The 250,025-nt window shown below is 39.3% G+C and overlaps 4 protein-coding genes, 2 non-coding genes and 1 pseudogene across 12 annotated transcripts; 5 read left to right on the plus strand and 2 right to left on the minus strand.

Moving 5' to 3' along the window:
- Positions 1 to 15,441: 15,441 nt before the first annotated feature.
- Positions 15,442 to 108,848, plus strand: ITCH (itchy E3 ubiquitin protein ligase). Of its 5 annotated transcripts, none has more exons than XM_010960836.3 (25): positions 15,442 to 15,590; positions 19,509 to 19,586; positions 39,169 to 39,259; positions 48,269 to 48,410; positions 49,611 to 49,735; positions 50,903 to 51,040; positions 53,890 to 53,935; positions 62,723 to 62,880; positions 64,193 to 64,382; positions 65,594 to 65,689; positions 67,273 to 67,447; positions 71,995 to 72,064; positions 76,026 to 76,110; positions 79,905 to 80,033; positions 85,353 to 85,425; positions 86,263 to 86,334; positions 89,391 to 89,479; positions 91,338 to 91,497; positions 91,770 to 91,903; positions 92,523 to 92,663; positions 97,059 to 97,179; positions 97,633 to 97,737; positions 99,640 to 99,736; positions 103,308 to 103,380; positions 105,566 to 108,848. In XM_010960836.3, exons 3-25 carry the CDS (start codon positions 39,190 to 39,192, stop codon positions 105,663 to 105,665), a joined length of 2,589 nt encoding a protein of 862 aa, XP_010959138.2. In that variant the 5' UTR covers positions 15,442 to 15,590; positions 19,509 to 19,586; positions 39,169 to 39,189; the 3' UTR covers positions 105,666 to 108,848. The 5 variants fall into 5 exon arrangements, with proteins under 5 accessions (XP_010959138.2, XP_010959140.2, XP_010959139.2 ...); XM_010960837.3 differs by having other exon boundaries at positions 15,502 to 15,634; XM_010960838.3 differs by lacking the exon at positions 19,509 to 19,586 and having other exon boundaries at positions 15,449 to 15,590.
- Positions 102,878 to 102,951, minus strand: TRNAA-UGC (transfer RNA alanine (anticodon UGC)). Its single transcript has one exon. It is a non-coding gene; the product is annotated as a tRNA-Ala (tRNA).
- A 3,244-nt stretch (positions 108,849 to 112,092) lies between the features above and the next one.
- DYNLRB1 (dynein light chain roadblock-type 1) lies at positions 112,093 to 131,332 on the plus strand. Its single transcript, XM_010960835.3, has 4 exons — positions 112,093 to 112,174; positions 122,885 to 122,960; positions 127,326 to 127,493; positions 130,953 to 131,332. The coding sequence occupies exons 1-4, from the start codon at positions 112,172 to 112,174 to the stop codon at positions 130,994 to 130,996; spliced, it is 291 nt and encodes a 96-aa protein (XP_010959137.1). The 5' UTR covers positions 112,093 to 112,171; the 3' UTR covers positions 130,997 to 131,332.
- Positions 130,433 to 130,505, plus strand: TRNAA-UGC (transfer RNA alanine (anticodon UGC)). The gene has a single exon. It is a non-coding gene; the product is annotated as a tRNA-Ala (tRNA).
- Positions 131,333 to 146,439: 15,107 nt separating the features above from the next.
- MAP1LC3A (microtubule associated protein 1 light chain 3 alpha) lies at positions 146,440 to 148,244 on the plus strand. Of its 2 annotated transcripts, XM_074347168.1 has the most exons (5): positions 146,440 to 146,783; positions 147,111 to 147,166; positions 147,252 to 147,358; positions 147,656 to 147,825; positions 148,077 to 148,244. In XM_074347168.1, the coding sequence occupies exons 1-4, from the start codon at positions 146,744 to 146,746 to the stop codon at positions 147,816 to 147,818; spliced, it is 366 nt and encodes a 121-aa protein (XP_074203269.1). In that variant the 5' UTR covers positions 146,440 to 146,743; the 3' UTR covers positions 147,819 to 147,825; positions 148,077 to 148,244. The 2 variants fall into 2 exon arrangements, with proteins under 2 accessions (XP_074203269.1, XP_074203268.1); XM_074347167.1 differs by having other exon boundaries at positions 146,446 to 146,783; positions 147,656 to 148,244.
- A 195-nt stretch (positions 148,245 to 148,439) lies between these two features.
- Positions 148,440 to 227,660, minus strand: PIGU (phosphatidylinositol glycan anchor biosynthesis class U). 2 transcript variants are annotated; one of them, XR_006726949.2, is made up of 13 exons: positions 227,439 to 227,660; positions 218,197 to 218,261; positions 207,136 to 207,195; positions 206,215 to 206,277; positions 200,374 to 200,483; positions 198,051 to 198,151; positions 184,472 to 184,569; positions 170,199 to 170,353; positions 168,422 to 168,565; positions 165,573 to 165,697; positions 159,714 to 159,856; positions 154,973 to 155,155; positions 148,440 to 148,885 (listed from the first exon to the last, which is right to left on the minus strand). XR_006726949.2 is itself a non-coding variant. In XM_010960833.3 (12 exons), the coding sequence occupies exons 1-12, from the start codon at positions 227,566 to 227,568 to the stop codon at positions 148,772 to 148,774; spliced, it is 1,308 nt and encodes a 435-aa protein (XP_010959135.2). In that variant the 5' UTR covers positions 227,569 to 227,657; the 3' UTR covers positions 148,440 to 148,771. The 2 variants fall into 2 exon arrangements, 1 of the variants encoding a protein (XP_010959135.2); XM_010960833.3 differs by lacking the exon at positions 154,973 to 155,155 and having other exon boundaries at positions 227,439 to 227,657.
- On the plus strand, positions 212,460 to 214,473 carry LOC123618527 (ATP synthase peripheral stalk subunit d, mitochondrial pseudogene; annotated as a pseudogene).
- Positions 227,661 to 250,025: the final 22,365 nt, after the last annotated feature.

The raw sequence follows: 250,025 nt of genomic DNA on the forward strand, positions 1-250,025 counted from the left end.
ATCATCAACTTTCTGGTTCCAACCCGTCTGGGATCTGGTGCTTATGGTTAGCATGTACTCACCATCCTCTACATTAGCAGGAGTCTTAGTTTCTGCAGAACAACTCAAAAATATGTATCAGATTGCTATCCATATCTCTTTAGGAGAAACTAGGACTCTATTTTATCTGTTGGTCGAGCTATCATTACTTTTCTTGCTTAACTGATTTTCCTTTGTTTCTACATTTCCTCACTTCTCTAATTAGTAATTGCTTGAGTCTGCTCTTTGGAACTTGGGGGCTGTGTAGGAGACTAAAGCCTTTTTTCTACAAACAAGAAATGTCGGACATGATGGGGCTTTTGTACCCAGGAAGGGTACTGCTTGGTTTCAATTCACCCTTTTCTTTGATACTTCTCAGTCCTGAGGGGAACAGGGACAAGAAAGGCAATAAAGTTTTGGATTGAGCGGTTAATCATAAACTCAGCAGGGGACCTCGGTCTTAGGGGGACTCAGTTTCAGTCTTAGCAGCTGTTGGTTATCTTTCATCAGTTATTTCAGCAGGAGTTGCAAAATAGTAATTAAATTCTTTGATTCTATCACTCCTTCTATAGTTATTAGCATCACTTTTCTGTAAAGAAAAGTTTTCCTTTCTCCTACTGAGAAGACAGGTTAAATGCTTAACTCTTTCCTTTTAATAACCAATAATCAGAGTAAATAGCCAATACAATAGTCATCTCCAACAGTGGCAAATGAGTTCTCTTTTTCTCCTTTTCTGTTGTTTTCTAAACTCATAGATTCTTATTTATTCAATGTTTTAAAATTACATTCATTTTTTTTTGTTGTTAATACTCACATTGTCTCAAATTGGAAGCCTCTTTAAACTGTTTTTTTTTCTTACTGACACACTCGTATTAATCTTGAGTACATCCATATTTTTTGGCATAACGAGATGTTCCAGGCTCTACTTAAACTTACCCTGCCCAAGCTCTAGAATCAGCCATTTCTCCAAAGAGCCCTGGCCAATTTTAATGGAGAAAAGTATTTGAAGAAAAAAATTGGGGTTCTAATAGACTCACAGACAGAGAATACAGACTTGTGGTTACCAGGGGGGTGGAGGGTGGGAAGGGATAGACTGGGATTTCAAAATTGTAGAATAGACTACACTGTATAGCACAGGGAAATATACACAAAATGTTATGATAACTCACAGAGAAAAAAATGTGACAATGAGTGTGTATATGTCCATGAATAACTGAAAAATTGTGCTGAACACTGGAATTTGACACAACATTGTAAAATGATTATAAATCAATAAAAAATGTTAAAAAAAAATTGGGGTTCTAGGTATGCTCATTGCTACTGGCTTTTTATTACTTCCAGGCCCTCCCTTTCATTGGGTGAATCTAGGAATGAACATATATATATAAAATCATGAGGCTGTATTTTTGTTTTCAACTCATAGGTGTTTTTTTTTTTCTGAACTTATTTGACTTTATATTCAGATTTCTTTTCTCTTATATGAAAAATTTTTATTCCTAATACTAACAAATTTACATATTTGCTTTTCCTACACTATACATGCAGTAGTTCCAAAATTACCCTGCCAATATTAATAGTAACAGTAAAAATACCAGAGGAAGTTTTGATCCTAAGAATATATCCTTTTAAATATGTAGACCTTCTGCATTCAAAGGCGACTTCACTGTTCTTTACTCATTTTAAGCCATGGGAATGAATTATACTACTTAGAAGGAGAAGAGAACAGGTGCCTGAGGACAGCGGTATTTAGATGTCAGGTATAGCAGTTGGCAGGAAGGAAAGTAGGAATTTGGGTATCTCAGGGACTCAGAGAGGAAAGTTTTTCGTTACCAATGGAGAGTCCACAATTGTATTGACAACTGCTGAGAGCTCAAACATGATACAGACAGATACTCCTAATAATAACACACACAAAAATGTACTGAGTACTTTTCTATATGCCAGTGTGAAAAAATAGAAAATATGTATATTGGTCTGTGGCCCCAGTTCCTGGAGAGAGCTCCTAAAACCCTTTAATTTCCTAAGTGATAAGAGCACTGGGAGCATCTTTTGTTCTAAGATTTGGTCTTGGACTCTGGTTCCTGACACAGAGCTCCTAAATCCCTTGGAACTGCCTAGGTGATAGGAGCATCTTTATTCTAATGAGTCCACCATTGGTGGGCTCCTGGATAGCTTCAGGATGGGGGCTGCTCACCAGAAAGACCAAGTCAGGATTAGAAGCTTAGAACTTTCAGCCCTACTCTATCTTCAGAGAGAGAAGAAGGGCTGGAGATTGAGTTAATGGTTGATCATCATTAACTACATGATGGAGCCTCCATAAAAATCCCAAAAGTATGGAGTTTGGGGTGCTTCCAAGTTGCTAAACACAATCACAGTGCACTCCAAGTCCATGGGGACAGAGGTTGTGCGCTCAGGACTTTTCAGACCTCACCCTATGTAAATCTTCATCCAGCTATTCATTTGTATCCTTTAGAATATCCTTTGTAATACATCAGCAGTAGTAAGTAAATCTTTTTCCTTGGTTCTCTGAGCCCCTCTAGCAAATGATCAAACTGGAGGAGGAGGTTGTGGGAACCTTCATTTTGTAGCCGAGTTCAAAGGAAGTGGTAACCTGGGGACTCACTACATGTGTTAGGTGACTGAAGTGGGGAGCAGTCTTATGGGACTCAAATGTTAACCCACTGGATCTGTGCTAACTTCAGGCAGTTAGTGTCAGAGAATTCCCTGGTGTGGAAAACCCACACATCTAGTGTCAGATTGTTGTGAGTCTGGTAGCATGAGACTAAAGGAAAACAGTGAGTTTTGCTGAGACAGTCAGACACTATATTTAGTGCTTTACACACATTTACCCATGTAGTAAGCCTATGGATTTGACATTATTATCATATCATTCTAAACAGGAGAAATTGAATTACAGAGAGAGATTAAGTAACTTGCTTAAAGCCACACAAGCAAGTGAGGGAACCTGGTTTCTCACCCAGGCAGTTTGTCACTAGAGCAAGTTCTTTACCATGGATATTCATTGGAGTTGAATCATGGCAGCTGTTGGTAGCCTTGATAAAAGCATTTTTAGAGGAAAGCAGAGAAAGTAGGTTGGAGTATGATAGAGTGAATTTGGGGTGAGAAAGTGGAGACACCAAATTGAGTCAGTTCCTTGAAGAAGTTTAGCTGTGAAAGGGAACAAAGGATGGAAACACAGATGGGGGCAAGGGGTGGTGGTAGAATGTAGGGTCAAAGAAGAGTTGCTTGCTTACTTTAATATAGTAGGTTCCAAAACATGTTTGCTGATAGAAAAAGCCAATAGGGAGGGAGAAACAGTGATGCAGGAGAGAGAGGAGAATTAAGAAGGTGAAAGGGGTGGGACCCCAAGCCCCAGAACATCAATTGAGGGGACGGTTTTAGACAGGGTGAGAGATATTTATACAGAACAGATGGGAAAGTAAGGGAGTTCTCTTGACTTCCATTTCCTCAAAAAGCTTGAGACAACATTGCCCCCTGAAAGATGAGAGAAGTCTGTGAGAGAAGTTTGAAGGAAAGGAGAACGTATGAGTTATCTGATAGAGTGAGCCAAAGGAATTATCCCAGTAAAGTTGAGACCCTCCTGGGGTTTGCAACTTGAATTTACAGTAAAGCAAAGCTAAGATGTATGGTTTTCTCCAGTTGTGCTTTTGCACCCCTCTCCTTCCCACACACACACATACACCATTTTTATTTTTTGGGTCATTACCCCACACCCCTTATTGCTGCCAAAATCACATGGGCAGGGGGCCAGGGCTGGATGGACACCTCCCCCTACCCATACCCTTCCTGTGTGTGGTTGGAAAACTTTTTTGTTTTGGGTTTTTTTTTTTTTTTTCCTGAATAAAAAAGGATTCTACTTAAAAAAAAAAAAAGAGAGAGAGACTGTGGACAGATGATAGGGCTCATTCTGCATTGAGAATTACCCAGGGGAGGATGGGGCAAGGAGTTGGTCACAATGTTGGAGCAGGGAATCCAGATGGACCAGGAGGCACACGGAAGCAGAGGAGATGGGTGGACAGTGTGTCAGGGTCAGTGGATCTGTGGAAGCCAGGAGACCAAAGAAGGCTCTGATATTGAATCAATCATCCTGGAAAGATGACAGGAGTAGAAGTGAGAAGTAAAACAATCAGTCTTCCTACAGGGGAGGAAACAGAGGTTAGAAATGTTGAGGAACGTTCTCAGGGTCATTCAGTGACCTTGTCACTGGGGCTGGGATTTGAGGCCAGCTCTGCCTAACCTCAGAGCCTGGGTCAAACCGTTATTCTACTGCTGAATCAGTGAGTTCAGCTACTGGGGCTGAGGCTGTAAGTTGCTCTGCCAGGTCACCTCATGCCAATGGCCAACATGGGTTACCCCAGGCACCTGCCCTATGACCTCTGAATCCTGCATTCTGCCCACTGTCATGGACTTCTCCTCACCTTTAGTTAGCTGTCTCCAGAACCTGTTCTACCCTGGTGGCTGAATCTACAGCTCCAGATCCTGCTGTTCATAGTCTGTTCCATGGGTAGGCTTCTTCTGACATGGACTATAGGAGAAATGATAATGCTAAAGAAAATAACAACACCTGCTTCTATTACCTCTATCAGGCACCCACTCTATGCCAAGCTTGGCATTTATATTTCATTTGAGTCTCATGACATCTCATTATTGTCCTCATTTTACAGATAAGAACACCAAGACTCAGATTATGTTACTTGTCCAAGATCACACAGCTAGGATGTTGCAGAACTGGAGTCAATCCTGAGTATTTCTGGCTCTCACCATCCTTACCCTTTGCAGATCATGAAAATTAAATAAGATAATGTACAATGTAGCTTTTGTACCAGTATAGCACAGCCTTAGTAAAATAACTTTTTAAGACAATTCCATGTTTCCTGGCCACCATCTGCCAATGCAGCTGGCATTCTCTGTCAAGTCTTGTCCAAGAATTCCTCAGAATCTCTGGGGGTGTCCTACCTGCATTCCAGAGCAAGTCCTGTCAGCTGCCACATGACCTTACCATGGCAAACCCTGAGTAGGCACTTGGCAGTGTTCCTGGCATCTGGACTAACACTTTACACACATGATTTAATTTACATGTCCACACACCCCTAATATTCTTTCTATGTCACAAAAAAAGACAGAGAAGTGAGAGTAGTAGCTGTTGATAGCATCCAGATATCAGGGTTGGCAGAGAAAGCTGTAGTGTCTGTGCCCTGCAGCAGTGACCTTGGTGTCTCTCCTGGCCTGAATCCTCAGGGTGAATCTGGGAGTTGTTCCTAACTGTATACGGTCCCCACGCTTGGCCCTCTGGCTCTCATAGAGATTCTATGAGCCACCCAACATCTTTTTTTTTTTTTAATCTTTTTTTTAAAATATATTTTTATTGAAGTACAGTCAGTTTACAATGTTGTGTCAATTTCTGGTGTATAGCACAATACTTCAGTCACATAGGAACAAACATACATTCGTTCTCACCAATATCCTTTAATAAATGTGTTTTCTGCCCAAACTGAAGAGAATTGGTTTCTTTTATTTGCAGTTAGGAATCCTGATTGATACACCCTGTAACAACTCTGTCAGGTAGGTCTATTATTTGTATCATTTAAAAATTACTTTCTAGCTATTTAATTAGTTTTTAAAAGTAATGATATAGGCACCTGTGAATCCACCATCCCAAAATAAAATGCAGAAACTCCACAATAACTTGCATCTAACCCTATGCCCTCCTCCCCACCCAACCCTTTCCCTGGCCAAGGTAACCGTCTTCTTGTTCATCATTCCCTTTTTTTTATCTTTTAAAATTTCTATTGAACTATAACATATATATAGCAAACTGCACAAATATTAAGTATACAGTTCAAATTTATACATGCGTATGGATTTTTGTATAACTAGATTAACATATAGAACATTTCCCATGCCCCAGAAGGCTCCCTCTGACCCCTCCCATCTAATTCCTGACGCTCCAGAGAAACCAGTATTCTTACCTCTATCACCTTAGGTTTCTTTTGCTTGTTCTCAAATGTTTAAAAAAAAAGTACACTTTTTGTAGTGTCTTTTTTTTTGTCTGCCTTCTTTCGCTCATTGTTATGTTTGTGCAATTCATCTATGCTTTTGCCTGTAGCAAGTTTGTTCTTTTTATTGTTATATATATTCCATTGTGTGAATATACCATAATTTATTTTATTCATTCTCCTATTGATAACATTGAGATTGTTCTCTCACTTTTCTTTGTATATTGCTTTATTTCATCTATCTGTATTTCTAAAAGTATCATGTTTAAAACTGAGGAAACTGAGGCTCAGTGAAGTTAGGTGATTTGCATGAAGTCACATAGCAAATAAGCAGCCAAACCAAGACTAGCTCTACATCCTGAGCTCTGCACCTCAATTGCAAAGGAATGAGAGAAAGGTCCTTCCTCTTCTTATTCTCTGGGACTGAGGGATTGCCCTGGGTTAGATTTGCCTTGCTCTTTTTTTTTTTAAGGCTGCATTATTTTCCAGTACCATAGTGATCTTATCCCCTACTGATGGACATTGTCCTTATTTCTAATCTTTTCCTATTACAAACAATGTTATGATGAACAGCACATTAATTCGCTATTTTGCTCATTGGATATTTATCTAAAGGATGAATTTTTAGAAATGGAACTGCTGGAACAACTGGTATATGTGTTTTAAAAACAACTTTATGAAAGTGTAATTGACATACCTTAAAATTTACCAATTTTAAAGGTATAATTCAATTATTTTTAGTAAATTTATTGAGTTTTACAATCATTATCATAAACTATTTTTAGAATATTTTCATCACTCCAATAAGACTGCGCATGATTGTTTACAGTTAATTCCCATTCCTTCCTCCTGTCCCAGGCAACCACTCATCTACTTTATGTTCCCATAGATTTGCCTTTTCTGGATATTTCATATACATGGAATTATATACACAATATATGATCTTTTGTATTTGGCTTCTTTCATTTAGCTTACTGTTTTTGATGTTCATTCATGACATAGCATGTATGAATAGTTCATTCCTTTTTACTACTGAATAGTATTTCATTGTATGGATATAGCACATTTTTAAAATCCCCTCACCAATTGATGGATATTTGAAGGCTTCCCCCCACCACTTTTTGGCCATTAGGAATAATGCTGCTGTGAACATTCACATGCAAGTCATTGGCAGACATATTTTTTTCATTTTTCTTGGTACATACATAGAAGGGGAATGGTTGGGTCATATGATAAATTTATGCTTAGCTTTTTTACAAAAGCAGCAAACTGTTTTCCAAAGCAGCTGTACTGTTTTAAATTCCTGTCAGCAACGTATGACACTTCCTGTTACTCCACATTCTTGCCGACTTTGTTATTAATCTGTTGTTTTTTTTTTTTAATATCTCCTCTAGTGGGTGTAAAATGGCATCTCATTGTGGTTTTAATTTGCATTTCACTGATGACTAATGATAGTGGGCATCTTTCATGTGCTTATTCCTATATCTTCTTTAGTGAAATGTTTATTCAAATTTTTTGCCTGTTTTTAAATGGGGTTGTTTGTCTTCTTACTATAGAGTTTTAAGAGATCTTTGTATATTCTGGATACAAGTCCTTTATCATATCTGTGTTTTGCAAATATTTTCTCTCAGTCTGTACTTTGTCTTTCACTTTCTTAGTAGTATCTCAAAAAATTTTATTGAAGTGAAATTCACATACCATAAAAGTAACCATTTATAACTGAGCAATTCATTAATGGTGTCTTTTGTAGGACAAATATTTTGATTTGATGGTCTAATTTATCAGTCTTTTTCTTTTGTGGATAATGCTTTTGGTGTCATATCAAAGAAATCTTTGCCTAACCTTAGGTCTTGAAGGTTTTTCTCCAATCTATTTTTCTAAAAATCTTACAGTTTGACTGTTCTTTATAGGTTTCTAATCCATTTTGAGTTATCTTTTGTGTATGGTGTGAAATAGGGGCATAAGTTCATCTTTTTACAAGTAATCTATCTTGACATATGTACTTTTATTTTTTTAATTTATTTATTTTTATTTTATTTTTAAAAATTGAGGTATAGTTGAATGTTTGTTTGTTTGTTTGTTTGTTTATAATGAAGGTACTGGGAATTGAACCCAGGACTTCATGCACACTAGGCATGCACTCTACTACTGAGCTATACCCTCCCCTCCCAAATTTTTGTAGATTATACTCCATTTATAGCTATTATAAAATACTGTCTGTATTTCCTGTGCTGTACAATATATACTTGTAGTATATTCATTTCCAGCATAAGTATTTTTAATTCCAATAGATATGGCCAAATTGTCTTCCCACCACACAATTGGCATCACGCTGATCAGCAGTGAGCATGACTGTTTTCTCATACCCATGCTAACACAACTGACATATCAACCTTTTTGTTCTTGGCCAATCTAATAGTGAAAACATAGCATCTCATAGTTTTAATTTGCTAAATTCCTACTTTAGCCACATTCTAAGCATTATCTGTGACAGGATAGAGTTGATGTATTAGCTACCTACTGTTTCAGTACACATTACTGAATAAGAAACACAACTACTGAGATTAAAAATTACCATCAGTCTACCAAAATCGTTACATATGAAATAATATGATTCCTGGGATTTGCTTCAAAAGAAGCCATCAGCAGAGGTAGTGGATGCAAGCTGTTGTTAATGAGTTGATACTAGAAGCTGGCAATTCATTGTACTATTTTTTTTCTTTATCTATCTTTGAAATTTTTCATAATGAAAGGCTTTTTTTTCTTGATGACCACTTATGGCACCACCTAAAATCATTTTGCGTACATCCATCAGTGCACAACTTCTTGGAAGACACTAGCTTAAATGTTAAGAGTGAGGGCTCTAGAGTCAGGCTGATCAACTTTGAATCCTGCTTCTACCAGTTACTAGCTGATCTCAGGCAAGTCCTCAAACCTCTCTGGGACACAGTTGCCTCATATGAATAATGGAGCACTAATTTTAATTGAACACTACTGTGGTCCTGTACTGTGTTAATGATCTCTCATTTTATCCTGCCCACAACCCTAAGAGGTGAGTTACTACTGTTAATCCTGTCTCACAGATGAGTAAGCAGCCTGAACACAGGTAACTGAACCATTTTACCTTTTGGGACCTGCTCCTCCTCCCTCCAAGTTTAGAAGGTCCTCAAGGACTGAAAACAAAGTCACATGTCCCTGTATTTCTAATTGCAGCCATTACCACTTCAGAAGTTCACATGAATCAAGGCTGAGTTCTAAGACTCCCTGGAGTGTTTCTGGTCTGATGAAACCTTCCCAGCTTGCATAATGTGACCTGGATGCTTGTCGCTTGATTCTATCTTTGCTTGAGGAATTTGCAGGCATGACTTTAATTTTTTCCTTTTTTAAAGAAATGTATGTTCCATTCCAGTTTAGGGCAGAAATGTCCAGTGAGAACTGAAGGTAAGAAGTAACTCTAGTCTGCAATCTGTAGAGATGGGCCAGTGGGGCTTTCCTAGGAGAAGGACAACTGTATGTTTGAGAGCCAGAAAAGAGGGAAGTGAGGATAATGGGGAGGACTAGAAGCAGCTCTGATATGCTGTTTACTATCTAAGAGAGTTCTTCAGTCCTGCAATTGCTCATCTGAATCCAAGTCCTCCCAAAAAATGCAGGAGGAGGTGCTTGAGAGCTCCTTATGGCTATGTATTTTTAGAACTTATTTTTTCATTTCTATATTCAGTATAGAAAATCTGAAGGATACAGAGAAGCACAGTCGCTTTTTTCACTGTGATTCAAGAAGAGGCAGTTGTGAAATGGTTGAAAGAGACAGTCCTGAGTTTAAATCCCAGGTCTATTGCTTGCATTCCTGTGAATTTTGGCAAGTCACCTAACCCTTGTGAAACTCTGTTTCCTCCGCTAGAAAAGTGGTAATCAAAATACTTCCTACCTCATTGGGGATGAATATAAGCCCATCTAGTTCAGGGCATACAGTGGGCACTCAATAAATGTGTCTGTTCTTTCACTTACAAAGCAGTTTTAATACAAGTGTTTTCTGAGCACCTTTAAGGTGTTACTTCATGCCAGAGGAAATACAGGGATGGATAAGATGGGATCTTTACCCTTGAAGTCCTTATGGTTTAGGGAGAGAGGAAATTTTATTAGATTGTGTGGTCCAGTCTGCTGCCTTTATTTAAGAAAAAAATCTTTTTTAATATTCTGTCTGCTGCCTTTAGATAAAAGACATGTGACCCTAATCTTCAGATGTCAGAAGAGGCCTGGAGAGGCCATCAAGTAAATAGTAGGGAGGGGACTAGAACCCATTTAGGAGAAATACTGGGACAGAGGCAATGAAAGAAGGACTTTTGAATTAAAATCGGGCTGTTTTGGTACTCAAAGGAGAAAAACAGGTAAGAGGTGAAGATGCCTGTGAATGGATAAGAGGTTACAAATCTAGTCATGAGGATAGACTGCGTTTTACCTGTGTAGGATTTCCCCCACCTCCACTAATACTTTATCATGAAAAATTTCAAACATATAGAGCAGTTGAAAGACTTGTACAGTGAACAACCGTCTACCCACCTCCTAGGTTCTACAGTTGTTAATCGTTTGTTACATATGCTTTGTCATATATTTATTCATTCATCTCTCCACCCATCCATCTTGTTTTTTGATGCATTGCAAAGAAGCTGCGGAGTTCACTCTACCTTTAAACACTTAAATAAGCCTATCATTAACTAGAGTTCTATATTTTTGGCTTTTTTTAGGTTAAATTTACGTACAATGATAAGCATGGATCTAAAGTGTACATTTGCTGAGTCTTGACAAATGCATACAGCCATGTAATCCACACCCCAAATAAAATATTTCCCATTTTTTCATTGAAGTATAGTCAGTTTACAATGTTGTGTCAGTTTCTGGTGTGCAGCATAATGTTTTAGCTATACATATACATACACATATTCCTAATAAAATATTAAAAGAATATTTTTGTGTGAACACTGTACATGGACTGTTTCACTTCATCTAAGCTTTGTTTTATGTGTTGAATTTAGCCAGGTAAAAAAATGAATAAATAAAATCTTAAAAAAAAAAAAAAGAACATTTTCAACACTCCAGAAAATTTCCTTCCTCCAGAGGCCACCACTATTGTGATTATTTTTTCACCATTGATTAGGTTTTACCTGTTCTAGAATATCATACAAATAGAATCATGCAGTTTGTATTCTTTTGTATAAGGTGTCTTTTAGTGTAACGTCTATTTTATATTATCTATTTTATACTGTGTATTAGTGATTTGTTTTTTCTTATTGTTTTGTAGTATTGCATTGTGTGAATAAACCACAGTTTATCCATTTTCTTGTTGATGGAACCCACAGGCGTTTTAAATATTTTGTATTTGTTGCCAATGTTTTAGACCTGAGTTCAAATCCTGCCTTTGCTGCTTCCTAGGTGTGACCATCAGCTGGTTACTTTACCTCTCTGAGACTCTGTTTCCCTATCTGCATAATGGGACAAATTGTAGCTATTGCTTATTGAGTGCTTACTATGTACTTGCCTGGCACTGTTCTAAGTGTTTCACATGCATTAGCTCATTTAATCCTTACAATACTCCATGAGATGGGGTATATTACTACTCCCATTTTATGGATGAGGAAACTGAGTACCCCACCTGGGTTGCTGGGATAATTCAATGAGATAGGGCATGTGAAAAACACAGGATGCTATTTGGTAATTAAAATGTAAAAGTAAACATTGGCTATTGTTTTTTATTTTACCTTACTGGCCCTTGGAAGCATTTAAGTTTACTACCCAAGTAGGGAACGTATATAAATCCATGGGAGTAGGATTTCCAAATAAAATACAGGATGCCCAATTAAATTTGAATTTTAGAAAAACAATGAAAAAAATTAGTGTAAGTATGTTACATGCAATATTTGACACATATTTATACAAAAAAATTTATTGTTTACCTGAAATTCAAATTTAACTGAGCATCCTACATTTTAATTTTCTAAATCTGGCAATCCTACCTGAGAGGGAGTGACCTCATTTTGCAGATGACGTAACAGTCTTAAAGAGGGAAAACGATGAGCCAACAAGTTGAGTCTTAAGTGGTTTCTTTAGATCCAGATCTGAGGCTCCCAGAAGACTCATCCAGTGTCTTCTCTCTATCAACCCACAGTTTTGCCACTTTTCAAGTCTTTCCCTGCCTCTGGCAGTTGAATGCAGACTGGCCCCAGGAAGAGGGGGATAGCAGCATGACTAGCAGCGTGACTGAGTGTTCTGCAGGGGAAGCCAGTAAGTGACAGGTGGCATGTGGGCTGCTGGGGTTTCTCTCCCCACTCATTCCAGCTTTGCATCCCTGCTTTCTTCTTTCCTTCTCTACCCAGAGGCCTGGGAAACTCCTTCCTTTGCTGGTGGTGGAAGGACTCCCCCAGGCTTCCTGCTCCTGCTCTAGCAGGCTAGGTCCTGTCCAGGCTGACCTCACTGTCCAAGGCAGAAGGAGGTGTAGGTGGCTCATGGCTTTATTAGCCACCAGTCCTGCATTCTGACCAGGCCGAGACTAGACTGGCTTCTAGATCAGGGAACCTGGGAACCACATCCACACAGCATGGGAGATGAGGAAATGCCAAGACTGGGATTCTCTGCCCTCACCAACTCACCTTCTCCTTGGAGAACCACCAAGTACCTACATACCCTGGATTTCCTAGAATCTTTACAACATCCTCAGAGGTAGGATCTATTATTCTCACTTACAGATTTTGCCATTGAGGTTCAGGAGATTTCCCTAGGAACCCCTGAAGCAAGTTTTTGACAGTCAGTACTCAATTCTTGATGCTTGTGCCTCTGAAGAAGCCTGGATTATTAATTCTGCTAGGTTCTGCCTCCCAGATCAGAGCTAATCCACTCTGTTGGCATTAGCAAAAAGGTTAGGATAGCATAGTTGACCCAGCATAGTAGTTCTGAAAATGTGATCCCTGGGCATCAAGATCACCTGGGAACTTGTTAGAAATGCAAATTCTTGAGCCTAATTCCAGAACTTTCTAAGAAATTCTGGGGGTGTTACCTGGCAATCTGAGTTTTAATAAGCTCTCCAAGTGATTCTGATGCACTCTAAGGTTTGAGAAGTTGGCATGTGGTAGAAAGATGCATTTTTGGAATAAAATGAGTATACATTTAAAATTTTTTTTTGTTTTGTTTTAAGTAAACTTTTATTGATATATGTAATATAAATACAGAAAAATACACAAATCATAAATATGCAGCTTGATGAATTTTCACAAAGTGAACATGCCTGTGTACCAGCACCCAGATCAAGACACAGAACATTTTTAGCAGCCCGAAGAAGCCCCTTTGTGTCTCCTTCCTGGTATTATCTCCCCTCGAAGGTAGTCACTATCATGACTTCAATCACTGTACATTTAGTTTTGCCTAGCATATAGCTTAAAAATTGTAGATGAAGACAGAATCTGGAGCCAGAGGACTTTGGTTGGATTCTTGGTTCCTGGTTGAGTGATCTTGGACCAGTCATCTAATCTCCTTGAGACTCATTTCCTTCTCTGTATAATGAATAAAACCTTAAAGTCATACTATGTTCCCCAATCTTGCCTAGTGACAAGAGTCACCTAGAGCATAGGTAAAAAAACCCCACATTCCCCATAGCATACATTATTTTGTGTGTGTGTGTGAGATTCAGTAGTACTTTGCCTTTATTCTTCTCACAGAAATTTTATTTTGAAATTGATTGACTTTATTTAATTTTTTGATTCCCATTGTCTTTTTAAAAAAACTTTATGTATTTATTTTACAATACCATATTTAAGATTGAAGTATAGTTAATGTTTAATATTATATGTTATAGGTATATAATATAGTGATTCACAATTTTTAAAGTTTATACTACAGTTATAGTTACTATAAATTATAAATCATGTTGTACAATACATCCTTGTAGCTTGTTTTATACCTGATAGTTTGTGCTTTTAATCCTCCACCTCCATCTTGCCCCTCCCCTATCCCTCTCCCCACTGGTAACCACTAGCTCCTTCCCTACATCTTTGAGTCTGTTTCTTTTCTGTTATATTCACTAATTTGTTGTATTTTTTTAGATTCCACATGTAAGTGATATCTTACAGTATTTGTCTTTCCTCAGAGCATACATACATTCTTAATAGGACAATTGGTTAGGGGTGAAGAGGAATTAGACAACTTTGTAAGCATAGAGATAATATATATGGTACATAAATCCATAAAAAGTCTATTTGTGATATTAAAATTTCATGGGGGAGCTTAGGCGGAAAATGTCTAAAAATAGTCCTTAGATGATAATTTAAAAAAATGTTGAGAAACACTGTTCTACAGCAGTGATTCTCCAACTGTGGTCTGTGGTTAAAAGTGCAAATTCTCACCTTCACCCTCACCCAACCCCAGAGTTACCGAACTGGAAATTCTGGGGGTGGGACCCAGTAATCTATGATTTAATAAGCCTCCGGGTGATTCTGATGGGCACTAAAGTTTGAGAACCACTGCCCTAGACAATCTGAATGGGGTAGGGTTATAGGAATTTCTTTAACAAGCTCTCCTAAGGTACTTTGAAGAAAACTTTGACATGGAGGATTTTGAAAGAACTTTGAAAAGTGTAAGTGACTTTCCAGACGGTAAAATACTATTTTTATTAGGAGGAAACACGGTAAAGAATATTAGCAAAGGTCACTAATTACTGAGCACTTAGTTGTGACTCTGACTCTACTTGCACAGCCTATTAATTCTCATGAACAACCCGTGAAGGAACTTAAAGAGGGTGGGCTCTGAAGCCAGACTGCCTGGGTCTTATCCAGCTTGTGACTTGGTTCATGCATCTGTAAAGTGGGGGAAATGAAGGTATTTCCCTTATAGATGTGTTGTGAGGATTAAAGTTTATTGATCAGCTCTTAGAACACTTGCCATGTTAGCACCACTTACGTGTAAGCTATTTTCATCATTCCTAAGCAGCACCCTGTTAAAAGTGGGTTTGAACCCAATCAGTGTAATTTCTGGGTGTACTTTCTTAAGGACTAAGCTGTAGTTCAGTGGTTCTAAAAGAGATCCCTTCACCAGTAGCACACCAGAAAGCTTGTTAGAAATGCAAATATTACATCGTATCCCAGATCTGCTGAATTCGAAACTGTGGGGTTGGGCCCAGTAGTCTATAAGTTTTAACAAACCCTTCAGGTGATTCTAATGTACACTAGAGTTTGGGAATTGCAGCTACAGTCTTTAGGGGTCCTGGTGTGTGGCAGGGAGGGTTTCAAAAACAGAAACAAAAACAAAACCTAGAGCTACTGGGAGCAATCCAAGAGTCCCTCCCACCTAGGGGAGGGCAAACTCCGACCTGGCAGTGCTCACAAGCCTCTGCTAGCGTTTCGAGCCGATGGCTGGCAAGTGCGCAAGGCCTTCTGGGCTTGTAGTTCGGATCTCTCCCAAACTGGAGGCGCCTGCGCGTTGTCCGCCAACTCGGTCTGGTTGCTGTGGTCGGGGCTCGGGACCGGCTGCCATCTTAGTCAAGGGACTGGAGAGTCGCCGTCGCCCCGAGTCCCGGTAAAAACCCGCGGGCGGATTGGAGGCAGTTCTGGGGAGAGGAGGTATCTTGGATGAGGGTGTCTGAGGAGAACGAGGGTTGGAGGAGTGCGGCGCGCCGACCGGGACTCCGGAGGCAGGGCTGCTTCCTCTTCTCGGAGCCGGTGCCCGTGGGGGACACGGGGAGCTCGGGCAAGTGGCAGGGGACCGGCGGGGGGTGGGTCGGCCGGATGGCTGAGAGGCCACTGTTGGGCTCCGGCGTCCAGAGCCCCTCGCCTCTGGAGCGCCAAGTTGTGAGAGCGCTGGGCCGGGGCGGGCGCCGTCAGGGTCCGGCCCCGCGCCCCTCAGCCCCGCCCGGGGTCCACTCTCCCGCGGCCCGGCCTACGCGCGGGGCCCGGCAGCAGCGGCCGGCGTGGACGACGTGGCCCTGCAAGGGGCGGCGGCCGGGCCCACCTGCCACCCGGCTGGCTTTGCGGAGAATTTGTGGAGCTTTCCGTCGCGAGGGAGTGCCCAGCACAGCGGCTGCCTCCCCTTCTCTCTTCCATTCCCCTCCTCCCTCCATTGTCCCCCAGCGTGGTGGTCCCGGCCCCCGCGCCTTACTCGGCGCCCGTCGCCGCCCGGGCTCCGCCGGCGTCTCCCGGCGCAGAGTTTGCGGACGTGGAGCTGTCACTGCCCTTCTTCTGAGAGTGCCCTTTTACTTTAGCAGAGAGAAGAAAAAAGTAGTCGTGAACGTATTCTAAGGGTCGAAACATGATGAGGACATGACTTAATGGGGACTAAGGGGAAGAAGTCAAGTTTTCAGGTTTAGCTCCGGGATGTGGCTCAAAGAAACACAGGGTCTGGGCGCCCCAGGTAGACGTACGGCCTAAAGTTCGAGATGGAACCAGGTGAAATGGCAAACTACTCGAAATACGTGTTTTTGCAATAACAACTCAACTTGTTTTCTTGTTTATATTCGTATCTTAATCTTGTTAGATTTTCTGCCATTATTCTACAGCTTCGGTATACTTTTTTGGGAGAAGGGTGGGTAAGGGAGAGTGGGATTTTTCTTTGAAAGTTAACGAGGCACCGGAGCCAGCCGCCTATCATTGTATTTAGGAGTCTCCGCATCTATTACTCATATAATTAGATCTTAAGGAAGTACTAAAGGCAGTGTATCTCCACCTTCAAAATGGGCTAAGGATTTGTTTCTCAGCCGAAATAAAGTTCTCATGACGGATCTGGTGAGAACCTGCACTGTGTTTTCATAGGTTTACTCAAGGTACAATTACTTCATTTTTAAGATTTTTAAGTGAAGGTGGAAAGTCAACTACTTTTTTGAACAGTTGAATGTAAGTTTTTTTTTGGGTGTGAATCCAAAAGGAATTCCTTCATCTTCAACATGTGTCAAGTCAACAGATGTGATATGAAATAAACAAATGCAGGATACTTCTTCACTGTATTCTAGAGTAAATTATTTCTGCATTCTTTAAAGAAACATCTTTAGACTTACTGGAAGAGACAAACCAGTACTCCCCAAATCTGGCAATTAGAATAATAGGGGAACTTTTTTGAAAAGTAGAAATTCTGAGGTCTCATCTCCTGAGATTGATTTTGATGTTTGGGGCAGCCTTGACAAATTTATTTCTGAAACTTGCCTCAGGCAATTCTTATGGTCTTGGGAACCACTGAGGCAAATAATACTGTAAACAAACCAAAAAGTTTTGAGACGGAAAAGGAAGTAACTCGTTCTGTCTTGGTTGACCTGAGAAGGAGGAAGGGGAAGGACCTGCCCCTGGACCTAAGTTGGGTCCTAGGTGATGAGTAGGAGTGTGACTGGGATGGGGAAAGGGAAGGACAGAGCAGACCAAGGAAACACCTTAATGCTGTGTGTAAATGCAGAGGATTGTGGAAGAAAAAGGGAGCAAAGAGGGGGATGTGAAACCAGAAAGGTGATAGGAGGCAACTATATAAAAAGTTCTAAGTATAGTGCAAAAAAACTTGTTTTATATTGTTATCAATAGATACAGGTTTTTAAACAGGGAAGTGATATGAGTACATGTTTGTTTTAGAAAGATTGCTCTGGTGATAAGGTTGAGAGGATGGAAGAGTGGCTGTTGCAGAGGTCTAGGTGATAAGTGAAAAGGCTTGACCTTGTAGAGAGGCTGTGGGGAAGATCAAGGGATTGGATTTAGTTCTTGACTAGTGCAATATTGTTGCCCTGTTTTTGTATGACGATTTTTTTTAGTGCCAGTCTGGATAAAGGACTTTTTCTGTCAGAAGAACCCATTAGCAGATCTAAATAATACTGCCAGGTTATATATGTTAATGGTATCGGATAGTATCATTTATTAGCATCCTTGAAAAATTAGAACCAGGTCAGGTGCAGTTTGGAGGAGAATTTGGAGATTAGACTGAAATTTATGACTGTAGATACCATTGATCTAAGCTTGTTAGAATTGTTTTTCTCCCACCCTCAGAATCTTGGTATTATAATTTTTTTTTGTTTTTAAAGACGGTGGTTTTTTTGGGGGTGGGAAGGGAGGAGGTAACTAGGTTTATGTATTTATTTGTTATTTTTTTTAATGGATGTACTGGAGATTGAACCTAGGACCTCATGCATACTAAGCACACACTCTACCACTGAGCTATTCTTCCCCTCTCCCATTAGAATTTTAGAGTTGGAAGAGATTGCAGAGATTATCTAGTCCACAGTGGCAGATATTTTGTTTAATGGGCCAGCTTTCCTTTGAAGTAGCTGCCAGAAACCCTGTGTTGAGAAAGATTTTGGTCAGATGGGTTCTCTGGAGAAGTGAGTTATGATTGATTAGTGATGCCTCCTGTGGGCACAGTTATTTAGTGGGTGGTATATATGCCAGGTATGTGCTATTCTGAGCCTTGTCCAACCTGTTAGTTTTCTGTTTGTTAAAAAAAAGTCCTAAGCAAGTTAAATAATTTGTCTAAAACTAGCTAAGAATCAGAGCTAGAAGTAGAACCAAGTTTTGTAACTCTTAGGCTGTTGTTCTCCAGTGTGCTGAGATGAAAGTGTGCCACTAAAGAGCTTTTGGTATTAGACCAAAAGAAAAAAGTATTTCTAGCCTGTGCCTCTTGACTGTTTAGGCAAGAGTTTAACAAGGAACTTTGGCCCAGAAGTGAGTTTTGTTGGATTCATTCTGGCTTAAGAAATTTGTGTTAGTAGGAAGTAGTCACCTCCCCTGCCCCCCACTTCCTCAATTTTGGGTTTTGGGATTGGTTTCCTTTATATGAGTTAAAGCAAAAGTGTATAAAGTTTTTTTTCCTCCTCTATTTATAGCACTTAGACAAATTCTGGGCTCATAATAAGCGCTCAGTAAAGGCATGTTGATTTTTGTGGCTGTAAACGATACTGGCTTTGAGTCAATATAAATTAGCAAGCGAGAGGTTGCAGAATTGAATTGCAGCATTTCTCTGGTTGACAGGTCAGTCCTCAGTTAAAAATGTTTGGTTGGAAACTAGTCTCACTACTAGAAGTAGTTAACCAAAAGCTGCTGTTCTTGCCTCTATCCTCCTTCAGTCTGACAGCATTCTGTCCTTGAAGAACTGCTGCCAGCTCAGCTTTTTTTTTTTGTCTTTTCAGAACTGACTATGCTCAGATCCTTGAGGTGCTTTGTATTTTCTTATCCTAGGAGCTTCCAAGTTATAGAGACTGTCCTTAGCGTGACCCCAGTACGTAGAATATGTGTTTATATGGCTATCCTCATTTTGCCATGCAGCCATCATACTCAGATGGAGACCACCTCATACTATGTATGAGTCATTTTCCCCTCAACTCACCTTCTTATCCTGCTTGCTCCATCAAAAATTATCTATCCCATGAAACTTTTGAAAGGACATTGTGTTGTCAGATTTCCAAGGTCATCGCTGATCCAGTGTGTTTAACTATACGAATAATGTGTTAATGGACCCTCCCTCCCCTCTCAGGTAACATGCATGTAACAGTGGCCTTCTGGAGACAGCGCCTTAACCCAAAGAAGTGACTCCGAACGGTGAAAACTTCAGGTATAGTGGCATGTCTGTGAGGGAGACTGGGGGGCAGGCATGGTGCTGAGGGTGAGCCTTGGTCATATTAACTGCTGTAGGAAGGTATGGGGAGAGACCAGTGTTGATGCTGGTTACATCAGTTGATTGACGATATAGGCAGTTTCCGCTAGGATCTGAAACCCAAAGCTGCTTCTATTCTACAAGGATTAGCCTGTGAGCCACTTGGAATTCTTAATTTGGGTCCTCTGACTTCTGTGTTTTTCTAGCTTCGTTACACATTCACACACTTTTCCCACTTGTTCTTTTTATAAACATTTATCTCTGTAGACTTGTCAAGACATGTGCATGTATATAGTTTAAAAGTATAGGAATTAAAAAGAAGGCAATATAGTGCAGTGGGAAAAGAACAGAGAGCATGGAAAGGAAAGGTCTGGGTTCTGGTTTGATTCTGCTGTTGACAAACTCTGTTAGCAAATTATTTAATCTTGACCCAGTTAACATAGCTGTAAAATAGTAGTGCTGATTCCTACCTGCCTCCCTGGCATTGTTGTGAGGATCAAATAAAATAATCCATTAAAACTTTTGAGAAAAGTGAGTTCACAATTTAAGGCATAATCTAGAGAAGTTGGCAATAATAGTGAAAAATAAAACACAAGGACAGGACAGACTCACTTTAAAAGATCAAGCAAGAGAGAGAAAAATATCAGGAGAGAGAAAAGGAAGACTACTGGCTAAGAAAAAAAGTAAAGGATAGAAAAAGTCAAACAGTAAGAGAATAGGGAGTGAATGAAGTAGAGCACAGGAATTGGTAGGTGAGAAAGCTGACTAGGAAGAGAATGGTCCCTTTCATTTGCCTATCCCTAACCTTATTGTCATTGTCATTACCACTTCCCTTCACTTAAGTGTTCCATCCATACTTGGATTTGTATCTCCACTGTAAACATCAACATTTATTATTCATTCAACTGTGTGATCCTTTGTGTTCAGTTTGTATTTTTGTTAACTAATTGCCTTATAAATGCCAAGAGACCAAGGCTGTGATTTGCTTATTATGGTGTCTCAGACCAGTGCTATAATCCAATGTGCGCTTAATTTGTTCTTTTTTATAATTATGCAGAGAAGGGAGGGAGATGGTTGGGTGCTTTGCGAAAGATACTAGGAAAGGAAAAGACGAAAAGTAGATAAATAAGAGATGGTAAGCGGAAGAATTCTCAGGATAATGAAAGACATGGAAATTAAAAAAATACGTAGAACAAAAAAGAGATGGTGTTATCTGCAGTTAAAGGAACAAAGCAACTTTCATATCTTTAATGGTGATATACTACCTCCCAAAAAGTTGTGTACTGGCAAAGATCATTCTTCATACCAAATACCTTTAAAATATTTCTAAATGTATCCACTTCATCTTGAACTCATCTTTGTCAAAAGAGAACTAGTCCAACATACAGGAGCCTGGGTTCTAGCCTTGGTATTGTTACTTAAATTCTGTGAGCTGGACCAATCCACTTAAATCTGTAGACTTCATTACTTGTCTATTGAAAGTATGAACATGATGCTCTTTCAAGTTCTTTCTGGCTGGCTCTTTGATTATTCTTTGTGCCTCATATGCCGGCTCACTAATTTTTCAGGGCTTTGTTTATATCACAGTATAGGACTGGTCTCAGAAATATCTTATAATAAGACTTCATAATACCCAGTGCTTTATAAATGAGAAGCCATTTTAAGTTCTTCTTTAAACATTGGTGGAGAGACTTGTAGGAGACCTAAGTGTAGAATTGTTAAGTTTGTAATATTCAGCAAGCATTTATTGAGCCCCTGTTAGGCTAGGTTCCAAGGGGTGCTCTGTCTAAAGGATTTTGTGTTTTTTGTCAGGAAAACAAACTTGTTCACTAGTAACTGTTGTAAAAAGCAAAATGATAAATGCTGTAATAAGGGTTTCATTACGTTGCAATTTTGGATATTTGGATTTCTTAGTGTATATTCCATTAATATAGCTGAATATATGCCAAGCACTGCTTTGTGGGAGGCATTACTGGGACTCGTGATGGAAAAAACAGTGTCTGTCCTTGAGAAACTTACAGTTGTTTCCACATTTGCAAACTGTTTATCCTAATAGATATACCCTTCTGCCCCAGGAAAGAGAGGAAATTTTGTGCTTTATCATCACTTTATAGTTTTAAACTAAGAATTCATCTGCATATTGAGCTTCTCTTACTCCAGAAATAGTCTGATAACAAATATATGTGGTTTTATTGGATTTCCCAAACTTTCCTCTTTAAATTACAGAGAAATTTTTAAGACAAGGAAAAAAATCCAGAAATGCCATCTACATTTAGGTGAACTTTGGGTTGTTTCTTAGTCATTTGTGCAAAAAAGAGTAGGCTCTAAAATTTAGTCTTTTGAGTCTTTGTTCCAGACAGTCCATTCAGCTGGTCACAGAGGAAAGGATGGTAGTCTAAAGGAATCATATTGTAGGGGTTAACAGTGTATGCTGGAGTTAGATTGTCTGATTTTTGAATTTTGGTTTTACCATGTACTGGCATTATGACTTGGCTAAGTTGCTTAACTTCTTTGTGCCTTAGTTTCCTCATCTGTAAATTGGCAATAATAATAGCATATACCCATAGGGTTGTGTGGATTAAATGAAATAATGTATTTTTGCATGAACAATAGTTGTCTCAAAATAAGCATGAAATGTTAATTACCATTATTATGTTGTTACCATTGTTGTTGTCATTATCACATTATCATCATCACCAACCTTGTCTTTCTTAAAATTATCATCTCAATTTATAAATTCATTCAGTAAATTTATCCAGGGTGAGCACCATGAAATCAGATGCCTACAAGGGCTAGATGAATATTTTGAGTAGTATAGCTAGATCAGATTGAGACTTAAGTGAATTAGGGAATTCATGTCATTGCAGTGGTACAGCTGTTACACAGCTTTGGCTTACTTTTTTTTTTTAAATTGAGGTGAAACTCATCATTTTAAAATAGATAATTCAGTCTGTGTCACTTGTTCTAGAGGTGTGTGTAGACAGAGTGTGGCCTGAACATCTTTTTCTAAAGAGAAGCTAGAATTCCAGATTTTGTGGGAAATTTTTATTTTTAAATGTTGGCAACTTAATGAATTCATAAAAACTCTGTGGGCCAAACAAATCACCACTGTGGACAGATTTGTCTTGTTGGTTGCTGCTCTGCATCCTCAGATCTGGGGCTTGACTTTTTGCAGCATAACTTGTGTTCCCTGCCCTTTGGGAAGAAAGTTCTTACCCACATAGAGATTTTAAAAGTAAGCAATACCTTACAGCAGTCTAGGGCTGAATGAGGGGTATACAGAATAATTATTAAGGCAAAGAGGACGAGAGAAGTTAAGATTGGGTTTCAGAATGGGCAAAACTGTAGAGGCAGGAATGGACTTGTGACAGTGCAAGTGCAGTGAACAGATAGTTGGAATTTAGATTAGTCTGAAGAGAGTTTGTGTGAGTCTGGTAAGAAGATAAAGTTAGGAAAAATTAAGAGACCAGTGATGGCAGAAAAGTTTCTATTCCTTTTTAGGTTCTTTGGCTGGTCTAATAATAAAGACAGATTAATAGGAGAGAGACAGATTGATTTCTTAAGTATAGTACAGGAATCCCATTAAAGTATGAGACTCAAAGGGCAGCCAAATAATAGAGGTTTATTTTATGTAAACATTCTGAGCTAAGGAAAGGGGTAAGTGTCTGGGGATACAAAGGGAAGGAAGAGGCCTTTCACTGGAAGAGGAGAGATATTTGGAAAACAAAGGTTGCCCTATAATACAGCTAAGTTTCTTAGATAAAAAGATATGTCTGGTAATAGTTCTCTTCGGGTAGAGGCCTCCTTTCCAATGTAAATTTAGGCAGTTGAGGGGGTAGGTAAAGAGCTTTTCCCGAATCTGTTGGCTTTTGACTGTCTTCAGTGCAAAATAATCCTTATGCCCAAAGTGGCACATTTTGGGGTGACAAATTCTGCTCCCCTTCACCAGCTTTCTTATTTTGAGATAAACTTGAGTCCTATTGAATGACAGGATGAAATGATATTTTATGAAGATTTGTTGGGTAGTATTGAGTTCTCCAGTATTAGTAGGTTTGGTAGGGTTTGAAGGCAGGGAGGCCAGGCTAGGGAGGTGGTAGTGGGAATGGAAGAGGAGGGACAAAAGCTTGTATTTGGGTCACCCTGTAACAATGGGACCCTGCAGTAAAGAGGGCACATTTTGAAAGCTTTTCCCCTATTCTTTCTTCTGTAAAAACTAGCGTATGCAAAGGTAATAGTTAAGAGGGTATCCCTTTTTTTCATGTTGGAATGTGGATCTTTGTTACTCTCAGCCCCAGAGCCCTCCTTAATGATCGATAACATAGTCTTATGATTTCCTAGCTTGGGTAAGAAGAATAGAAAGAAAAGGAAAAATCGAAGTAATTCAACTGCTTATCACATTTCTAGTTTCAGATTTTTGGTGATCTCAGTTAAGCTCTGATAAATATCTGTAGACTTAATTTATACGTGGAATTTTTGTATTTGCCAAGGTTTGGAAGCACTGACAGTTTTTTCATGGAAAAGATGTAGAATTTCGTTGCAGAAACTTGGCATAATAATTAACTCATGATTCAGAATGTTTAATGAAACTTATAAATGTAGAAAGGTGGAATGTGTTTATTCTGTATAACCTGAGAAAGTGATTTTTAGGATTTAATTTTCACCAGGTCTTTTGTTCTGTTTATATGTTCTCATTAACATTTTCTTGACATAAACAGTAAAATTATTCCTTATTCTTGACTAAAATGCGAAATGTAGTTATTGTAAGTAGTCTTTTTAGTAAGTAAGCTGAATATTGTTAGATATACCCTGAGTATTAAGAATATTTCAGATGTAGCAACATTTCCTTTATTGATGAATAAGAATACTGAACTGAGCCTCTGAAAATTATACAAAGTTGCTGCCATCATAGAGATATAGCAACAGCTTCAAACTGAGCTAAATCTAAATCTCATTTAATGGAGAAGGGATTTGGGGTTTTTGTTTTTGTTTTTGTTTTGTTTTTTTAAACTTTTGAAGCCTGGTCTAACCTAGTTTTGGGGGTTCATTTGTTCTGAAAATTAAAAGGGGATTTTAGGTGGTTCATTTAATTATAGGTCTGCTTTGGAAGGAAAGGAACATGGAAGAGGGATTAGCTGCATTTACTCCTAAAGAAAATTAGTAATCAAAGGGAAATGTTAGATTATCTTTTTTTTTCTTAAATTTTTGGGAGGAAAGATAGTTACTATAGGTCTTAATTAAAAACTATATTCTATATATATTAAAACGTGCAGAACCTATCTACTGCTGCTTTTCATTGACCAGAATGTTGCTGACATTTATTTGCTGTCATTTGCTCTCCTTTTGTCTTTGCCCTTCAGGGTTTAAACTTTTTTCCTTTATTTCATTTTGCTCGGGTTTTGGGAGGGTATGGAGGTGTAGTGTGTCTGTTCAGTCTGCCCTGTTAGTTGATTTTACTATACAAAATGATGTGTTCATTTCTAAGGGCAAAGAAAATAATGAACTTATCTGTCCTGATTATTTTTGGTTGTTTGTTTCTTATAGTGGTAAAACAGACATAATGTAAAATTTACAGTTTTAACAATTTTTAAGTGTTCTGTTTAGTGACCTTAAATTCATTCACATTGTTGTGCAGGTAATACCACTATGTATCTCCAGAACTTCTTCATCCCAAACTGAGACTCTGTACCTGTTATTAGACAGTAACTCACCATTCCCTTTTCCTGATAACCACCATGCTACTTTCTGTCTCTGTATAGAATTTGACTATTCTAAGTGACATTGTACAATATTTGTCCTTTGTGTCTGGCTTATTTAACTTAGCATAATTTCTTCAAATTTCATGTTGTAGCATGTTCCAGAATTTCATTCCTTTTTACAGGCTGAATAATCCATTTTATATGTATACCACATTTTGTTTCTCAGTTTACCTATTGATGGACACTTGGGTTGCGTTTTGCCTCTTGTAAATATTGATGCTATGACTGTGGCCGTACAAATGTCTGTTCTAGTCTCTCCTTTCAGTACTTTGGTGTATTCCCAGAAGTGGAATTGGTGGACCACATAGTAATTCCATGTTTAATTTTTTTTTAACATTTTTTTATTGAGTAATAGTCATTTTACAATGTTGTGTCAAGTTCCAATGTAGAGCACAATTTTTCAGTTATACATAACATACATACATTCATTGTCACACATTTTTTTTTCACTGTGAGCTACCACAAGATCTTGTATATATTTCCCTGTGCTATATAGTATAATCTTGTTTATCTATTCTACATTTTGAAATCATGTTTAATTTTTTGAGGATCCACCATACTGTTTTCGGCAGCATCTATACTGTTTTACGTTCCTACCAGCAGTGCACAAGAGTTCCAGTTTTCTACACTCATGCCAACATTTCATTTTTCTTTTCTTTTTTCTTGTTTTCCTTTCTTTCCTCCTTCCTTCAAGGATAGTCATCCTAATGGGAGAAGTGGTATCTCATTGTGATTTTGATTTGCGTTTCTCTAGATTAGTGATATTGAATGTCTTTTCATGTGCTCATTGGCTGTTTGTATATCTTCTTTGGAGAATTGTCCAAAGTTCTTTGCCCATTTTTTAATTATGTTGTGTGGCCTTTTTGGTGTCTTAATTATTTTGTAGGCTGATGCCCACATCTTCTGGGTCTCTTGTTGTTCCTCCTTCTTTACTACTGTTGCCAAAGCAGCTAGAACCGTTCTCTAATATAGTTCCTCTTGTCCCTCTAATATAGTCCTAAATGTTTGAAAGGTTAAAAGTAGTGCTTTCTGGAAAGGTGAAGGTTGGTTGGGGCAGGACCTTTATTATGTTTTTCTCTAGTTTTGGAATTCTCTGTTCTCTTTTAAACATTTACTTGGTGGGGTAAACATTTGTAAAGGATTAAGCTATTAAGCAAAGAAGGCCCTGTGTCATCTAAATTTCATTTTGAAGAAGGAAAATGTAGGATTTTATGAAAGAATTTTGGCTCTTACAGGGCCTACTCTTGTTACTGTTTGCCTAAGAAAATACAAGTCAGCCTGAGGAATCCAGACAAAAGGTTTACCTTTTGTAATTCTGAAGGGAAGAAAATGTTTTAATCATTTCAGTGATTCACTTACTTGATTTTCTGTGATGATTTTGAATTTCTTATTTTGAGACTGTGCTATTTGTTAGGATTTTTTGTTTTTATTCAAGAGGGATTTGGAAGTGGTCCTAGACTCTATATATTTTAATAATTGTGAAAAGGACCAAACTGAGTAAGTTCACATACAGCAATGACATAAGTATATTTTTAAAAATTTGTTTCCCTGTTTTTTTGTTTTTGGCTCTTTTGTGGAACTGTGGTTTTAAATCATGAAATTATTGAGCAAGGCTAGAGATCTCAGTTTTGGGTTGCATTTTCTGTTCTAACCTTGGACAATCCATTTTGATTAATAAGAGTTCCTTGTGAACTCTAGATATGTCCTTTATCGGATATGCATTGCATTTTACAGATACATTCTCCCTGCCTTTTGCTTGTCTTTTCATTTTCTCAATGTCTTTTGAAGAGTAGAAGTTCCTAATTTTAATGAGGCTTAATTTTTTCAATTTTTTCTTTTACGGATAGTACTTTTGGCGTCATACCTAAGAACTCTGCCTAACTGGGCAATCCATTTAACTTTTTTGGATTTCCATTTGTGTATCTGTGAGAACAAATAAGATGTGTGTAGTGTTTTGCCTTCTTTGATACGATATTTTTATTCAGTTCCTTTTAGGATTCAGTCAAAGTAGAGGAGGTAGTCTTGGAATAGAATACTAAGGTGAAAATCTGCAGACCCAAATTGGAGTGTAGAATTTGTTTCTGCTTTCATGAATAAGTGGTAGTTTGTTTCCCTTCTCCCAGTATTTAGGGCTTTTGGAAGTACATGATTCTTTTTCTGATTTTTTTCCCTCTGGGTTTTTAATACAATCTCAAAAATGAGTTTTGACTTCTTTTAATAAAAATGCATGAATTTGTTTATAAATTATAGACGTTACTCAGTAACTCATTAGTATTGAAATCTAAATAGTTCTTAAATACTGTATAAAAATGATCTGAGAAAGATGTGCTGGAAGGATAGGGATGGTGGCTATCTAGGGTCTTATATTTTGAGGAGAATTAATGGGTTTTAAGAGATGATCAGAAACAAAAGAGTTTCTTGGGAGCCAGGAAATTCAATTTTATATTTAAGTAGGCTGTATAATTTCACACAAGTGTTGTTTGCAAAAGAGAACAGTATTTATAGTAGCACAACAGTAGCTATATTTATTGTGGCATGTAACATCCTTTAAACTCTAGCAGTAAATAGTCAATCAAAGCCAGGACACAACTAGTGATAGTAGTTAATATTAAAATGTTCATCAGAAAACCTTGGGGAGAACAGAGAGAAAATTGCCTTCTAGAATGCTGGGTACAGAGTTCAAACCAGCAAATGAATGCTACAAGTTCTGATTTTGGTTCAGGTTTCCTTAAGCTCTTTCATTGTATCAAACTTGAAAGTTGTACCTTCCTGTTTTTCTCTTTGAATAAGATAACTGCCTTTTTATGTATATGCTTTAGAATCCATACTGGATTTCCCTTTGGTTGGAAAATGTGAAAGAACTTTGAATGATCTGAGATCATTACATGATGTTCAGAGCCAAGGCGTCACTGTTGTGGGGGGAGAGAGGATGGTCCACATCCTGCCTTCCTCTCCAGTAAATAGGAAATTTTCTTCCCCATCATAAGTGGGTTTGAATTCATTTCCTCTTCTTTTGTTGAGAAATTAAGTTATGGAAATGAATATTTACCTTCTACCCCAACCCAAAGAACTCTTATCCTCTCTGGTATTACCCTTGTCAACTAATATATCAAGGCCAGCTCCTTTGCTCTCCTTTGGAGAATGGGATCTAAACATCGCTCCTTAGTCTCTGCTAGGGTGGCCCCAGTGAACCAGAATTTGTTTTTAACCTAGCTGAGTAGTATGGCTACTGGTTGCATACACAAGAGTTACTACTAACTCCGTGGTTCCACTTCCAGCTGGATTGAAGGCAGTCACTAGTAGTGACTGGTGAATGAAGACAGATTTTTCAAAACAAGTCCTTTGGTATGCCACTGTTTCATTTGGGAACATGGCTGAGTGGCCCTATCCACAGGAGACTACTCAGTATTTACAGTTACCATGTATGCTTCTGTATTTTAGTAAGGCTCTTTGAGAGTTTTGCTTCATTTGGTTTTAGTTCTCTGAATACCACTGTGTACTTTAGCTGTTTGAACTCTGTACTTTCTGCTTCAACAAGCAGTTTTTTTCCTTATTGGTTTTGTGTGTTCTCTGAAATATCTTTTTGGTGGCTTCTTTTAAGAAATTCTAGGCTTATGTGAAATTATTGAAAGGTTTTCTAGGTCAAAATAGACATGGCCTATAAAAATAGCTGATTATGTTGGGTATGTTATTTCTGAAAATAAACCAGACAAACTCCATAATACCTTGGCTGTTTAATAATTTATCTATAAATAGGATATGTATTTTAAAATAAGGCTAGAAATGTAGTTTGTTTGTTGCTTATGGGACAGGGTGTTACTGAAATAATCTTGTGAAATGTGTCTATCTCTTTCCACATTTTTCTTTCCACTGCCTTTCAGGAAGATGTTAAGGTTAGTTTTTACTGCTGGCAATGTTTTAGCACCTTCTTTTTACATTAGACGTTCTGTCACATTTTTCTAGTGTGATAGTAAACATTACTTAAAATAAATGATGTAAAAGTATTAGGAATTGACCCTATTTTAAGTTTCTTTGTAAGTGACTAATAGGTAGTAGATATTTTAATATGGTGCTAGATCTTAGATTCATACTGATACCTTCCGTGGTTCAAGTTACAGTAGTTTAGTAGGTGAAGATACAGACTCTACACCACTATATTTGATTGTGAAAGATTTTTTAAAAATCATGTGAAAAATCAGTTGTTTTCCATGGGAAATTCATGTAGAGTCATCTATCTTCGTCTCTGTATCTTACAAATTTTAAAGCTGTCGATGGAGGCAGTGTTGAAACTGGCTTTAGAAATTGAGTGTTAGGAGGAGGTTAGAGGAGGTGAAAGAAGAATAAATTATAAAATGAAAGGAACATTTAAAAAGATAAGTTAATCTAGCAGTGAGGTATGGAGGTAGAAGGGAGATGCTAGACAGGAAGGATGGGTCCTGGACCCCAAGATACTCCTCAAGCAGGGGATCTGATGTCAGTTTTTTGTTGTTGTTGTTTTCTCTTTTTATTGTAGAAGCTAGATTAAGAGCAATTTTTTTTTTTTTTTTGGTCATTCACATTGGGAATACTCTTTGTAGTCAGGTTTGTTGAACTGTAACTCACACGTAGCAAAATGCATCCTTTTCAGGTATCAGGTCTTTGAATTTTGACAAACACTTGGAGTCTTTACTTGTGCTTTTTTGTAGTCATTCATCTCTCCCCAAACCCATCCCCTAGGAAGCACTGATGTATTTCCTGTCCCAATAGCTTTGCTTTTTCTAGAGTGTCATGTGAATAGAATCATAGGGTATACTAATTTTGTAGGACTGCCATAACAAATTGCCATAAACTGGGTAGTTTAAAACAGTAGAACTTTATTCTTCATAGTTAAGGAGTCCAAAAGGCCAAAATAACGTGTCAGTAGAATTGGAACCTCTCAGAGGGAGAATCTGTTCTATGCCTCTCTCCTAGCTTCTGATGGTTGCTTGCAATCCTTGGCATTCCTTGGCTTGTGTGTACATCTTTCCAGTCTCTGCCTACATCTTCATCTTGATTCCGTATAACTTCATCTTAACTTGATAAACTCTGTGAAGACCTTATAAAACCAAATAAAGTCACATTCTGGATTCTAGGTAGATGTGAATTTTATGGGAGACATTGTTCAACCCAGTACATAGTATATGTAGCCTTCTACATTTTTTTATTAACGTTTTAAATGTTCTTAAAATTCATAATACAGATCCAGCAATTCCACTCCTGGTCATATATCTGGAGAAAACTAAACAGAAAAGACACATACACCCCAATGTTCATAGCAGCACTTTTTACAATAACCAAGGCATGGAAGCAACCTAAATGTCCATTGACAGATGAATGAATAAAGAAAATATGATATAGTATGCAATGGAACACTATTCAGCCATAAAAAGGAATGAAATAATGTCATTTGCAGCAACATGGATGGACGTAGAGGTTATCTTACTAAGTGAAGTAAGTCAAAGAAAGACAAACATCACATGATATCACTTACATGTGGAATCTTAAAAAAATGGCACAAATGAACTTATTTATAAAATAGAAAGAGAAAACAAACTTAACGGTTACGGGGGAGAGGGGTGAGGAGGGGATAAATTGGGAGTTTGGGATTGGCTGATGCAGACTACTATGTACAAAATAGATAAAACAACAAAGTCTTATAATATAGCACAGGGAACTATATTCAATGGCTTGTAGTAACCTGTAATGAAAAAGAATATGTGTATATGTGTGTGTGTGTATGTATATACATACATACAAACATACATACAAATAAATAAAAAAACAAATAAATAAAACTGAATCAGTATGCTGTTACCAGAAACTAATACAACATTGTAAATCAAAAAATAAAAAATCAAAAAAAATTTATCATACAATAAAACTGGCATTTTTGGGGGTTGCACAGTTATATGAATTTTAACACATTGATTCTTATAACTAACACCACAATCAGGATACAATTCATCACACCAGAAATCCTTGTGCTGCATTTTTTTGTAGTCAATCCACCCTCAGCTCTTAACCCCTGGCGGCCACAAATTGGTTCTCTGTTCTTTTAGTTTTGTCTTTTGGAGACTGTTACATAAATGCAATAGTACATACGTAAACTTTTTGAGACAGTTTCACTCAGTGTGATGCCTGTGAGATTCATCCAAGTTGTTGCATGTTCCTTTTTTTCTTTTTCTTTTTTTTTTTGGTGAGTAGTATTCCAATGTATGAATGTACCCTAATGAGGGAGATTGGGTTGTTTCACATTATTGGCAACTATGAATAGAGCTAATATAAACATTCCTATACAGATTTTATATGGACATAATGTTTTTATTTCCCTAGGCAGGGTTTCTCAATCTTGGCACTGTGCCATGTTGGGCTGGATAATTCTTTGTTGTGGAGGACTGTCCTATATATTGTAGGATGTTTAGCAACATTCCTGGCTTTTGCCCATTAGGTAACAGTAGCAACTCCCTGCTTCTCACACTGCCACTGTTAAATTAAAAAAAAAAGAATCTGAGAGGACAAAGTAGTCTCTGATTGAGAACCTCCACACTAAGGCAAATACCTAAGAATGGGGTAAGAATGGAGTTGTTAGGTCGTCTGATAAATGTGTTAAACTTTATAAATGGTCAGAATGTCCACATTGTCTGTACCATTTTGCATTTCAGCCGGCAGTATATGAGGACGCTTAGCATCCTTATCAGTATTAGCAATATTTTCTTTTTTAATCATTCTAATAAGAGTGTTATGGTATCTGATTGTGATGGGATACTTTATAATTTAAAAGAAATCAGTTCTGTATTTTGAAAAAATCAAATCTATAGAAAAGTTGAAAAAAATAGTACAGTGAATACCTGTAAACACCTTGCCTATATTGACCAGTTAATAACCTCTTGCCACATTTACTTTCTTTTTCTAGATAGATGTACTTTCAGTTTTGCTGAACTACAAGGAAGTCATTTGCAGCCATTATGATATGGCCCCTAAACACTTTTGCATTACTTCTTCCAAGAAAAAGGATATTTTCCTATGTAACCAAATAGTATGTGTTAACACTTTGAAGAAAATTAACAATTTGAAAATGTCATCTATTATTCATATTCATATTTTCCCAGTTGTCACCAAAAGTTTTTTTGTCCCCAGATCTAGGATCTAATCAAGGGTCACACATTTTGTTGTTTTGCCTCTTTAGCGTCTTGATCTTGAACAGTCCTCTTGCCTTTTTAGATTTTCAAGTTTAATTTTTTTCAACATCCAGGCCAGTTGACTTGTATAGTGTCATGTATTTTGGTTATAATTATTTCCTTACTATTAGATTCAAGTTAAACATTTTTGGGGCAAGAATACTAGTCTAGGTCATATTCTGTACTGTTTTTTTTTTTTTTTCCCCTTCATTGTATCAGGAGACACAGTAATGGCAGGTTGTCATGCTAAATGGTGTTGGTAAGTTTATTTACTTGGTTAGTGTGATACTGTCAGCTTTCTATTATAATAGTATACATTTCCCTTTGTAATTAATAAAATGTGTGGTAGTACTCTGAGACCATATAAATCATAAATACCTGTTTTCTCATCTTTTATACATTGGTTTTACTATTTTATTAGTTATCTGTTGGTACATAGAAATTATCCCAAAATGTAGCTACTTAAAATAACAAAAACTTTTTGTTTTACATAGTTTCTGTGGGACAGAAATTCAAAAATGGCATACATAGCTGGATGGTTCTGACCCTGGGTCTCTTGAGGTCATAGTCAAGATATTGACTGAAGGCTACTGGGGCTGGAGGATCAGCCTCTAAGATGTCTTTCTTACTTGGCTGGCAGGTTGGTGCTGTCTGTTGACGGAAGCACTCATTTCTTTGCCACATAGATCTTTTTATAGGGCTGCTTAAGTCTCCTCACAAATTGGCACCCTGTTTCCCTGAGAACCAGTAAACCAAAAGAGCAAATGGCATTGCCTTTTTTTTTTTTAAATTGTGGTATAGTACAAATAACATTAAATTTATCATAGTAACCATTTTAAAGTGTACGTTTCAGTGGTATTAAGCACATTCATATCATTGTGCAGTCTTGACCATCATCCACCCCCAGAACACTTTTCATCTTGCAAAATTGAAATTCTGTACTCAATGAACAATAACTCCCCATTTCCTCCTCCCTGAGCCCTTGTTAACCACCATTCATTTAATTTCTGTGTCTAATTTTGACTACTCTTGGTACCTCATGTAAGTGGAATCATTTTTTTGTGGCTAGCTTATTTCACTTAGCATAATGTCCTCAAGGTTCATTTATGTTGTTGCGTGTGTCAGACTCTCCTTCCCTTCTGAGGCTGAATAATAACCTATTGTGTGTATATACCACATTTTACTTATTCATTCATTCAATAATAGACACTTGGGTTGCTTCCACATTTTAGCTATGATGAATTATGCTGCTATGAACATGGATGTACAAATAACTCTTCAACATCCTGCTTTCAGTTCTTTGGGGTATGTACCAAGAAGTGGTATTGCTGGATCATACGGTAATTCTATTTAAAATTTTTTTAGGAACTGCCATACTGTTTCCCATAGTAGCTGTACTGTTTTACATTCCTACCAACAATGTATAAGGGTTCCAGTTTCTCCATATCCTTGAGAACGTTTGTTATTTTCTGGAATTTCTCTTTGATAGTAGCCATCCTGATGGGTGTGAGGTAGCATCTCATTGTGGTTTTAATTTGCATAGAAGTGTTGAGTATCTTTTCATGTACTTACTGGCCTTTCTTCTTTGGAGAAATGTCTGTTCAAATCTTTTGTCCATTTTTGCATTGAGTTTTTTTTTTTCCTTGTTGAGTTTTAGGAGTTCTCTAAATATTTTGAATATTAATCCCTTGGATGAATGATTTGCAAACCTTATTTTGTAGATTGCCTTTTCACTCTGTTGATATTGTCCTTCGGACAGATTTTAAATTTTCATTGCTGAGATGTGGATCTAGATCTATCAGACTCCAAAGTCTGCAAACTTAATGTGTTATAATATTTCCTGGAATATAAGCTATAGAGTTGACAAGAAGAAGAAGTTCACTATTTCTGCTTTGGAGTTTAGGGAAGGCTACCAGATGAGATACTTAAACAGAACATTGAAGGATAAGAGAAGACCAGATGAATGGGAATTTGGGGAAGTAGCAGGGCAAAATTTGAACAGAAAAAACGATGAGTAAATCACAGAAGTGTTAAACAGATGTCATTTGGGGATATGATGAGTAAATTTTATGTGGTTGGACCATGGGGTGTGTATTGGAGAGTGGCATGTGAAATAAGAAAATAGGCAAGCCAGGATCAGGGAGGATCAGGGAGTATCATCAGAGGTGTAGAGAGTTCATCTCAAAAATCCTTTGACAACACTGTGGACAGATTGGGGTGCGAGGAGAAATACTGAAATGAGTGATAGTACAGGGAGAGCCAAATGAAAGCAGTAGTAATGGGAATAAAGAGGAGGATGTAAAAAAAAAGAAAGTCAGATTTTTCTCACCCAACTGTTTTATTCTATTCAACTGTTTTATTCTAATATCTCAAGAAATTTTTTGCCTCTTCATATTTCTCAGTGTTTAGCCATAATGGTAATGTATATAGGGTGTTATCAAGTTTTTTTAAATTTGATGGTTGCAGGTGTTAGTAAACTACAGCCCATGGGAGGAATCTGGCTCTCTGCCTGTTTTTATAAGTAAAGTTTTATTGGAACACAGTCTCATTAATTCATTTTATGTATTTTCTGTGACTGCTGTCACACTGCAATGACAGTTGTGCAGTTGTGAGAAAGATCATATGGCCCACAAGGTCTAAAATATATACTCTCTGGCCCTTTGCAAAAGAACTTTGCAGGGTATCAAATTTAAGACATTCTGTGATCTAAGAACTAAAGTGCATGTGATGGTGCTTACTTAGTACTATATGTTGGTCATTGTAAATTAGATGACATTGACCGCATGAGTCATTCATATTCTACCCATAATGTATTTGGAAATTCTGTTAATTAGCCTCTCCCAAATTATAAGTTTTCTTAGATAATGGAGGTTTAAGGTAAAGATATTTATGTAAAGAAAGAATGGAAAACTCAACTGTGTAGTCTGGTCTCATAGGAAAAACAGGACATGTTGCTAGTCAGTCCTCATAAGGACCAAAATGTAGTTTAAAGCTGCACAATTGTTTAAAATTATAGCATAGCCCTGGCAATCAAGTTAATTTGTCAGCCTGGTAGTACAGGTATTAGTTGATCCCAATTCCAATGCTCTGATAAAATGAAATCTATGTACAGAGCTTGCAATTTTAGGCTACTCAAGAGCTGACCAGATTGTTGTAGCCCATCTCCATAGTTTAGGCTGTTCCTGTTGGGAAGAGCTTTCATGCTAGTTAACTTTTCCCTAAATGTACTTTTTTAATGGCATCCTGTTTTTGTCTGATGAATGTAGGTAGTATCTTTTTGTCTCTCTCAGGAATGTTGATGTATTTTATAAAGTTTCTTTTGCTTTTCATGATAGAAGCTTTTCACAACTTTTTCATGTTTAAGGGTGGGAGACTTAAAATCAGACTGGGAGCTCTGAGTGTGCATGTAGGGAGGAGAGGACTATAGTGCTGTCAGGTGTACTGTTGGGACAAGTCTTCTTATGAAGTTACCCAGTCTCCTGCCTGGTTGGTTAAGTCTTGTCTACAGTGGGTTGGGAGCCTAGTGGGAAAAGAGGATGGGAATTTTGTCATTCAGTTTGCATATATTCCTTTAATTTTCCTGTTCTTGTTACTGTTCTTCAGCCTTCACCTGTGCCTGGCATTTCCCATTCCAGGCATACTCTATTTTCCCCTCTATAGAGGGGGAAAAACCCAAGCCTTGTGTTGTCAAATAGGGAATTTAGCAATCAGAATGCTTGGTAAGAAGCTTTCAGCCAATTCTGCTTCTGTGTCCCAACTTTACTTCCTACTTCCAGTGATTAATCACTTGGTACATTCTCTTGAGGCTGCTATAAGTAAACCATCTTGGTTCTTGGCTTTTCCCAATTACCAACAGGATAGGAGTCCACTTTCTTGAGTGTGCTATAGTTAGCATTGGTCCATCTGTTTGGAGCAAGTTACTTGGTTGTTATCTCTACTTCTGTTTTTCCTGACCTTCATTATTACTGCTTTTTTAATTTTTAAAATTCCTTCACCAGAGTTTAGGGAGAATTTGAAAGGGAATTCAGATACACTTGTGTACTCTATCATCTTTTTGTGAAAATTCATTCCCCACATACTTTATTTTCTTTTTTGGTTTTACTTTTTGCATTCTTTTGAAATCTTGCATATTAACTTCACAAAAATTAATCAATATCTTTGCCTTGCCCACTACAAGGATCTTGGAACAGTTAACTCCAGTTACCTTCATTCCTGACTTTAATGCTGTTATTCAGTATTTTATTTTTATTTTTAAATCCCCAAATTAGACATCATTATGTGTATTTTAGATTTACCTAATGTTACCCCTTTCTTAGTCACTTTTGTGTCTTTAGTTGCAGAACTTCCTTTGAGGATCATTCTCCTTATTCCTCAAGTACATTCTGTAGAAATTCTTCTAGTGATAGTCCATTGGTATTAAAATTATTTAGTCTAGAAAATTTTTTTCCCTAATTTTTTTGTTTTAAACAGTTTTATTGAGATGTATTTCACATACCATACAGTATACCCATTTAAAACATACAGTTCAGTAGCTTTTAGTATATTCAGAGTTGTGCATCCATCACCACAATCAATTTTAAACATCATTACCTACAAAAGAATCCTTGTGCCCCTTAGCTGTCACTCAATACCCCATCCACTCAGCCCTAACCCTAGCCCACCAGTGATTGACTTACCATCTCTATAGATTTGTCTACTCTGGACATTTCATGTAAGTGAAATCATACAGTATATGGTCCTTTGTGACTGGCTTCTTTCACTTAGCATAATACTTCAAGATTTATCCATGATATAGCATTTACTAGTGTTTTTTCATTGCTGAATAATATTCCATTGTATGACTATACCACATTTTATTTATCTGCTCATTAGTTGATGGACATTTGTGTTTCTATATTTGGCTGTTATGAATAATGCTACTGTGAACATTCATGTTCAAGTTTTTGTGTGGACATGTTTTCATTTCCCTTGGTTATATACCTAGGGGTATAATTGCTAGATCATATGGTAATTCAGTGTTTAACTTCCTGAGGAACCATAAAACTATATTCTGCTGCAGCTGCACCATTTTACATTTTTTACCAGCACTGTATGAGCGTTCTAGTTTCATCCTTGTCAACATTTGTTATCTGTTATTTTGATTATTGCCATCCTAGTAGGTGTAAAGTATTATTTCCTTATGGTTTTGATTTGCACGTCTCTGATGGCTAATGATGTTTAGCATCTTTTCATGTACTTATTGGCGATTTGCAATTATCTTATTTGGAGAAATGCCTGTTCAGTTCTTTTGCAGTTTTTCAGTTATTTGTCTTTTTGTGCTGAGTTGTAACAGTTCTTTATTCTAGATACTTTTATCAGATACATGATTTACAAAATTTTTCTTCCATTTTGTGGGTTGGCTTCTCTCTTGATGGTGTTTTTGGAAAACGAAAGTTTAAATTTTTGATTTTTATATCCAATTTATCATTTTTTTCCTTTTGTTGCTTTTAGTGTGATATCTAAGGAACTATCTAATGTGCAGGGTCACATAGAATTATACCTGTTTTCTTCTAAGAGATTTATAGTTTTAGCTCTTACATTTAGGTGTGTGATCTACTGTGATTTAACTTTTATCCATGGTTATGAGGTAGGGATCTCTTGCACATGAATATCTATTTGTTGAAATGTTTGTCTTAGTACGCCTGTCAAAAATCAGTTGGCCATAGATATTTGGATTTATTTCTGGGCTCAGTTCTATTTCATTAATCTATATATCTATGCTTATGCCAATACTATACTGTCTTGATTACTGTAGCTTTGCAGTAAGTTTTGAAATTGAGAAGTGTGAGTCCTCCAATTTTATTTTATTTTTTTCAAGATTGTTTTGACTATTCCTGGTCCTTTGTATTTCCATGTATTGACTTGTGAATGTCTATAGAATAGACAGTTGGGATTTTAATAGTGAATGTGTTTAATCTGTAGATCATTTTGGGGACTACTGCCATCTCAACGATGTTAAGTCTTCTAATCAACGAACATTGGATGTCTTTATATTCATCTAGGAGTTCAGTTTCGGATGTGTTCAGTTTGGAATGTCTTTTAGATACACAAGTGAAGTTGTTTACTTCAGGAGTGAAGTCGGAGATAGAAATATATAAAGTTGGGACTTGTTGGTATATAGATGATACTTAAAGTCGTAATAACACTGGATGATATCCTTGAGAAAATGAATATGGAGAGATGAGAGAGGAGGGAACTGAGAACTGAGCCCTTAGGACACTGCAATATTAAGAGAATGGAGAGAACAGAAGGAATCATCAAAGGAGACTGAGAAGGAACATTAGGTAGGTAGGACAGAAACCTAGAGAATGTCTTGGGAACTCAAAGGAAGAAAGTAAACCATGGAAAAAGGAATGATCAGCCATGTCAGATTTTGCTGACAGGGTAGGCAGGAGGAATACTAGAATTGAAAATTGAATTTAGCAATGTGAAGGCCACTGGTTATTATATGGCCTTCAGTGGAACATGGAAATGGCCTAGTTAGCACTATTTATATATTTTTTAAGTAGGAATTTTTGACGTTTATAGTGCCTTCTTTGCCATTTTCAGGTTTGCCGTACTGTTTGTGGTATGTCTGACAGTGGATCACAGCTTGGTTCAATGGGTAGCCTGACCATGAAATCACAACTTCAGATTACTGGTAAGTCTTAAAAAGATTATTGCTTTACTTTTTTTACCCCCTAATATTAAAAAAAAAAATCCTAAGAAAGTCTTTAGTGGCTGTTACATATCAGGTGCTGAATTAATATTTGCTGAATGAATGAACATAATGTTTAGGTATGTAAAAATTACACTTTTTATTTCAAAATATTCTTGCATATATTATACAGGATTTGGGGTTTGTTTTTTTTTTCATTAAACATGCTTGGACAATTGCTATTGTATTTTGTTTTGTTTTGGATTTTATTAACAGCTTTGTTGAGAGGTAATTCACATACCATACAGTTTACCCTTTTAGAGGTCAGTGGTTGTTAGTATATTCTCAGAGTTGTGCAACCATCACCACAGTCAATTTTAGAACATTTTTACCACTCCAGAAAGAAAGCCCTGCTCCATGTTCCCCAAACACCCTCAGCCTTAGCTAACCATTAATTTACTTTCTGTCTCTGTAGCTTTGCCTATTCTGGATGTCTCATATAAATAGAATCATAAAATGAGTGGCCTTTTGTCTTTGACTTTTTTCTCTTATCATAATATTGTTCTCAACATTCATCTATGTTTTAGCATGTGTTAGTATATAACTTCTTTTTATTGCCAAATAATATGCCATGTCTGGACGTAACTTTATCCATTTATCTGTTGATGGATGTTCAGGTTGCTTCCACTTTTTTGGCTATTAGGAATAGTGCTGTGAACATTTGTATACAAGCTTTTGTGAAGGTGTATGTTTTCAGTTTTCTTGTGTATATACCTAGGAGTAGAATCACTGGGTCATATAATATCCACATTTAACATTGTGAAGAATTCCAAATTATTTTTAAAAGCATCCGCACCATTTTATATTACCATCAGCCATGTGTAAGGGTTACAGTTTCTCCACATCTTTGCAGTGCTTTTCTTTTTGATTAGAGACATCCTAATGGATGTGAAGTGGTATCTCATGGGTTTGATTTGCATTTCTCTTATGGTTAGTGATGTTAAGCATCTTTTCTTGTGCTTAGTATCCATTTATGTATCTTTTTTTGGAGAAATGTCTGTTTTAAATTTTGGGGGTTACTGTTGTTACTTACCTAAACTAATATCTCTGTCTTTGTTTCTTTCTCTAACTATGCTAACCAAGTATATCACTTTCAGATTAATGTTCTTAATATGCCACCTGCTCAGAAACCTTCAGTGTGTCTCCTTGATTATGGTGTAGAATTTCTTTAAACTAGGCTAAGACTTTTTACAGTCTTTCTCCTTATGGTCTCTCTAGGCTTTATATAGGAGCTATTTGCTCTAGCCAAGGTGAGGCACTGAATTTTTCTTCAGACATGTTTATGTGTCTATCACACAGTGAAACTTCAGTCTCTCTCATTTTAATTTAATGGCATTTATTGTCTATAGAGCAGTTACCCTCTGTATAGTATTTTTGTTTCTGCTATACCTGACTTAAATCTGACTCTGGATTTTTAATATTAGGCTACAAACTGTATCTTATTATTTTCCTCAAGAATCTAAAGGTGATTGCATTATACAAAGGAAACAGCTTCTTAGGATGACAGCGTCCTAGAGTTTATTTTGGGGAATTCTTTCACTAACTCTAATCTCTTTCCTTAGCCATGTCTGATTCTCAACAAAAGATTAATATTTCTTGGCTAAAGCCAGGTTCTAATTGTTTCTCCCTTCCCCGTCCTCACGGTACCCTGGGGTAAGCTTATTTACACTGGGCCACGCTTCTTAAGACTTGTGTTTTTTGGTGCAGCTTAATGTTGAAACCTTTGATTGGAACAATCTTTTAAACTTCTTTAATTCTTTAAACTTCTCAGCTTACATAAGTACTATACATGATTTTATTTTTAAAAACTCAGTAAAATAAAATGAGAAGTGCTTATTTATCATCTCAGTCCTCAGAGATAAATACTGTTACATTGTTTTAGATGTAGATTTAGGTTTATATTCTTTTAGACTTTTTCTCTGCATAAACTGACTGTCTTATTTGTTATCATTGTTATCACAGTAAGAAAAACATTTAACAAATGCCTGAGTACACCCCAAGAAAACATTCTTAGCCATTTTAGAGCTTTTAATCTTGGGTCTAAAAATTCTGAGAATGTATAACGATAGGGCAAAACCATTTGAATAAAAAGAAACACCATGAATTATGGATAAAAGTTATATATTTAACAAATATATCGTTAAATATGAGACAAATGGAGAGCATCAGATAATAAATTAGTAAAGTGCCACATTGAATAGGATCAAGTATCCTTCATAATTTATTGTTTTTTTAAAAAATTTTTTTGGGGGTGGTAATTAGATTTATTTGTTTTTAAAAGAGGTACTGGGGATTGAACCCAGGACTTTGTGCATGCTAAACATGTGCTCTACCACTGAGCTATACTCTCCCCCCATAATTTATTATTTACTTCTTTGCTTTTGATGCCAGAAACCTCAGAACTAATTTATTTTGTGCAAATCTCCTTAATTGACATTTTTTTTTATTCTGTGTTAATGGGTCAGCTATAATATTTGTTTTTTTTGTAAGGTGCTTCAACATCTTCTAGAATCAAGGACGGCATAAATATACAAGTGTAAAGTATAAATGCCAGGGTATATGGTAATGGTGAGAAGAAATAATGACTGGTCTGGAAAGAGAGATCAGCATTTGAATAGAGTTGCTGTGAAAGGAGGTGGTATTTGAAGCATTGCTACTACTTAACAGTAGAAAGGTAGAAAAGAATCAGGAGCAAATATCAAAGAGCAAGAGGCTTAAAGGAAGGAAATGTACAAGGCTTTCCTTGATGTTCCTAAAAGCCACTGCTGCAGATCCAGGAGCTATGAGAATTAATGGCAGTGGGTCATCTCCTTCAGGTGTGTCAGGGATACAAATTAAAAAAAATTTTTTTTTCCCAAGGGAGATGGAAAGTAGTAAGAGTTTTTAACAGAGAGCAATGAGTTGGATTTATGTTTTAGAAAATTGATGTAAAAAACTGATAGAATTTAGTGTCAAAACTTAAAATCCTATTCTATGTTTCTGCTCAAATTGATATTTTTTTAACTATGTATACATGCATACATACATTATTTGTTTATAGTATATATTTGCTGATTGTTTTCCCTTACGAAGTTGAGAGCAAGTAGAAAATCTCCTTCAGAGAAATGGCAGCTATTATAAGTTGTAGAAAAACAGAGTTTTAAAAAATTAATTCATAGTGTTATTGATAAGTGAATTGTTCAGAGAACTTGGGTATGTTTTAATTTCACTTAATTCTTTATAGGGACATGAAAGGAAAGGCAGCCTCACTTTTCCTTTTCAGCATTTACATAAATAAAGTATACCTAAGAGTTCTTATCATGAGGAAAAAATTTTTTTTCTAATTAATTTTTTATCTATATGAGATAGATGATGAATGTTCACTTAACTTGACTATGGTAATCATTTCATGATATATGTAAGTCAAATTGTAATGCTATACACCTTAAGCTTAAAAAAAAAAAAGTACAGCCCCAGTGCATTAGTAACACTTTCTGTAATTTGATTCTAACTAATTTATGGAAGTAACCTGAATAGCCATTTCGCTATTTCAGTTTGAATTGGATTAGAAAGATTGTCTTTTGTGCCGTTCTTTCATAGATCAAGGTAATTGATTGAGGCAGCCCCTTTGAGAACCTCTGTTGGCATTTAAACGATCTCTTAACGCTTTTATTGGGTATTGAATATGTCTGTATTGATCCTTGTGTTGGACAGTAGCTTTCCTCTATAATTTAACAAATAAATGCAAAAATCTTAGCACAAAATCATAAATATTTAACTCAAATGTTTTGACAAGTGTGCCATTAAAGCTTTTACAGCTAAGCTCTTGTGGTCATCTAGCCCTCCACCCTCAGTTTTAATCAACAAATCTATACAGACTAGTGACTCCAATCTTAGGGTAGTTAATGTTGTTGAATTTTAGTCCTGGTTCCTGATCGTTAGTCCTGATCATTAATAGTTGTGTAACCTTGTGCATGTCACTAATATCTTTGATCCTCAGTTTCCTTATCTGTAAACTGAGGATATTAACACCTTTGTCACGTGGTTGTTGAAAGAACAGTGTATGAGTTGAAAAACTTCAAAACAGTATATAAGTGCACAGTAATTATTCTTCTAATTCCTTATTTCTTTCTCCCTCTAGGATTTCTCATATCTAATTTAATATCTTAATAGCAGTCTAAGCTTAAATCTTTTATAAGGTTGGTTGCTTATTTTACATTGTCTTCTTTCTTAACATTATCATTCTGATCTTCTTAAAATGTAAAAGGGGCCAGAATGAATGGCAAGAATGATACTGTTTTGTGAAAGATCATTAGTGTTTAACAGTAAAAATTTAATTTATGACTAGAATGCAGGTGTTAACACTGTTATCAAGAAGCTAATTGGTGGATCACATATTTAAAATTTTCTTTGCCTCTTTGTCCTTGCCTTTTACATCTCCATCCATTATCAAATTGTGTTGATTTTTAATCTTGCATTTCCTGGATCATCTATTCTTTATCTCTAATTCCACGGCCTGGGTCCTTTACCTTGGACATAAGTCTGTTTTCTTACATCCTTCCCTGTCTTTAGCCATTTCCTGTTTAATTATGTTCTATACATAACTTAAGCTATTATACTGAATTTATCTGTGTTTTGATGCCTGCTGTATGCTAGCATTATACTTCTGTGGGCAAAATAAATACTTTGGTATTTCCTGGAAATTTATTAGTCTCAGTCTTTATTTAAAACTCATCATTTGAGGAAGAGAAACCATCTTATTTTAGTTATTACTAATTAGAATTAAATATTACTGCATTTCCCCAAATTTACTAGAACACCATATATTTAGCTTCCAATGCTCAGAGACCAGAAGGGTTCTTCATACTTAAAGTTTAAAGTCAAGAGTTTATATCCGGTTCTGCCCAGTGAAGACATAGTTCTGCCACAGGGGCTTCACATGGCCTCTCAAGACTTGTGACCACAGAGGTAGCCCTTGCCTCACTAGTTTTATCTCTTTTCAGTTCATTGTTCTGCTAATTTACTGGTCTCAGCACCCTTATTTGTTTTCCCTTGTTCACTATAGCTTCCTGGTTCTCAAAATAAGTTGGATAAGCTAAAGATTCACTTTTACTTAATTTTTAAATTATCAAAGTTTTTTTTTGTGTTGGACAGGTAGGATGAAGAATTGAAATCAGATCAAAGCATTTACTTTAAGAACAGAAGGATCAGATAGATATGCAGTAGATTGTATGTGTATGTGTGTAAGTAACTATAAAGCTGGACAACTTGTTTTCTACCATGACTGATCATTTGGTTCAACAAAAGTATTAAATGTCTCTCAGGTTTAAATCACTGAGTGCAATAGCAAGTTACAAAGACAGGTTATAACCTTGCCATGAAGGGAATTACAGGGTGAGTTAAACAGGTAAAAACTAACAAACTTACTAAGACAGAATAAAAAGCTGTAGGAAACATACATAAATATGAAAATGCTGTGGAAGCAGAGAGGCAAGAACAATTTAACTTCTTATGTTTAAAGAAGTACTCAATCAAAGAGAAGGGGACATTTGTCTCTCAAGAAGTAGGATTTTATTGGGTGACAAGGAAGAAGGATCAGTATGGTGGAGGGGGTAGTACATATGAGGCCTGAAATTACATGTCCCTTGTGAAGGACAGCAAACAGCTACGGGTGTTTAGAATACCAGGGGCCTGGTGGGATTTGATCTAGGAAGAGTCTGTGAAGGTATATAGTAAACAATGTAAAATGCCCCAGGAGGGTTTAAACTTCATTTTGCAGGCATTAGAGAATCATTGAAAAGTATTGACATGATGGTATCTGTTCTAGGAAGATAATTTCTAGAAGCTGTGAGAGGTTGGATTGGAGAAGTTAAAATAAAAACAGACAATTACAGGCTTCTTGGAGAGTAGCCTAGGCTTCTTGAAGTAGCCCAGGTGACAGATAATAATGACATTTTTCTAATTCCTTTTCTTCCAGTTTGTCATTTTTACTTTTTTTACTCTTTTAAAAAAAATTCAAGTATGATTGATTTACAGTATTTCAGGTATACAGCAAAGTGATTCAGTTATACATATGTATATACATACATATATAAATATGTATTCTTTTTCAGTTTCTTTTCAATTATAGACTATTACAGGATATTATAGTTCCCTGTACTACATAGTAGGTCCTTGTTTATCTGTTTTTATATATAGTAGTATGTATCTGTTAATCCCAAATTTCAAATTTATCCCTTCTCACCTTTCCTCTTTACTAAGTTTATTTTCTGTGTCTGTGAGTCTTTTTCTCTTTTGTAACTGAGTTCATTTGTATCATTTTTTTTTTTTAGATTCCACATAAAAGTGATATTCTATGATACTTGTCTTTCTCTGTCTCATTTAGTGTGATAAGCTCTAGGTCCATCCATGTTGCTGCATATGGCATTTCATTCTTTTTATGGCTGAGTAATATTCCACTGTATTTATACACCACATCTTCTTTATTCATTCATCTGTCACTGGACATTTAGATTGCTTCCATATCTTGGTTATTGTAAATAGTGCTGCTCTGAACATTGGGATGCGTGTGTCTTTTCGAGTTAGAGTTTCCTCTGGATGTATCCCCAGGAGGGGTATTGCTGGATCATGTGGTAGTTCTTTTAATCTTTTAATTTACTGTGGGGATTTAGGTTTTAGGAAGCAGTACATTGATATATTTTATAGTATTGAGACTATAATGAAAGTTTTATGTGATCTGAACTTTGAGGTTTTTAATTATTTTGGGTTTTTTTGGGGGGGGAATAAGTTTGTTTGTTTGTTTCTTTCTTTCTTTCTTTAAAGGAGGTACTGGGGATTGAACCTAGAACATCAGGCATGCTAGGTGTGTGCTCTACCACTGAGCTATACCCTCCCCCTCTGAACTTTGAGATTTGAACCCTTAAGTAATTTCTCTTGCCCAGGCTTTGCAGTGACCTTTGGACAGACTTTTAAATTCTGTTGAGCTTGTTTTTTCATGTGTAAAATTAAGATGATAATACCTGTGTCACAGAATAATCTTGAGTATTGAAATGACTGTATTTAAGTGCCAGACTCAGTAAACACTAACAATTCGTGTTAGTTTCCCTTACTCCTTTTATTTCCCCATTTAAAGTTTCCTAAAATGGCTCTCATGTGGTTGGGTGGGATTATGTGACAAACTAGCTTTCAAAAGTTTGCATCCCAAAAAGAGCCACTGAGGGCAGATCATTTCCTTCCTGTCAGATCTGCATTGTTCTTGGTTCTAGGTTTAATCAATTTTAGAGGACCATAAGAGCCCCTGAGATAAAATGAGCTTATGCATAATTGTGTGGGCTATTTCACCTTTTCTCAGACCAGAAATGTGTTAAAAATAGGAATTGTCTATTTTTCTGTGATAGTCTTGTGATTAAATTAGGCTTTGTGTTAAGCGCTAGGGCTTTATGGTGCATACTAATCAAGAGATAGCTCTGGTCCCCACTTGAATGTTTTCTTTTCTGAAAAAGACATCTTACTTAGTGCTTCCACTTAAGACTTCTCACAAATATCTCAAATTTTATACATTTATTATAATACACTTGATTTCCTGCCTTTGCTGCCCTCCTCAAACTTGTTATTTCCTAGATCTTTTCCATTTTATTAAATGATACCACCTTCCATTCAGTTATTCACTCCAGAAACCTGGGAGTTATCCTTTCTGCTGCTTTTCCCCAACTGATTCATCCATGCAGTCTAATCCTGTTGGTTGTCTTTTTCCCTCCCCATATCCATGTTCACCACCCTAGTCTAAATCATTGTCATCTCTTAATTAGATGGCTCTAGTAGTCTCTCAAGCACTAGTGGACAGAAGTATTTGATGTACATGAAGTTGAGAGATTCAGGACCGCCACCTGGGACTGTGCCAGCTGGGTGCCTAGACTATCTATGCGTTGGACTGTATATTGAGTTTCTTTGGTAGCTGCTATATAAACTTACCTAGCAACTCACAAAGGCCCCTTAGTCTTGAAGGGTACTGGCATTCTCTGAACTTTGCTGCTGGAGTAGATATCCAGGTGGTAGAATATTTCCTTGGTTGTGATCATCTCATTCATAGGGAAGCAATGAGTTGTCACCTGTGGCAACCATGGGGTGCTCTACTAGATTCAAGTCTACTTACTGCACCTTCCACACGGGGCTTGGACAAGGTTGTTTTATGGCAAAGGTGACTGCCTCAAGGGTGAAGGCTAAGGATGTAAGAAGGTCTTGCTAAGATAATGAGATACATGAGATGGTAAAAATAATCTGTATCTCTCTTCCTTAAGTGGCTTTTCAGTATGCTTAGAATGAAGTCCAAATTCCTTATCTTGGCTTAACAAAGCTAAATTTGATCTCACCTCATTTACCATTTTCCCTTCTTTGCTGTGCCTTTCCTCAGGTATACCAAGCTTTTGTACCTCTGTCTGGCATTTCCCTTCTTTCTACCTTCCATCTTCACATGGCTGGCTCCTTGTCATTTAGATGGTTGCTTAAAAGTACTTCTTTAGATTTCTTTAGTACCAAGTCATATTCTGTCACATTAGGCTATTTTTCATCACAAGGACTTGCCTCTAATTGTTCTATCCACAGTTTAGAGCAATATCTGAGACACCATAGACATTCTGATATGTATTGACTAAGTTTGTCAGTGCACTTTTAAATTGACCTCAGAGTTCTGAGACTACTGATGCTGACAGTGGGGTGGTCTACTGATGGGAATTGGGTGGCTGGTGTGGGCAAGTCTCATTTTTTCGTAGGTTGGGAAGAAATACAAAAGTAATACATGAATAGAATTAGTATTTTAGGGCAAACTGCTTATCTGAAATAAAAAAAAAAGTTCTGCTTAAAAACATTAAAATAATAAAAATAATAATGTTCTGTTTAACCTTTATGAAATTAAATTGAAAGATGAACTAACATCTCAAATATTGAAATCCCCCTCCCCCCCTTTTTTTAACTTAGTCATTTCAGCAAAACTTAAAGAAAATAAAAAGAATTGGTTTGGACCAAGTCCGTATGTGGAAGTCACTGTAGATGGACAGTCAAAGAAGACAGAAAAATGCAACAATACGAACAGTCCCAAATGGAAGCAGCCTCTTACAGTGTAGGTTTGAAAGTATTTTCTACAGTATATTTTGTACAGTAGGTGAGCAGAAATGCTACTTTAAAAAAGTTTTTCACGTATTTTCTTTGTTCTTCTTATCTCTCTCATCTTTTTTTGTTTTTTCTTTTTCCCTTAAGACTACTTCCTCCAGTCCCCTTTCTCTTTAGTTCTTTGCTTTTCCAGCCTCTCCTTTTCTTTGCATTTTCCTATTTAGTTGATAATAGTATCACTGTTGCCAGTGAACAACAGCTGGGAGAGCTGGTCGTCATGAGCCTAGAAAGATTCTTGGCAGCTCTTTCCTTAGGGTTGAAATAGAGGGCTATGAGTAGCTCACTTTTTCTATGGCTTGCAGTAGTACACATACACACACACACACACACACACACACACACACACACACACACACACACATGAATATATATTTATATAAATTGAAGTACAGTTGAATTACCTCACTTTAATTTTTAAATTCGCACAAGTTCATTCTAATGCTCCTTATCTGTATTTATTTCAACATTGTTTCTTAGACTTTGTTTTTAATTAGTGGCCCATTAGAGATTTAATCTATATTAAGCAATATGTGAGTAACATTTTTTAAAAAAACAAATAAAATCTTCAGAAGGTTACAGCCTCCATAATGACTAGAGAAGTTCAGAATAATAGACTACTCATTTATTTTCTATCAACTGCTATCTGTGCTCACTAAATATGTACTAGGGATCTTAAGCTGATAACAACATGAACTCCTTAGTGGTTTAAAAGTTCAGAAAAAAAAATTTTCCTTGCTGCCCTATATTATTCTGCTATTCTTAATTTAAAAAAAAATTTTAATTGAAATATAGTTGATTTACAGTGTTGTATTTATTTTTGTTGCACAGCATCAGTACTGCTGCTCTTAAGCCAAGGCATTTGGGGGAACACATAGCTCAAGTTCTTCCAGTTGAGAAAGTAGTTGTGATTATGATGAAGACTTTTGCTTTTATTGCTGATCCATGCATGAAGTTGCCCCTAATGTTCAGCCACAAGTGAAGACTGTGCAAACATGTAGCATGTAGATTTTTTTTATAAGATGACAGAATATAGGTAATATTGATTGTACAGTAAACTATAAGGGGTGCAGTGAAAACCTTAATTGTAATTTATTTAGGATTACATTGTGATACTTAATGTAAATAATCTTTTTTTCATCTTTTTTCACAGTATTGTTACCCCTGTGAGTAAATTACATTTTCGTGTGTGGAGTCACCAGACACTGAAATCTGATGTTTTGTTGGGAACTGCTGCATTAGATATCTATGAAACATTAAAGTCAAACAATATGAAATGTATGTATGTAAAAATAATAGAAAGTATGCTCAGGTTTTGTTTTTCTGTAAGAAATTCATAGGCTAAATGTGGGGAATGACTATATTCACTATTTGTTTTTAAGATTTTCTTTGTTAGACTATTAATAGGGAGATGAATCTTGACCCGTTTAACGCATTCTCAGTAACCATGATTTGGCCATTCATTTTTGGAGCCAATATTTTGAATATTTATTTAGTAAATAGATACTTATTGAAGTGCTGTATATTCAATTATGGAAAACTAAAAAATATAGAGCAGAAATAAAGGAAAAATCTCACTACAGAGACACAGATATGGTTAATATTTTGACAGGTTTCCTTTTCAGATGATGATGATGATTGCTGAGGGAGGCAGGTAATTAGGCTTATTTATTTGTATATTTCTTAATGAAGGTACTGGGGAATGAACCCAAGACCTTGTGCATGCTAAGCACATACTCTACCACTGAACCATACCCTCCCCCCCCAAATGATTATTTTTTTAAATTTCTCATTTTAGATGGTTGTGGTTTTATTTATATGTGTATATCTCTTTATATATATCTGTGTATACTGAAGATACATAAAAACTTGAAACATGCTTATTTTAATGTCATGATTTCAAAACATTTTTTAAGCCCTTGATTATCTAAAAATACTTCTAAGAATTTTATTTCTCACTTAGGATTTATGAGATAAAATTCATTCTTAAATTATATGTTTTCACTCAGTATAATTCAGGCATGTATTTGTTTTTGTTTTTGTTTTTGTTTTGCTAGGGGAAGGTAATTAGGTTTGTTTATTTATTTATTCTTAGAGGAGGTGCTAAGCATGCACTCTACCACTTGAGCTATACCCTCCCCTGCCAAGCATATATTTTTGAGTGGTCTTAAATGTCCTGCTGGCTCATTTTATATAAAGAGGGAATGAATATAATAAATAAGATGATTGAGCTATTCAGTATTTTACACTGTGGATATTAAACATTAGCAAATTTTGCTCTATTTTTAAAATATTTTGGCATTAAAAGGTCTGAAACCTTGGGTGAAGTTTATTAAAACAAATTGTATACATAAAAATGTAAATTTTTTCTGACATTGTTTTTAACAGTTAAGATGACTTAAAGGAAAAAAAGTGACCGTTTTCTGTAATTTTATTCTCTTCCAGTTGAGGAAGTAGTTGTGACTTTACAGCTGGTAGGTGACAAAGAACCAACAGAGACAATAGGAGATTTGTCGATTTGTCTTGATGGGCTGCAGTTAGATTCAGAAGTTGTTACTAACGGTGAAACTACGTGTTCACAAAGTAAGTAATCACTTCTTGAATAGGAATTTTTAATGATTCTTCTTACATTAGTCACTGTAGTATGTTGTAGCTACTGCTATTCTTTTTCACGTTAAAGAAATTATTTCTTTTTAAGAAGAGAGATTGATCATTTTAAAATTTCCTTTTAGTGCATTGTTTCTATGAAGAAAACATTTTTCCTTAAGTTGAAAAGCTAGCCAAATAAAGGCAGAATATAGCTGGCCCTATGAGTGATGAATTGATATATATGAAGTATTCATTTGGTAAGCCAACAATAACAGTTAATATGGTATATTTAGTGCCACATCTCTTACAGTGCCAGTGGCAAACATAGTTTATTTTCTGTAGCAGTGTCTGAGTTTAAATTTGATTCAGAATTCTTTTAAATACTGTACCAGACAAACCAGTACAAGCTGGAATCCATTTGCCAGTCCTCTTCCATTCTTGTAGGCTACATTTATTGAGATGTTTTTGAACTAAATAATGACAGAACCAATTTACTATATGCATGCTGGTATATTTTATAATTTACTAGTGTTTGTTAAAGGGAATAAATATGATTAAAAGAAGTTTGATGGCACCTGAATTAGTGCCTGCACAGCTAGCATACTTAATAAAACTACTTCTCAGTGGATTACCTTTAGATATTTCCATACCTTTCTAATGTGCTACTAAGTGTATTTTCACTTGAAATGTAGATTTTAGAGGTAAGACAAAGAGTGGATTAATGGTTTCCTTGTTAGTCTGACAAGGTCTTTTTATTTAGAAATTGCATTCTGAAACATTTTGCAGCTGTCAGATGCTGCCATACTTCTGTTTCTACTTTGGAAGACTTCGTACTTCCTCTTTAACTCATAACCTTTTTTTGATAGCAGGTCCTTTAAGGTAGTCCTAGTGTGTTTTCTAGGTTGGTTCTTTGGGGTTAATGAGGATGGGAGAGAAATTTCTGAAATGGTCATACTGCTTCAGTATTGACACATTCATTTTAATTGACTGCTATTCACAAGAATGCTGTAATGGTTATATTGGTTACATTTTTCTATAAATTGGAATTCTGGAAGATAATAAAAGTTAAATTACATTGTTAAACTGCTCTAAAACCTCAGTATTTGTAGCTTCCGAAGTTTTTTCCCTATAAATTGAAACTACTGCTAATGCAGAATATTTAATAATTAGTAAAGCATATTAGTCTTCATATATCAGAGTAGACTCTAAGCTGCATATTTATACTTATAACGTTACAGTTTATTTTCTACGTAAGTGGACTTTTCCACTCAAGTAGGAAAATAATTGACAGAATTTAACCTAATTCCTTGAAGTAAAGAGAAGTTTTAACTGGGAAGTTGTGGTGGATTTTAGGGTTGGAGTTACCAGATAAAAAAGCTACTGTTCTTTGAATGTTTACCAGGTGCCAGGCACTATGTTAGTGTGTTTACATATATACTAATTTGACCATCACAGTTTTGTAAGTCATTACCTGCATTTTGTGTATAAAGAAAAGTGAGACTCTGAGAGCTTAAGTAGTATGTCCAGTATCACACCAACCAGTATGATGCAGAGTCAAGACTGAAACACAAATATTTGTTACTTCCTTTTCTTTCCAGTATGCTTTTGGTTTCACACTTGAAAACTTAGGAACTTTAAATCAAATCGTGAATTGTTGTAAGTAAGCAGACAAAACCCAGTTAGTTAAGCCCACAAGCACCTGCGGTGGAAACTGTACTTTTGTTGTTTTTTGATTGGTTTCATTTCTGTAACTTTAAGAAATGAGAATTAGAGCATAGCATTAAAGTTGAATTTCTAGCACCTGTGCATTGTTTGGTTGGTTGCCTTTGTATTCTGCTATTTTTCTAATGTTGCAGGTTTTTGGATTCCTTTTTGTGTGCATATTCAGTCAGACTTTTTGTGGAAGAACACATAGGATGATTCTTATAAGAAGTCTGCTCTTTCAGACTTTAACTTTTTGGTTAATTTAAAACAATGTTTATGAAAGGAAATATGTCTGAATTTTGGTCAGACATATTTAAAAGTCACCAAATAATAGCTTGCTTTATATTTAGATGTACTGTGAAGATTGGATTTTCCTGATGAGACAGCATTATCTCTTTTGGTACTTACAAATTTTCATTGTTTTTGGTGGATAAATTTTCTTAAAATATCAGTTATATAAATAAACCTTTTTCAAGTGATACAAATATCACTCAGCATGTTTGTTCTTCCCACTTCTTCAAGCTTTAAAAATTAGAGAGCTTTACATTCCCATTCTACCACCCCTACTGCTATCCTTACTCAAGGAACAAATTTAGTATTCCAGCTGAGTCTGAGAGTTGTAACATTTTCTTTGATACTTTCCTGTTTTTCTGTTTAGGAGGTAACAATACAGTTTGTCTTGGTGTTTTCCTTTTCTTAAGTACAACTGTTAATCTTCTTTTTTGAGTCTTTGGAAAGAAGCAGCCTTTATTTAATTTGCTAATTAGGTAGACTTGTAGCTCTCAGACCTCACTTTACTCAACAAATTGGGTGTGGGGCAGTTGTTCATTTCTGCACAGACTTCCCATTCATCTATTTTTACTTCTTGGGTGGGTGGTGGTGGAGGATGGTTAGTTTAACACCTGTCTTCCCAAATATGACATTTGACAAACACTGAAAAGTATCATCGTCAGAGACATTCGTTTTCCTTAAGAGGAATAAAAGTCTCTTTACTTTTAAATTCATAATTATAAAGTAGAAACATACTATTGTAAAGATCTTCATTCTTTACCGAGTATGCCCTGGACTTAATTTGGGGATAGTTTTTGAAAACTACTTTTTAAAACTCATTTTCTGTCTAAATTTTGTTGATGTTAAAGGTGCTTCACAGAATGATGATGGCTCCAGACCCAAGGATGAAACAAGGTAAGAGTTCACCTGTTAACCTATTACGTACCACAGAATGCAGAAACAAGGGAAGATAAATAAAAATTCATTTTAGGCAAAACTTAAAGTTCAGATTGATATAAGAATAAATGAGGGTCCAAAAAAAAAAAAAAAAAGAGAGCTCAAGGTAAGAAAGGAAATGTTTATGGAAGATTCAAGATTCTTAGCTTATCTGACTGCAGTTCTCTGGAGTAGGATGGAGATACCCAAATGCTAATACTTCAGTTTTTTTAGGAAAGCTGGGCTATAAATTTTGGATATATGTGAAGGTCACTACTAGGTGTGGTATATTCTGGGCTTTCATTAAGAAGGGGCAGAGATTTGTACCAGCTGTTTGCTCTTAGCCTAGATTCAGGATTTTCATGTGTCTGTCTCCCTTCAGGTTTAGTGCCTAAAAAGTGATGAGTGCCTTGAGTTTTGTTAACTCACTTAGCAAACTTTAAGTGTTTACTGATTGTCCTGGAAACTGGTAATGGGAGATAAAATTAGGTAAAGAGGTGATCCTAGTTTAAAGCAGTAAGTGACATGTCTTTAATAGTTCCAAAATCCCATTGGATTCTTTGTTTTTTTCCAAACTGGTTAAACAGTGGGTAGGGAGAGCATGAACCATGGAAGGAATAGTCAGAGGAGGAGAAGAACCAGAAAAGCAGTGTCACAGAACAAAAGGAAAAGTACCTAGAAGGATGGAGTGTTATAGTGTCAGATGCTGCAGAGGAGGTTAGGTGGAGCAAACAGAACAAAATGTTTGATAGTTGTTGAAGCTGAGTTGATAGGCACATAGGAGTTTGTTGTAATAGCTGATCTACTTTGGTGCTATATGAAAAACTTACTAAGATTTTTGGGAAAATCAAAGTTTATAAAGCTGTTGTGTTTTACCTAATAGAGATCTATCTGTGACAAAGAATTATCTCCTATACTACTCTCACAAGAAGTAGAATATTAAAGAGTAGTTAATTTCTTGCCCAGAGAAAACTACTTTTATTTCTCACCGATTAAACAGCAATAGAAAAGGTTTTAAAAGTCAATAACCATCTCTGTAGACTGGAAGACAACTTATACCTCTTGTGCTTTTTATTTATTTATTTATTTTTTTGAGGGGGAGGTAATTGAATTTGTTTTTGGAGTAGGTACTGGGGATTGAACCCAGGACCTTGTTCATGCTAAACATGGGCTCTACCACTTAAGCTATACCCTCCCTCGTAGGTTTTTTGAATTCATGAAATTTCCCCCATAAAGATGTTTTAATATTTCAGTTTGCTTTGGTCACATAACTCCTCTTTTGCATAATAACCCCATATTTTTGCATTAATAAGTGAGAATGTGATAGAATTTTATAGTTCATTGAAAGGTTCTATTATGCCACTCTGTTGCTTCTTTTTTTGAAAATCTTTCTTGTAATACTTTATGAAACCACCTCTAGACAGTTATAAACTTCTTACAAAGGCATTGCTAGAGCCCTAGCTTCATGCAATTCATTTAATCAATGCTTTACATTTTCCCAAGTGAATCACTGTCACAAATAATCTGAGGAACAGTGTCTTCTAGGTTTCTGAGACTGCCAGACTAATCTTTCAGCATGTCTTTTGTGTTAAACTTAAATTCCTTTGTATTAGCCTTTTCCAGAGAGCATACCTCTGAGATGGTGGGTTTGAAAAGCATTTTGTAAACTATTAAATGCTATTTAAATGTTACTACACAACAATCATGACTGTGACTGGCTTTTCCCCTTTGGTTTTGTTTGTAGACTTCATAACTACAAGACTAAAAGGCAGGGCAACATATATCCAGTGAGCAAGCCCCCCCACCCCCCAATAATTTAAGAAGTTTACTAAATAGCTTTAGGTTCTTTCACCTTTTTGTTCTAATTCATGCACTGTGTATCTTAAACGTAGTCCTTTTGGTCCCCTTTCCCCCCATAGCATGTCTGGATGTTTTATATTTCTCAGTGTTGTCTTCCTGTCACTTTTATGAGTTACCAAGATGATTGGTGCCTGGTGTTTTTGTTAATTTTGTTGTTGGATGTACCTTCTTGACTGTTAATCTTTGATTTGTGTATTTTCTATGACTATTGTATTAGTATCTTGGTTCTCCAGGGTGCTTTATCCTATCCACAAACATCTGAGCTTATGTGTAGATCAGATATATATGTATGGTGAGAAAAGCAGAGGTTTATAAGACTAAAGCAAAGAACAAAGCCATAGAAGTACCTAATTCATAGCTAGTTGTATATTGGTGATAAGTTCACATTGACAATTCTGTATAGTATATAGTTTTCCTTATTGGTTTTCCAAATCCACTTCAGGTTTTAACTTAACACCCACTTATTAAAGGAACTAAAATAAACCACAAGTGCTATTTTAGTATCACTGTGTTTCTCAAACTTTAGTGTATATTAGAATGACATGGGAACTTGTTCAACCATGAATGCTGAGTCTCATCTCCAGTTCCCAAATAGTTAGGTGTAGGGCCCAACATTTTTCACAGGTTTCTAGGTGATGCTGATAGACAGGGTCCTACACTTTGAGAACCACTACTTGTTAGACATACAGGTATTTCTTAGAATACAACAAACTATTATGGGAAATCTTTCCAGTTATAAACGAAGTCTATTTCTTGAAAATCCAGGATCGCGCAATTTGCCAGGAATGTCACTCCATCTTAATCTCATCCTTTTTTGCTTCAGAGGTAGTTTGAATCTTGTTTCTTTTTTGAACTGCTTTTTTTAAAATTAGAAAATGATACATGATTGTTTTTTAAAATGTGAAACAGTGTATAAAATGTATAAAAGCTTCATGGAAGTAATGGCCTTTGACCTAAGACCATAAACCAAGTTATAATGGATGTACATGTCTTGAAGGAATTGTAGGGAATTCTCAGTGGAAAAAAGAAAAACAGTCATGGAGGTGGGGAAGAACGCAGAGTGTTTCATTGAAAATCTTCAGTCACAATGTTTGGCTGAAAGTAGAGTAATTGAAAGTGGGAAATGGCAGGTGGTGAATTTGAGAGTAGAATCAATCAATATTTGTCTTTTATGATGTGTCAGGCAGTATGATGAACATGTTTCCTGTTATTTCAGTTAATCTTTAAATATTTTTATGAAGTGGGCAGGTATCGTTTTTATAGGTGATGAGAAAACAGGCTCAGAAAGGGAAAGGAACTTGCCTGAGTTAACAGTGTAAGTGGCACAGTTGAACCTGGAACTGCCTTACCTTCAGAGCCTGAGCTTATAATTACTGTTTCACTGCTACCTAAAGTGAAATGCTGGTCCCCCTACCATGTAAGTAAGTACTTATCCAACTCAATGAATGTTATTTTTAATATTACAGAGGTTGAGGCCAGATGGAGATTTTGGTTTGTAAGTATAGGCTTATAGAATCATTTTCTATGGAGAGAACTGTCTTTTAAAATACTTGAAGAAGGCATTGATATGATCAAAACTCTGTAAGAAAAATTATTTAACAGTTGTATATAGTTTGGATTATATGGTGGTGGTGAAGGTTGGAAGACCTATGTGGAAACTTGTTACAGTAATCCACTGAGAAAGTTGGAGCAGTGGTGGTAGGCGAATAGAGAGAATGTGGAAGTGAAATCAGTGGGACTAGGCATTGAGTGTCAAGAGGCACAGAAGAGAAGTCAAACTGCCTCAGAAGATAGCAGGGTCACCCATAGAACTAGAACATAGGAGGAAGAATGGCTTTAGGACTGGAAAGTTATTCTAGATCTCCTGCATTTAGTTGATAATTTGGTGCCAGAGAAATGAGAACCAGGCAAAGGTTAGAGATTCTGATTTGGAATTATTTTAGAGATGATCTTTGAAATCAATGGAATTTGAGACCCCAGGGGGAAATTTGTGGAGAATGAAAGGGAAGACAAGAACAGAACCTATATTTATGAAAAGGACAGGGACAAACCGAAGAAGGGATGTTTAGAAGTGGGAGTGCAAAATTAGAAAAGCAGTTTCACAGAAATTAAGAGAAAAGTGTTTTTAGAAGATGAGGGGTTTAATTTTCAATACTGCAGAAGAGAATGAGGTCTTAGACTAATCAAGTCAGGGAAAACTGGCTGTATGGAAAATGAAATATCAGGTTAGAGCTTTAGCTCATCCCCAAATCAGAGTAGACTCCAGATTGAGTTTTAAAATTGATTTTTAAAAATGAAACTATGAAACATTTAGAAGAAAATATTTCTGAATACATTTAATTATGTAGAAATATAAAACTCTTATATATTCAAAAACACAGAATTAAAAGCCAATGACAAATATTTAACCAATATGAAAGATGATAAACTATTACCTTTAGATTGTAAAAAGCTCTTACAAATAAGGACAAAACTTTTTTTTTTAAAAAAACTACAAATGATAGGCAAATATACAGTGTATAGAACAGGAAAGTCAGATGGCCTATAAATGAAGTATTGTTGAACATTAACATTTTTTTTTAATGGAGGCACTGGTACTGGGGATTGACCCCAGGACCTCATGCATGCTAAGCATTCTCTCTACCACTGAGCTATACCCCACCCCTAACATTAATGTTTTGATTTACCAAATTGGCAGAGATTTTAAATATATAAATACTTTATGGTGAAATGGACATTTTCATATCTAGCTGATGAGAGAATAGGTCAGTTATTACCTTTAAAAATATTTGTAAAAAATTAGCAATCAGTATTTTAGTCTTCAAAATATTTGCATACTTAAACCAAGCTATTCTATTTTGGAAATCTATCTGAAGGAAATTAAAAAAATGCCACCCCCCCTAAAAAAAGTTTAAATTATGATATATCCATATGATAGAGTCTTCTACATGCATTAAAATGCTTTTGGATAATTTGGGTGAAATGCTTGGTATATAATGAGTAATAAAACAAAGAAACAAAAATTCACCCAGGATATGAAACATTGTATGATCACAGTCATAGCCAATGAAAAAGGACTGGCAAGAGATACTCCCATCTCTTAATGGTAATAATCTCCAGAATGTAGGATTGAAGGTAATTTTTATTTTATAATTAGAAACTACTTTTTGTTTTGAAACCTTTTAAAAATTAAAATGCACTAAATACATTAATTGCATAAACACAATAAATTATAATGAAGGAAAGGAGAATGAGAGAACAGCTTGAGGAGCAGTTAAGATTGAGGAAATATTTTAATTGTATTTGTGAACTGAGAAGAAAGATCTAGAAGAAGGGAGATAATGGAAGATACAGGTAAGGTGTTAAATAATGGTGAAAAGTCTTAGAGGACATATATGTGTCCTGAAATCAAGAACACACAGACAAATTAGTCCTGAAGAAGTGAAGAGAAATTTTCTTTTCCCCATAGATGGGAAACAAACAAAATAATTAGTGGCACAGAGAAATTTTAAAGTAGAGAAGAAAGTTGAAGGATCGCTAATAATCATTTTAGAGAAGAGGCGGAGTCAGGAGAATCTACAAATTGGGTTTTAGATGTTTGAGGAGATGGGAAAAATTTTCAGTGAGCAATGGGAATGTGGCCAGGAGGAGATTAGAGATGTAGAAAATGACTGATTTTCAGGCAGTATTGATACCCCAATTGAAGTTGTTGAATAATGTGAACTGTAAAAAGCCCATGATGCCCCAGTCTCTTTGAAGTGATCAAGCTTTAGGAAACTGTAGTTTGTCAGAATAAAAGGATATGGATTGAAGAAGCACAGTAGTAACTTTTTCTGTCCTTTACCTAGATCTGTATAATTGTACAGGACCTAATAAAAGCTCTTTGCCCTACCAAATTACTATTAAACTTTTTATTACTGTTAATTTTAATGCCAGTATGCCAATCCCATTGAACCTATGGTTTAAATTGTCATAATCATCTGTCATTTCTCATTCTTTAGCTTCCAGGAGACTTGATTTGTGATTTCTTTTTTGAAACAGGAAAGGAAAGTACTGACTTTGGCAGCACAAAAAGAATTTTTATCTTTTAAGTCATTGAAAATGAAAACTTCAGGACTTTTCCTTAGTGGGGGCCAGTGAAAAATTTATCAGGACCCTTTGTAGAACTGTCTGCCCTTTTAAGTTGGTATTTTACCTAGTTTATTTACTCTACCAGTATACACCTGATTTCTCAACTGGAACTTTCTCAGCATTACTTCTTGACTCCAGAGAACAATGGTGGAAAAAGTAAATTAAGGACTAGTTGTAGTAAAAGATTACTTGGGGGTCAGGAGTGTTGGGCAACTAGTGAATTAAAGATATGAGGGAAAGTAGCCTATGATGGAGCCCATATGAGTCTTGAAGGGGACTGATGGACTGAAATAGAGGGGATTAAAGGTCGTGATGAGACAGAATAAAAGACACAGCAGGGGGCAAGTAGAAAGAATAGAAGGTTGTAGGTAGAGGAATTTCAGTTTAAGGTCTAGGAAGAGGAAACTTAAGGAGTCCTTGTATTACCCAGCTTGTCAAATAATTATGTTGAGAAACAGGCCAAAATATTAGAAGGGTGAACAGGATGTTAAAATACCCATGATACTAATCTTCAACAACAGAGCACAACACTTTTGGAATCCATTTTCTGCTGTACCTTTGCTTATCATAGCAGATTTACCTTATGCCCTGAATGTTCCCCCTCCCTCACATGTCCCTAAAACTTGACTAGCAGTCGATGTGTAATTTAGTTTCAACCTTCTAACTAAGAATGTTTTAAGGACTCATTTTACTCTCAGTCAATGAACTTTTGAGGTTTAGAGAGATTAAATGACTTTTCTTTGATCACGTAGCTTGTCAGCAGCAGAGTCAGAGATAGAAATAAATCTCAGTTTCCCATTTTTTGTCCATTCTACCAGTTGTCTGTCTTTTTTAAAGCATCATGAACCTTTCCTTCAAACTAATTTGTCGCCTCTTCAAATAGTGCAGAGAACAATACTTGAGTCTCAAAGAGGCACACAACTGAAAAGGGGGTATACGACTCAGCACCTAGGGAAAGGGGACCAGTGTCAGTGCTGACTTTTTTTTTAATTGATGTATACTCAGTTTACAATGTGTCAGTTTCTGGTGTACAGCATATTATTTGTCATACATATATACACACACTCGTTTTCATATTCTTTTTTATTATAGGTTATTACAAGATACTGAATAAGTTCACTGTGCTATACAGAAGAAACTTGTTGTTTATTTTATATATAGTAGTTAATATTTGCAAATCTTGAACTCCCACTTTATCCCTTCCCACCCCTTTTCCCCCCAGTAACCATAAGTTTGTTTACTATGTCTGTGAGTCTGTTTCTGTTTTGTAGATAAGTTCATTAGTGTCTTCTTTCTACTTTTTTTTAGCTTCCACATATGAGTTATACCATATGGTGTTTTTCTTTCTCTTTCTGGCTTACTTCACTTAGAGTGACGATCTTCAGGTCCATCCATGTTGCTGTAAATGGCATTATTTTATTTTTTATGGTTGAGTAGTATTCCATTGTATAAATATACCACAACTTCTTTATTCATTCATTAGTTAAGTGGACATTTAGGTTGTTTCCATGTTTTGGCTATTGTAAATAGTGCAGAGCTGACTCTTGTGCTACATTCAGTTCATATTCTGGGGTTCCTTGGCCTTCCTGCTGGCAGTCAGCACTAAACAATCCTTGACTGTCTATTACTGAGCTGTTCGTTTATTCAAAATAAATATTTTGAGAAACCTCCAAAGCCATAGTTGTCATGCACTACTGTTCACACAGATTATCTGGAAATCTTGTTAAATGCTTGTTCTGATATAGTGGGGTCAGGAGTGCAATCCCAGGTTGTTCATTTCTAACAAGGTACTGTGTATTGCCCTTGCTTCTGCTCCAAATACCATACTTTGAGTAGAAAAGCCCAAAAGACTTCTGGGGAACATAGTTTGAAAATGATTTAATCCATGGTATTGCCTCTATTTTGGTTTCTTGAATCTACTAGATTTTACTTAGGCTTGTTGTGAAGGTCTAGGAGTATGGATTAATATTCTGTAATGGTTTCCACTTACCAGGTAGTAGATATTAGCATTACCTGAGGCATCTCCAAAGTGGCTAACTCATGCTCTGCCTTCTAGTCCATGACTAGATCCTCCTGTGAAAAGGAATCAACTGTGTTTAACTGACAGTAGTAGTAACTTTCAGTCTGACATTTCTGTTAATGTTTTACCCAATTTCTTTCACTTCAGTTGATGTCATTGCTTTGAAGAAATGGTAGCTCCTTTAAAAAAAAAAAAAGAGTCTGTTGGCACCTCTATTCTAGATCACTAACTTTGAACATTTTGTATACCATTTGCTGGGTTGGGGAAGAGCACCCAGTCCCTGGGAAATAAATGTACTACTTTCTCCTGCTGCAGACTGTCATCCCTGCCTCAAACCTAAATAATATTAAGAACCAATGGAAACTAAGAAAATGATTGTTAAGTTATCTGTGCTTGTGATAAAATAGTGCCCTTTCTAAGGCATTTGGAGTTTTGAGAATTTGACTGTTTCTGGTTATACAGTGTAAGGGCCTCTGCAGTTATTGAAATCTGAACCAGCATACCTAATAGTTTTGAATGGCCCCAGGATTTCTGTGCTCTTGTATAACCCCTCACTCTATTTCTAAATGGGCTCTAAAGGCTGTACATAAGACTCCACCTTAGGGCGGTTCATGTGTTTGAGAAAGCTGGCCAGAAACTAGGGAGCTTTTTTTAAGCTCCTAAACTTTTGCTCTTCCTGCTGGCTTTTTGTTAAGTTCAAAGAACTTTTTTTTCCCGTTTCCCCTTTCCCTTTCCTTCCACCTCTTCTTACCCAGAGTGAACACAAATGGATCTGACGAACCTGAGGATGCAGGGTCTGGTGAAAATAGGAGAGTCAATGGGAACAATTCTCCATCACTCTCAAATGGCAGTTTTAAACCTTCTAGGCCTCCAAGACCTTCACGACCACCTCCACCTACCCCACGTAGACCAGGTATGTATTCCATCCATATACTAGGGTTATATGTAGCACACTGTACTGTGATTGTGAATAATATTCTGTTGGGGAATTGATCCTCAGGTAGGTATCGGGAGACCCTTCTGGGTTGGTTTTCTAGCTATACTTCTACATTTAAGATTTTGGTCAAGACGTGTATTCCCTAAGCTTTTCCCTTAGGGGTGAAGTTATTGAGGCAAATGCTCTACTGAGAATGAAAATCACATGTGTGCTATATAAACTATAGGCAGTACAGATAATAGTTAAATTTTCTGTCAGGATTTGTAACTGTGTGGATCTAAGCATTTCAGAGTGAGGGATCTGGTTGCATATTCTCATTATATCTTTTAAAAAAACAATCAGTAAATGATAAATAACCCAAAAATGCTAAACACTATTCAGGTTTTAAAGCAGTATACAAATTAAATGAAATAGTAAAAATATAAAAGTTTACAGTTTAAATAATTTTTCCTGATTAGACTGAATAAATCTTTAATCTTTGTTTATTTTCATCTGTTAGTATGTGGGCAGGAATGTAAATTAAGTAAACCAAATATTAGAAAAGTAAATTGGTTGTCCACAGATCATTTTATTAAATGACTGTGTTTAATTACACATCTTCCCCTTTTTTCTGTAGATAATTGTGTTAACAATATATTCCCAGTCTTTAAGATCATATACTACTTTGTCATAATATTGATTCCTTCCTCCAGGAATTGTTTTGTCAACAAGTATTTCTTGAAGATGTAATATGTACTTAATTTAATAACTGTTTGCAAGAATATTGTGCTTATCAGTCAGATCTTACAGTATTACAGCTAACATCAAAAATTAGTCTCAGATCAGGGGTGAGTATAACTCAGTGGTAGAACATGTACTTAGCATGCATAAGGTCCTGGGTTCAATCCCCAGTACCTACATTTAAAAAAAAATTTAATCTCACATCTATAGGGTTTCTTAGGAAAGACAACTTAAGGATCTGGAAAATTACTGTATGGACTTATGCCAAGGGATACCAGCACTTTTCTATTCTAAAAGTTTTTATTTCCTGTAGCATCAGGAAATCAGCATCTGTATTGTAATGAGACATAGGGTAGACAGAACCTAAAAAGTTGTAAAGAAGCCTATTAAGTGGAACCATTGTCTATTTCCCATTATTTATTTTATTTAAATAATTTTCACCTGCATATCCATGTCTTAAATTTTACATTTGTCATCTGCCTTTTTATTTTTTTAACTTAAAATTCTATCCTGAATGTAGATTTGTGAAAATAAGAGATTGTTTTTCTATTTTCCTCAAATCTTAAAGCATCTGTCAATGGTTCACCATCTACCACTTCTGAAAGTGATGGCTCTAGTACGGGCTCTCTGCCACCAATGAATACAAATTCAAATACATCTGAAGGAGCAACATCTGGATTAATAATTCCTCTTACTATATCTGGAGGCTCAGGCCCTAGACCATTAAATCCTGTACCTCAAGCTACCCTCCCACCTGGGTGAGTAATTGTTTTTGGTTAACATTTGTTTTTTTGAGACTTCTGCATGTATTTATTAATAAGGAAAATAGTACTGAACTCCATTCTTTAAAAACTGTTTTATAATTAAGAGTGTGTGTGTGTGTGTGTGTGTGTGGTGGGGTCTAAAGTGAAAATGAACAAAAAAATACTTGCCACATTTAAAATTTCTCCATTTTCAGAACAAAGTGGAAGAATTTTTTTATTTTAATTCAAGGACTCTGAGCCATAGAAAGTTAACCAAGGTCAAGTAATAAAATAGTTACCTAATTCGGATTGCCTTTTCTTTGAAGGGGGGAAAAATCACTTAAATTTTTTCTTTCATCATAAAGTCATAGCAAAGTAATGATAATTTAGGAAACTAAGAAAATTACTTCTCAATCTCATTTAAATCCTCTGATTATCTTTAAAATGAATAGCACACTAATAGTTTATATATGTATATACATTGTGACATTCAGTTTAATCCAGAGCTCAGAGTGCTAATCAAAATTAATTGAAACTCTCATGATGAGAATTTTGATTGCTGAACAAACTGTATTACTGATATGGGTAGTTAGGCCATTTTCCTTTTTGAAAGCCTACATTTGAAACCAGGTTCGAAAGTTGTTTGTACAAGGGATTGGCAAAGAGAAACTGAGTGGGTGCTGTTAGAAATGATTGTATCTTGTAAACTCTGATGATTTATTCCTGTCTTTCTCATTTTGGGGATAAACCCATCAAGGAGACTAGAATACTAGAGACTGACTTTGTCCATCAGACTATGCAGGAACACATTTGATGAAGTTTTATTCTTTGGTTTTACAGAATCCAAACTGTCCTTTGCCCTTCAGTTAACAACTCAGTCTTTGTTCAGGTTTTAAAACATAGATTATGGTTTTCTTTTCCACTTAAGTCCTTTGTATACCTGATGAAATTGAGATAGACTTTGTCTCTTCAGTGCATTACCTCAAGCCTCTTTAGAAATCTCCCAGGGCAGATACTTCTGCAGAAAAATCTCATCCACTGTGTGTCACTCTCAGGATTACATTTCTCGACTTTATTCGTAAATTTTTTTGGTATCTGCTTTATATAGTAGCCTGTTTGTTTCATTTCTGTAACATGGTTATATAAGAGAAAAAGACAAAGACAGGATTAAACAGCCAAGCTACTCATACAAGTACCATATCAGCCTTTTAAATTCTGTGTTTAAGTTGGGAGCAGAGAGTGGACCAGCATGGACGAATTTACTATGTAGATCATGTTGAAAAAAGAACAACATGGGATAGACCAGAACCTCTACCTCCTAGGTAAGTAATCTGAATTAAAGAAGAAAAAAGTATTGTTCAGAATATAGATTCTATCTGTATAAAATCTTCCCTACATTCCTGCTTTCCTCTTCCTGTCAGTCTTTTCTCTATCTACTTTGTTTTTGGTAGGTGCAGACTAGAGAAGAGAGTCAGGGAACTGATTGACACTGATGAGTGACTTCTGTTTTTACTCTTTTCTGATCTAAAGATTCCATAGGTCTTGTTATTTCCAAGTTTTCCTTTGTGAACGTTTACCTGGCTCAAACCGCAGGGTTTTTAAGATTAGTTTCTTTTAACTGAATAAGAATTATATAGCCCCATCATATATATGAGGATAAAGTCCATATTATAAAAAGCTAATATATACTAGTGAAGTTGTTGCAAAATAGTTGAGGAAATAAAAGATATAGTAATACATGCTGTTAATAAGCATTTAGCATTTCAATTATCTAAAAATAATTGGAAGAAAAAAGTTTTTATTCAAGGCAAGTCAGTAGTAAACATGGGAAGGAAAGTATTTAATCTTGCCAGTAATCTTAAATACATAGCTAAGAGGTACAACTTTACTTGTTAAATTAGCAGATAATATCCAGTGTTGATGAGGTTGTGGAGGAACTTTACCTCATAACATTGCTGGTGGTAGTGTAAATTAGTTACAGCTCTCACAGAAAAAGTATGTGTAACTGTAATAATACACGTACCCTTAGTAGTCCTCTCCAGTAAATTTATCATAAAGAAATAATGCAAAGGAAGAAAAAAATTTTTGTTACATAAGACGTGCTTATTATCTTAGTACAGTTGGCCTTCTGCATGCACAGGTTGAAATTTTGGGGATGTTCCAAAATGCAAAATACAAAAAAAAAAAATTGCCAAGGCTTGAATTTGCCAAGCCGTGGCAACTATTTACATAACATTAACATTATACTTACAACTATTTACATATTACTTATATCATATTAGGTATTATAAGTAATCTAGAGATGAAGTATACAGGAGGATGTGTGGAGGACGTGCATAGGTTGTATGCAAATACTATGCCATTTTATAAAAGGGACTTGAGAATCCGGGGTGTCCTGAAACTATTTCTTTATTAGAATATTGAAAAAACCCCTAAACAATCAACTAGGTAGAAATCACCAGTATACTTTATCAACATTTACCTAGTGTTATACACCCACTTGAAATGATGAATGAGTTGTGTTCTTGTGGAAAAGTGCTTTTTTGGACATCTGTGAAAAGCTACATATACAAATGTGTCCCTTTAAGGATTGCAGCAGTCAAAAGAACATTTGGAGGAAGGAAAATGAGAGCTTCTGTCTTAATAACTGTTTGAGACTTAAAATGCATTGTTTTACAAACCTGACAGATAGATCTTAACTTTTAAGAAAGAAATTTTTAGAAACATTCTTCTTAAGTTCACTTATAGACCATTTTAAAGTACGTAAAAGACTTCAGGTAAACCAAAAGTAGCTTTAAAAGGTAAAATCTTACCATACCTGCACAAAGGCTCAAATGAAGTCCTGTTTAATTCTTACCTATTTCACAAGTATTTGTTGAATCTGGTTGTTTTTGTTCTGATGTAGTTGGGAACGGCGGGTTGACAACATGGGACGTATTTATTACGTTGACCATTTCACAAGAACAACGACGTGGCAGAGGCCAACATTGGAATCTGTCCGGAACTATGAACAATGGCAGCTCCAACGAAGTCAACTTCAAGGAGCTATGCAGCAGTTTAACCAGAGATTCATTTATGGGGTGAGTGGCCTGTTACATTATAAACTTAAGGAGTGTTTGATTTTTAACCTTTTCCTGCACATGAAGTGTAAAGCACTAAAAAGGAAGGTAAAAGTAGGATGTCAACCCAGTTGTTGCTGTTAATAGACATTATTTTTAGACCTTGTCTCGTTCTCTGTGTAAGGTGATTGATCTTTTCTTTTTGAAATTTCCTGTAGTTCAACCTCCTTTGCTTTGTTACTATCAAAAATAAAAAAGTTAGGACAACTTAAAATTCATTTACAAAAGAATAGTGAAAACAAATCCAGGTAGTTTGAAAAGAATTTAAAACAGTTCTAAATTTAATTCTGTCCAACTCAGCAGAACATTAGATGGCTTGGGTCTAACAGCACCTGACTCAAGTGGTTGTGCAGAACTGATGATAGAGTTGAATCGTTTTGTAACATATAAATGTAAAGTTTATCTAATAAATTGTTTAGTGCCCTTGGAGACTAAAGAAACTTGTTTTCTTATAGGATTATGTTAAATATACTACTCTGGCTTCAAAACCATATTACTTTGATATAAAAACATCTCCTTTCTGGAAATGGTTTAAATTATACACATTTTCCTTTAGCGTAATGTTGCAGTAATAGTGATAAGTACACCAAAATGTATTGTTTTGTTATGCCACTGTTGGTGCTAGGAATTTTACAGTCTCTCAAATCATAAAGTATCAATGATCCTTTCTTTAAGGAGAGGCAAATAGTCCTTGGAGAAATTTGACTTTGTGTGCCAAACAAGGAGGATTTGTTTAGGTAATATATAGAACTTAAAGAGAAGAAAACCAGCTCTCCAAGAGTTCAAAAGAAGCTGACCCTCTCCATTGCCACCTCTTCCCTTTTACTACCATCAATATCATCCCCATTAGAATCCATCAGGGTAAATTACTGTCCTCATTAGGCATTGCCTTTTTTGCTTTTTTCCCTTTTCCTATTTCTTGCACCATGCCACCATAATAGTTATCACTCACTGATGTAGACAGATTTCACCTTTATCAGCCGCTTTTCCTTCACCACTTGATTATGGTTAAGATAACTTTTTTCATGTAACAGTTTTTCCAGCCACCGTCTGTAGACAACTGTCACTATCTTCCCATTTCCAGTGGTTTTAGAGGTGAAATTAATTTTTGTCTCATCTACCTTATTACCCTTTTCGTATTTTATTCCAGTGCTGTTTTACACCTTCCTTTCTTTCTCAATTATAATCACCTTTGGTGTGCCTGGCCAAATTTCTTTTAGGTGTGAATGCCTGGCTTGCCTGCCTTCTTTAAAGCTAGTTTCCACATGGGTGTCCAGTGGAAAGAGCATGGGCTTTGGAGTCAGACACATCTGGGTTCGAATCCTGGTTCCACAGTTACTTTCTCTATAAGACTTTGAGTAAGTTACTTAACCTCCTCAAGACTCATTTACTTTATTTAAAAAAAAATTTCTGTATATTTACATAATTACCTCAGCGGGTTTTTTCTTTTTTCTTTTTTTTTTTTTAGGATTCTGTAAAATTAAGTTCCTAATATGTTTGGCACATGCTAGATGCATAGAAATGTTAGTTTTCATCTTTTTTCTCCCTCATATCCACAATTGTAGGGATGCACTATATCTCAGTTTTACCATACATGATCTTTTACTTTATTTTTATTGAAGTATAGTTGGCTTATATTATATTAGTTTCAGGTGTACAATGTGGTTATTCAGAATTTTTACAGATTATATTACACTTAAAGTTATAAAATATTGGCTATATTCCTTGTGCTATACAATATATCCTTGTAGTTTATTTATTTTATACATAGTAGTTGTATCTCTTAATCCCCTACCCCTATCTTGCCCCTCTCTCCTTCCCTCTCCCCACTCCCCATAGTTTGTTCTCTGTATCTGTGAATCTTTTTGTTTTGTTCATTCATTTTTTGTATTTTTAGATGATATTTAAACAATATCATATAGCATTTGTCTTTCTCTGTCTCTATTTCACTAGGCATAATACCCTCCAAGTTTGTCCATGTTGTTGCAAATGGCAAAATTTCATTTTTTAAAAAATGGCTGAGTAGTATTCCATAGTGTATATATACACATCGTCTTTAGCCATTCATCTGTTGATGGACACTCAGGTTGCTTCCATATCATGGCTATTGTAAATACTGCTACTGTGAACATTGGGGTGCCTGTATCTTTTTGAATTAGTGTTTTTATTTTCTTCAGATGTCTACCCAGGAGTGGACCTGCTGGATCATTTGGTGGTTCTATTTTTAGTTTTTTGAGGAACCACAATACTGTATTCCAAAGTGGTTGTACCAATTTACATTTCCACCAACAGTGTACAAGAGTCCCTTTACTCCACATCCTTGCCAACATTTGTTATTTGTGATCTTCATGATAATAACCATTCTGATAGGTATGAGGTGATATCTCATTGTGGTTTTGATTAATGATGTTGAAGATCTTTTCATGTGCCTGTTGGCCATCTGTATGTCTAGTACACAATCTTTTAAAATACTCTTTTTAAAGACAGATTTAGCAAATTCCTGGAGAACCTAGAATGTCTATTGCCTCTTTGTAAACTCGACCAATTCAATACTCAGAGTCTTTGGAACTTTTCTTGAATTGCAGCTTTTACTCACCATCCATGTTCTCCCTCCCTCCCCCCATCCAAATTCTTACTCTGTGTTATAGGATGCTTTGAAATCATAAATAACTTAAAACAGCCTATTTTAGTTGCCCTTAGCATAATATAGCAAGCAGTATGAACTGAAGTGAATGAATTGAACTTTTTTTCCTTCCTCCCCCAACCCCCGCCCCCTTTCTCTTTCTTTCATATATCTACCTCCCTGTTTTCAAAAAGATCTTATACCTGGTTTGAAGCCTTATTCTGAATTAAACATTCTTAATACCAGCTACTTAAAAAGTGGTGGGTGTTGCTTAGAATATCTTTTTGTTGGGAATATGAAGTGGGCTTTATTCTGACCCTGGTTACAAGACAATAGATGCTCATATGCCTAGCATTTTTAACTTCAGAATGGATGTAGTTGATGATGGATCGTGTGTAATGGCTCTTTGTGGCCCATGGCTTCATTGTGCCTGTCTCAACCTTATCTGTCTGGGGACAGTGAGCCAGTGGGATAGGCTTAGGTCTTAGACAGTTTTCAAAGCAGCTTGTTATATACCAGACTTCTCAGACCTGTTCTACAATCAGGGTTCAAACCTTGTATGGTATTTTGCCTTGTCTTCCCTACTCTCCTTTTCATGATTGTGTTTATCGGGAGGAGCAAGGTCAGTTTTTGACAAGCGTATCTTCCAAGAGCTTTTAAATCAGAAATGAAATATCTCTTATGCTTTTAAAACTTTTTCAGTTAGTTAACTCAGTTTCTATAAGTTAGTGACATGGAGAAAAAGAGAGAGACAGTTGGGGAGCTGTTACAGATTGAGACTTGAGAGTCAACCAAATGCAATGTGAGGACTTTGCTTACTGGGTCAAATCAGAATCCAAACAATTAGAGGCATTTAATTAGGGATTGTATATTTGATGATCAAATTAACAGATTCTTTGCTAAGCGTGATAATGATACTGTGGTTGTATAAGAAAATGTTCACAAATTTTAGAAAGACATACTAAAATACATAGGAGTGAAATGATGACTGATTTTTGCTTCCTCAAAGAATAGGGGAAAAAGATAAGACATATGGCATTTTAGATAATTGTTGAATCTTGGTGCTGAGTATATGGGGGTGCACTGTCCTATTTTACTTGTGTATTTTTTCCCTTAAAAAAAAATCTATTTGCCTTATCTTTCTAAAGAGGAAAGGGCTAATAACTACATCTTACTGAGAGACCAAAAAGTACTCCCCACTTTATTATACATATAAATTAAAACGCACTCATTATCCCTACACCATGCACAGTCAGTATGACTTTTACTTCTCTTTCTCTAATGGTTTACTCCTACTTTCCTTTTATCTTACCAAACCTCTCTCTATTCATGTGATAATTGCAAACAAATTTAAGAAGTCTCCTATAAAGTACTAGGCTTGTCAGTTCCTTTCAACTGGAATTGTTTCCTGTTACTCATCTGACAGCCTATTCTCCCTGCTCCAACTCTCTTCCCACAATTCTTTGTATATCCTATACTCTGTATATGATCCTTTCTTTTTGAGTTAGAAATAAAAGATTTTTCTCAGCCAGCTAATGGCTCAGTACTGTTATTTATAAGTGACTTTTGGGCAAGTGTCATATATTTCTCTAATCTACTGATTTGTAGCTAAAGAAGGAAAAAAATGGTCATCAGGGTGTAAAATTATTTGTAATATTTGAATTTCAAATAATTTCAAATGTTGACGAAGATTTTTTTCTCCACCAGCTTGTATTGGCATTTATCCATGACTATGCAGTACTTCTCTTAAGAACTCTGTTAGGAGTGTGTTTTGTTGCACATGGCCAGGAAAGGCATGTCAGAACTCATAAGGCTTGCTCTTGAGTTATCTGTTTAAGTTGTTCATTATTTCATAGTTTTTTGTTGTTGTTGCTGTTCTTTTTAGAATCAAGATTTGTTTGCTACATCACAAAATAAAGAATTTGATCCCCTCGGTCCCCTGCCACCTGGATGGGGTAAGTCACATGAATTTTTAAAATTGAATTCAGTTATTTTAATGATCAGGTGTTTATGGGTAGATGGTACACTCTGCTCTTGCTTGAGTGAAATTCTAGGAAGCTTTTTGGGTGTGTTGCTTTAATTCATAGTACCAAATTGGCATTAAATTTCCCCAAAGTTTGATTTTACTCTTCTAAAGTTGCTGAGTTGATTGAGTTGATGTTACCTGAAAGATCAGTGGAAGGGGGGAACTTGTTAAGGTTATCAAGGACCTTAGTTATTAAAACTTTGTTTAATAACTTTGTTTTTGACTTTAAGATAGGCCTCCCTACCGGATTCTGTTTTATAGCCATTATGTAAGTCATAGAGCTGTAGCAAGTTTCTAGAATAAATACGGCAATATAGAAACAGTTTTGCTTGGAAGAAAAAGAATATAGAAAGTGGAAAACAGCAAAGTAAAGCTGTTTATGGAACTAGTGTAAGTTTGGTCTTTAAGAGCTGCAGATATTTTATAATATTGGGGTTAAGTCGGAAAGTGATATTTCTGGATAGTCTTGGGAAGCATTGATCTCCAAGATAGATTGCTCTAGCATTACATACTGAAGAATGTTGGATAAAATTGCTATGTCAAGGTCACATGAATCTGGGTCATAAATGTCTGTGAGTTACCTGCCTTTGAGTTACCCCATTGCCCTTAAGGTTATTTATCCCTGACATTCCTGTGAGACAAAGAGGTAAAAAATGTAATAATTCATACTTACAACTGTTATTGTTGCTAGCTTGTAACAAAGGGAAGGCATATGAAAGTTGTGAATTTCTGTCTTCACCAGTGTCTGGCAGTCTGGTAAAGAGCCTTTTGATTCTGTTTGAGCCTTAGAGTGGAAAGCATATGGTTGGTATGAAGTACTTTAGAAGAAGGGATATTGCTCTTATGAGGCATACTGAATTGGAACTGTGAGATTGCATTCTCAGACATGGATGGTCTTAACAGCTTTCTTGCTAGAGTTGTCTTACATTCATGTTACAGAGGAGTAATTGATACACTGAAAAGATATACCTGAAGGTCATGTATTTATCCTTTTAATTTTATTGCAGAAAAACCATGACCTGATTGGCTTTTGTTAGAAATGCAAACTGTTTTACTCCTTCTTCAGGGCAGCTTTAAGAAAAATTGCTTCTTGCTTACAGAAGCATGAATTGCAGGCTATGTCACCTTTATTTGAAAAGCTTTTCCTGCAAACCTGATCCTTGTCTTTTGTGCTTATCATTATCCTCATCATCTGAATCTTTTTTATTTTTACTTTAGCCAACACCACCTCCCTATTTCCTCTAAAGACCCAATCCCAGCTTATCTGCATTATCAGAATCTTGCCTTGCTTATTTTATTCACATTCTGCTTATTTTTAGGTTTCATAGTCCAGAAATTGAAAAGTGTCCTTGTTCCTAAACGAGTTCATGATCATCCTAGTGTTCAGACTGAGCACTGCTTTATGACTCTGTCTTTGGGGCATGTGCTTTATTTGTGGAGCCAGTGACAGCAGTGGTAGTAGAACAGATGAGAACCACTTGCTACACCTGCAGGATTGACCCAGGAAATAAAACCCCAGTTAACCTACTGTGTTGATGTTCTGAAATTGTCAGCATTATTTCTGTAATGCCATATATATTTAAATTCAACTTCTTCACCCGTTTAGAGTTTTATTTGCTAGGACTAGACATTATCACATTATAAGCTGACAGTGAAGAAATTTTAACACATGCAAATCATAGAGGCTGGAGAACAAAGAATGCATTGGGTTCAACAATGTAGTCTAAAAGGGCTTTGTATAGCTGTTTTTACCCATCAAGGGTAAAGCTGTTTTCTCATTTTCAGAGCTGTTATGAGAGAATACATAGAATAACAAGAAGATTGTGTTTTTGTAGTGTTTTACTCATCATGTCAGGAAGTTGTCTGATGTGCATGCAAGTTTGATGTTCAGTAATTTCAGAATTGTTTATCATGTGATTTTTCAACAAAGTGAAAACTCAGCTTTGTAGTCACAGTACTTCTCATTAAGCACATAAGCCTTTAGTTTGCAAGTGCATCTACCTTTGAAATTTTGTTTTTCACAGCCTCTTCCAAGAAATGCTGATATCAGCAGTATATACTTAGAACTAGCATAGACATAAGTTTTCTATTAACCTTATCTTCCCTCACGTTAGCTTTTGAACGGAGCATATCAGGCCCTGAAATCTGAATTTACATGGCAGTTAAAAGAGGAATATATGCTCAGCTATGCACTTAGGATATTAATTTTTGATTATAAAAGTTATTTAAAAATTATGTGTATATAAGAAACTTACAGATTGCAAGTATATTTTAAAATTTAAATTTAATGTGATTGCCAGGAACATTAACTTACTTTATTATCATGTAGCTAGCTGTAGCACTGTGGGTGCTTCTTTTTGCCTCAGAGACAACCTTAAAGTTGGTTACATGTTCCCACACTCAAGATGTCATGACTGGGAAAGCCACTGTTAATATTCAGGAAATGTCACAAGATGCCACCCATTTTTCTGTGTATTATATACATCAGAAGTTCTATTTCAATTTTAGGCTCAGCTCAAGGAGAAAGTAGCTGAGATGTCAGGAGCAGGTTTATGATACTCGCCAGTATATCCCCTCTGATTCCCCGTATCATCACTGCTACTTGGAATCATGGATTCAGTGCTGGGGATAAGTTAAAAAGTACTGAACACTAATTTGACAAGGCTATATAATTTGGCCTAACACTTATTCTGCAGTATCTTACTTAAAGATCCAAAGGATCTAAATAAATGTTGTTGGAAAAATAGATACCAACTTTTCGAAACAGAGAGAATAAAAATTAGCTTTATCACCATGGAGTTAAGCTTAAATTTTTGTTTAAAGTTGCTATTTTTAGAAACTGTGTTTTGTAGAAAGTTGGAATCTGTTCTATAATCTTGAGTACTTCAGTTATTCATTTTGAGACATCTTGGCCAAATTTTAAAAGTTCAAACTCATGAAGAGACCTATCTTCTAGAGAATTTGAATTAATTTGTAGTGGAACAGAGAAGTCAGTAGTTCAAAACAACAGAACTAATGTTAATATTAAAAGTTCACATTAGAATTAATATCCTAAGTGCATTAGCTAATGTTAATATTAAAATTTCAAAACCATTTGGTTTTAAAAGAGAAAATGATATCCACACACTTTCTCAACCTTAATGAGAAAGCTCATGGAAGCAGGGAAAATTTTGTAGTTTGGGAATAAGAAAACAAGGAGAATCCTAAAGCAAGAGGCAGGTGAGGAAACTAACAGCTGCTTCAGATGCAGTAAATTAAAGAGCTGAGCCCTGCTTCCCATCTCTTGTGTAGAAAGTTACTATAGATACTTAGGATTTAGGAACTGGTTGTATTAAGAAACAAGATATTTTTTGAAATAGTGTCTTCTCCAGTTGAATAACATCTAGCATATAACAAAGAAACAATTAAGTTATATCCCCCACCCCTGTTATATTTTTTAAAAATGAGATGGTGTGTTGTGAAAAAAACCTCTGAATGGAGATGTGAGTTTCCATCCTATAGCTGCTACTTAATTTTGAAATTTGGGGCAGATCACTCAACCTGTCTGAAATTCCTTATTTTTAAAGTATGTGAAAACTGCCTATTCCATGGAACATGTGTGCAAAGTTAAAACAGTTAATTATTCTTGGTTGGAATGAGCAGAAAGGTCCTATATGCAGGGTATGGTGAATTAAGTCTATTTAGCTTCTAGGATATAATGATATATTTGTAACTGTAGTAAGTATGCAAATTTAATAGTGAAAGGTTAAATTGAACCTTTCAAAATAGTGATTTAAAAGCTACAAAATCAACAGTGCAATGAGAAATGGCAAAGTCAGCTCATCTTATTTTAGTCTGAGGAAGAAGACTATGCCAACTCTAATGCTTTGCTTTTTTTTTTTTTTTTGAAGAGAAGAGAACGGACAGCAATGGTAGAGTATATTTTGTCAACCACAACACTCGTATTACACAATGGGAGGACCCCAGAAATCAAGGGTAAGAACCTTCAGTCATTAGTATATAGATAACCTTGTAAAGATTGTACCCTGTTTCTGACTCTGTTATGAAAAAGGTCAAACTTAATTATTCACTTCCCAAAGGTCTTAAGCATTAATCACCCCTAAACTTTAGAAGGAGGAAAAATTATACTGTTACTTTCATATAATGGATGTGGGCTTGAGTACAGGGAAAAAAAAAACCTCACTTGTATGTATGAATACACTTGTATATTCAAAAATACCTATCTATTATTAGTAAGACCAGATTAGTAATTCTAAAGCAAGGTTTTACCACCTGGGACTCTGGATAGAATTCAGGGAGTATGTGACTTAGAGGAGAAAAATACATATTCAGTTTCACTAACCTTTACCTGAAACTGAGTGTTCCTTCCATTCCTTCCATTATGATTGTAGGCTGCAACCATAGTAGAATTAATAATGCCTAGGTCTTGCCCATCAGTAGAAATCACATTTTTTTGTATCATTCTGCAGTTATGTGTAAACAATATTTTGAGATATCTGCAACATCATTATAAGAACGTAATTAATATGCTGTTAAAGAGATACATTATTTATGACAAGGTTGTCTTTGTAGTATTTACTATGTGTATATATAATTTCTTTGAAACATGTGATAGCGTATGTATTAATTTGCTGGGACTACTTTAACAAAGTACCACAAATTGAGTGATTTAAACAATAGAAACTTGTCTCAGTTCAGGAGGCTGGATCAGGCATGGTATCAGCGATCAAGGTGTCAGCAGAGCTATGCTCCCTCTGAAAGCTCTAGGAAAGGATGTGTTTCAGATCTCTCTTCTAGCTTTTGGTATCCTTCGTTTGTGGCAGCATAACGCCAGTCTTCATGTGGCATTCTTCCTGTGTGCAAGTCTCAGTGTCCACATTTCCCCTTTTAATAAGGACATCAGTCATACTGGATTAGTGGCCCACCTTACATTACATCTGTAATGACCCTGTTCCCAAATAAGGTTGCATTCTGAGGTACTGAGGGTTAGGACTTCAACATAAGAATTTGTGTGTTGACACAATTTAGCCTGTAACAATATGTAATGTTATGCATTTATCAGACTGCCAGATGGTTCCATTCTGCAGAGAATTTGGTGAGCTATGTAGACAGAAAGCATAGTCCCCATAGAATTGTCCTCACCTAAGACATCATCCACAAGCTGGGAGGTCTTCAGGACTAGTCTCATTTCAGACTGACTGGCTACAGGATCTTCCCAGCCACTTTCAGGTTCAGTAACTCACTAGAGAGACTAGATCTCGCTGAAAACTATTACATTCACAGCCACCTTTATTACCAGGGAAGGATGCAAATTAGAACCAACAGAAGAGATGCATAGGGCACAGTCTGGGAGGGTTCCAAATGCCCAGAATTGATGAGGAACATCATGTGTTGAGTATTGCCAACCAGGGAATCTCAACTTAGTCTCTGGGATCCAGAATTTTTATTGGGGCTCCAGTATATACTGCCCGAGTGGCTAGCCTTTAGTTTCCAGCCCTTCCCCAGAGTTTGGGCTAATACCTTTAGTTTCTCATTAGTTTCCCATTACTCCAGAGGTCAGAGCTGATATGGCATATCCTAAAGCCTCCATCATAAATCACATCATTGACTATCTGGTGTTCAGAGCCTCTAAGCAAACAAAGATACTCTTGAGAGGCAGGACATTCCAAAGGCCTAGAGATCCTCTCCCAGTAGCTGAGGCCAAAGATTAGACCCTCTTTAGGTATGATTAAAATGATTAATTCTTCTCTTCACATACACCACGATTCATAGTTTTAAGAACCTCTGTTTTAAAGGTATGCTTTAAATTTAAAATCTTTCAGGGTACCAACAAATTGCAACACTTTTTATGGAGTTATGTTGTTTAACCTTAATGTATTCAATTTCTCAAGAAGAAATAATTAAGAATTTGATAGGTAACATTTCTGATTTCTCTTTAAAATTCTATTTCAAAGGATAGAATAGACCACATCACCTTTCTGTAATTTGCTACCATTTTTTGTTCCCCCTTGGACCTTTAAAGTTTTAGAGCTAAACTTAGAATCATATTTTAATAAATAATACAGATGACCTTATTCTCTCCAATTTGTTTTCAAGACAACAACTTATTACTGACTTGCAAATATGATTACAACAAATGAGAAGAGTTATCTTTTAAAATTTCTAGGTAGTCTCTTTTATCTGACATTTCTACTTAGTTCTGTGAATACAATTAAATGTTCTTAACCTTTTGACATAGTTCACAAAATAGTGTTCTAGGCAATGGTTCTCAGCCTTTTTTTTCCTGAAATACACTCAAGGAAAGTGACACTCCTGTCAGCAATAGTGGCTCTCTAAAACAGTGAGATTGAATGCCTCCAACCCCTTGTTTTCTTCCTTTCTGTTGTGAACTTGAACATATCCATTGTTTTGTTTTCTCACCAGACTTGTCAGATGAGAAAATTGGAACTGTAGAATAGAGGAAAAATGAACTGGCAAATGTGAATAAAACTTGAAACACTTAGTACACGTAACCAGCTAACAAGCCTGGCTGCTATCATGGCAGAATACACAGATTGCAAAGGATGTGTTCAGTAGTTCCCTACTCATTCTGGTGTAATATTTTGAAATGTAAAAATTTCTTAGGTTTACAAGTGAATTGTGTTGAATCTTTATGCTAATGCATCAATTTTAATATGTAATAAATTAAGTCTGTAAATTTATACGCCTCTTGTTTTAAAACTTACATGACAATTGCAGAGTGGGAAGTTGTCGCCCCACACACAAGCGGAAATACTTGATAAATGCTGTGCTAGCAATATGAAGGAAATGCTTGGAAAGACCTGAAGAGAATATTCAATACGTGTAAGGAGAAATGACAATAGTTGCAATTTGAGGACTTACTATGTCAGGTTTTTACTTGAATTGTCTTTTACAATTCTGTCCTCAGTCTTGTTACATAGATCTTTTATCTCCATTTTATGGGCAAAGAAACTGAAGTTCAGAGAGATTAAGAAAGGTCTAAAGATGTATTAAGGTAGGAATACTCTATAAAAAACACTTGAGTTGCCTTAACAGAGGTAAAATAGAAAGATTCTGAACAAGGGGAAAGGCTTCACTTGGAGGTAAGTAAATGGTGAGTAGCCATACGCTATGAAATCACAGGGTTCATGGAAGGAGGTTGGAGGTAGAGTGCAGGGGTAAAACTAAAAGGGAAAATTGAAGGCACAGAGTATAGAGGCGGAGCAAGTGACAAATCAGGGACTTTAGATCTTATCATTGGTAGTTGTGAATAATGTTACAGTGTTCAGATCTCTGTTGTAGTACTATGTCAGCAATAATGAAATAAAAGTATAGGACGAGAGTGAGATCAGAAGCAGGAAAACCAGTTAGGTGGCTGTTGCGAAAGTTTAGATGAGAGATGAATAAAGGCAGAGTAAGAATGGTGCTGGGGATTGAAAATCCTGATGGTTATGAAGACTTCTAAGGCAGAATTGGCAGAACTTGGTTACCATGAAATGTTTAGGTAGGTGTGACAGGCTGAGTAAATGGGATAAGAATGACGATTGATGGACCTGTTGACATGTTTAGTATGCTTGTAGGATATCTAGATTAGTAAACAATTGAGAATACTAGATTAAATGGTTTTCTGGAAGGTTTCTACTGCATTTATGGCTATTTTTACTTTTTATACTTGGCAAACAAGCAAGTCTTCAATTTACTTTTTGTACTTGGCAAACAAGCAAGTCTTCAACATTTACTTGTTATGTATTTTCCTATGTTTTATATAGTCAATTAAATGAAAAGCCCTTACCTGAAGGCTGGGAAATGAGATTTACAGTGGATGGAATTCCATATTTTGTGGACCACAATAGAAGAACAACCACTTATATAGATCCCCGCACTGGAAAATCTGCCTTGTAAGTTTTCTCATGTTTTGATTGAAAGTAAAATTGATTCCTAAGACTTTGATATAAAGATCTCAATTATCAAAGAGTGCAATTCTTACTATTTCTTGAGTTGATTTGCCCGTAGGTCTCGGATCACTAAATGTTTTGTATTTTTATTAACTTTTTGATTATTTTCTCCTAGAGACCTTTCCTGTTTTGTTACCATCTTTTCAGACAACACTAAACGTGACTATTTAGAAATTATCAGTACAGTACTGCTTACCAATTAATCCCTGATTTCTCATACCTACTTAATCTTTCTGTCACCCTTCAACTTAAAAGCTCCCATTACTTTGTTTTTCTTTTCCCTTGTTGAAAAGTAACTTTGAGTTTTGTTGATTTGTTTAATACGTTTTGCTTAGGTTGTCTTTTTTTTTTTTTTTTTTAATTGTGGTGAAAGAAACATAACAAAGTCTACCGTTTAAAGTGTACAGCTTAGGGGAAGTGTATAGCTTAGTGGTAGAGTGTATGCTTAGCATGCACAAGGTTCTGGGTTTAATCCCTGGTATCTCCAAACACATACCTACATACATACTCCCCTCACACTGCCCCCAAAAAGACATCTCGTTATGTGAACAGGTAGGTGGCATTAAGAACCTTCACATTTTTTGCATCACCACCATCCATCTGTAGTACTCTTTTTTATCATCCCATAATGAAACTCTGTACACAATAAACAGTAACTCTCCAACCTCTCTTCTACCCCCAGCCCCTGATGACTACTACTCTTTTTTTCTGTCTCTATGAATTTTGACTACTCATATAAGTGGAATCATACAGTATTTGTCCTTTGTGTGACTGACTGAATTTTACTTAGCATGGTGTCTCCAAGGTTCATCCATATGGTAGCTTGTGTCAGAATTTCATTCCTTTTTAAGGCTGAATAATAATCCTTTTGTGTATTACCACATTTTGTTCATCTTGTTCATGGAAATTTGGGTTGTTTCCACCTTTTGGCTATTGGGAATGGAGCTGCTGTGGAATGAGTATAGAAATATCTGTTCAAGTCCTTTTAACTCTTTTGTCTATGTACTCAAAAGTAGAATTGCTGAATCAAATTGTAATTCTGTGTTTTTTGAGGTTTTGCCATACTGTTTTCCACAGTAAGTACACTATTTTACATTCCCACTAGCAGTGCAATGGATTCCAGTTTTCCCACAACCATGCCAATAGTTGTTACTTTGTGTATGTGTTTATATAATGCCATCCTAATTAGTATGAAGTGACATCTCATCGTGGTTTTTATTTGTACTTCTCTAATGATTCATGATGTTGAATATCTTTTCATGTGCTTATTCTATTTCTTTGAACAAATGTCTATTTCAGTCTTTTGCCCATTTTTGAATCAGGTTGTTTTTTGTTGCTGTTGAGTTTTAGAAGGTCTCGGTATCATTCTGGATATTAATCACTTATCAGATAGTCATTTGCAAATATTTTCTCCCATTCTGTGCATTGCCTAAGAGTTTTATAGCTTTAACTCTTACATTTAGGCCTAGGATCCATTTTCAGTTAATTTTTATAAATGGTGTTAGATAAGGATTTGCCTTCATTCTCTCACAGGTGGATGTCCAGTTTTCTCAGTACCATTTGTTGAGTGGTCTTGGCATCCTTGTTGCAAATTATTTGACCATATATGCGAGGGTTGATTCCAGGGCTTTCTATTCCATTAGTCTGTATGTCTGTCTTTATTGTAGTACCACTGTTTTGACTGCTGTAGCTTTTACCTAATTTTGAAATCAGGAAACATGAGTTCTCTAACTTTGTTCTCCTTTTTAAAGATTGTTTTGGCTTTTCAGGGTCCCTTGAGATTTTGTATGAATTTTAGGATGGATTTTTCTGTTTCTGTGCAAGGAAAAAAAAAGTCATTGAGATTTTGATAATGATTGCATTGAAGGTTTCTTTGGTTAGTGTTAAAAATATTAAGTCTTCTAATCTATGGACATAGGTTGTCTTTGTATTTATTTGTCTTCTTTATTTTCTCTCAGTAACGTTTTGTAGTTTTCAATGTGTAGATCTTTGACCCCATTGCTTAAATTGATTCCTGAGTGTCTTATTGTTTTTGATGCTGTTTGTAAATGGAATTTTTTTCATAGTTTTTTGAAGTATAGTTGCTGGATTTTGAAATTTCTTTTTCAGATTGTTGGTAGTGTATAGAAATACAAGTGATTTCTGCATGTTTTGTAGATTACTTTTGTTGAATTTACTTCTTCGTACAGGTTCTTTTTGGTCTGGAATCTTTAGGGTTTTCTATATATAAGGTCATCTTCAGAGATGATTTTTTACTTCATCCTTTTCAATTTGGATGCCTTTTATTTCTTTTTCTTGACTAATTGCTCTGGTTAGAGCTCCCAATTCTGTGTTAAATAGAAGTGGTGAAAGCAGGCATCCTTGCTTTGTTCCTGGACTTAGAGGGAAAGCTTTCATTCTTTCACCATTGAATGTGATGTGAGCTGTAGGATTTTCCTATATAGCCTTTATTATGCTGAATTGGTTTCCTTTTAGTTCTGCTTTGTTGAATGTTTTTTAATCATGAAATTTTGTCAGTTGCTTTTTTGCGCTAGTTGAGGTTATAGTGCGTTGTATTCTCCCCTTATTAATGTGTGGCATATTACATTGACTTTTCATATGTTCAGTCATCCTTGCATTCCAAGAATAAATTCCTCTTGTCAAAAGGATTAAGATACTAATCCTTTTAATATACTGTTGAATTCATTTTGCTAGTATTTTTTTCTTTGAGGATTCTTATATCCATGTTCACAAGAGATACTAGTCTGTCATGCCTTTTTTTAATTTTGTTAAGCATTTTGTAAACATACTGTTAAAAATGTCAGTAAGTTATACTTGACATATAATGTTTTAGTTGTATAATGTAGTTTTGTTTTCTTGTAGAATCTTTGGCATTGATAATCAGGACACTGCTGGATTCTCATTACTTTTTAACTTTATATTTTCTGCATATTAAAAATGTTCATGTTTCAGAAAACTGGGAGTTTAGACTAATTAGGTATTAATGAAATTAAACATGATTTAGGTATGGTAATAACTTATAAACAAATACTGTTGTATCATTCTAGTTACAATTAAGTTTGGGTACATATAACAGAAAACCCCAAAACAGTAGTGGCTTCTATAAGATGGAAGTATATTTCTCTCTATTGTTTAAAAGTAGTCCACTAGGACTTAACTAGCACACTACTGAATAATCCATGACTCAAAGAAGTCACCAGAAATAAGGAAATATTTTGTACTTCATGATAAAAGTATGACATATCACAATTTGTGGGATATAACAGAAGTAGTCTTTGGAGGAAGATTTATTGCTTTAAAGAAATAGATTATAAAATAAAGTGTAAAATCATTGATCCCTGCTTCCACCATAAGAAGCTAGAAATAGAAAAGTTAATTAAACCCAAAATAAGTTCAGGAAAGAAAATAAGAATAAAAGCAGAAATCAGTGAAGTGGAAATAAAAGAATAGAAAAATCAAAAATATAAAGAATAGACAAATAGAAATAGAAGTTCAATCTTTGCAAAAGATTAATAATATTGATAACCCCTATTTAACCTGAGAGGAAGAAAAACACAAATTACTAACACGAAAGTGGAAGAAGGATAGCCTTTACCTATCCTACGGACATTAAGAAAATGAGGGGTGTATTTTGAACAACTTTTTGGCAATCAATTTTATATTTTAGATCAAATGGATGAATTCCTTGAAAGACACAAGTCACAAAAATGGACACAAGAAGAAATAGTAAATCTAAATAATTCTATACCTGGTAAAGAAATTGAATTTATATGATTTCCTATAAAGAAGATTCTGGCCTAGATGACTATACTGGTAAATTTTATCAAATTATAAGTAATATCAATTCTATTCAAATTTTTTCATAAAATATAGGAGATTAGAACTACTTTCCAACTTATTTTATGAGGCTCCTATAACCCTGATACCAAAATTAGACAAAAACCGTCTAAGAAAATTATTGACTAATGTTTTTATGAACACAGGGGTAAAAATCTTCAACAAAATAGTGGCAAATTGAGTCCAGCAACATATAAAAGGGATAACTACACCATCATCATGTGGAGTTTATCCCTAGAATGCAAGATAGATTTAATGTACAAAAATCAGTGTAATTCACCCACATTAACAGATTAAAGGAGAAAAATCATAATCATTTCAGAAAAGCATTTGACAAAATACAGTACCAGTTCATGATAAACTCTCAGCTGCCCTGGAGTTTTCTTATCTGAAAAATAGTACTTATAAAAGACCAACATCACACTTAATGATGAAATACCACTTAAGATCAAGAATAAGACAAATATATCTACTGTCACTGCTTCCATTCAACATTGTATTAGTCGTCCTGTGAGGTGAGCAAGAAGTAGATATGTAGATTGGAAGGAAAGAAGTAAAAACTGTCTTACTTTTCAAAGATCACAGGTAACATAATTGTATAAAAAATCATTTGGAATCTAGAAAAAAAACTACTAGAACTAATAAATGAATTAAACAGTGTTGTCGGATGTAAAATCAATATATAAAATCAATTGTATTTCTGCATTGAAATTTAGAAAATGAAATTAGTAGTCCGGGGAAAAAGCAAATAATCCAGTGGTGTGAAGACCAGGGCATGCTTGGAAGCCCAATGATGTCATCAGTGATCTAGGCTTCTTTCTTTCTGTTCTACCATCCCAGACCATCATCCCTATTAAGGTCACCTAATAGTTTCTGATAGCTGCTGAACCTTAACCTATCACAGTCATGTTCCAGGCTGGGATATGGAGGAAGAACAAATTGGAAGGAGGAAAAATCTTCTTCTAGCTATCTCAGCTCTTTCTTTAAAAAAGCCTTCCTCAAAGTCCTATCCAACCATTCCACTTACATCTTATTAGCCGTAGTTAAGTCCCACAGCCACCCTGGGAAATGTAGTCTTTATCCTAGGTAGCAGCCCTGCCCAATTCTCAAGATTCTCATTTAAGGACAGTACGAGAGAATGGATTTGGGGATAGACACCATTCTCAGACAGAACCTCCCTTAGCCCTGTTATGTTTGATTTTTTTTGTAAGAGAAAAATGTCAATAGTGGCTTCAAAAAGAGAAAAATTTATTTCTGTCTCTTAAAAATAGTCTTGGGAAATACTTTTTTATAAAGTGATGTTACGAATATGATGTAGTAGGGTATTTTTGTAGCTGACTGGTAAATAGTTAAGGAGTGTGGTATTGTGTTTTCTTTCAATATTTCATCTTACAAGCAGCTGTGTATGTTAACCTTCTTCCTCAGAGACAATGGACCCCAGATAGCCTATGTACGGGACTTCAAGGCAAAGGTTCAGTATTTCCGGTTCTGGTGTCAGGTTAGTATTGGGACTGCATTTCTGTACTCCTTTTCTTTTATTCACGTTGCTTACACAGTGAGTGATTGTGAAAATAACCCACAGACAAACTGAAATGAAAGCATTAGAATATCCTCCTTCTATTTTTAGGTCAAAGAAATAGATTTTGTCATTTAGATTATTTGTGGCTTCTGTTGTCCAAAAGAATAAATTTGAAGCCATTTGAATAAGAAAACATTGCTACTCATTTTAGTACTCGTTACTTTCAGATGGCAGAAGTCTTCAGTGCATTAAAACATTTCTGATTTATAAATTGTAACCAACCCTTTCATATCTACCATTTGATATAAATGACTTTGATAGGTCCATAGGTATATGTATCACACTGGTAAATACATATGTACATATATATGGTTATATTCAGAGTATTTTTAGAAGATATGATCAACTTTCTGACATATAGATTTACTGAATTAATGATTTCTTTATGGATTCTAAACAAAATTAATGCACTAAAGTGTTATGATGAATATTTTTAAACTTCAAAGTCTTATAATTAACTGGGCCCATGAAAGCAAAAAGAATTTGAATTAGGTTTTTGAAAATAAAATTAAGCAGATTTATTTGACTTATTAATCTCTGTGCATACAAGATCTTATTTCCTTCTGTTTCTTACATACCAAATGATCTATAATTAGCATGAATACTCACAAATGCATAGTTAAACATTATTGAATATAAATTCATGTCCATAGTTTACTTGTTTCTGTAAGCAAAATAAGTAAAACTTTACCCTTTGGGTCTTTTGATAGGCCATTTTAATGGTGAGAGTTGACTTAAGACATTCTTGTATTTCAGCAACTGGCCATGCCACAGCATATAAAGATTACCGTGACAAGAAAAACATTGTTTGAGGATTCTTTTCAGCAGGTACTGTTTGATCCACTCAATGGTTCAATGGTTTGCCCCCTGGATTCCAGCCCAGAACCATCTTTTGGTGCTGGTAGTTTAAACAGTTTAGAACTTTTTGAGTTGAAGTCCTTGAATTTTTAAGTCTAGTCTCATTGCCAGCTACTTGAGTGGCTTAGTACTTAAAATTTAGAAAAATACGGATAGTTTTGTATGTGAATTTTGTGTATGTATATGTTCTGTGCTTTTGAACTGTCAGAGTAACCTAGTGATTACTGAATTTCGGGTTTCCATTTCTAAGCTGAGTGTTTTGCCTTGAAACAGATACTTAGGGAAGGGTATAGCTTAAGTAGTAGAGCACATGTTTAGCATGCATGAGGTCCTGGGTTCAATCCCCAGTATCACCTCTAAAAATAAACAAGTAAATAAGTAAACCTAATCCCACCCCCCCAAATAAATAAAATTTTAAAAAAAGATACCTAAGTAAGAAAATAGGCTTTTGGTAGACAAGTCTGGAAATACCTATATGAACATTATTGGAAACAGGAGAGGAGAGGGGAAGATTTTATATTTCTGTATTACCTGCATATTTACAGTAGGCATATACTGCTCTTACAATTTTAAAAAAACATGTAGCAAAAAAATGTAATTTGTCATTGATGACAATATCCAAAAAACAATGTTTTTAGAGGGGTGGGTGTAGGTCAGTGGTAGAGCACATGCATAGCATGCATGAGGTCCTGGGTTCAATCCCCAGTACTGCCATTAAAAATAAATAAATAATTTTAAAAATGTTTTCAGAAGTAGTAGTCAACAATGCCTTCCAAATTGGGAGACATTATGCTAAGTGAAATAAGTCAGAGAAAGATAAATACTGTATGATGTAATTTATATGTGGCATCTAAAAAATAAAACTAGTGAGTAAAACAAAAAAGAAGCAGATTCACAGATATAGAGAATAAACTAGTCGTTCCCAGTAGGAAAAGGGAAGCGGGGAGAGGCAATATAGAGGTAGAGGGGAGAAAAAGGCTTATTTTTGGATTATATGAAAACATGTGTGTGAAACTTTTGAAAATTGTTCACTATAGAATTTAAAGCACTGTATAATCTTCAATTTAAAAAGTAGCCAACAAATTTTTAAATTGTCCTCATAACCTGAGTTAATTTAGTGCTTACCTTTATTTTACAACTTTGTTTACCAACCAACTGCAGCTAAGTATTAAATGATTTTTTTATATTAAAATGACCAGAAAAAAAAAAGAAGTCTTAAAGTGCAAACATCTAGTTTGTTTTATGGCCAGATGTGGATGTGATTCTTTTTTTTATCAAGCCCTTAAAATAATTTTGGTAACTACAGCTTCAAGAAGTGCCAAACTGAATGCAAAGGGAAAAGAGGTTGTCTGAGACAGTTGACAGTACGTACCTCTTTGCTTCCTTTCAGAAACAGTTAACGTTCTTTCCTAATGGAACCTCATTTATTAACATTGAAGGGAAAAGCCAGTTGGCATCCTGCTAAGTAGGAACAGATAGTTTTTTAGTAGAAGACTTTGACTAAGGCCATTCCCCACCCCAATCATTACCTATTTCTAATTTTCATGTTCATAACCAGTATGCAGTCACTGAGTAGTCAGTCTCGGGTTGGCCAGCTTCTTGGAATATAACTTTCTGGTAGTAGTGCTGAAAAGATGCAAAATATGATTAAATGTTCCTTTATCTTTTGACTTCTAAAGTTTTTTTGCAGAATGACAGGCCAGATGGTGCTGTTTAAAACAGTTGTTTAAAAGTTTCACCCTAGCCTTGACATTCATCAAATAAATGTGGAATAAAGACAAGAGAAAAATTTGATTGCTTTGGAAGAGTGATACATCTTATAGTAAAATTAGAATCAGATTTTCTTCATAGCTGTTAGATAAAGTTGTTTGGAATAGTGTTTTTGTTGACATAGCACAGTTGCTTATGGGGGCAGATGCAGGAGAAACATTTCATTTTTTTCCTTCCTATTAGGCATTTGTTAAAGGGTATTTAAACAGATTTTTTTAATGGGAACAGCAAGTGAGATCAGGGGACAGTTCTAGGGCTTGGGGAGCAGCCTTAGGGACAAAGAATAGTCAGAACGAAAAAGAAACAAGCAAAAAACATAATTTTAGCCTGTAACATTTCTCATTTGCATTGCTATGTATCTAGCCTTTAGTGTTTTTAGAATATTTGTCATAAGCAGGTCATAAAGCATTGAATTTTTTGTTAGATCTAGGATTTTCTTGTTTGAGTTGGGTATGAATTCATGAGAGATACATCTGTTTCATGGGACTGAAACAGCCCTAACCTAGCCCAGGTTACTTAATGAGCCTCTCTGGATATTTAAATGTGATTGTTCATTCTTATCTTTTCATAAAGTAGAGGCATTGTATGGACTTCTCTGTCTCTCTTTTTCTCTTTCCCTAGACTCTGTCATTTTTTCCCTAAGAGTAATTAATATTTATAATGTTCTATCAGTCCAATTATGGGCAAGTAATCAAATAGTTTTACAAAGGAAGAACCCAAATGACCTGTTCATTGTAGCTCAGTAATGATACTATCCTTCAAATATGAAGCTAATGTTATTAACCACTGTAATAGAATACCAAATTTTTCAGGTTTCCACTGAGTTTTCAGGTTAACTGTATTCTCTCTGCAGCATCTATTTTTCATTTCCAGGTTAGCCTTTGGCTATTGTGTGTATCTTTTGGCTACAAAGCAAGACCTAAACCTACCCAAACCACCCCACCCGCATACACCCCTTTGAAGCACCTAACCTCTGCCCATGGCTACAGTTACTTATCTCTAAGGAAGTAAGGGAAGCAACTTTACGTCAGTAGTAGAATCTTTTAAAAGAAAGTTATATATGTATAAAGTATACAGAAATGAAGATATGTATAATTTGTAAAATATTAAGAAACTTAAGGTATTTTCTTTATGTGTGACCATTCTGTGTCATGGCAAATTTAAGTTACTTACAATGAAGGAGATTTCAAACCTGGAAGTAAGTGGTAGAATGGTGTTTCTACTTTTACCAATTCTTTTCCTTTTTTTGTTTGTAGATAATGAGCTTCAGTCCCCAAGATCTGCGAAGACGTTTGTGGGTGATTTTTTCAGGAGAAGAAGGTTTAGATTATGGAGGTATAGCAAGGTAGTGATAATATGAATACTCAGAACTTAGTTCCTTTCTTCCAAAGGTATCATTACACTTCGCTTGCAAGTATTTTCTCAATTTTATATTTCAGGAAATGAAATGTAGCAAATTACTATACCTTTCCTTATTCGTGCTCAAACTATAACATTTCAAGAAACATTAGTTCAGCACTTTCTCTCTAAAGTACTGCTAGTTGATTTCACCCACATCACTCATTTAATCTTCAGGATAACCTGTGAGACAATTTTACAGATAATAAATAGGTTTAACGACCCACCAAAGACATACGTAACCGAGTTGTAGAGCCTGGATGTGAGCTTTGCATCATCAAACCAAGAGCCAGTGTTCAGTTCACCACCTTGTATCTGTTCAATGGAGCATAGAACAACCGAAAGTGTTCAGGTCATTTTCCCCCATCACAGATTCCTCATACAGATAATAGTCATTCAGTTCCCAGCAGAGATTTATATATATGTATTCTTTTTTTTTTTGAGAAAATAAGCTGTATAAAATAGGAGTTGAAATTTTAAATGCTGCTTTCTTATCATTGAAGGTTCTAATCAAATCCTAGAAGGTAGACTCAAGCGAGAAATTTCTTTGCTTATTCTGTAACAATATATCATACCAGGTTAAAAATTTGCACAGCAGTGGCAATACAGAAAGCCAAGGACTTTGGTCAGCCAAGACTGGATTTTGATCCTTCTTCTGCAGTCAGTAGTATGTCTTGGGGAAAATATATTCATCTGCAAAAAAGAGTAGTCTTATTTACATTTCTAGGATTATTGTGAAGAGTAGAAGTACTGTTTATTAATATCTTAGTTGAGACCCTGAGTCTTCATGTGCTCACTAACTGGTGGCTGCATTTTAGTGATTTTTACTTAGGTTGTGTTTCACAGCTCACATTTCAAAATGTATGAAGTAATCACAAGTAAATAGTAAATGTGAGTGGAAACATTTAATTGTATACAAGTTTAAGATCTTTAATTCAGAAAGCAGGCAATCATTCATTCTTTTTTTTTTTAACTTTTTTTTATTGAGTTATAGTCACTTTACAATGTTGTGTCAGATTCCAATGTAAAGCACACAATCATTCATTCTTAATTAGAAAATTGACTAGCAGTATTAAAGTGTAAGCAACATTACCACCAGAGGCCATGAATGAACAGGAAAAGAAATCTCAGGCACAAGCTGATACCACATGTATTGCCCCAGATCTGCTCTCCCTACTCTGCTGCCAGACCTACTCATGTTACGCAGTTAGTAATTATAATCTTACACTAATGTTGGTTGGTATTTTCACAGCACTTAAAGTAGAGCTGTGAGAGTATTTTCCTAATGAATGAGTGGTTTGAATTAAATGTTTTATTGCCTCTGTGAAATTTTCTTACTTAATTTAAGATTTAGAGTGCACTAGTACTTAATGAGCATCACTGAGGGGCCTACTAATTGGTGAAATAATGCTTAACTTGTTTTAGCTACGCTGACTACATGGGTCAACAGTGAATTTTAAACTTACCTACATATAGTATTTCATTGATTCTAAGGCTCAAATTTTTGTATTTTAACATCTCTGAGATTGGGATGTATATCACAATTATAATTGGAAAAAAATTTTAGTAGTTCATCAAATAATTTTGTCTTTAAAGTTGATGATGTCTTAGATTCTTTGAAATATAATAAGCAGTGTGTAAATATCTGTAAAATAGATGTCAGTTTGAAGAGAAGCAGTAAAAATCACCGTGAGATTAGAGAACTATCACCATCTGAGGAGTATAGATTCCTGTAAACTTTGTAGCACTGCTCTATGATTTGTTACTTACAGGATTTTTCATCCTAAATTTTCTTTTGATTTCAGAGAATGGTTCTTTCTTTTGTCACATGAGGTGTTGAACCCAATGTATTGCCTGTTTGAATATGCAGGGAAGGATAACTACTGCCTACAGATAAATCCTGCTTCTTACATCAATCCGGATCACCTGAAATATTTTCGTTTTATTGGCAGGTTTATTGCTATGGTAAGTGCAGGTGGAGAACTGAGTTTACTTTGCTAATTCAGCAATACTAAAGCACTGTTTCTTTAACTTTCTTACTTGAAATGTTCTCATCACTAAGGCATGTCCAAGATTGGGTTTATTACACCTGCCCTTTTCCCAGAAATATGCTGTAATAGATCATATTGCAGGGGAGCTTTTTTTTTTTTCTTTTTCTTTTGAGTGACTCATCTAACTTCCTGAAATACAATGATTCTTACAAAATTATCGTAAATGGTATTTTTTTTCTTGCATAGGCTCTGTTCCATGGGAAATTCATAGACACAGGTTTTTCTTTGCCATTCTATAAGCGTATCTTGAACAAACCAGTTGGACTCAAGGATTTAGAATCTGTTGATCCAGAATTTTACAATTCTCTCATCTGGGTTAAGTAAGTTTGTTTCCTTTTAATTTATCAAAATATCATCTGTGCTTTCATTATGGTGTTGGTAACTTACCCAAACTGTAAGCATGTAATTGGTTTATTGAATTTAAATGGTCTACATTAAACCTTACTCATTATTTAAATTTTACAGAAATACATCTGAGATCTTAAGCAAAATATGACTTTAGAACATGATTTTCCAGTTTTCTTACTAATTCTGATGTTATAGTTTAATAATAATTATCTAAGAACATAGTCCTTTTTGACTACAATTGGATAAAAGTCAGGCTGACATTAGATTTTTTAAATCCAGAATAACACTAAATACCAAAGGAAAACAGAGCACCTTGTGAAATATAAATAAAATCTTTGAAGAATAATAAGAGAAAAATTATCAAAACGTAATTGTGGTGAGAAATTTGTGCTTAACCCATCCGTCTGTGGCAAATTAACTATATAAAAAAATCAGAAAATACATGATTTTCATGTTCTAATAAATAAAATTGAATTAATGTTATGTGTCAAAGAATAAACCTTTTCAACATCAAAAAAAAAAGAACATTGTCCTTTAGTTAAAAATTTTTACATGATTGAATTAGTGTGACTGTTCGTTTCATTTGTGCAGAGAAAACAATATTGAGGAGTGTGGTTTGGAAATGTATTTTTCCGTCGATAAAGAAATTTTGGGTGAAATCAAGAGTCATGATTTGAAACCCAATGGCGGCAATATTCTTGTAACAGAAGAAAATAAAGAGGAATATATCAGGTAAGAGAATGCTCCTTTTGACATAGTTTAGCCTTTCTGTTAGACTATATAGCATGTTGATAATTGCCTAGTAATGCTAGTGGACAGTATTTCAAAAAATATTTGCCTTTTTACTAATTATTATGAGAACTTATTGTGTATTATTAAGGACACAGTTGACCACTTCCTACCTTATTAGTGCATTGAGAGAGGAACAAGGAAAATGTTATGGGGGACATCCTTTCATTTAGTTATTATCATGGAGCAAGTATCTAATGATAATTAACTTTGAGCCCTCATGGTTGGGGAAGATTCAGTCATGTAGAAATAAGAGCAAAAGTTATGAGCAAGATAGGGAGGCTGGAAAGCACAAGTCACAGATAGTAAATAAGAGAAGAGTTACCTTGGTGTGTGGTGCTGTCAGGCAACTAACTCAGAGTTTACAGCGCATTTTGCCATGTCCTGCTCTTCAGAAGCCACAGAAAATGAAGAGTCTTTAGAAGATACAGAGGCTGATAAGTGTGATAACCCTTAAGAAAATAGAAGTATAGCCAAGTGGTAGATACAGAAGCCAGGTTACAAGAAATTAAGGTACATAGTCTAAGTTTCTTTTTCACCGAGTTTGGCTGCAAAACCATGAGAGATAGGACAGATTCTTGTGGAGGCAGCAGGGTTAGAGGGACTATCCTGCAGATAAATTCAAACTGAAAATCTTACAAAGAATTAGTCTCATGGGTACTAATGAGTTTTATACCCACTTTCTGAAATACTGAAATTTAACCAGAATTTTGAAGATTTATAAAGTGATAGAAAAGAATTTTGGTCATATGGAACTTTAAATTTCTCTCCAAAAGTGGGAGTTGCAAAGGTAGAAGTATTGCTAGATCACCTTTCTAAATACCAATTCTTTAAACATGTAACATCGTGTCATTGAAAAGAATCTCAAATTTATATGCAGGTATTTTCATGGGCAATATTGTAAGATCTGGTAAAATTTACAAGTAAAGTGATTATGAATTTATTCTCTCATGTTTTGCATTAGTTAATACTTTTATTCTGAAGAGTTATTAGTTCTTTCATATATTCTTAAGACCAATTCTATCAGATCAGGTTGAGATTTCACATAGCTGCTGCTGCTTGAGTTCCAGTTTCTCAATCTCTTGCCTAGTTTTAAATTTTTTAAACATTAATATATCTACTCTAGCTTTTTTGTGATTAGTTTGCGTGGTATATCTTTCTGTATCCTTTATTTTCAATCCCCTGACTTTCCGTTTATGTCTCTTATAAGCAGCATTTGGGGGGGTGGGGATACTTAGATTATTTATTTATTTTGATGGAGGTACTGAGGATTGAACCCAGGACCTTGTGCATGCTACTTTACCACTGAACTATACTCTTCCCCCAAGCAGCATATTCTTAGATTTTACTGTTTTTATTCAGTTTTTAATTGCAGTTAGTGCATTTAATGTCATTACTGATATGATTGAACTTAAGTCTGCCACCTTGCTTTTGCTTCTTATTTTTCCCAATTTCCTTTCTTCTTCCTTTTCTGCCCTCTTTTGAGTTAAGAGTAATTTCTAGTTTTATCTCTTTGGGTTTTTCCTTAGCTCCATGTCTTTAATATTTTAGCAACTGCTTTAATGAATATATACATCCTTATGTATAATTAATATTATACATTAATATTATATATGACATTATAACATAATTATTATACTGCTTGTACAATATAAGAAGCTCAATAGTATAATTCTGTTTATTTCACTTCAGCCATTCATGCTGTTGTTATCATTTTATTTCTTATGTTTATAACCCCATAATACCATATTCTTGCATTAAGCAAGCAATAGATTTTTAAATTTCACATTACCATTTCTGGTGCTCCTCGTTTCTTCTTGCAGATCCATTTTTTCCATCTAGGATCATTTCCCTTCTGCTTTAAAAACTTCCTATACCACTTCTCTTAGTGTGTGCTTGCTGGTAATAAATTCTCTCAGCTTTTGTCTGAAAATGTCTGTTATGTCACCTTCAGTTTTTGAAGGACATTTTCACTAGATTTAGAATTGTAGGTTTATAGCTTTTTCTTTTTTTTAAGCACTTCCAATAATATTCAGTTGTTGGCTTCTATTCTTTTTGATGATGTGAACCATTGTTTTTATTGTTTTCTGAATGAATTTTTTTCTGTAGGTTTTAAAAGATTTTCTAATTTTGTTTTTTAGCATGTTGACTCTGATGTACCTAATTGTGATTGCTTTTGTATTCATCCTGCTTAGCATTTTCTGAGCTTCTATCTGTGATTAATTCTATTTCAGCAGTTTGCAGAATTTTTGTGCCTTTTCTCTATAGATGTTCCTTTTGCTTCATTTCCTTTTTTTTTTTTTTTTTTGTTGTTGTTGTTGTTGTTGCTCTTTTTTAGGGGTGGGGTGGGGGGAGGTAATTTGGTTTACTTATTTTTAGAGGAGGTACTGGGAATTGAACCCAGGACCTCATGCATGCTAAGCATGCATGCGCTCTACCACTTGAGCTATACATCTCCCCATTCCCTCTTTACATACTTCAGAGACTTCAGTTACATGTGTATTTAACCTTTGATATCCCAGATGCTATTTATATTTCTCTTTGCTTCAGTTTGGGCCATTTCAATTGATCTGCCTTTGAATTCACTGCACTTAAAGCTCATCCAATTAAATTTCCATTTCAGATATTTAACTTCTGTTTGTTTCTTTTAAGAGTTTATGTGTTGAGAATCTTCGCTGCTTCGTACATTTTGTTCATCTTGTCCTATAAGTTCTTTAGTACATTTTTAATAGCTTTAAAAAAATGTTTGCTAACTTCACCATTGGGCTGTCGGCAGGCCTTATTCATATAGATTTTTTCTCTTGATTATGGGTCACATTTTCCTGCTTCTTTGCATATGTGGTCTTTTTTTTATTGTGAATGATACATGGTAGAGACTCTGAATTCTTTTTGTTTCCTATGAAGAATAATTTTGTTTTGACAGGCTGTGAAATTGAGGGCAGATCACATTGATAGTGTGGAAGCTTGCTAGAGCTCCTCTATTTCATTTTGCTTTTAATTCTAAAACGTAACCTTTATTCCTAGAATATGAATCATATTCTTTAAAATGGAAAGAAAGCCCAAGGTGTTTTACCATGTACCTTTGTGAGGTACAGATTTACAAATTTAATTATGTCTCTCCTGCACTAGGTGGCTGCTGAAATTTCTGCTTGGGTTTTTGGCTTTCCAGTTATTGCTTTGCACAGGGTTCCTTGGAATCTCATCATCTTCCACATGTATATTTAGGAGTCAGCTAAGGGTTTGAAGTAAATGTCTGCAGATTTGGGAGCTCCTTCTCTTTGTCTTTCTTTCAGTGATTTTTCTGTAGCCGTGTTGGCAGCTTGAAGCTCCCAACCTCATGTCTCCACAGCCCAATAATACTGTTGCTTTTCATTCAAGTTCCATTTCCCTGTACACTGTGTAAATGGGGAAGTACCTAGTAAATGCAGATCTGTTCCATTATGCCAGCATCCTTCAAGAATCTGTCCTCATCCTCATCCTTCAAGAATTTGTGTCCTTCATCCTTCAAGAATTGGTGTCTCTCTGATGCCTTCAAACATTTGTTTTTTATAATTTGCCCAGTGTTTATAATTGAAGTCACCAGGAAGATTAGTCCAATACAACCTACATTGCCATTTTCCAAAATTCAGACTTCTAATAAACTTTAGGACTTTAGTTGCCTTAAGTTGTCAACAGGTAATCAGATCCCTAATATATACATTTGTTTGCCCATTAAAATTGTTAAAAAGTAATTATTCTGTAATAAAACAAAAAAGTTTGTTATTTGATGTAATTTTAATGCTGTTAATATGTATCTATGCAGATGAAGATTAGAAGAAAGTCAAAGTTGAAATCTAGTATGTTTAGTAGAAGAGGTTTTTCATTAAAAATATTTTCATTCAAAAAAAAATTTCTAGGGGGAAACCTGTAAGTTAAAAGAACCTTATGAGACTTCTGCAATGTATGAACCTTTTTGCAATTCTGATTCAATCAGTGTGGAGGAAATTGAGTCAGTCAGTAAGATGTTGAGCACTGAATATTTGATATAAAGGAATTATTGGTCACTTTTTTGTGTGATGTTGCAATTGTAGTTCTGTTTTTAAAATAAGACTTCATCTTGTAGAGATGTATACTGAAATGTTTATGTTTAAAATGAATTCATATGCTATCTAGGGATGGATAGGGGCATAATGAAATAAGGTCGGTATTCAAGCTGAGATATCTGTACATGGGTTTATTTATTTTACTTATATATATGATATTTTTAATAAATGAAGTTTTGAAAAAATTATTTTTATACTTAGAATTTAAAGATAAAATCTAAACTTCCTTATAGCTTTTTTTATATTTATTTGCCAGAATGGTAGCTGAATGGAGGTTGTCTCGTGGTGTTGAAGAACAGACACAAGCTTTCTTTGAGGGCTTTAACGAAATTCTTCCCCAGCAGTATTTGCAATATTTTGATGCAAAGGAATTAGAGGTAATGAGTTTTTCTTCTTTGCTCTGAATGATGCTGTAAATAATGCCTTCAGGTGTCTGCTGTCAACTCACTTTACCATCTTTCCAGTGGCAATAGTATTTTTTATTCTGGCAGGATGTTTCTGAAGCATCCTCAGTCGTTAATAAAAAAGTCCATAATTTATCCAAATATATAAAGGATTACAAAAAAAGAGTATTAAAAACTCTGTCCAATGAGTGACTTATTTATCTGAATATTTGCAAATATGACACCAAACATGGAAACTCAACTTTCACAAGTAATATAGATAAAATTTTGATAAAATTCTTAATGCACAGCTTAAAAGCCAAAGCCTCCTGTGTAAGTTTTTTGAAAGTTGTTTAATATTTGTCTTTTCTTACCTATGTCTGGCATTTTTATATAGGTTGTACAGTTACCTAAAGAAAAAACTATTTGTCTTTTCCTTCCCTAAAGGTCCTTCTGTGTGGAATGCAAGAGATTGATTTGAATGACTGGCAAAGACATGCCATCTACCGTCATTACACTAGGACAAGCAAACAAATCGTGTGGTTTTGGCAGGTTTGTCTCAGTTTATTTCTTTTGGCAGACATACCATGGTTTTTAAGAAATTGCCTATACTACATATGGAAAAGAGTCACAGCACAAAATGTACCAGTTTGTTGAGGCCCCTCATTCCATTCTATTTGTTATAATAAATAACTACAGATCATAACAGTATCCATTTAAGTTTGTTTCCAAGTAAGCAACACACACCTTGTACCTTTGGCCAGAGTGTAAGAAGTCCAGATGATAATATTCCCCTGCATTTGAACTGTCTGAAATATGGTTTTCATCATTCATATCTCATTGAGAATTATTTAATGTTTAGAAGACAAAATTTGAGAGACTTGGTTTGACATCATAATGGTGTCTCCTAAAAAATGTCTTGTTATAAGTACATGAAAAGAAGCTCAACATTACTCATCATTAAGGTAGTGCATATCAAAACCACAATGAGATACACATTCATTAGAGTGGCTGTTATCAAAAATGGAAAATAATCATCCTTGGTAAGGATATGGAGAAATTAGAACTCTCCTACATTGCTGGTGGCAATTATAAAATGATGTAACACTGTGGAGAACAGTTTGGTGGCTCCCAAAAAGTTAAACATAGAATCATATGATCCAGCAATTGTACTCCTAGGTATACCCAAAACAATTGAAAGCAGAGACTCAGATACTTGTATACCTATATTCGTATCAGCAATATTCACAATAGCCACAAGGTGGAAGCAACCTAAGTGTACATCAACAGATGAATGGATAAACAAAATGTGGTATTACACATAAAATGGAATATTGTCCAACCTTAAAAAGAAAGGAAATTCTGACATAAGCTGCAGCATGGGTGAACCTTAAGGATATTATGCTAAGTGAAATACACCAGCCATAAAAAGGACAAATATTGCATGATTCCACTTCTGTGAGGTATCTAGAATAGGCAAATTTATAGAGACAGAAAGTAGAATAGAGGTTACCAGGGACCAGGGAGAAGGAGGCAGAAGTGAGGAGGTAAGTTTAATGCATTCAGAGTTTTTATTCGGGAAAATAATAGAAGTTCTGGAAACAGTGGTGTTGGTTACTCAACAGTGTGAATGTAGTTAATGCCATTGAATTATACACTTAAAATGTTAAGTGGTACATTTTTATGTTAATATATATTTTAGCACAATAAAAAAATGTTTAATGCCTACTATTTATATAAGGAAGTACATAGGAAACTTAGATGACTGAGGTTCTTTAATGAATACGATTAGCATTTTAAAATACTTGACAGTAGTACAGAAGGATAAAAATTATTTACCAAAAAAAAATTTTGGCTGAACCAAAATACCTGTGTTATAGGCTAGGAAGCATATTCCAGAAATTTAATGTTTTGAGCCAGAATTGTAGGAGTTAAAATCCAAATAATTCTGACAACATATAGCTACACCAAAACATAAACAACATTGAGAGAAGAATATATATCTGGATCAGAATTTGTGAGCTTGATATATCATTAGTTTGTAAAACCAAAATGGCTGTTCTGACTCAGACTCTTTGTCCTATGTAACTACGTGAATATTCTATTCTATAGGACAGGATATAGAGGGGAAAGGATGGGTTGCTCTAAAAGAAATGATCTTGAGACTGTTTGAGTAGGGAGCTCTTGGGCCCAGGGCACTCTTCTTTTTCTGTCTTCCTATAAGAATATGCTACTAAGTTAAAAAAAAAAAAAAGAATATGCTACTAAGATTTTTATAGGGAAAGGTTGGTGGGGCTTTGACAAACATGGAGAATCTCTGTTATCCACAGTGGTGGGTACAGTCATTTTCTAGTGCATGTGACCCCGGAAGTTCATGGTTAAGATTTGAAATGATTTTTTTCTTTCCTGTTTAGTACGCTAAACATAGCATATGTTTTAATGTGCTTTTAACAGTTTGTTAAAGAAATCGATAATGAGAAGAGAATGAGACTTTTGCAGTTTGTTACTGGAACCTGCCGATTACCAGTCGGAGGATTTGCTGACCTCATGGGTATGTCTGCAGGATCACTTTCGCTATATAGAAAATTGTTCATCACACTGCTGTTACACTAATGTGTATATAGTGTGTCAGAAATAACAAAGACATGTATAGCCGTTTTCTTAACTAGTTACAGTTATCCTGCATTTATACAAATTTTAAAGTTTGTAGTCCTTATCTGTAGAAATTATTAAGTTTTAGGCTAAACTCCACATTTTAACTCAGTAGGATAGTGGTCTTCTGTATATAAATCTGTTTCTTCATTCAGTCATTTGGTAAACATTTTAGTGTCTCCTAGGAGCCAGGCATTGTTTGTATTATGTTTTAATGATATATTTACCACTTTTCCCTGTTATACCTGGAGCTCCTTTATATGCAGATCTATATATTCATCTTTTTATTTCTGGTGCCTACCACAGTGCCTTTCACATAGTAGTCACTGATTAAAATGTCTGTTGTTTTGAAATCAGTCACCATAAGAATATTATTTTGTGATTAAATAATAAGTAAATTCGAGTCTTTAACACCAACACTATGCAAGTAGGAGGTTAGAAGAGTTGTTGTGATCCCTAAGTCTGCAGAGCAGAGAGTCAGAGTTAAAGAATCAAGTAGGCAATTTTGGATACAGTGTGGAACCAGTTTAAAAGATATCAAAAGTCAGATCAAAAGAATTTGGAGATTACTCAGGGTTTTGGAAGCTGTGGGAATTTTCTGAAGACAGAAGAACTTGCTGAAGCTGTATTTTAGGAAGATTTGATAGCAAGGTATAGTGTGCATTAAAAGATAGGGAGAGCCTGGAAATATTAAAGCAGTGATAAGAATGTGATCTTAGGAAATGGAGGTAGAGATGGAAAAGAAGAGATCAATGCTAGAGAGGTTCCAAAGGTAGAAATAGGACTTGATTAGAAGATTAAAATATAAAGGAAGAATGTCAAAAATATTATTACTATGCTGTGAAAGATTGAAAAGTGTGAAGTGTGAATTGTAAGGCACCTGCTGAGTTTAAGGTAACTATCAGACAACCAAGTAGGAAACGTCAATGGGGGGACAGTTATACAGGTGTTAACTAAAGTATGAGTTTAGAAGTAAGAGGAGAGAGATAAAGTAGAGTCATAAGAGCAGTGAAGCAGTGACATTTAAAACTGTGAGAATGGATGGGCTTATGCAGAAATAGAATACAGAGAAGAGTAGAGAGCTAATGCTTAGAAACATCTGTATTTAGGGATTAGTCAGGAATAGCCTAGAGGCAGACTTAAAGGCCAGGCCAGAGAGAGAAGAGGAGAAATAAATATTCTAGTCTCTCTAAGGTAATATAGAAGGGAAATTTTTATCCAGTGCTGCTGAGAGAGAGGTCTCAAATGGATAATTTCTAAGTAAGTTTTTGGGGAGGGACACGTTTGAGAATGCTGTCTAATTTGAAAAAGAGAAACCATGTTGGGAATTGGGGAGGTAAGGAACAGTGACCAAAATGAGACAAAAATTGGTATATGCTTCTCAGTATAAACTGGAAATCTGATTATTAAGGAAATGAGAACTAGGTCTGCTCTTGGAAATAATATTTGAGGTTGGGTGGAGCTGTCTAAAACAACACAGAAGGATACCTGTGGAAGGCAGAGACAGCAAGATTGTGGTTCATAGAATTTTAGAGGACTTTTGATTCAGTCTTCCACCAAGTATAGGAGGAGAAAGTTATAAGAGTGATGTATATAATAATTTAATGTGGTTCTCAACCTTATCAGATCTAACATCCCATTGAATAACAGAATATCCTCACTAATATTCTGGAATGAAATTGGTAGATGTGAAGTAACATATGTACAATCTGCAGTAAATACAGATACATAACACTTCACTGTAAAGAAGAAATTTTTTCCAAAGTGATTTACACTGAAATGTTTATTTCAATACATGTATATTTGGGAACAACTATGTTAGAAGAAACAAGTGAGTGGCTAGATACTTGTACCTACTTGAAAGTTTTGGGTTTAAGGTCAGAAGCCCTTCTGTATAAGAAGCACTGGAATATGAAAGAACAGATAGAAAAGGTAAGAAATAATAGATTTAAATAAATATGAGAAAAATAGGGAAATAATCTAAATGAATTAGGGATAGTATGCCTGCCAAAATAATTTATAGGTGATCAAAGTAGAGAAAAAATGGGGTAGATCTTATTTTAAAGTACAGTGTCTAATTATGAAATTCCAGTACAGGCCAAGGCTCTGATACGGGAAAAGGCGACAGAGACCATATCATTTGAAAGTTGAAACAAGCTGAAAATAGGAACAGAGGTCTAAGAGTCTAAATGGAAGTTGTTTGGTGTAGGGACAGTGTCAAAGTAAGATTGAAAACAACAGGCAACCTAAAATTATTTTCGGTATATAATGTTTACAACTTGAAGTTTTCAAATTCCATGCAGTTTTAGAAAGCATCCAGGACGATAGTAATATTCGATTCTAAGTCTATTAAAAGCAATCCAGACTCTGCTGTTACATATTAACTATTAAATGAAACTCTCCACCTATGTGGTTAGAAATGCTGTGATGCATTGAGTAAAGAGAGTGTGCAGAGTGAGTAGACTATTTAATAATTTCAAGCTTAATTAATAATTTTAACTGTTTCTTTTCATAATGACCATTTCCTATATTACTTGGCTTTTCACATTTGTGATAACACTTCAATGTTACTAGATATAAAAGTACTACCAGTTTATATTTGTACTGGGTTTAGTCAGGTAGGACACGAGAAAGTTCCTTGGGAATGACTGTCTCACACGTTGCAGGGCATTTTGCGTGCCTGGCCCCTTCTCAAATAAAAAGTCCTACCAATAAATGCTTCCTAGGGAGGAGTAGTGACTTTTTAGAAAACCAGTATTTAAAGATCACCCATTCACAGCTGTCTCCAACACAGAGTAAGTGAGAGGCAAGAGTTGGGTGTGTGTATGCGTAAGGGTACGCCCTACAGGACCAGTAAACGCAAGCATTATTAATATCTACTAGGTTGTTCACATTTTCTAAAGTTTTAACGATTTTCTGTTTAAGTCAAGTTTTGTTGTATAAGATGGTGATTGTAGTTTCCCTGTTGTGTTTATTCTTTTTTTTTTTTTTAATTTTGGGGGAGGTAATTAGGTTCTTATTTATTTACTTATTATTTTAATGGAGGTACTGGGGATTGAACTCAGGACCTCATGCATGCAAAGCAAGCACTCTACCAGCTGAGCTATACCCTCCCTCCTCCCTGTTGTGTTTAAAACTGAAAATAAGTTTTCTATGTGTTCTCTTACGTGAGCTATTATTATAGTACTGTTATTCTGAGGAATACTGGATAAAACTGCATTTTCTCTTGGGCACACATTAACAAAATGGTTCTCAAACTTCTATCACTCATCAGAATCACCTGGAAGTTTCTTAAAACACATATTGCTGAGCCTCACCCCCAGAGGTTTTGATTGAATTCGGTAGGCTTGGGTTAGGGCCTATGGGTGATTTTTAACATGTTCCCTGGTGATGTTGTTGCAGCTGGATTGGGGATAACAATTTGAGAACCATTGCCCTGTCACACTGTTGATGAGTTCACTATATTTTAGGGAGCAATGGACCACAGAAATTCTGCATTGAAAAAGTTGGGAAAGAAAACTGGTTACCCAGAAGTCATACCTGGTAAGTAAAATCAGAAAGAGTATAGAAAAATAGCCTTTTCCCAATTATCCTGTAGATATTAAAATATGTTGGAGATTAGAAATGAAATATTTCCCCCATGATACTGAATTATTTTTAACATCTCTAGTGAGGTATAATTTATGTAACATAAAACTTACCCGTTTTAATTCAGTGATATGTAGGAGATTTACAGAGAAGTAGCCATCTTGGTAATCCAGTTTTAGAGTATTTGTCACCCCCGAACAATCCTTTGTGCCCATTTACAGTCAGTCCCCTTTCTTACCCCTGAATTTTTTTTTAATGTCATATTTAGAAAACTTTAAACTTTGCAGGCAGAGGAAGAAATCACATCTAGATAGCTATACGGAGAGCTACTCTTAACATGGCAACAGAAATAGTATTTTCTAACTATAAATGTAGTTTAACCACATTTGCAAAATTGTGCAAAACTAAAACTAAACCCTAATCTTAAGTGTAATACGTTGAAATTCAACCTATTGTCAACAATATTTGAACTTTATTTTGTGAGACATTTCTGTGGTCATATATAGACCTTGCTGGATATTCCTTTATTTTCCCTATCTGCCCTTTTTATTTGTTTTATTGTTTGTTCCTTTGTATTGTCATACACGTAGCTTTTTAAAAATAGCAACTTTGCACCTTCGTTGAAAATCAATTGACCATAAGTACATGGGTTTATTTCTGGATTCTCAATTATATTCCATTGATCTATGTGTCTATCCTTAGTGGCAGTAGTAACACTGTCTTGAGTACTATAGCTTTTCAGTAAGTTTTGAAATTAGGTATGCTTTCTCCAACTTTTACAAGACTGTTTCTGCTCTTTTGGGTCTTTTGGATTTCCATTTGAATTTTAGGATCAGCTTGTCCATTTCTTCAGAGGTCAGCTGGGATTTTGATACGAATTGCTTTGATTAATTCGGGAGAGTATTGTCATCTTAACAGTATTATGTCTTCTGATTCATGGACATCAGATGTCTTTCCATTTATTTAGGTTGTCTTTAATTTATTTCAGCCATGTTTTGTACTTTTCATTATACAAGCCTTGCATTTCTTCTGTTAAATTTATTCTTAAGTAGTTTAGTCTTTTTAAAGCTATTATAAATGGAATTATTTTCTTAATTTCATTTCAGATTATTCATTGCTAGTGTATAAAAATACAGTTGATTTTTTAAAAAATATACTTTTATTGAAGTACAGTTTACAATGTTGTACAGCACAATACTTCAGTCACATAGGAACATACATACATTTGTTCTCATATTCTTCTTCACTATAGATTACTACAAGATACTGAATATGGTTTCCTGTGCTATACAGTGTGAAGTTGTTTAGAAATACAGTTGATTTTTGTACATTCACCTTGTATACATGTGTTTTGGTTTGATCTTTTGTCCCTTTTTTCAAACTTGGAATAGGCTGTGCCATTATGTAATTGTGAACAGCTTATCTCAGTCATACATGAAAACCTGCCTCATTACTTTTTCAAGTTCCATGTTTCCTTTTGTTCATTTTCATAAATGTAAATTTATTTTCCCTTTGTGGGTAGCATTATTCTGTTGTCAAACATCTGCCTACATTTTATCCTAAAAATACAGCAGAAGGCCAAGGCTTCAGGGCAGATTTACTGCCTATTACCTTGTGAAGGTGATCTTAATATGGCCCCAAATTAGAAGATGCCCTTTAAAAACTCACAGCTAAAAATTGGACAGAGAAATTGAGTAGGATCAGAATATTAGATATTAGAACAGAAAATTATTTTTTAATCTTAATGTGGTATACTGAAAATCTTTGGATAAGAGACCTATGGCCCACAAAGCCATATTTACTGTCTAGCCCTTTACAGAAAAAATCTGCTGTCCTGTGATCTAGATTAGGGTGGATGGGAGATCTTGAGAGATCTAACACTTCACTTAGTGACTGCTGAGCACAGGTACTGTGCTGTACAGATGCTTGTTTCTTCTTCACTCTGTCCTGAGAGGTAAATGTTGTTCCCATTTTACCAAAGGAATGGAACGGTAAAAAGCACTTGTTAAAGGCCCAGTGACAAAAGTTGGGATTTGAACCCAATTTTGCCTGACTTCAAAACCAGTGTTGTTATATACTATACTGCCCATATGAGTCTTTGTATATTTCCTTTTCTCAAGCTAACAATTCTTACTTTTAGTTTTAACCGCCTGGACCTGCCACCCTATAAGAGCTATGAGCAACTGAAGGAAAAGCTGTTATTTGCCATTGAAGAAACAGAAGGATTTGGACAAGAGTGACTTCTGAGAACTTGCACCACCAAAGGAAAAGAACTTATTTGCAATGTTTGTCCTTTTCCTTCTCTGCCTATTGCACATCTTGTTATAAAATTGGACTGTGACTATTTAGAGAGTTATCTTGAGTGTAAGTAAATTAATGTTATCATTGAGATTTATCTCCTAGTGATTCTGGCTTTCTTCTCAGCGTTTCCAGAAATCATATCTGCAAATGACTAGTCAAAACTTTATTTAACATGAGATTTAACAGAGCAATGAAATCTGCTTTGTCTTATTCCACTAGATTGTTTCCTTAACAAGTCTGTATATGAGTGTCAGAAGTCTCCCTTGGGAGTAGGTTTTTTTCTGTTAGAGATTTTGTAGATATGCGGGGAAGTCCTTTGGTAACTAAAATATGTAAGATCTTCCTATTAAGCCTCCTGGTAAGAGGTATTTGTTTAAAAGGACAAGCTTAACTCAGTTTCTGGGGACATGAGCAAATTTCTGGCTTGTGCTCTCCCTCTCATTTCAGCCTGGCGTGACTGTTGTTTTTCCTTTCCAGAGCATGAATCCGTGCATCATTTTGATGTTATTATTCCTGGAAAGGAGAGATGCAGGGCTCTTGCATCTCTCTACAAAGTAGTTTTATAAATTTGAATTTGGGGAGAACTTGGTCCTAGCCTGCAAATGACTTCATAACTCTCTTCATTTGGAAGTTTGTTTTAATTGCCCTGCAAATACTAAACTTTACAAACAGTATTAACACTATGCTTCCTTCACTATAGATATAAAAGTTAACCTAGAATTGGAATTAATTTAGCAAATTCATCTAAGGCCATCACAGTTTTTGTATGTCCCTATATATAAATTGCATCTTTATAATTTTATCATAATCCAGCAACTTCAGTTATTTAATTATTGCTAAAGGAGTTCAAGTTATAACTCGAGTTCTTTCTAGTCCAAGTAGAGGTCAGTGAAACATCCTATAAAATTACATTTTCATTAGGGACGGAGAGCTGTGGTACTAACTAAAAAGAAGGGAGTAATACATTTACTAGCAATGCATTTCTAGTAACCACAGGAATGTATTGTCTGTGTGAATTAAGCCTTCAGATTTATCATTTCTCTGACACATGTTGGAGTAGTTATTTCCAGTCTTTCTATTGTCCTGAGTTGGATATTCTGTTCACCTCTAAAAACTTTAACAGGTTTTCTCTATAACTCTTTAATATTAGATTGCTCCGTTAGTAACTAATTAACGCACTTTGAACTTATCTGTAGTAATTCTTTTAACTTAGCCTAGCTTAGACTCTGTCAAGATGGCTGCTGTCAGAGGTTTTATTTTATGGACAGTGGGATGAAGCCTAAGCCAGCTGAGTGCCTATCATAGCTGAACCCTGAGGACAGCCTCATAACTCATGAAATAGGGACTTCAGCAGGTTTCAGTAGCATAGCATGAACAAGTAGCATTGAGCCAAAACGAAGCAGAAAATAGCAAACCCCAATTACATACGGAAAGAAAATGGGGGTTTTTTGGTCCCTAACTACTCTTCCTTTTGCATCCTGGAACAACAACAAAAACATTTTCAAACTTGTGTATCTGTACTCTAAAACACTGCCATCATAAAGCAGACTTATGTGAGTGAAAGGGTTGCCTCATCCAGAAATTGTCAGTGAAAGGGGGAGAGTGGGTTCTCCCCAGTCCTATCTTTATTTTGATTTTATTCTATATGCTCTAGGAAACGTGGTATGGTCTCTAAAAGCCCCAATTGTTTTCAGAGTAGGGACTCTCTGCCCTTTTGTTGGTAGGGGGAAAAGTGCTATTGCTTTGTCTTTCAGAGCAAATGCTGCCAACTACCCATTCGTTATATATGTCTGAACTTTGGTAGTATATGGCTATGGAGATTAAGCCTTCTATAAAGACTTCCTATTGAGGTGAATGCTCATATTGAAATGTAGTTACCTACAATATATACTAGACATTTATGAGATTAAATTAAGAGATAATGTAAGAAAGTAGACTTTCCTTGTTCTACATAATGCTTGATGATTCATTTAGGGACCTAGAAATATTGTGTGAAAATGTATAAATATCACCCAAAAGGCTCTCTGCCCTATATTTTTAAAATACAGAATAGTTATATTTGAAGTAGTCCTGGCCCTAGTTCTATAGGGCTTGGCTATTTAATATTTTTATGGAAGAAAAGTTTAGTTCTGGAAAAGGTAAATGCTTGTATATATTTTTGCAGCCTGGGATCTCCCTTACTCCATTTCTTCCTTTAATTTAAATGGCCACATGTATATGTCTTTCCCTGCTGTGTTAGGAAAATGGGGGCTGGATATCCCAAGAATCAGAGGTTATATAAAAATACTGCAAATAAACAGCAGACATAAATATTTACTAAATACTATCTTAAATTTTGGTCCAAACTGAACATCTGGAAATAGATTTATTGTAAGTGTTTAATTAGAGCAATTTCTTAAATCAGAACTAAATTGCTTTTAGAGTCCTTTTTCTTTGTAAGCATTGTAAATGCTAATAAATCCTGTTATTATTATTTTTTACTGCATGTTATGTTGAAATAAAAACAAAGTAAAGTGAGCAATGGCCTTATTCTTCTGCTCTTTTGGGAGGTTGGGAAGGCAGCATTTCATATAGCCTGGGTCAGGAGGGAAGGACCTCACTTGTTCATCAAATAGAGTGATTTAAAACTGATCCAGCGACTCATAATAATGAATTTCTGCTCTGTCTTTCACGATCTTAGAGTGCAGAAGAATCCAATTTCATAAGACTTACAATAACTCTATTTAAAATTCAGGTACTAATTTTTCATCAAGAGATTGACATACCAATGTGTATTCATCAGAAATTTTAGTGAAACATGACTCACCTGCCCACAGAGGTCTCATCCTAAATGAACTATTTCAGTCAAGCCCACTCTGCCACTTTCTGTTTATCTGGTTAAGAATCTGAAATGTTATTAGGAATGACTCAAGGAATTAGACTTTTCTATTTTTATATCCCTCCTTGTTTTGGATGTAATTCCATCCTTTTAAACTCCTTTAGGTTAACCACTTCTATTTAATATTGTTGGTATCTCCAGCCCCCTTCATTTTCTTGTATTTCTTTGAGAGTTATTTACAAAATTATTTGTATATATGCTATGCTTTCATTAACTAAAAACGGAATGGCAGCACTGGATTGTACATTACTGTATTGGAGTTCCTTTGTTTTCTTGAACTGTAATTTCAAATACTCAGGTAACTCTACAAATACCACAAGGAGTCAAGTGCTCTTACAAAGGTCCTTCAAGGGGCTGCCTCACTTGCATTTCCTTAAAAGATGTTAAGATTGTTTACAATTAAAAATTTTGGTCCTTCATTTGCACACTTTTCTGTTAGTCTTGAGTAAGGTTTTCCCCACCTTTAGGGAAGCCTTCTATATGACCAGGTCTCATAGATTTTTGCCTCTGCTTTTGTAAATGGGCAGGTTACAGCCTGTCTGCACTGTGGAGTGGATAGAAAAAACTAGAAAGACATACTGAGGTGAGACAGGATTTGGTGCCTACATTGAAGGGAACCAAGAAGACGACATCTGCTCTTCTGGGACAATTAGAGGTGCCCTAAGACAGGATCCCAGGCGTGGGTGCTCAATAGATAACCACCAGCTAGCTACTAAGACTGTCAGTAAGCTGTCCTCACTAGCTTTAGCAGACCTTTTGCTTATTAGGAACTCAAGTGATCATGCTCTCATTTAAAAAAGAACCAATGGAAAGAGAGGTGAGATGTTTTAATATGCTGATTTAAGAATGACTGCAGGACAGAAATTAGTTTCCTCCCAGGTCCTGGAAAGTAGACTATCTGTTTAACCTGTCCCATATAAGCAGCCAGAAAACTCTAGTTTCAGTGTGGCTAAGAAAAAGGGGGGAGATATGTTCCCCCCAGCATGAGGAAATCTTCCATGGGGAAATAAGTAGTTGTCCTTACTGACTATTGGCTGTCCAGCCCCAAACCCTACAAAGCATTAAACTGGGACTGACTGGCTGATGTTCCCAGGAAGAGTGTCTCACATTGTGTAACTCCAGAACAGAAACTGCTGTCACTCCCAGCTTACTTCATTTGTCAATTCCTGTGTGTCTGTACATTTACAGTCAGGATATTTGGGGAGAAGATCCAAGGGAATCTTCCTGGTAGGCAAGGAGGGTCTTCAATGGAGAGGTCAGAAGGACAGTGCTGGTCCCTTATGAACAGGTTCCCACTAAGCAAAGATACTGTGGGCAAGAGCGTTTCTTCAAAGAAATCCACAGGGGAGGACCTTGAGAATTTGCAGCCATGCCTGTGTATCACTGAAAACAGCCATTCTCCTCTTTTCCTCATTTCTAATTCAGACCTTTTCTATTTGTCTTTATCCTAGTAACCAGTATCACACCTATATTCACTCAGTCCAGGACAACGATCAACATTTATTACTATGTCCCGAATACTTAGGTATGCCACATGCACTGTCATTTAGTCTTCCTGGACACTCTCAGAGAGGAATGATTATTTTACAGGAAATAGAGGTTCACTGTGATTGCATAACTTGAAGTGTACACAGCTGTTAAGTGGCAAGTGTGCAAACAAGTCCAGGACCGTTTTGACTCCAAAGCCTGCATGCTTAAACATTTTGCTGTACTGCTACTCAACAATCCTGGGAGTCGTCCACAACCAACTCAGCTGTTCCATCTAACTAGTCTCCAAATCCTGTCCAATCCATCACCAAAACTTCTTTAAAAAAAACTTCTCTCAGAGCTGCCCCCCTCACCACAGCCCACATCCTTCATCTCTACCCTGGTTGACTGTAGCAATGTCTTGTCATTGCTTCCACTCTCCCCTCCATCTGCTGCCTTAGAATGATCATGCTTCTCCCCTCTTAAAATATTACAATATCACCCCTTTCAGTCTGGTTCTCCGTATGTAAGATGGTGGTGATGATCCTTCCTGTGCTCATCTTCCAGGGCCAATCACTACAGCCCTTCCCCTTGCTTTCCTAGTTTCCAGTATTCAATAATCATTTCTTTGTGCCCAGTCCTTTTTTTTAAACTTTGAAATAATTTTAGACTTACAGAATAATTTTAGACCTACAGGTGTTGCAAAAATAGAGTTCCTGCACACCCTTTGCCCAGCTTTCCCCAATGTTAACATCCCTTGTAACTTGGTACAATTATACAACTGGTAACAATATTATGTATTATACATATTATACTAGTAACTAATACTCGGTAAAATACTACTAAACAACCCTTAAACAGATTTCACCAGTTTTTCCACCAATGTCGTTTTTCTCACTCTCTTCCAATCTATGGTAGTTCCTCATTCATTGTCTTTCATGACCTTAACATTTTTTGAGTACTGGTCAGTTACCTTGTAAAATGTTCCTCAAGTTTGGTTTAATGTTTTCTCATGGTTAAGCCATAGATTTTTGTGAAAAATATCAGAGGTGACGTGTCCTTAAAGTATATCAGAGAGCATACATCAATATACCCCAGTATCAGTAACGTTAACCTTGATCCTCTGGTACGATGGTGTCTGCCAGGTTTCCACACTGTAAAGTAACTATTCAGTCCTCTTAACATGCAGACGCCCCTGAAAGAACCAAATCCTTCCCTTATTGAAAGAGGCTACATGACATTTTGCAGTTAGATCATCAGCGTTGAATTCAGCAACCTCCAGTGCCTCGAAGAAACTATAACGCTGAGACTACTGGAGATGGCGCGGTGTCGGCCCAGTAATGTGGCCCAAGATTCACTAAAAGGCAATGTGTTTAAACAAATTATTTCTTGCTAAAGAACCCAGAAATTCCTGTGGCAAACGGAACAACACAAGGCTCCGAGAAGAAGGGTTCCCCCGTTAAAGGTGAGAAAAACAAAGCAGCACAGAAATGTGAAGTGGCTTCTCCAAGGTAAAACGGGTGGGGCTGAGCTCGGAGTCCTAAGTCTGCAGACTCCCAGGCTAGCCCTGACCACTTGATTCCAAGCCTGGATGCAATGTTCCCCAGGAAGTCGCTTTGGCGACCCTAGGGACCCATGACTCCAGCCCGAACTCCGGACTTCCTCGCGTCTTCGCTGCATTTTGGCTCCGCGCGTCACTTTGCCTCAATATGGGCGCAAAGAGTCTTCAGCAAACCCCCTCCTCGCCTTCAGACTCGCTCACCACCCTACACCCAGAATTTCCACAGCCGGCCCAGACCTCGGCTGAGGGTTGAAAGACTCTTCTAACACCGCGAACCAGTATCTTTTCGGCACAACTGGAGTTCGGAATTTTCCAACGCTGAATTGCTTTGCTTTCCACTCTTCGGACAGCGCACAGCAAATTTCCCAAGAGCCCTGGGGCGCTAAGATCCGCCCGCCCGCTCGCCCCACGCCGGCTCCTGATAGGCTCCTGATAGGCTCCTAAGGCTGTCCGCTTTGACAGAGAGCTCTGCGCAGGCGCGGAAAGGCTGCGGGACTGGGCTGAGTACCCGCGACGCGGAGCTACCGGGTCGGTCCAAGATGGTGAGTGTCCGCCAAGAGCGTGTGGCTGGCGGTCGGCTGGTGGCCGAGCACGGCCACCCACCACCCTGAGCCTGGCCTTCCATCCTCCGGGGGCGGCTCCGAGTGCCGGGCTGGGCATTTGTGGGTCTGGGCAGGGCCGGGCCAGAGCTGTCTGGAGGGCGGAACCCGGCGGTCGTGGGCCTCCAGACCCGGACCGAGGGGACAGAGGCGGTGCCACCGGATCCTGCTGTCCCTTGACCGGAAGCAACCTCGGGCCTCGGCGAGGGATTGACGGAGAGGGGAGGCCAGCCCACAGGCCTCTGCATCCTAGCATCCTGGGCCTTGTGGCGCGGTAACAACAGTAGTGATAACATTTCCTGAAAGCTTAATTTGTGTCAGGCACTGCTAAGCGCTTTATGTACCCCGGCCTTCCTCCTTACCATAGCTTTGCGAGTTAGGTATGACCATTATCCCCATTTTACATGCTTGGAATCTAAAGTTCGGTGAATCTAAGTGCCCTGCCCCAGGAAATGGCGGAGGTGGATTTGAACCATAGAAGCTTGAGTGCTGCCTTTATGTTAGGGTGGCTCTTCCGACCCGCTGGGACTTGATGCATGAGTCAGAAAACGGGCGGGATCCACCCTTGTGATTCCTGCCTTGCTGGCCGAAACTGTGGGCTCTTTACGCCTTAGTACAGGTTTGTTTTCTTGTGTTTTTAATCCTCCCAACTTGATTAAAAAAAAAAAAAGAAAAACTTGAAAAGACCTTTTAAATGTTAAACCATATGAATAATTTAAGAAAATCTTAATTTAAGAATTTAAAGCCTGTAAGAAAAATTGAAAAGAAATAAGAAACAGTGCCATGACCTGGAGGTAACAACTTGTAATTAAGCATATTACTCCTAGTCTTTTTTTCCTTCAGATTTTGCTTTATATAGTTTTGTTGTATACTTTGCTTTATATAGTTAGCTAATTTATACTATAGGTGAAATAATTTCATCTTTCACATCACTTTTTAAACTGTGAAAATAATTAATTTAACAGATAATAAAAATAATCTGAAAGGATCTAATTAAAAAGTAAATCTCCAACCCAACCGTGACCCCCAGCCTCAGCCTCCTTCAGAAACATTGTTTCTTGTATATCTACATAAGCATGTATGTATTTCCCCTTTTTCTTACACAAATGGTAACTTCTTGCAACCTGTACCATGCTATTATGTATTTATACTCATAAAAGCAAAACATGTTTACATGCACATTTTAACAAATTCAGGCAGTACCAAGGTGTGTATGTACAAAGTGTATGTAGTGCCCATCTCAGTCCCCTCTGGTAACAACTATTGACAATTGGGTGTGTTTCCTTCCAGATTGATTTACTGCATAAGCATGTTTATATATAATCTGTTTATTATGTGAAATTGGAACATACATATTTATACGTAGTAAATTTATAGGCTATATATGTAGATAGTCTCATTCTGCAACTTAACACTGTTCATTAAAAACAATTTTTTTTTCCCACATCAGTATACACAAATCTACCTCATTCTTTTTAAGGACTCTATTCATATTCTATTGCAATATATACATTTCGGTAATTTACAGTTTTTCACCTCAGACAATGCTGCACTACTGTTTTTGTTTTTGTTTTTGTTTTGTTTTGCACTCATGTTAGTGTTTAGTAGTGTTATGTAGAAGTGGTACTTACGGCATGCATATTTTAACATTTTAACATTTTGGTAAAAACTGGCAAATTGCCCTTTAGAATGGTGATATAAAAATCATCCATAATTCGCATCCAGTTTTATTGCACCACACTTTTTAAATCTTTGTACGTTCTCCTTCCCTTTTGTTAACATATGCATATTTTTCAAGATGTACACGCTAGTTTTTCGGTTTTGTTTGATATTTGAAGACATATAGCTTTCTTGCTGCATCAACTTTGTAATGAGTTATTTTTAGTGACTACGTAATGGTCAATGAAATATCTGTACCATAATTTACCAGACCATTCCCCTGGTGTATATTTGGGTTGCTTTTAGTTCTTCGTTAATAGAGATAATGCTGTGATGAATATCTCTGTATGTGTAGGGTTTATTTTCTCTTCTTTTCTTTTTTAAACATATTAGATTATTTCCTTAGGGTAGGAGAAATTCTCAGGAAAAGAATTTCTAAGCAAGGAGGCCAACACTTTTATGGTTCTTACAATAGTGTGGTCATGTAGCTTTCCCAAAAGGTCTTATTGCCTTTGTACCAGTTTTGCCATAATACTGCCAGCATTTAAAAGGATACCTCATTGCTATACTTTTCTTTATTTATAAGGAACGATGAACATTTTTCTATGTGTTTATAATTTCTCCTCGGTGTATTTTCTCCCAGTATCCTTTTTGCCCACTTAACTTTTAGAGACTCGCTATTTTTCTTAATCATTCTGTGTGGTGTTTTGGAATTACACTTTTGTCTGTTACATTTGATGCAGTTTTTCTCTCCTTTTTTAAATTAAAAAATTTTTGTATATATATTTTTATTGAAGTGTTTTTCTCTCCTTGTAATTAATTTTTGTTTTATAGAAATTAAAATTTTTATACTTAGTAGTCACATTGGTCACAGTTCTTTTGTGAATCATTTGCTTCACATGGTTATCCCTCCTATGCTGAACCAGTAAATAATCCTGGAGTTTTACTGCTACTTGTTTTTTTAATCTGTCAGCTACATGCCCCTGGGAACTGGAGAACCCAGGAGACTTGTCCCTTCTCTGAGGCAGACACCCATGTTAATAGTAATAAAGACTCAGGATGCTGAGGATACCAGCTGGGCTCTCTCTAGGAGCAGGACAGGAGGTTGGAGCTATGAGCCGACCCTGGGGTCCTGCGTATCCACTCCAATATTTCTGGCACCAGTTGGCTGGCCCTACAGGGATGACAAACTTTAGAGGCAAAGGTGGCATGATTTAGATACCTGACTAGGACTGTCCTTTCCCACCTGCAGATGTCCCCTGTTGCTGCTTATAGCTTTTTAGCATCATTTGTTTTCTTTCTTGGCTCCTTTAGGGCTAAACTTGAAGTTTGTTTTAAGCAGTTTCTCCTGAAAGCAGGTGTTCTGTGCCTCCTGGAGACCCCTCTAGACCTCATGGCCTCCACTCACTCAGGTCCAAGCCCACCATACTGGTTGGGGTCAGGTTGGAGAAGCTTTTCTCTAGTCTTACAGGGAAAAAAATTTTATTAAATTTGACTGCTTACAAATTTTCAACTTCTGATTGAAAAAAAAATCATAAGATTAAATTTTAAAAGTGGGAGAAGTATAATTTATATGATGGACAGAAGTTACTATTTCTAACAAAAAAGAGTTTTTGGAAATGAATAAGAGTTGTAGAAAAATCAAAAGACTCAAAAAAGGAGAGATGCAAACAGTCAAATTCCACTTTAGCTTCAATGATAAGTTTTTTTTTTTCCTGACCAACCTCACTGATAACTCTTAAAAATTAAAGAAAAGTTGGCTTTCTATTATTTGGGTTTTTCCTATCAGATTAGCAAAGAATCAAAAACCTTGGCAATACTGGTTATCTCTGTTCCTTAAACATGCCAGACTCTTTCCCACTTCACTGCATTAGCTTTCATCCCATTGCCTGGAGTGCTTTTCTTTTTCATCATTTAGTTTTTGGCTTAAAGATTACATCCTCAGGTGTTCCTGACCACATCAGCCAAAGTAGCCATTCCCCTGCTCACCCCAGCCCTGTCCCTGTACCCTGCAGGAGTCTTGATCACTTGTTTTTGATGGTCTCTTCCACCAAAATGTGAGTGTCCTCAAGACAGAGACCTCATTGTTTGTGTAGTGGTATATTTAGCTCTTGACATGCTGTGTGTCCTTGGGCAGAACTCTTCTCCTTTCTGAGCCTTGGTTTCCTCATTGTAAAATGGAGATCATATTAAAAGTCATGGAAAGTTCAGACAAGATGTGTGTCTGAAAACATTCATCCTAATATTTAACTTGCAGCAGGTACTGAGTAGGTCAGTATATACTTGTACATCCTCCCTTTACTGGTAAGTGTGTGTTTACATTTTAAGCAGCCAGATCTCAGTGGTTTATTCTCATTAAATTTAGGATGAACTAAACCCTAGCTCTTTTTCAACCTGGGTACTATGTCTCCCCTCTGTACTTAAAAAGGCTGACTTTTGTAAAACATAGTTGCAGGAATATTTTTTATTTGTTCCTTAAGTATTTATTGAGCTTATACTGTACAAGGTACTAGGATCATAAAGTCTAGGTTCCTGCTCCCAAGCTGCCTTGGGTCTGGAGGAGGAGACAGAAGCAAGACAATTACACTCCATAAGTGCTATGAATCAGGTTGCCATGGGTGCCTAGAAGAGGGGCAGCTGTCTGAGAAGGCCTCCCATGGAGGCTCATGAGCTGAGTCCAAAGAGTTGGGAGTTAGTTACAGCAAGTAGTGAGGGAGAAAGAGAAGGCTGCTTCTTTCAGAGAGAGCAGAACATGTCAGGGCCCAGGCTCAGGCAGGTGGTGCCTGCCTCCTGCAGTCCATTCTCCACACAGCAGCCATGCTGTCCTTTGAAACATCAGATCTTGTCACCGCTCATGTCAAAAACTGCTAGTGGCTCCCCAGACAATCCCCATTAAAAACCAAAGTCATTACTGTGATCTGCCAGGCCCCTGAAATCTAACCTGATTGGGCTGCCTGTCTCGTCTGGCTGCCTGCCACTCACTGCGCTCCAGCCACACCGGCTCCTCTGCTCTTCCTGGAACATGCCACTTTCCCACCTTGGGGCTCTTGCCCTTGCTCTTCCTGCTATCTGGAACACTCTCCCTAGAAATCTGCATGGTTAGCTTCCTTGTTTCCTTCAGATCTCTACTCATCTATCACCTTAGCGAGGCCTTCTCTGACCATCTAATTTAAAATTACCGTCAGCCCCTGGATTACAGATCCCCCATTCCTACTGTGTCTAACATTTGTATCTTACTTAGGTTTTTGATTAATGTCTGACACCCCCCCCCCAAATCAGCTTCATGAGGGCAGGGGTTTTTGTTATATTTTACTCAGTAAAACATCTCTAGGCCTAAAATAATGTCTGGCACATAGAAGATACCCATATTGTTATTGAATGAATAGCAGTCTTGTGAAATTTCATCTGTTTTCATTTCAGCCCCACTTCCAACCTCCAGGGGCTATTATGGACTTTGATTCTGACATCTGTAGTTTTAGCTTTCCCCTTCCCCAGATGATTGCAGGTTGCCATCCTTTTTCTTACATATTCTTATAATGTTGAGCATATCAGAGCCCTGTAGTCCCCAAATCAGACATGTCTGATCTCTTGGATACACATGGGCCCAAAAATGTTTTGTTTTGTTTTGTTTTGTTTGATAGACTGGCTTTTTTGTTTATTTACTTATTTCTTTATTTTTACATCTTTTATTGAGTAATAGTCATTTTACAATGTTGTGTCAAATTCTAGTGTAAAGCACAATTTTTCAAGTCATACATGAACATATATATATTCATTGTCACATTTTTTTTCACTATGAGCTACCACAAGATCTTGTATATTTTCCCCTGTGCTATACAGTATAATCTTGTTTATCTATTCTGCATTTTAAAATCCCAGTCTGTCCCTTCCCACCCCCTGCCCCCTTGGCAACCACAAGTTTGTATTCTATGTCTATGAGTCTGTTTCTGTTTTGTATTTATGTTTTGTTTTGTTTTTTGTTTTTTAAGATTCCTCGTATAAGCGATCTCATATGGTATTTTTCTTTCTCTTTCTGGCTTACTTCACTTAGAATGACATTCTCCAGGAACATCCATGTTGCTGCAAATGGCATTATGTTGTCGGTTTTTGTGGCTGGATAGTATTCCATCGTATAAATATACCACATCTTCTTTATTCATTCATCTGTTGATGGACATCTAGGCAGCTTCCATGTCTTGGCTATTGTAAATAGTGCTGCTATGAACACTGGGGTGCAGGTGTCATTTTGAAGTAGGTTTCCTTTTGGATATATGCCCAGGAGTGGGATTCCTGGGTCATATGGTAAGTCTATTCCTAGTCTTTTGAGGAATCTCCATACTGTTTTCCACAGTGGCTTTCCTTGTTTCCCTCTTCCACTCTTAATGATTTAGATGTCTTCTTTTACGATTTTGTGTTTATTCTTTTTGTAATTCATGGCAGTTATCTCCTTTCCAGTTATGAGTTTCTCATTTTTGTAGCATCCTGCTTCTTTTCTATTTAAAGTAGACCTGTCAGTATTTCTTTTAGCATGGGTTTAGTGTTGTTAAACTTTTTTAGGTTTTGCTTGTCTGTGAAGTTTTGTATCTCTCCTTCTATTCTAAAGGATAGCCTTGCTGGATAGAGTATCCTAGGCTGCATCTTTTTTTCATTCAGGACTTTGAATATATCTTGCCACTCCCTTCTGGCCTGTAGTGTTTGTGTAGAGAAATCAGCTGAGAGCCTTATGGAGGTTCCCTTGTAACACACTCTTTGTTCTTCTCTTGCTGCCTTTAGGATCATTTCTTTATCCTTGACTCTGGCCATCTTGATTATGATATGTCTTGGTGTGGGTCTGTTTGGGTTCTTCCTGTTTGGGACCCTCTGAGCCTCCTGTACTTGGATATCTGATTCCTTTAGGTTTGGGAAGTTTTCAGTCATGATTTCTTTAAATACCTTTTCAATCCCCTTTGTTCTTTCTTCCCCTTCTGGAACCCCTATTACGCATAGATTGGCATGCTTTATATTATCCCACAGGTCCCTTATATTGTTTTCATTTTTTTAAATTTGTTTTTCTCTCAGCTGTTCTGATTGGGTGCTTTCTCTTGTCCTGTCTTCTAGGTCACCTATTTATTCCTCTGCATTATCTAGCCTGCTTTGTACAGCCTTTAGGTCAGATCTCATCTCAGCAAATGAGTTTACCAGTTCTACTTGGTTCTTCTTTATAGCTTCTATTTCATTTTTGACATATTTTATATCTCTAAACACTATTTTTTTTAGTTCCTTCAGTACTTTGATCACTCCTTTTTTGAAATCTTGATCCAGTAGGCCATCAATGTCTAGTTCCTTGATTGTGCTTTCAGGGGATTTCTCTTGCTCTTTTAATTGGGAGTGGTTCCTCTGCTTCTTCATATTGCTCATATCTCTCTGGCACTGTGGCTTAAAGAGTATCAGTTATCTAGTTCTCCTGGAGACAGTGTGCTCTTAATGATTTTATTAAGAGGTCTTTGTATCTTTGCCCTGTTTCGTGAACTCAGCTTGCTGTTTCCAGAGGCCCTCTGTTGGCGCCCTCATCTGTGCTGCTCCCAGTGGCTGTCGGCTAGCAGATCGTGCCCCCTGCTAACACTGGGTCAGGAGCTGAGCTTTTACCTGATGGGCGGGCGGGTCACTCCCCCTCCCGATGCTGCAGTCCGATGCTGCGCTGGGGGGAGGCAGGTGGGCAGATCGCGCCCCCTCCCAGCACCATGGTCAGGTACTGCGTTCCTGCCAGGAAGATGGTGGCTGCCCGCCCTCTCCTGGTGCCGGTCGCTCCGCTGCTCTGTGCAGCTGCCCTCTCCGCCTCCAGTCAGCGCTCCAAAGGCAGGCTCAGGGAAGACCACGGAACGGCCCTGCCCCTGCTCCATGCCAAATCTCAGCTCCTTGTTTGTCTTGGCGGCACAAGTTCTCTGAGGTACTGGGGCAGAAAGATCCTATCTGCCTCGGGCTGTAAACAAGTCTCAGTCCTGCCCAGGAGGTTGTGGAGCCCCCGGGTGTGGATTCAGGTCCCAGCCCCGCCCCCACCCGGGCACTGCGCACAGGAGGAAATGGCGACTGTGGCTGCGCCCCGCCTCTCTTCTCGCAGATACGCCAGTAATGGCGCGCAGGTCTGAGGAGATACAGGCTACGGCACCCCACCCCCCAGGGCACACCAGCCGTATTGCTTTGCTTTTTTTCACAACTTATGGGGGACCGAGGTTGTTCTGCTCTGTATCCCCTCCCAGCCACTGCACGCAGACCCCTGCGCTGCCTCAGCACAGCTGCCCCAGTCCTCTGCCCGGCTCGAGCAGCCTGTCCCGGGCGGCCTGTCCCGGGTGGCCTGTCCCGGCCTGGGTGTCACAGGGACCCTTTGTGTCTGTTTAACTCAGTTCTGTCGGTCAAGAGGTGCTCAGGGCAGATCTGAGCCTCGGAGGCTCCCCCTCTGTCCTGCTGGCCTCTCCGTTGAAGAGGGGAGAACCAGCTAACAAGCGCCAGTCCTTCTTTGCCGCTCCCTCCCTGTGGGGTGGGTCCTGTACTGTTTTGCTTTTTCTTCTTTCTTTTTTCCTTTTCTCCTACCAGATTTTTGGCATCTTTGTCTTTCAAAGAGGGTGATGTTCTGTTGGAGTTCTGCAGGTGCTCTGTTTGGCTGAGTAGGTCCGTAGATGTGAGTTTTGGTGTATTTCTGGGAGAGGGTGAGCTACGAGCGTCCTTCTACTCTGCCATCTTGTTTCTCTCCCAAAAATGTTTTTAAATAGAAACAATAAATAGAATAGAATAAAAAGAGGCTGGTTTTAAAAAAGAAAATAAAACTTTGTCTAAGTTCTCTGGTCTCAGTGTGACTTTTTGTTTTGTTTTGTTTTATGAAGGGGAGGTAATTAGGTTTATTTATATGTATTGGGAGGAGGTACTGGGGATTGAACCTAGGACCTCGTTCATGCTAAGCATGCACTCTACCACTTGAGCTATACCCTCCCCCACATGACTTTTTTTTTATTTTTCATAATCCTTCTAGCCCTCTTGTTGTTTTCATGTGGTTGCAGTCACCAACTGCTTTCTTTTTGTGGTAGTATAATATTCTGATCACCATTGTTAATGTGTGTTTTATATTCCTGTGGATGGACATTCCATAATTTACTTGGTCTTCTCCCTAATTATTGGGCAATTTTAGCTCTTCCTGCTTTTGGTTTTTGGAGATGTCACTGCAGCAAACATCTTGCTGTGTTCTTCTTCTAGTTCCTTTGTATCATTTCCTTAGGATAAACTTCCAGGAGGGTTACCAGGTCAGATTGAGTACTGTGTAGTATTGACCACTATAGTACTTTATCCCTCCTCACTTGTACAATGCATAGTTAGGAGCTCAGTGAAAGTCTTTTGAATGAATTACGTTTTGATACATGCATAACCCGCTGTATTGTACTCTCATGTCCACATGGCTATCCCTGTCCTTTTACCAGGGCTCCAGATTTTAGAGGCATCAGGCTGTTTGTAGGAGGAAATTGTGTGCCCTTTCCTCCAGCATTTGAGAGTATTCATACATCATTGGGGAGTGGGTGGCAGTGACTGGCTGTCAGCCTTGTGCCTACTAGAAAAACAATGATTCTTTGTGCTGTCTGCATCCACCATTTAGAAGCTCCTCCCCCTGGGCCAACTCATTAGCCCCTGCTAGTGGAGAACTACTCTCTTTGGGTGAACAGAGTCTCTATTTCCAACATATTCTGACTCTCAGCCTTTGAGGAGCTTCTGACTGGATTCTGGATGGGTCTGGAAGGGACCTCCTGAGAACAAGTGCACTTCAAGGCCAGCTTCCATCCTTAGTAAGAGTTGGGCCTAGTTTAGTTAAGCGGCTGTTTATAGAGCCCCTGATCTGTAGACTATTGTAGAGACTAAGTAAACCAGTACCTAATACACCCCCAGGAAGTTACAGTCAGGAGTTCAGGGACGCAGAAGTAGACAAAGACCACTGAATTGGGGATCAGTAAAGGCTTCATGGAGGAGGCGATACCTTAGATGATCAAAAAGAATTTGCTGAACCACTATATATAAAAATAGATTAAAAAACAAATTTCTTCTGTATAGCACAAGGAACTATATTCAATATCTTTTAATAACTTTTAACAAAAAAGTATGAAAATGAATTTATGTGTATATATGCATGACTGGGACATTATGCTGTACACCAGAAATTGACACATTGTAACTGACTATATACTTCAGTTAAAAAAAAAGAATTTGTTGGATTTCAGCAGAGAAGAGGACTTGTTCTGGTAAAAAATGTGGAAACAGGGAAGTTTGAACATACAGGTGGAGGGTGGAGGGAAAGGATGGGAGTAATTATAGAGAAAGCCTTGCAAGGCAGGGTGAGGACCCAAGGTCTGCTTGTCCACTCTGCTTACAAATTCCGTGTGCCAGAGTACCCCATCCTGACTAGCTCTTGGAGAATCGGGATTAATGAGTCCCTTCCCCAAGATTTCCTATAGTTATGTGCCATGTGTCACACTATCTCAGATGCCAGCTTATTAAGTCACCAAGTCTATCCTCATGGGATCATTTTGCTTCCTTTGGAATGTTTTCAGTTGTGTTGTTTGAGCCACAAATGACAATATGTCTCTTTCCGGTTAGACACCCTTGTTTGGGTTTTTTTTAATCATCAGAGTCCTGTCCCCCAGCTATACCAAGTATATGAGTCATGGATGTGTTTCTACTCCTGGTATGGCATTTAAATTCTGCTCCCAAATAGTTGAGGGAGAAGGAATAATAGTACCTGTGGGCAAAGGGCCAGGAGCAGCCCCGCCCCATACTGGGGGTGTGAGCAGATGGTTTAGATGCTGGTGGTGGTCTCAGGACCACTCCAAATAGCCTGGGGAGCTTTCAGGAGGTGCCACGTGCCTGGGTGTTACTTGTTTATGGTTGGAAGACAAATGTGTGATTCATCTGCCAGGGGTATGAGGGAGTAAAGCCAGCCTTCCTAACCCCTCCTAACCTTGGTCTCGTTCTCTCTGGCAGGCAGAGGTGGAGGAGACACTGAAGCGACTTCAGAGCCAGAAGGGCGTGCAGGGAATCATTGTGGTGAACACAGAAGGTACAGCCTCCTTCCAGCCATGTGCATGAAAATTAGTACAGATACTAATTTTCTCAAACTGCAGTAGACATAGCGATGGAGGGACTAACCTTTATCATACACTTACTCTGTGCCAGGCCACAGGCTGGGATTTTACAAACATATTATTTCACTTATTCCTTAAAGCAGCTCTGTTGCCTCCATTTTGTAGTGGAGAAAACTGAGTCTAGAAATTTAATTACAGAGCCAAGATTTCATTCCAGGTCTGCCTCAGTGCACTTGTGCTCTTTCTCCCACACTGTGCTGTGAAGGACCAGAGAGTGTCTGCTAGACTATGGCCCAGCTGGACTCCCACAATTCTCTAGCCCAGTGCATTCAGTCAGCTCTGGTTTGCTCCTTGGTAGGCTCTGTGTGTATGTGTCATTCTAGGCCTTGTTTTGGAAAGGCAGAATTCTCAACAGTGCCTACGTAAATAGAGCGGAATGAAAGTCACCAATGGTGACAAATCAGAGGTGGCATGTCCTCAGTTAAAATGTTGTTTTCCAAGTCGTCACACCCTGGCCAGCCCAGAGCGAGGCAGAGGTGCTCCCCAGCTTTGTCAGACTCTAATTAAACCGTGGGGTCATTGCATTCAAAGGAGGCAGCAGGTTGGGGATCCCAGAGGACACCGTGGGAAGCAACTCAGGTCGCCACTGAGCAGCTAGGTGGCCTGGGGCTTCCCCTTCCCCTCTTCAGACCTTAGCTACTTCAGATGGAGTGGTTGGTCCAGGTAATCTCTTTGGGTCCTTCTTGCTCCCAGACCCCAAAGACTGTATGTCACCCACAGAGACTCTCTTCTGGAGCTGGACATCCCCCCCCAAATGGGGAGGGAACAGCCTCAGAGGTTGGGCTGTCCAGCTGGGAACCCTAGGCTTCCACCAGTATTCACAAACCATAAGCCTTCATCCTCGCTTAAAACTGCCTGAAAAGTTGAGCTTTTCCACTGGGGAAATACAATCCCAGCTGCTTTTGGGTACTAATGAGCACTTCTTTTTTGTATACTAATATGGTAGTATTGCAGAGTGGCTGGAACCAGAATGCCTGTGTTTGTATTCTGACTCTACTTACTTATCAACTGTCTGATCTTGGTCAAGTCACTTAACCTCTTTGTTCCAGTTTCCTCATCTGTAGAATGTGGACAGTCATACTTTTCCTCTAAGGCAGCTTTTAGAACAGTGCCTAATGAATAGTAAATGCCATATGAATGTTAAAATTATTGCGTGTGTGTGTTTATTTTTATTGTGTCCCATTCACAGAGCTCCTGCTTCAGTCTTTCATTTACATTTCACGCAGTGACCCTGCAAAGCAGGGATGTCTGCCTGTTTTTCAGGTGAGAAAATGGAAGCTGAGAGAAGTGAGGTGATCTGCCCCAGATCACCCAGCCATACCTGGAGGTAGTCAGAACTCACTGTTCTATGGGAACTTTAAGCCCTTTGGAAGCTTCCATTAAAAAGATGATCAGTTAAAACGATTGTATTAGGGATTTCTGTTACCGCTCTAGGGCTTTCCTATCCCCATGATTCGGCTCAGTTGCCTCTGCAGGATGTCTTCCCTGAGCATCCCTGCCCAGGGTGATTACTTCCCGCCTCTGAAACCATGACACACTCTTGTCCCAGTCACTTACCAACCACGTGCCACTGCCTCTTGACACCTCTGCCTTGGCCAGATTTAAATGATGCTTCATAATAAAAGTATGAGTTTAAGGAAACTTACGAAGAACTTAAGGAACATTCTGTTCTATTTGTCCTTCTCCAGACCCCCTGCCATCTTCTGCTGCCGCCCACACAGGGCAAAATAAAAGATTCAAATGTGTAAACTCCTTGAGAGCAGGGATTTGTCTCTTGTGTTCACTACTGCATCCCCAGACCCTAGAACAATGCTGGCAGAAAGTTGGTACTTAATGAATATCTGTTAGATTTTGTTAATATTTTTAAATTGTTGATTAATAGAGGTGGGTTTGGTGGGAGGACCTGGCTATACAACCTGGCAGATCCGAGCCCTGGGTTAGAAATCATGCCTTGGAGGTGACCAGCCACTTCTGCGGGCTTTACGGTCCCTATTTGCACTGGCAGAGGCTTGGAGCAGGCCACCTAATCATTAGGCTGTCTGTGAGGTGTTCCCCAGCCCAGACATCCTGTGAATCTGGAATTGATCTCTCATCCTTGTTTGAAATAATTTCCAGTTTTAGTCCATCCCCTCCACCCCCATCCTGCCATCTCTGTGTTTTCTTTTGTTTTTAAAGTGAGCCAACAAGAGGTTTGTTTCTTGTCGCCTTTACACACCCTATCTTGATAGAAATGTGATCAAACTCATGACAGTATTTGTCTGAACTGCTGAAAGTAGATCTGTGTCTCCTCATTTATCAACAGCCATAAATGCTTAATGCAGTCTCTCTAAAGACACTAATGAGTAAATCAGGCCTGGTTCTGGACCTTAGGGAGCTTATAATCTGTGGAGGGAAACATAATGATCACTTCCATAAAGGTGTAATATCAAACTTGAGAAACAGCTCTGAAAGAAAATTGCATGGTACTGGGACTGTATTGGGGCACGGAGCACATCTGGGGGTGGATGGAGACCTGAGGGACAGTGGGAGTCATGAGAGAATAAGGGAAGGAAAGTTCCAGGCAGAGGGACCTGAGAGAAGGTAGCCTTGTGGGATATAGAAAGAAAAGGTCAAGAGGTTTGATCACCCAAACTTAGCCAGGCCTTGAGACTGGCCCCTCAAATTATGTGGGCAATGGGATTTATTGTGTGGGTGTTAATAAATCAAAATTTATTACATGCATACTCTTGCTAAACATTCTCAAATGAATTAAGACATACTTAGTCTTCACAGCAGCACTTTGAAGCACAGACATTATTTTACAGATGAGGAAGTGAAGGCTTAGAGAGGTTAAATCCCTTGTCTGAGGCCATATAGCCATGAAGGGACAGAGCCAGGGTATAAGCTCAGGTCATCAGATTTCAGAGTTCCCACTCAGTCATCTCCCCGGCTGCTCATACTGCCATCCTCAGGAAGGCCAACTATTGAATGAGGCCTCTTGGGGCCCTGGTGAGCACATTGTTGCCATCCGGGACCCAAGAGCAGCCCTGGTGACCTGGTCATCTTGTCCCTTAAAGGCAGGTGATCACTACAACCTGTTCTCATAACTTCACTTGGCGCAGAACAGCCTTTCTGACTCAGGTGCTTCTCTTGCTACCATGCCCTCTTCTGCCCATTCTTGTGCTCCTGTGCCCTCAGAAGACAATGTCGGATCAGTTTCTGGCCACCCATGGGTGGGCCTGAGGGTGACTGACTGGCTGATCCCTTGGCTGGTCAGTTGTGGGCCAGGTTAGTAGGGTCCTGGACCCCAATCCAGCCACTTCTGTGTGGGTAGCCCCTTGGGCCACAATTGTCACAAGTGCCTGTCAGCTGTGGGCACTCAGGGCCTCATCGATGGAGCCTTCTGCTGACATGTTACGGTGATTCATAGGCACCTGATGATCCAGTCGTGGCCTGCGGTGGCTCAAGCAGAGCCCCATTCCTCACCTCCATGACAACAGGCCCTGTCCGGTGAGGGAGGTCCATTTAATAGTTCGTCACAAGGAAGCAGTTCTCAAAATTGAGAAGCCTTGATGCAGGATGTTCACTGCACGGTAATTAAGTTAAAATATCCAGCCAAAGTATTCCACCATGGGGGAACAATTAACTCTGCGGAATGGCCACTTGTGGGCTCATTGAGAGCAGTAGCAACGCTGTTTGCAAGGGTGTGTGCAGACAGAGAAACAGGCTTTAAATTGGGGAGCGCGGTCACATGTATAGACAGTGTGTTCATAACTGGGCTCCAAGCCTCCCTAGGTGGGAACTGGAGCAAAACACTAATGGCTGTTCTGTCCTGACACAGGCTGCCCTTTTTCCTTCTGTCTACTTTTCAGTATTTACAGATTTGTAAGCACTGTCTTCCTTGTTCAGGTTCTAAATGTTACGAATGACAGTCTCTCCTTATATTGCTGGAAATTCAGTGCAGCCCTGTGAAAGGAGCCCGGCAGTGGAGCCAGCAGGCCCACATTTGAATCCTGGCCCCGCTGCTTATCTTTATCTGCTATGTGACTGTAGGCAGGTCCCCTCACTGTGCAGTTTCTGCTACCTCATTGGCAAGTAAAGATGGTGACACCACCCTTAGAGTAGTTCTGGGGCTGGTACCAACAAGCATGGAGTCCTCATCACTTGTCTGTCAGGCCTTCAGTAGATAGTGGCATTGACCGTTAACTGCTGCTAGGCTCTAGAATTGTAAGTGTGGGGCTGGGAGCTGGGCAGAAAGGGGCTCTGACGTTCTGCTCAGTCTCTGTGCGCTCTGTCCTCAGGCATTCCCATCAAGAGCACCATGGACAACCCCACCACCACACAGTACGCCAACCTCATGCACAACTTCATCTTGAAGGCCCGGAGCACAGTGCGGGAAATTGACCCCCAGAATGACCTTACCTTCCTTCGAATTCGCTCCAAGAAAAATGAAATTATGGTTGCTCCAGGTAAGGGGTCTTCCACATCCCCACTGAGGAGCAGACCCTCACAGCGCATGCTCTGAAGCTTATCAGGAAGGCTTAGCACCTGGGTATCTCTGCCGGGTCCACAGAAAGGCCTGAAAAGTAGAAGGTACAGGTTGGATTGCTACGCGCTGCCTGGGCTGTCTCCGGCTGGCATACCCAACAATGTTCGTTCACAGTGACTCTAGGCCAGGTTCTGTCCTGGGTTCTAGGCCATGGAGGGGAATTACAGTCTCATGGGGGAGAGACATAATATAAGCATATCACAGTGGAACCCTCACCTTGATGCGGGGAGACTCAAGGAGCACTGGGGAACATAGAGGAGGGTGTGGCTGGCCTGCTGTGGCAGCCAGCAAAGACTTCCCAGGCGAGGAAACATTTGAGCTGTCCTGAGGGCACAGCTAAAGCGCGTAAGCAAGGTGGGTTGGGGGTTGGGGGCGGGAAAGCTATGCTTGAAGTAAAAAGAATTCAGAGATTCAAAACCAAATTGTAAGGTGAAAAACACTGTGCACCCATTTTATCCTAGAAAAAATACTAGTTTGCCCACTTGAGACATACAGTCCTGCCTCTGAGCCCCATGTGTCCAGCTCTTCCCCCAGCCCTGGAACAGATTGCTGCTTCTGTTTCACAGGAAGTGCTTGGCTTACACTTCCGGGCTGTGTGATGCAGACAATACTTGTCTTTAGATCTGAGGCTCGTTCTCAGGATGATGAGATCCTTATTTTGGGAGGAGCCCACAAGGACTGGGACCACAAGATGGGACAGCAGGACTACCTGCCCTGCCCTGCCTCACCTCACCCACATTCACAGCCTGGCGCGGTAGACAGATCCTCCAGGACTATTTTTGCTCTCTCCTCCTCTCTCCTTTGTGGCTGAGCCACATGGTTGAGTGTGCGTGAGTTAAGTGTGCACATGGTGATGGGGGTGGCTGCACTGCCACCTTGTCTGGGGCATCAGAAATGTATAGGATGGAATGGGAGGTGATTTGTTTGGTCCAATTCAGAATGGGCCTCAAATGCCAAACTCAGCTGCATGGACTTGACCCTCTGAGCAGAGGTTTTTAAGGCTGGAGGTGATAGGATTGTGATTGGGGTCCTGGATGAAGGAGGGCAGTGGGGAGGCTGGGACACTGAATGCCCCCAGACTTGGCAACACAGATGGCGAGGAGGCTGGCTCAGAATTGTGAGCTAACTTAATGGGGGTCAGCCTCTCCCAGCAGCAGAGCATTTCTGTTCCCAGGCCTGTTCGGGCCCAGGTGAGCTGCTCGGAAGGATATGAAGGAGAGAACCATAGAGCCAGTCACAGGGGCCCACAGTCTCCTTGGGACCCTTCCTAGAGGGGTGGGGACAAACAGGTCAGTCACAAAGGAGGACACAGGGTAACTTCAGGATTATTCTGAAAACATATGTACACTGTTTTATCAATTTTAATCACTGTTGATGCATCTCATGCCAACCAGTGATGACGTCTGTGACTCTGTCAGGGAGAACAGACTGCAGCAGACACAGCGTCTGCTCTCCCGGCTTCACCTTTTACGAGTTTGACCTCGAGCACGTCACAGAACTCCTCCGGGCCTCTCTTCCCTCACATGTAAGGGGTCTAGGAGGGGACTGAGCTGCTCTGGTACTCTGAGATGCCCCATCTGGTTGAGCTTGTTGGCACAAGGTGGGCCAGAAAGGCTTGGAATCAGATTTGAACTCAGATCCCTCCCAGGACTTCATGCTGTGTGATTACGGACAAACCCTTCAGTACCCTGACGTTAAGCTACTGACCCTCCGAATCAGAGCAGACCTGTGCCCACCTGGGAGCTCACAGCAGCACAAGGACAAACTATGCAGCTTCCGTATCACACAGACTCTCCATGGACAGCATCTCTTGGCTTAAAGCTTCCAAGAGTGTGCTCTGGAACGGCTGAGTTAACACAGTGCAATCAAGCTTTAACACACTGCTTCCCGCAGAGCACTAGGAGTGCTGTTAGTGATTATAGAGCTTGATTATTTTGAAGAAAAGACATTGGTATTGCTAATTATATCTTTTTATCACTTCTACTTGTTACTTATTTCTATGTTTATTACAGTAAGTGATTTTTTACTTATGCAGATTGCTTAGCCATGAAACTTAGTCATGTAATATCTGCTTCTTCCCAGATGCCCATCATGGGAAGAAGCAGGCTTTAGGCTTGAATCAGAACAGACACAAAGTAGACATGGCCAGGGTCCTGCCACTTCTCTCCTAGTCAGCAGAGGGCAGACCAGAGGCATCGAGCATCAAACCCAGCTACCCCACCTGGCAAATCTGCCTTGGCTTGGGCAAGTCATTTACCTCTGGGAGCCTTAGCGTTCTCATTAGTAAAATGAGAGAGCACTACCTTATAGAGTGATTCGAGGATTCATTGAGGTGCTGATTAATGAGAAATGATTGGCCCCGGGCCTGCTTGTGGAAGCCTTGGCAAATGTTTGCAGTTTGATTATTCAGTGGGCAAGGTGGAAACACTCTGCTTCTCCAGTTTTGTCTCCTATAAATGAGGGGCAGTCAGGCTCACCCCTGAGGACTTGGACTTGCTATGATTTCATGATAGATGTTCCTTCTGACTGGGCTGGATTCCCAGAAGTGGAATTCAGGTAGCTTTGGCCCCCTTTGACCTGGTGCCTTTGAAATTTTCTAGTCCAGAAGGCTCTGGAAGGCCAGCAGCTGAACTTGCAACAGAACTAACATTAACCCAAGACCAGTGGGGTTGAGGTTAGGATTCCGTCTTTGACACTAACTAGCTGGGTAACCTTAAACTAGTAGTTCTTCCAGAACCTGCTGCATCAGCATCACCTGGGAGCTTGTTAAAAATGCAAACTCTAGGGCTCCGCCGCAGACCCACGGAATCCGAAGCCCTGAGGTGGGACCAGCAGTATTGTTTTAAACATCCCTCACAGGGAGGGTATAGCTCAGTGGTAGAGCATGTGCTTTGCATGCACAAGGTCCTGGGTTCAATCCGCAGGTCCTCCATTAAAAGTAAATAAATAGACCTCATTACCCCCCCCCCAAATAAACAGCCCTCCAAGTGACTCGGATGCCCTCTAGTTTGAGAACCATTAACGTAGGCACTTCATTTAAACTCTGAACCTGAGTTTCCCCACCCAAAAAACAATAATCCTACCTCCTTGTCGGTACTGGGAAGATTAGAAAAGAGGGTGCCCTGCATAGCGCCATTGCCAGGTAGCGTGAGGGCCCCGCTTCCCAGCAGCCACACATGCAGAAGCCCCATAGCAAACCTGCAAGTTCATCTTCTGTTTCCCCAGCAACTGGAAGCAGCTTGAGCACTGATACTTTTTATCCCTCTACCCAGCACCCCCCCATTTTATGGTTGGTGATTTAATGACGTATTTGCTTTCTAGTGTGTTTTTCTCCCATTTCACATTTAGAGATCTGTTTTTTCATTTTTCTCTTTTGCAGATAAAGACTATTTCCTGATTGTGATTCAGAATCCAACCGAATAAGCCGCTCTCTTGGTTCCTTGTGTCATTCCGTAATTTAATGCCCCTCAAGAATGATAGCGTTAATCATGTCAACTGACTGGCACGTGGAAGTCACCTTAGAGCCCTCTCAGACCAATCCAGTGGCCAAGGGTGGGCTGCAGCTCCACCCACCCCACCAAAGTGTCCCCTGCCGGCCAGTGGCCCCTGAGTTTCCGGGAGGGCCCTCTTTCCTCGCATCCAGGTCTTGGAATAAGAGCTTGTGAAAAGCCCACCCCCTGTTTCCTTCTGACTTTGAGTTCATTTTGTTGCCCTTGGAAAAGGCTGTTTTTCTTTAACTAAAAATAACCCAAACGCTTACCCTGCTGTGTGTCTTTAAACGCTGGGTTGAAAAGGCCTCGCTTCCTGTGCAATCACGAGGTCTGAAGGCTCAGCCTGCGCCGCCTCCAGCCCGTGGTGGCTCGTGCTCCTTGCTGCACCTGTGGCCACGCTTCCTGAGCTGAACCCTGTTTATAACTGGTGTCCTGGTTTCTGAGCCTCTTGTCCCTAGCCACCCCTTTTACCGTCTCCTGCTCCCACCAATGTTTTGAAAGATTTTTTTCCTACTCTACTGCACTGGGAAAAGGAAAGGAGTGATGTTTGTTGGGCACCAGGTGTGGCTCATCTCGCCCTCGTAGGACCCTGAAGACGATGTTGAAGCCTCCTTACGGGTGAGGAGGTTGGGTTCTTGAGAATGACTTGCCTGAGGTCTCACAGTCGGAAGCGCAGGTCTGACTCCAAAAGCTGCTTTTTCCACACTGCCCTCCCCAGAAATCCCAGCCGGTCTGGTTCAGCTGAGTAGGCTTTTCCTGGGTAAGCGTCCTCCTTCCCTTAGACTTGTGTGATGGGGCAGGGGGGCTTCGGGCTGCTTGTCATCCAGCAGCTCTCTGGGATTTTTCTCCCAAAAAAACCACATATATTTTTTTATTTGGTTGTCCTTATGTCTTTTGTTTCTTGTTACAAAGGGAAAAGATTTTAAACTATTGTGCAAACCTGGAAATCCTCCTTCATTGTCCTCCCCACTCCCTCAGCAGTCACCTCTGTTTACAGTGTGAGTTCTTCCACCCAACAAAAATACTTTTCTAAATTTTCCGGCAAAGTTTCCTTAACAATATCGGGGGAGTAAAACATGTGATGTACCCTTAGTCTAGAGGTGTAGTTGGTAAGGGCTCGGCAAAATTTCTTCAAAGTCTGTTTCAGTGAAAGATCATAGGAGTTTTATCTGTGTTTGTCTTAATATAGGAAAAAATCCTTTCAAAATAATTTCCCCCAAATCTTCAAGTAAAGCTGATTTCTGGGAAATCACTGCATGTCTGCCCTGTCCCTGTGGACCAGGAAGCACTTCCTGAGGAGGGGGTGACTGCAGGCCTGGAGCCAAATGACCCTGGGTCAGAAATTACCTGTGAGATTCAGGGTCTAAAATGGGGTTTGGCCACCATTATCTTCTGTTTGTTCTCAGAGGATGTTGGAAGCTGGGATCCAAGTCTAAGTTTCCTCTGTCCTTCTGTCTTGTGTTTCTCCAGGAAGAATGAGGGAAGGTCTGATTAACATAAACTACATGGGGGAGGGGAAGGGGGAGGAGGACTGGCTCCAGAGCCAGGGTTTGGAAAGGGTTTGGGGACCTGGCCCCCCTCACTTCGCTGCGTTTCTCTCCTACTCCCTCTTGTTTGCCTTAAAGTTCTCCATCATAAAGCTTCCCTGAAGGTCCTGAGGGAAGTTTGGGCTCAGCCTGGCTTTGGGGAAAACCAGAAGACCCAGGAACGTAATCCACCTCCCAGTGCCCTGGGCAATGGGATTTCGCCTGGGAAGCTCACCTTGGATTCATTGCAGTTTGTGACACAGCATGGACTCATTCTAAGATGTAAACATCCAGGGTTTAAAAAAGGCTAAATAATGGTATAACATCTGCAAATACCCTAGTGTTTCTGTATTTAAAGTAGCAAGTGTACGGGAATACAATAACCACTAAGGTTAGAAGCCAGCACTGTCCTGGGCATGGCTTCTGGGTTTCAGAAGTGTATTTGCCAAAATAACAGGGTATTGCCACTCCCAGCATTATGAAAATTCTCAATTGTACAGAGAAGTTGAAATAATTATATATCCTCCATTTAATTCTATAATTGCTACAGTTAACATTTTGCTATATTTACCACAAAACTATCCATTCCTCCATTCTGCCGTCAATTTTTGGATGCATTTCAAAGTACCGTTTGCAGACAGTACACGCTCCTAAACACTTCAACGTGTGTATCATTAACTAATTTACCCTTTTTGGAGGATGGTTAAGGTTTATATACGGTGAAATGCACCCATCCTGAGGGTACCACTTAAGTAACAAATGCTCACACCTGTCAACCCCCTTTGAAGATCACTTCACTCCAGAAAGTGCTCTCTTGCTGCTTCTCAGCCCGTCTCTGCCTCTGATTCCATTCCCGTGTGGTCTCCACCCACCAGGGTATAGCTCTTGGCCGGGTCCTTGAGCAGGGCCTGCAGTTCAGGGGGTGGCCACCCCCACTCACCACTTACGCCTCCCCCACAGCGCCTGCCACTCTTCCTTGGAACTCTGATTTTCCTCTGTGCCTGGTGCTGCCTTTTCTCCAAAAATGTGTTCTAAAAACACTCCAGGCATTACAGGTTTTCTCCCCTTTTGTATATTTGAGTCTCAAACCAACTGCACTTTTGTACATTTTTTTCGTTAAGGAATCCTAAACCATCTTTCCACGCCAAATTCAGGTTCTGGTGAATTATCAGAAAAAGGAAAAATGAGAAAGGGAGATCTCATAAATTCGATCACTGCAATCATTGCAGCAGGTAGAAATCTCCAGTTGCCAAGCACATTGAATTAGCAGATGCAAACCAATGTCAGTGAACTTCAGCTGATCAACCATATTCAGTCAAGAAAGAAAATAACACAGAACATATTCAAAGTGGTAGTCCTACTAGCACATGGTAAACGGGCTCCGTTGGATCAAAAGGCTGCTTTATTGGGGTCTCCCCCTGTCTTTAACTTTATTCTCCGGGGTTCGCTCTTCCCCTGCCCCTTAACTTTATTCTCCGGGGTTCACTGTTCTCCTGCCCCTGGATGGAATGTAGGGCAAGTCTCCGGCTTCTCCATCGGTAGATGATGTGTCCAGTCCAGTGTAATGAGACTTTGGAACTGCATTTGGAGACAGAGGCTGCCCCTTCCCCAGCGAGGGCCTGCTGCCAGCCTTGCCCCATGTGGAGGAGTGCTTGGCCGTGGCTTTGTTCCATGCCTTGTGCTGCCCCCACGGTGTTAAGAGGGAAGTGAGATGAGGGGAGGAAAGTTCATACGTGACCAGTACTGTGAACTGGTTTCTTGCTCTCTGAGCCTGGTGTGTGTTCAAAGCTGACACCTGTGCTTCCAGTGCATTTTACATGGGTTTTCTAAGGCCTGCCCCTGTCCCCACATTCCCGTTACCATCCGTTGTGCGTCTCAACTGCCATTCCCTTACTTTGGATGATGCATTCTCTCTGGCTGGCCTATTGCAGCGTTTCTTTGGCCCCTGGTTCTCCAGGTCCCTCTACACACTCCCCCTCTGTTGACTCAAGGTGAAGGGAGTCACCCCAGCACCTCCCTCCATGGATGGTAAGATGTAAGCACATCAGCAGCTTCTAAGAATTGTCCTCTAACTTCTAGCTCTTTCATAGACTGAAGAGCAGGCAGACTGAACTCACTTTGGGCCCCTTGTCCTGCAGGCCTGCATTGGTCCTGCTCCTCTCCTGGCACGTGGCGACTGTTGCCTCAGCAGAAACGGAGATGAAATAATTGAACTTGAAAATCCTAGTTCACAAGAAATATGTTGCTAAGACTTGCCTCAAGGCGAGGTGGAATAGGGCATTTCATGATTTTTCATTCTCTGGGCTTAAGCACTGTTTCGACATGCAGTGCTGTTGTTTGACTTTCAGGTATTAGGCTTTCCTATTTATTTAGGAAAAACATCATAAGCAAAAGTAGCAGATGGCCTGTAACTTGTTCTTATTTTGCAATCTTCCTTTACAAAACAATGCTTTATCCATTTATTCATTTAATTATTTAGTGAATGCCTGCTACGCACCAGGCCCCAGTCTAGACATAAATGAGATGGTGGCAAGAGCTTATTTCTAGTGGAGCTGAGACGGCCAACTGGAAAAACAAAAACCAGACTATGCCTGGGCCCCACCCGAGACCAGTTAAAGCACAATCCCTGAGAGCAAGCTCTGGACATCCAAGGCTGGTAAAAGCTCCCTGGATTTTGTGACATGCAGCGAGGGCTGAGAGCCACTGGCATAGTCTTACATGCCATGGGTAAGAGTACAGGAGGCTGTAACAAAAATATTCAGGGGTAAGAACGTTTGAAAGACAAAAAATATTAAGGGAATAAATGCAGCAGAAGAGTTCCAAGATAAAGTTGAGGAAGTCTCCCAAAGAGTGGGAAGAAAGAAAGTGGAAGAGAAAAGTTTAGAAAATGAAAGGATCAGTCCAGGATATTCAACATCTGATTAACAGGAGCTCTGGAAAGAAAATGAGGGGGTAGAAAATCATCAACAAGAGACTATAAGAACATTTTTCCCCCTTTTTCAGTTTTATTAGGTAGAATTATTAGTTTGCACATGTACATTATATTACATGCAAATACATATATACAATATACTACACTTTTTTTAGTTTACATATGTGTACTGATCATTGTTTCTAAGAACAGTTTAGAGCCTTAGCTTTTTAAACTTACATAGTTATCAAAGCAATAAAGCCAACCACAAAGTAAGAATAGAATGCAGTAATCAAATCATAAAGGACAGTCAAATGTGCTTTCACATATTCAAGAAATAAATCATCTAAGTTATAAATAATAAGTAGTTCACTTGTGTTTTTTTTTTTTTTTATTTTTTTAGACTCCATGTATAAGTGATATGGCATTTTTCTCTTTCTGGCTTACCTCACTTAGAATGACGATCTTCAGGTCCATCCATGTTACTGCAAATGGCATTATTTTATTCTTTTTTTATGGCTGAGTAGTGTTCCATTGTATATATGTACCACATCTTCTTTATCCAGTCATCTTTTCATGGACATTTGGATTGTTTCCATGTCTTGGTTATTGTAAATAATGCTGCTATGAACATTGGGATGCATGTGTCTTTTTGAATTTTATTTTCCTCTGGGTATATGCCCAGGAGTGGAATTGCTGGATCATATGGTAAGTCTATTTTTAGTTTTTTAAGGAACCTCCATACTGTCCTCCATAGTGGCTACACCAATCTACATTCCCACCAACAGTGTAGGAGGGTTCCCTTTTCTCCAGACCCTCTCCAGCATCTATTGTTTGTAGACTTTTTAATGATGGCCATTCTGGCTAGTGTGAGGTGATATCTCATTGTAGTTTTGAGCTGCATTTTTCTGACAATTAGTGATGCTGAGCATTTTTTCATGTGCCTATTGGCCATTTGTATGTCTTCATTGGAGAATTGCTTATTTAGGTCTTCTGCCCATTTTTGGATTGGGTTGCTTGTTTTTTCTCTGACATTAAGGTGTATGAGCTGTTCGTGTATTTTGAAAATTAGTCCCTTGTCAGTCACATCATTTGCAAATATTTTCTCCTATTCTGTAGGTTGTCTTTTCGTTTTGTTGATGGTATCCTTAGCTGTGCAAAAGCTTTTAAGTTTAATTAGATCCCATTTGTTTATTTTTGCTTTTATTTCCATTATTCCAGGGGCTAGTTCAAAAAATATAAAGAATATTTTCTAAAGCTAAGGACATAAGTTTCCAGATGGAAAGATATGAGTGTCTAGACCTGTTTTAAAAAGAGCCATGCCAGGCCTCAGACATGAAATCTCAGAACACTATGGGCAGATACAATCCCAAGAAAGAAAAAAGAAAACAGTATGAAGGATTGGAGATCACGGCAGCATTGGACATCCCAACAACATTAGAAACTAGAAGAGAATGGACCAGTGCCCTCAAAATTCTGATCAAAAAAAAAAATTTACAACCTAGAGTTCCATACCCAGCCAAACTATTAGTCAAGTGTAAGAATAAGATAAATGTCTTCAGACAATATAAAGTCAGATGTGTTTATCTGCCATGCACCCTTTCTCAAGAAGCTGCTGAAGAATGTGCATCAAAATGAGGGAGTGAAGGAAAGGAAGTAAAACACGAGGTTTCCAGGCAGTTTGAGACTCCAACACAAGAAGTCAAAAAGGTTACCTCAGGCTTGTGGTGAGGGTGCTGGGTAGTAAACCTAGAAAGTATCCTGAATAGGGTAGGAGGATGTTCCCAAGAAGAAAACAACACTGACAGATTATCTCAGGTATATATTCAGAGGAGATTTTGAGCTTGAGTTTTCAGAGGAGTCTGAGAAGCCTAAACATTTTTTGTTCAGGAGGCAGGACCCAGATCTGAGGCCCAGAGGGTAAGTTAGGGGCTGGAGATGGGGATTTGGGAGTCACTGTCATGCTGGAGGCACTGATGGGTGTGGGCTGGAGATGGGGATTTGGGAGTCACTGTCATGCTGGAGGCACTGATGGGTGTAGACGTGGACGTGACCCAGGATGACACAAGCAGACTGAGGAGAGCTAGGGCCACAGCAGGGTGAGAGTGCTGAGGGGCAACTGGAGGCTGGAAAGGCCCAGGGGAGGCAGCCTCACCAGGTGATTGGTCAGCTCTGAGGCCAACATCTGGGGAGGGCAGGAGCTGAGAACATAAGAAGAAGGGAAGGGATGGTAACCCTGGTCCTGTCTTTCAGGGAGGTGGGGTAAGAACTGAGCACTCCCTTGGCTAGAGAGAGAGAGAAGAGGACCAAGGAGTGAGGCCCAGAGGAAGGAAAGGCCAGGTCCGAGGTCCTATGTAGGCAGTGGGCTCGGCGGTCACGGCCTGCACTTCCCAGTAAAGGCAGAAAGACTTCTGGTAGGAAGGGTGGGGCAGCCCCAGTCAGAGGCTTGGGGACTTTTAGGTGGGTTTCAGTCCCTCCGGTCTTTGGAAAATTCCATTTAGAGTTCCTAAACAGGAACAACCAACCCTTACCCAGAGATAACGACCCTGACTCAAACCATTCCTCGTGGGTCCTCCCAATGTGAGACCCATTTTACAAGTGAGTTCACTGCCTTAAATAGGGTCTCACAGCAACATGGTACCAAGGTTGGTCCATCTGATTTTAGGCCCTGTTTCTGCAGGACTCTGCACCCTCCTGGTCACTCACTGATCCTCAACCACAGAGGTAGGCTCTGGTACTATCTCCATTTTGCAGATGAAGAAATTGAGGCTCAGAGGGAAAGTTATCCAGAAAGTGGTAAAGCTACTGTAGATCCAGGTCTGACTGCCATTGTGTAAAGGAGCAAACAGGCTCAGAGAAGGAACCTACGATGCCACACAGTAATTGGTGGCTAACCAGGCCACGGTTTGCTCCACCTTCATGTGACAGGCCAGCCAAGGCCAGCTCTCTGCCTTTTCCAGGCCTATGAGTCCCAATCAGAAGTCACAGAACAGTACATATGAGACACTGCCCTGTACTGACAGTTTCCCCAACTGTCCCAAACAGTCCTCTTAGACCCCTGTGGTGCCCAGCAGCAGTGCTTGGTCCAGTCTCAGTAGCTTCATGTGGTCCAGGTGGGAGACTGACCCTCAGATGGGCAGTAACTCCTAGAGAGGACAGCATAGGGGCTCAGAGAAGAGATCCTCACCCAACAAATATTTACTGAGCACTACCACGTGCTACACTCTGGCTATGTTCTGGGACAGAGCAGGAACCAAACGTTCAGGAAATGCTGCTCTTAAGGGGCTTGCATGTTAGTGGGAAGGAGAAGTAAAATCCATTAAAAATTATATAGCATATTAAATTTAAGCCCACAATGAGATATTACTACTACTAGAATGGCTAAAATTTTTAAAACTGGCAACACCAAATACTGGCAAGGATGTGGAGCAACTAAAACTCCCATATATTGCTGATAGGAGTCTAAAGTGGAACATTATATTAGCTTCAAGTGTACAACATACTGATTTAATATTTGTATATCATGACATGATCACCACAGTAAGTCTAGTTAACATCCATCACCACACATAGTTACAATTTTTTTTTTTCTTATGAGAACTTTAAGGGCTACTCTTTCAGGTAATTTTAAATGTGCACTACAATATTATTATCCACGCTCACCATACTGCGCATTATATCCCCATGACTTTTATATGTTTATTTCATAATATGAAGTTTGGATCTTTGGACACTCATTTCGCCACCCCACGCCTGCAGTCTCTAGCAACCACCAATCTGTTCTGTATTCTGTGCCAATGAGCTTGTTTTTCAGTTTTGTTTGTGTTTTGGATTCCACATATAAGTGAGACTGTGGTCCATACATGTTATTACAAAAGACAGTATTTCCTTCCTTTTTATGGCTGAGTAAGAATATTGCATTATATATATACCACATTTTCTTCATCTATCAATGGATATTTAGGTTGTATCCATATCTTGGCTGTTGTAAATAATGTTGCAATGAAACTTTTCAAGGTAGTGAATTCATTTCCTCTGGATAAACACTCAGAAGTGGAACTGCTGGATCATATGACAGTTCTGTTTTTAATTTTTTGAGGAACCTCCATGCTGTTTTCCATAGTGGTTGGGGCCAATTTACATTCTTACCAACAGTGTGCAAGGGTTCCCGTTCCTCCATAACCTCGCCAACACTTGCTCTTCCTTGTCTTTTTTTTAATGGTTTTTTTGGGGGGCGGGGGATAATTAGGTTTATTTGTTTATTAATGGAGGTACTGAGGATTAACGGGGTATTGAACCCAGAATCTCTTGCATGCTAAGCACACACTCTACCACTAAGCTACATCCTCCCCCATTATTATTTCTTGTCCTGAGAATAGCCATTCTAGCAGGTATGAGGTTCTATCCTACTGTGGTTTTGATTTGCGTTTCCCTGATGATTAGTGATGTTGAGCACCTTTTCATGTACCTGTTGGTCATCTGTGTGTCTTTTTTGGAAAAAATGTCTACTCAGATCCTCTTCCCATTTTTAAATTGGATTTTTTTTTTGCTATTGAGTGATATGAGTTATTATATATTTTGAATATTACCTTAACAGATATGATTTGCATAAATTTTCTCCTATTTGGTAGGTTGTCTTCATTTTGTTGATGTGTGGGAATGTTTAAGTTTGATGTAGTTCCACTTGCTTATTTTTGCTTCTGTTGCCTTTGCTTTTGGTGTCAGTTCCAAAAAATCATCACAAAGACTGATGTCAATGAGCTTACCATCTGTGTTGTCTTCTAGGAGTTTCGTGGTTTCAGGTCTTACATTCAAGTCTTTGAGTTGATTTTTGTGTATGGTGTAAGACAGTGGTATGATTTCATTTTTTGCATGTGGCTGTCCAGTTTTCCCATGACTGTTTACTGAAGAGTCTGTCCTTTCTCCATTGTATATTCTTGGCTTCTTTGTAGGTAAATTGACCAGCTATGTATAGGTTTATCTGGGCTCTTTATTCTGTTCCATTGATTTATGTGTCTGTTTTATACTAATACAATACTGTTTTGATTATTATAACTTTGTAATGTATTAGTTCAAAATCAGGGAGTGTTTTGCCTTGAGCTTTGTTCTTTCTCAAGACTGCTCTGGCTATTTAGAGTCTTTTGTGGTTCTGTTATACAAATTTTAGGATTGTTTGTTCTATTTCTGTGGAAAATTGGAATTTTAACAGGGATTGCATTCAATCTGTAGATTGCTTTGGGTAGTGTGGACATTTTAACAATATTAATCCTTCCAATCCAAATAAGCACAGAATATCTTTGCATTTATTTTGTCTTCAGTTTCTTTCATTAGTTTCTTCTTGCTTTCAGTGACATGTCTTACACCTCCTAGGTTAAATTTATTCCGAGGTAATTTATTCTTTTTGATGCAGTTTTAAGTGGAATTATTTTCTTAATTTCTCTCTTTTTTTTTTTGAGGTTAATTTTTTGCTTTTATTTGTTAGTGTAACTTAACTACAGTGGCTTGCAAACTTTTTTGACTTAAAAAAATACATTTTACATCACAACCCAACAAACACACACGTATATGTATGTAACTGAAACCAAAGTTTTGCCAAAAATGTCAACCCTGAGTTTTCTTGTTTTTAAGACTTTTAAGATGCAACAAAATTGACAAGAAGGAACAGAAATTTCCCATATACCCCCTCTCCACACATATGCATAGTCATTATTTTTATTTACAGAGTGGTACTTTTTTTTTTAACTAAGGATGAACATACGTTGACACATCATAATCACCGAAGCCCACAATTCACCGTAGTTTGGACAAAAGTATAATGACATAGATACCCATCATTGTGATGTCATACAAAGTATTTTCACTGCTGTAAAAAACTTCGCTACTCCAGAATGGCATATGGAATCTCTTTTTTTTTTTTCCTCTTGAAAAGAGGTTCAAAGAGGTTCTTTATGTCTATAAGACCACTCATGGCCCACCCATGCATGGACCGGACTGGCTCTAGGTGGCAAATTCCCCCACTAAATACTGCGGCTTTTCTTCCTGTCCCACTGGTCCTGCCCAGCAGCCATGTGGTGGTGCAGGAGGGACATGTGTAGGGTATTAATGTCTCTTTTTGATAATTTGTTATTAGTGTATAGAGATGCAACAGATTTTTGTATATTGATTTTGTGCCCTGCAACTTTAGTGAATTTGTTTATTAGTTCTAACCGTTTTTTTAATGGCATCTTTAGTGTTTTCTATATATTCTATCATGTTGTCTGCAAATAGTGAGTTTTACTTCTTCCTTTCCAATTTGGATGTCTTTTATTTCTTTTTTTTGCCTAATTGCTCTGGCTAGGACTTCCAAGACTATGTTGAATAAAAGTGATAAGAGTGGGCCTCCTTGTTCCTGATTTTAGAGGAAAAGTGTTTAGCTTTTCAGCATTGACTATGATGTTAGCTATGGGCTTGTCCTATATGACCTTTATGTATTGAGGTATATTCCCTCTATACCCACTTTGTTGAGAGTTTTTTTTTTTTTATCATAAATGGATGTTGAATTTCAACTACTGAAATTCATGAAAAAGATAAAATGGATGGGTGGATGAATGGACATATGGACAGCTAGTGATAAAGCAAATGGAACAAGTGTTAAGTGTAGAATGTAACTGGTGGTTATATGGATGGTCACTGAACAATTATTTCAAGTGTTCTATTTGCTTGAAATTTTTTATAATAAAATGCTTAGAAAAAGCATATAACATATTAGAAGTTGATAACTCCTCTGGCAAAAAAAATAAGCAAAGTATTGGGAGGGAGGATAGAGATTGCTTGGGGTGGAGGCTGCAATAGTAAATAAGATCATTCAGGAAGGCTTCCCTGAGGAGATCTTGGCAATCGGAAAATGAGTCACAAAGGGAGCAATTCTTGGGGGAAGACTACTCCAGGCAAAGGGACCAGTAAGTACAGAAATGCTCTGGGCACACATGTGTCTGGGATTCCTGGAATAGCGACAGCGAGGAGGTCAGTGTTGAAGCCAAGGGGGCAAGAGTGAGAGTAGATACAGCCAGAGGAGCAACAGGGAGGCAGATGCTACAGGCTCCATGGGCTACTGTTCAGCCTTTGACTTTTAATGAGTGGGGTGTAGAAGTAGCAGAATCCAACACCTGTGTGCACAAGATCACTCTTATCAGTGTAGTAAGGCCAGACTGAAGTGGGCAAGGCCACAGCAAGGAGACCGGTGAGGAAATGATAGCAGCAGTCAAGCAAGAGATGATGGTGGCTCTGGCTTGAGTAGCAGGAGTGGAAGTGGTAAGAAGTGGTTGGATTCTGGAGATATTTTGAATGTGGAACCAAGACGATTTGGACATGGATTAGATGTGAAGGATGAGGGGAAAAAAGAAATCAACGATGACAGGTGGGTACAGGGAAGATTAGAACTGGAGTACATTTTAGGGGAAGAGCATGGGTTCATTTGGGGCAGGTCAAGTCTGAGATGCCTGCTAGACTTCAAGCAGAGACATAGAGTAGGCCGGGCCTTTGGATTCAGGGGAGACAGGGGAGAGAAGGAAGCAGTGAGGAGAGAAACCAGAGGAGTGGTGGAGACAGTGTCAGCCCTACTGACTGGTCAGGTAAGAGGCAGGTGGAGCACGAACCTTGGGATTTGGGGGATGGACCCATCCCCAAAGGCTTAGTTACTCTCCCCAAAGGAGAGGTGTAACGACTTCCCCAAGGCCATGGCTGCCCTAGTTCTTTCAGCTGCTCTTAATGGCTCTGATCACAGTCTCCTGTCACTCTGTGTATGTGAGATGTGTCCACTTGGACACACACAGCTCTAGATCAAGTGTCAGCAAACTAAGGTGCTCAGGCCAAATTTGTTTGTTTTAGCAAATAAAGTGTTCCTGGGACACCACCATGCCCGACTGTCTAAGGCTGCTTCCACACTCCAACAGAAGTGAGTAGTTGCCAGAGACCATATGGCCTGCAAAGCTGAGAATATTTACTGTCTGGGCCTTTAAAGGGAAAGTTTGCTGACCCCCTTTTCTCCCTCTTTCGCTACAAAAATGTTTCTGTTGTTCTGTTACAGGAATACACAAGATATTTAATAGGACATTTAGTTGGGTCCCAATTTTTTTGCTATTGTGAAAACGTTCCAGTAAACAATGTATTTCCTTGGACTCAAGATGCGCACACCCACAAGTGTAATTCCTAGTTTGTAGGATATGAGCACCTTGAGTTTGGGCAGATTTTGTCAAACTGCTCTTCAACGTAGCTGAAATCATTTACACTCCCAGCAGCCATGTCAAGAGTTCTCATTTTCCTATATTACCTTAAAACTTGGTATTGCGTGTTGTCAGACTTTATTAGTAAGAAATCCTTTATTGTTTGTAGATTCCTTTGATTTTCTGGCTGTGAATAATTTTACTCCTTTTCCTTGTCTTGGTGCTCTGGCTGGGCCCTCCATGCAACATTGCATTTTGTTCAGTGATACAATTCAAAATTTTGTTCTTGTATCTAAAGGGAATAATGCTTAACATTTACCTTACCATATGGTGTTTTACCATTAAGTACATATTTGATGCAGGTTTGGGAGTTTTTTGTTTTGTTTTATTCTGGAAGACCTCAACTAGAAAACCATCTGGACTAGTTGCTTCTTTGAGGTATATGGCTACTCAGTTTTTCTATTTCTTTTTGAATTAGTCTTGGCAAATTATCGTTTTCTAGAAAATTGTCCATTTCATCTAAGTTTTTAATGTATTGGCATAAAGTTTATCATCTTATTTTTGTCATTTCTGCTATGTCTGTAATTATGTTCCTTTTGCACATTAATGTTTATTTTATTGGTCATTTCAAAGATCCAGCTTTGTTTTGTGGTCCATATTAATGCTTTTTTTTGGTTTCATCAACTTCTGCTCTTCATTATTATCTTCCTTCCACTTTCTTTGGTTTTACAGTTACTATGTTTTAAAATTCTTTGACATTCTGCTCATAAAATTTCCATACTTCTTCTTACCTAATATTACTAATAAGGCTACAGATCTTTAAATGCTTCTTTAGTCATCTCTCCACACCCCCACCCGTTCCCTGGAGTTTTTATATGTATTGTCATTTTTAGTTTGATATAAGTGGTTTTCATTTCTATACAATTTCATCTTTGAGTAAAGAGTTTTCTAGAAGAATGTTTAAAAATCCAAAGATTTGGAGTTTACTCGACTCTTGCCTGTGGTCAGAGAACATGGTCTGTATGAAATTGATTATTTGATGTCTGCTTATGATTGTCTTGAGGTAGAAGTCAGGTCATCTTTGATAAATGCCCCTTGTGTGCTTGAAAATAACATATTGGGTTCAGGATTCTCTCAGTGTCCACTGATTAAGATTATTAATAGTATGAAAATCATCCAAATCCTTTTTTTGGCTGTTTGTTCTATCAGTTACTGAAAGAGGTCTTAAATCTCCCACTATGATGAAGGATTTGGTAATTTCTCCTTGTATCATGTCACTTTTGCTTCATAAATTTTCAGGCTTTTAAAAAAAAAACTTCTAACACTCAAGTTCAGAATTGTTCTATCTTCCTAGAAAATTGTTCTTTTCATTATTTTGTGTTGACCCTCTTTATCTCTAATAATGTCTCTAGCCCTAAAGCCCATCTTGTCTAATTTTGCTATGGATATATCTTTTGGTTAGTTTTTTTTTCTCTATTATATTGTTTTCCATCTTTTTACTTTTGGTGCCTGTACATTTTAAATGTCCTCTGCTAAACAGCATAGAGCTGCATTTTATTTTTCTTGACCAATCTGTTCATCTCTGTTTTAATAAGTGAATGTAAAACATTTTCTACCTCTTGTTTGGTGCCATTTATATACCATTTTTTTCACTTTGCTTCCTTTTTTCACCTTTTATTATATTTTAATACCTTTTACTAAACTTTTCTCTTTTGTGTGTTGGCAGTTATACTTTCTATTTCTATTCTTTTAGTGATCCCTCTGAAGTGTTTGAAACACATACTTTACAAAGCCAGACAATTATCAGTGACTTCCTCCTCTCAAATAAAATCAAGCTTCTAAGAACACCTGAACTCTGACTACCCTCTCCAGCCCTGCATGTAATTGTGCCCTGTGCTCCACAAGCTAATCATCATGTCATATTCCATAGCAGGTGTTTGTTTAGATGTATTTCCATGTTTACCAGTTTAGTTACTTGTCATTTTTCAGTCTAATTTCTTCTCTTTAGAATTCTGCAAATTCAGTACAAAGTGCCTAGATGAGCTATTTATTCTGTTCTGGATTTTATGTCAGAATCCTGGTCTAATCAATTTTGGAAGTTCTCCTTCAGGAACTGCCTCTCCCACAGTCTCTTCTCTCTTTCTGAAGCTCTAGTTGGACCTGTGAGTTCTCCCTTTACTTCCTGTCACTTCTTTTACATGTTCCATCTGGCTTGTTTTCTGACTACTTCCTTCTGCTGTATCGCCTAGCTCAGTGATTTTTCTCTTCTGCTGTCTCACCTGCTTTCTTACCTCATCCTTTGAGACTTTAATTTCAATAGCTTTATTTTTCAATTCTAAAAATTCCTTTTAAAACGCTTCTGTTCCTTTTTAGTGTCTTGCTCTAAGTGTCTTCATATTTTACTCCCCATCCCACCCCCACCCTTTTTTAACCATGAGCTCCACGAAAGCTCATAGGACGTTTGGTTTACTGTTGCCATCCCAGTGCCTTGTACTGTCCCTAGAACGGAACAGACTCCAAGTGAGCGCTGTCAGATGACTTACTGACAACGGGAATAGAAGGATGCTGTGCCACAGCCCGGCCTCGGTCTCCTTGCAGCCAGAGCTGCGAATCCGCTTCCCCCAATGGCCCCCTAGGCTTTCCAGTTTCCTCAGCCTGGGCCTCAAACCTCCCCCCCCCGCCCCCCCTGCGCAGGACATAATGACGTCACGGGACTGTGACGCGCCCTGGGAGCCCCCGCCCCTTCCTCTTCGCGGTGCGGGGCCGAGAATCCAGGCTCTCTGCGCCGTGACGTCACGGTCCAGGCGGGCGGGTTTTGCGTCGGCCCAATGGGAGCGGCGCGCCGGCCTCCCCTTTAAGGAATGTTGTGACCTGACGTCACCCGGGCGAGTTACCTCCCCGAGCCGCTGCTGCTGGGCTCAGCGCGAGCTCCGGAGCCCTTGAGCGCGAGGTGCGGAGCCCCCAGAGCCCCCGAACCACAGCCACATCCCCGCGTCGCGCGCCCCGGAGCCTCGGCCTGCGCGCCCCGCCGGGCTCGCGCGATGCCCTCAGACCGGCCTTTCAAGCAGCGGCGGAGCTTCGGTGAGGCCCGGCGGGCGATCTGCGAGCGCGGAGTTCGGGAGTAGGGGGTGGGGATGGGGTTTTGGCAAACCGACTAGACTGCTACAGGTGACGTCAGCTCCATGACGTCAGGCTCGGGCTGGACCCCTGGGCTGGAAAGCAGGCTGGGGCCTGGGCCCCGGCCTCGGCTTCCCATCTCAGTCCTGTACCGGGGCTATGGAGCCTGACGGCCCGGGGGCGTGGGCTCCGGGGAGGCGGGGCGGGGTCGGGGGCCGCCCCTCGGGGACTGGCGGGGCGGAACCGCGAGGAGGACCTCAACCCGTCCTCATCCCCGACCGCTGTCCGCAGCCGACCGCTGTAAGGAGGTGCAGCAAATCCGCGACCAGCACCCCAGCAAAATCCCGGTGAGTCGCGCTGCCCCCTCCCATCCCCGCCCGGCCCCAGGCCCCGCCTCGGGCTCACGCGTCCCCCGCCCCACCCCGCTCTCAGGTGATCATCGAGCGCTACAAGGGGGAGAAGCAGCTGCCAGTCCTGGACAAGACCAAGTTCTTGGTCCCGGACCATGTCAACATGAGCGAGCTGGTCAAGATCATCCGGTGCGCGGGCAGCACCTGTCAGAAGGGGACTTGAGTCCTGCCGGGGTTATGCAGGGGGCTGAGTCCTGAGAAGGAAGGGGTGGGGTGGGGCATGGGACCGGGTGCTGGGTCCCTGTTCCGAGAAGGTTGGGAAAAGTCAAGGTCAGGGCTGGGGTCACTGTCCAGTTAGCGGTGAGAGCCTGTAGAAAGGGATGGGATGGGTGTGGAGGACCAGAATCATTCTGGGGAGGGAGTTAGGGCTACACTCGCCCAACGGCCAGGCCCCTCACGATTGGCATGCCTTCCTGCCCACCTCAGGCGCCGCCTGCAGCTGAACCCCACGCAGGCCTTCTTCCTGCTGGTGAACCAGCACAGCATGGTGAGCGTGTCCACGCCCATCGCGGACATCTACGAGCAGGAGAAGGATGACGACGGCTTCCTCTACATGGTCTATGCCTCCCAGGAAACCTTCGGCTTCTGAGCCACCAGTAGGGGGGGTTGGCTTGGGAGTGGGGGGCCCTGTCAGGCTCTGCCCAGGGAGCTCCTGGCACCTGAACAGAGCTGCTTCTGCCCCTAGTGGGCTGGGCAGGGATGCCACCTCCTAGCCAGGGAGCACCAACCACATCTCCTCTGCCCCGGGGGGATCCTGGCCCAGTCATGTTAGTTTCCCCTCTGGGTGCTGGCTGGGATGGGGAGCAGCCCCCAGCACCCCTGCTCTGTGTGGTTTGTCTTTTTTTAGGCCCCTGCCTGCCTGCCCATCTGTCCCTCCCCAACCTGAGTTGCTGCCCATGCCCAGACCTGCCCACCCCTGAAAGGACTGGCCCCTGGCTCACCTGGTCTTGACATGGTGTATGGATCTGTGGTCATTGTCCCTCTGCAGAATAAAGATTGATCAGGCCTGCCTGGCCCTTTGCCTCCAGCTGCTTGGGGCATGGGGAAGGCCGTGGGTGGGGCTGCCCCACACCATTCTCATCTTGCGGTGCACAGACCTGTGTTCTGTGGGCTCAGGGCTCATTCAGGAAACCCATACCTGTGTGAAGTGTACCACGGCAGTATTAGGGGCCAAGCCCACCCCTCCCAGGTATGCAGTGGGGTTCCAAGGTAGACTTTTTCATAACAAAAAACATTTATTAAGTAGCCACAATGTAACAAACCCTGCTCACCTGCTTCTTCCCCTTTCCTGCTTGGGAGGGGGCTCCTTGGTGTGCAGAGCCACAAAATGGGGGGGGGGGGTCCAAGGGGAGATGCTCCTGGCTGCTCCCCACAGGCCTGACTGCCAGCCTTGGCTTTTCACTGGTGCGAGATACTCGTGACCCTGGATTCAAACCTCATCTGCCTTAGGATTTGCCTGCTGGCAACTCTGGCTCGAGGGCTTGGCCCAGCTTCTGGCCCTTTCACCCCCTGAAGTCTGTGCAGCTCTGTGCTCAGCCAGGCCTACTTGAGCACAAGCATGGCCTCTGTGCCGTCCTTGGCGGTCAAGTAGAGACCATGTGTGAGGTAGTACTCCCGCCGCAGGAAGGCATAGAAGTAATCGGAGATGAGCAGGATCTGGGGGGAGAGAGATGGTGTGAGAAGCTTCATGGTACCTCCCCATGAACCTTGGGTCCCTGAGGGGCTAGGTAGGTGTCGGGGAGACTCTGCCCAGGGACACCCCCAACCCCACTCAGCACCTACATTTGACCCTACAAGGTCTCACTGGCACCTCAGAAGCTCCCCTACTGCCCTCCCTTCCCCTGCGTCCCCATACCATGCTCTACACTTCCATCCCAAGCCCTGACCTCTGAGCTCCAGACTGGTGTCCTCCATCTCACCTCTTGGATGCCCATAGGCCCTTCCAGCCCAGCCAGGCCCCCTGTCAAACCTGCTTCTCCCACTGGGAACCCATATCCCCCATCTTCCACCCAGGTGTTCAGGCCACAGAATCAACTGACACTTCTCCTCCCATACACCAAGCCACCAAGTCCTGTTAGTTGTTTCTACTTGTCCACACAGTTACCACCCTGGACAAAGCCACTATCATCTAAACAACAGTGGTGTCCCCTCTGGGCTTCCTGATCTCAAACCACCCACCTGCCTCACCACAGTCCATTTTCCCCAGCAGCAGAGGTTGCTTTTCAAAACACAAATCTGGTCATGTTACTTCCCAGCTTAAAGTCCTCTAAAGGCTTCCATGGCTCTTAGGTAAAGCTCCAACTCCCCGGGGCTGCACGGCCTTGCACTGTGTATATACAGCACCCTCTCCCCTGCTCCACCCCACACGGCTCCAGCCACACTGGTGTCTACCCTCCCAAAGCAGGATCATCACTATTTCCTCTGCCTGGAATGTTCTCTTCCCCTTTCATATATCAACACTTGCTTGACCTTCAGGTCTCAGGAAGGATCACTTCCTCAGAGAAGCCCTCCCTTAAACCCCAGATTGCGTCTTGGCCCCATTAACTTCTATAGCACGAACTCATCCAAATTTGCAGTTTTACAGTCATCTGTGTGACTGCCTGATGACTCTGGTTCCTCCCCTGGCCTGGGCAGGGTCCCTGAGTGATTCTGTCACCATGGTGTCTGTGCCCAACTCAGCCTGTCTTCCCTGTCTGGGCATCAGAATCAAAAGAGCCTCAGCAGCTCAGCCCACCATCCCACTCACTGAGACCCAGAGGGGAACAGGGATTTTCCAAGGTCCCCCGAACACTGGACCTGCAGTCTTACAATTCCATTCATTCCAAGCTCCCAAGACCTTGAGTGCCTTGAGCAGGAGGGGCAGGGCTCAGCCCCACGTAAGGATGGAGACAGACACCACTGGTTCTCAGACACCTAGAGGCATTTCAGACTATCGGCACCAACCCCCTTTAGGCAGAGATGGGGAGACATAAGCCCAGAGCAGGGGGAGCACCTGGCTAGGGCCTTAGAGCAGGTCAGAGGTTGAGACTGGCATCTCAGCCTCTGGCCCCCGGCCCCTGTCCTGCGCAGGAAGGAGAGCACGGAGGGGTCTGGAAGAGGTGCTCAGGACCCACATCATGGATGGCCTCAGGACAAGGATCTGCTATTCTGTCACCACAGGAGGCTGTCTGGAAGGCTGATGGTTCCCATCTTATGGACAAGGAAATTGAAGTGCACAGGATTCAATAGCTGGCCTAAGGCTGTCCCAAGAGAGCAGGACCAGTGGCCATAACCCTGCAAGGCGATGCACCTGGGGCCCGGTGAGCTAACGGCACAAAACTCTGCTGCTAAGGATGTCAGAGCCAAGAACCCAGGGAGCCCCTGAGACTTTGACCTACAGCTGCCCTTGGAGGGCAGTGACCACAGTAAAGGCGGCCCTCACCCCCTGCAACCCCTTTCTCACCCAGGCCCAAGGTGCCTGGTCTGGGTAAGGGGAGCCTGGAGCTGTGGCTGATCCCCAAGACAGGTCAGATGAGGAGCAGGTGCAAAGTCACAACTTACAACAGAACAACTCCAATGTCACACACAATTGCACACAATCAGCTGGTCAAGTAGGAAGTCAAAATACTAGTTATTAAATTGAACTGTATGAACTGCCATTTTTACAGATCAAAAATGGTTGAATATCGGCAATTTCATATGGCTCAATTTAACATAAAATGGAAAAAAAATCAAGAAGTAATGAAGTACATAATCTAGAAGAACCAGAACAAATAACTTTAAGACCTTAGGGAGCTATTCTTTTTCCTTATAAGCCTTAAAACTTTGTAAATTATGTATGCATGTTATGTTGATAAAAATAAAAATCCAATTAAAAACAATCAGCCAATAAAGACTGAATAAGTAAATGAGGGAGAATTCCCTCTGGAATCATTACAAAAGGATTCCAAATAATATACGTAGATACCCTCCCTTCAGGAGGTGGAGCTTAATTCTTGCCTGCTCCTCACTCCCTGCCCGCCGAGGGTAGGCTAGACTTAGTGACTCACTTCCAAAGAGCGGGGAAAGAGAAAACAGTAACTTTACACTGGAGAAGTCTGGCAAACCCTATCTTCACCAAATGATGAAGGGTAAACTGCTTGAAATGTGACTAGCATGTACTGCTTGAGCAGTCCCAAACCTAAAACCCAACCTCACTTAGAGAAAAGCATCAGACAAACCCAAAGAGGGGACACTCTACCAGATACCTGACCAATGGCCCTTAAGACTGTCCATGTCATGAGAAATTAGGAAAGACAGAGTGTGAGCAGAGGACATGGGGGAAACATGACAACTAAATGTAATGTGGTACCTGGGATTGGATCTTGGAAGAGAAAGAGGACATTACAGGGAAAACTGGTGAAATCCACATCAAATCTGAGTTTACTTCATAATAATGTACCAGCGTCAGTTTCTGGGTTTTGACAAACATACCAGGGTAATATAAAATGTTAATGAGGGAAACTGGGGGAGGAAAATGGGAACTCTATGTACTATCTAAAATTATTCCAAAATTTAAAAGTTTATTTTAAAAAGTGATGTACTATTGTTATATGAAACATGAATGAACCTCAAAAATATTTTTCTAAGTGAAAGAAGGCTCTGGGAAATGTACATGGTAAGATTTGTGTTTTTCACTATGTAAATTTCACATACAAAAAAGGTAACTAACTATTGAACTCCAGCTAATGATATAATGATGAAATATTTAGCAGGAAATATACTGATGTTTGCACTTCACTTTGAAATACATTACAAAAAACTGGGGGATTAAGAGATGAACAATTTGTGATCACACAAGTATAGTAAAATGTAAATTGCGGCATCTAGGTGGTAGGAATAGGTGTTCAAGGTTAGATCTTTCAGCTTTGCCCTGTGTGTGAAAATTTTCATAATAAAGTATTAGGGGAGGGTGGAGTTGGGGGAAAGAACTCTGCATGCTGGTTTGGTCTGTCTGGAACCAGAAGTCACTAGTCCCGAGTGGGTGCCCTGCCCTTGCCCCCAAAGAGAGGGCATATCTAGGAAACACTGGCCTGGAGATTTGGCTCTCTTGGAGGAAAGTCCCTAGCTGTCACAGGCTGGCTGAGACAGCCTCTTCTAACCTTGAGGCTTTCCATTTGGGCTGAGGAGAAGGGATTTCCGAGAGGCCCTGGGATTCAGCCAATGTGGCAGCTGCAGACCCGGCGCCCCTTTGTCCAGTCTGCGCAGGAGAAGTCAGGAAAGGAGCAGTGGAAATAGCATGGGCGAGCTGGTGGCTGTGTGACCTGGTTTAAGTCACTCCCCTCCCCTACACAGCATTTTCCTCATCTGTTAAATGAGTGATAAACTAATTTGTTACTTACAGTGGAGGCTCCCCTAGTCCTTGCTCTGTCTCTCTGCTTTCAGAGACCTGAAGAGCAGCCCACTCTTTAAAGCTCCCCTCACCGACTGCAGCAGAGACCCTTGGCCTCTTTCCTGCTACCCACCACCAGGTCTCGCCAATTCCCCTCCTCAGAATTCCTCCCACTCAGCCCCCTTTTCTCCCTCCCACTGCCCCCTCTTGCTGGAAGGCCTCCCTCATCCTCCCGGCCCCTGAGGGATCTTACACACAGACACACACACACACACACATGAGAGCCCTGTACTTGCCCACTCAGAAGCCTCTGGTACCCCCTCTCCCTGAGCCACACCTGCACATCCCATAACCCTGAAAGTAGCCTGTCCTGCAAACACTGAGTGGCCACACCTGGGTGCCTCTGCTCATGTCTCATCCCTGGGGAGGAATGACCCTTCCTCCAAAGGGGGCTCCTACTCATCCCTTGAGAGGCAGCATCTTCACCTCCGGCCTCCAGGGTCCTCCCTAGCCCCACACAAAGTTATGTGACCCCTGAATTGGCCCCCCCACCAAAAGGGGTGGCATCCACTCCAGCCCTGTGGCCCTAGACCCAGCACAGGGACTGATGCACATGGAGTCGTTTGCTGTCCCTACCTGCTCAGCACTGCCCCAGTGAGGGCTCAGTCAGATCATATCCCTCTCACTGGCAGCCCTGAGGTCTCCAGGTTCCCCTCTGGATCACGATAAAGACGAAGATTTAATGGGGCAGCTGATAAAAGGGTGACCAGGGACAGAGAGGAGCAGATCAGAAGTTGAATGAAATGGTCAGAACATGCTCCACTATGGGATGGGAGAGAGGAGAGACCGGGAAAGCAACATCTGAACATCTGCCCTGGGCCAAGCCCTTTAACAAAAGGCATATCATTGAATCTTCATAACACCCTGGGGTAGGGCTTACAAGCCCCACTTATAGACAAGCAAACTCTGAGGATTAGGGTCTTGCCCAGGGTCACCTGGGAGTACGTGAGGCGTTTAGGCTCAGAGGCCCAAACCCTAGTCCATCCCTTCACCCCCACAACCCGTCTCAAGGGTCTGCACCCACGCACGCCAAGTCTCGCTCTGGCTCCGTACTCTTGCTTCGTGTAAACCGACATCCCTGTCAAGGCTGTGCTCCCAGTTCACAGCTCTGTCACTTAGCCAAGAAGAGAGAGAGGTTTTTTTGGAAAAGGCAAAACAAGTGTCTGAGATGCAGAGCCAGCAAAGGCTGTTAAGTCAGTATGTCCAGAAGCCAGGGAACTTGGGATGACAGCCTTGGCCAACACTGACTCCTGGGCTGCAGCATCCTGGAGAAGCAGACACTGCCACTCCAGGCATGTCCCGGTTCCCAGGTCTCTCACTTGCCTTGGAGATGCTGACGCTCGACAGCCAGCTTGCACTTGGGGACCCAGTTGGTTGTCACCATTGGCAAAGTGCAACATCCTTTGCCCTTGTGCCTGGGGTCCAGGAAATGAGGAGCTAGAAGGGCTGACAGCCAACCTGTGGAGCTGTGTGACCTGCCAACTCACAGGCCTGAAGGGACACGCATAGGAGGAGATGGTAGAGACACAGAGCGCCACCCTCTAGCTCTACAGGTATACAAAACAATAGGAAAATCACTGGATCTCAGCCTCAGGGTCTGGAATGTCACAAAGTAAGGTCACAGCTGGCTAAGACAGCAATTATCATCTATGTGGCACTTTTCAACTCACACAAGTTTTCCTCACTCAGCTCCATACTGGGTCCTCACAACCACCCTCCTTCTAGGCTGAGGAAACTGAAGCTACAACCCCCTCTCACCAGGTTTCACCAGCCTCCTGCCTGTGCTCCAGATCCCCGCTCACACCCCGGACCGCTCTCCTTCCTGGCAGAGTGAGGTTTTCAGAGCATGAATCCAATCTCAGTTGCCCTCAGTTTAAAACCAACAGCTTAGCCTGGTCCTCAGCATAATGAGGCCCATGTGGGCCACGTGGCTCTGACCACTGCTGTCCTGAAACGGCCTCATTCTTTACCAGGTGGCACGTGCCTTTCCTGCAGAACTGCCCTCCACACCAGCTTGCTCTCTCACCCAGGTCTCCCCACCCAGAACCTGGTTTGACCCTACACATCCCTCAGGACTCCACTGAGAGGCTGCCTCTCCCCAGAAGCTTCTTTAATCACCAGCACTGAGCGCCCCAGGCTGTGCTGACCCCATTCACAGCACCATCATGCTGCCTGGCTCCCCCAGTTTTCTTTTCTTTTTCTCCCACAGATGGTGAGCTCCTAGGAAGCAAGGCTGTGTCTCATTCACCCCTAGCAGAGTGCCTGGCACCCAGTAGGCACCTACTTAATATCTGCAAATCATTAAATAAGGCCCAAGGAGTTATGTGACTTACCCAAGGCCAGTGAGCTGGGCAAGGATGGGGCTGGGGTCACTGTGGAGTTCGGGCCTCCAAAGCCCAGGCCCTCCTGCTGGCCTTGTCCCCCCGTATTTAGCCCAGGCTTTTCATGTCACTCTGGTTGTGGGGGGAGAGGGGGCTGGGAAGGGCCTGTGAGAGACAAGCTTGGGATGCCGAGCGCTGAGGGTGAGAGAAACAAAGGAATGAACTAAGACCTTGACAAAATGCCACCAGCTGAGGAAAGCAAAGCCAACATGCACACCCAGCTGGATGAGGACCAGGACTCCAGCCTGGGCCACTGGCACCTCATGTCAGGAGGAACGAATCTTCCAGCCAGGGCCATACAGAAATAAGCCTGAAATTGGCCCCTGCCTGTCCACAAATGTGGGCTACATGCCACCCAACTCCTGGCAATCTGCCAGACATGTCCCAACACAGTTCCTCACTGGTACGTTCCCCAGAACGATACACCAGGCCAAGTGAGTGACAATTTGAGGAGACGGGACTGCAGCTTCACTTGTGCTGGAGTGAACAAGTGAGTTCCAGCGAGGCCTAATGTGCCAGAGGTTTAGTGCCCAGACCCCAGGGCAGAAGGCCAAAGCAGGGCCAGCCCAGGATCTACAGGGTCTGCAGCACATGGAGGCGGGCCAGGGGACAAGGAGGCAGCAGCCTGAAGAGCGATTCAGGTCCTGCTGGGAAGGGCAGGGGCAGCCACCAGGGAGCCTGTTTTAGATGCAGACACAGAGCAGGAGTGGGACTCTCAGGGTAGCCAAAGGGTGAGAGGGGAAGGGGACTCTGGCTCTGACCTCCTAGGAATCCAGCAGGACCTGCCACGGGTCCAGCTCTGACCAACACCGACACGAACTGGGAGGTGAGGGTGTTCAAGGTTGTCTGATCACTGGTCAGAAATTGTGGTTTTTGACCTTGCTCATTCCATTTATTCATCACTAAACTGTCACTGAGGATTCTTCTGGGTGCTGGGGATACAGTTGTGAAAAAGACAGGTCTGGGGGCTGCCCTAGTGGAACCCACAGTCTCCTGATAGGGTGTGAGAAACAGGGCATGAATAAACACACTGCCTGGAGCTGTGACTTCCCAGCCTCAGATTCTCCCTTTGTATCTGAGATGATAACAATACTGCCTCCCTCAAAGTGCTGTTATGAAGATTAAGTCAATTCTTTATTATAATTAAAAAAAAAAAAAGAAAACAACCTGAAGGGCCATCAGCAGGGGAGAAGCTACATCAGGTGTGGTGAGTCCGCACACGCAGGACTGAAACAGGAAGGAGCTTCCTCTCATGTGCGAACAAGGAGAGAGCACCCAGATGTTTTATTACATTTTCATCATGATGCCAGCAATAAAACACACACACAAATAAACTCCTCCACGAGCAGAAGAGCACACGTCAACACACAGAGAAAGCACCAGAGGCCAAACAAGCACATGACGCGGGAGATTAAAGGGATCACCTGGGCCTGGCCCCTAGTTTAGAGCTCTTTAAACCTGAGCCACTTTTAATTATAATTTAGGGAACGATTTCCTTATGTTACCTGTTTTTAAGTTGAATTAGGGTGAGCAGGATGTCTTACTCTTAAAAAGGCTAAATTTAAACATTCCTATTTGTTTATGTCATCCTAGATGACCATTATCCTTCTGCTGGTCACTGACCTGCAGAAGAAAAGGGTTAAAAAGCAAAGAGGGGGAAGAGGATTGTTCTCCTTCCCTCAGTTTCCAGCTCTGAATGTTTCCTTAGGAATTTGCTCTGGGTATTTGAGAGCACGTTGCTCGTGCTATTTCCCAGACAACACAGGTCAACACGCGGATCCTCTCACCACCCTGGGAGGTGGGGTTTTCACCTGCATCGCAGAGAGGGTCAATCACTCGCTGAAGGTTATACAGTGACAGAGTGGAGGGGGATTCTGAACCAACCAACCCACCTCAATCCCTCCTTGTCATTTCCTGGTTACTGACTCTCAGACACAATTATAATTAACAAATGATCTGTGCCACGTGTTGAAAAATACTCGATGGCCCCAGGGGAAAGGGCAGGGACTAAGTCACTGGTTCACCTGCCAGTGTCACTATAATTTACTGAAGATTTGTTGTATTATGGAGCGCAGCACTGACCAACTCAAACAGAGCAGGACTGAAAATCTCCAGGCCAAGACGTTCTCCACATTCAGCACTGGAATCAGCAAGTGATGGGCCTGGCTCTGGACGCCTGTTGCAAATCCATCCTCATCTCGTTCCCAGGGCAGCTCTGATCTGTCTTGCCCAGGGAGGAGAGAATGAGGACCAGGCGACTATAAGGACAGGCACAGCTAGGAGAGCTGGGAAGAGCCAGTGTGGGGCTAAGGACCTCCCTGAATGCCGCACACCTCACTGCAAGCACTGACTATAGGTCAAAGGGAAGCTGCCCTGGCTTGGGCTGTGGGGACATGCAGGGGTTTGCTGGCCACAGAAACCAGGTTCTGGCAGAAGTGGGAGAAGGGCTGGGGACAGAGCTGCCACCCCTGAGCTTAGCCAGTAGGGGTGACTTGGCCCCCAACCTGTCCACCTCCTGGACCCTCTCCCCTTCACCTCTCTGCATCAGGAAGGCCCAGCTCCCACTCCTCATCCCCTATGGCTTTCCCTAACCACTCACGACAGGAAAGGTGATCATTAAGTGAAAAACAGCAAGTCAAAGAACAGTACTTAGAGTAGGATGTCTTTATGTTTGCATATGGACTAAGAGCTGTCTGTAAATGCACAGAAGTCTGCAAAGACAGACCCCAAACTGATCCTCACGATCACATCTGCACTGGGTGGGAAGGGACGCGGCTCAGGGGGGAATATTTACTCTTAATTCCATATGCTTTTATTTTTTTCCCTTTTTTCCCCCAGCAATAATGAATTCATGTATTACTTATATGATTAAAAAATACAATTTAAAGAGATTTTTTTTTAAAGGTAAAGGACAATGCCAAGAATTCAACCTGGTTTTTCTCTATAGCTCAGCCACTAACACTCTCCATCTACTTGGCCTTGAATGCCAATCCCAACCCCATCCTCCTTTTTCCAACAATGCAGTTTCTCCTGCCTTTGATAGCACCTGACAACTTGCAAACATCTCCCATGCTGTTTTCAGAATCCCTTTTCTTATAAAGGCAGCCACAGGGAAAAATGCTGTAACCTGGCAAGTTCCATGGACACTTCATAATCACTGCAACTGTATTCCTGACCCACACTTGACATTCATGACCTGACAACAAGCTGTGGACTATTCCAGTGGAGCTCGCCAAGCTCCCCAGAGGCCCAAGGTAGGCCCATTGTCCTCACATGCCCGTCATCACTTTCAAAGGAAAAGTAAGGGGATTTCAGCAAGGCAGAGAGCCAGAACAATCTTTTGGATTTCTTCACGGTACTAAGTTGCATCCTGCAGATTTCAGTTCACATGGACACATGTAGGAGGCGCTGAGCATTCGCCAACAGTAACTTGTGTGTGTGACAGGCAGAACCGACCCTCAGGCCTGGTCCCACCCAGGCTGCAGGGCCCTCTGTCTCTCTGCTGTTCACAAACTAAGATAAACAGCTGGGCTGGACATTAATTGTCCAGAAATGTCCATGCAGGAAATACCAGACCCATCACTCACTGCAAGAGCCCTAACTCCCTTCTTTCCCAGCAGCTAACCTTGGAGGCAAGAATCTCCCTGGGGACTGTTCACTGGCATCATTGGTCTTTCCAGTGAGCCTTGTTCCCATCCCTTCCATTATGCATAGGAAATGCTGGGCTGTGTCAAATGGCAGTTGAAATGGTGAACGGTACAACTGCTATCATGAGATCTTGACAATTCGGACAGAGCTGACCTGAGAGAACGCAGCACAGTGGACAAGGGAACTTCAGAGAGGTTTGCTAGACCACCTGCAACAGAATCTTTGGAGAGCTTGATTAAAAATACAAATTCCAATCAACATCTCTGGGAGTGAAATTAGAGAAAAAAAAATTTTTTTAACAATCAAAGCCATGCATTTGTGACAGATTTAGCATAAACATTAAAACATTAACAGGAAATCTGCATTTTTAAACAAGCTCCCTGCAGGGATTCTGGAGCTGAGAAGCACTGCTCTATGGCACAGGGGTTGGGGGGTGCTTTCCCTGGGTGGGGCCTGAAGGCCTTGCTGCTACTTATTCTGTAAACCCCTCAGGCTCCTCTCCTGCGACTTCAGCTGCAGTTTGTGCTCCAGGTTTACCCAATGGCTAGAGGCTAGACCAAACTAAGTCTCATCTCTGCCTTTGCTCCTGCTGCCCCCAAGCCAGTTAACTCTCTCCTCCCCTTGCCCCTGCCCTCCACACCCTCACACGGCTCTAGATGCCGCAGCCCAGGCTCAATTACAGAAAGAGCGTGGCCTCAGAAACTGAATTCAGGTCTCCCTGAATTTGATTCTTGGCTCCTCCAATGACCTCGGGCAAAAGACAACCTCTGTGAGCCCTGGATCCCATTTGCACAATAGGGATAACACTGCCTCACAGGCCTGCTGTGAGAATTCACTGCAGCAACATGCCCAATAAATGCTAGCCAAATTCAGTTTTCCCCGCTGCTCTTACTTCCCTACCTTCTCTACCGGACCTTGAGCTACCTGAGGGGAGGAACTGCCCCTCATTCACATCCAAACCCCTATTTTGCAGAACCCAGGGCCCAGGTAGAATGTCTGAGGCTACAAAATGAACCCCTGCCCCTGTGTTGCCCTAGACTCTTACCTGCCCAATGTTGAAGGTCAGTGTGATGGCATAAAAGAAATTGGAGTTGGCACTTCCTGCGTAAATCCAGAGGTGCCACAGGACAGGGAAGAGCAGGGAGCAGACAATAATGATGCAGGCGAGGATAAAGATGTTTCGCAGGACTGCAAAGACAGAGGGTCACAGTTAGCCCAATGCTGACTCTATTTGGGACCTTTTATACTGTGATGGCCCTGCAGGGCAGCGGCCCAGGAAGAGCCTGGTGTAGCTCAAAGGCAGAACCACTCCCCTCACCACCCCTCAGCTCCCCACACACATTAAGAGGCACCAGCCTGCCAAGATGCAAACCTCAGACCCTTGGCAATGACTCCTCATGCCCAAAGCTGGTGGGAGGTGCTGGATTTGGACTCTACCTCCCACTGTGGCCTCAGCTGGCTATAGCTGGCAATGCCTTGAATGCCTCTGGGCACTGCAAGGGGCATTTCAGCAAGACACAGCCCTCGAACCCCCAATCTCGGGGTGCCAAGAGTAACACCTTCTCTCTGCAACCAGGGTGCTGTCTGGCCAAGTGGATCATGGATGGGGAAGGCAGTGTGAACTCATGGAGATCAGAGCCCCTCAGTGTCTCTATAGTGCCACAGCCCTGGGTCTCAGGAACACATTTGCCACTCTTCCTAATTCATGTCTTAGGTCCCCTGCCTTGCTCTTTAAGTGTCCCTGACTCTTCCTTTGATGATTTAAAAGTCTCATTTTGACACCCTCCCTAACATCACCCCCCACCCCCAGAGGGAATGGAGACTCCCACCAGGGAGAAAGCTCTCCCTGAAGCCCCAGGGAGGACCCGATACACAGGGTGGTCTGTGGGCAGGCAGGCTGAGTTCTGCCAGGGGTCGGGGGTGCAGAAGCGGGAGATGGAGGAAGGCAGCCCGACAGCGGGCACAGACTTGGCCTCAGAGAGACCTTGGTTACAATTCCTGCTCTGCCAGTGGATTTCTCTGAGTCTCAGCTTCCCCATGTATAACACAGGACTAAAATGCCTGCTTCATGGGAGGGTTCCAAGAATTAAACAAGGTGTGGAAATCCTGGCACACAAGTATTACTGTGTGTTTTGTATTGCTGCAATGACAAGTTAGCACAAACTTAGTGGCTTAAGCAATATAATTTATTCTCTTACATTTCTGGAGGTCAGAAGTTCACAGGCTAAAGTCAAGGTACCTGCAGGGCTGCGTCCCCCCAGCGGCTCTAGGGGAGAATCCGTGTGCCTGCTTTTGCAGCACGTAGAGGCTCATGACCTCCTTCCATCTTCGGCCAGCAATGTCGGACTAAGTCCTCCTCACATTGTATCATTATGTCCTCCTCTTCTGCCTCCCTCTTCCACTTTACATTTTTAAATACAGATTCAGTTTCTAGAGCAGTTTTAGGTTTACAGGAAAACCGAGTAGAAGGTGCAGGGATTTCCCATATGCCTCCTGCACCTACCTCGTCCACTTTTAAGGGCCCTTTTGATTACACTGGGACCACCTGAGTAATCCTGGATACTTCCCCCATCTGAAGGCTCTTTTGCCACATAAACTGATACAGTCACAGGTTCTGGGAATTATGAGGTGATCATCTTTATTGGGGGGTAAGGAGGGGACATTGTGCCTACCACACTGTGCTTTTTTTTCCCCTTTTAATTCAAAGGGGTTATCTGACAGTAGGATTATATGCTATTTTTGTTTCTTTTTTTATACTTTATTGTATTTTAAAATAAACTAATAAGTATCATTTAAAATTAATTAATTAAAAGAATCCCTTTAAAAAACAAACTTAGCACTTTAAAAAAAACCTTAGGTCTGGTTCCCAGTAGGCGCTTAATGAATAGAAGTTCCCTTCCCCTCTCTGATCCTGACCTTTAGGAAATCTTTTCTCTCAAGTCAGAGTTTCGGGAGATTTAAGAGATTGGGAAACTCCCGAATCTGAAGGCCTCTTGTCTTAGCTGTACAATGACTTGGTTTGAAATGCTCTACTGGGGGTTCATGCATTGGAAGGGGGCCGGGATTACACACAAGGTTCTCAATTCTGGTTGTAAAATGAATACACCTGGGGAGCCCTACCCAGATGCCATAAATTAGCCGATAGGGGTGGGACCCAGCCATCCATATTGGTTTCTAAAAGCTTCCCTGATGATGCAGCCAAGGCTGTGAACTACCGCATTACAGCTGCAGACCCTTACCAAATAAGAGGCCCATACCAGAGATTTCATGGGTCTGTGTCACAGTGAGAATTAGGACAAGGTAGTTCTGAGTTCTTGTTAAAGCTGAATGTTTTCAATTTACGGTCTGTTCTTTATTCAGAAATGATAGGTATTTTGTTGCTAGTTGTTGTTAAAAAAAAAAAAAGTCCTTTCTCTTATGAAATGGGGACGTAGTTGACTGTTTAATGTCTTCAGCAAAATAAAAAGTTGGCAACTCTGTCACCAGAATTTTTTGAAATGTTAGTGGTCCATGAAATCCCACAATGTGGAAACACTGGCCTGAAGGGCTTGCAAGGTCCTCTTTTCTGAGCTGAAATTTCCACGATTCTGGGTTTTCAAAGTCAAGAGGTAAAAGCCCTGACAAGCCTTTCTGAGATCTCTTGGAAGTCTCATTCTTGCTCCCAGAAACAGAGGTCTGGGAAAAGAGATGTGTGTACTGAGAAGAAGTAGTAGTAGTATTAAACAATGTTACAACTGCAAGAAAGGAAAACAAATTATTTACTGGACCTCCACTCAAATATCACTATTTATATTTCTCAGTGGTTCTTTTTGAGCCTCTGGAAATTATTTTGCTGAAAAGAATATACACTATTCCTAAAATAAAACTCCTGTGGCCTGACAGCCCAGCTGGGTCTTTGTTCCATGCCTCCAGCCACTCTGGATTTCAGACTGGGTGATAGGAAGACCAAGTGCACACATGCAGGGAGGCTCACATGCAGCTTCTGGTGCAACCACAAAGGGCTGCAAAGATACATTCCCATGTGCCTAGAGGAACGTCACCAGTGCCCATTTGGCTTCTGGCCTGTGGTGACCTTTGCAGGACAGGGGAGCTGTTACTCACTCTTGCTAGCTGATAGGTCAGAGGATTACAGCTACATGCCAGAGCAGATGGAACCAGGGGCCTGGGGCACAGGACGGCTTGTTCCAGGCCCCGGAGGTGTCGAAGATGTCACAGATAACCAGGGCCTGATGAGACGTAAGGGTTCACCCTTCATCAGATGTGCTAGGCCAGATGGGATCAGATTTCCCACCATGTTCACTGGGTGACTTTCTCCAATCTCTGGTTCCACCACTGACAGACGAAACTTCAGGCAAGTCACTCCCTTTCTGAGCCTCAGGCATTCAGAAATAAAATTCCACTGGAAGAATCCAGTCCCATCGGGAGGGGCACAGAGGGGATTTAGGGACTTCAAAGGTCGTGGTGATGTTTCTTTTCTTAAACTAGGTGCTGGGTACATGGGAATTTATTATGTTATTATTTTTTATAACTTATATGTATTTTAAAATCAGTATTCTTTTATCTTTATAAAATAGTTAATAAAAACAAAATAAAACACAGACACAAGATCCAGCCTTTTGGTAACTGCTCTTTGAGCTGGACCACTGCAGGCTGCCACCGGCTCTGCCAGCAGGCTGTTCCCTAACACCGCATTGTATGTCTGTATGACTCATCCTGGCCCCAAGGTCCGCAGAGTCCCAGCATCTGGGGCCAGCACTCAGGAAGGGGCCCACGTGCCTCTTCTCCCCACTGAGCACAACAGAAAAACAAAACGGAGAAGGTGCAAGCAGGCATGCCAGCACTGGTAACCAGTGTTGAAACTGTACTCTTAACCACATTAAAGGTCTGAATATACTCAACCTGGGTGTAAAGACTTCGCAAAGTCTTCACTCATAGGTCCATAGGACCAGGCTGAAGACACTCCTAGCTGCTCGTAATGACTCACAGCTGCAATGCCCCAAACAGACACTCCAAGCACGGGTACTCTCTGCCCCAGGAGCTGGGCCTCGAGGGGTGGTGGCCAACACTCTCTGCAGGACCTTCAGACAAGCTGAACTTGCCCAGCCAGACAGCAACAGTATCTATTAGATCCAGGTTTCCAGACACCCCATCCTTATTTTTTGTGCCTCCTCATCCCAGAGGGCATAAAAAAGCTTATTCCAAGTTTTGAAAAACATGTTTATTTCAATGACTCTGAATGACTCTGGCTACCAAGCCTGAAGCTTTGATCATGAAACTATGTAGGAGACCTCCCCGTAATTATTACCACTAATAATAACTGCAGTGCTGTTTACATGTATTCTTTCTCAAACTTGAAATACCCATGGGAGATATTCTCCCCATCTGACAGGTGAAAAAATGGGAGGCTCAGAAAGGTTAAATAATTTGCTAGTAATGGGAAAGCCAAGATCCAGACTCAGGCTCCAGACTGTGTTCAACAATATGAGATGAAAGATATTACCCAAGGGAGATGCCCTGTGTGGGACAGAGAGTCAAAAACTATTCCATTTTGGAATAACGATCAACATCTCCAAGACTTACCCTGTCACAAACTGGGGTATATTCACATGTTTTGTGACATGGTGACTTGTCACTGGGCACTCTGCCAAGCTGACTCTGAGCCTGCTGGACTGAGTGATTCTTGTCTGTGCCATGAGGATTTCACAGGCAAAAGATGCCACCTCCTGCTTCCAGTTAGGTGGATGGGTTATCACCTCACTGGGCATCACCTGCAGGAGCAGCCCAGCTTGTTTACCTTCACTCAGAGGCCCACTCCTACAGGCAGGCTTCTTTCCAGCAGTTGGTCAGTTTTGCTTCCTTGTTGACACCCAGCAGCCCCAAAACAACACAGACTCACTTCCTCTGAAGCCTGCCCTCCCCAAGTTCACTCTTGACCCCTTGCTGTGCACCCAATGTAGGGAAGGAAAGTTCACCAGCTCCCTTCCCTGTTTAGAGAATCAAGTGATGCTGGGCCACTGACACTGCCTCTTCATTAGGGAGGTTTAATAAGCCCATACGCAAACATTTGCTGAGTTGTCCTGTGTGTCAGGTTTGATTCTGGATCCTGGACAGAGGCAAGTGAGTTATTGGCCTATCCTCAGGGAGCTCACAAACACTGAAAAGAACCCACACAGAAGGCAAAGAGCCCGACTGAGGGAAACACTAGGAAATACTAGAAAGCACAACTGGATCACCGCTAGGCCGTCTTCTGAGGAAGGGATGGTTAGAGCTTAAAGGGGTCTTCCCAGCAGGTGGGAAGTCTAGTGTTGCTCATCTGTCTTCTCTGGACCTTTCGGTATAGCACTGGGAAATGGCTCAAAGCCAAAGTCTAGTGTTATACTGTCCGACATGACAGCCACTAGCCACCTGTGGCTTCTTTAGTTTAAATTAAAAGTTCAGTTTCTCAGCTAGTGGCTACTCTCTTAGACTGTGCAGACACAGGGCATTTCTGTCATCACAGAAAGCCCTACTGGCCAGTGCTGGCTGGAGGCTCACAGATCTGGATTCCAGTGCTAGCCTTTCTACCTACCAGTCATGTGACCTTAAATACGTGTTTCTACCTTCCTGTACCTCAGTTTTCTCATCTGTAAAATGGGGACACTTTCCTCAAAGTCTGGTGTGAAGATAAAAGGAGCTAATGCATGTAATGCTCTTAGAACCATGGTGGCCAGGTACACAGTAAGTGTTCAGTACATGCTAGTTATTTTATTATTATCAGTAACCTGTAGCACCGAGGAGGCAGATCGTGTGCCTCCTGTCACCACCTCTCTCTTGGTGCTGCTAGCTCATCAGGTGCCCAGCAAATGCCTATCAATCCCTCTTTCCCTGCTGATTCATCCAGGGGGTTAGAGGTGGGAGTACTCACATCTGTAGAGATGGTTCCACACGGGGAAGAACGCCATGTAGAGGGCCACATCCCCCACTGTCGGGTAGGACTTGAAGATGGAGATGATGGCAATCTGGATGAACATGAAGAAGACAGGGTGCTCCCTGGGGGAAGGCAGGGCAGAGGAAGATCAATCAGGGACCAGCCCCACTCCACAGACTCTTGACCCTATCCCTCAAACCCAAAAATACTCTCCAGGGGTCTTCAGGCAGGGCTGGCTCTGCCACCCACAAGACATGGGGCCAGGCCAAGCAGCAGAGCAGAAAACTGAGGGGACCCCGAGAGGCCCAGAGGTGGTGGAGAGCCCAGCAAACACTTAGAGAAACAGCCCACAGAGACATTTCCCATCAACCCCCACCCCCCCACCAGCTCTGGGCCTTCTCCCAGGAGCCACCGAGGAAGAAAACAAATGAAGTCAGCATCCTTTATTACTGGGCTTAAATGACGGCTTGTCAGAGTAATCAGCAACCGCCCTTGCCAGAGGCCCCTGACACTGCACCCAGGGCAGGAAGTGCTTCCTTGCTAATGCTTTTTTCTCTGACAACAGGGTCAGTGGGGCCGATAGACTTTTAGCTATGATGAGCTCCGCTCCAGATAGAGAACCGAGAGCTGTAGGAAGCATCTCTCTCAGCTCTTAAGGGCTGGAATTAGAGTTCTTGTAACCTTAAACTAGTAACAATGGCTACCATTTCTGAATCCTCACTCTATGCTACGTTCTGTCCTGGGCCCTTTCCTTGTATCATCGCATGTGATCCTCACTACACTTCAACTGCCCCTCGAGGTAGGCAATGCTGTCACTGCACTTTGCAGATGAGGAAGTCAGGTTCAGAGAAGGTGAGAGAATTCGTAAGAGATGGAGCTGTCTGTCTCCAGAACTCCTAGCACCACCAGCACTGTTCTGAGTGCCCAGCAGCATCACAGCTCTGACCCGGGAGGGTGAGACAGCTCAACCTCAGTGCTCCTCCAAGAGCTGACCAAGTGCTGAAGGGAAGCCACCAGGAAGAAGCCAGGTCTGCCCCTCCTCCATTCAGCTACACCTGAATGACATGCATGTGGCCTACTTCTGCATAGGACATGGATGCCCAGCTCATGAAGGTTTTCTTCAGGTTAATGGCATTCTTGTCTTACAGGTCAAAGGTCAGGGTGACTCAATGGGTATAAATCTGAGGTGTGGAGACAAACGCATTCACACCCAAATATTAGACAGCAAATGGCTCAGAAACTGAGCTTGGCAGAGTCACACAGTCCTGTAGCCTCTAAGCAGGGTCTGTCTATCTTGGCGAGCATCTTCCTAAAGACAATCTGTATCATTGGCTTTGGACTTTTTAGGTAGCTGGTAACAGCTACGACATTCCTATGAAAAGGCCAGGGACAAAGTAGTGCCAAAAAACGTGGAGACCAGAACCTCCTGCAACACTGCCTGGGGAGAGCGGAGCTGAAGGGCTTGTTCTCACGAAGCTGGCACTGCAGGGGCTGGAGAGATAGTGGAACATCATATTCAGGTACAAGAGGGCAGCCATGGGGGAGGTCAGGTATCCTTATATCTTCTGCCCCCTGAGGCCCTGGTTGTGGGGGAAGGGGAGAGGGGATGGTGTCACAAGATGGTGGTGCTACTGTCTACCGAGGGGTCATCTGTGGACTTTCACATGCAGACAATAGAAGCTGCTGGAGAGCTGGCTACACCGAACGAGGAAAGATGCTCCAGGCTCCCTGCTTCTCAGCCCAGTGGCTGGGCCTGACCAGAACAAGAGCAGGAAATGTGGACCAGACAGCTGGAGAACTTGGCTGGGTAGGCTGCTAGAATTCTGGAGCTCGCCAGGTCAAGGAAGAATGGTTTTCTGTCAGATGCCAGGCCCAGGCTATGTCATGGGAAGGAAATATCAGCTCTGAGCTTTCACAGAATGGGAACCATGTGCACTGGTTCACTGGCCATGGAGAATGGCAGGAAGGTTGGAGCAGAAAACTCAAGCTCCTGAAATCTAAATCAAAACTCTTCCAGCTTCTCTGGACCACCCAGGCATATCTGTGCCTATCGGTGCCTGTTTTCTCCTCTCTGAAGCTGGGATAATAGAACCATTTCCAGGAGCTAGTACAAGTGATCTCTCTCAGGAGCCTGGCACTGTGCAGGGGACTGAGCATAGATTCTGCAGTCAAACAAACCTGGGTCTGAATCAGCTCCACTGCTCACAGGCTGTGTGACTCTGAGAAAATCGTTCCACCTCTCTGAATGTCAATTTCCTCAAGTATAAAATGGAAATGATAATAACATAGTGCCTATCTCCAAGAGTTCCTTGGAAGGGTTAGGTATGAATACATCTCAGAAAGCCTAGAAAGGTGTCTGAGGTGGAGCCAGGCTCAACACATCCTAGCTCTCTTAGACTGCAGAAGGGAGCTCCACAGACAACTCTTTTGAGGGAAATTGATCAGAAGATCAAACAGAGCTGCAGGTGGCCAGCCTCCCAACTAACACATCCTGAGTCACTCTGGGCAAAGTGTCACTGAGATGCTGACGGAGGACACCCAACAAGGACACCTCCCCCACCCCAACCCTCGCTCTTGTCTAAAACAGTGAGTGAGCTCAGCAGCAACATGGGCTCAAGCACCCCAAAGTGAGGCCAGGAGTAATATCAGTGCTCCAGAGCACCCTCCCTGCAGCTGCACTCGTGTGTGACTCTATTGCTGGGTACCACTGGCACCCAAGACGACTGAGGGCAGGGTTCCCTGGGCAGAAAGGGCATAAATCTGATGGCAGATGCTCCCAGTCTGAAAAGCCCCTGTGAAGCCACAAATGGCTCTGTGGAGAAAAAAGCAGCAGTCCCACCACTTACTTTAGCTTTATGGCCAAGGGGATGGTGTAGAAGAAGACGTTGATCTGAAACACACATACAAAGAAAAGGCTGAAGTGCTCAAACATCTCTGCAAAGAAGTACCAGAAGAGACCAATGTTTGGAGTGAGATCTGGAACAGAAAGTCTGGAACGAAGAAAACAAAGGAAGAGCAAAAAAAAGCGAAGTTATAAATGGTCTGCTTTGACCTGGTTTTCTCCTGAAGGCTTTGGTCACTGCTGGGCAGTCAAAGGTGACTGTCCCCACAAAGAACAGGATATGAGGGGCTCTCCAGGAGCCTGGATACAGGTAATTAACAAAATAATGGGTGGAGACACAGAGAATAATAACCCATAAAAAATATTACCTGAGCCAAACTCTGGCATACATCAAAGATCTGAAACAAGGCAGGGATTCACGCTAGAAATCAAAACACTAGCCCCTCTTTTACTGCCCAAGATATATATGTTTAAAATCAGAATTGTACTATAGCAAAAGAGGAATGGGTTTGAAATAAACAATACCTATTTTGGGCATTCTAAAGACTTGTCTAGAAGAACAAGCTCAAAGATCCTGTTCCTCCTCATTCTTGCTCCGCATGCCCATAGCAGGAGCCAGCAGACTGAGTGCCTGACACTGCAGTGAGACCTCCAGGGGCCTGACGAACCACTGCCAGGTTCTGGCTAGGATCCCAGACCTTACTTGAGAAGTAAGGGTTTAGCGGGAAAACTTTCTGTCTCGTATATCAAATAAAGATTGGATGCAATTCTGGCTTGTCTAAAACTTTACATTAAATTTTTTTATTTTAAAAAATATGGGGTTGAAACTGATGCCAATTCACAATTTTAAAAGTACAACCACTGAAGCATGGAAAGGGAGAGAGAGGCAATGGTTCATGGGCAGATTTTACTGACGAAGGACTCCGCCCAGGGCGAGTCAGCTTCCTGCTGTAACTACATTTCCTTTTCCGTGAAATGAGGTAAAGAACACAATCTGTGGACCAGCAGAACACTAGGAAAAGCTTTTCGTCAGGCATTACAAACTTTTATCCGAGGCAGAGCATGATAAGCTGAGGGTTACTAAATCATTGGTAGGCTCAGCCAAGATTCCACACAAATAAGCAGCCCAGAATCCCAAAGAGGAGGTTGCCACAGATTCCCTGCCATCCTGGCAGGTTTAAGTGTGTCTGTCTCTCACTGGGCTGTTAGTTCCTCAAGGCTTTGGCAGCGACTCCCCTCCTCAGCACACCACAGGGAGAACATCTGGAAATGTCTGCAGAATTCATCCTGCAAACCCATTTTGATTTTCTCTAAAAGCTTGACGTAGGAAAGGTGGCTCTATTTTAAACCTGTTGGAGATCCTCTTGTAGTAGAGGAACACATCCATTCCCGCCTGGGATTGAATCAAAACCTTCCAGTCAGAGGCTGGTAGTTGCTTTGGATGTTCCCAGACGGTGTTATTTAATTGCACTAGATTAAGGTGTGCTCTAGACCAACAGTTCTCAAAATGTGTTCCCTGGACCAGCAGCATCAGCATCACCTGAAAACTCGTTAAAAATGCAAATTCTTGGTTCCTACCCCGAGACTTAGTTAATCAGAACCTCTGCAGGTGGGGCCCAGCAATCTGGGTGTCCAAGAATTGTGGATGATTCTGATGCACACTATGGTCTGAGGCCACTGCTCTAGATGCTGCCTGTGCTTGCTCTCCCTCTGCCTCATTTCAGATAGAGCTGTGAAGACTACATCAGCTTCCAAAGTTTTCTAATGAAGTCATTACTTACATGAAGCCATAGACTGCAGGGATGAAATCCCAGGAGCTGAGAAGGAAGAAGGAGAGGCAAACGATTACCACCAGGCTTCCTGCGTACATCATGGCATACTCGCAAAAGAAGATCCAGAAGGCTTTGCTCTTCACTTTCACAGGTATGTACTGCCGCTAGGAGAGAAGGCAGAATCGTACATTTAAGGATCTCAAGGACAAAGAGCAGTTATCAGACTAAACTTTAAGAATCCTCCTGCAAAACACAGGATACAGAAAAGTTGAAAATCAATGAGCTGAAAAAATACACTAGGTAAACACTAATCAAAAGAAAATTAGTTTGTTTATTGCTACCAGGTAAAGTAGACTTTAAAAAGCATTGCAGAGATAAAGATGTTCCATCGTGATAAAAGATTCAGTAGAAAGAGGTAACAGTTCTAAAGGTTCTAAATTTGTATATACCTAATAACATAGTATCAAAATTTATAAAACAAACATGTGCAGAGCTGCAAAGGAAAAATACACAAATCCATCATCAGTGGCTAACTGGTAGATCAATCAAGTAGAAATACGAAGAGCACACTTAATGAACTTGTTCACATAAGATCTTAAAAAAACAAATATACTTATATAAAACAGTGCACCTGGAAAATCTGCATTCATTTAAAGCATTTGGGGGCATTTATAAAAGCTGACTATATAGCTGAACCAGGCCATAAAGCAGTATCAATAAACTTTAAGGAATCTGTATCATACAGATCCTATTCTCTGGCCGTAATGCAATTAGCCAACATCTGTAATAAAAATACAACCTGAATATTTTAAGCCCACCTTTGAGACCTACTGCTTAAAAAAAAGGTTTCTTTCAAAATATACTGCCCATCAACAATGCACCTGGTCACCCAAGAATTCTGGAGACGTATGGTGAGATTAACGTTGTTTTTCATACCTAACAAAACACTCATTTTGCATCCCATGGATCAAGGTGTCATTTCAACTTTCAAGTCTTACTATTTAAGAAATACATTTTGTAAGCCCATAGCTGCCATAGACAGCAATGTCTCTGATGGATCTGGGCAAAGTGAATCGAAAACCTGAAAAGGATTTACCAATCTAGATGCCATTAAGAACATTGGTGATTTATGGGAAGAGGTCAAAATATCACCATTAAGGAATCTGGAAGAAGTTGATTCCAACCCTCATGGATGCTTCTGAAGGCTTCAAGTTTTCAGTGGAGAAAGTAACTGCAGATGTGGTAGAACTAATAAGAGAACTAGAATTAGAAGTGGAGCCTGAAGATGGGACTGAATTGCTGCAATCTCATGATAAAACTTGAACAGATGAAGAGTTGTTTCTTACGGATAAGCAAAGAAAATGGTTTCTTGAGATGGAATCTACTCCTGGTGAAGATGCTGTGAAAACTGTTGAAATGACAACAAAAGATTTAGAATATTACATAAACTTAGTTGATAAAGCAGTGTTTGAGAGGACTGACTTCAGTTTTGAAAGAAGTTCTACCACGGGTAAAATGCTATCAAACAGCACTGCATGCTACATAGTAATTGTTGTGAAAGTAGGAGTCCATTGATGTTTGTTGGCAAACTTCATTGTTGTCTCATTTTAAGAAATTGCCACAGCTACTGCAAACTTCAGCAACTCCAACCCTGATCAGTCAGCAGCCATCAACATCGAGGCAAGACCCTCCATCAGCAAAAAGATTATGACTCACTAAAGGCTCAGAAGGTGGCTAGCATTTGTCAGCAATAAAGGATTTTTAAATTAGGAGATGCACATTTTTTTAGACATAATGCTATCATACCTCTTAAAAGACTACCATATAAACATAGTTTTTAGATGCAATGGGAAACCAAAAAATTTGTGTGACTTGCTATACTGTGATATTTGCTTTATTGCAGTGATCTGAAACTGAGCCTGAAATATCTAAGTAATCGAGAAGCCAGAAGCTCTTAGAAATGACTGATGAGACTGATGAATCTCATTAGATAAGACAGATCAAAGAAAAGAGAGAATAAACAGTATTAGGGATATGAAAGGAGACATAACTCTATGGCTGCATCAGGGTTAATAAATAAAATATTAAAAAGTATGCTGACGTATTTAAAAACTGAGGCAAAATGGACACAGTCTATGGAGAATTTAAATAATTTAAATGGTTCAATTAAAATGCTGGTGTTATAAAAAAAACAAAAGGTGGAGGAGATAAAGGAGATGACAATGGAATGTAACACATGATCCTTGATTGGATCTTGAACCCCACCTCTCCCCCTAAAAGCTATTAAAGTCATGTATAAATTGGGGAATTTCAATTTAGAGAGTATATATTAGACAATAATCTCTGAAAGGTAATCTTGGGTGTGCTAGTAGTAGTGTGGTTAGGTAGAAGAATGCTCTATATCTTAAGAGCTACCTGAGTATTTAGGATGGATGTGTTTTGTTGTCTGTAACTTCCCTGCAAATGAGTCAGGGGAAAAAAGAAAAAAAAAAGTCTATATATCTACAGAGGTACAGAAAATGATAACTGGAGAATCCAAGTAAAGGGTATTTATTATATTAGTCTTTCAACTTTTTTGAAAGCATGAAATAAAAAAATCAGGGAAAAAACTAATTCAAGAAGAAATAGAAAATTTGAATGGTCCTATAATCATTTAAGAAATTTAATTAGTAATGAAAATTCTTCCCATAAAGAAAAGAGCAGGCCCAGCCAGTTTTACAGGAAAGTTCAATCAACATTCAAGAAGCAGGTGATTCTAATTTTACATTAACTCTTTCACAGCAAATAAAAGCTTGATATCAAAAGCAATTACCAACACAAATGCAAAAATGCTAAGTGAAATATTATCTAATATAAGTCAGCAACACACGAAAAAGATCATGATAAATTTGTGTCATGACTAGGTTTGGTTTATTCTAAAATCAAGGTTTGTTCAAGATAAGAAAAGCTATTGATGTATGTATCACAAATAGCTTACAGGTAAGAACTCCTATCAGTATCGAGACTTATACAACAAGTAGTCATGATAAAAATAATAAACAATAAAAGAATTCTGTAAAGTGGCACGGTATAAAATTAACATATGAATAGCCATGGTGATCATTTTGTAATGTACAGAAATATCGAATTATTATGTTGTGGACCAGGAACTAACACAGTGTTGCAGGTCAATTATACTTCAAAAACAAACAAACTCATAGAAAAAGAGATCAGATTTATGGTTTCCAGAAGTGGGGGGTGGGGGAGGAGGAATTGGGTGAAAGTTATCAAAAGGTACAAAATAAGATAAATAAGTATTAGGATGTAATGTACAACATGATAAGTATAATTAACACGGATGTATGTTATATAAGAAAGTTAAGAGAGTAAATCCTAAGAGTTTTCACCATAAGGGAAAAAATATTTTTCTTTTTCTTTTATTTTGTATCTATATAAGATGATGGATGTTTACTAAATTTATTGTAGTAATCATTTCATGATGTATGTAAGACAAATCATTATACTTTATAGCTTAAATATACAGTGCTCTATGCCAATTTTATCTCAACAACCCTGGAAAGAAAAAAAAATACAGCCTCCATATGCACAAATAAACAATTAGAGGACACAATGGTAGAGAAAACACCAAAGAAATTCAAACTTAGAGTTAAATTTAACAGGAAATGTGCAAACCCTATTCAAGGAAAATTTTAAAACACTCCTGAAAGACACTAACATAGACTTGAACAAATGGACAGGTATCCCCTGTTGTTGTTTAGGATAATTCAACATTATAAAGATGTCAGTCCTCCCTAAGTTAATTTTTAAATTCAATATAATAATGCAATCCCAATAAAAATGCCAATAAGCTATTTTATGGAATTATGTAAGATGATATTGAAGTACACATGGAAAAATAAACATGCAAGAATAGCTAGGAAAACAGAAACAAGGAAAAATTACAAAGGGAGAACTAGTCCTATCAGACATTAAAATATACTAAAAAAACTCTACAGTTAAAATAGTACAATACTGGCACATAAATAGACAGACTAGTGGAATAAAATAGGAAGTTCAGCATTAGACCAAAACACTTAGAGAAATTTAGTATATGCCAAAGGTGGCATATCACTGGGGTAAAGGTGGACTTTTTAATAAATGGTGTTAGAGCAATTAGGTAACTTGGAAAAAGACAAAATTAGATTATATTTCACACCATTCACAAGAATTAAATTCCAAATGAATTAGGGATCTAAATTTTTTTTCATGAAACCATGAAGTAGTAGGGAAAAAAAGCCACTGTATATTTGTCTTTAACCCTGATATAGGGAAAAGCTCAAAATCCAGAGGTAATAAAAATGAAAAGTTTTACATATTAAAAACACCATAAGTAAAATGAGAATATGTGTCCATGCAAAAACAGATATGCAAATATTCACAGCAGCATGACTTATAATAGCCAAAAAGTAGAAACAACCCAAATGTCTATAGACTGGTGAATGGATAAATAAAATATGGCGTATCCACACAATGGGATACTATTTGGCAATAAAAAGGAATGAAGTACTAATACATGCTGTAAGAGGGATGAACTCTAAAAACATTTCGCTAAGTGAAAGAAGCCAAACACAAAAAACTATATATTACATGATTCCATTCATATAAAATGTCCGGGATAGGAAAACCTACAAACACAGAAAGCAGAATAGTGGTTGCCTAGGGCTGGAATGGAGAGGGACACTTAGGAAAAACAGAGAGTGACTGCTAATGGGTATGGGGTTTCTTCCCAGGAGATAAAAATGTTCTAGAATTGACTGTGGTGATGGCTGCACAACTCTGTAAATATACTAAAAATTCTTTAATTGTACACTTTAAATAGGTAAACTGTATGGCATATCTTGATAAAAAATAAAAGCTGTTAAAAGAAAAACAGTATAAACAAAGTCAAAGGACAAATGAAAAACTGGAAGAAAATACTTGTAGACAAAGGGTTAATATTCCTAATATTCTAAAAAATTGAAGGAAAAAAGACCTAAATCCAACAGAAAAATGAAGGGGGGGTTGTGGAATGGACAAACCATAAACATGAAAAAATGTTCAAACGCACTCATATTTAGAGAAATGCAAATTAAAACAACATTGAGATACCATTTCTCACAATCAGACTGGATTTAAAATTTTAAAAATGTGACAGCACATTGTTAGTGAGGCTGTGGGAAAACAGACACTTTCATAATTTACTGGTGAAAACAGAAAATCTGTACAGCCTTTCTGGAGGGAAATTTGAAAAAAAAAACCCCAAAATTGCAATATATATATACCTTTGGATCCAGTAATTCTACTTCTAGAAATCTGCCTTGAAGATACATACCTCTAACAACACGAAAATACATATACACAACATTATTCAATGAAGCATTAATTGTAATTGCAAAATATTGGAAACAATCTAAATTCCCATACATAGGAAGAAGCTGAATACACTGTGGTGTGTCTACACAATGGAGGACTATGCAGCTTGAAAAAGAATGAGGAAGACCTCTGTGTATCTGTAGGTAGTGATTTCCAGGAAGTAATACTAAATGAAAAAAGCAAAGCTCAAAAGAGTACCTAGAGTATGTTATTCTTCATATAAGAAAAAGAGGACAGAAGGAAATATACATGTATTGGCTCATTTGCACAAAAGAAATACAAGAAGGATAAACCAGAAACTAAAGAGAATAGTTACTTAGGGTGATAGGGAAAGAAGTAGAAAGAAAAGAGCAAGACAGCAGGGATGAGGACAGAGTAATACTTTTCCAAATATATCTTTTTGTATAGATGCCTCTTAGAACCACAGTAATGTTTCATAGTCCCTTCACATACCACGGTTAAAATCAACCAGGATGTAGGGGGAAATCCAAAATGAACACAAACAGTAGTAAATGAACCTAACTAGATTACAAATTAATAGCCATACACATTATGTAAACACACTGAATACACACACACAATACATAATATATATTATATGTATATATACATATACATTGAATACATACAACACATTAATACATACAAATACATGAATGCATACAAATACATAACCATATGGGGGGAGAAAGGCCATATGGGGGAAGAAAAGAGCTAACCTAAGTGACGGTGAGAAACAGTAATGACAGAATACTTAAGCTAAAGACAAAAAGAACAGTACACAAGTGTTATAATCAAATTAGTAAATGTATTTCATACAGGGGTATTTCGCACAACAATTCTAGATCTACTTTATGTGAATACTAGAATTAAACAAATAGGCAAATATATTGTAGACAATGAAAGTTAGACTTCTTACTGTTAGAGAAAGAAGTTATAAACAAGAAAAAAGGAGACTAAAGTGAACCCTATAGTGTTGAATGGAAATCATAAGTATATCAGTATAAACAGAGACGCCACTGAGATCAGAGGTATCAGTATGAACAAACAGAAGTATAAACAATTAAATATGTGTGTGTGTACAGGTTAGTATGCATACATATATTCCCTAGCTCTGTCTGCCAGAAGCAATGATACCCCAGTAACAATAAGCATACCTAGAACCCTTGGTTTCTAAATAGCATCCCCAACAAAAGGGGCCAGGAGTCCTTGAAGAAGTAGCTGATTCCAGGGCTGGGGCATGGAAAATACAAGATGAGCCTGGAACATCTGGTGGTACTAGAAAGAAAGGAAGGAAAGGCTCAAAATAGACGGGACTTGTCAAAAGAATACAGGGGCCAATCTGAAGGAACTCATAATGGTCAAAGCTAGAAGAATTTGAGCAATAAGCTAATGACAGTATAGAATTTTTTTTTTGAGGTGAAATTCACACAACATGCATTTAACCACTTTAATCATTCAGTGTGTGATTCAGTGGCTGTTTTGGTCACATATAACTCAGAGGTTCTTTACCAGCTGCCTTGAAAAAGTTTGAGGTGGGTAAGGGTTAGCCCCTCCTCTAGAATCTCACTGCAAAGAAAGCAAGTTTCAGACTAGACTTTGACACATTTTGCAACCTTTATTAATCAAAACTTCGTTAGCAAGCAGGCACACAACAGTTTACACAAACTATTCTAGAAGGTCGATTAGGTCCCAGCTCTTTCCCCTTTAAGTTGTTCCAATCGCCACTTGCAAGAAAGTTTCACTCAAGGCAGAAATGACAATATCCCAGAGGCAGGGTTCTGTTGCCCTTGGAGGTCACATCAAGCAACCAGCAGCCTCCTAACAGAAAGCTAGACAAAGGATCAGTTAGGAATTAAGCCTTAGGTACCACCTCCAAGGGAAGAAGTTACAGGTTTTTCTAAACTCTTATTCCCTCTGCATGCAAGTATAGAAAGTATCTAAAATATTTCAGTCATTTCCATTTTTTTTTTAGTCTTTCTTTTTTCTTTTTTTCCATTTCCACTTCTCTTGAACATTTCAGTTTCACCAGTGAGTGACGACTTCTAATGTTCAACTAATCTCACCAATAAAAATCCAATCTGCTTCTGACATTAACTACCAAAGGTGTAGCAGCAGCACTGATGGCAGCTACCTGTGGAGTGCGGCTTTCCTGATACAAAGCTAGGTGAGCACCATGGAGTATGGACGGTTCATTAAAGCACCTCATTGCCCCTTAAGTTGAGGATGAAATGAACTGGCACATGTAAAATATCAGATGATCAATGCAGAAGTATTAAAATAAACTACAGACATCGTAACTCCATGGTAAAGACTAAGGAGAAAGGGAAGCCAAGAGAATTAAGCTGGAGATAACATTACTGGTAACAGATATGAGGGGAGAGGAAACTGATCAACCCTATGGCCCTCTCTACACCTGCATACACAATAAATTTATAACGAGACACTTCTCCTCGCCTACTATGTATATGGTTACCTGGTGGTACAGAAAAGGCAGGATAAATGCTCAGTTTTTTCCTTTTATTTATCCAGTTTTCAAGGTAATGAATTGGTTCCCTGTCAATTCTCCTAATCTGACCAATTAGTTTTCCTTTTTAATGTCACTATGAATGCCTGGATTTAAATGTATTTGAGTATCAATCCATGGCAATTCTTATCCTAATGAAACTCAAAGTGTCCATCTTTATTTGGTGGGAGCCTCTTCAAATTGGATCCTGAGTCCTTTTGAGATGACCCAAGGAGCCTTTGATAGTTTCCTTGTTATCTGGTATCACAATGTTCCAGGATCATCCTGCCCTAAACCTAGAATCAGCTATTTCTCTAAGAAACCACAGTTTCCTTTAATGGGTAAACATAGTATTATAAGATCACAATCTGAGCCCCAAGGATGCTCCTTGATACTGGGTTGGTCACTGTTTCTAAACATTTAGGTGTACAAAACTCAGACAGACAGAAAGTTAGACACACATATATACATATATATTCAAATACCTACGGGCCAGACAGGTAACGAAAGAGTGAAGCGTGATTGAGGTAAAGTATGGGGACTGTGGTAAACTAAATAGGGTATGACTTGTCCAAAGGAGACAGATCCTCCAATTTTTCAAAAGAAGCCAAAAATATAAATTTTTAACATGAATTTCAAATGTTGACAACTAGTGAAATATTTATACGCTGCAATTAAATAAAACTACACCTGTGGGCCATAGGCTACGTATACCCTCAACCTGAAAATTTTAACCAGTATGTAGTTATAGCCCAGAAATCACATTGTTCCTAATATATAAAAATATTTAGGGAAGTAAGAGAATTCTCAGACTGCTTCAGGAAAAACCAAACTATAATAAGGAAGGGGAGAAATGTATACTTATCTCCCTCCCCCACCAACTCTCTAAAGTACTAGGGTGAAAAGCATTTTCCATACAGAAACCATTTTCTTTCTAGGACATGGTGAAAAAAGGACAAAGTCAGTTACCAGAAAAACCTCTTAAAGAGAACTGGAATCTAACCAAAGATTTTATACCAAAGTTCTTGGAATCTCAGGATGAGACTCAGGAGATATATTTTACATAATTAGGTGTATTAGAGGCAACAAAATTGGTAGGAAAGTTTACTGCAAATTTATGATCAACCTCTTACCCTCATTTTCACTTGTTCTAAAAAGAAAGGAAATTAACAGCATTGCCACCTCTGCCCTGGCACCCTCCTGGAAGCAGGAGAGCCAACAGAACATTGCTGGCGAGAGGAGTAAAATGTGAAAATTCTAAATAAGGCCCCAAGGAGAGCCTGGAGAAGGGCCCAGTTATCAAGAAGGACCTGGTTGGGTTTGGCTTCTTTAGTGCAAGCTAGTATCACATGACCTGCTCCACAATCCAGAAGTATAGAAACCACAGGATTGACTTTTTCTTTTCTTTCTTTTTTTTTTAATGGAGGTACTGGGGACTGAACCCAGGACTTCATGTATGCTAAGCATGTGCTCTACCACTGAGCTATACCCTCCCCCTAGATTAACTTTCTCAGTTCAAAGACAAGAGGGGTCAGATTAGATTAATGCAAAAACCATCAGAACACTCACAAGGTATGCCCCCCTGGTTTCTCTCACATTCTTTCAAAGAAAGTAAGGACCTCAAACCACGTAAGGAATCCCAAGCAAAAGGAGAGAGGGGACTAGAAACTTCCCTGACTGCACCATGAACCTCTCTCTGCCAGCTTCACAGCTTCAGCCTTGAGGTCCTATGTACTTGGCATATCTTTCACTGTAGTCTCTTGGTCTGTGCACTTTAAGGCTATTTTATTCTACATGCTATCAGATCATAACATTTTAAGTCTCTTTCTCACTTGGAAACTAGGCCCTAAGCCAAGGTCAGAGGAAGAGTAAAGTTGGGGGAAGGGACCAGATGGGCTCAAACTACCATTCTCAGAAGTGACTCACAAGGGAGCCAGATGCAGCATCCCTTGCCTTTGATCCTGAAGCCTTTCTGTGTCTCACACAGGAAAGAGAAAAACAGCTTTGCCCCTGGCACTGATCAGACATTAGCCTGTCTACCACCTGCCTTTTGTACCCTCTAGAAATTCCACCAGCAGAATGTAGGCAGATTTGTAGTGTCAAAGGAGTAAGTACAAACTAATGTTTACAGTTCCTCTGACTCTAGAAAATGAATTATTTTCTCTTCTCCTCATCACCCCACGTACCTCCAGACTGGTGACGTATCCTTCCTATGAACATCTGACTACTAATAACCATAACTATTATCTATTGAACTCTCATCATACTCTGTTCTAAATACTTGTCATGAATTAATGCTTTGCCGTAGCTAATATTATATTATCTCCATTTTATAGATGAGGCATAGAGAAGTTAAGTAGTTACTTCCTAGGGTCAGAGAGCTAATCATAATCCAAGCTAAGACAACTTCGGGGCTTGTATTCCATTTCTCTCCTTTTTATTATAAAATTTTCAAATACAGAACAGTTGAAAAAATAATACAATAATCAACCATATATCTTTCACCTAGACTAAATATTAACACCATGCCATATATAAGCTTTTCTGTGTGTATAAATTTTCTACACATCATGACACTTCTCCTCAACATACTTCTTCATGCAGCTCCTAAAAACAGACATGTTCCTATATACCAGAATACTGTTAGCACATCCAAGAAATTAATAATTTCTTATCATCATCTAATACCTAATATCTCTTCAAAATATTCTAAATGTCCCACAACATCCTTTGTAACTCTTCTTTTCTAAACCAGAATCCAATCAAGACTCACCCTTTCCATTCTGTTATTGTCTCTTTAATCTAGAACAGTACCCCCTACTTTCTCTAGTTCATGACATTGACTTTTTGAAGAGAACCAGACTAGCTGTCTTACACGTTGTCCTACATCCTCATTGTTTTGTTTCCTTATGGTGCCATTTAACTTGTTCTTCTGCTCTTATATTTCCTAAAAACCAGAAGTCAGATCTAAAGACTTAATGAAAGTTAACACTTTGGATGAAAATACTTCAGAGTGGATGTTGTGTACTTTGTACTGCTGCACATCATGAAGCATATCGCCTCAGGCTGTTTCAACATAAGAAGTGATGCTGACATGGATTACTTGGTTAAGGTGGTAGCTGCCAGAGTACTCCTTTGTAAAGATATATTTTCCCCTTTGCTATCAGCAAATAATTTAGAGGTGGGAGGGGGTACTATTTTGGTACCTGCAAATGCAAATATTCTGTTCTTCAAAATCTTTCATCTAATGATTTTAGCACCAATGATGATCTTTGCTAGATTTCGTCATTTCACTTGTGGTATCCTATTCTATCCTTCTTTACACAGTTACAAGCTGCAATTTTCTGTAGAGTTTTCCTTCATCAACTAGGGAAGAACTATCGCTCTTTTTAAAAGCTCCTTTTAACTGCTTAGATCTTTCCTTTTAATTATTGATTTTCAGAGTAAGAAACTGACAAAACAGCCACATCTAATGATAGCATATGCATTTTTTTTCTCTCCTCCCCCCTTTTCTGAGCATCACTATGGACACATAGATTTTTACTTATTCAGTGTTTTACAATTATTTGCAGTCATTACTCTTCTGATGCTCAGAATATACTAAATTTAGCCAGTAGGAGCCCCTTCGGGCTGGTTCCACTGTTATTTTGGCATGGTACCATTAGTCTTTAAGACTACTTTGCTTTTGATCTTAAGACGCCCCAATCAAGCCTGTGACCATATGTACTATATTACATAACCTTTCCTAGAGGAGAGTATGTGCCTATGGAGGGCTCAAAAAACTCTGAGAAAAATACAATGTCAAGAGCAGATGTATCACTTCCTTGTGGTTATCAAATCCAACTCAACTTGATGAAAGGATTTTTAAGACTATGAGGTCCAGCTACCCACGCTGACACTTACAGCTTTGCTAAGACTCCCCAACAAGTGGCCATTCAGTCTGTGGCCTAAACACTGTGATTCACAGGGAACTCACCTCCCTTGAGACATCCCATGCTGTCCCAGAACTGCGTTATACTGGGCTGCCTGTGGCTTCCACTCATTATGACCAGCTTCTCTCCTTGGAGCCTATGGAGCTCTGTGAAAATCAGACCTAACGGTCCATGTAATGGTTTCTGAGGAACTCAGTCCTAAAAGATAATTTCCTCTTCTGTTCCCTCCTTCATATTTAAACAAGTGGGTTTATTTCCTGGACGTGACTGGACTGCTTTTCCAAATATACTACCATGACTCACAAAGCCCTACTGCCTCTCAAGGCCACTTCATATGCTTACATAAAAACATGTAAATATAGTATGAGATGGGATTTTAAATTTTACAAAAATGGGTCTTTAGGTTCAAACTCCTTCCAGTCCTATTCACCACTTCCAGATGGCTGTCAAGCACAGCCAACTCTACCTCCTAGAATTCTGCATCTAGTGTCTCATCTCTCAACTTCCCATGACACTGGTGGTCTGGGCCTCCAGTCAAGCCCTCGTACACTGGTCCAAACTTTTCCAACCTCAGCTCCTCCTCACTCCAATCCAGGGCACAGGCTGCTGCCAGAGGTCTTCCTGCGGCACTCCCCTGCTCAGCAACCTTCGATTGCTTTGTATCTGCAGAGTCTACCACAGTATCCAGCAGACTGAATGGGAGGTGCTCAGTACATACTGGGAGAGGGAGGGACTGAATAAAGTAACTGGTTGAGCTGTCTGATTTCATGACTCAGTTGTACTGTCCATTGTTGTTACGAGGAAATGTCTTTGAGTTTTAAACAAAAGCTATTTTACATAAGGCAGTATTCAGTGTTTGGCTTAACAAACCATTTAAAATTTTTTTGGTCAGCTCATGTGTATGAGTAAATATATTTTTATAGTATTTATTTGATAAGTAGTTGCATAAAAATTCTGGCTGCATGCATTCTTCTTAGAGCTCAAACTTTCTAAAGAATAAACTGTAAATATGAAGTAAGGAAGAAAATACCAAAAAAAAATTCAAAAAACAGAAAGAAAATACTAATAGCACACTGTTACATGTAAAACTGCTTGCATTCAACAAGAATCTAGAAAGAAAATCAAAGTAAAATAACTTCATAGTATAATGATACAGCTATTAAACTAGCAATCATAAATTGAATTTGAAAAGCCAGGGCTGGCTGCCTGGGAGGAAGTGGTTCACTTCACTTTAGACACTGCTGGTGGCACTACAAATTGGCTCAGGATTTCTGGTAAACTGGTCTTGTATAATAAGAACTATAAACTTCTCACACTTTTGGATCCAGTGATTCAGCTCGGGGAACACACCTTAAGGAAATAACTCAAAGAAAAACAAATGTCTATTCTATTTATATTAGTGACAACTAGCGCACATCTCAAATTCCCCAAATAGGAGAAAGACCAAGCTAACCATGTATCACTGTACACATCAACACAAAGATATAATATGAAGTCACTTAAAATGACAATCATATGACTATTTCAATAAAAGAAGGTATCCTCTCAGTTTTAGCAATAGTGTTTATAATGAAGAACAAAGGCTCTGAAATCAGACATTTTTTGGCTTGAATCCTGGCACTCCCCTCAGTATGCTTTCAAGAAACGTTTCTCTTCTATGAATGGATTTGGACCATGCGGAACCTACAAGCAGTTATTCACTCTTGAGATGTGTGTACTTTTATTTGAGTAGAAAAGACAGATGGTGAGAGAGCAGGCTTGTGCATCAGACTGCCTGAGCTCACAACTCAGCAGTCGCTTGCTGGCCGTGCAACCTCAGACAAGTGACCTAATCGCCCAACATTCCAGCTGCAATTCATCTGTCTAGTATGGTTATTATTGGACTAATATGCGGCTAACAATATGACCTACCCTGTAAAGTTCTTCTGAGGTTGAAATGAGATGATGCCTGTAGAGTGCTCAGCATAGTGCTCAACAGATAGTAAGTTCTCAGGGTCAGCAGTTTGTATTCTTCAATTAAATTACTGATCACCCACTATGGTCCAAGTATTATGTCAGGTGCACCCACTACATTTAGTTCCTGCAAGAACCGTACAAGGTGAGTGCTGTCATACAAAAAAGTTAAAGAGATGGGCTCAGAGAAGGGTCTGTGAATAGAAAATGAGAAAAGGAGATTGCAAGTTGGACGGTAGATCCCAATTACAAATGTGAAAATGAAATGCACTGATACATTTGCAATGATAAGCTTAATTAGAATGTAATGATCATCAGGTCCACTTTGTTTAAAGTCAGTCAAGTTTCTGTCTTTACGTTTTTAAATAGAAACAAGTGAGTGTGCATTGGGAATACAGTCCCATTGCCTTCAATGAGCTTTGCTCTTCTTTCCCCAAGCAGGGACCAGGCCATGTATTAAATGTCACCTGAGTGTTGGTTTCTGACCAGTAAGTGCTTACCTGGAGGAGATAGAGGAGTCCTGGGACAAACAAGGTGAGTGGGTACAGAGACTGGTATGTTGCCAAGGCAAGAAAGATAGCACTGAGGAAGGCACTACCTGTAAAAAGAAATAAATATATGGAATAATCCAGCCACATCAATTAGGATTAGATTCAGTGAGTCCCCAAAACAAGAAACTTCCCATAACTGCCCAAATAATCACTTGTCAAATGTCTCCTGGTGCACAAGGTGCTATGCAAACTCACAGAGTCAGAGCTTCTTGGTTTGATTTCCGATGAGGAAACCAAGGAACTCAAAACCATTTACCTTCTGCAAACTGAGACACTACTGGTATATTTCTTATAAAAATTTTCAGACCCAGAAAAATTTTACAAAATTTCAGCCCAAAGATGAATAAAAGGATCAAGTCTACTAACATCCACGTCCTATTTAACTTACCAATTGATAATGCCTACAATTATTGTTTCTGCTGTTCAGAGCTGTGAAATCTATCCCTTTGGTTGTTGCAACACCCCACCACTATTTTTATAACACCCCTTCCTTATGTACTGTCTTCAGGTCACATGTTTATTATTTTTTCAAATTAAAATATATTAATTCTTATTGAGATGTACCCATCCCCTAATGGATGTAAAATGGATCACTATGAGATTGTTAAACATGATGTTATAAAGAATTTTCAATGATATGGAAAGATGTTTATAACATTCTATTAACTGAAGGTTATAGAAGAGATACATACTATAATTTCTTTTCTGAAAAAATGCATAAATACATTTAAAAAAAATGACGAAAAGGCTAGGCCAGAAATTTCACAGTGGTTTCCTTTGAGTGGTTGGATTATGGATGATTTTTCATTTTTGCTTCTCTGTATTTTCTAAACTTTCTATAATGAGCATGCTTTGTTTTTGTCATAAGAAAAAACTGATCTCTTTTTTAAAAAACCACGTAGCAATTCCATTTCAGATGGTTTAAGACAATAAAGTACCCTAAAATCAATGCTAGAGAAAACTCAGTTTACAGCAGATTTTAAAGTGGCCCACAAATCAGTAGAGTTCAGTTGCTGGTCTCAGGCTGGTATCTACAATGATAATGTTTCATTAAATAACAGTGCTCATGGTCACTTTTACTAGTGTGAGGTCAACTTTTACTGAAAACAATACCATCCTCTCAATGGTATTTCATAAAAGGAGGAATAATTCACTCCACTCGGTCCAAGGAATTTTACCCTCTCCCAGCCTAGCTCCAAGAAACAAACAGAAGATGTTCCATAGGACTTTCTGCCCACCAAAGTGGTCTATACACAGTGGTTTGACTTATAATTTTTAGATTTTATGATGGCACGAAAGTGATACATATTCAGTGGAAATCATACTTCAGATTTTAAATTTTGGTCTTTTCCCAGGCTAGCAATATGCAGCGTATCCTCTCTCGTGATGCTGGGAAGCAGCGGCAGGCCAGCCATGCAATTGCGGCATTAAACAACCGATACACTAACAACCATTCGGTATCCGTACAACTATTCTGTTTTTCACCTTCAGTACAGATTCAATAAATTACATGAAATATTCAACACTTTATTATAAAATAGGCTTTGTGTTAGATGATTTTGCCCAACTATAGGCCAGCGTAAGTGTTCTGAGCACATTTATGGTAGCCTAGGCTAAGCTAAGCTGTGATGTTCAGTAGGTTAGGTGTATTAAATGCAGTTCTGACTTGGGATATTTTCAACCTACAGTGGGTTTACTGGGATATAACCCCATCATAAGTTGAGGAAGATCTGTACTTGAAACATCTAAGAGCCATCTTGGAAGAAGGAGGGTTAGGAATGTGACTACTTCATAGCAGAGTAAGTAGAAAGAACTTTTAGTGCTCCATTCCTCAAACCAAGGAAACTCACCAGCTAGAAACAATCCCTGGTTGAAAGAAAGTGGAAGGAAGGCAGAGAAAGGAGGAAGCTGGAAGTAAAAGACCAAGGACAGAGCTCCATGGGATGGACCATTTCACTATGTTGATTAGTTCCAGGCATGACGTCCCGTATCCAGGGTACTCATAAATATGACTGAGCAGGGACAGATCATGCCCAGCCAAGCTGTGCTACCAGCAGAGGCACACCCAGAACCAGGTCAGCTCTGAGATAGGGAAATGGCAGTGGTGGGAAAGGTGCTATTAGAGCCCAGCAGCTAGGGTGGGCTCAGGATTCCTTGACTTGGCCAAAATTTTGAATGATGTTTTGTGGGAAACCAACAAAGAGGGGAAAAGCTGGAAAGAACTTTTAAATTTCACATTGTTTTCTACAGAGATTGGTGGTGGAAGTGAGAAGAGGCCCATGTGTCTGTTAACAAAAGAGGAATAATATTCCAACTCCATCCACTCTTACAAATATGGTGAAAACAGACACATGACTTTCACCTCTCTCTCCCCCAGGAGACGCCAGGGAGTGAAATAAACAAAGCCTAATTGCCCGAGATCAGTAATTACTTGTCTGGAGCAGCTAACTATAAGGCCCAAGAGAGAAGAAATGGCTCAAAGCTAAGGAAGGGACTTGTGAGTTTTAGAATACTTGCTCCCAAGATCAGGAAGGAACACTGCAGCTATTCTCCAACCCTCCAGCTCCCAGCCTCCTCCACCGGTCGCCACGCCCTTCTGATCCGCCTCTGGAACATCCATCACTGCAGTTCTTACTCTCATCATCTCTCACCAGGAGTTTTAAGCAGACTCTCCCTTCTCCTCCTCCCATTCAGTCCACCCTCTACAGAAGTACCAGAAGGATCTTTCTAAAAGACAGTTTAGATTGTGGCAAGCCTCTTTAAAGACTTCTGATGGTTCTATTTTATCTATCTGATTAAGTCCAAACTCCAATGGCAAACAAGACCCTTCACTATCTGGGTCTTGTTTCTCCAGCTTCCCCTCTTGCCACTCCCCTACACATGCTTTGTCTTCCAGGTACACTGGACCATTCCCCAGTTTCTGAAAACATCACACCCTTTCATTTGTCTGTCTGTTTCCAGGCTATTTCTAAGCTGTCCTTCCCTGTCCTCCTTCTAGAAAAGACCTGTCTTTCAGCGGCCAGTTGAAATGTTACTTCCTCTATGAGGGCTAAGCAGAGATGACAACAATAGTTGATTATACCTAACATTTATTGGTCACTTACTAGGTGCCAAAACAGTGTCTAACTTAAAAAAAAAAAAGTCCCCAGTAAAAATCAAAACCACCTAGTGAAAGCTCTATTCATTTTTTAGGTGAAGGAACCAAGACATAGAAACAAAAAGGTTAAGTAATGTATAGCTTTAAGTAATGGAATCACTCATCTGATTCCAGTGCCCATTTTCTTCATTCAGTACTGACACTCTCTTCTAATACTTGTTAATATTTCTCTCTTTCTCCTCATTTGTCTGTGAGTTTCTCAAGGGCAATAAACCTCTCTTAACTTTAACTCTCCAGCACCTAGCAGTGCCTGGCACATGTGACGAATGAATGAATATCATTCAGTAATACAACTAAAATTTTTTTTCAAAAATTCAAGCATATTAAAGGAAACTACTGTTCTTTTACTGTTTTTTTTAATTGAGATATAATTGACATATAATATTACAGTAGTTTCAGATGTATAACATGATTTGATGTTTGTATATACTGTGAGATGATCACCACAGTAAGTCTAGTTGAAACCAATGTTCTTGAGGAAGGAAAACTTATGAAGTATAAAACACAGAGTCATGAAACACGGGCAAAGCAGAAAAGGACTCTGACTCCTGAATAACACAGAGCCTGCGAAATAGCAGTTGAGGACCTGTGGCAGGAAGTCGGCACAGAGAATGCTCTCTGTGGAACGCTCTCTCTCTCTGCTCTCTGTGGAGTAAACTATCGGGTGGCTGATGCCTATGGTCTGGGGGCAGAAATGTGGTGCTGCAACAGGCAGGAGCCTGGTGTGTGGGATGCTGGGGCAGGTGTGGATGGGACACAAGCACAGTCTGAGAAAAAGTGAGGGGGAGTATGGAGGCACAAAAGAGGCTCAGACAGGGCTGATATGTTTTTTAAAAGAGGCAAGAAGAATGGGTTAGGAAGGCAGGAGGATGGTATGTGCTTGGGGTGGGGTCAGGGAAGATAAAAGGAAAAGGTATCTTCAAATATTTTAGACAAACTGTGCAATAAGCAAACATTTCTGGAGTGCCTGCTCTATGCCAAGCCTGTGCTGGGTGCGGGAGTCTGGTGACTCAGAGTCTCTGTCCTCAGAGAGCTCCCAGTAAACAATGACAAAATATGGGAGGAAAGTATGAAGTATTCCTAGCCTGTCAGGGGAAGCTGACACCTGAGTTTTGAACACTGATTAGGTGAGGCCAGGCCTGGTAGTCCAAGGGAGCAGCAGGTGCACAGGCAGGAGGGTGAGAGAAACAATGGTGTGCTGGGGGTGGAGGGGTGGGGACTATAATTAGCTCAACATGGCACAAACAGACAGTTGGAAGGAGTGACTGGAAGAGGGTACAAAGGAGCTTTTGTGGATGTTGGAAACATCCTATTTCTTAATCTCATCATTTTGTGAAAATTCATTGAACTGTACCCTAATGATTTGTACACTTTTCTGTATGTATGTTACACTTCAACAAAAAGTTATAATCTAAAAAAAGTCTCAGCAAGCAAGAGGTAGGGGTCAGATCACGGAAAGCTTAGCTTGCACAACCATTCAGAAACATCCACCTACAAGCCTAGACATTACATCTCAAGTAATGCCTGAAATGGCAGCCTCATCTGGGCAAGAGCTAGGGCATCTCACTTCTTTAACCAGGAGGAATGATACCGAGACTGTGAATTTTATCAAAACAAGATATAATCTACCGTTTATCTGCTAGAATGGCCCAGATACTCAGAAACTAGGTTTTCTGTACAAGCTCTCGTCTTTGGCCCTATCGTAAGAATATTAAAGTAAATCAGTCAAATACATATGTGCACTGGCTATAGTATCAGGGAATTTCATTATCTACCCGATCTGGCTTTGAATATGTTTTCCAACTCTCTACTTGTGTCAGCATGGGGGCCAAAACAAGCCTGGGCAAGACCTGGGGCAACACTCTGCCTCCAGGGTCTACACCTTGAAGTGATCTGGGCCTAGCTGGCATAACTACAGGACAGAGGAGGAATGTAGGTGAGGTGGGGCTGCAGGGGCTGGTTCAGGATATGGAATTCAAGTAGAATGAGCAGAGACTGGGTCACAGATAGTGACCTGCACCAGGAGGACAGGTGGTGGAATAGACTGGGATGTGGTCCAAAGGGCTGAGGTTCCACAGCACACTCAGAAGAGGAAGCTGCACTAGGGCCTGACCAACCAGCAAGACTACTGGGCGGGAAGAGAGACTGGCGCCTGGCCCAACATACTATATTCCTTCCCCGGTGTCCTTTTAACAGCTCAGGCTTTTTCAGAGTAGTTCATCCATATCAATGATGATGATGATAATTCACTGAGCGCTCACATAGAACATAAGCACTTTACATGCATTAAGTCATTTAGTCCTTCCAATAACTCCATGAAGTGAGTACTATTACTATCCCCATTTTACAGATAAGTAAACTGAAGGACAGAGGTTATTTGCTCAGGGTCATATGAGTAATAGAATTTGAACTCAGGCAGTCTCATTCCAGAGCCCCCTGTCTTTAACTGCATCACTATGCAACCTTCTTGATCTCAATCTATGGCTATACCATAAAAATCACAATAAGCAGAGCAACTATCTGTTGAGTGGGTTTTGCTAAGGAATCATGCTAAGCATTTTGTGCTTCTTGTTTTTCTTCCACTGATCCATATTGAAGATTTTATCTCTGTGATCAAACTGAAGCTCTTGAGGTTGTGTGATTTGCCCCAGGCTACAGAGCTGGTAACTAGGACTAGCAGGTTTTGAAGTTGGGTTGATCTGACAAAACCCCAGTCTGCTTCATCCCAGGGTCCTTGGGTCCTTGGATCTTTGGGTCCTCTAAGACTCTCTTCATGGGCAGGGCTCGACCCCAGAGGAACCTCATGGAAGTGATGGGCTCATCAGGCCTCAAAATCACCACTATTCTGTGTTCTTCCAGGGCTGGACTCCAGGAAAAGAACCTCTCATTTTAACCTTCTCTCAGTCTCCCCAGAAGGTTCAGGAAGACCCTGTCAGTCCTGAGGAATCTTTTAAGTAGGAGGATATTATTAAGAGGAACAATCAGCACTACCATTTAGCACATGCCCCCACAATATGCTAAGTATTTTACAAGTACCATCCCATTCGTTCTTTACATTCACTCTGCAGTGGGGACTGTTTCAATCCCTATGTTATAGATAAGGAAACTGAGGCCCAGGGCAGTTCAGTGACTTGCTTAAGGTTAGTACTGGCTGGAAATGATGGAGGTCGGATTAGCTACCAGATCTGTCTGACATCAGAGCAGCCTGAGCTCCTACTCTGGACTACTTCTGATAGCCCTGATCTTTCTTTTTCCTTGGGAAGCAAGTCCTGTCACATGGGCCTCTTCTGATGGAATAAGGAGAGTTGGAAGGGTCCTTAGGTGGCAAATCTCAAGAACTTCTAGTTTGGAGTTTCTCCTTGTTGACAAACATCAACAATGAACAAGGAGGAGTACCTATTAACATATGTCTGTTTTCTATTTTTAAAGTCTAATGAAGATGACTTCACAGGGATGGAGTATTTTAATTAGCTCACGGAAAGGCAGAGTACTCCTTCACCAAAGCCCCAACCTTTGAAGTGAAACCCAAGCTGCTCCACTAAACTAACATCAACCCTGCCCACAGACCTGAGTTTCCTGGCCAACACCCCAAGAAGGACATCACAATACAATGGCCTGGGCCTTGTCCTGGCCTGCGGCTGTCAGTGTGGCCCAGGCAACCGTGGGCTGCCACAAAGGAAGCCAAGGGAGGGCAAGTAGAAGGAGTCAAGGGGACAAAGCAAATGAGGCCACTCCCTTGGGGGACATCTGCTCCATGGAAGTGTGGAGAGAGAGTTGTCAAGTTTACTTCCCCTGTTCCTATCTTCTTATTAGTCAAGTTAATTTATTTTACATTATGTAGTGACCGAAGAAGCTTTGGGGAAAAAACAGCTATGAGGAGGAAATAAAAATTACCTATGAACTTACTCTACAGAAACAAGTACTACTCTTTTGGAATCTATTTTCTGTTTTTGTTGTTGTTTTAACATAGTTGAGATTTTATTTTATTAAAATATATAATTTCGTATTCAGCTTTAAAAAAATAAATGTATTCTCACGTAACATGATTATTTTCAAATATACAGATGGATAAACTGTATTTTCTTAAACTACATGGGCAAATGATGTTTTACTTAGCCATTCCTCTCTATTTGGAAGTACTTTCCAATTTTCCCAATTATTCAAAATAATCCTGCAGTTAATGACTTTGCATCATAAAGCTTGGTCTTGCATTGCATTAGGATAGATTTATTAAATATCTACTTACGTGGTACAAATATGAAATGTAGAAATATATCTTACAGATTTTATAACTGAATTAACTTTGCATATACTGTTAATAGGCATTAATAATACACTCAAAGAGTTAGAATAGTTCAGAGACCTAACTAAAACGGAATTCTTCAAATATTTTAACAGATTAGAAATGTTACTTGTGATGGTCTCTATTTACTGCTGCCAACAATAGAAAATAACTTAAGATTCCAGCAAAAGGGAAAGCCTGGGACCCCATGACAAATATACCTGAGGAATGAAAGTATGGTGATAGAAAATTTTACTTCTCATCTCATATGTTTGAATTTCTTTTATTTTTATCAAGTATTTGAACTACTAAAATTTTTAAAAATTAAATTTAGATTGAAAGAAACTAACAAATGTGTGACCAATGTCAGACATGATTCATAAAAAATAAGTAATAAAAGTAATATAAAATTGTGTATATAACATTATAAAAATGTTTATAAATTCACTGACAGAAATCTGGAGTGACATAACCTTTCCATTGACTTACAGGGTCTTATGAAAGGTGTTTTTTAAATGGCACACTTTACATTTCTGTGTGAGACTCCCATTGCACACACCTCAGAGGGCATGTCTTCAGTCTTTCTACTTTTGCACTTGGCTATTTTAAAGGTGACATTTCCAAAGGCCAGTGCTCAGTCCTTCTGCCAGGCTGCAGCATATAGGCCTTACTTTAATGGACACCAGGCACCTTGATAAGTGAGTCTACCTGAGCTCGACACTCTGGAAACAGGAACTGAGGCAGGACTCACAGACATCAAAGAGTCTCCACTATTTCAAAGTTGTTATTGACAAAATGACCACAATCTTCAGAACATGAGAATTTAGGTTATGCAATATCTAATCATTTCAAGTAACTTGATAATAAGTTAAACTAGACAGCCTACAGAAAGACCACCCATGTCCACTCCAAGAGAAGCAATGTCTTATGAAGACCTAAGTCACTGCCATGTGCCCTCTAGAAAAGGTAAGTATACTCTAAGTAAAAGGTTATGTACACATTTTGATTATTTCCTGAGTGTGCAACTATTTAGCCACAATATAGGGAAATAAGTGCTCTCATACACTTCTTATGGGAGTATAAATTGGTAAAACTCTTGAAGGCAATTCAGTGATACATTTCAGAAATCCTAAAGAAGATAAACACCCCATGACACAATAATTCTATTTCTAGAACTTTATGGTAAGAAATTAATTGAACATGGGTATGAAAATTACTGTATATAGAAAATTAACTGTAGCATTATTTAAATAGATGAAAACAGGGAACTTATTTAAATATTATAATAGTAGAAGTTGGTTAAAGAATTTCTATATATTCATCAATGCACTGGAATAGTATGCAGCCATTAAAAATGACAGACTAAATGTTTATTGATATTTGTGGCAGGCTGTATTCTTGGCCCCAATTCTCTACCCTTCCCCGTGTCCATGCTCTTGGCCATGTAACTTTGCAGTGCCCTACCATGTGGACAAGATGGAAATACCCAGCCCAGAGCTCAGCCATGTGTTATGTTTTGGTCAATGGGATGTTAGCACACGTGATGCAACCAGAAACTTCAAAAGTGCATGCTTGATTGGGCTGCTCACAGTTGCGCCTCTGCCAACACTATGAGAAGAGCATGCCTAAATTAGTCCCCTGGTCCTTGAGGATGACAGACATGTGGAGAAGAGCCCAGCCTAGATTAGCCAACTACAGCCAGCCATTGATGCATGAATGAGCCCTGATGAAATCAACACACTGCCTAGCCACATTCAACCTAGATCAGCTGACACCTAGCTGACTTACAGATGTATAAGCTAAGTAGATGCTTATTGTTGCTTTAGGCCACTGAGCTTTAGAGTGATTTGTCAAATAACATTTTTGTGGCAATAGTTAATTGATATAACATTTAAAAGTCTGAAAGAAAAATGGGGGGGGAAATCTGGAAATATATACTTCCAATGCAATAGACTTCTAGTGAAAAACGGTGGATTAATCACATTTATATCATCTCCCTCTCCAAAAACCTCACTAAAAGGACAATAGAGCGTTAAAACTAGTATGAAATCACAATAAACAGAAGAGGTGATTATAGCAAAATAAATTAATGCAATAGCAGAAACATTAAAAGCAGGGAAGAGGGATAAATGACTAAGTTATATGGAAGAAATTATAGCCCAATGGCCTGCAAACAGGAATACCAATAGAAGTCAGGCCAACTCACCCCACACAACTTCTGAGAAATTCAGCACCTTGAAGGTATCAGATATTAGGGAAGGTGGGGGTAAGGTACAGAGATGAAAATCAGGCTGAAAGTTTGTATACCAACCAGCCAGAACCCCAGGTCTCATCTCAACTATGTGCAGCCAGGTGACTACCCCTATATACCTTATCCCTTTAACTTTCTACTCCATCCTCAGAGACTGTAGTTCTGAAGAAAATTAACTAAAGAGGCACAGGCCTAGGGATACAACGCACACTAATGGGCTGAGGAGAAGTGTGAGCTGAAGAGTAATGAGATTACATAAAATCTACACATTGCCATCAGCCACCCCTTGTTCCTGCTGTCACAACTCCAGCAGCTGGTTACATGAACCTCCTGCCCCACTGCCACTGTAACTTTGCTACCCTTAGGCAGGAAATTGGAGGATTCCTCTCTGAAAAAACTAAATATTTTCAGAGGAAAAGAAAACCTATAAATGATGACATTTAGGGATACCTCCAACAGAAAGGGTCAGCCTGCTGCCTGATCTCCCTACAGTGAGAATGATCCATCAAGTCCTGCCCATGCACAGAGTCATAAATCAACATGTCAGTGCTTTGGTCCTAAATCATAAGCAGACAGCCAAAGATTAGCATAAATAAGAGAAAATCCTCCCATACGAAAGACAAGGCCCAAAGCAGATAGAAAAAAAGGGGGGGGGGGCTGCCAGGGAATCCAGGAAGACAAAGAGATTATGCTTGTAATAGGTGGAAACTGAAAACAAAAACAAAAACAAAAACAAAAGAACTCAAAGGGATAAGAGAGGATATTGTCATGATAAAATAATAATGATGCTTCAAAGAAATGACTGGAGACCAAGAAAGAACTTGAAAGTATAAAATGAAACTTAAAAATTCAATACAAAAGTTGGAAGATAAAAACAAAGAACTATTCCATAAAAACTAGAGGAAGTAAGTAAAAATGATGTGGGAAAAAATCATTAGAAAAATAAAATATGCAAATTTGATCAATCAAAAAAAGTCCAATATCCAAGAGACATCCCAAACAAGAGGACACAAAAAACAGAGAGCAGAGATCTGAAAAATAGTACAGGAATATTTTCCCAAACTTAAGGACACTAGTCTCTTATTGAAAGGGCCTACCAAGTGCACAGCATAATGAATTTAAAAAAGATCCATGTCGAGACATAGCATCATGAAATTTCAAAACGCTAAGGAGAAAAAGGAGATCCTAAAATCTTCCAGAAAAAAAAAAATTAGGTTACATATAATGGCATCAAACTGCCCAATAGCAACCAGGATGCTAGAAGCAATGCCTTCAAAATTCTGAAGGAAAAGTTTTTCCGGTCTAGAATTCTATACCTTGCCCCCACTATTAATTTGGTGCTAAATTAGAACAAGGACAATTTTCATACGTGGAAAGACTCAAAATATGTATTTCATACACCCTTTTTTAGAAGACTACTAGAGGAAGTGCTTCAGCAAAACTGAGGGAAAAAATCAATAAAGCAAAAGGGAATGCAGGAAAGAAGGGATACAACACAAGAGAATTATAAAGGGGAGTTCTAGCATGATAGCTTTGCATCAGGACTAGGTAACAACCAGGACAGACTGGCAGAGGACGAAGGATGTGTGAGGCAGGTCTCCAGAAAAATAATGGAACCAATAGACTATCTGATATATTTAAGCATTATTTAGAAACTTCAGACATACTTAGTTTTACTGTACTCTGCAGATACTGTGTTTTTTACAGATTGAAGGTCTGTGGCAACCTTGCGTCAATTAAGTCTCTCAGCCATTTTTCCAGCAACATTTGCTCACTTCAGGACTCTGTGTCATACTTTGGTAATTCTTGAAATATTTCAAACTTTTTCATTATTATTTCTTTGCTTTAATAATCTGCAATTAGTGATCTTTGATGTTACTACTATAATTGTTTTGGGACACCACATGCCCATATATGATGGTGAGCTTAACTGATAAATGTTGGGCCTGTTCTGACTGCTCCACCAACCAGCAGTTCCCCTCTCTCTCTCTCGCCTCAGGCCTCCCTATTCCCTGAGACACAGCAATACTGAAATTAGGCCAGTTAATAATCCTACAATGGCCTCTAAGTGTTCAAGCCAAAGACTTGCACGTCTCTCACTTTAAATCAAAAGCTAGAAGTAATTAAGCTTAGTGAGGAAGGCACATCAAAAACTGAGACAGGCCGAAAGCTAGGCCTCTCACCTGTTAGCCAAGTTGAGAATGAAAAAGTAAGGTTCTCGAATGAAATTAAAAGTGCTTCTCCAGTAGCACATGAATGGTAAGAAAGTGAAACAGCTTTATTGCTGATGTGGAGAAAGTTTTAGAATGGTCTGGAGAGATCAAACCAGCTACAACATTCCCTTAAACCAAAGCCTCATCCAGAGCCAGGCCCAACTCTCTCCATTTCTATGATGGCTGAGAGAGGTGAGGAAGATGCAGAAGAAAAATCTGAAGCTAGCAGAGGTTGTTTCACAAGGTTTAAGGAGAGAAGCCATCTCCACAATGTAAAAGTACAAGGTGAAGCAACAAGTGCTGATGTAGAAGCTGCAGCAAGTTACCCAGAAGGTAATTAATGAAGATGGCTACACTATACCCAGATTTTCAATGTAGACGGAACAGCCTTCTACTAGAAGAAGATGCCATCTAGGACGTTCATAGTTAGAAAGGAGAAGTCAATGCCTGGCTTCAAAGCTTCAAAGGACAGGCAGATTCTCTTGTTAGGGGCTAATTTTTTGGCAAATTTTAAATTAAGATGTATACATTTTTAAAAACATAATTCTACTGCATACTTAACACACTACAGTATAGTGTAAACATAACTTTTATATGCACTGGGAAACCAAAAAATTCATGTGACTCGCTTTTATTGCAATATTTGCTTTACTGCTGTGGTCTGGAACCAAACCCACAATGTCTCTGAGGTATGTTTGTATTACTGGGTACTTGACAGATCTAGCAGAGCAACTGAGGGAAAAAACAGTGATTAGTACAAAAAGACTAAGCAAAAAACAAACAAGCAAAAAAAGATAATTATTAACCCTGGGAAAAATAAAAGGTTGCACAAGAAAGAAAAAGTAACCACAGTTACTACTTTGTCCAGCAGTGAATAAAGCATATAGTGTCATAAAATATAGGTACTGACTACTGATTAAATCATAACTGTGATGTAACTTCTCTAGGAAAACTAGGTAAAGGGGAAGTGAAGATACTGGTACAAAAGAGCCAAATCTTTATCTCCTATAATGACAATGGAATAGATAATGTCTAAAACTTATAATTCATGAAACAGCAATATGAGGTCTTATTTAGAAAGATGGAAATAAATACTAGCAAAATCCAGAAAGCAGTTTCTTCAAAGAAGTTGAACTAGGGGTGGGAAGACAGAGGCAGAGGGCTGCTGTTCTCATTAAGTAAGTCCTTTAGAAGTTTTTTGCTTTTTGTTTAAACTATGTTAACAGTGACTTTCTGAGTGGTAGTTTTTCAGGATGTTTCAATTAATTTTTTTCCCTTGGCTTATCTAAATTTTCTATAATAGTCTTGTATTACTTGTGTAATTCTTTTAAATGGTTTTTTAATTAATTTATTGTTGTATTATTTATTTATTCATTCATTCATTCATTCATTCATTCATTTATTTATTTTGGCAGAGGAGAGGTAGTTCGGTTTTATAATTTACTTTTAGAGGAGGTACTGAGGATTGAACCCAGGGCCTCATGCATGCTTAGGGTATTGAGCTATACCCTCCCCAGCTAAATGTTTTGAAGTGTTACATTGTTTTTGTTTTTATTTTTTAATCTACAGCATAAAATCCTACAAAAATCAGGGACTGAGCTTTGTACTTTCCTTCAGGGCCTTACCTTTTATCGTGGTCAAAATGAAGAAAGCGATGAGGGCGTTGTTGATGGCGCAGGTAGACTTGGCAACACAAGACAAGACCGTGTAGGGATTTAAGAGATAGCTGGGAAAACACACATATTTGGCATTAGTAATCCTGGTCAAAGGACCAGGGAGTCCTGGCCACCATAGCCAGGAAGTTCAAGAGGTTTACTAAAAGCATACTCAAGGGAAGGCAACTTCTTGCTTAGAAATGAGTTCTCCTATGTAAAAGAGAATGGAATGGGGTTGGGGTCAATGAGGAAAAGGCACTGAAAATTCAGTTTGTTCTATGCCATGTGTTATATGGAAAACTGTCATATTTCATCATCACAGAGAACATATGAACCAGTGATAACATTACTCCCATTATGCAGATAGGAAACTGAGACTCAGCAGTTAAGTAACTAGCCCAAGGGTTTATAAGCTAACAAATATATTCAAAATCAGGTCTTTCTGGCTCTAAAGCCTATGTTCTTTCTATCACTTCAGACTTCAAAAATGATAAAAATTCTACCACTTACCACAGAGCCATATATTTTAGGAATGGATACAGTTGTCTCTGAAGACTGGGAAAGTACTTTTTCCTCAATCAGTTTCCTAGGCTCTGACACAAGCTACCCAGGTTCAAGAGATGAGAACAGTTTAAATCTACCCCTCTTGGTAGTCAGGCTGTATTTACCAAGCCAGACCCAAGGACAGAATAAGTACCTGCTGAATTCAACAAGCTAGGTGCCATAGAACTTCTCATGACAACCTGAACTTCTACTGGGAAGGAAGTAAGCTGAAACATTTAGTCTTTTCCTGAGGTGGGAAGGAATGGACTAAGACAATGAATTTGAAATGCTGAGTAGGAAAACCTTATACAGTCACAAGAGATTATTATTTTTACTTATTTTTATCCTGCTTCCACAAAAGATTTGAGGCAGCTCAAATGAGAACAGATAAGAAATAATAGCAAAATTAAAACAGAAATAAAGAATCAAGACCAGGGAAAACATAAATAAAAGGAAAAAATGAAAGTCAGGGAAAGAAGACCAAATGGGCTTCCTACAGCACTGTAATAATCAGCTTTAAATCTGGCTCTGAGTTTCCTGGCAGACAAAGTGAAAAGGGAGACCAGTTACATAATTCTGATTATCAGATAGGAAGAAAGATACCAGTGTCTCAGGGAGAGATTATAATTATTATTCACAAATAAAGATCTTAAATTCAATACCTCCTGGGGCTGTAAGATTAGCAGTTCTAAAGCCAAAGCCCAGAAATCGTCGGTGTTTTTTTTTCAGCAATTACAGACAGGCTTGTTACACAACCTTTAAAGAAATGGTTGCTGCTATTACAAAACTACCCCCAGGAGACATCTGAGTCCATAAGGGATTCATAATGTTGCCAAACCTCTGGTTCTCCCACCAATATTTCTGAAATACATAGATATGAACTGATACCTCAAATTTGTTTGGTGGGAGGAGGAAAAAAACCTAAATTCTAAGTAGCAGGTGATGTTCAAGAAGCAGCCACATAGCCAACTATCTGGAATACTAAATAGGAGAGTCACACACAAGGCAGAGGGTTGAATAAACTGTCCTCATAAGGCCCCTTCTAAATCTGAAGTTCTAAGGTCATGTTTTTCCATGAGGAAACTTGTCTCTCTTGTTTACTGTGTATCCTTAGAAACTAGGATATTATTAATATTTAATGACTATTAGTTGACTGAATAATTATTCACATTTGCCTATCTGAGGAATATAAACGGGAATAATCTAAAGTAATTAAAATTATGGGCAGTACTAAGTACTCCGAGAGAATCCTTTCATAGAGCCGCAGTAAAATCCACTCTCCCATACTGGTCACCCAGCTGGGATGGGTCTGTTTGGCACTTGACTTCAGTTTTCTGAACCACAAATAGGGGACTAAATTGTAGATGAAAACACAGGAGTTGCTCAAAACAACAGCTAAATAAACATCAGAATTTTATTCAATCTATATATCACAACTGAAGAAACTTTTATTTATTTATTTCTAGAAACACTGGTTACAAGTAGGCTGGAGCCCAGATCAGCATCAAGTGAAAAAGCATTTGTGAAGGGTTGATTGTGCATGTGGCTGTTTGAGGCTTTGTCCCAAAAGAGACAGAATGGCTCTGTCTCTTTTCCTGGCCAAAGTCCCAGTTGTGCAACAGAACTATAGCAAATACTTGATGACTAAGACTGCAAATCTCCAAAAATACAGCAAACAACATGAGAAAGTCTCATCAGGTTTTCCTCACATTCGCTGGCACTGAGTCCTGTTCTGTCAGAGAATACTTACAACAGGGCCACTTTCAGAGGGATGTAGCGCATTTCCATAGGGGTACGGATGAGTTCGGCCACATCTGGGGCATACTGGTCTAGTTCCAGGAGGAGCTTCTGCTTTTTAAACTGGAAAAAAAAGAAGACAAAACACATGAAACAAACAAATTAGTTCCCACTGCTTTTAGGATGAAGACAAAAGTCCTTCCATGGCCCGCATGGCCAGCCTAGCCTGGCCCTACCTCCCCAGGCTCATCTCACACCTGCTCCCTGGCACCTCTCACTTTCTGGGCCCAAGCGTCATGAATATGCCACACCCTTCCTGCTCCCAGGTCTTTGCATTTAACCTGGAACAACTTCTTCGTTTCTTTCCCTAGTTAACTCCCACGTAGTCTTTAGATCTCAGTTAAATTATCACTTCCTCAGGAAGGCACACTCTCCCCTGACTGTAAAATCTCCCTACTATATGCATTCTTTCATAACACTGTTTACAGTTAGAATTTTTTTATTTATTGATGTGACTGACTAATATCTTTCTCCCTCACTGGACTATGAGTTCCATGAGGGCAGGGACCATGTTTATTTGCCAATACCTGGCACAGTGGGCAAACAATAAGTATCTGTTCAATGGCTAAATGAATGACTGAATAGTAAAGCAAAGTTTTTAGCCATTTTGAGGAGTTATCATCAGTGTCCTAAGGATTCCAAAGTTCCATCAGCAAAGCGAAATATTTTCATGCAAAATGGAATGATCCCCCAAATGTCACAGTGTCCGGAGTTTTCTTCTGAGCTCTCCTGTTTCAAGTTTCCGACTTCCGCAGAGGAAGTGGGGAATGATCATGATGAAGAGGAGGAAGAGGGCTGGGTGTGGCTGGGCAGCCGGATAGTTAAGAGGGAGTGAGATGGGGGTGGAAAGCTCTTGCCTTCCCCTTTGTGTGTCCCAACAAGTTCATGGGTGTGTTCCAAATGAAAAAAAGTTAGGCAACCCTATAAGCAAACATGGGTCAGACAACAGATGGAAAAAGCCTCCGAACCCAAAATGGGTAGCCCTGCTGATTTAATGATCTTATTTAGAAAGTATAAAATCAATGCTGCAACCTATTATAAAACAGAGCAATTCAGAGAAGCCAAAGTAGTGTGTGATTAAAGATTTAATGATGAAAAATGCAGACAGAAACAGAATACATACTGCACTGCACCATTTAGATAAAGTTAAAAGCATGTAAAATAATACTGGATGTTTTTTAGGAATATTTACAAATGTAGTACAAGTTAAGGCCATGTGTGGGAATGATAAACACTAAATTCAGAACAGTGGGAACTGCTGAGACAGGGACTAAAGAGATAAAAGTATCAGAGAGAAGCAATTATATGTAAAATGTTTAATTTTTTTAAGCTGAAATAGGTTCACAGTATATATTATTCTTATATATGTTTTCATGTCTTAGGTATTTCAGAATTTTTTAAATTTTAAAATAAAAAAATAATAAAAGAGACATTTTTCAGTTCAAAAGAAAATCCAGGAGTAGAGGTAACCCCAGATTTCTTGCCTAGGTTTAGGCAGAGGTTTAATCAGAAAGCCTGAACAAACTTCAAAAGCCTCCCTTTGATCACCTCTGAGAGTCCAAGTTAAGCAGTGGGAATTATCATCAGTAAGATTTATGCTGCCATTCACAGCTGGGGTTATTTAATTAAAAGGGTAAAATATAAACTAAGGTGCTTTTATCAGAGAGAAGGGGGCTGGCTCAGCAAACAAAGCACTTAATGAGGACAGCTGCAGCAGCGGCAGGACAGGGGCCCCACTGGCTAGGGGGTTCTGGAGTTCTACCACAAAAGGAAGACTGCCTGGAGGGTGTGAGCTCCACAAAGGCAGCTGTTAAAAGGGAACAAGGAGTTCACCCAGGAGCAGCCAGAGAGACAGGTGGGAATGTAGACCCATTCCCAGGCTGGAAGCCAGCCAGCAGGACTACAGTAAGAGATGGAGGCAGCTAAACAAGGATGTGTAGACCCTGGACAAAGGTGAATTGTGCCAAGAAGGAAAGAAGGAGACTTCTTTGTAATCCCAATCTTCTAAAATACTTTAAAACAGAAATTTTATGAAACGAGAGTCTCCAGGAGAGGGCAGTCAGGTCAGCAGTCCCCAGATTCTCTGCTACGCCTCTTTTTGTCTCCTCCAGGCTCATCAGCATTGCTGCCACTATGCCTGACCTCATAGGCTCAGGATTGGCTCAGACCCCCTAAGCACCAACAAAGTCCCTTTTAAAAATCCCCATGCATCCAGTTAGAGGCAGGAAAGGGGCTAAAAATCTAAGGAAAATTAAACACACACACACACACCAAGAAATTACGAGATGTATAAAAATAAATGAGGTTGAGGAGTACAACTTAAAAGCCAAAGATATTTCTTGATATATTCAGCAGTTATGACAAAGATGATATTTAAGGCTAACACAGGAGAGGTTAAAAGTGACCTAAAAGGTGATTACCTGGACATGTGTTACCTTTGTGATCATTAATCAGTTTGTACACAGATGTTTGTATGCTTTTCCGTATGTATGTTACATTTTAGCAGAACTTTTTCAATTAAAAAAAAAAATCTCCAGGGTGGGGTTTTCCTTCCTTTTTACCCACTACTCCATGCAGCCATTTCCTTGTCCCCTGCAAGGTATGGTTTCGCAAATTCTCCTACTCCAAATAATGAGCTTTTTCTAATCACTAAAGCTGTGTCTACACCCATTTGCATTGCCAAAACCTATAATGCGGATGAGGGGAGGTTAGGGAGTGAATACTACACCCTCACTGCATCTCCAAGTGTTAGCCTCAACACATTCCAAATTCAGGAGTCTGTTCTCCATGTTCACAACCCTCTAAACACATTAAGGGGATACAGGTTTTCATCACTCCCTATCAAACCACCTGCAGCTTTCTGACATGAATTCTGAGTTCCAACTAGGAAGCACAATCTCAGTAAAGGACAGACTAGAATAATGTGGTTTTTTTCAAGTAAGGTAGATGTAAAATGTTATGAGAATCAATTGGTCACAATCAATCAGCATTCATACTCCACATGCTAACAGTTGGAGATAGGGGTGGGGATGGAGTCTGCCCTCTCTGCAGCATAGTTTTCCAAGATGCATTTGGGTGTAGACACAGTTTCATTACCAGAGATAAAAAGTCTCAAATCCCAGCAAGACTAAATACTTCCAGACTCTATGTTATGGGCTCATTCTGACATTGGGAAAGATTTGGGAAAAGATGTGTTCATATTCTATTCAAATTAACAGTAATATATTAGTATTAACAAAATCTGCCATTTAGAATGAGTTAATTTTTGACACAATGTAAATAAAACTCTCATTCTGACCAAAAAACTTAATGTTCTAGTAGGCTGAATTCTGAGGATGGAGAGCAAAATTATTCCAAATTTTTATTCAGTTGGTGATAACAGAATGTCTTGGTGTGCTAAAAAAAACAGGGTATTGACAACCACTCATTTGGTTTTCTCTCTCCCTCTTTAAATCACACAAAGAAAAAAAAAATAAAAATCTCTATATGGTTCCATATAAACTCAGAAATAATTAAGAAATGAATTAAAATTATTGGTGCTCTAAACTAAATATATCTCTTCTATTGACATTGAAGCCTGACTTTGGTAAGAAACTCAGTGAAACCCAGTTTCATTACTTCCCCATAAGCTTCTTCCCCCATTAAAAATTGTTTTAATTGGAGTATATGACAGTTGATCAAAATTAAAAATAGGAATACATATGATGGTAGCATCCCTAATCAACTTTCATTAAAAAGCATTCCAGTTTTACATTTTGGTTGAAAAGATCTGACCGTGTTCTTAACTGAAAGCTACCAACCCTCCCTTAGATATTCATATATATCTCACTCACACACACACACACACTGGTGGGCAGAGACATGGATCTATTTTTTACTCCAGTGTTTTATATTAAAAACTTTCAAACTACAGAAAAGTTGAGAGAATAATTCAATAAAACACCTAGATCCACCAACTGTTAACATTTTGCTACATTTTCTTTATCTCTACACACACACACACACAATTTTTTTCCCCAACCATTTGAAAGTAAGTTGCAGATGTCATGATCCTTCAACTCTAAGTATTTTAGCATATAACTTCAAAGAACAAAGGTTGGAGTTTATATATACACTCTATCTTGGGGAAAGAAAATAACCACTGCTATTTTATCTCTGAATTCCTCTGCTTATAAACGTCATGATCAGTTATTTCATCTCTCACCTTCCAGGGAATCCTGTTAAAGCATTTTACCTCAGCCCCTAAAATTTTCTTTTCTTTTCTAGCTTTCTTGAAACATAATTGACATATAACACTGTGTAGATTTAAGGTGTACATGATGCCTTGATATATGTATATATTGCAAAATATTTACTACAATAAGGTTAGTTATCACATCCATACACCTAAAATAATTACGTGTGTGTGTGTGTGTGTGTGTGTGTGGTGAGAGTATTTAAGATTCACCCTCTTAGCAACTTCCAAGTATATAATACAATATTGTTAACTAGAGTTACTATGCTGCATATCAGGTATCTGGAACTTACTCATCTTATAACTGGAAGTTTGCACCCTTTGACCAACATTTCCCCATCTCCCCTAGCCCCTGGCAACCACCAATCTACTCTCTATTCCTATAAGTTTGACTTTTTTACATTCCATATGTAAGTGAGATCACATAACATTTGTCTTTCTCTGTCTGACTTTATTTAGCACGATGTCCTCAAGGTTCATCCACGTTGTCACAAATGCTCCATTAGTTTAAGGTGTATACTCCCTGGTCTTAGTGATACGAAGTCTCTAACATGTAGTTCATAATCCTTGGGGAGGAATCAAGGACTCTTAGAGCACCAATAACAACTACGGACTTCCTTCTTGAAAAAAATGACATATGTATATACCTACACAATTTCTTCAGACCATTTCAAGGGTTTTATAGACCTGATAAGCCTATAAATGGACCCCAAGCTAAGAACCCTCTGTCTAGATACTTTAAAAATCTCTTTGAGATCTAACATTCTAGAATTCATCAACTTCATGTTTCTAATGACCAGTGCACAGAAAGACAGACTGCTTTTTCTGGTTCTATTACCTGGTAACAGAAGTGAAAATGAACCACAAACAGACAACACCAGTGGGATTCAGCCTTCACTCACCCCAGTCTAAATCCTCTCAGTGGCTCCCAGCCAATCAAGGAGGACTGCAGCCAATTTCTCAAATTACTACATGGATGATACACATGGTTTACCTGTTAACTCTCTCAGAATTCAGGAAAATGAGAATGGTCCCACTATACAATTCTCCTTGGCTATTACATATGGATTAAGACTAACATTTACATCAATATTTTTTCAACAGGCATTTAATACACGCCAAATTTTCCAATTATGATTGCTCTCTTCAAGGAAACAGAAACTACATTGGGAATCCAGTTTTACCTTGGATAGGCATAACACAGAGAGTTAAAAGCTGTATTTTGCTTTCCTTTTGAAAGAAAAACTGGTGAAAGAAATGGAAGATTTTTAGGGTTCCTCATTAAAATAACTGTAGTTCAACTTCATTTGTTCTAGAAAGTCTGAACTTGGACAGGTGAGTAGATATTAAGCTACATAGATCACACTGATCTTTCTGTACCTATTGGTAAATTTGTCTTACTGGTTTGGTCATTCCAGGGCTGGCTGAACAAGCCAGAAGTTTCACTCCCACTTCTTAGTATTTTAAACAGTTGATCCTTAAGCATATGACCTTTGATTCTTTGTAATAACAGAGGTCAGCAGACTACCAAATTCCACTGGTTTTCCACTGACTACTCACCACAACTTTATTGAAGTCCTGGATTGCAAAATACAGGGCAATGGCAGTGATTGCATCAGTTATCTGTCAAATAAAATAAGATGAAGTGAACCCAATTAGTGTAGGAGTAATGGAATGGTGCCAAGAGTATGAAGTTTTTAGATGGTAGTGGACTATCCAGTACTAAATTCTTACAGTTAGAAAGAACCTCAACCCTCACTTTGACTACCCCAAGATAAAGCCTTTTCAGGGAGGTCTGCCCAGAAAACCCTGAGGATTAGGACCCATCTAGGCTTACATCAGTTTGGTGTCCCACATCTTCTCTGTAATTGCAAGTTATTTAAGTTTTCTATAAAATGAAAATTATATCCACTGCTTTGTAAGCCTGATATCTGTCAAGTGCTTAGCACACAGTAAATCCTCAATAAGCCACAGCCATTGTAATTATTAAGGAAGACCTCAGTGGACCTCCTACTTGACCCAGATTTTCAAGTCTAGATTAGGCAAGTGTTTCAAATTACTACACTGTCAAAACATAGCCCTGCTGTCTAAATTTTGAAGGTTCCTGCCCTGAAAGTCTTATCAGGCCTAGGTCCTCTTCACAGCATCTCTTGGCAGAATGCTTAGGAAATTCAGGATGCCCACTGGCACCACAATTAAAGCCAATCATAGAATCTTGAAGTTAGAAATTCAAGACTACGTAGTCCAGAAATCAAATTTTTGAAGGTAAGGAACTGGAACTGGTCAGATGTCAGAGACTACTCCTTATGTCCATAATACTATCACAGTTCCATGAATTCACATTGAAGATAGCTTTTTGTGTTCATATTCTGAGAAACTCTTGAGCTCCTAAAACAAAATTTTTTTTTAAAAAACAAGAGGATAAAAAGACTGTAAAATTAAAAATACACACATACTGATTTTATGCAGAAAGTTACTTACCATAAACACCAATTCAGCATAGTCAATCAGGAAATGAAAGAGGTATATTATTAATGGAGTCTGCAAGAAAAAAACACAAATTAAATTAAATCTTACTGTTATCAGTTTCCAGCATAGGGGATGAGGAGGAGGCTATTATGTCAACAAAAATCTCTTTCTTTCCTAGAATACTGTCCTACGCCAGTTGGTCAGCATACATCTGAGGGAGAATTATTTAGTAACACTGAATCATTTTGTGCCACTGGGACTATCTGCTGAATTGAGTAAAGAGAATAAACAAAATCTGATATGTGTTAAATACCTATTGAAGAACTGTTAACACAATAAAGATATGAGGAGAATCTTAGTTCTAAGACATATATAATATGTAAGGGAAACTCCATGGTGGACCAAGATTGCTGAATTCATAAAATAAAATGGAAAATGTTTTCCCTTCTTCTGTTCTCTGAGATGTTTTAGATGATTAGCATTACTTCCTCTTCAAAGAGTTGGGAAAACTAACTCACTGTGAAGCCATCTCGACCTGGATTTTCTTTGAGAAGATTTTAAATTACAGATTCAATTTATTTCACAGATAAGACACTCTTCAGATTTGCTATTTTTTCCTTGCCAGTTTAGGTAAATTGTGGTTTTCTAGAAATTCATCCATTTCATGTAAGTTTTCAAATTTGGGGGCATAAAGGTGTTTATAATATTTCTCTTCTTAGTGTCTGCAGAAACTATAGTGATGTTTCCTTTTTCATTCCCAATGTTGGTAATTTGTACCTCCTGTTTTTTATCTTGACAAATTTTGCCAGAGATTTCTTAATTTTATTATCTTTCAAAGTACTAATTTTGGGCTTTGCTGATTATTATACTTTCATTTTCTATTTCATTAATTTCTATACTTTACCATATACAATTCTTTCTTCAACCTTTTCTGGGGATAATGGCTTTATCTTTTTCTAAAGATACCTAGATCACTGATTTTCAGACTTTCTTCTTTCCTAATACAGTTGACCCTTGAACAATGTGGGGATTAGCCATCCTGACCCCCTACACAGTCAAAAATATGAGTATAACTTTACAGTCAGCCTTCTATATCCAAAGTGCTGCATCCTTGTTGGGGAGGGTATAGCTCAGTGGTAGAGCACATGCTCAGCATGCATGAAGTCCTGGATTCAATCCCCAGGATCCCCTCCATTCAAACAAACAAATAAATAACCTAATCACCTGCCCACCAAATAATATAAAATTTAAAAAAAAGTTCTGCATCCTTGAATTAAATCAACTTTGGATTGTGCAGTACTATAGTACATACTTACTAAGTGGATCTGTGAAGTTCAAGCCTGTGTTATTAAAGGGTCAACTGTATATTCACTTAAGGCAATAAATTTTCCTCTGAGTATGGTTTTAGCTGCTTCATACAAGTTTTGTTATGTTGTTTTTTTCAGTATGATTCAGTTCAAAGTATTCTAATTTCCACTGAGATTTCTTCTGTAATTGAGATTACTTTAAAATGTATAATGTTTAATTTCCAATTATTATAGGTTTCATTTTTATATTTTTGTAATGTATTTATTACTGTGGTCATAGAAAATGATTTCAGTCATTTCAAATGTGTTGTGAAGTTGCTTTGTGATCCATCATACAGTCAGTTTTGGTAAGTGCTCCACATACATTTGGAAAGAATGTGCGTACTAACATTTATGGGTATAATAGTCTATGTATGACATCTAGGTTAAGTATGCTAATGATCTGTTCAAATCTGCTATTTCCTTATTAATTTTTTGGTCTGTTTGTATCAGTGATTGAGATAGATATGTTAAAATTTTTCCCCTATGACTGTGGATTTATCTATTTCTCCTTTTAGTCATGTCATTTTTGCTTTATATATTTTGAAGCTATGTAGTTAATTGTGTAGAATTACTGTATCTTCTGGGTGGACTGATCTTTTTAATCATTATAAAATAATCCTCTTTACCTCTAGTAATGTTTATTGCCTTAGAATGTTCTTTGTCTGATGTTAGTATAGCTACATCAGCTTTTTTGGGCTAATGTCTACATGATATATCTTTTCCAGTATTTTTACTTTCTACTTTTTTATGTTTTCTTTGTTTTTTTTTTTTCTTTTTTATGTTTTCTTATATTTAAGACATGTTTCTTAAAAGCAGCATATAATTACTTTTTTATCCACAAAATATCTTTCAGTTGGATTTTATTCTACTCACATTTAATGTAATTACTGATATATGTGTGTTTAAGTTTACCATCTTACTATTTCATTTTTCATTTGTCCCATTTTCTCTATGCTAGTTTCTCTTTCTTGCTTGCTTCACTATTTTTTATTATTCCATGTCCCCCTCTATTAGCTTGTTGGTTATACATTTAGTTACTATTCTTTTAGTGGTTAATTTATAGATTATGACATAGGCCTTTGACTTTAATTAAAGTATAATATAAATGATTACTTTTACCACTTCCTAGACAATATAAGGATCTCTGAACACTCTAACTCCATATAGCTACTCCCAGCCTTTTCTGTCATTGTTATGGCTTTAATTCTACATATATTTTAAACCCGTAAGTTTGTCTTTTTTTTAGATTCCACATATAAGTCATATCATATGATACACAGTGTATGTTTTCCTTTGAATTTATCCTGCTTAGATTTACAGAGCTTCTTGAATTGAAATATTTCATAAGTTTAAAAGATTTTTCAGCCATTTATCTCTTCAAATATTGTTTCTGCCTCAGTCTATCTATACTCCCATTCTGAAACTCTATTTGTATGCATGTTAAACCTTTCTACTGTATCTAATAGATCTCTCTCTCTCTCTCTTTTTTTTTTTTTTTTTTCTGTTTCTATCCTTTTCTCTCCAAGCTTCAGTCTAGGTACTTTATACAGACCTATCTTCCAGATCACTAATCCTCTTTGATTTGTGTAATCTGCTGTTAAACTTGCCTATTGCATTCTTCAGTTGTTATTGTTTTCTAGTTCTAGAATTTCCATTTGATGATTTTTATATATTACAGTTCCCTGGAGAAATTCACTATCTTTTCATTTACTTTTTGAACATATTAATCATTGGTCACAGTTATTTTAAAGTCCAAATTTGATAACTCACTATCTGGATCACCTGTGAATCTGTTTTTAGTGCCTATTTTTTCTATCTTTTATTATGCTTGGTAATTTTAAATTGAATGATGTATGTTGTGCAAGAGAAACTGTAGAGGTTCAGGATTTTCCTCCAGAAAGGATTTTCTTAAGCTTCTGTCAAGTAATTAGAATAGAATTGTATCACCTTAATCTAATTAGGGGTTTACCTAATTAGAAGCTAGCTTCAGTCTTTGTAAAATTAGTCTATACCCTTATTCCTCAACTGTAGTCCTTCAGAGGACTCAACTAGAAGCCAAGTCCTTTGCCATAGCCCTGCCACTTTGGTTGGAAGTACAATCGAATTTTTATTTCCTAGCACCATTACACTGCCAACAGCTCTGTTTATGTTTAGTTCCATAGCCTCTTACCAGCCAATTTCTGTTCTCTTTCTCTGCCTCCTCAGCCTGTGCCATTTACAATAAATTGGTAAATGCATCAAGGAGAAAGCAGCTCAGGCTGTTGGTCTCAATTTCTGGACCTTCCTCTCTGGGATCTCAGCCCCTCAAATCCCGGTCATCTTACCCAATGCCATCAAGTGGATGTTTTTTGTATTCCTCCTGCTTTTCTAGTTGTTCTAGGCAGGATTGTTGGTCTTCTATATAAGCCAGTTTGTCAATCCACCAGAAAAGAAGGAAAGTACATAACTTGGTTTTAGCAAGCCCATGCTCGTGACTCAGGAACACCTCTTCTCAATCCCCAACTACATGCAAAAATGTGTCCTAAGATACTCTAAAGGTCATTGACAGGCTTTTTAGTGAGAACACCCAGTGTGGAAGAAAGGATAAATCTCTGGGGTCAGACTCAGGTTTAAAATGAGGTTCCACCTATGTACCTTTGGGCAAGTTGTTTTCCCCTCTAAGCCTTAGTTTCTTTAGCTATAAAACAAGTATAGTGACCTATTTCACAAGGTTCTTGGGAGAATCAAGTGGTAACAGTCACAAAGTACTTAGCATGGTAACTTGCATACAGTAAACTTCAATATGTTAGCTACCTGAGATCAACTTTTTACCTCTTTTTGAAAACAGAGTCATCAGCTTTGCCTTTCAAAATTCTAAAAGAATTAAACTTTTACAAATATCTACTAATGGATCCTTTTTTGCATTTAACTTTGTTTGTAAGAAGTAGCAACTTGATATTTATATTACCAATAGCCTGCTTTCAAAGTGTTTTGATGTTTCAGATAGTTTAGAATGGCACTAAATAGGTTTCAAAAATAACAGAACAAACTGTTCTCAAAAAGCCTATCAGCAAATGAGCTCACTGCCATAATGAACTAACATGTACACAGCAGTTAGTTTAATTGCATATCATACTATTATAGAGAAGTATACACTGAATATAATTTGTCTGTATGCTACATCTCCATTTAGGTGAGCACTCCCACTCAGGGTAGGGTATATATGGGTAAACTCACAATTTTACTATCAGTACTTGGGTAAACACAGAAAACAGAAACATCTGTTGAAGATAGTCATAAAATCTAACCTGTGGTAACTAAATTCCTTTTTTCTCTCCTGTGCAGATTTTTCTTCTCCACTTTCACATATTTTTACCTTTCCCTAAGAACTAGATAATAAAATCTGCTAAAGACTAAGGAAGAAAACAATACAAATAATGAACTTTCTCTCCAAAAGTGTTCTTGGGTTTGATATAATTTTATTTCTTTATAGTATTTTTATTACTTAGAGAAACTATATTAAAATACAGGTAGCTCTTGATTTATGAATGCCCAACTTAGAAGCAAATTAACCCATATTCAGGAATGAGGACCATCGGACTCTGAGTTCAAAGTCATCCGCACTGTGTTCAAGTGAAGCAACTGTTCTTGTCCCTTAATTCAGAGTTCTTAAAGGTTAACAGTCCTAAAGGGGTTATCTTAATACAGATATACAGGGGGAACGGGTATAGCTAAAGCAGTAGAGTGCACGCTTGGCATGCACGAGGTCCTGAGTTCAATCTCCAGTACCTCCTCCAAATATAAATAAATAAATAAACCCAATTACCCTCCCCCCCATAAAACAAAACAAAACAAAACAAAACCTCTGCTTAATAAGGTATAGAAAGTTAACATGTTTCTGGTAACCAGAAATTCCTACCTTATGCCTTTATCTCCTTTTACACACACACACACACACACACACACACACACACACACACACACACACACACACTAGTATAGCACATGATGAAGAGTAAGAATGTGTTCTAGGATTCATCATTGTCTTGTTCCCCAGAGCAAGTGATCCAAGAGAGAGAAAGTCTACGTGCAGGGTCTTTTATAACCTAATCTAGGAAGACATGCCATCATTTCTGCCATATTCTGTTGGTCACAGAGACCAACTCTGGTACAATGTGGGAGAGAACTTCACAAAGGTGACTACTAGGAGGTGGAAATCTTTGGGAGCCATCTTGGAGGCTAGCTATCACATGAGGTAAACACATCCTGCCCCATGTTTTCAAATATTATTGATAGGCCGATAGATCCCAATTTTGTATCTCCAGCCTGGATCTCTCTTCTTGAGTTTCACATTTGTACAGCCAATTGCCTTAACATTGCCATTTGGATATCTAATAAGCACTTCAAACTTAACATGGTGAAATCTGAGCTCTTTATTTCCCACCCTAACTAAAACCTGCTCCTCCTTCAGTATGCTTCACCTCATGAAATAACACCACCATTTACTCAGTTGCTCAGGACAAAAACCTGCTATCTTTGAATCATATCCTTAAATTCTCTCTTGCCTTCATAGCTCTCATCAAACCTACAAATAAATCTACCTCTACAAATATAACTAGAATCTTATCACCTTTCACCACCTTTGTTCTTACCACCCTAGTTTCAAGCCATCATCCTGCTTTGACTACTGCACAAGCATCCTAATCATTTTCCCAGCTTCACTTCTTGCTCCTAGAGTCAATTTCCTTCCAGTATGCAGATTTTTTAAGATCTTAAAAAAGACCTTAGTGTTTATTTTCAATGAAAGGAAAGTTACAAATCCAAAAGAATCACAGTTCCAACATGGCAGAAATTCTCAGCTTTTCCTTACCTTCTACAACCATTTCTTACGAAGTTACTCAACTGAGTTGAACATAGTGAAATACTGTTTCACTTAAAAGACTTTTAATTAAACTTGCAACATTTTTCACAGATGAGAGGAACCACAGCTCAGTCATATCTGCACAATGTTTTTTTGTTTGTTTTCATCACTATCTCCATTTATGCCTTCCTATACAAATGATGAAATAACTCATCAAGTAAAGAATTTCCATTTTACAATTGCAAGACATAGAACCTATCCTTTTTAAGGACAACTCTGAACTGAGGTAAAATCTCTAGATTCTTTTTTTTTTTAATTGACGTATAACTGACCTACAACACTGTTAGTTCCAGGTGTACAACATGGTGATTTCATGTTTCTATACATTACAAAATGATCATTACCACAGCAACATTTATTAAATGTAAAATAAATATGATCACTTCTCTCCTGGTTTAAAAATCTATAGTGTCTTCCTATCACAGTAAAATAAAATTCACCTGCCATTGTGGGCCACCAAGGTCAGTAAAGGATCTCCAGGCAGCTGGACAAAAACTTGCTCTAAAAGGCATTGACTGGGTAGCTTCTGGGGAGATCATAGCCCAAGACCAAAAGGCCACTGCCAACTCCCTGAAATCATGAATTAAGACCCTCACCTCCAGGCTGGCTCCTCTACCTGAGAATCCTTGCTATGGACTGGGCTTACCACAAGGCCAATGTGGTGAAGGCTGGCTTAGCAGATGACTTTAAAAAAAAAGTTTAATGCCCTGAAGGTTCTCGTGCCAGAACATAAATACATTGTCCAGGAGGATGCTGAAGAAAAAGATGCGAATGCTGTGCTGAGTTTTTGTCTCTCTAAAGGCCAGGATTGAGGAATATGAAAAAGAGTTGGAAAAGATGAAGAACATAATTCCATTTGATCAGTAACCATTAAGGACTTGAATGAAGTCTTCCTAGAAACCAAATTAGACAAGAAGTATCCCAAGTGGCCTCACCAGCCAACTGAGAATCTATAAACTTGAGCCTGGAAGGAAGCTCTAGTACTCATATTACAAATTCTGGACATTAAAAACAATTACATTAAAAGATAGATAAAGGGTTAGAAGGGTGAAGGAGGAGAGAGATAGAGAGATTAAGAGGTACAAACTTTCAGCTGAAAAATAAATGAGTCACAGGTATGAAATGCACAGTATGGGGAAAATCGTAATTATTTAATATCTTTGTATGGTGACAAATGACAACTAGACTTATCATAATGAGCATTTTAAAATGTATAGAAATATCTAATCACTGTGTTATATACCAGGAACTAACATAGTGTTGTAGGTCAATTATACTTCAAAAACAAACAAACAAACTCATAGAAAAAGAGACTGGATTTACAGTTACCAGAGGGGGAAGGGAAATTGGATGAAGATGGTCAGAAGGTACAAACTTCCAGTTATAAGATAAGTAAGTACTTAGGATACATTGTACAACAAATGATAAATATAATTAACACTGCTGTACATGATATATGAAGGTTGTTAAAGGAGTAAATCCTAAGAGTTCACCTCACAAGGAAAAAAAAATTTTCTATTTCTTTAATGTTGTATCTATATGAGATGATGGATGTTCACTAAATTTAACGTGTTTTTCAGTGTATAAAAGTCCAATCTTTATGCTGTACACCTTAAACTTACACAGTGCTGTAGGTCAATTATATCTCAATAAAACTGGAGGAAAAGATTAGATAGATAGATAGATAGATAGATAGATAGATAGATAGATAGACAGACAGACAGACAGACAGATAAATAGAAATTCCAAACTCCTAATCAAGTCTATAAAAAGTCCTACATAATCAGGCCCCTAACTTCTTACAACTTAGCTCTATCATTCTCCTCTTTGCTCATTCTGCCTTGGCAATACTGGCCATCTTTCTGCAACTCACAAATGCCAAACTCATTCCCAAATCAGGACCATCATATGGCTTGCTTGCTTCATTTAGATCTCTTATTCAAATTTCACTTCCTCAGAGTGCCTTCCCTGAACACACTTTCATGATCATCACTCTATCTCTTTACTCAGCTTCATTTTTCTGTATGTACTTACCACTCACATGAAATCACACTTTTAAAAACTCAGCTTTAAGGAGGTGTAACTGGTATAAAACAGACTGCACATATTCAGAGTGTACAACTTGATATGTTTTGACCTATGTATACACCCATGAAACCATCACCACAATCAAGATAGTAAACATATCCATCATTCCCAAATGTTTACTAATTTTACTGTTCATCCCAAAGAACTTTATTTTGGTGACTTTCAATACTATTTTTCTGTTTTCTATTGCATTTGTTTACACTTAGATCTTTATTGTTTCTTTTATTTTGCTTACTTTGAGTTGATATTTTTTTTTCTAGTTTCTTAAGGTAGAAACTGAGGTCAATGATTTGAAACTTTTCCTCTTTTTTTAATATAGGTAATTAACACTACAAATTTCCCCCAAGTACTGCTTTAGCAACATCCCACATTTTTTGATAGGTTGTGTTTTCCTTTTCATTCAGTTAAAAATACTTTCTAATTTCCCTTCTGATTTCTTCTTTGATCCATGAGTTATTGAGGAATATGTTACTTAGTTTCCAAATATTTGAGGATTTTTCAGGTATCTTTCTGATACTAGTTTTTTACTTAATTCCACTGTGGTTAGAGAATATACTTTATATGACTCCAATCCTTTTAGATTTATTAAGTCTTATTTTATGGCCCAGGATATGCTCTATCTTCCAAATGTTCCATATACACTTGAAAAGATTCTGTTCTGTTATTGGATGGAACGTTCTGTAAATGTCAATGAGGTCAAGTTGGTTGGTGTATTGCTCAAGTCTTCTATGTCCTTGTTGATTTTCTGTCTGCTTGTTCGATCAATCATTGACAGAAGGATTCTGAAATCTCAGACTATTACTGGGGATTTGTCTACTTCTCCTTGCAGTTCTATCAGACTTCATGTATTCTGAAATTCTGTTATTAGGTGCATAAGCATTAGAATTGTTAGGTCCACTTGATGAACTGACCCCTTCATCATTATGAAATGACCTTCTTTACTCCTGACAATATTCTTTGCTCTGAAATCCATTTCTTTTTTACTAACTTATTGTCTGTTTCTCTCAGAAATTAAAGTATCATAAGGCCAAGGACTGTGTCTTGTCTTACATCCCTAGCACCTGGCAGGGTAGCTGGCATTTGGTGTGCACTTAACAAACCTTTGTTAAAAGAAAGAGAGACGGTATGGAGGGATTGGAATACATATGCAGATACAGAGCTAGGCACTAGGAGTAAGTGATGAAAGGGAGCCAGTACATGTTCTGAGGAGCATATATCATAGTGGGTAAAACAAGTACAGAGTATAATATGAGCCATGAAAAGGATAAGCACAAGACACTTTGGAAGATACAGGAGAAATATCTTAGTCTAAGGTGATGAGGGATGGCTTCCTGGGGGAGGTAAAACCTAAGCTAATGTCTGAATAGCAGAGTCAGCCACAAAAAGAGGAAAGAATGGCTTGCCACAAGGAGAAAACAACATGAGCAAAGACACATAGATAAGAGAGAATATGGTGCTGGAGCACAATAAAAGTATGTCAAAACTCTCTCAGGGGGCTCCTATTCTGTCTAGAAAACATACTGCCCAAGGCCCACAGAACACTGAGCTCATGGCTGGTGGGCTATGCTTGAGTATGCCCACACACATCTGTTTCCAATAACTGAACTGTGTGCTCATTAAAAAGTCTGTTGGGGGAGGGTATATAGCTCAGTGGTAGAGTGCATGCTTAGCATGCATAAGGTCCTGGGATCAGTACCCAGTACTTCCATTAAAATAAATAAATACGAATAAATAAACAAACCTAATTACCTCCCCTCAAAACATAACAAAACAAACAACAACAAAAAAAGTCTCTTCAATTGTTCCTAACCTGTTTCTGCTAGTAGCTCTTGTCACTGTGGTTCAGTTAGATAGCACTACAAAGATAATGAAATATGAATGCAAAAGAGTTATTATCTCTATGAGAACCAAGCTGAATGTTCGGGGAAAAAAACAAAATTTGATAGACAAACCAAAAAAATTGTTCTCAAAGTAGAAAGAGGGAGCAATTATAAAAATTAGGGGTTAAATTGTCAAATTAGAAGACTTCTAAATGGTAAGGTCAATAAAAATGGGAAGAGGAAAATGGAAAGATATGCAGTTGATGTGGTTAGCAGGGCCCACAGGGCTTTCTATGCATGCTAAGGTTCTGGATTTTATCCTGAGCTCAGTGGTGAACATTCCAAGGTATTGAGTAGGACACTGACAAAATGAGATTTACATTTCAGGAAGATGGTTCTGATTGCAGAATGAAAAGTAAATGAGCCAGACTGAATGCAGAAAGACTTGTCAGGAAGCTATTGTAGTAACCCAAGCAAGAGATGATGGTGACCTAAGAGTGATTTTATTCATCTTAAGAACTAATTTTATGGGTTAAATAGGCTTTTGTGAGCTTTCTAAGAAGCCAACAATTGCTTTCACAGTTTTCATGGAAAAGCATATTCCAAAGAACCAATTACATGCCAATTAGCATATAACCTATTCATGGACTGAGAACTGTTTACAATGTGTTTGCCAACAAAAATAGTAAGTTCTACAGAAATCTCATCTGCTTCCCCAAAATACAATCTTAATCTGGATCATTTCCACTGCAATTGTGAAATCTTCTTAAGCAGAGGACATTTTAAAAAGGGCGGTTTCTAAATATGATTTTTAAAAATAGATCTTTTAAATGTTTGTACAAAACAGAGGTTAGGCTTTGGTATCTGTGACTATAAACTACTCTTTGGTACCCAGAAAAGAAAACAAAGCACTTACTTCATGAAATACTGCTCCAGAATACGGAGACACTCCCAAGTCCAGCAGAGAGAGGCCTTCAACCACTGAAAAGTAAGACATCGAAGTTCACTCTTACTTCAGAGACATAGGCAGATGGCCATAAACCAGTGTTCGATACTCCCGGGAACATGAAGGGCTTCACGGTCTGTCTAACCCCCTTTACCTCATTCCCAGCAAGTGAATTTAAGTCTTGATTTCAGATGATGCAGAACTTTCTTCTATACATTGCCCATTGTGGGGCAGCACTCATGAGAAAATTTTATGTTAAAAGATAAGCTTCTTACCATCTCCTTGTAGCTTCCATCCACTCTAAAAAGTGTTTCATTTGTATATATTCTGCTCCATTCCAAAAAACAGTAAGATAACAAATTAGAAGCTCTGAGAAATGTTGTCCATAGAGTAGGAAAATGGCAGTCACTCTTATACGCTGCTTGTTTGTGTGACGTTTGTATTAACTTTTCTATAGGCAATATGTACTTTTTAAGTGTGTGTCTTCTGACCCAGAAATAAATTGTTCTCAGGGCAATTTATCCCACGGAAATAACTGGACAAGTGCCGAAAGAAGTATGTTTATTATGGTGCTCAGAGTACTAAAAAATTTTAAATAACTCTAATGTCTATTAATGGAGATTTATGTACATGTATTTTTATGTATATACATATGTATATGTGGATAGTTATACAGACAAATAGATAGGGGCACTTTATAGTTAAAAATCATACTACGTTATAAATAACTGAATAAATAAATAAGTGGAAGAGAAAAGAAAGCTCTTCCCCATAGAGAATTATAAACATCAAATGTATAAGGAAGATGGAAATAGACAATCACCATTTGGCAGACCCCACAGTAATAACTGTGAAAGGTATCAACAATAGATACTAAAATTAGTGGGTAAAAATATGATTGGAAACAGAATGTTTGCAAGGGGAAAAATAATAATTTTATGTGGATAAACCTGGCATTCACTACCTAACTCAAGTGACCTAAGTTAACAACACCAGTAATATGTTAACCAGTTAACATTATCAACAGCAAGTACCTCCTGACATGATTCACTGAGATGGGGATAAAAATACTGTGATCCTCATACCGGAAATGTGGTATCCTTGCCAAAAAAGCATAATTTCAATCTCATCATGAGAAAAACACCAAACTGAGAGACAAAATAACTGGTCAGTACTCTTTAAAAATCTTCAGTCTAAGGAAGCATCCCAGATTGAAAGAGACTAAGGACACATAACAGCTAAATACAGTGTGGGGTCATGATTGAATCTTGGACCAGAAAAAAAGGACATTAGTGGAATAATTGGTAAAAATTCTGTAGGTCTATAAATTAGTTAATAGTATTGTATTAATGCTAATTTTCTGGTCTAGGTCATTGTAATATGGTTATATAGGATGGTAACAGTAGAAGTTGGGTAAGGGGTAAACAGGGACTCAACGTACTATTTTTCCAACTTTTTTGAAAATCTAAAATTATTACAAAATTGAGTTAAAACTTAAAAGCATATTACAGATATACAGCTGACTTCTAAACAACATGAGTTTGAACTCCACAGGTCCCCTTATATGTGGATTTTTTCCAGCAGTAAATACTACAGTACTACACACACAACTGGCAGTTAGTTGAATCAGTGGATGCAGAACAGAAGATATGGAGGAACCAAGGGTATGGAGGAAAAGTGTATATGGAGGGCTGACTAAAAATGATACTTGGATTTTCAACTGCACAGAGGGTCAGTAGGTGTCCCTAACTCCTGCACTGTTCAAGGGTCAACTGTATATTTACTGAAGGAAAGATGTCCATAAAATAGTCTTAAATGAAAAGCAGGTCATAACACGACATGTAAAATACAATCAAATTTTACTTTAAATATTTATCAGCATTCATTCATTTAATTATTTGAGAGAGAATGAATATGTATTCAATGAGAAATGCCTCAAAACAAGCATAAAACAGAAACATTAAATAAACCAAATAAAAATAAACAAAAAATTAACAGCAACCACCTCTGGATGATAAGATTACAGAAGATTTTTGGTTCCTTTTATCTTTTCTTTAGTTTCTGAATCTTGAGCAATGAACATGCATTACTTTATAATTATTAACAGGAAAATTAATTTTAAAAGAAAACGAATGACGAAAGATGAGAAAAACATAAAATGAAGCCACAAAAATCTATAAAATGTGTAAGTTTTAAAATGCATTACATATATAAATATGAAACTGATAAACATAAGAAACAGTTCCCTCCAGGGAACAGAACTAGGTAGTATAGGAAAATGGTAGAAAGGTGCCTTTCAATCATATAGACTTTTGCACCTTTGATTTTTGAACCATGTGGCTAAATTACCTATTCAAAAAAGGCAAATAAAACAAAATCAAAGTTACAGAGCCTGTTTAAAAAATAACTATATATTTGTAATGAGTGGGCCATAAGCATGGCTTTAAACTTTATAAACCTACCCTAGAAGGAAACCTATCAGTTGTATAATTCATGGTATCTGAAAAATAAAACAAAGCCCACTGTTCAAGACAACTGTAACTGGTCCTTGTACTAGGACCAGAGAGAAACTTCCATCATGGAGCCACATAAGGAAGCTGCTGTGTAACACAACTACCAAACCCTTCACTAACAGCTTTACTGGAGACCCAAGGAGATGATTCATCAGGCCACTTCACTAGGCAACACTCAATCTAAGTCAATGGCATCCAGCCACAGAGCAGTAAAAGCAACTTTACGGAGGACCACTAAGATGCTGCCCAGGAACATCACTCTCCACTGACTTAATCCAAAGGGAAATTTTTGATTATGTAGCTGCATACCTTTCAGGCAACTGTCTAAAAGTAATTTCTCTCAGATATGCCTTTTCTAGATATTGTACACTAGTGAATTTGTTAATCTGTTCTCTGGCAAGTGCCTGGAATGTGGTTCTACTGTCTTGATGATTAAATTCGACCTCAATATTACTTAATAGATAAATGATAGAATCAAATTCATGTAAAGACATTAAAAAAAACACAAACACTACCATTTAGTACCACTAGCTATAACACTAAAAAAGTATAGGAAGAGCAGAAACTCACAATATTTTTACTGGAATATATTTAGCTTTATGATAAACTTCTCACAATGCCCTTATTTTCTTATTTTGGTGCACAAGACTGAAAACTCTGGCATGGTCTGCAGTGCATTTGAGAACTATAATCTGAGCTATAGAGTACCAAAATCCTCTAGAATATAATAGTGAATCTATCCTATGTATAAAAGAATAACCAGGGCCCCCAAATTCTAATACATATAAAAATGGTCCAATAATATTTTGCTGGAAACATTCTGACGTAGGTTTCACAAAATGCCTGTTTGGGGAAAAAGAAACTCAATTAAAAAAAACTAAAGAACCCATAGCTTTAAGCCATGCTTTTTCCTAGAGTACCCCCCAAAATAAAATCCATGCAAAGTACACCAGAGCAATGAATAACATTTCCACCTCACAGGATTATTACCTAACAACTAATGTTTTACAATAGTTGACTATAAAAGCTAATTATTACAGCCAATTATTCTAAAATATCAGTGTTTTTTTTTCATAAAGTTGTTCACTCTTAACTGATAGATCTCATGAAGCAAGAATTCTTAGTTACCTTGATATACTTTTCCTATGGGTGATAATAAAAGCATTATCATCTAGTATAAGACAAACATTGTCTTTGAGCTTCCCATATCAAGAAGGGCATGCATTCAGCTTTCTCAAAAAAAGTGTATCCTTATATTTCAAGTCTAGAGGGTCCTAGAAACAGTGCAATAAACACACCTAACATACAGATCTTGGTTTCTAAATAACATTCTCCAATAAAGGAACAAAGACTCCTTGGAGAAGTCAATTCTGAAGCTGGACCAAGGAAATACAAGACAAGCCTGGAGCATCTCCTGGTTCCAGAAAGTAATAAAATGCTAAAAACAAAATACACACACAAAAAAACCAACAACAATAAAAGAAAGTGAGAGGGAGGTATGTCAAAAGGACAAAGGAGTCAACTGGAAATAGGTCCCAATGGCAAAGAAGTATGCATTATAATCCAGAAAATAAAATCAATGCCCATGAGTCTATACTGATATAAATATGAATGAATTAATTAATTAACTAAATGACATGACAACTCTTCCTAACAGAATTCCAATTAATACATAAAGAAGGAAATAGGGAAATAGAAAAGTCACCATTAGAGCACCACAGTAATGATTACTGCAGGGAAGTTCAACCTATAAATGCAAAAAGTAGTGGGCAAAAACTTGAAGAGAAACAGGATATTTACAAAGCCCCAAAGTATATCCCCCAAATGTTTACTAATTAAAAAGGGAAAATAGTAATTTTACAGTTGAGAAGCCAGGCAGATACTACCTTAATCAAGAGATTAAGGTTAACATTAGAAATAATAAGACATTTCAATATGGTGTATCCTCCAATCCAGTGCACTGAGAGGGTCACATCACGTCAGTGGGATTCTTCCCCAAAATCCATTATCTCAATTTAACTATGAGAGAACATTAGATAAAACCAAATTGAGAAACTTTTCTACAAAATACTTGACCAGTATGCTTCAAAACTGTCAAGGTCATAAAAGAAAAGGCAAAGCTGAGGAGAAGCTTTGGAGAAGAATAAAGAGACACAACTAAATGCAATATGGGATACTGAATCAGATCCTGGCACAGAAAAAGAACACTAGAAAAAAATAGTAAAATCTGAATAACAACTATGATTGTTATACATGAATATAGTTATTCTCTTAATTTTGATTACTGCATCATTATGCAGGATGTTAACATTAGGGGAAGCTGGGTGAAGGGTATACAGGATCTCTTTGTACTATCTTTGCAAATATTCTCTAAGTCTAAAATTATTTCAAATAAAAAAATCTAAAAAAACAAACAAAAAAGTAGTAGTATCCAGTCTCTGGATCCAGCTGCCAATTTGCAGGAAATACAGACGACACAAGAATGTGTTATACTGTACCATGAATACACAATCGAAAATCCAAACTATGAGAAATTCTACAGGTCAAACAGATCTGTTTAAGAACAAATGAATAGTAAAGAAAAGGATACAATGGATGCGGAACTTAAAGATTAAGGGAGACTTAAAAGACATACACAAAGTTTTTTTAAAGGGCATGACTAAGCTATAGTGTCTAGGGATGCTCATTTGGGTAATAAGAAAAAAGAAATAAAAAATGTCATTACTATAAAAGTTAGGATAATGGTTACTTATGAGGGGAACTGGAGGCTGTGACTGAGATGGGGCATATGGAAGGGCTTCTAGGGTGAGTGGCAAAGTTCTGATTCTTGATTTGGATGACGATTACAAAAGTTTTTGCCTTATGATAATTCACCAAGCAATACATTGTTGTGTGTGGTTTAACAATAAAAGGGTGTTGGTTTTTTTTTTAAACTAGTGCTATCAGAAGTGTTCCTCTTGACCCTGACTTTCACAGCTGCATTGGAGGTGGATTTCTAAATACACACTAATAGTTTGAGCTCTATCCTGAACTCAAGAAGCTAAGCCCATAGTAATTCCTAATCTTTATGTCAAAGGCTGAGGAAACACCAAAATATGACAGAAACATTCCAAAATTATTCTTGACAGATAACACAACATGGTATATAGTGAACTCTGGTGGAACAACCATGCCTAAAGACTGCTAGCTAGTTACATAAAACATTATTATCTATGTGACTTTGGGCAAGTGACAATCTCTCTGTACTTTGATTTTCTCACTTAAAAAGAAGGGCTAACAGTATTTATATCACAGGGCACCGTGGGAACAAAATTAGTTTTTTTTAACATACCTAAAGTGCTTAGAACAGTACCTGGCATGTAGCAAGCATTACATCAGTGTTAGTTATTATTATTTTTATTGGACTGAGAAGCACATGCTTGCACTTTGTCATGTAAGAAATTTGTATAAATTTTAGTTGGACTATCAAATAAATTGATGGGTCTGTAGAAATGAGTGACACAGCAAACATCTCTTTCCTGTTCTAATGGGTATCTGTTATTTTCTCCTGCCCAGCATCAACTTCCTCCTCTTCTGGTAACAGCTAGTTTTCCTATGGGATAACACCCCGCTTCCATGGTTTGGGAAGTTGCTCCCTCTCCAAAGTGGGAGATATAGATACATGACCTGGGCTGATTACAGTAATTGGTTTAAGAACTGGCATTATTACCCAGATAAGTCCAACGTGACTCAATTCCAAGGGTTCTGTTGTTCTCACTGAAGAAGAATCACCCTCTTTCTACTGGACTTGACACTGAGAATATAAAAGTCAGAGGCTATTAGTGGCCAATCTTGCCAATACCTGGGAAGAGCTTTCCTGAATGCAGTCAATGCCAAGATGGAAAAATAATTAGTCCTGATGAAATCACTGAGGCTCTGGATCCAGCTATGCTTGAAGTCAAGGTCTACCGTGGACTGTTCTGTTATATAGGCCAATAAATTAATTTTTTATTATAATTTGGACAGTTTGAGTTGGAATTCTGCCTTTGGGATATGAAAGAATTAACAACATATCAATTTAAAACCCTTCAGGTATTTGAAGACAAGAATCCGCCCTTCCAAGCATATAACTTCTCATTTATTCCCATTAAAAAATCAGTCCATAAAAAAAAAAATCAGTCCATGATTAGAGCCAATCAAAATCTATTCGGATCTAAGACCCTTTACCCAAAGGACTGGTCATTTATTTGTTTGTTTCTTTGTTTTAATTGTTTTTTTGGTGGGGGGAGGTAATTAGGTTTACTTATTTATTTATTTTTAGAGGAGGTACTGGGGATTGAACCCAGGATCTCATGCATGCTAAGCATGTGCTTTATCATTTGAGCTACACCCTCCTCCCAGGACTGGTCATTTAAAAACTGAAAACATCATGTGACACCAGAAGGGCTCCTACTTCAATATATTTAAATGTCTGCCTTCCAGGGTTTAATACAATCACTGGCTTTAAAAAATATCCCATCTTAAAATATATTCTGAAAACAAGTGGTATGTACAGATGTTGTACCCCTCCAAAATGGGACAACTGTCCTGACTTAATCAGAACCAGATGGGAGATTACCAAATCTCTCTCTAGTCCTGACATTGACACTCAGTTCCAGATCTAAACTTTGGATATCACACTATCACCTTACGCACACATTAAAGACTTACTGCTATCCTTGCTGACTCATCTATTTCAGCCAACTCATCTATTTCCCTATTATTTAAACTCAAAATCTGTGAATTAGCCACTTTTTGGCTTTTACCATAGTACTAAGAGCTTCAACATGGATTATCTCATTTAGTGGAGTACATATTATAACTTCCTACTTTACAGATGAGAAAATTGATGTTAGAAATGTTATCTGTGTCACACAAATACTAAGTTGCAGAGAAACGCTCATATGTTTCTTGAGATCCCAGACCCTGTGCTCTTAATCACCACACTACATTGCCTCATCTTTGGATCCTTCATCCTGTTGATCCTATAAGTAACCAGAAAAGAAAACAGATTTTATTTTATTTTATTTTAAACATAAAATCTGTTTTCTTTTCTTCAATATTTATTCAACAGTAACTATGCAACTACTCTATGCCAGGCACAAACGATTCAGGAATGAATAAAACAGTTCTGGCCTTCAAGAAGCTCATAGTACAGTGGCGTTATCAGGTATAAACAAATAATTATGATATAAAGTGAGCACTTCTTATTTTTAATAATGATCTTAATAGAGGTATACTTAAGGGCTAAGAAAGCAGAGGAAGGAGGGGCTAATACTGCCTTGGGTCTTCTGGAATCCAGAACAAAGCAGGAACCAAGGAACAACTCAGTTTGTTCAACAAATAATTATATGCAAATATTATATGCAAAGATATCAAGTCTAAGCTCTTACCATCACATAGACAAATTACAACTACCTTTATTACCACTTATCAACTGGAAAACCTGGGCAAACTACTTAACTTCTCTTAATCGCAGTTTCTTTATCTGTGAAATGGGGAAAATAACACCACCTAACACACAGAGTAATGGAGGATAAAATGAGGCTTACCATAGTTTCTGATGCACAGTAAGTTTTTTTTGAAATCTTACCTCTAATTATTCATAAAACGCCCATTCATTATGCCATTCCCCATTCCCAAATGTCTATGGGATAACATCAAAACCCTAGCATTTGAAGTTTGAGGATATGAAGGGGACTCTTGGGGTGCTGATAATGTTCCATTTCTTGATCTGGGTGCTGGTTACATGGATATATACAGTTTGTAAAAATTCTTTGAATTCTACACTTGTATGTGCATTGTACGTATATTGTACTTCAGTAAGAATGTTTAAAAAATCTTCAAACTCTGGCCCTAACCTAACTCCCACTTCATTACTCCCTTACTTTGGACATTTCACATCCTTCAACATTTCTTGATCCTGTTTACTTTCTACCCGGAACTCCCCTTTCTCTAATCTCTTTTCAAACTCTACATCCTCCAAGAGTTAGCTCAAATCCCACATCCTTAAAAAACTGGAAGAGGAGGGGACACTTTCTTCAGGGGCAGAACTCCATGGAAGTAACTGGATGTACACTTTTCATAAATGATTCTAACTATCTGTTTGCGTCTCCCACTAGCCTGTGGATCCTTTGACCCAAATTCTCTTTGGAGACGCTAGTATACAACTATGTTTGATGAAGAACTTAGAAGACACAGTAGGAAAAACTAGACTGCAAGTCTCAGCCTGAGAATAGGCTTCTAAGCACACTCACACACTCTCCTCGCTTAAGCAGGACTGGTCCTCTGACTTGGGCTCCCCTCACACACTATCCCGTACCCAGGATACAACACCTGCGATCTCTCGCCAAACCCCACTCCACCCAGCACGCCCTTTCCTCAACCTGACCTTCCTCAGACCACATCCCTCAACTCAGGACCCGAGTGGGACACACCCCCTCAGATCCCCACCCCGCAGGTGAGCCGGCCCCTACGACCCCAACCCCACCACACAATCTCAGGCCTCCTCTCCTCCGCAGTCCCGCCCAGGGGCCCCGCCCTCCTGTCCTCCCTGGGGACCTGAGAGCGGATCAGTTCCCTCAGAATCTTGAGCTTGCAGCCACTGCCCCCGCCTTCCATTCACAGAGGCCAGGAGCGCACAGGCGGGGCCTGGCCGCCTACTCGAGCCGGTGGCCTCACCTCTCTTCCAAGAACTCAGTGGGGACACCACCTCCACCCGCTCCGAGATCAACTCGGCCAGACTGGAGCGGAACAAGGCCGCCCGCACGGTCACGGCCACCACCAGCACCAGGGCCAAGGGAGCCGCCATGATAGCTGGGGCGGGCGCGCGAGTGGGGAAGGAAAGGCGAGGCAGAAGAGAACTCGCGACCTGTGCGCCGCCCTGTGTAGTTCTGCTGGCCGGCGCGCCTCGCGGCTGCCGCCGTAGCTGCCAGACTGGGAACTACCACTCCCAGGAAGCCTTGCAGCGAAAGCGGGCGGGACGACGGAAAGCGCGGCGTCTCAAGCTTGTAGTAAAGGGTTGGGCGATGTCTCCTTAGGTAGCAGGTGAATTGTGAAACTGCCGAGGTGTTGAAGTGCTGCTGAAAATAGAAAAGCGAAGGCAGTTATCGTCCTAGGATTGTGAACGAGTTTTAAAGAGATGTTAATTTCACTCTTATGTGTGTGTTTTTAATATTAAAATGTTTCTTTTTTATGTTTTTAAAGAGTATGAAATATAAATATTTATATATTTATAAATAAAAAATATAAATATAAAAAAATATAAATATTCATTTATTTATATGCCAGGCACTATACTGATTTCTGAGTTTACATTTTGGAGTAGTAGGCAGATTTATTAGATTTGCAGCCTTGTACAAATTGCTTAACCTTTCTGTGCCTCGGGTTCCTCATCTGAAAAAAAAAATGTGCTGGTTATTGGCTTGTTGTGGGCTAGCTAAAAACGACTGAGGAATGCTTAGAAATTTTGCCCGTCGCAATATGAAAACGAATATATGGATATATATGTATGACTGGGACATTATGCTGTACACCAGAAATTGACACATTGTAACTGACTGTACTTCAATTTAAAAAAATGGTTAAGATGGTTAAAAAAAAAAGTAAATTATATAAACTTACAATTAAATGAATTATATAAAAAACAAAGTAATAAATACTCAAAACGCATGACTTCCTAATTGTTTTCTCTACCTACTCTTGTTTTATCTGTGCTCTTGAGGTTATTCACCACTGCTGTATCACTATGGCAAATACTATATACTGGTGTGCCCTTCCCTTCCTAAATTGGTGTTCAGTGATTTCAGGTTGATAGTGTGAAATCCTAACCAAAGGAAGTGTTTACACCACAGAAATTGGCAAACAGTAGAGATCTGGCTTTTGGAGTTGGAGATCCTGTTGATAGGCATTAAGTAGCACCGCACTTTATTAATTAATGAAAAGTGCTTATGGTGAGTGCTTAAATGTTAGCTAGAAGAATTAAAATAGTAAATATATAAGGAAATTTAAGATCTGTGAATAAAACGAAACAGGTTGCATGATCAAGAACAACTCGGTGGGAAATGTGGTGGTAATATCAGACAGGGTGGTCAGGGAAGGCTCTGGGAAAAGGAGACATATGAACTGAGACCTAAAGGATGGGGAACATACCAGTGCTTTCAAGTGGAGGGAACAAACTCTGAGTCAGGAAACAGCCAGGTGTGTTTGAGATAGGAAACAAGTATGACCCAAGTGGAGAAAGTGTGGGTGGAGAGGCAGATAGGGAATCAGGAAGAAACCTGTTTGCTATGTTTGGAAATCTGGGCTTTATTCAAAGTGCAATCCACGTGCCATTGGAAAATTTTAAACCAAGAAGTGATGTGGTCAGTTGTACATTTTTAAAAAATAGGTATACTCCCAGGCCCTGTACTGTGTGTTGGGGAACATTACAGTGACAAAGTTGCACCCCCTGCCTTTGTAGACCTTGGAGAGTAGTTGAAGAGATGCAATAGTCTTAAGAATAATGCAAGTAAAATTACAACCAATGATTAGAGAAGGAAAAAGGGGAGCAAGATGTGAAAAGAATGCAAAAATCAGCCCTCAAGCTGATAGCTTTCTGGACCAGTGGTAGGGGCAGATCTCCTTTAGGGGAGGGGGTCCTGAGGGAATAGAGAGAAGCACTTTCATCCTTTGAATCCCCCTCTGCCAAGCACTGCACCATACTTTTAACATACATGAGCTTATTTAATCTGCACAACCTGCCTTCCTAAAGGTGTAAGTGTTAGTATCCCCTTTTGCATAAAAGGAGGAGACAGATTTATTATTACATCATCTTAGAGTGAAGTGTATTGCATCATGAAAAGTGGAGGTGATTATAACATGCTTTATTCAAAGTGCAATCCATGTGCCATTGGAAAATTTTAAACCACTTCATAACATAGTGAAGACTGAACAAGACTATGCAACTTTAAATGCTTAGCTAATATACATTAGTCGGCTGTTGTTATTATTATTTACATGATCTTAAGAGATGACTTAAACATTCTTTGGATGAAGATGCTTTTGTATGGAAAAACAGTGATTAGCTATTGTGGGTAGAAGGTGTGATCCAAACCAATGGTTCTTAAACATGAATGAGCATGGATCATAGACCTAAATATAACTAAAACTATGTTCCCTTGCAGGAAATATAGGAATAAATCCTCATGACCTTAAGTTAGGAAATGGTTTTTTAGATACAACACCAGAAGCACAGTCAAAAAAGAAGAAATAAGTAAACTGAACATTAAAATGTAAAACTCATGCTTTTGGATGCCATCAAAAAATGAAAAACCCCACAGAATGGGAGAAAATATCTGTAAGTCATATGACTAGGGACTTTTATCCAGCGTATATGAGGAACTTTCACAACTCAAATAACCCAATTCAAAATGGGCAAAAGATCTAAATAAACATATCTCCAAAGAAGATACACAAGTGGCGAGTAAACACGTGAAAATATTCTAAACATCATTAGCGATTAGGAAAATACAAGTCAACATCACAATGAGACACCACCTCACACCCACTAGGATGGCTACAATAAGAGACAGATAATAACAAGTATTGACAAAATTGGATGAATTGAACCTTTATACATTGCTGGTAGAAATGTAAAATGCTGTAGCCACTTTGGAAAACAGTTTGACAGTTCCTCAGAATGTTGAGCATATAGTTGCTATACGATCCAGCAATTCAACTCCGAGCTATATAGCCAAGAGAAATGAACATGTGTCCACACAAAAACATATGCACAAATGTTCATGGCTTATTTATAGCTATTATACATAAGAGCCAAAAAATAAGAGCAACCCAAATACTCATTTTGTTTGCTCATGGATAGAAAAACAAAATGTGGTATATCTATACAATGGATTATAATTGAGCAATAATAAATAATGAAGTCCCGATATATGCTACATGGATAAACCTTGAAAACATGCTCAGTGAAATAAACCAGTCACAAAAGACCACATATTGTATAATTCTATTTATATGAAATGTCCAGAATATCGCTATAGAGGCAAATCTATAGAGTCGGAAAACAGATTGGTGGTTGCCTAGGGCTGGGGTGGTTGGAAGGGGAGGGAATGGAAAATGACTGCTAATGGATACAGGATTTCTTCTTAGAGTGATGAAATGTTCTAAAATTAGATTGAGGAATGGTTGTACAACTCTGAATGTACCAAAAACCACTAACTATGTACTTTTTTTTTTGAACTGTGTATTTTAATTGGGTGAATTTTATAGTATGTATAGTATGTCTCAATATCTTAAGATGATTGAGAATCAGAATCACTTGGGAGATGTATTTTTTAAATGTAAATTTCCTAGTTCTGCCTTCGAGACTGATTCACTAGGTCTGAAGTGGAGCCTAGGAATTTACATTCTTAATCTCTCCAGGTTGTACTGATGCTGGTGGTTTAGGAACCATACCTGGAAAAACATTACCTTGAAGGCACAGGAATCCTGTAGTTTATGCAAAAAAAAAGATTAAAGTAATAATAATTGCTAGCAAGTATTCAGGGCTTACTCTGTGCTAAGTATTATTTTGAGAGTTCTGCATGTTTTGTATATATATGTGCTTTATATCTATATCTATATCTAAAATTACAGGTACTATAATTTCCCCTCACTACATGCAGATGAGGAAACTGAGGTGCAAAGAGATTTAGTCATTTGTCTGGGGTCACACAGCTAATAAGTGGCAGAACCAGGATCCAGATGTTGTGGTTAAGCTGCTATGCCTGAGAAAATGAGAGGAATTTGGGTTGGGTTAAGTTGGGTTGGGTTGGGTTGGGTTGGGTTGGGTTGTTGTTGTAGCTGAGAAGGGAGGGTAGAGAATTGAAGTAAGGGAAATAATAGATCCTGAAAAACCATAGATCCCAGACAATATGTGTGTCACCTAGAGAGGAAGAAATTGAGGCTCTGAGATAGTGAGTAACCAGCTTTAAGCCACACACATAGGTAGTTTTTAATTCAGCATTTATTGAACACGCATCATTGCCAAATCCTGCACTAGGCTATGGAGTTACAATCTATGAAGTACATTTGTTTTTATTCCAAAGAGCAAACTGATTCTGTCCATCTTTAACATAAAGGAAATTAACTAGGAGGCTATGAGGGAGCGCAACAGGGTCAAAGAGGAGACTGAGGAACCAGACTTGGAATAGTCAGGACCCAGGGAAGCAACATCACACAGCCTGGGTAGTAGGAACCACCTGTCAGGTCTACCAGGTACCACCACTGGAAAGAATGAACTCCAACCAGTTTTTAATGCCTTTGCATCATACCATTCAAGAGTCCAAGCTCTTGGAAAGAGCATGAAATTGACTGAGATTAGGTCCTGTACCTGCCTCTTGCCTATGTGCAAGGCAGCAAGAAAAAAGGATCTGTAAGAATCTGGACCATGAACTGACCATGCTTGCCTTAGGACAGCAAACCCTGAAGACAATTCAGTTAAGTCATTTTGGTGAAGGCAAAAAGTGACTGGATGCTGGATGAGGGGCGGAGGTAGGGGGGCAGGTAAATATCCTCTAATAATGGTGATAAGAAAGATAGACATTCTCCCTCCCATGCTGGAGGTTATAGTCTAGCAGGGAGTCATACAAAACAATAAAAATAGAGGCTGTGATCAGCCCAATGAGGGCAATAGACCAGGAGTGATAATGAATAACGGAGTGCCAACTATAGACTGAACTGTGTGGTCAAGGAAAGCCTGTCTGAGGAGGTGATATTTAAGCTGAGACCTAAAGGATGAGAAGAAGCCGTAGATGTGAAGAACTGGCAATGGTGAATGGTATGTATGGGGAAGCAGGGACTGAGGTTACAGTGGGCTTGCAATGAGGGAAGCCAATGTAGGAGTGAAGTGAGCAAGAGGTAAGACTGGAGAAATAGGCAAGAGTCAAATGGCCTTTGTAGACCATGATGCTGCGTGGGATTTTTATTCTAAGAGCCAGGGAAGTCGACTAAAGGGTTTCAAGTAGAATTGGAACATGATCACAGCTTAGATTTTAAAAATAATCTCTCTCTGGCTACTGAGTGAAGAATGGATTGGAGGGAGTGAGGGGTGGCAGCAGGGGGACCAGTGCCAAGGCTGCTGCAGTCAACCAGGTGAAAGAAGATGGTGGCTTGGATCAGGGTGGTAGAGAAAAGTGGGTGGATTCAAGAGACATTTTGGAGGTAGCACTGATCAATTGTTTCTCAAATTCCCCTATTTCTTGTCTTTAGCACTCAGATCCTGGCTCCTGTAAAGGTCTGAAGAACAGTTCTCTGAGATTTTTATTAGTAAAAATTTGAGACAGAAACTTAAAGCAACAGTATCAGATTGAGGAGTATATAAAACCTTTAAACACAACTGAGAGCTTTTTTCCTCCCTGGCTGCCTGATGAGCCACCACCATTCTTTTTTTTTTTTTTTTTTTTTTTTTTTTTTTGTGCAGAGAAACGTTTGTTGCTGGGCCAAACAAGGAGAATGTGTGCCACATGTCCAAAAAAGCCTGAACACCCCAAAAGGTTTCAGCCCAGCAGTTTTTTTTTTTGTTTTGCAATTTTAAAAGAATTTTTATTTTTTATTGACGTGTAGTCAATTTTAAATGTATTTTTTACTATTGACTTTAAGTAAATTTGAATCATCTGCTTATGACATGCATCCAATTTTCACTGGGATGTCTATTGTTTTTGAACTGTCACCATTCTGAATGACACAGTAACCAGCCAGGCAAGGAAATTCATGACATATCAACTGTTTCTACAGAAACAAATGGTCACAGTGGTCCTTTACCCTGTGAAAGCAACAGTACCTAAGATAGCAATCAAGAAAAACTAACCAAGATGTAACCAGAGAATACACCAGATAATTATCTTTGTCTTCAGATCTGAAGTCACTTCAGCAGTGGCAAAACAACAGACTTTGATAAAATTTACAATTTCTTTGATTATGCAAAGAGAAATCAACCCAAACATAGATTTGCAAGATGTGGCCTCGATGAGAAGGAAAAAACTCCAAGAAAATCAGCAAAAGAAATACAAGAATAGAGTGGAAAAATCAGGGCTTCTATAAAAGCAAAAAGGAGAATTAAAGATATAGCGTGGACTTGATCTGTATTTGACTGTGCAGATTCTTCACCAGAAGACAATAAACTATACAAAAACTTGAAAACAATAACAGCTCAACAAAGGGGGATGAGTAGAAGACAGTGGCATGTAGGGAAAGATAAAGGCGTCCTTCAGACTGAAATAGTAAAACAGGTCTGGTCTAATTCATTGTACAGATTGGGAAATTAAGACCGAGAGAGAAGCAGCACCTGGCTGAGGATTCCCCACCATGTCAGTGGTGACACTGGGCTGAGAAACCAGCGTTCTCACCATCTGTCTTCTCTGGTTCCTGGGCTAGGTGAACTGGAAGATTTACGCCAGTTCCCTCCTCAACCATTGGACCCAAGTATTGTAAGGAACCAAAAGGAACCAGAGCTCTGGTCTTACATAATGCCCTGAGGTTTCTGAGACCCAGTACCTCAAGCCCTCTCAATTTCCTTCCTGTCCCCTACCTCAAGTGCCCACCATTGCAAAAGCCATCCTGTTAGAAAAACCAAGAGCTAAACTAGGCCTCCAACCTGAAGGCTGAAGATTGACTCTCCCTTCCCCATTCTCTTCTCTCTGAACCTCTCTCCCTGCTCAGGAGACACATCCTTCACAATTGTGCATCCAGGCCCCTCATGCCCTCTTCCCAAATACACACTGCTCTGGGAAAGGAGACATGTATAATGGCCTTTGCTTATTGCTTTCTGGTATCCATTCTCTCTTTCCCTTTTTGTAACAGGACCCTGAATTCTCAGCCATATGATTTGAATGAGACTGACCTCACTCTCGTTTCTAGGAGTGGGCCCTAAATGGCTTAAACTAACCAATACATTACAAATCCCTTGACACAGTGATTGGTTCAGGTGTGAGTATATGACCCAATCAGGCCAATCAGAGCTAACGAGATTCAATTCTGAAATTTTGGATTGAACTATTGGGCAATGGGCCTTTTCTGCTGGGTTTGAGCTTGGAAGCACCCAGACCCAGGAGCAGCTGGCAGCTAATACATATAAGACAAAATAAGGCAAGGCCAAGGCTAAGGCCTGACTGATTCTACTGGTAAAGATACAACTTTTTGATTTAAGCAGTTTATTACTTACATAGCCAGCAAGATGAACAAGCCAGCTTCCTGTGATCCTTGTTCCACACACGAAAAAGGGTGACACTGAAACAAAAGGGACAGAACAATTGCAACACAGGTTGGAGGGTCACCTATTGCTGAGGAGCCAATTCTAGACTGACATTAGTAGGTTTTATATTCTGCATCTCCATTCTGAGTAGGGTAGGGCAGAAAGTCCCAAAGCTCATCAGAATCTGGGGAGCAATAAGACAACTCTCAGGACAGCCTGCCGGGGGAGATAAGGAGGAGAGTAAACGGTGGCCTCATTGCTTTACAAGCCTTCTAGCCTCTCATGTTCTGGAAGGATCACAAGGCATTCTGCCAAGACTCAGATAAGCTTTTCAAACCTTTGCCAGTGTGAATACATGCAAGGTCACCGTGGTACATGGCAGAGCCATTCCCCTAGGCAATCATGCGGTCACAAAGAGAGGGCCTGTCAAGAGTTAAGCCAACTCCTAGGAAGTGTTTTGGAGAAATTAGAAAAGATTGAATCTTAGTTTCATTATTTAAGCTACTGGATCAAGCCCTGCCTGAAGCAGTTATTGCTGGACATTTCAACCAAATTCCTTTCCTAATTTAATCCAGTTTGAGTTGGATCTTTAGTTACTTGCAACTAAAAGCTTTTAACAAATATAACAGAAAATGGGCTCGGCCTCCCAAAGGAGTCTCCTATACTTCCCTGGCTTCAATTACCATTTGCATGTTGATGACTCTCAGATCTTTATTTCTGGCCCAGATTTCTCTTATTGAGATTCAGGCTGTATGTATCAAACTACCTCCTAGACATTGCCACTCAGATATTCCAAAGTCACTTAAAACTCTGAATATCTAAAACTGAACTCATGATCTTCTTTCCAACAACTCACTCTTCCTCCTTAATTCCTTAGCTCTGTGACCAACACCACTAATCTTTCTGTTGCTCAGCCAAAAACCTAGGAATCAGCCTTGACACCTCTCACTTCCCCACCCCTTATACACAATCCACCTTCAAGCTTTGACCTAAATATCAGTCAAATCCACCTACTCCTCTCCATCTTCACTGCCACCACCCTGGTCTAAACGACCAGGATTTGCTACCTGCATGTCTGCTCTATTCTCCTGACTGGTCTTCTGCTGCCACTCTCCATTGTCCAATCATTCTCCATGCCTAATATTTATTGTTGAATGAATGAATGGATGAATGAACAAATGAGCAAATGGATATCACTAACCCCTCACATAAAACCCTTCACTGGCTTTTCTTTGCACTTAATTGAAGAGCTGTAAGGGCCAGCGTGATCTATCTCCTTACCTACCTCCCTTGCCTCACCCTCCACTTTTCTGCCCTATTTGCACCTAAATAAATAAACTATCAATGGTCATTCCCTTGGTACACCCCACCAGCCACCCAATAGCATCTGTCCTCACTTGGCAAAATCCTACTTATCCTTCAAGGTGGATTCTTAAAGTTTCCTTCTCTATGAAGATTTTGATTTCATCAAGGAGTCAGTTCTTTCAATATGCTTCCAAAGCACTTAGCACCTGCCTCTAACCTGCAACTTAATGATCACTATCTGATAATTCTTTTGTCTGAATTTCTTGGGAGTTTTATTCTTCTGTTCATTGTGTCTACTGAATCTTACTCATGGGTTGTTTCCTTGTGTGTTTCATCAATTGTTTCTTTGTGGATCATTAGCTGTTTAGAAGAGCTTTATATACAGGAATTCTGTGTAACCTGTAATGGCCAGAGGATGAAGAGGGTACCCGGAGAAGATCCAGAGAGGATTTGAGTTCATTTCTGCTAGACATCTGAGAGATACTTTCAGAGTAGGTCTTCTTTTATTTTAATTTCTCAGCCTTGGGGATTCCTAGCCATGCAGGTGATGTAAATATGAACCCCACACCCATCACCCCATACTCATGAAGGGCAGGGATGCAGTTTCAAATTCTCAGAAGATAGTTTTTTTCTCCCATCCAAAGACCAGCCCAAGATAAAGACATCCTTTTTGTTTCCTTTGTTAGTAGCCAGATGTTTGTTTGTTTTCCCCTAGCCCACACTTTAACTTTGGGTATAGCCCTTCAAGGGTCCTAGATTTATCAAGGCTCTCAGTTCCAACCCCTAACATCATGTAAGCCCAAGCCTTCATCTCCTCAGATGTCTGTTAAAACCCAATGGTTGGAAGTCCATTTGTGCATTTTAAACGACGTTTGTTGTTTTTATTTCTAGCATTTCCATGTGTTACGTAGCAGGAAGTTCCAGATATTGTCAGAAAAGGAAGTCCAACTCAATACTTAGTAGACAGAATTGTCAGTAAGATTGTCATCTGTTTACTTGTCTATTTTCTCCATGAATATCAAGCTCTGAGAGGGCAGGGACAGGGTGTGACTCATCTCTGGGTCATGGCACCTAGCTCCAGACCTGGTGCAGGGTACAAGCTCAGTGCATTTGTTGATACCAAACCTCTGCTCTGACACCTCTAGTGATGAGGAGCTCCAGTTCTCCTACTCCCAAAGTGGCCTTTCCTTTGGAGAGAGTTGTGTTACCTGGTTGACCACATAGCTAGTGGGGGACAGGATGTCCCTCTTCTGTGTTCATTCTTCTCAACACTTGGCTTATCCACTCAGATTCTACAGAGTAGGGCTCAGGGCCTGGAAAGATCCCAGAGACTTTGAGCTTTGATTCAGGAGAAACACATGGGCCAGTTCTAGATGTACACCTAAGGTTTTCATGCATCATTAGTGGAAGTCTAAACTGGCACACTTTGGGAGAGTAATTTGACAGAACCTATTGAAATTTGAAGTTTGTATACCTGTCAATCTTGTAATTCACTTCTCTGAATCTATTCTATTCATGTAAGAATAGTCACTGAAGCATGGTTGGTGGCAGTGAAAAATTGAAAACCACCCAAATGTCCATCAGTATGTGATCAACTAAATAAGCTATCTGCAGCCATATGACAGGAAACTATAATGCAATTTTTGTTTATTTTGGTTTTAATGAGGAAGATCTATGTGTACTGACATAGGTAGAACTCCTATGTCATGTTACTGAGTGAAAAATGTGAGTCTGTGGGACAGAGTAAATAATATGACATATTTATGTAGAAACAAACAAACAAACAAACCTACAAGCAGTATAAATGAGTATATCCTGGAGGCTATTTGGCAGTATCTATCAACAATTAAGATGCTATTTAAACTTTTTTAATAACCTCAACTGACTAATCCCCACTAATAGTTTATATATCTTGTATAATTAAAAAATAGTTTACATATTTTATAAGATACACTAATATCTTAAAAATAAATATGCAACATAATGGATAAAATATTAATAGCAGCATTATTGGTAGTAATAAAATATTGGGAACAACCTTTTTTTCCTATAGGGGACTGAATAAATATTGTGCATATATAATAGGATAGTATGTATGTATGAATAAAGAATGAGGCTGCTCTCTATACTGATAAGGAAACTCTGAAAGACACATTGTAAAGTGAAAAAAAAAAAAACCAACCAAGATGTGGAAGAATGTCTTTATTTGTGTGAAAAATACATATAAGTATATACTCATCGAATTTTAAATGCATGGAATATCTCTGGAAGGAATTACAGGAAACTAGAATTGGTGGTTGCCTCCAGGGAGGAAACCAGAAGGTTGGGAACAGGGGAGGGAGGAACACCTGCTTTTCACTGTAATCCCTATTGAACCTTTGGAATTTTGAACTATGTCTCTGCAATTAAGTAAGTAAGTAAAAATTTTAAAGCATAATTCTAAAACTAGAAGCAAACAAGTCCTCTGAAACAGTACGCTTCCTGTGTATATATATATATGTTGTGCAGAAAAAGGAAAGAAAGATACACTCCAAATTAGGGGCAGTGTTGGAAGGTCTCTAGGATTGGAGGGCAGGTGGTCAAGGGTGACCTTGACTTAATTTTAATTGTTTGTATTTTATGTTTATAATTTTTTTAATTACAAATGTTGCTTGGATTTTATATAGTATTTATGTAAATTGTTGCACCATTTAAAATACATTTTAATTAAAAAAAATAGATTTCAGGTAAATAGAATGCAAGTTACCCCCAGGCAAAGGAGTGAGGCTGACCCTCTTCCCTCTGAGAGAGGAGGATTCCTGTCATGCCCTTTGTCCCACCTGCCTTCCCCAAGGACACCCTGGCTCAGGAGGCGGCACCTGGGCTATTCCAAGCATCATTCCAAAGAGCTTCTCCTGTCACCTCTTACCCACTTGGCTCCCTGTCACCAGTGTTCTGGGCTGAGAACCAGAGCTGATTGACTGTAGGATTGTATTTCCAGAGGGCCCCACTGATGTGAGGTTGAGCAGGTCATCCTGGGAAAGGTGGGACATCTGGCCTCTCTGTTCAGCCCCTTCAATGCCCTGCCACCCTTTTCCCCACCTCCCAATCCGTGTTTCTCTCTCAGTCCATACAGTCGAGAGAAAGCATCTGAAAGACCCATTTAACTAACGTGTAGGGATTTGGTGTTCCCCTTCCCTTGACTAGTTTTATTTTAGGAGGCATGTAGAGAGGGCAAAGCTTAACTGTGAGGGAGGATACAGTAATGGTGGAATTTCTGACCCTAGTGAGGAAGGGATCCTGAGGCAAAAGGGCTTTGCTTTCGCTTTTTGGGTCACGTTGATAGGCAATGCTCTGTAGTGCTTAAGAGCTATGTGGGCTCTGGAGCTGGGCTGATAGGATTCACATCCATCTATCACTTAGTAGCTGTCAAATCTTGGACAGACAACTCAAACTCTGTTTCCAAACTTGCAAGATGGGGATAATAAGACTAGCTCCTTCATAGGATAGTTGTGAAGCTGTAATGAGATAGTATGTGAAAAATCTTTAGAACATCTCCTGGAACATAGAATGCAGGCAATAAATGTTAGCCAGGATGATGATTTTTTTTTTTGTCTGAGAGAGGAATAATTATTTTTTTAGGTACATAGGTTTTTTTTTTTTTTTTCTTAAACAGACTAATTTGTAGAGCAGATTTAGGTTACAGCAAAATTGAGCAGAAAGGACCGAGTTCCCACATACCCCTGCTCCTACACATTCACAGTCTCTCCCACTAGGGACCATCCCTCATCACAGTGGTATATTTGTTACAATCAATGAACCTATGTCAACACATCATTATCACCCAAACTCCACAGTTTACATTAGGGTTCACAGACATGATTATTATTACTCGAACAAATACTTATTTTTTTAAAGGATACAACTAAAAAGCTTTGAAGATCTCTGCAGAAGAAAAATTAAATCTAGCAAGCCAATAAAACTCCTGGATATAGAGCAAATAGGTGTTAGTCACTAGCTCTCTAATCTGACCCAAGTCAGGAATGGTCGCTGTGACAGATGAAGTTCTTGAACAAAAGTCTAAGGAAAATGGTGGTCAGCCCAAAATCTGTGACAACTTCACTTCCAAGATGGAAAACATCTGACCTGGCAGTTATGAACTGCTGAACTTGCCCTTTGCAAATGAGTTGGTCAATGTCAATTTTGTGCATGTAGGTCAGAGGTCACATTGTGTTTTCTTAACTAAATTGAGTATGTATATTTCAGTGTTGCATTTTTTTTCTTTTTAAATTAACTTCATTGAGGTATAATGAGTTTGACAAATATATATACCCATGTACCCATCCCACAATCAAAATAGAACACTTCTAACCCTACAGAAAATTTCCTCATTCCCCTTTATAGTCGGTCCTTCCATCCATTACCAGGCAACTACTGATCTGCTTCCTGTCAGTACATATACTTTTGCCTGTTCTAGAAGTTCATGCAAATGGAATCACATGGCATGTAGTCTCTTTCATCTGGTTTCTTCTGTTCAGCATGATATTTTGAGGTTTATCCATATTTGTGGCAAGTATTGGTAGTTTACTCCTTTTAAATTGCTGAGTCATAGTCCACTGGATGAATAGACCACGATTCTGTTAACTTTCTATGTTGGATTTTGCGAGAATAAAGCTTGACTGAGCTTGTGGTCGAGGAGGAGAAGGTGAAGAGGTAAGAACTGGAGCCTCGAGTTCCCATCCTGCCCTTTTCACTCACATCTTCTGTTACCCTGGGCAAATCCTCCTCATCCAGGCTTCAGTTTCCTCGTCTGTCAACTTAAGGCTCTAGATGATATCTAAATAACTATTCCATACAATCCATTACAGGTGGAAGGATTTCTTCTCCTACAAGAAGGTACATTTTTTTAAGGTCCACAGGTAAGGTCCTGCCCCAGGATCTTAGAGTAGATCCAGCGAATTCCTCTGGCAGAAAGGGAGGGCAAAATCCACAGAAAACCAGACAAGCAGATGAAAAGTAAGCAAGGAGGCCCCAGGCACATCCAGGAACTGATAATTAAGTACTTATACTCTATTCAGGGCCCTTATCCCTGGCTTTTCTGCCAAAAGCTCCTGGCAGGGGACTCTTCCCTGGAATCAAGAGAGTTGGGCCAGGAGGACTTTTATGGAGCAGGAGGGGTTCTGGGGACTTCAGGGAGCAGGCCAGGGTGAAGGGCTGAGGCTGCCACTCTGGGCCCAGACAGTAGGGTGAGAACCAAGGGGAAGGGCAGCAGGAAGAGCTTGATCCGGAGAATGAATCAGAATCTTTCAAAGATACCATTGAGACCAAACACTCCGAATATCCCAGCAAATCTCAGGACCCCAAGTGGCTCAGGCTTAGCACCTTCAATGTCACATTCAAGAACTGCAGTATAAAGGGCAAACTGTTAAAAACAAACTAAGTGTTCAGCTACAGGGAACTGATCAAATAACCTACATCCATCCCCACTATAGGATGATGAAATACTATGTGGCTGTTAACAAAGAATGAGACAGCTCTGTATAAATACTACCAGGGACTGATCTCCAACTTGTATCATTAAGTAAACAAAGCAAATTTCAGAAAAGTATGCATAGTAGGCTAGCATTTGTGTTCAGAACAGGGAGGTCATATATACATTCACATCCTTGTATATGCAGAAAATATTTCTGGCAATTCACACAAGAAGCTGGTAACAGCAGTCATCCCTAGTGGAAGTTGACTGGAGGGTGCTAAAGGCAAAACATATTCTTTTGCTCTCTGGGGTTTCGAATCATGTGCACTTTAACTTATTCAGAAATGAATAAAAATGTAGTAAACCTAAGAACATTAGTCTAGCTCCCAAAAGTAATTTAAAAATGATTCTAATATTTATTTTTAACTCTCAAAAGACATCAAAGGGTCTCTAGTCCATGTCAACCCTCTTTAGAATCACCTTTGTTCTCATGCATCCTCTCACGCCCCACTACTGCCTCTCAGTGTCCCTCACTCACCAAACCTTCATTTTCTATCAAAAATTGTCCCCTTAGGCTCTTTCCCAGAAGTACTGCTTTTTTTTTTTTCTTTCCTTCTCTCCTTTCTTACTTCTCCATCCTGTCTCTGTCTCCCTGTTTTCTCAGTTCTGTATCTAAAAAGCGTGGAAAGCAATCAGACAAGACAAAACTCTCCTTAGAAAGCACTGGAAAGAGAAAAAGTGAGCAGGCAAAGAAATTCCCCGTCTTGCTCCTGTGTACAGACAGAGAAACAGAGGTTCATAGAGGGACAGAGAGTTACCCAAAGTCACATAGTAAGTCAGAAGCAGAGCCAAAACAAGGGTGTCGGGCTCCTGATTTGAATCATATTCCAGGCCATTCAACCCCAAGGAAAATGTCCTCATCCTTCAAAACCTAGCTCAGATGTTCTCTCTTCCAGGAAGCCATCCTTGGACTCCTCCCAGTTTTTGGGGTTTTTTTTTGATTCCCCTACCACCTTGTCCTATTCACTGTCCTAGCCCTATCTCTCCACATTATAATGTCTCTGATTATGTTTCTGTTTATCCTGAATGAGATTCTTCAGTTTGGAAAAGGTTATGTGTCTCCTGGAAAGAAACTAGGCACTCCTGAGTGTGTGGTGAGTTAAAAGTGTGCAGTGCTCTAAAAGACAGGCAGACAATGTGTTTTGGGGGCTCTGAGGAGTAAGAGGTTAATTCTTCCCAAGGAGATCTTGGAGAACTTACTTGTGGAAGTGACATTTGGCTGATCTGTACCCTGGAGTTGTGTCCCACACATTCAGATTACTCGATTTCAACTATATGACTTTGACAAAAGAAAAAAGATTTTAAAATGGTTTTTCTCAATTACAACACTATTACAAGTTTCACAAAAATATGTGCACTAAGACAAAATGTACTAGAGTAAGATGAATAACTCAAGCTGCCTTTTAATTTTCATGCAAACAACTTTTTATAACACACATGTAATTTTCCAGTGCTGTGTAATAAACCTCCACAGACTTAGCAGCACAAGACAACACACATTTGTTAGCTCCCAGTTCTGTAAGTCAGAAGTCTAGGCATAGCTCACCTGGGTTCTCTGCTCAGGGACCCACAAGGCTGAAATCAAGGTGCTGGCCAGCTGTGTCCTCATCTGGAGACTCAACTAAGGAAAGTCTGGCTTCCAGGCTCCCTCAGGTTGTTGGCAGAGTTCATTTTCTTACCACTGTATTATTGAGAGTACCATTTTCTTTCTATTTGTTGGCCGGGGACCACTCTCAGCCTCTAGAAGTCCCTCTTGGGTCCTTGCCATGTGGCCTCTCTACAACATGGCAATTTGCTCCTTCTGGGCCAACATGGGAGTGTCTGCTGCTCAAGAAAATAATTTTATGTTAGGTTAAAAATACTATACTTTTTCACACGTAGGTTTTATAGTTTTATGCTATTTATTTTTGTGCACATATGCACATACAATATTTCTACACACCGTTGAGTACACAGAAACATGCACTGAAACTTATAAGCTCTGTGATCTTGGGCCTCAGCAGTCTGACCCTTACTTTCCTCATCTGTAAAATGGGAATGACAACAGTGTCTGTCTCAGAGAGTTACAGACACAAAGTAAATGCTCAATGAATATAAGCTGCTGATTATATTAGTCCTGAAGAATAGAGAGGGTCTAGACACGGGGACATTGGGTGGGTGAGGGGGCAGGGTTTGCAAGAGCAAAATCCTGGAAGCAGGAAAGCTGGTGGTCTTTTGGAGTGTGATCATTCGCACCAGGTATGTGTGTGTTGAGAAGGCAGCTAAAGGGGTGGGTGGGGACAGCTTTCCTAGATGCTTCCGGTGTGCCAGGTACCATGAGAGGGTGCCTGGCCAGCAGTGTGAATTGCAGCCTGGAGGTGGTAGAGTCAAGGAAAAGCAGTGAGCAGGGCAGTGGTCTGAGCTTCAGGGAGTCCTCTGCTCCTAAAAGAATGGCTGGTTACACAGGAGGGACTCCTGCTGTCCAATCTCTCCTCCCCAGCATCAAAGCTGGAGGGATGCAATCCTTTCCCTTCAAATTTCTAAATGTGGGAGTTCGTGCACAGCACTCATATCAGAGCAGCTCACCCAAGTGCTTATCCACACTCACAAACATTGTCATGGAACCCCAGAGCCACTACCCAAACCTCACACCCTGGGCAGAGAGACTAAAGCTAAGCCAGGTATTTGGCTTCCTGCCACTGCCTCCTCTTCCTGAAATGAATCCTGTCCTGACCATCGCCTCATTGTCAGGGGCATTAAGCACAGTTCACACAAACAAACCCAGATGCCTGGAGGTTGGGGCTAGAGGTACTATTTAGAATGCTTGGAGCCAACCATTTTGCATATGGGAAAACTGAGGGCTCAGATAAAGAAAGCAACTTGCCCAGAGCCAGGCAGTGAGCCCAGGATAGAACCAGAATTGAAATCTGGATTTACTAGCAATCAGGCCAAGATCTTTTTCATGGTGTGTACATACACATACCCAGAAACATGTGCACACACACAACCACAGTTAACCTCAATTCAAACATCTCTGTGTTGAACAACAAAGCTTTTGAGTAGAAGTTCTAGAGACATGGCCCCTTATTAAGGTATAGGCCAACCTGTTGCAAGAATACGGGGATTACATTTGCCCTAGCTGGCTTTACCAATTAAATTTCTTTCTCTGTCTCAGTTTCTTCACCAGTAAAATGGGAAGAATATTATTTACATTAGAGGGTTGTTGTGAAGATTAAATGAGTTATCAACCCAGGTAAGGATTTAGAATAATATCTGATAGATAGAAATACCAATAATATCATAATTAATATTATTTGTTCAACTCTGTAGATCCAGAGCTAGTTGGCAGTGGAGATCTCTGTTTCTAGAGTGATCACGGCTTGCTGGTTTTGAGTCAGATTCCAAGCTACCCACTGGGCTTGTCTCAGCCTTGCCCTCTATCTTAGAGGGGCAAGAAGGAAGAGGGGAGCGGGAAGCTAGTTCTCCAACAGGTTCATACCTTCAAGTACATGCAAGATCCAGTGAGGGAGACACCCAGGCAGACACAATTCTGTCCTTTGAAGCAGGGCAGGGGTGGAGCAAGCCACTGGGGAGCCCCCAAGGTTTGATAAGAGCAAGAGCAGGAGTAGAAGGGTGGCCTCTTGACTTCTAATCCCGGAGCCCATACAATTGGGCAGGTGCTTACATCTAGGCAAAGATTAGATGGGCACGAGCATCTGTTAACCCTACAGGTGTGAGCCCACATGCATGTGTGTTTGTACTTGGATACCTCCATGTATATGCACAGATGCCCATGTGTATGCATATATATGCACAGAAGTGGCACTCTATTTATGATTGGAAATGAGATCCTAGGGTTACCCCCAGAATCATGCTCAGAGCCTCTTTTTGCAGCCCTGGGCCCAGATCAGGGTCCCAGAATACTAAGCCTACTCCCTGGGGCCAGGATCAGTAGGTGGCTCTGCTGCTTTATAATTCTGAGCAAGTACCTTGACCTCTGTATGCCTCAATATGCCTTAGTTTCCCCACCCATAAAATGAAAAATTTTTGGATGAACTGTGGTTTGAGGTCTCCTCCAGCCCTGGTAACAAGTCTCTACCGTAGAGAGAGATGAGTTCCATGGGTTTCAGGAGGAGATTCCACTGGGCTGCAGCCACCCCACTTCCATAGGTACCCTTAACTCTACAGAGAAATGGAAGGCTTAGGATCTGACCTATCAGCCTGTAAATAGGGTTCATAAGGCTAGGAGCAGAATCCAGGTCATTTAGGGGACCAGAGTATATGCCAAGAGTCCCCTTCCCTGGGCTTGGGGAGCCAGAATCCTGTGCTCAGCAGAATGCCTCCTGTACCAGGGTTGAGGGTCCAGGTATGGGAATCTTCCCATCTCAGCCAGTTTTCTTTAGATGAGTCTTTAATCGCTGAGCCTTTGAGAAGTGTCCACTCTGTGTCAGGCATAGCACACACTGGGTGATGGGAATATATGGACAAAGATCCTGCCCTTGGGCTGCCAATCATCTACTTGGGAAGACACATACAAATAGTCATCATCCCTTACTGTTTACTGAACAAATAAATGAGTGTACTGCCCATCAGGGTAGTTCTGGACACATGGGTGGGGACAGGGAAGGCTACCTAGAGGAAGAAGGGAGAGTAGAATCTTGGTGACAGGAAAGATCTGAATTCAGAAAGTCATAAAGAGGACATCCCAGGCAGGGGAAAGAGCTTGAGAAAAATTGTGAATGTGGGAGAGTATTGAAGAGACAATGAGGAGTTTGACCTTAGCACAACCAAGGGGGAATAAACTGAAGAAGGAGAATAAAGCTGGTGAGAACTGGGGCTAGATCATGGAGGGCTATGAAAGCTGTATTGAGGGTGGTACTTCGGGAGCCACAGAAGGTTTTAAAGCAGGCAAGTGGTGTGACAAGAGAGGCGTTTTAGGGATTATGTAGTTTCAGTCAGCAAGAGGTCAAGAGAGGGTATGAGGTTAGCAGGAAATAGATGTGATGGTCTGAGGTTCAGGGTTGCACAGAATGAAGGCACTTTGGGGACACCACTCTGAGGGCCAAAACACTGCTCTCCCCCACTCTCCACCCAGAAGCCTCTGGGTATTATATCCTGGCTCCGTCTCCTAGTTGCTAGGACTGAGGAGTCCCTCTGGGATTTCAGACTAGGCTGGGACAGGATTTTATCATCAGAGCAGAAGCTCTGGCCTAACTCACTCCCTGCCTCCAGACGGGCAGCTCCCAAATCCATCCCCACCAGCCCTGCTCTATGAGAGAGGACCCAGAACCCCTGGAGACTCTGAGGATGTGTATTTGTGCTCTTTCCCCAGACATTTTCCAGGCCACTGGAAATGCTGGGGGCCTAGAGCGTGGGACTGGCAGAAACCTGAGGGCAGAGAGTTTGAATCTCTGAAAAAAAGAAAACTCTAAAAGGAAACTGGGATATGTTGTTTGCCAGACAGGAAATTAAGGCCCAGAGAGGTAACATGACTTCCTTGAGGTGTCACAGCAAGTTTGGGGGACATCAGGACCACACCCAGGTCTCCCTGGGGAGGCTGAAGCGCTGTGGGGTTTAGAAAATCTAGTACCTGTAGAGAGTGGAGAGAGCTGGGGCCAGGAACTATGGGTTCAAATTCTGGCTCTGCCATTTATTATATAGCTATGTAACCTTGGGAAGTCACTTAGGCTCTCTGAATCTGTTTCCTCAACTGGAAAATGGGGATAATACCCACCTTTCAGGGTTGTTGTGAAGATCAAAACACATATAAAGTGCTATATTCGGTGCCTGGCACTCTAAGTATTCAATAAATGTCAGCTACTGGTCTGGCAGTGGCAATAGTAGGTACTCAATATTTGTTGATTGCATTATTGAGTATGTGTATCTACATACTAACTATGGGATTTGTAAGCCTGTTTCCCCACGTGTAAATCGGAACTAATAATCCCTGTCCTGTCACTTCTCTGTCCAGCCCCAGTAACTACGCGGTGTAAATAAGGTGTGTAAACGTTCTCTAGGTCAATGTTCGTTCAACCCAGAGCAATTCGTCTTCAAGTCCTACTGCATACAATTTCCTGTCAGCCTAACCGACTCCTCTATACTCCCGGGTGCTTCCCTGGAACCAGGAAACAGGGATGTCCCCCACCTCTGAAGCCTGCCCAGTGAAGGAAAAATGGGGTGGGAAAGCAGAGATTGTGTGGGGTGAGGAGGTGAGACTGAAAAGAGAGCCAGGAGGAGGGTGGTGGGGAGAATGGAGGTGCACGGACGTGGTGTGGAGTTAAGAAAAGGGTACAGATTGGGACACTGGGATATAGGATGCGGGTGAAAGGACAGGAGGGGCAGTGGGAAGGGTGAGGGCGCTGGGGTTGCGGAGGGAGTGCAGGAAGAAGGGGATCCCGTAGGAAGAAGTGGGAATCCTCCTCATTGAGAGGTCTGTGCGTCGCCCTGGGCCAGGGAGTCCAAGTTTCCAGCAGTCGCTTCTCCGGGAGGCACCTCCTAGGCTCGGAGTCGGGATCCCGGGAGGGAGCTACTAGCCAGCGAACCGTGGAGGGGGCGGAGAAGTGGGAATCCGCAGCCTGGGATTGGCCAGCGCTCCGCGGGTCGGTGACGCGAGGCAGGCGGGCCCCTTTGTGACGTCACAATCAGCTGTTTGAACGTTCTAATTTGTGCCGTGAGCCCAGCAACAGCGGCTGCTCAGACTCAAAGCACCGCGGGCGAGCGCAGCAACCCGGAGCTTCCGACCAGTATTCCCGCCGCCTCCTCGCCCAGCCCCCGCGATGCGTTCCGGCCTGTGATAACCCGCGAACCCTGGGACGCCCTGCCTCACAACTACCTCAGCACCACCTCCGCCCGCCGCACCGCCCCCGCTCCCAGGTGAGTTCCCACCAGCTTTGGCCAGGGGGATCCCGCGCCCCCAGCTCCCGGTCTTTGTCTGTCTCGGCCGGCAGCCGCCGGGGCTGTTTTCTCGTTTCCAGATTGGCTGCCGCACACCCGGTAGACCATGACGTTTAGATATTTGCATATGACATTGAGACGTCACCAAGGCCGGCCCCGCCCCCTCTTCCCCCCGCGCCTCGGGTCATCTGTCCTCCGATGACCCGTCGGGCGTTGGGTCGCGGCTGGGCTCGTGGGTGAGAAACACTTAAAGGCTGCGGGACCAGAGGGTCCTTGGTAGTTTCCTGGGCTATTCTAGGGGTTGGGGTCAAGCCTCTGATCCCCTATTTTCTCCTTGCGACTTGAGAGGTTGCGACGGCGCTACTGGGTCTAGGTTGGGGGTGGGGTTGTCGTTAGGAGTTCAGGAGCAGCCTAGAGCTTCAGCTCCAGATCGTTAGGGGCAGCGCCAGATGGTGGTGGAATCCCCTCCCTCTGGCTCCAGGCTCTGCAACCATGGGACTAACGTAATAACATCCTCCTAATCCCTGACATGTGTGCAGCGACTTAGCTGATGTCACTCCCAGCCCTTAAACGAGGGGTCTTAGACCCCATTTCATGGAAGGGGAAACTAAGGCCCAGAGAGGGGAAGTGGCTTACTTGAGGTCATGTAGCCAATTAAGAGTTGTGCCTACCTAGTGAGTGGCAGATGCCTTAGCCATGGACACATACCTAGTAGGAGCTCATTACAAGTAACAAGTTACATACCCTCCTTTCACTGGACCAGGAGTCCCATCCCAGCCTGGGCTTTGCTCAAGGGTGGGTTGGGGAGACGTGGCTTGGGGCTCAAGGGCTATTCCAGGCACAGCTGCTATAGTTATTAAAGGGAATGGTTCTCCCTAGAGCAGAGCTGGGAATGTGAGAACCAGGAAGCTGGCAGAGCTGGGAAAGAAAAATCCTGGGAGCCTCCCCCAAGTGGTTATGAGAGGGGACGGGCACTGGGTGGCTGGTACTGCTGTCACTTCTGGCTCTGTCACTGACTTGCTGTGTGACCTCAGGCAGGGGGCTTCCCTGCTCCAAGCCTCCTTTTCCTCAGTGTTTGTAATTTGAGGAGGTCCAGACTCTGGTACACAGTGGGTGCAATGGTAAATGCATGATGAATCTTGGTGCCAGGAACCCCTTTTATAGCTGGACAAACAGGCTCTGAGAATCAGTGACTTGTTCAAGGTCTGACTCTTATCTGACTTCCTCGTCTCCCCTGCATCATTATATTTTTGGGGATAGCTAACTGAGGGGTTCCTGACTCTGTACACTCTAAACTGGATGCTCAGTGATCTGGGGCTAGGCCTGCTCTGCCACCATCTAGCTGTGT

Source organism: Camelus bactrianus, chromosome 19 (genome assembly GCF_048773025.1).
Source record: "Camelus bactrianus isolate YW-2024 breed Bactrian camel chromosome 19, ASM4877302v1, whole genome shotgun sequence".
In the NCBI taxonomy this organism is placed as follows: Eukaryota; Metazoa; Chordata; class Mammalia; order Artiodactyla; family Camelidae; genus Camelus; species Camelus bactrianus.

Excerpts from the sequence above, each read along its gene's own strand:
- ITCH (XM_010960836.3), top strand. The coding sequence starts at position 39,190 with ATGTCTGACAGTGGATCACAGCTTGGTTCAATGGGTAGCCTGACCATG. Across the intron at positions 76,111-79,904 it reads GAGGACCCCAGAAATCAAGG|TCAATTAAATGAAAAGCCCT; the intron begins GTAAGAACCTTC and ends TGTTTTATATAG. Across the intron at positions 85,426-86,262 it reads ATTTCCGGTTCTGGTGTCAG|CAACTGGCCATGCCACAGCA; the intron begins GTTAGTATTGGG and ends CTTGTATTTCAG.
- DYNLRB1 (XM_010960835.3), top strand. Across the intron at positions 122,961-127,325 it reads CATTGTGGTGAACACAGAAG|GCATTCCCATCAAGAGCACC; the intron begins GTACAGCCTCCT and ends CTCTGTCCTCAG. Across the intron at positions 127,494-130,952 it reads TGAAATTATGGTTGCTCCAG|ATAAAGACTATTTCCTGATT; the intron begins GTAAGGGGTCTT and ends TCTCTTTTGCAG.
- MAP1LC3A (XM_074347168.1), top strand. The coding sequence starts at position 146,744 with ATGCCCTCAGACCGGCCTTTCAAGCAGCGGCGGAGCTTCG. Across the intron at positions 146,784-147,110 it reads CAAGCAGCGGCGGAGCTTCG|CCGACCGCTGTAAGGAGGTG; the intron begins GTGAGGCCCGGC and ends CGCTGTCCGCAG. Across the intron at positions 147,167-147,251 it reads AGCACCCCAGCAAAATCCCG|GTGATCATCGAGCGCTACAA; the intron begins GTGAGTCGCGCT and ends CCCCGCTCTCAG.
- PIGU (XM_010960833.3), bottom strand. The coding sequence starts at position 227,568 with ATGGCGGCTCCCTTGGCCCTGGTGCTGGTGGTGGCCGTGACCGTGCGG. Across the intron at positions 218,262-227,438 it reads ACTGAGTTCTTGGAAGAGAG|TGGTTGAAGGCCTCTCTCTG; the intron begins GTGAGGCCACCG and ends CTTACTTTTCAG. Across the intron at positions 206,278-207,135 it reads ATGCTGAATTGGTGTTTATG|ATAACTGATGCAATCACTGC; the intron begins GTAAGTAACTTT and ends TTTATTTGACAG.